Here is a 247,006-nt window from a genome sequence, read left to right on the forward strand (position 1 = left end):
TCGTTAGTCGACTCGGACGTCTATTCAAAGTGAATATTGTACATCGTTACATTATCATACAACTGTCATAAAGCTTCAGTGACTGGTTTATTGATTTACTCGCGGTTAAGATGTCTCGTAAAGTGCATTTGAACGCGAGGTCATTTATCGTCTTTAGTGTGCACTGTGCATAACCATTAAGTGCGGGGTACTTTACAGTGGCGCTACTTCACCGTGATTTGTGAATCGCTTGTCGGCGCCGGCGTCGCGTCGCGCTCTATCGCTGCCTTACATTGTGCCACTCTGTAATTACAATATTCACTAAATAAAATCTCTCATTGTACGTCACCAGATAAAATACAGATTCAAGTGAAACGAATAACGTTTATCCTTACAAATGGGAGGTTTTCTCGTCTAACGAGAGACGGTCGGTAAATGAAGACCCGTGACAGTAAACAACTTTACGTAAATTTGTTGAATGAGAAAGAAATTCGCACAAATAAAATTATGAGACATCTAATTTTATTCGTGAAACGTCCGAATAAAATTTCGCGTACAAATAGAATGAAGTCGATTTAACAAATCTTTACATTGGCCAGTATAAATACGAAATACAAAATGGTGTGTCGCCGGAATGTTTTCGAATCTCTACTGTAAATACTGTCCCCCATAATTATTATTTGAACGTACAATTAACATTGGAGCCCGTCAGTCCGTTCGTAGTGATAATTCGATTTGCGAGCGCGTCAGGGGCGGTAAACACGCGGCCGCTTACATACGCCTCTAGTCGTGCCTACCTCTCATTAGCCCTATAGAAATGGGGGAATCGATACAAAAATGTTTTACGTAAGCGTATTGGATTGACGAATTGGGTTAAAAGAAAGTCAGGAGATTGAATTAAAATGTGCTACCCTGCCACCTGGGGCGGTGGGCTCTGTGATCCCATTGCAGAATGGAATTTACGGGGACAATTGTATTTATGGTTTAATTAAGATCAGAGGGTTTGTTTGTATGAGTGTGCCAGTGATTATTTGCGTCAATGAGAGGATGGTGATACTAATACCGTGTTCATTCGTTGGTCAAGGAAAAAGCAGTTAGTAATAATGTGATATAAGTACTTAAGTAATTTCAACCCTAACATGAACATTTTAAAGTTCTAAATGTTCATTATAAAATGAGTCTTCATATCACTTAAACGTCTTGAGCAGTTTAACGCGCGTTTACGAGCTACTCGCTTCTTATGCTGCGTTTAGATCGGAGGCAGCGAAGCGCGAGTCGCGACTTGCCGTCAAAGCATCCCTTTGTTCCAGCCTCCCTTACGCTCTCGTGCTCACACACTTAATGACTTAATTGCTGCTCGAAATAACGAGTGAAAAATAGCTTCTTTCTTCAAAGCTCATTTAAAATTACAAATTATTTTGATAATACTTGTGTAGACTGTGTGAAAAGGGATTATCCGTGTCATATCTATTTAGTTAATCAGTTATGTTATTTAGAATTAACAATTTAAGTAAAGCGAATTAAAATTTAGTTGGGGAGGCTTTTTTTTTTTTTTTTTTTTTTAGGGTGGAAAATCATCCAATGACTTCTCCCGCCTTGGGCGAGGCGAGAGGGAGTGTCAGACTCTTACTGACTAAAAACCACCCCGTTCCTACTCCTGCCCGTCGAGCCGGAGCCCCGGTAAACCCGCTAGGTTGTCCGCAGCTCCGGATTAGGCATCAGCCCTACTGGGCCCCATCTGTGGTGGTCTGATGGCTCTTTGAGGCGCGCGCAGAACGCGACGCGCCGCACGCACGGGTCTGGTTCTGGTCGGGCGGCGAGCTACCCTTGCTCGTCGTCCGCAGACCCGCACTTACGGTGGCCGGAGATCGTCGCGCGATCCCCGACGCCCGGAGTGTCTCTCGCGACGGCTGGGGCGTGAAGAGGTTCTTTCTCTCACGCGCCCCGCCTCCTCCTTAGCTAGCATGACTGCTTCGCAGAAGGAGGAGACGGCATCCCAGTCCCCCTCGCTCCGCACCATGGCTTGTATCAGTGCCGGACGCGAGAGGGCGCCGTCGCCGACCACATCCCTGAGGATACGGCGGTGCTCAGCCCACGCAGGGCAGACCGCAAGCGTATGTTCCACCGTGTCCTCCGGGCGGTCTTCGCAGTGATGACACCCGGGCGTTTCCTCCCGCCCAATCAGAAACAGGAACCTACCGAAGCTTCCATGTCCGGTAAGCACCTGCGTCAGGCGGTAGGTGAGGACGCCGTGGCGCCTCTCTAGCCACTCCTCAAAGAGGGGACTTACCGCTGCAATGACAGCGAGCCCAGCCCTCGGTTGCGACAGTCGCTGTTGCCATTCCGCCATGAGATCGCGCCGGAGCTCGTCCCGCCACGCACTAATCTGGCGCGGCAGTGGAGTTTCGCCCCGGCGACGCGCGTCGGCGCGCAAACTAAAGACGCGCGCGAGCACCTTCGCCTCCAAATCCCACGGCGGGAGTCCGGCAAGGAGGTTAGCCGCCTCTCCGGAGATCGTGCGATATCCGCGGATCACTCGAATGGCCATGACCCTCTGGGACGTGAGCAGCGCCCGGGCTGGCCGCCGCATCAGGTTCGGCGCCCACACAGGGGCTCCGTAGAGGGCCATGGACCGCACGATCCCCGCGTACAACCTCCGGCAGGAGGCATTTGGCCCCCGAGGTTGGGCAGGAGCCGCTTAAGTGCAGCCGGGGGTCCGTTCCAACTTAGGAGCCAAACGTCGAAAATGCTCCACGAAGTTCCATCGACTGTCGAGGACGAGTCCTAGGTACTTCATCGTCGTCTCGACGCCGATGGTAACCCCTCCTGCCGTTATTTGGGACCCATCCGGAGGTGGCGCGTTCCCGCGGCCATGAAAACACATGGCCTCGGACTTGTGGAGCGCCACCTCGAGTCCCAATTGCCGGATCCTTGCAACAACTGTCGCAACCGCTCTCGCCATTAAATTGGCCGCCGCCTGGTGCGACCTCCCGTGCGCTAGCACCAGCGTGTCGTCGGCGTAACAGACTACGCTGACGCCGTTCGGGAGGTCGGTGCGCAGCACCCAGTCGTAACCAATGTTCCACAGGAGCGGCCCCAAAACCGAACCCTGTGGAACACCGCGCGACATCTCTCGCCGGTTCCACTCACCTTGGTGACCGGGGTAGGTGACAAACCTATCCATCAGGTAGGCCTCGATAACACGACGGAGATAGGTAGGCACCCGGTGGTACCGGAGTGCCTCCAGTATGCAGCTCCAAGGTAGTGAGTTGAAAGCGTTGGCGATGTCCAGAGACACCGCCACAACGACCTTACCCCTGGAAACTGCATTCCCCGTCGTGAGGTCTCTTACGCGCATGATGGCGTCCACCGTGGAGCGCCCTCTACGGAAGCCGAACTGGCCATCCGCGAGGTCCGGCCCAGATCCAGACAGGTGCGCGACGAGGCGGTTCGAAATTATCCTTTCGAAGACTTTTCCCACCTCGTCGAGCAGCACAATGGGCCGGTACGCGGACGGGGAGTCCGCAGGGCGCCCCGGCTTCTTCACGAGGACCAGTTTTCCCGTCTTCCACTGAAGCGGGAACTGGCCCCTCTCCAAGCATGCGCTGTAGAGACCTATTAATCGAGGCCCGAGAGCCTCCGAGGCCAGGACCCACGCCTTGCCATGTAGGCCATCGGGTCCTGGGGCGGTGTTCTTGGCGCCCATCCGGCGCACCGCCGCTCTCAGTTCTGCCTCGGTCACCTCCGGAACGGTGTCGTCGTCATCGTCGCTGTGGCCCGCATTGGGCACCGCAGGGGGCGGAGTCATGAATGGAGGGGTGAAACCCCTCCGAAGTCGGGGGAACAAGGCGCCAATTACCTCCTCCACAACTTCTGGCCGGAGACTCTGAGTCAGCGGGGGAGCCCAGGTGCGGAGCTTATCGCGCACCATCCGGTAGGGGCGCCCCCATGGATCTCTGTTCAGAGTCTCCAGCATCTCTCGGCGGGCTTCCTCCTTAGCCCGCCAAATTTCCGCTTTAAGGGCGGCCTTTGCCGCCTTGTACCCCTCGTACAACTCCGCCTCTCTGACCTCCGCATCTGAAGGACGGATACGGAGCCTGCGGTGCCTGGTGTACCGGCGTCGCGCAGCAACGCAAGCACTGCGCATAGCAGCCAACTCCTGCGACCACCAGTACACCTGGCGCTTGCGCTGACCTGGTCGGACCCGGGGCATCGCCACGTCACATATTCTGGACATGCGTCCTGGAGCCATCTTGCTTCCTCGTCGATGTCGGCAGGCCTGTCCGGTGGTATCACCCAGGCCTGCACGATTGCGGCTTCCAGGAAAAGCTCCCGGTCCAGCTGTCTCAGCGCCCAACGCGGGCCACATGGGGCCTGTCTGACTGGCGGGTCCGCGGACTCGGCGGAGACGTCAAACCGGATGTACCGGTGGTCCGAGAACGTCTCCACCTCCTCCATAACGCGCCAGTCAACGACACGAGGTGACAGAGCGGGGCTGGCGAACGATATGTCCACCACCGATTCGCCCTGCATCCGCACGCACGTGGGGACAGAACCCCGGTTCAGGACGACTAGGCCTATCTCCAGGGCCCAGTCTTCCACCATCCTACCCCGAACGTCAGTGAGCCGGGAACCCCAAGCCAAGTTTTTGGCATTGAAGTCCCCGAGGACAAGTACGGGGAGGGAACGGAACCCGACGACGACGGCGACCAACTCCCTCAGGGAGTTGTGGAACTCGGCGAGAGTTCGGTTCGGAGAGAAATACACGCCCACCACAGCGATCTCTCCGAACCGTGCTGCAACACTACCCTGGCCTCTCCGAGCACTCTCGAGAGTCGGGGTACTGGCGGCGGCTGACGAGATGATGGTCACCGAGCCGTCCAAGTCCGCAACCCAGTGATCCCTGGGCGGGACGAAATACGGCTCGGAGACCACAGCGACATTTATTGACCACTGCGCCATGCTCTGGAGTAGAAGGTCCTGAGCGGCGGCGCAGTGGTTGATATTCGCCTGGAGGAGGCGGAATGGAGTCATTACTGACAATCCATCACAACCTCCTCCCTGGCGGCATTACGGCCGACGGTGGCCGCGGCGGCGGTAGCAGTGGCGACTGCGGCGGCGGCGGTGGCGGAAACGACGGGGGCGGCGGAGGGCCTACCTTTACCCCTGGGTTTGGTAGGGGGGGAGCAGGCCTTGCTCCCGACCCGGTGATTGGCCGGCTTGCCAGCCGCTGCACATGCGTCGCAGTGCAGCGGGGCGGTGCACGTACCGGCCTTGTGACCGGGCTGACCGCAGCGGAAGCAGCGGTCGCTGCGGTCAACCTCCGAGGTGCATTTAACGCTCACGTGGTGGCCCACGTGGCAGCGGTAGCACCTCAGAGGCCGGACCTCGAGCAGCTTGACCTGCGCCGAGACCCACCCCACCAGGAGCCTTCTGCCCTCCTTAATCTTTTTGGCCACTGTCACGGGGCAGCTTACCACCACCGTGCGCAGCCCCGAGTTGTCCGGACGGATGGTGCCTGTTTTGACTTGGTCAACAGGGCACCCTCCCGTCCTGGCGACAGCGGCCACCACTTCATGCTCCGTCACGGAGTCGTCCAGGCCCAATATTCGCAGGTCTAGGCACTTGGTGGGCCTGGACACGCGAGCCTCGTCCACACCGAGACACGCCCTAATCCTTTCGGCTAGAGCGTCAGCGGTTGGACCGCTGGTCGCGCCGGGGACCTCAAGTAGACGGGCTCCTGTTGCCGTCACCTTCATCGCGAACCCGTCAGGGGCCCCGAACTCCGCGGGAGTCACCGCCCCCTTTAATTTGGCGAGGACGACGCCATACGTCACGCCTCTCTGGACCGCATCGGGCTGTAGCGTTATAACTACAGCCGCGGTCTTAGGGGCGAGAAGCAAGGCCGCAGCGCGCTTTTCTCTGCGCTGTTGCTGCCGCCGCTGCCGCTGCTCTTTCTTGCGGCGCTTCCTTGCTTCTTTGGCGACCCTCCTCGCCTCGCCTACTACTTGCCACTCACTACCCCTTGCTGTTGGGGTAGGCACGCCTGTGGCTGGGGCTATCTGCTGAGCCGCTGCGCCCCTTCTCCTTTTTTTGCGTCCCGCTGATGCATCCGTCGTCTGTACAGCTGGGCCCTGCGTCGGAGGGGGCGCTGGGGCCCTCGCTGGAAGAGCCGCTCTTGTTCTAGCCGGCGGTTGAGCGCCGCGGCCAGTCTGCCCTGAAGAGGACGACGGCCTAGCTGCAACCGCCGCGTACGTGCTCGAGGCCGCTAGAGGGGGACGGAGGAGCCTGCTTTCCAGCACGTCATAGCGCTGCTGGAAAGCAGTCATCTCCCTGCGCAACAGCCCGAGCACATCGGGCTCCGCCTGAGGTTGCGCTGGAGGTTGGAGTTGGCTTCTACGGCAAGCGGCAAGCTCAGCCTTGGTGGACCGAAGCTCGGCCTCCAGAGCGGCATTCGAGACCGACAGGCGAGCCAGCTCTCGCCGCATTTCGGCCAACTCCTGATGGACTTTTCCCGCTGAGGGAATTCTGCATACATCGAAGGCCGCCGCCATAATTTCGGCCTCCACCAACTTTAACTGAGCGGCTCTCGCGGACTGGGTTTTCTTCCCCGCTACCAGCCGGAGCCCCTCCCTGACGGCTTGGCGTAGCGTCTCAGAAAGGCGCGCACCTTTTGACCCCTCCACGTCCAAAACCTCCATCACGGAGGAGTCTGACTGAGCTGCACTTTTCAGGGTGCTATCCGCCGCAGCCGGACACTCAGCCGGCTTGGACCGGGCAGTGGCTGCCCGCCTCTTGGCCTTCCCCCTGCCTCCACCCCGCGCAGCCGTAGGGATTTTAGGGGGGGCCGGGGCCTCCAGCGCGTTGGAGGACGAGGACAGACCCAGACCTTCTTCCATCCTGGGACGTTTAAAGGTAGACCTTGTCTGGCGCTTTAAAATCACGCTCACGCCAGACACGGATGAGGAGTCGGACTCCGAGTCCGATCCCTTCCGACTTGGGGCCCGTGTGTGGGACTTGCCGGACGAGTCCAGCGCCTCCCCACGGGCACCAGAGCCACTCGGGCCCTCTGCTAAAACAACTGCAGGCGAGCTAAGCTCGCCTACCTTCTCCTCCTCTGGTGGTATATTGGTTATATTTTTTTCTGTCTGCATATAGTTCCCACGAGTGTGGGGGAAATATTCAGTCCACCCAGGCAGTGCCCCCTGTACCTGGGTAAGTGTATATTTGTAACCCAACTAGAGGGTCCACCGGTCCCCTAGCTGGGGGTGCGCTCGAGACTGACACTACTCCTCAGCCACGCATACCCTCGCCGCGCACCAGAACTTGGTATTGGAGGAATTTTTTATAGAGGTTAACTTCCTCGCGGTCCGGGCGATCAAGCCAAGACCCTCGTCCCGTTCAGAGTCATAAAACATGACTATGACCTCTTCCCGGATTACGATGTCAACGGTTGCAATCGAGGACAACTTGTGCCCCGATGCTGCTCGTTGGCAGGGTGAGTGCACAACGAGCACCGTCCTTGCCTCTCCGCCACGCTCTCTGCTAGGTTCAGAGAGACGTGCGGAGTGACGCCCCTCGGAGGCGCAGGCCATGTGTCAGCACAAAGCCTGCCGCCCCCAGGACACATCTCGGGTTCTTCCGCCTCGTCCAAAAGTTCGCTACAGGCAATAGCCTCTCCAACCCTATCACCCCCGTTAGGGGGACTATTACCTGTACCCAAGGTGCACCACGGGGAGGTCTTCTGGCACCACACCCCTAGTTGGGGAGGCTGGCTATGTCATTTGCGCATTACATTCTTGGATATATCGTACTCTCAAGTGACATCTCTCTAGTCTCTCTAGATATAAAAATCAATTGCTGTTCGTTAGTCTCGCTAAAACTTGAGAACGGCTGAACCAATTTGGTAAATTTTGGCCTTAAATTGTTTGTGGAAGTCCAGGGAAGGTTTAAAAGGTGAGAAAAATATGTTTAAGGCGGTACGAAGTTTGTCTTGTAATATTTTTAATCAGGACTTTGTTGGATTAGGAAACTGGTGAGGATGTAAGTGACGAGTACTAGTTAGATTAAAAGCTTATACGTTTTATTTGTTAAATATTCTCAATATAAATTAATTCCGCACCGCTCGTAATAATATTAATTATATGCAGTACGATATTAAATAGTTTTATTGCTTTGCAAATAATTACATATCGATTCATTAGGGAATTTAATGATAGATCATATCATTCACATTTCATTTTAAATACACAAACGTGTTAATTTATTTCGTTATTTATAAATATTACGCGTTTAAAATGTGTGTATACATATAATGTTTCTCGAAAAACCCAACAACGAATAATATGAATGTAGATAAATATACTTCTGTAAAATAACAGTGAAATTAATATTAATTTAATCAATTCTTGGATATGTTTTGGTTTGTGGACCACAAGTTTACGGTTTCCAAGTATAGAATTTTTTTTTTTAATTAACTTTATTTATTAAACGTTTCATAAGAAAACATTAATAACGTAGTTTGAACTGTTTTTATTTTTGTGTTGAACGATAGTTAGTTTTATTTTAATTTTATGAAATAAGCCGGTAAACGAGCTGATGGATTACCTGATAGTAAACAATCGCCGTTGCCCATGGACATGTCTTTTGGGGATTAGGAATTTAAGGATTGTTGGGGAATCGGGGATTGAAAAGGGGTGTAATTGGGCCTCCGGTAACCTCACTCACACAACGAAACACAACGCAAGCGTTGTTTCACGTCGGTTTTCTGTAAGGCCTTGGTATAACTCCGGTCGAGCCGGCCCAATTATGTCGTAGCATGGCGCTCCCACACTTAAAGGTATAACATGTTCTAAATAAAATCATTACTTTTTGAGATTTTTGATTAGATCGTTTGTCAATATTTTACTTGTCCTATCAGTCATCTAGCTACTGCAATCCTCATGAATCAGCCAAACTCACTCTCTCGTTTTTTATAAATCAGCCATCACATTAATTATAATTTGTTTCGTGGCCTAGTAAATTATTGCTAAAGCCATACGATTTTATTATTTTGCTTTTACTTGACACTTTATTTCTTGACATTAATATAATTTAAACTTTGAGCTGCTTTTTATGTTTTTTAAGAACTAAAACGGTGCGGAATTTATTTCACTTAGGTTTTTGTAATCTAGATTTAAACACGATGGTTTGTGAAGAAAATGTTATATTGTCACACGCGAACAAACAATATAAGAGTATTTAAGCTTTATAATTATATAACTGCTAATTAAGGTGTTTATAATTATTCAGTTAACAGTTCACTTTTGGTATAGGTATAAAACGATTTTAGGGTTAGGATAGTTGTTAAGGTTTCGTCTGTTTATTTTCCCATAAAAGTAGGCTTTGTGCCATATAATTTTCCATTACTAGTTCTTTTATTTATTAAAGCCACACGTATACACATTATACATTTGCTATGACATAGTTGCAGTACAAAATAAAATCAGATATGCGTACCAATGACAGATGTACACAACACTCACTGGATCTGAAATCTCTATTGCAATAATATTAAAATAGACAAAAGAAAATTAATGAAAAATACAAATTCAATCAGTCTAACATAATCTAATTGTTATCATCAATTTTTTTCTTTCATTTAAAGTACGTGTCCACAGGCCCGCATCGTACGCATCACACGTAACGGATTTTAGTTTGTCTTGTGTAGAAACCCATACAACTGCGTCCACTGATCCGCATCGTACGGACCGCATCATCAGCAATGCCTATATGCGATGCGTACTCATGACGTCATATGGAATGCGTACGATGCGGGCCTGTGGACGCTTATCTTTAGAGAGTATTTGTGTATTAATATAAATCATAAAAAAATAATATACAGCGGATTTTAAAACATCCTGATAACCACGTAGACCTCACGTAAACTTTAGATAGATAAAATTTATAGTGACCTAAGATTACGTGTCAATTCTTCTTCCTCTAGCAAAAATGTGTTCCACAAAGTCGCTACCTCAGTACGGCAGACTAAAAAATTGTTATATAAAATGGACACCTTACACAGTATACTTTTATGATATGAATATGACACATAGTCGGCAACATAATAAACTGTTGGAACGTGGTCTGGTTCCCTCGTAACTCCGTAAAAGAATTGGTTGGTCCACAACGACATTTTATATTATTTTCTGAAGAAGAATGGTGAAGCGTCCCCATTGTTTTTGTATCGAAGAAATGAGTGCAGCTCGGTCCAGTTTGTTTGGAAGTTATTGCGAATATTTTACAATGCAACAACGCTTTATTTCTGTTGCGAGACAATACTATGGCTTCTGCTATAAATACAGATAATATAGCGTCACGAATTTTGTCTGCTTGGCACTTTTTTGTTTAACCGATTTCAAAAAAGGAGGTTCTTAGTTTGACCTCTATGTATGAATGTTAGTGCGCGATTATCTCGCGTTTAGCTGAACTGATTTTGATGCAGTTATCAGCATAGTATTTTTCAGAATTAGCAAAAGATTTTTGTGATATTATCTGATTTAAAAAAATTAAGGCGGTAAAGAAAATTGATTTGTTAAAATAAGTTTTATTTATTTTACTTGCTGATACTATAATAAGCCTACTTACGAATGAGTTCTGAATACTTAATATAGGTACAGTACATCTGATTTTATTCTAAACTTCTTTCTTCATGAAACATTTATCGCCTATCATCTTTTTCTATTCTAAGAGCAGACTAAGGCCTATCTGAAAAACTTTAGCTGTTACTACAATGTGTTAATGTGATTGTAATTAAATGTTTAAAAAAATATATTTCTTATTGTTAGTAAACATTGTTTACAGCATTATGTGGGAGTGCAATGAATACTATTTAAATAAAAGATAAACTAACGGTATTATTCTGTCTCCTTGATTGATGTTTACTGAAAAAGTCTTTAGTTCTTCTTCGCATGCATTGTCATTTATACTTAGTTTTTTTCTACAATAGTATAAAGAGTTTTAGTTGTAAGCTGGATTATTGTTAATACTTATGTTTAGATTTATTAAATTTTTTTATTTTACACTTAATATACATTTTACAATGGTGGACTTAGGCATTAATTTTAATGAAAAATAGGTATATATTGTTATTTTTATATTGCAATATTAATGTCACGTTATTATAACGGGTGTCCCAACAAGAACGCAAGATTTAAATTTGGCGGCATTTGAAGTGTCATTGTTTGACATTTGAACAAGTGTTATTGTTTGTTAGTATAAGGTACGAGGTTAGTAAAAATGGAGCGCTACACGATTGAAAATTAGGCAGGTCAAGCGCAAACAGTCAATCATAGTGTTCGGTATCGTAAAATGATAACCAGTTGTTTCGTACCTCGAATTAAAAAAATGGATTTGGAGGGCATGTGGTTTCAACAAGATAGCGCCACATGTCATACAGCCAGAGAAACAATTAAATTGCTGCATCAGTCATGTCCCGGTCGTGTTATTTCACGTTTTGGAGACCAGAATTGGCCGCCTTAATCATGTGATTTATCAACATTAGACTTTTTCTTTGGGGTTTCTTAAAGTCGATGGTTTATGCGAGTAAGCCGACGACGACTCAAGCCTTAGAAGGAAATTGGACGCTGTATTAATGAAATACCGCATCATTTATGCAAAACGATCATTGAAAATTTCATTAAAAGATCACGTATATTTCAGCAAACCAGCGGCAGCCATCTGCCCGATGTATTGTTCCATAGATAACCTCATCCTCTCTACTTTACGATATTATAAAGCTTTCACGATTTTTTTAAAAATATCTGCGTTTTATTTAAAATTTAAATCTTGCGTTCTTTTTATTACTAATGGTAGATAATAAATATTGTATTGTTAGTTTTTGAAAGAACTGTCGTGTTGATCGAGTGGTCCTAAGTGCGGCTGCAGACCAAAGGGCCAGGGAAATAACTTTTGGAATATTTTCTTCGTCTTTAGTTAGTAAGAGTCTGACACTTCCTCTCGCCTTACCCAAGGCGGGAGAAGTCATTGGATGAATTTCCCCCCTCAAAAAAAAGTACATGGTACTTATAACATTACTGGTGAAAGGGTGTTACATTGTAGACATACATTATATGTAAGTACTAGGTACTTGTAATCAGTACACCTTCGGGAATTTAAGTGAGTTCCCACACTTCTGTCTATTCCTTTGGTAATTAAAAAATATAGCAAACATCTTAAGAGAAGGTAAATGATTTCATTCCAGTCTACAATTAAATTAAAAAATAAAACTGAAGTCATATGTCGCACTTATTATTCACTCGCCGGTAACAAGTGATTGCAGTTTTCAACCTTATAAATACAGGCATTAAGTTTATTTATGATTCTTTTTTTCCGTGTATTTTTTAACACTTAATGGCTACAAGTTTTTTTTGCGGTTTTATTTATGTACATTATAATATTATGTAGTTGCTTTCTTTTACAGTTGGTAAAGTGCTACGTGGGTGGTCTAGGGATGGACTGTACCCTTAGTACGAGTTCGCTTTACGTTTAACGTATAATGTATGAAACGTTTTTAAGTTTAAAGTAATCGAAACGAGAACGCGTTTGGCTCTCTGATTGGCCGGCTCGAATAAACCAACCAATCAGAACGCTGAATTGTCGTTTTGATTACTTTAAACGTAAAGAAAAGGCGTACTAAGGGTATTGCAATATAAGGGTAACATATTCTTGAGTATTTATTGATTCTTTCGTGAGGTGTCAAAAGTAATAATAAAAATACAAAATCTAATACAATTCTCATTGTTGCCTTGTATAGTATAAAATGTTAATTGTCTAGCCTTGTTCTCAATAAATACGTACATACAAATGTAAGTAGATTTATGTAGATGTGTTCTTGTAAAGTGATTTGAATATCCAGTTACATCCACTGCATTTACATTAAGTTTCATAAACTTGTTGCTACATCTACAGAACTGGGAGCGTTCTGATCTTGTAGTGAAAATCATTAGCAGATAGTAAGATGTTATGGTCATGAGACTAATAAGAAAAGCCATAAAACCAGTCTACATAGATATGTTGAGGTATAAAGGTATTAAAAGATTTATTACAGCTCTAATATGTAATGAGGATGTAACCGATACCCTAAAACGTATTATTATAAAGAAGCTCCAAGCCCGACAGGTGTTGTGCGAATACTTCCCTATACATCAGCAGCCTATGAATAGATATCATCCCATTTCATCCAGGATTTATTTCCAATAAGCAAAATTCCAACATAATATTCCGCGATTCGAGGATAGAATTTGGGCCAATCGCATAAAGTGATGTCAACTACACGTAATAGCGAAAGTTTGTAGCCATTTTGTTACAAATAATAAATCGGTTATGATGCCGTGGACAAAATATTATTACGTCATAAAATAAAGTGTTACGAGCTCTCACACTTAGCCAGCGCCGACCTTATGAATATTAACGTTTTGTTGTTCAACAGCTTTTGAAAATAACTGACAATTCAGCTGGAGGGAACTCGTATGAACTTGAAAAAAAACCGCATCGTTTTGTTGATGGCGGGTGAAAAAGTGCACATTTTATTTTTTTGCCTAGCTCGAATAGCTGGAGGGCAGGTGGCCTGGCGATATGACCTACATGCGAAGGGCGCAGAACCGCGAAAGTGCTATCTGGGAGAGCTTGTTTTTATTTTGAGTAGATTTAGGCGTGTAAACATACCGGAATGGAGACACAATTTTCCAGAAATGAAACTGGATTTCCATGTTTTGTGTGACTCGTGTTTACATATGTTAGGTATGCAGGTACCAAGCTTTAGCATATGTAATGCGAGTTAGCTTAGTGTGGTAGCATGTGGCTTCATAACTCGGGTCAAATGTAACAACTTAATTAATTATGAAGACGACTCCACAATATGAAATTCTCACTTCACTAACTTAATTTAACTTAGTTCGACTGTGAGTCACACTCGGACATTTTTCCGGCTGCGAAAAGAAAATTAATAGTTTCAGTCGCTAGGCAAAGTATTATGAAGTTAGAGAACTCTATTAAAGATTACACCCAGGTGGAGTTGTGGAAAGAAACCAAGTTGGTTCAAGTTGGCCCGGCTTGCTCCAAGTTGGCCCGGGTCGTCGGTCGAACCAATCAGCTGCCGGTTAAGTTTTACGACATTACGGGAACTGCACAGTTGTATTTATGTTAATTGGTCGACTTGTATTGGGACGCCATCGACAGTTTGTTTTATTGTGTCATCGCGTCGTTTTTTCCCTCGTAAAAGTGAGTAAACTGTCTCAATGGAGTCATTAAACAATGTTAATTAACAGCAGTTGAAGTTTCCACGACTGTGTTTAGGTTTGTAAAGATGGGAACGAAGATCACATGGGAAAATACGGGGCTGCTGAGTGTTATACATATTTACAAAATAAGTTTTAAATAATCAACCTGGTATTTTTTTAAAGCCAGTCTCAGTCAGTCATTAAAATCTCACAAAAGAAAACTTAAAAAATCTCCCGACTCCTATCTTCTTTTACTATTTTCCATTTGTGATTTACTACGTTTCAATTTGACGTAAAACTCCACTATCGCGGTGCCTGAAATTCAGGTTACGTACATTTTACGGGCGCAGTAAACATTCAACCACCGATTCATGGCAATGGTCGCTTCGAACAGCGGAACACCGCCACTAATCTTAGTTTATCACAGACGGTGGCATAATTAGTTCACCTTCAATTTTACTCCCCAATTATTCGGACCTAGGTTATTAATAATAAACACAGTAAAGAGAAAACTGTTCAAAATGTACCTGTAATAAAATAAAGGTTACACAGTCAGGTAATAAAATCCCCCGCGGCTTTTAAATTGAAAATTGGCCTATAACATTCAATCTAATTTAGATGATTTTCTTTCCCGCTTCTTGTTAGTTTAAGTTGCTTGAGAAGACGAAATAATTTTGTGGCTGACATTAATTTTTATAGAAGTAAAGATAATTTGTTATTTTTTATTAAAATTTCGCTATGTAAGCCCAATTTTGGGGGTGTAATTTTTGAGATATTGTTTATAATCCTGATATAGACTGTTAGTTAAAGTTGGGTCATCGTTCCGCTCATATTGAAAAAGTTAAGATAAATAGGTTCCAGAACTGCATAAAAGGATTATCATAAAATGTTGAGACGATTCTATTTTATAAGTTAAGAAAAGTTGGGTTATACATGACTTACATAATTGTAAATTCGAAATTTTGTTTAACACAATGTGACTTATGAATGACAATTGACAACTGTGATAAAAAAATTTTGCCAGTTAAGGTAAATGTCTTGTTTTAGTTTATAGTTCTATAAATAGTTTTACAGAGCTGATTAAATGCATATTTGTTAAAAATATTACGTAGTAAAAGAAGTCACTGTCGCAACATTGTATATTTCTTTTAAAAAGTTGTAACATCTAACTAAATCGTTAAGAATTCAAACAGAGATTTACTGGTCTACTAGCAAAATAAATACGCGTCCTCACATAAAAATATTAGCCAGGTAATACCTTCATTAAAATGTATATCTAGATTTGGCAAACGTAATCCTTCCAAAGAATTTCGGAATTCTGAAGGGATTTATACGGTCGCTTACAATGTAATGAGAGTTTGCGGAAAATCGATCCTTTTTGCCCGACATTTTTCTACCGTGCGATCCTTTTGGTCCATGTGTTAGAACAGGTGATCTGTTTAAGATAAAACTATTCATTATACTGAGCACGAAATACATTTTCTTGGGTAGCTATTAAAGTGATAAAACTCGGTTTAAGGGGGAAGGAGAGTCGGGGTGTGTTTGTATGGAAGATGTTTATGTCTGTCAGTTTGTGTAGTGTAGGGCAATGAGCAGCCGATTTGTGGCTGCAGTAAACTTAACAGCACTCTTACGCTGCCTCCGACTATGAAAAGCCAATCAAACTTTAATGGACCCTCTTTAGCTCGCGGATATATACAAGATGCTCGCATTCCTCTTGGCTCCTGGTCATTTGTTCTTTCGACTATAGTTTACAGTATTTTTAATGTTTGCGGAAGAATAAGACTGTTTTATATATATTTTGTATGTCTGTGTTTGGTGGAAATGGTTATAAAACTTGGTTTAAACATTGGACTTTTATGTTTTTAATTTCTATGTATAGAGCATTGCATTTGCAGTGTAAATATATGTGCTATGTGTACTATATTCCTATAAAAGATGTATTGAATTTGATTCCAATAGTATATTAAGATAAATATAGTTTGATATCTCCTTTTATGTAAGGAAAGGTCAATGTCCAGTGGGATTTTTCTAATGCGGATTTATGTCTATTTTTATAGTTACTAAGACTCTGTATTTGCACCTACGCAGTGCCAGCTGTGTACAATATATCTGTGCACATAGCACATACTCATGGTTTTAATTTACAGTTTCTCCGAAGACTCCTCTCGACCAGTTACGGTAAAAAAACTGTGGTACACATGGTATTTTCCATATATATTTTTTCTTTTGATTTGCTATATCTGTGCTTAAGCAAATGAAATTGATGGTACACCAACCTACTCAAAACAAAAAATATATGTATATTTTATAAAATATTTGACTCTTGATTGATAATGATGACATTTTCATAATTTATTGGTTATTGAAATATGGTGACATTTCCTGTTCTATCAATAGACGAGTCTGCACGAGTCAGTACAGTTGGTTTCTTTTGTGTTTCAGATACGGGAAATGTAGAACATAATGCTTTCCTAATGGCACGAGTAATGAGGTGAGCCTATTGTCATATACTGGACACGATTTCAAATTCTTTATTTTTCTTTATTAATTTAGGGTCTTTTAGTCACACAAAGACCATGTCAGACCACATTTATTTAAATACTAAGGTAATCTTAATTACAAATTTACAATCCGAAACTCCCAATAATACTTTGTCTGACCCAGAAAACAAACCTAATGCCCGAATATTCAAACGCTACTCAATTTTAAGACGCTCTCAAATGTAGTACTGTCACAATCAATTGTTTATAAAATGACAGAGATAGCATGATATTTAAGTACAACCTAAAATTGAGTAGCGTTTGAGTATTTGGGCGTTTGACCATTACTCAGAAGTTGCACTAGGAACCACTCGACCCACTAGCCAATAACTAAAAAATATAATAAAGATTTTTTACCGATAAAAGTTCAAAACAACTAATTGAACCCGAGCTATCGGAATTTAATTTTATAGTGCACTTCGATAGGAGTAATGAAATCTAAGGACACTTATAAAGTGGAGAAGGGCTTGTTCGACGGTCATAAAGTGTCCTGAACTGATTAATTTAACTTTATAGCTCTTTGTGATGAGTTGGACAGCGCAGATGAAGGCGTTTGCAGGTGACAGCCATGTTTGAAGCAGAAAATGTGTAAGTAAAGTGTATATAGTTGTACATTTGCTGCTTGTACGAGTAACTTCGAGTGGATTACTTGTCAGTTATCTGTATGTTTCAAAGTCAAAACATTTATTTTAACTAAACCATAAAGTAGGTACTTATGATGGAGTGCAGCAAAACTTTTTTTTTATTTTCTTAAAGATAACTTGTAACTTTAAATTTGTTACTGGCCTGCATTTATAAGCGTTCTTTTTTCCCAGTTAATTCAATTTGAGAATATAAAGAAGTTTTAACATTGCCTCTACTCTGCATAATGTGGGTCACAAATACACATGATGCGATAAAAACAGTTGATAGCAATTGTTTTCATTGACGAAGCGACAGAGAAAGTGAACGAGATAGCTCTTTCATAACAAACTAAAACGTAGATATTTTTGTATGAAAAAAAATCTCATAATCAATAATTTATATACACTGTTGTAATCTTCAAACACAACACTACCTCCCATTAAAGCCGTGGCAGATACTTTTAGAACACCTTATACATTATTAAGGTACTATAATATGCACAATATGTAAAACGGTTCTCCATCCAATTGCAGCGGTACCCAGCATTGTTCAGCAACAGATACAGCGAGACAGAATTCTCGATGGAAAACATCGGTCGATCTAAATTGTATGCAAATACCCTGAAATATCTGTACCGACCTGTTTCAGGACGGCTGAAGCAATTTCAAATAGGATAATGTGTAATTGTATTTGAAATTAGAGAGTTATTATTGGTTTTGTTTGTTCCAGAAATAGAACCTTGGACTTTACGATTTGTAGTTTGTTGTCACAGAACCATATTTACAAAATTTGTATAAAATGTAGATTTCACTGAACAATGTACAGGTACACCCACTTTTCACCATTTATGTTATAAGTCCCATGTAATAGGGGGTGAGCCTATTGTCATATTGTGCCATACCTTAATGCCTACACCTTCGGGGATAAAAAGGCGTGACGTTAGGTAGATATGTATATGTAACTAGCACACTACAACTTAGTTCTCATTTATTTACACTATTTTGTAGTCGTCTATACCTATTCCATATTTAATCATAATCAGTGCAGTAATTTTGGGGTTACCGTCACAAACAAATACATTTTAGTGCCTATATTAGGTAGAATCGTTTTAGAACTAAAATTCATAAAACTGAGGTTCGAAATAGAATGTTGCAACATTGCGCGGGGGTTGTTCCGGCCAACCGGATACGCTCCATATACCGGTCAGAGAGGCCATTTTGTTTTATTTTTACTAAAATGTGTATAACTGAAATTGAATAGCTAGTACCATTTGAATGTGCCAGTCTAATACTATTAGCTGTGGAGTTAGCTCTATTATATCACTATCTTATAGCTCTTTATACATATATACCTTATATCTAATAGCCCTATTTTATCTATAAGTTCTAAGCTCGAAAGAGGTATGTAAGACTCAATGTAATAAATGTAAGTAGCAATTAACGGTCTATTGTCTCTGCCTACCCCATGGGCGACAGGCGTGAAGTTATGCATGAATGTAAGTTAGCTCTATAATATTATTTGAATATGTAATGTATTTTTCCAATAGCTTATTGTAATTATCTTTAAATGACTTCAAAAGCAAACGCTATACGACTGTAAAGTACAAAAAAAGTAGCCGACGAATTGTTAACCTCCTCCTTTTTTTGAAGTTGGTTAAAAGTAACTCGTAACGCACTTACGGCTACGGCGTAGCAGTGATAATGCTACGATTGCTACGTAGCTGTAGCAGTGCTACAACTCGATATTGCTGTCATTGCAACTGTTTCAACTGTCTGCCGATTCATATACGGTACCGTAATCGTCTTGTTTTGGAATATTTATTACTAAATAAATACCGTACTTGGATAGGTAGAATTAACTAACTCTACATAGTTTGTATGTGGATAATAATTATTTTCATTACATTAATAAAATATTTATATTTTTAAGTATTTTACATTACAAATAACTGAATACTATTAGAGAACATTACTTATATACATGGGCACGTGTGCAAAGTTATCCCACGGCACATAATAGCGGACATTACGCGTGAGATTGTTCATAACCCATAACATAATATTCACTAGGTCGTTTGTGTGATCGCGAAGATGATCGTTCCGAGTCGGCGCGTTCTCACGCCTCGGCTTTTGTCGGCAAATAATTAATAGCTGCACCCATTGTGGGCAGATGAGCACAGCCTCCATTGTCCCGGGATTATGTCAAGAGCGCATTTAAACTTAAAGCAGAACAAACAAACCGGTGCACGGCGAGTTATTGCGACACTTTGGCTTTATTTAGTACCCGTTGCGTCGACGTCACCTAAAATATTTTAAATAGTTCGCACTTTAACACGCTTTTTGCTCGAGTCGTGGAGTCGTGTGACTCTGCACTAATTTGGTTTTGTTTGCAAGAGTTATTGTCCGCTGTTTCTTATGCGGTAATTGGTAACAACTTGCTCGTCCCCCGAGCATTGCCCGACGCGCTTATTTACATTAATTAGGCTATATATTATTTAGCCTTCTATTTACTTACTTGCTATTAATGTTCCATGGTCTCTAATGGCATGTATATTAGCATATTCTATGAATACAAACTTCTAATACATTTCACTCAACGACTACGAAGGCTCTCTCAATTTCCCTGCAGACTAATGAAGAAAAATTTAATTTCGTCGACGTATTTATGTTTGTAGAAGCTCTAGAACTTATTTGCAGTGCACAAAGTAAAAATGAGAAGGATTTTTCAGCCATTTGTTTGAACCGCAAGCATGACACGGTATCATTCCAAGGGCTTTATCTTGCGAAATAAAGCGATTCTGGGTTAAGATTGCAAGGTTTTTTCTTAAAAAATCTCATTTTTTACTATTAATTTATATAATTTACCATGTCTAATTTGATTCACTAAAATTTCGTTTAATATAATGTTATTAATTTTAGAGCGAAAAAGCTTTTATAATAATCTGCGATGAGAGGCGAGGGTATTTCGGGCTCATTATACGCGCTGAACAAGTTTAACGCATGCAATATTCAGGAGAGTAGTGTTGGCAACACTATAGACGGGCGAGGCGGCGCGGCGCGCGGGCGGGAGCGCGGTCAGGTGGATGGAAAGTGTTTCAAAACACATTACATTTTCCAACATGTATTTATTTATTTTCCATTTTCCAGAGAACCTCGTACCTGAGTTTGATTTGTGTATATTTCTCGTTCTATCTCAAATTCCAAAACGACATTTAAAACATCACGTTTTTTATTAAATTTACTTTACGTGATGTTACTAGCTCTTGTTTTTGGCGTAAAAATAATAAAACAATTTATGATACTTGAAGAAAATAGTGGTAATAAAAGAAATATTATTTTGGTGTTAAGAAAAAGCGCTCGCATGTTATAAAGTTATTGCTACGCCGAGATTTTATACGAGTTTCCAACAGTTTATTACTTGCGAGTAACATGAAATAAAGTCGACACGTTGAAACCCGCCACGCAGAGTTTGAATGAGATCAGATGTGTTTGACAAATCATAACAAGCCTGTTACAAACGAGATAAAAGCCGAAGATATCAGTCAGCACAATTTTCTTTCCAATAAGTCCCTTGGAGGTGGTGGGGCGGACTAACGACCTTCGCACTGACACACGCTCACTCGCTGGCTCGAGACTCGAGTGGCGTGTGTAGACGCGGCGCGCGGCGCGGCGCGGGCGCGGCGGGACGCGGCGGGACGCGGCAAATGACGTGGAACTGATGTGAACACCTAACGATTGCTGCGCCCTTTTACCGTGACACCGAAAGGAATTATTTATGCCCCGCTCTGCACTATGCGATGAAATTATTTTCAGCCTGACTTGAGTCGCGGATTAGATGCTGTGGTCGAATGTGTTTACATTTATTTTTATGTGCCACTTCGGTGAATTGGAATGTTGAATAATTTGTTCTGATGCCTCGCTGGCTTCAGATTTTCGTTAAAATTTTTGGTTTATATTTCGTTCTCGTCTCGTTTGTCTAAAAACTTCAAAAGGTACAGGAATATAGATTCTATTTTTCAGAATATACGATGTTTTACGAACTTTTTTGAAATATTGTAGGGTTTATTGATAAAACAAAAGATATTGAACCTAGCGTATACTTGTTGGTTCGTTTATTCTCAGTGAATCCTGTGACTTTTGCGGTTATTACTTTTTGAGTGCAGTTCCTTAATATAGTGTAAATAATTCACACTCCTTGTGACTAAAAATAAGAGAATAACCTTACTTTGCAACCACTAGACCAAAGATAACTAACGCTTAAGCGTTTTATTATTCAAATTGCAACTCATTTCCTATAACACTGTTATCCGACACCATCTTTGCGTCCGATAAGGAGATTATAAAAACGAAGATAATTTCGTTTAAACATGTGTAATTAACCCAGTTCACTTTTATGTGGGTGCGCTGATAAAAATATGAAAGGTAAACTTAATACACTGTGAAAATGCTGAATTAGGTAATAACATGTCGATAAGAAAAAGCGTCGCCGGCATAAATTGGTGCTGAGTCTCCAGTGAGGCGAGAACGCATTAACGGTCCGCCACTGACATATATTAGGAGCGTTTCTTATCCACGAGTGTGAGGCGTCTCGGCTGCGGGGCGGCTGCGGGGCGGGCGCGGCGCGTCGCCGTGCGACCCGCGCAAATGACGCGGAAAAGATGCGGAGAATAACGCCCTCTTGATCGCAGAATAGCACGGCTGTCATATACTGCCACACACATGGACGCGCACAACACTCCACTTTATTGCTTTATTTTTTAAGAAATCCGCACAGTATTTTAATTCCTCGCACTTTTCCAGACGCTGAAGGATTTACGCAAGTGCTTCGACGTGCACTATGCTGCTACTTCCAATAAGCTATGCACATTAGTCTTCTCCAAACGTAGCACTTTTGGTTTGTTTACATTACATATGGTAATAGTAACATTCCAATGCAAATATATGTGAAGCATTAGAGAGGAAAAGATTCTGAAGTCACATTAAACGAGAGCAGTTTATATTGAATCTGTAAACTGGAATCTGGCTTACATTCCAGAATTTCCTCATACTGAATGAGGCTCAATTTATGTAACAAGTAACATTGAATACAATTATCTGAATGGAATGAATACAGCGATTCATTCGGAGCCATATTTTCCCCCTCGCATAAACGATATCGTATTAAATTAATAAGTCGTTGGGCGACCCCGAAAGTAGCGATATCTATGAGGAAACAGACTTCCCCTAGTCTGCAGTCCGCGTAGTTACCGCGGCTCTCCCTCGCCGCCGTTACGCAGCACTAATGTCCTATTATAGCACTCATTGTGTCTTGATGGGGGAAAATATTTAGTGATGTGCGATGCGATAGATCTTGTTTACATTTGTGTAATGCATTATTTATGTTCCAAGTTTTCTTTGGTAACCGTTTATGTTGTTACAGTCCGTTTATGTAAAGTTGTGTGAATTCAACAGTTGTGTTGTAACTTTGTTACCTACATTCGATTTGTACTATAATTAAAATACTGTCTCGTTCTAAAGTCTGTTCTAAAGATTATCATGGTGAGTAATTTCTGTGTAATGTAAAAACTCAACTCCTACCTATTTTTATCGCTACCGTTCAAACGACATACTACAAACAACCGCTCTATAAAACGTATACTACAAAAGACATTTTAATGTAATTGAAAACAGCATCGTCACGTTCATATCGAGACAAAAGAATACAGTAATGAACATAACTACAGTGCAATATTCAGCACATTATAGGACCGCGGCCGAGATGACTAAGCCTTTTCCACTATCATACTCGGGGAGAGATATAAAATTGAATTTCATATTTATTTACCCATTAATAATATCTGATCCCTCGTCCCATTGTCTCGTTGTTCGCTCACACCGTGTTCCGAACACGCTGACGTGTCATTTTTTCTCTCATGTCACGTAAAAGAATAATGAAGCAACTTCAGCAAGCAGTATTTAGAGATAATGTTGATAGGTGACGTCAATGACTCTTCAGCTCGTTTGCTATTGTTTATGTTGCGTATTTCTATGGATTTTGTGAAATAAAGCGTAGACAATTCTACTAGTAGCGGTAAATAGATTTTATTTATCTACGCAAAGCCCAGCGCCTACCTGAATAATGGCGACGCAAAATTCCAGAGCTAAACAGCAGCTCCGTAGTCTTATTATACTTACAGATAATGGCCGTAATGGATTCGTTATCATTTGTTAATCACAACAAAGTTATCGCGTTAAGCTTGTCGTAACGACATCGCCTCCCCGACGCGAACAAATAGCTCTCACGCAAATTGAATACAAGATATAAATCTAGCGTTCTCCTAATAACATGCGGTGGATTTCTCCGCGGGCCGTTTTATTTCAGCCCCACAAAGCCTTCGACCCAGTAAATCCGGCGATATCTCGGGGAATGCGACAGAGTGCCACTGGCGTTCGTTTCGCGGGACGCACTTTAAATTTTCCGACTGCGAAAGTACGGATATCGCAGTGAAATTTAAAAAGCCGACTCCGGGTCCCTGCGGAGACAAAACTGCACGAGCGACTGAGTGGGAACGTGTCCGCGGCCGGGCGTGTCGCGTCGCCCCGCGTCCGCGCCGCGCGCTGTCGCTGCCGCATCGCTGTCGCGTCGCAGTCGCTCTCACGCGTCGCTAGGACACCGCGCAGTTTTGCATAATGTAGCCACTTAACGTATTCTCCTTTCCACTGTGGCAATAAAGCTACACATGTATATGTGGAATTCATTATCAACAGATTCCCTAAATGAAATTGCACAACTTTTTTGTAACCTCGTTTATCTCATGTTCATTTAATATGTTATTACGATTTCTCTTAAAAGTGCTCGTTAAAAGGTTTATTAACTATTAAATCTGGAGGAAATATGCTGAAAGTGTTTAGTTGTCATAGTTGGCCATTTTTACACTTTAATTAAACTTTCTTAGCTTCGGTGTGTTTCTAGGCACTATTATTAATTACATCAGTTCACACCATGGCCCGCATCGCGCCGCTCCTACTACAACTATCAGCGCACACTCCACGACGTGACGTCACGACTCGCACATGTTACGACATGACACTCGTCAGTCATCATTCCTTCACTTTACGATACACACACTCGACTCACATTACGAGGCAGAAACCATCTCATTTCGAATAACGATTTTAATTGGGCTAAAAGCTTTCACATCGAAATAAAGAAAAAACTTCGAAGAAAAAACCATTTTTAGACCAGATAAGAATTTCTAAAAATATGGATATCTCCGTAAGAACTCGAATTCGAATTATTCGATCCGAAACGAATTACTGAATTCTGTAATCGTAATAGATTTTCATTGGACCTTTAAAGGAAAATTGATTTTATTATCTTGTACAGAAAGATAGAAATTGTAGATGTTATTATTATTATTTTGTTGTAGAACTTTAAAAATAGCTTAATGATATTCCGAACGTTCCTTGGCTGACTAGTAATGAAGGTGACCGACGTTGAATACAATTTAAGTCATCACGTAATTGTTGTAATTCAGAATTGAAATATAAGTGTAATTGTGAAGTTGTTTGAGCAGTAATAACTGTAATTAGCTTATCGTCGACATGCAGTGCCTGGCTGTGTATGTATGTTATATATGTATGTATGTAGCTACATAAGTGTAGCGCAGTATATTTGCTGAAGGCCAGTGAGCTCACGAGATGTACCGTGACACATTATTATAGTTCGCCACTCATGTTTCTGTGTCCGCTCGTGTTGTTCCGTTCCAAGGAGTCCGCTTGCTGCCAGACATAGAAATATGTGTTTTGCTTGCACGACGGAGGGCGAGGTGCGGCCAACCAGGGTTGCCGCCGATGAGTTATGAGCGGTCGCTGCACCCACTTGGCACCGCACTCACATCTTGCGACAACCCTACATATCCGAGTTTTTCATGCACATCTGTTTAATTATTCATTCGTTCAAGTTTTATGTTTAAATGTTTGGTGAATCTTCACTTTATTATCTTGTTAAGTATTGACATTTATTTATTGATATCTCGGCTCCCCGTTCCATCAATTTTCGGTCAATAAAGAACGAACAAATCTAGACGTTTGCCGATATATCGTAATGGTAGCAAATAAGATAGTACACGGAGTCCGGTTCTAGTCTCTGTGCTGTATGCGAGGACGCGGAACTAAGCGTTACTTATTGTTCTGTCCGCGCTAAAGGAATTGCGAACGGATGTTCACTTCCATGCTGGATTTAAAGCAGTCACTGACGAATTGCTACATTATCGTTAACAGCGTTCGATTTAATTCCCTTCCGGCAAACTAAGATGCGACGATAAAGAGTGAAAAATACATGTTTCTTTTTAATTGTACGAGTGGAGGCGAGGACGAACAGATTTCTAAAACATTGTGCGAGCGCTGTGGTCGGGAACGCAAACAGCCGAGTGAGACGTACTCTGACCACGAGTATAATTCTTTGTGAGCGTTAATTAACTTTTTATTTTCCCGTTCATCGCTGCGTTATACTGTCCGACACACTGAATACCCACGGCCACGGGGGAAAAAATACAAAACAATTATACCGCAGCAACAATCCTTAACGAGCAGACATTCGAGCAGCGGAATTACAAATGGCGCAAAATTATGAGGAGCTTCAAATAATCATTAAACATAAACGCGTAATGGTTTCCCATTCAAATGATAGCTCGTAGCAGTTAACTGCCTCTGTAATGTCTCAACACAATCTCTTCCACAGAAAATTGTAACGTTTTAGCGGGGTATTAATGAGTTATTGCCTATTAAATATAACAAGAACACATTTCTTTATAGGACGGACGTAAAGTTGAGCGCGGCTCAGCTTCCTCGCGAGTGGCCCGCTGTGTATCGTTGGCTGGAGCGAGCTTTGATTAATTACACTTATCTTAATAGCAAATTGAGTGGCGTTTTTGGTGGCATTACGACCAGGTGGGTGAAGAATAGCTCTGTTATTGTGATTGATTACGTGATGCTGTCTCTAATGATGTCTGCTGTCTGGCCTAGGCCGAGACTCGTAGGTATTACAGATGGACATCGTATTGAAAAACGTTATCGCAAATTACTTAGTCACAAAGCGAATGGACGATTACTAATGGAAATTTTCGAGTAAGGGTTTTGTGAGAGTGATATTGCGATAAAATCGGTGGACACCGATGTGTGGATTATCTTTAGTCTATTGTCATTTTAGGTCTTTGTAACCACTCATTTTATGATTAATTTATTTGTTAATTATACCTACGTTTAAAAATCGCCACAAGAACGTTTTCGCTTTTTTATTGATTGGTTATTATTTTAGATAAGATAATAAGTTTATTAAACTAATATAATAAATGTAAAAGTTAATTTCTTTGATGTTTGCTGTCAATCACGCTGAAACTACTGAAGGGATTTTGATGACATTTGGTATACAGACAGGGTATGAGCTGACACAAAGTATCCTACCGCCCAGGTAGGATACTTTTTACTATTTTATATCGCTATTTTTAAATTTAAAGCATGACCTCCAGTAATTAAATACGCATATAAGGCGCGTGAAGTCATTTCTATTTTTTAAGAAATAAACACTCTTACTCATATCACCATAATAACAAGCGCACCTAACAAATAACTTCTTAACTTCATATTTATATTCATTGTAAAAAGAAAGTCTCGCTGTCATATTAGTAGGAAATGAAGAAAAGTCCATTCAGAGGTTTTCGCTAAGTCGATAGCTGACTGCGAAGAAACGTCGACCATTAGAACACTCCAGTGACACATCTCACAGTTTTTTTTTCGCGAAGAAAGAAGAAAAAGTCTCTCCCTTCGGCAGAAATTGCAGTTTTTGTAAGTAGCGGTGGAGATTACTTATTTAAATCGTAGTGGATATTAGGTACGTTGACCTTTTTACAAATATGCCATATAATATAAATGAATTTTATAATTGAATATTCTGTCAGAGACACCATATTCATAAATCAAAAGTCGGTTTTAAGTTATTAAATAACTTAATATTTTTTTTATGGAACAGTTTTTAGTGTAATGTTTTATATTAATCTATCTTTTAAATTCCAATATTTTAAATAATTGAGACTTTTAGCTTCTCAATAAAAAACTTAAAGCTACATTATATAAAAACATATTTATATAAAAATACGAGTACATAGCAACCAGTTTGCTGCGTGAGTCTGTAATGAAAGAGTTAACGAGTGTTATCTACAGCCTATATCATAAATAGCCATTTGCGAGTAATTGAAAATTCTCGTGACAGTACCAGCTATTGCTTACGGACAAAATCAAATTAGGTTTTTATTGGAATATTGATAATGGCCAATAATAATAGCCGTACTCCGATATTGAATGTACCATGTACATAGTGAAACCATATACTGAAAAATTGGGAACGGAGTTTTATTTACATTATTATGTATATTGTATATTGCATGAATTGGTTAATATATAATCTTTACGGGTTTATTCATAAAAAAGAAGATAAAATACTTAAGTTATAAAACTAAACGAATGAATGAACTAGCTTCTGTCAGTGGCTTCGCCCATTGGTATCAAGAGATGTGTTAACAACGTCTAACTTAGAGTCGATTAATAAATTAAAAAGTAAAAAGCAAACTCTTTGAAAAAAAAATCTAGAGTAGACCTAATCCGGAGCTGCGGTGTACCTAGCGGGTTTCCCGGGGCTCCGGCGAGAACAGCAGGAGTAGGAACGGGGTGGTTTTTAGTCAGTAAGAGTCTGATACTTTCTCTTGCTTTGCCTAAGGCGGGAGTAGCCATTGGATGATTTTCCCTCCTCAAAAAAGGGTAGACTCAAGTCCAGGTCTAAAAAAATATTTTTACAATGTTAGTTATAAATTACAATATAATAAAATTACTAAAGGTAATATAATACATTACAGAAATCAATTCCAATATCCATAAGTGTGTAGTTCGCTTGAACACGCGAACTGTACATTTGCAGTTAGGTACAATGTCTTACAATACGAAATCAGACGACTAACTTTATTATTTACTAATCTGTGTACATAGAAAACTGATTATTATTGCATTAAAAAGTCTGCCTATACTGAATTTTGTGCGAGGTTTGTGTCACAGTTATATTTTATCATGCATTGATTTAGGTAATTTTCTTCTCTTAAATATTTGTAATTATAACTATCCTGAGACTAGTTAATTAAGTACAAAATCACTTTCACTTAAGTATATTAATGAAGAAAAAAGTTCTACTAGTTTCTAGTCACATAGGGACTCTTCACCATGAGCAGCGTACATAGACGCGGCAACGTCGCGTCCATTTAATATGTGCGAGTAAAATATGAAATATCAATTAACTAAGAATTCAAAGTATAGACTTATTTAAATTAATCCTGTATGGCATATTTTTGAATGTTATTTCTTAACTTTGACTTTGATTTTATCAATCAATTTGTACAATAATAATAAAGTCTTAGATGCTTTATCAATCAACTCGTATATCTAGTTCAATCTTTCAAATTGTTGACATTGTAAACCACACAAAAATAAATGAAAAAATAAAAACAAAATCCAACTATCCAAGTAACATTTCGTAGCAATAGAAAAAAGAAGACTATAACTCACTTTTGATACGATATTTTTCTGTTAACGAAGTGAAAGTACGTATTACCGTTACATATGTTAGCACTAAAAATAGAGGGTGGTCGGGAAAATACTTGGACATTTATCACCGGCCCTGGGTAAGCCCTTAGGTTCGGCCGTCCGAATGTAACTACATGAAATAAAATGATACCGCTACCTTCACAGTAGCCACCGATATAAGAAAACTTTTAAATATATTTTTTCATTTTTATATTAAAGGTTTCCACTTTGGAAACATGATTGTGGAAGTTTCTTCGTTTTGTTCGACAGATGGCAGTTATGTTTCGCTAACGACGCTGCCTACTTAGGTGTGGTTTGCTTGCAAGGATTAGTATTTTTTTGCTTTAAGGTAGCAAGTTGTGTTAGTGTAATGTCTGCTATTTACCTAATAGAGTTAATTTTTTATTTATTAAATATTTAGTTTTGGTCTGTTGCTTGTAGCATTAGTGTTTCGCTCAATTTGTTGTCGAAAAATACTTCACTGAAAACTGCATCAGAATCGGTTCAGCCAAACGCGAGATAATCGCACACAAACATTATATATGTAGAGAACTTCGCTTTTTTTGAAGTCGCTTAAAAATTCCTTAAACCAGGCTCACACTATGAACGTGAAATCCTATAAAATAGTAAAAAATAAACAATCAAATGACACCAGAGCCTACATAAAACCCACAATGATATCTTAAACAGCTGTAATTGATATACACAGTTATGGCCGAACGAAGATTTGGCCGTCTGCCATCTTATGAATTGGTAAAACAATTAAAAGTTTCGCGGCGGCTCCCATGGCCAACTTTTAAAGACTTTAAAAACATGATGTGCTTACAATCAACTTTTCCTTTGTGGGTACTAATTAGACCTAGATAATGTTTGTTTAAAGGGTTAAGCTTAAAGTTTTTGGAGCAAACCGTTTATGAAAATATTAATTTTTGGGTTGATGTTTGCGTTGCATGGATTATTTTATTTTATTAAGTTGGTGCTGTGTTTTGTTGATATAGAATAGGCTAGTTTAATACTAGTCAAATTCAATTGTTTTTCGAAACGTCAACAACTATATGTTCTATGAACTTTGTATGAAATACTCTATGACGTCATCAGATTCGATTACATCAAATAGCAGACTTATTTCTAGAAATTTACCTAGAAAAAAAGTTGTTTATCAAATTTATGAATGAGAGTGTGATTATTTTGAATGTTTTATTGTATTGAAAAGTTGTAAAATTTATTTTTGACCAGGATACTACCCAATTCTAAACGATTAAAAAAATTGTTAAGTCACTATCATCGTCATCATCAGCCAGTAGACCACTGTTGAACAAAAGCCTCCCTCTTAGTGCTCCACGTAGACTGACAAACCGCCATTTGCATCCACTGGCTCCTCGCGCCTCTGACCATACCGGCGGTCCACCTAGTGGGAGTTGTATTTTTAAGTAACTCCAGTTATTTATTGCCGTATTCAGAGTCATTAAATGATTACTCAACCCAGTCCTTTACAATTGTTTTCGGAACAAAATCGTTACTAAGGAATAGTTTAAGTAATCATTAAATGTTTCTGAGCACGGCATTAAGCATGTATTCAGGCGAAAATGACTATACCTACTTAGTATTTGTCCAATTCTGCTTAGGACATAAAGGTAGGTTAGTGTGAAACAATTTGTTATGTCAATGACCTCTTGCGTTTCAGATAAAAGGTACCTATTCTATGGAAGATAATTATTAAATTGTTGTGACGTAGATCGCTTCTTCTCGAGGCGATTGCCATGAAACCTGACAAGATTCAATTTACTATTCTTTAAAGTAATAACTTTGAAGAAAACACTCTCTTCTGAACTAAAAATTTCCACAATATTTGTGGAAATTTTCAGTTTTGTTGCGATTTAAGATATTTTATTATTGACTAGCTGTTACTCGCGACTTCGACCGCGACTAGAATAATAACTTCTGACAGAATTTGGGATTTTGATTTATTTCTAAAATAAAAGTAGCCTGGTTTCTTCTTAGTACATTAGTTATAACTATTTCAGAGATTAGCCGGAACAAACAGACAGACACAGAAAAAACCCTTGTTCCTACTCCTGCTTTACGAGTCGGAGCTCCGGTAACCCGCTAGGTAGTCCGCAGTCTGCACAATATAAGAGAACATTTCAAATATGTTCCACAACTATTTATAGATGAAGCAAATCACCTATTTTGTTTAATTATACATTTCTCAGTATTTTTATTCAAATACATCAAGATCTAAATGAATACAGAAGTTAAAACAGTACAATTTAATTAGCAAACAACAAAGGAGTAATTTTGTCAAGTTACTGGTCTCCACAGCTAGACCGCAAAGCATCGAACAACGTCGAGTAGTAGAGCGGTGCCTGTGTCTACTAGTGCCGCGGTTACCATGTGAATTACTTTTGTACAAGACTTTTTAAAATGTATTGTTTTACTCGTCTTTAGATTTTATTTCTTTTAAATTTGTCTACTGTTTTTAAATGAGTGGTTGCAAGTGATCAAATAGGAGGTTTAGTACGATTCGAATATATCGAGAAATTGTTTTTTCTGAGTATAAAATTTTCAATAATAACGTATCGTCTAGGTGTATAAATAAGAGGTCTCAATTACTCATAGTTGCTACATTTTCATAATATACGCTTAGGTGTATAACTTAGCATAACTTAGCCTAACTTTAATGACTTAAAACATAGTCAGTACTTGATTACTTTTACCCTAGGTACTCGTAAAACCCACTGCTTTACTGGCCAAAACGTAAACAAAAGAAGGCGTATTCCAATTTCACGCACACGAAATCGCGCACAAAATAAAGCACCAAATAAAATAGGAGATATATTGAAAAACTTAACTCGAGTACTTTTAATTTAAAAGTTTAACTGAAATGTAATGTAAAGTGGACAAGTTAAATTACTGAGGCATCTTTGTGATGCCGAATAGTTGGGAAGTGGGGAGGGGCCAGCGTTGGGCTTTGTGACTGGAGTGAGCGTTGTCGAGTGTTTTAGCCACACTCCGAGGTGAAGAGCCCTCGCCCTCACGGCCCACAGCGCTCAACGACACTCCACTCCTGTTACTCGATTAACCCAAGTTATTAGTGCTATCAGCTTTTGTTCCAGCGTAAAGATTATCTCGTATCAATTAGTGGGCATTACGTGGGATTATTACGTGCCGAATGGTTTGGGAAACAGTTGTGTGCCGCGATAATTAATTTAATACGAGCGCGGTTACTGCGTGTCGGTTATTAGCTTTAGATTAGCTTGCAGAACGCTATATCGATATTGTTTATGACTCAAATATTATGTCGTTTATGCTCTAAATGTAACGCTTTGATGTGATGAAATTGAGCGCTCACTTTTGACTAGAGTATAATCTGTGATCAGCTTGTTTGTATCGGGGAATTTTACACAAAATGTCGGTGGTTATATCCTGCCATATTTGATGTCGATTGACGCTTAATTGACACGTATAGTCAGGCGATTAATTAGTCCCGACGTAAAATTAAAAAGTGTGATTTAAAATTATATAACATACTTGAGTAAATGAAAAGGTATGTTATTTTGTCTGGTTACTCTAGGTATGAAATGCAGCTCGACTACAAAGAATTGAAGACACGCATTTCTTCGAGCGAGCAGTACAATATCTCCACACAAGTAGACCTCACAATTAATTCTATATTACTGCCACGTTCTTGTACTCTACGAGTGCTATTTAATTTAATTTTAAATCCAGAAGAAATTGCGTCGAACCATCTTTCGTTTGTAGTTTAAAACTAAAAACTTCTGAGTGTTTGAAACATTTTAGTCTAACTAAATCAATTTAAAACGAATGTTTAAGTTTTTAAAAGAAGTAAATGATAAGTCAACCAAAATAATCATGTAAACCAATAAAAACATCAGATTTATAACCTCTAAATAATCATCTAAACAGCTTGTAAGAGTGGCAAGAAAAACGAGCACCGTTTCCTAACCCTTTACCGCTCAACTTGCCCCTTGAAACTCGGCCTTTTGGCAAATTATTCATTCGATGACTTGAGGGGAGTGACCCGTCCTCTCGGATGATTAGTCTAAAACTAATTGATTCCTCCCGCCAGCGTACCGAGGCCTGCTAATACGGAGTAAGTGCTTCTTCATGGCTGGTTCAGCGCGGTTTTGTTCGGTTTAAAGAGGGGCGGTAACACGATTTATGTCTTTTTGATTTTATATTAATCGGTTTGGTTGAGAGGCTCGGTGTTTTATTACTTAACAATACACAGTTTACAGATGACTAGCTTCTACCAGTGGCGCCCACGTTCCGGTGGGATAAAATGGACCTATGCGCTATTTCAGACCATAATCTACCCTTAATCTAAATTTCATCCCGATCCCTTCAGCAGTTTTTGCGTGAAGGAGTAACAAACATACAAACATACAAACTTTCACAATTATAATATCAATCTTATAAAACGTGTACCTACTGCAAAGTGCTCTATTATAATATCTTCAGATATATCTACACTACATTAAAAGAACTAATCGATGTTCATTAATCTATGATGTTTGTGACTAATGATCGTGTAAAAACCGATATTGAATCTTTTTATTGTAATTTGAACATTAAATCTATTAGGATTAATATCTTTTTACATTGATTCAAAGGTCAATATCTCTCCACAATGACCTGAGCAGACACAATAGACAACCTTAAGGTTTCCCATCGAGTCTGTGAACTCTTTGACCCTCTTAATAATTTTCCTTGAAAATAATAATTACCCCTTAGCATAATATTACCCGTAATAATGAGTTTCTCAGTACCAGCACTAGTCCAAGCTTAAACTTTTAATAATTTGTTCATTATTTTCATTTTCTTGGTACAACATCGATAGCTATGCAATTAAAATCTTGTTAATTTTGTCTTCAAGCTGTATAATGCATTATTTTAAATTATATTGGAATATTTTATTAGTGCTCTAATTTATTATTCTTTGGTGAATATTACACAGTGCATTTGTTACTATCCCTGCTCTTCACATAAGTTCCTAAGAGTAGAATGAAGGAGTATATATTTGACAGAGCCCGGACAGCAGTGCTCGTTAGTGGAAAGGTTTATGTCAATATCCCATAGTTTTGCAGAATTGGCATGGACAGAATGACAATAATTATGTCGTAAGTTTAGACATTTCTAGGATATTAAAATGAAATTGATTGATCTCTAACCCTTCTATCAAAAAGGTTCATAGACCATATTTTAAGTCACTTATTCGCTTTTCTTTTCTTATGATGAAGAGTCCTTCTTGTGACTTGAAACTAGTTGACCTTTTTTCCATTAATGTACGTGAGTAAACCGTGATTTTTAGTTAATTTTGTTTGTGAACCTGAACTAACCAGATACGACTTCAGATATTAATGGAAAAAAATTGTTAAGTTTTAGTAGTAGCAAGAAATGTATTATCCGATGCGTGTATCGAACCTTTTATCTCGATCAATACACATTAAGTTTCGATATAACAAGCGAAGATACTGAACAATAGTTTAGTGGGACATTGAAACACTGAACTCCAATATCAGCGTTTGAAATAAGGACGATGTAACGGTGTAACAAATGTCAGTATAGCGTGCCAACGGGCCGATCTATCAGTGCTTATCGGACCTATCAATAATACGGTTTTCTGTAAGGGTTTGTGTAGACGAGGGACTTCTGGATGGTGGGATTAGCTCAAATTCATTACTGGGTACTCTCCGTTTAATCCCTGTGTTATTCAAATACTATGCTAGTTTTTGTAAGTAGGAAAGATTTGAGTGTTTGTTGGTTTAATTAAATATATTCTGAAACTGGACAGTTTTAAAAAGCCTATTTATTCCTTTTAGAGAGTAATATAATATGCTAGTTTTGACAAACACCCGTCCTCCGTCCTTATATTAAATTGTGAAAATAGTCTTTTAAATTCCATACGGGAAAGTGACTATTGATAATCATCTATTTTGACAAAAATGTAAACCATAACGTATTTGACTAAAGTTCCCAGTGACTCTTTTTCACAATCTTGACTTATTTATTGTCATCAAGGCCACAAAAGTTTCCCGTCTGCTCAGGTTTTAAGACGAACTTAACCCGATTATATAGCCCTAATGCCCTGGATACTTACCTCTATTCAATTTGGAACGAAAGAACAAAAGACTATCTCGAGATCAAAATATATTTTGAGTTATATGTGGATAGACTGGACTGTTGGACATGATTAAATTTTTATTGAATTTTAGGTAGAAAAGTAGTATAATATTGATGCTTGCTGCAAAGCATCGCATTCGGCAGAGTATTAAAGAGATGTTTTCTCGGAAATACCCAGTAGTTACCAGTATGTTTGACAATATGCTTCTTATTCTCAATGGAATAAGATACAAGATATTGTGTAATGTGATATAATGATTTCTGGCTAAAACCTTACGCGAAGACAGGACAATCACCAATCAAGCAATGATAACTCATCGGAACCCACGCGCTAATTAGCGGCCGGTCACATTTCATTAGCTGTTACTGAACTTCATTCTGGGACTAAATAAATTATTCGGTCGAGTGGCGTTACATTCGGGTGCCAAGAATTAGCCATTGATTTCCTTAGGAAGTATTAGGCGGGGAGGTCGGTGGTGGGGCACATTTCCCGGTGTGTTCCGTCCCTGCCCGGACGCTCTCAGCGTTTAAAGGTTCCCTAACGAGCGATAAAATTCCCCCGAATTCCTTTTTAACTGCAAGCGAAGTTTACCTGCGGGTGGGTAAATACGAACCCACATTTGGTCGCTGAATTGTGATTCACAATCTGTAAATAACAAGAAGAAAATTCAGTTTATTCAAAGGCTGTTCACTGTTACGTGTAATTGGGGGAGGGTGACACTCTTATTAGAATCAGCTATAATTGAATACACATACAGCGCCACTTTGGAGCGGGATGCTCATTTTTTGCAAGTAAGCGCTTCGCTGCCTTTGTTTGAAGGAGAAATATGAGGAAGCAATTAAGTCTTGTGATTTTACTTGCTCAGGTCTTGTTCTCTAATTATTAGAGCACTTTGTTTGAGGACATCTTTGAGTTTAATAAAGTGAAGTTCCGTTTTGAGTAGTTGCCGATAAAGTGCGATGCGCTAAGCAGAGCATGTGAAAGGGAGTTGTGCGACAAGTGTAGCGTCACGGTTGAACAAATTGATGTTCCTAATGGCAGCCATTACAGACATTGTGTGCGCTCGATCGAACATAAAGGTCGACGAGACTCCCCCCACTCCTCCTCACGGGATCAGCTTCTAAAGAAAAAAGTATGAAAGCCGATATTCATAAATTTGTGAAAAGCTATGCGATTTGAAAAACCCATTTCGCAAACCTCGTGTTGCTTATTTATTCGATTTCTTTTGCTTCGAATTTATAAATAAAACTTTTTTGAACATTTGTAGCTATTTCCTATTGAAGAATAAGATTACCTTTAGTTAAAGTACTCAGTTTCAACGTTCAATTAAGTAAAATTAATTGGCGCTCAACATGTTAATGCTAATCCGACTTTGATGTTACAGATGAGACGAAGGCGAGCGTGGTGTCTACTTACCCAGTACCCGTCACATCGTACGTTACACAGCGCGCCAGGACTGCGGCTGCTGGTGACGGTTGCTGTCGATGATACTTAATACAACTAATTTAAGTTTAGTGAAGTTTTGTGACAACAGTGAACAGTGCGGCGCTCAGTAAAACGAAAGCCTTGTTTAGCTTCGAGCCAGCAGATAAAAGTTATCTTGGAAAGTCGGCAGCCGCAACAAACTTAGTAACTGTCTTCAGGTAGGATAAGGGAAACTCGATTAAGGAAGGAGAAAAAGTAATTCGGCGCCGCAGAAAGAAGAGTTCGTGCAGCACAAGTTAAATTAAGCATCGGCGGCCGAGACGCGGCGGGACAACCGATCCCGACACATATTGACACAACAACTCGAAACATTTTTCTAATTAGAACATCGACCGTATTCTTTGTTCCAATCCAGTCACAGTTCAGAGACACAATTACTTAATGCCCATCTAATCCGAGTTACAGTTAGTAACATTTTCATGCAACACATTCAACAGTTTTAATACAAAAACTTCCACGAACCATCGGCGCGGTCCTCGTCGAAATAGACTGTAATATCGAGCGAAGTTTAACGCGGAACAATCTGCTAGTAAGCTCATAAAAATCATAGCAATCCTTCGAATAAAAGGCCAGTTGCAAACAAAAAGCGAGTGCATCCACGGGATCCTTTTTGTTTCCTACTGTGGTTTGGGAAGTTGGATAAAGTGAATAAGAAACAAGCGATCTTCAGACCTCTGCCGCTCGCAATAGTGGACATCATCGTATTTGCTGGCTTGCTGAGTGCCCTTCTACAATTTTAGATTGTCTGAAGTATGTTCCGAGGTATTTTGGAACAGCTGGTCGTTAGTATTCTGTTCTTTGTATTCAAACTAGTTGGTAGATGGGTACATATTTTTTTATGGCTAGCAAATGCATTGAAGTTTGAGCAAAACTGAGATCATTTGCGGAGGAGACATTAAAGTGTACAAGTGTGTGTGTAAACACAGCTCACTCTCATAGTTAAGACATAAACTAGGCGGTTGAGGAAATATGAAAATGAGTATGCAATAAAATTCAGTTACGAAAAATATTTCCGAGTTTTGCATGCATCGTGATGTGCCACATTCCCTGGTAAACGGTCAGGTATAAAATAGGTTTTAACTCGTTTATTATTCACTTAAACGTAAATAGTCTTATTTCATCTGCATATTATATGGTCGAATATTTGTGGATAAAATGATAAAAATAATAAAATTTAACCACGTGGAATTTCCGCATCAAAAGTACGTGATAAAAACAAATAATAATAAAAACCGTATTACGGGGGTCGTATGTCCCCCATTGTTATTTTGTGACGTCAATGGGAAGGGTTATCAATTCGTTTCTTATGTATTTTTTATGTTTGTATGGTGATATTGCGAGCTGCATATTACTCCGAGCATAATATTTTTAATATATTTTTATGTCATTATAACAACAAAGCGATGTTATGTTATTGTGTCAGTTTCTTTTACAGCTCATCTTTCTTTTTAAAAATATTGTTTGAACAAACATATTTTATGTATGAATATCGCTTTCCTTTGTCCATTGTCGAGGACAGTAGTCAGTGTAGCAATAGTAATATCGTAGGTACCATGTTCACGCCAAGTGGGCAGCTTTAGGTAGTCAGTGGTAGAGTTGGGCCTTATTTGTGAGTTCGGCTGACTTGTCCCAACTTGCGCCATTCGGGACAGGAAGCTTGTTAGCGCGACTTCTGCGGTTTTCGACTAGATAACATTGTGTTAAAGATTTAAACTATGTCCTGGTGCTGCACGAGTCTGCTTTTGTGAACTTTACATAAGTAGCGTTGTTGTCTGTACTTAATGAAACAATATAGTTTGCAGTAAATGTTTCATCAGATTAAGTTACTGTTATTGTAAACAAAACATAGTTCATTTAGAGATAATTAAAATAAACTGATTAATATAGCAGCGCTTTTGAAACATATCAGAGACATTTACATTATATAATTTGTGGAAACACATGCCATACGCTAACACATCATCGGATGACGCCTCACAAAAAATATCAAAAAAATATCAAAAAAAGGGGTGAAGCCTATCAAAAAAAGGGTGAAGCTAGATAGCTTTAGAGATACATATAGATCAATCATTTATTAACAAAAGAAAGAGTAGAGTATAAAATACTTGTGTAATTAAATGTTAACTTTACACATCACTTATTTCTGTCCCCCCTCATCAAGTTAATCTACGCAGTACTCGTATATGGCTGTATCAAAAATCGTTCCGCGACGTCATAAAACAGTAATTGAGATTTGAGTCCACGATTTGACGACACACTCAAACAAAATGGTCGACACAAACAAACATTAATGACAATAAGATGACTGCGTTATATAAACTTTGAGATTTCAACATTTTATTGCTATGTATGTACATTGTACGAGTCTATAATGTATGTAGCGTTGGGATAATTATGAAAGTGACTCGTGTACAGGTTAATTTGTAATTACTTTATATTGGATGAAAATGTAGGCAGGTGTCTCATTGCAAGTAACGAGGTCTCATAAGGTTGAATATCGACTGGCAAATTATTTCGGCTTCGTTGGTTACAACTTGGGTTCTATACTATAAGTCTTGCAGTCCCTTTCTTTCTCCCGTGGTAAGGCGGCTTTATGAGAATTTTCTACTTCGACTATGTAATTAAAATAATATCTAGTAAGAAAACTTACACATATCATGGTGGTGAATTTTCTACGTAACTGCCAAGATCAGTTTGTTAATGGTGTGAGAGAAGTGCGAAATAGTGCGAAGATTTTTCGGTAACTTTTTTGATGATGGGAGAATACCTTCAAAAGACCTTCAAAGCTTTTTGGGGATAAAATATTATGAAGTGTGGGATTTTTACATCACTGAAACCATCCCGGTGACCATGTTCAGCACCTGTAGGGCACCGAGTTCTCTTAGTATACTTTTTAGTAGTCAAAATTTTTTTCGGTACCTAATGAAATATTTAAGACGAATATTGTCAGTACACTGGAAAGATAATATAAGGTAACCTAACCAAATAAGGCCTACCTTATTTTTATTACCGCCTAGCTCGTAGGTTTAAAATGACAATGGGCTGATAATTTCAAAATCTTATATTTATTTATTAAACTTTGTAATAATGGAATCAAAATGGCTTTAGAAACAAAATTTACAATTTTATAAAAACAAATAACTAAAGTGTCACTTTGGCCTTATTGGGAACCCTATGTCTTAATAAGGCCTCAATAAAAACTAGTAAGTATTCAACTTCTTAATTATAACAAAACTTTGTCAATGCTTATAATAAATGTAATGAGATCTTATTAATTAATTTTTTACGTTATACATCAGGCTAAACGAGTTTCTCATCATGTAATACCCAAGTAACATCTTTGAAGTCATCGGCACCCCAGCATCAGTCAAACGAATGAGAATAACTTCTTGTTCTGTAGCCAATTTAGCGACCGACCTAGCTTTCGTGTAGTGGAAACCACTCTTTAGATGATGCGTACTTCTTTGGATGTTATATCTGGCTGCAGCAGCCTACCGGGTAAAACAGGGTGTAGCGTGTCTCCGCCCTTTGTCGCAACGTTTTAAAATTCGAAGGGTGAATAGATACTATGAAGAATTTCCCGATATCCATTCACCCCTTTTCTGTATCTATTCACCCCGTTTACCCCTTTCTACTATTTTCACAGCGTTTTCCATCTCTTGCAAAATCCATTGGCTTTCTTTTTGACAGAAGCTGGTGATCCGTTTTCTTTGAAATTACTGAAAAACAACTATGCCGTAATAAGGCCTACACGTTTTTTTTGTAGGCTTTATTAGGGCATGGCACATAGGTAAACAAAACAACGATTATATGAAATACACCGATATTATAGCTATTTCACTAATGTGAGGAGATGGCTAAATGTATAATTGTCATACAGACAAAACACGGCACGTCGTATACTGATAAATATAAAAATACTAACAGTTTACGCTACTCGAATTTTATAAAAACTAAAGTGCGCTCCACGTCGTGATTGTTTTCGTCTGTAGGTTCCAACATAATCGCGGCACGGGTTGCTTGCTGTGCTCAAATTAGTTAAGTAATGTGCATGCACACTTCTACAAACTTTGGCGACCATTTGACATCGGGAAGAGGGAAATTTTCAAAATAGGCTTTATTGGGGCATAGGCCTTATTTGGTTAGGGTACTATACAATTTGACATATACAATACTCTCTGTTTACTGTACTACGTAGGAATTTGCAAATGGCTGTTTTACGAGTGCAAAACTCGTTCCGAATACGTTTTAGAAGTCAAATAAAAAATGTTGACGAAATAAATTTAGTTATATTGTGTTCGCTTGTTTCATGTTTTTATTATACTTCAGTGTTTTCAGTTCTGTTGGTGTGATTGCTGTCGCTGGGTGCAAGATCTTGAGTTCGAAATCTAGGTGAAATGCTGTTAAATATTTGATGATGTATAACAAAATTAACCACTGGTTAATAAATTTTAACGTAAGTAATTTTTTATAACATATTTACCAAGTTAAGATTAAGTACTTATCTCAAAGTTAATTAGTAATTTTCTGAATAAACATATATATAGATAACAAAAAGCATCTATTTAAAAATAATGTAAAATAACTCTTAAATCTGTAGTTCTCATATAAATTTATATTTTAAACCGTTGGCGAGGTAACAAAAATATGAAGTATTACGAGCTCTAGTAAAATTATTGTTGGTTCATGTTTAAGTTAAGAATTCTCAATTTTTAATATGACTGAGAGTCATTTACGTGGAATTATACAAATTAAAAATAACTAAACCATATACTATACAGATAATGTAAATCGAAACAATAAAATTGATGTTAAGGTGATACACAACCGTATCATGAAAAACTTATTGCTACGCTTTAGAGCTACGGCGTAGCATATTGCTAGAGCTGCGTAGCACATTGCTACGATTGCGTAGCAGTTGTTTGCTACTTGTGCGTATACGATGAACTATCTTTTTCATTTGAGCAAAGTATTATTAAGCTTATTTCGGTTTTTCAAAAATTTTTCAGTAGTAGCACGGAATCTGGAATTGTGCCCATTATGTGTGAATAGGCTCACCCCCTATTACAAGGGTCTTATACGTAAATGGTTAAACGTGGGTGGGTGTACATTGTACAGTGGCATTACGGCGGTATGCACCTCTGCCTGCTCCTTCAGGGATAAATTGCGTGACGTTACTTTTTTACTGTATATTTACTAAAATGTCTACTACTAGATATATTTTATATCAATAATATTTTTACTTTTAATTTTCTTAGTTCTGCATACATTAATGAGAATTGAAAAAAACAACTTAGAAATCTTGGAATGGATAATAAATTGGAAACATGAACATATAAATTCTTGGAATAAAGAGAAACTCATTAAAATTGTCGTTGAATTAAAAATGATATCAAAAGATTATGCTCTACTACGAAATGGTTTATGATGGGGTATGAATACCTAGATTTAGACTAATAAATAAAATTCAATAAACAGACACTCCGTTTGTTAGTAATATTGAAATTACCATTTTTTACTACATGCGCATGAATATACGTACGACACATACATCAAAATAATATATTTTTAAAATTTTTGTATGTCTGATTGTTCCGGCTTAGTTTTGAAAGGGCTGGACCTATTTTGACAAGACTTTGATTGGCAGGTAGCAGATGTACTAAGAAGTAACTAAGGCTACTTTTATTAGTCCCAAAATTTGTAATCCAAAAATGTCCGTAAATGACGCCGCGGGCTCATCAGCTAATTAGAAGTAGATTTAATTCACCTGTTCAGTATTAATGATTTTATATGTATCTACCATGATTGAAGTAAAATGGAAGTGAAATATATTTAATTAAAACAAAAAATCCGATAGTATTATGAATCTAAAACGCAGCACTTGCCAGTAAAAGTAGAACTTTAGTAAAAGTTCAATTTTTAATTGGACGCCGGAGTTCTTTACCTTTATTAATTTGCCGCGCAAACGTCGGCGATCGAAAAAATAGACGATCGAACGTTTTTACTCTTTGGTAATTGCATTTTTGAACATGCAGAACCTATCTAGATTCAATTTAGTTTAGATTTACTTTGTTAAAGTTCTCTCAAACGAAATAATTGTTTGTATTTCGTTTTCCATTTTGAAAAATTGTTGTTTGATGTTTTCATTTTCAATTTGTTTGTTCGTTAGCTTAGTATTGCAGTGTAGTTAGTAATCTGACTTGATTGTATTCTCTTGATGACTTGACTTGATGACTTTATTCTCATAGAATAGAGTATAATGTTCGATTATACATCTTAAAATAATTAAACAGATTAGTTAAAAGTACTGACTCCGTGTGGTAAAAAAAATATAGAAAAGTAGTTATTAGTACTATTTTAAGAACTCAGTAAAACCAAGTATGGCTGTGTGGCTACTGAATTTCACAATTATTTTTTTTAACCCAATATTTTGCCTAACTTAGACCGATACTTGAAAGAAAAAAAGTTATTATGTATGTTCGCCTATTTTAATAGATACTATATTCAAAATACCAGCCATTATACCGAGGAAATAATCAAATCAATGTATGGTACCACTACATAACTATTATTACATGGAAATGATTATTTCAATAATCCAAGGGGAAAAAGGTAAGGTTCACATCAATCCAGTCTTCTGAACATCTGAACCATATGATTTCACTTAAGGACAGGCTTACACTGCCTTTGTGGTCTTTTATTATTTGACATGCGTCGACTTGACATGTCTTATGTCAGTTGACATCAAAGGAGGCTGAATGAAAGACAATGTCTGAAGATACGATGCGCCTCATATGGAATTTAGGGTGAGGCTACAACAGAGTGATGCCACGTCACAGTATTAAAATCTAAAATGGCGCACAACGCGTTGTGAAACTTTTTATGTATGTACTATTATATCCTATCTTAAATCGATTGATCAATCGATCGATTGTTCTTATATAGTTAGCACATTGTCGTATGATACCATAATTATGTGATGAAGTACGACACTTAAAGACCAGCGACGTATTTGTGACACCTTTTTTTATTAGTTGACACGGTGGTTGGATGACCTTCTGCCACGCAATGTCTTTGTGTGGTCCACAAATTGTTGTAGGGTATGTAAAATTTTATGTTTGTAAACGCATCCACGACACAGTTTAGTGTGGGAAAAAAAGGAGAATGGGCATTCTCTCTCCTGGTACTGTATGTGTCCATGGACAGCACAAAATGTTTACCACCAGGCAACTGCTCATTGGTACCATATCCCATAAATGTATCATTTCAGCAGTGTACTACATTGTCACCAGACAGTAGTGAGTTCTCACCCTAACACTACACTACACTACATAAAAATATGTACACACATGTAAATAAAACATGGGATGTGGCTACTCATGCTCCATTCCCCCCTAAATACGTTAGAGGACCGCGAACCGTTCTTAAGGCCTCCCTTATTACTTAAGTAGGCTTATAAATAAAATTAATCCGCTCAATGTGACACCTACATATTTTATGTAAGAGCCTTTTACACGAATACTGTGTAAACGTAATGTATGTCATCGTTCAATATCCAGGGGCCTTAATAATAAATACTTGTACACCCGTCTTGCGGTAGCCGTTTCTTGTGTCGCAGTGGCTCGGAGGTACCTGTTACTCAAACATGAGACAGGATAATGGGGGTTCGAAATCTGAAGACTGTCTTGGGTATTTTTTCGTAAATATAGTAGGTATTTTTTGAAGTCTATTAGGATAGGATTAGGATTTTTGTCATAATTGTCGTGCGACATACTAAATTAACTAAAAAAAAAACGGTTTACTCACGTTTGTAAGCTGTACTAAAGAATAATCTCTCTTGATCATGAGCAGCGTGTGCAGACGCGACGACATCGTGCAGCCCTATGAAGAGTCCCTCTGTGACTCGAGACTAGTAGAGCTTTCCATTTGCTCCATTAATTTACGTGAGTAAACCGTGGTTTTTAGTTAAAATTTATTATTTTTTTAAACTGACATGGTCACTAACATTAGAATTGGAAGTTACAACGGGATATTTACCATGTTTTTCAATTTTAATGATCACCGATAAACTGACGCATGGCGCTTGCAACAGTGCCGAAATATCGGAAACTCATTAAAATTGAAAAATATGGTAAATATCCCGTTTTAAGTACCAATTCTAAATTTATTAATGTTCACTTTTCTTTGAACGTACACAAAACTAACATCACTCTATGAATATAGAAAGAAGGAACAGGACTTCTCTCTTAGTATTACTGTTTACAATTAACATTTCATTTCTATATCAACTAATTAACCCATTCTTTATTCACAGTTTCTAAGCAAGGAGTCACTTCACAACCTCTTCTAATTAAACACTACCGCCTTACGAAATGACGTACCTGAACACGTATCTACCGCGTGAGATGTGTGTTTACGTCTCACAAACGACTGCTAAGCGATGTTTGCCAAAGGGGAGCGCCTAAAGCGACAGAAGATCACCCCTAAATGTTGCAAGGAGCTAATTTGCGACACAGTGTACCTAATTACACATACGAGCCCGCTAAAGTATTTATAATGAAGTTTCAAGTTGATTTCATATTTAATAGGTGCGGATGAACAGATTTTGTGCTATTGTTTGTTAGTACATAGGTGTGTGGGTCTTTGAAGGGTTCTGTAAGGAGAAAGCTCCTTGGGTAATCACACGAATATTATAAATGTTAAAGTTTGTTTAGATGTTTGTCGGTCAATCAAGCTGAAACTCCTAAACGGATTTCAATGAAATTTGGTAAACACATAGGGTATGAGCTTGCTTGGGTGATCGGAAAGGATATATACTTTTTATCCCATGAGAATACGGACGAAGTCGCTAGCAAAATCTAGTTGCAAATAATTGCAAAACAGCTACTTTAGAAATAACTATAAATATCGAAGCCGCTGCCAAAATCCTGAAGTTCACAATGATGATAATCAATATCGCTCTGAAGGCTTAACAAAACATCAGAATATCACGTTCTCCTATATTTTTCTTAGTAAGAAGCGGCACAGGTGTGTAAACCACCCACTGCCCTATTCATCTTGTTACTACACTATACTTCTGTACTATAAGATATAACCTAGAGTTAGATATGTTGAAGTCTAAAGGTCATTCCTCTAGCCACTTAGCTTTTGTTTTATTTTTAACTAGCTTCCGCCCGCGACTCCGTCCGCGTGGATGTCGGTCTTCGCGTGGATGTTTTATTTCTCCATTTTGAGTAACTCTGACATTGACATTTTATAAATAGGTATCTATTGGACCCAAATATGGCGAGGCCCATAATAATTAAGGAGATCCCTCTATTGAGCTACTGCTGTTGAGCTCGCGTTCTGTAGTATAAAACTGAAAAATTAAGATTTTTTTTACTTATTTTTCCAAGATAAAAAGTATCCTATTTTATGCCCAGGATAATAAGGTATAATTATACCAAGTTTATACCAAGCCTGATCATACAGACAGATAAAAAAAAATCACATATTTGCTAACTTTCGCTTAATCCCGAAAATATCGAAAATACCGGATTACTAAAAATACCGGTTTTGCTTAAATGATCCGGTATTGCGACCCCTACATTCAGTATTCACGCACATATTTAATTAGGGATGAATGAGAGTATACGTAAGAGTAGACAAATATAATCAGAAAGCTCCGAACTGCTAAGCTATCGGGAGTTACACGTGTTATTGCGAGTCAACCATAAGAGATAGACTTTTGCTGTCGTGGAATATTTTTTAAACAATTTTAAGGAGAATATTTCCGTGATACATTATTTCTGTGTAGCTTTAACCATTAAGGCTGCACACGCGACGGAAGCTTAAAAAATGGAGTAAGTTCTCCTATTTTCCCAACATTTCCCTCCACTGCTCTGCTCCTATTGATCGTAGCGTGATGAAATGTATACTATAACCTGCCCAGGAGTATGAAGAACAATTGTACCAAGTTTCATTGAAATCTGTCGAGTGGTTTTTATTTCTATAAAGAACATACAGACAGACAGACAGACAGACAGACAGACAGACAGACAGACAGACAGACAGACAGACAGACAGACAGACAGACAGACAGACAGACAGACAGACAGACAGACAGACAGACAGACAGACAAAAAAATTTCTGATTGCATTTTTGGCGTCAGTATCGATCACTAATCACCCGCTGATAGTTATTTTGGAAATATATTTCATGTACAGAATTGACCTCTCTACAGATTTATTATAAGTATAGATAATTTATTTCTTATTTTTATTTTTTGATTTTTGAAATAAAAATATATCTATGTCCTTTCTAAGGTTCTAAACTATATCTGTACCAAATTTCAACCAAATCCGTCAAATAGTTGCGGAGATTAATGGTATAAGCATAGAATGTTCGACGTGATTCTTTAATTTGACATAACTTTTTTATTTATGAACCGATTGACATGAAACAAACACTAAATGTAAATTTAAGCATCCCACAATATATTCGTGAAAACCGCATCCAACTCGGATCAGCCGTTTCTGAGATTAGCGCGCACAGACGAACAGACAAACAGACAAACAGACAAACAGACAAACAGACAAAAAAAAAGTTAATTACATTTTTGGGTTCGACATCGACATAACAATAACCCCTGCTATTTTTTTTATTTTTATTTTCAATGTACAGACAGCACTTTTCTACGATTTTATTATATGTATAGAAGATATAGATTACGGGAAGAACCTTCCAAAGGCGTCCAGCTTTTTGGGGAGAAAGACTAGGGAGTGTGAGATTCTTACATCACTAGAAGCACCCCAGTGGCCACCTTCAGCACCGAAAAGGAGCACCGAGTCCTCTAATTAGACCTACTCCTGCACCCCTATGGTGCAACGTCTATTATGGGATATTCCTAGGGTCTATCCACTTAGCTACTAAAAACACTTCATGAATGTTGTACAGGTTTATGTTGGTATGGAATATGGGCAAAATTGTTTGAAAAGAGTACTAAATACCAAATTAATAATAGAAATTAACTTTGGTAACTAAGTTGTGAAAACTATGAATTTAAAGCAGTAACTGCTGAAAGAAAACTGTTGAAGGCAAATCCTCCGCTAAGCGTTGGTCACCAGTGTCCGACGTGGAGGTTAAAAAATGCACTCGATGCCGGCAGTTGTTCCATTTCATTTAAACAAGCGCTTAGCAACAAGACACAAATATACGCAGCTTCCATAACAACACATCACTCTTAAAACAAATCCACAAAAAGCACAAACTGCTTAAAATTACAGAATAATACCCCCTGAAATAAAAGGTAATTATTTGGGTTCGAATTTATTCCATAGGTAAAGACAGCCAACTACAAGTACCAGTATAAATTGAGCTGTCATTGTTTGTGGTGTTAGTGTAATAGTGGACTTAGTTATAATGGATATGGTATGGTATAATTTGCTATCCGCTGAGCGTAGAGAGAGGAATGTCTGACGGATTATCCGCGGGTACAATAGGCCTTTGTACCATAGTCACCCTTAATTATACTCGAAATTGTTGTCATTATTTCTTAATCCTGTTGAAAACGTCTACAAATTGATAACTCTGTTTGATATCAAAGATTACCTTAAAGAAATGTGTTAATTCTCCTCTCTGTTTCTATCCGACATTTTGTGAATATTCTTGTCTGTGTAATTGGTACTTTTGTTCTTTAAATGTGTTTCGTTTTGTTTGCTGGAGGTTTATTATTTCGTCTTTTTTTAATGTATGAGTTTATTACGTTATAATTTCTTAAAAACAGAATTGTTTAATATGTAAGCTTGGCGCTTTGAAGTCATATGTCTTTACGTCAGCCAAAAGTACGCTAAAAGGTGTCAAAAATGTTTCACATACTATTGTGTGTCTGCACCAAACTAAGGTGGTTTTACCGGGGGTCCGCCAAGTAAGAGTAGAAACAGGGTTTTTAGTCAGTAAGAGTCTGACACTTGCCTCGCCCAAGGCGGGTGAAGTCATTGGATGATATTCCTCCCTATAAAAAAAGGTTGACTGTTAGAGAATGCCACAGACATTTAGTCCACTATTGTATATGTACAAGAACAACGAAATAAATAAAATAAGTCATCCACTGTTGACCATAGTCTATATTTACCACTGGACGACAAACTCAACAACTTTCTAGACAAAACACCAATATTTACAAACAAACACCAATAAATAAGGAAACAAAACAATACATTCCAAATTATTTCCTGATCAGCCATTTTTACTTTGGTACAAGGTCATGGAAGGCATATAAAGGGACATATCATAAACGGAGTGTCCTAAACAAACAGGACACTCGCTTGCGGTGCACCGGTAAACGATTCAAAATGTCCTTTCCGACATTTTGTAGACAATGACAATAATATACTGATAGTATTGTGTTTTGATAGTTTTAAGTACGATTGGGCCGGCTCGACCGGAGTGATACCACGGCTTCAAGAAAAAAGCTTGTTTTGCTTTAGCGTTGTTTGAGTGAGGTTACCGGAGGCCCAATTACCCTCTTCACTCTTCTCAATCCTCCTAATCTCCGATTCCCCAACAACCCTTAAATTCCTAACCCCCAAAAGGCCGGCAATGCACTTGTAAAGCCTCTGGTGTATCGGGTGTCCATGGGCGGCGGCGATTGCTTATCATCAGTTGATCCGTCTGCTTGTTTGCTGGCTTAAAATATAAAATAAGTAATTTTGTTTGGTTATTGATCACCGATGGTTTAAATTTAAAAAAATCTTTGTTCATGTATAATGTTATCTATCTGACCTAAGTCATAACTAATCTTTAGCAGCCTAATCCACCGATACTGATAGAAAGATAAGTTACTGACGTAATAAATTCCCAGCACAAAGTATTAACCGTTATTTTAAAAGTTGGCGTGCAAGTACCAGGGCAATATGAAGTGAAGGAGGTACGAGTAACGCGAGGTGATATTGGTGCTGGAAACTTTCAAGTTTCATCGAACTCGCGTAATATTGTCTCGGCCGGGCGCGATACATTTACCACAGAAATTCCTCTCAGCCTAATAGCCAGCCGGTCTCTTCTATAATACGTAAATAATCGTCAAGAACACTCCATAACTTTGTAATTGCTTTTTACCTCGGTGGGCGCGTGCTTTTAGCCAGATTGCTTATTTTGTTAATGAACTTCGGTGCCCAAAACTTTTTGCTTTCGTTTCTTTAATAGCTTAAAATTATCTCTTAAATATAATAAAATGATTACACAAATCAGCGCACAATGGAAAAGTTTGTTTATTGTTCATGTTTTGATCGCGTTCATTTCCAATTGTAGGGCTTTGTGTTCGGTTTTGTATTTATGTACTTGTGACTACTGCGTACTTCATACACAGCGTCCGGAAACGTAAGTAGAGGTGTTATCGTTAAAAAGTTACCGCGCTTGATATCACTTATACGGAATTGTTCGGCAAAAGTGTGTGTTCCAAAGTTTGATCGAAAAATGTTGTTGCGCTATGATTCAAAGAGTCAGGTAACATTTCGGACATGTAAAGGCGCGGCATACAAAAGAATTTCAATTTGGTACCGTATCGCGCAACCCTTTTCAACTTTACAAAGTAATTTCCTGACGCGAAATTGATTTGTTGGCTTCGTGGTTTTTGTTTGGTGTGGCGACTGCGGTTTAATTAAAATGAAAAAATCTTGCCGTGATGTAATCCACGTTCTAATAGGTGTCCGCAGGTACCACACTCGGCCCCATTATTCCACAAAACGCTCCCTACATTGATTACAATGTTTTACTCTTGCTTTCAATTCTCATTGCGTCCCGATTTACATAAACACCGCTCAAACTCCCAAGTCTGCTGACAAAACGTAGCGAATACAAACATCGATTTGTCAAACAGTATCGATATAAAATGACTTCTTCAAAATGCCGCCGAGGATAATTTAATATATTAACATCTCGACGTCGAAATTCGAGCCAGAGTGACGTTAATATGACAAATAATTTCCTTCAAGCCTACCTCCGGCGTGCCGAGGAAATGCGTTGAATATGGTAATCATTTCCCATGTGCCTTGCTCGTGCAGACTCGCCTACCGCCACTTTAAACTTAGGAATACTTCAGCATTTCAATAACTCGAGTCTTGGAATGTTGTCAGCGTGTCGGTTAGCTAGAGCCGTTGAAACATGTTCGCTGCGTACTACTTGGAAACTTATTTGTATATTTTTTCTTTGCGAAGAGTAGTTTGAAGTGGCTTCCGACGTGATGTGCGTCGGGATAATGTGAGCACGTATTCCAAGTTGTGTTGCCAACTCGATTGAGGTGGCTTGTTAAATATATTAGGTACGCTTGTAAATTAATTGCTTGACACGTTTGAATTGTTGATGAAATTCCTTCCCTTGGATTTCATAATGTTATCATATTTTTGTGAAAATTCTATGAATATGTTACATGTTTCCTGGCTGTTATTTCAACCGTCTCGTTTTTCCTGTTCGCATGAAATGTGTGGAGTTATCTGCGTAACATCAGTGCACGTTTATTGCGTGTTTTCGTCACGCTGTCCCGCGGGAATTTTCGGAACACGTTTTGTCGCGCGTCCGTGCGATACTAGGCGATAACTTGCGCGCTATGATGGATGTTGTTGCAATTCCGTATCGTTATAGTTTAGAAAAGTAAAATACCATGGCGGACATAAATATGTACATAAGCAATGGTTCAGTAGGAAATATGTAAAAATATGAGATATAAGAACTCTTTATACTGAGTGGTACACTATCGCGACATCAAGTCTCAAACAAATCCCAAATACTGTCTACACACTCGTATAAACGCGTATGACGAGCTATGAGCCCCGCACTGCCCGAGTTACTGCCGACATATGCGAGGGATAGCAATCATCATGCCTACTTCGTGTTTTACTAGACAGAACCGTCCCTAACTATGTCCACACAAACACATATCCTTATTTTATTTACCTCTAAAGCGGATTCTTCCAAAACATTTGATTTTCTCTACAAACAATACAAGAAAAAATCATTTTTTACACATGTCGGATTCAAATATGGATAAAAATAGCGAATATCTCTTTAGGCGCGCTTCTGTTTTTGTTTTCCCTCGAGAGGAATTGAAGGCAAACGTGAAACAGACGCATTTTATTGTAGCTGCTTATACAAAGTTAGTATGACAATATATTTGTATCGGTGTGGGACTGCCGTACCCCCTTTATTCTTACGGCCAAGTAAAGTTTACGCTGTCGCGGGTTTCAGTCCGTTGAAAAGCGAATTCCTGTGGGGGGTCATAACTAAAGATTAGACCAATTTCGGGTAATATGGGGTTCGTGTGTGACGCGTTTAAGGGCGGGACGTGGTAAATGGGTTTCAGAACATCGTCCCCGTGTCTCGGGGGCTTACAATGTGTTCCTGGTGAAATGTGCACTTTGACACCTTGTGCCGTGAGAAATTTTATTCTTTATATATTTTTTTTATGTACTTGCTAGCTTTTACGGCTTGCTGATTCTATTATCCTTTTTGTATTAACGAACTACAAAATATTGCATTGATTTTGTTTAATTCTTCCTAACTCTGCAATTTTACTAAATATTTTAAAGCATGAACGTTATGTTTCCACTCTAATATGAAATGTCAGTTCCAGTCAAACCACAATAGCTCATTTAGCAGCTAGAAAATCTCCCGGGAATATTAGTGAACCCACCTCAAAGCCGTGTACCGTGTTGTAGCATTACGTCCCAGATATCTAAGTTGCATGAAAAGAAAATGTGCAGTTTTGAGTTCTGAAACATTTTCCAGCTCAATAATATACTCGTTCGTCGTTGATTGCGTTGGTAGCAGGCGATTTTGGACTCTGATGTTTGAAGCTACGGTTGAAAATGTTTCGAGGTTCGCAGGATATAAGACAAAAGGGTAATGACTGCCGGCAGTGAGACCATCTGTTGGCTTCCATAGACATTAAGGCGCGTTCTTGCGAGGCTCTCAGATCGGCGGGTGGTACACTGGGAAGCCAGAAAAGTACGTCTTTTGAATTTGTTTGATCGTAACACAAGTATTTCACTTTTAATAACTTTCTTTCCGTGTTATTACGTGATATCCGTACGTTTGATGTGTTCCCATGTTCTTTGAGATTAGATTCCTCAAGTTTTATGAAGTTTTTGATCGAATGCGAGTGAGATTCATGTTAAAGAATATATTTCTTACTGTTCAGTTTTTCCAATTATTTGTTGTAAGTACTTACTTGTTGGAAATTTGGGAACTACGCATCCATGTTATTTCCTAATTAAACCACCGACCAACCTTTTTATTGACGTATATACCTACGCACTCAAACCATATCATCAAATTGACTACGATATTTAAAAAGATTCAGTTACTATTGCATACTAGATGTTCTACATAAGGGATGAAAGGGAATTCTCCTAGTGTGCCGGGGCTTTATTGGGCCACAATGTCAGTTATTATATCTGTTATCTCCGCAAGTCCATTACGACGGCGGTCGGCGGCGGCGGCGTCACGGCGCAGCACTGTCCGTACGCAACGAGACACTCCATTGTACAAGACGTTTTAAGCTCTGTCTACTGTTTTTTAATGTTCAAATTGAGGTACAAATCTTTTCTTCTTTGTACCCTTTTTTTCGGACGAAATTTTGAGTGTTTCTTTCTTCAAATTCTGACAGACACCCGTTTTTGTCTTTTAATATTCGTGTTTCGTATTCGAAAATGTGAGAATCAGTTACCATTCCATAAATTCAATAAAATGTAGTTTTTTTTAAATGTTGCCCCACACTACGATTTTCCGGAGCTGCGGACTATCTAGCAGGTTTACCGCGGGGTCCGGTTCGAAAAACAGGACTAATAGGGTGGTTGTAAGAGTCTGACATTCCCCATCGCCTCGTCCATGGCGAGAGAAGACCAGAAACAACAATTTTACGATTGACTTGAGATTTTATGTTCGGCAGTTACATTTGCAATTATTCGATCATTTGGTATACTAACAACAAACTACATCGCATTGATAAAACTTTTACCAATATAAATTGTCGTTCTAATGTAATAAAAAAAGAAAATTAATCTGTAATCACTGCAAAACAAAACTGCAACTTACTACACAGGCAATAAGAATGTAAATCCAAAAACAGTTCCGCGATCACAAGTAATATAGATTAAACTATTCAAGGTTTAGCGATATCTCGATAATTAATCTAAACGAATCGCCAATCGATACCGTGGTACTGTGGGAGCGGTGTTTAATAACAACAGCGAATCGGTCAGTTAAGGCTTGCACAAAACGAGGGACATTTTTGTCTGTACTACAAACTAGTAAGGTAGCTTTTTTTTATAGAGTATAATATGAGCATTCGTGTCACCTTATGGTAAGCAATCGTAGCCGCCCATGGACATTTGAAATACCAGAGGAGTTACAAGTGCGTTGTGATGGTAAGAAAACGCCGACGCCCATAGACACCCGAAACACCAGATGCGTCACAAGTGCGTTGCCGGCCTTTTGGTGGTTAGGAATTTAAGGGTTGTTGGGGAATCAGGAATTGGGAAGATTGGGAAAGGGGTAATTGAGCCTCCGGTAACCTCACTCACACAACGCAAACGTTGTTTCACGTCGGTTTTCGTTGAGGCCATATGGTATCAGTTTGTTTTGACGGTCGAGCTCGGCCCATTCGTGCTGGAAGCATGGCTGTCCCACACTTGTAAATTGAAGATCCGATTCACAAACTGTATCGAAATCACTTGAATAATAATGAGAGTAGAAGAGAGTAAAATAAATATAAATTATAATACTTCAAAAAATAACCTTTATGCAGTTTATCATTTATGGTTGTACAAACTAAACGTGTACACAAAATTTCAGCTCATTCGGTTGAAAATATCTACGAGTAGGTACTTCAAGATTTAGTTGCATAATTCCATTCTGATGGGACTGGATTTCATGCACGGATGGGATTTCGTTTTAATTAATCTAAACGTAAAGTAAACTCCTATAAAGGTACCGATTTAAAAATCAATTTGAAAAAAGATAACGAATAAAGGAAATAACTTAACACCTATGAGATAGTTGATTCAAATTCCGTAGTACTCTTTTACAAACCTAAATAGATTTTGGTCCACAGCAGACAAGTGCCTAGTCTGTCCTAGCCCTAAGTGATCGGTTGTAAGCTACGAAACCGAACGAGTAAAGCCTTCAAATCAAACAAGTGTTGGCTTGGACCGGGCCCTGTTATCTGATTCCCTGAATCTCGCACCGAAGCGGATCCCCTCGCGATGGGATCGTTCTCAATTAGAGATAAGGCCTTGAATATTTGAGCGATCATTGCAGATGACATTCTGTTTATTTATTTGTTTGGTTTTTGTGCAACTGTTTGGATTTGGCTATGAATAAGGTTGTTATATTGTTTGATACTTTAAGTTATAGGATTTTATTTGTATTTTGTCTAATGTCGTGGTGGCTTGCAAATTTTCTGTTGGCCCGGAGGCTTAAGATGCCCGCTTCTCATGCATGAGAGTGCTGGTTCGAAACCTCCCAACTGCAAATGCCAATGTGATAATTATTATAGTTTGTACTGTGTAAGATTATTTAAGCATCACTGACAAACGGTGAAGAAAAACATCGCGACGAAATTTGGCCTGAGGTAGGTTTATAATTTCTAATTATAAGTTTGTCATTATAAACCCACATTCAAGCGTAGATTAATGCTCAAACTTTCTCCATGTGAGAAGAGGCCTTTGGTCCGTAAAGTAAAACAAGAAAAAAAGAAAATAAACCTTACAAAAATAAATGAAATCCCACCCAAAACATAAATGTTGAAATGTGCCAAGTTCGATAATTCTAAAACAAGTGAGATCTAGGTGTAAGTACCAAGTTCCATACACAGACCTCAGTCTAAAAATGATATAACTTGGCAAGTTTTAATAGAAAATTATATACTTGACTCATTGCGTTTAGTAGGTTTATAACATAGTGTGTGATACCTTGCCAACTTGTTATATCATTTTTAACTGAGGTCTGTGTATGGAACTTGGTACTTATTTAGATCTCACTTCTTTTATAGGCTAGCATTCCAATATTATCGAACTTGGCAGCCTTTCATCATTTATGTTTTGGGTGGGATACTCAATTACAAGGACATAGTAAATAACATGATTGGCATTAAAGCAAATACGCACACAACAACTCTATATATTTCTTCCAAGAAAACGATCGAACGATCATATTGTCATTTCTATTGTACAACAGAAATTCTGACTAATCTATCTCTGAGCCAGCCTCTATTTATCCGAATTACATCGGAAAACATCTTTACATATCTCTAGAAATGACTAAAAGTTATCATCGTATTCAAAGCTGACATTATTTCTTCACTAAAGATACAAAATAACATCGAAACGAGGAGATTTCTGCCTAGCAACGTTTTTGTACAGAAATTAGAAGAATTCTAACGTATTTTTATGCTTCGAAAGTATATATTTATTTACCCCAGTTAGCGTGGGTGTCACGATATCATGTTTTTGTCTGGTTTTAGTATTATATTCTATAGTATGGCTTTCACGAGAATATTTAGATATGTTAATACGCTTTCTTATTTAGTTGGTAGGAATGTTGATATTCTCTGTGTGTATGAGAAACGCTACAATAAAAAAAGATAATATTTTTATCCGAGTAACTGCGGAAAAGACGGTTCGCTGAGAAGTCGGATAAGCACGCAAAATAGGGATGATAACGCGGTTAAAAATATTTTATTTACTACTTACTTTTTTTTTGTGAACGGGTTGTGTCAATGTATTTTATTTCATAGTAGCTTCTGCCTTGAATAAATAGGTGATTCCCTTTTTCCCAATTCCGTGAGAATTTAGGGAAATCTTCTCATTCTGGGCTTCTTTAGACACCCTAAGTAACATAGATGTTCAATTTCAGCTTCCTAAGTCCAGTACTTTTGGCTGTGCGTTGTCTGTGAGTCAGTCAGTAACGGCAGAGTTTAACTTAACTTTAATTCTTAACTACTTGGGACTAGTGACATAACTATGGCTTATTACCGTTTATTTTATTTAGGAGAGAACTTATTGTTACCAAAGTTAAATCAAGGCTTTAATGTAGTAAGTAGATATTATTTACAGAGAACTATAAATTAAAAATAATTTATTTTCTTACAAAATCCGTTTCCTAACTTAGTAACGATTTAAATAGTTGTAGACTCCCAACGTTATATTAATCTAACTTTAAAATCTAATTTTGTCAAAACATTACATTTGTCGGCTAATGGAATGACAACATAATTGAATTACCAAGTTAAATCAGAACAGTGTGAACAAATTACAATTATAGCCGCGGAGGTGGGACGCGAAATTGTTTGATAAATGATGACAATAAAACAATTTTAAACAATTTTGCCATAATAACAAGTGTTAACTTTAATTGAATATTAATTGGTGAATACTACATTTGACATACAAACAAACCAGCTGTAAAGATGATGGGTACTGCTTATTATGGACAATTTAATCTGAATCCTATTGTTTGGTGTATAAAGATTAAATACGAGTAAATATTTATATTAATGGAATACTGGGATAATGTATCTTTTGGTTATTGTGATTAAAATGTTTTTATTTTTATAATTTTTAACTCTGTGGGAATAATATAAAGTGTCAATTTTGCGTATCTATTTAAGGTTCATAAAATACTTTGTGTTGTGTAGAAACTATGGCTTTAATATTGTACTACTTTCACTGTCTACCAATTGGAAAGGATTTAAATGAAAGTCAGTTCTAAAAGAAGGATTGTATAAAGACAAATCACAATTTTTCAACAAACATTTTTATGTTAACTTTCTCACCACGTAGAGGACAAAACGCGGACTTCCTTTAAAAGCTATTTAATGGTATGTTGGCGACGAAGGTAGATTAAATGACCCCTGTAATACATCTTGAATATTCACACGGGGGCAGGAAGCAAGGGTCTCATATTAATATGGGTGGCACCTGTGCCGAGTCGCAATGAATGTGGTAACAAATATCATGCATGGAGCCCCCATAATCGTTCCTCTCGATGTAATCGAATCATAATATTGGTTTTCCTAATCTATTCGATGTCAATTCGATTGTTTTCGATGCGATGCGACGCATCGTAATGTTGATCGTGTTTATTGTTTTTTTTTGTTTATTTTCGTTTTTGTGTGGATGGCTAAAAGCGAGGTGGGTTTTTGACTAAGGATTAAGATTAGCGAGATTTTTTAACTCTGATTTTTTCATGAAGGTTTTGTTGTTTCTGTGTTAATAGATTTTTGACTACAATAATCGTCAGATGACTATTTCTAATCTCGATACTAAACTAGATTGAATAGTAAAGCCTCGTCTCCATTAGGAACTTTTGTCGAGCGACATGTGTCCCCGGAGACATCGGGCGATGTCGAGCGACGTCGCACAACATCACTGCGACATTGTTGAAACTGTTTTGACGCACAATCGATGTTAATAATTTTTATTCTTGGTGGATTAAACAATGAAATATTAATATAATAATATATAATCCGTCCACACTCTGTCATTCATATTTAGCGACATTAAGATCAGGAACAGTTTCAACAATGTCGCAGCGATGTCGTCAGACGTCGCCCGACATCGCCCGTTTTCACCGAGACACATGTCGCTCGACAAATGTTGCTAGTTGGAACGAGGCTTAAAAACTACAGGCTATGTTGCTTTCAGTAGTCATGTCATAATAGAATTAATAATATAACTTATGAGGTTATGTTATGACCAGATTAATGCAATTCATTTGCCGTATTTTAATGGTGCAACATTGCAATTGTCTTATGCATTACCAACATATAGCTATTCATCTACCTATTTTACAGAGAAACCCAAACACCCAAAACAATGTCCTGACCACATTTAAAACGATTAACACTGCAAAAAAGGGTTATTCAACTTAAAGGTTTTTTAAACAATTTGTGCTTGTGAGACTGTGAGAGCCACAACGATGCAACTCGCTACTGTTACGTATTAAAGCCGGAATGTTATTGCTGCAAGCGGTTTTAAACGGTAGCTACCGTTATTGCCTCGGAGAACTGCCTTCCTCACATATCTATGTTTTAAAAGCCTACTGTGATGGTAAGCTGGACATGATTATTTTTATTTACAAAGCATATTTTAACGACTGATATTTAAAAAAATCTATTTAGAAATCTATTTGGAACGAGTGCCTAATTTCACTGACGGACAGACTCACAAACTATTATTTATTACTTAATTGTTGACGTTTCAAAAGTACCTAAGTATAAGGTTTAATTGGAATAAATGATTTGACTTTGACTTTGACATATTTATGTTCAAACGACATTTTTTTGTTGTTGATAGCTTTCATAGAGGGCGCTACAGTCATTTTCCGCGTACTCATTGCCAAAATCAGACAAATCTCTATTTTAAAACTTCACTATCAATAGTAACATAGTACAAAAAACCTCAAACAAATCAATTGCAAAACCCTTCACATGAACATTAAACACAAATAGTACAAATACCGTCTACAAAACACGTTAAGCCTAACTACTTGTGTCTACGTCTATAAATAAGTATTAAAATGTCTGTCGTAATGCGGTCGGTGCACCACATAGGTTGGCTTAGCCTCATGCACCGGCGAGTCATAGTTCACCTGCTCTCCGCCTTAAGTGTAGATGGCGCTGTGAGCGTTGGTCCCCTTTGTCTGCGCTCAACTCCGAGCGGTTTACTCAACTTAAGCCCTCAAAGCTTGCCCTCAGAAAACAATCTTGACCTATGACTTCGTTAGTACTTATTGGTTGATTCTTAGTGCTTTTTGCTTGTGTTCAGTGCCATATTGACGTGATGTTAAATTGCCTTGATGAATAGATTTGACGGCACGGTTGGTGCGGTGGCTGGGCTGCAACGTGTAGCGGGTTCGATTCCCGCACGAAGCAACTCTTTGTGTGATCCACAAATTGTTCTTTCGTAAACGCACCCACGACACAGGAGAAAACCCTAGTGTGGGCGTTAAAAAAAATAGTTACCAAATAAATACTACATTTTACACTAACGCACATAATATACTATAAGATATACATGTAAGAAATACATACTACTATAGGTTTACGCTAAGTCCTCGATCCCCGACAGCCGTCGCGAGAGACACTCCGGGCGTCGGGGATCGCGGGACGATCTCCGGCCACCGTAAGTGCGGGTCTGCGGACGGTGAGCAAGGGTAGCTCGCCGCCCGACCAGAACCAGACCCGTGCGTGCGGCGCGTCGCGTTCTGTGCGCGCCTCAAAGAGCCATCAGACCACCACAGATGGGGCCCAGTAGGGCTGGTGCCTAATCCGGAGCTGCGGACTACCTAGCGGGTTTACCGGGGCTCCGGTTCGACGGGCAGGTGTAGGAACGCGGTGGTTTTTAGTCAGTAAGTAAGTCTGAGAGTCTGACACTCCCTCTCGCTTTGCCCAAGGCGGGAGAAGTCATTGGATGATTTTCCACCATCAAAAAAAAAAAAAGTCCTAGGTTAAGTAAATGTAGTTTACGTTGAGTTAGTGATAGCCCTCTTGTATTGTAAGATTTAGAAAGTGTTCATTCATTTTTGATTTAGGTTATTGTGAGATTATCATCGATATTTAACGATAGATTATACTTACTCTACCTATTATATTAAAAAATATATCAGTTTCATCTCTTTAGACCTAAAAACCTTTATTTTTATTCTGGTATTGTCACGTTCCGTTCGTTATATTAAAAAAAAATCATCGGTATTTTAGTTTTTTAAATTGGAACACCATTTTTTTGTTTGTTCATTTGATATTCAGATTATTTTATTTCCCTATTGTTACTATGTAGTCGTTATTATGCAAATGAAATGGAGTTTCGATACAAATTGTTCGACTAAAAACACGTATACTAATATCTACGTGTCGGTATTGTAAAATATCGCGTTTTTTACACTTTGTTTTATTTTTTTGTAAAATATATTTTTTCACGAATTTGGTTTTAGTTCGCGGTACTTTAGGCTTGAAACTTTATATCCATTTATTTGGTGTCCTTTTTTATGACAAATTTCTCTTTTATGAGTTTTACGAATTGATTAACATTTTGTAACATAATATATTATAGATTGGTATTTATTTTCAATTTTAAATTGATTTAATCAGTCATGTCTTTTTTGTATCTTTCTGTCCATCTGTACATTATGTTTTTATATCACCTCTCGTAGCATTAAATGTCGAGTGGATAATATTGTTAGTTGTACAATAGGTGTTCTTTTTAGATAGTATGGTACATCTACAGAAATAAATAAATTGTAACAGTAAGTTAATAGTGTGGTAACAAGTAGAATCATACACATTTTACAGGGGAAAAATCATCCAATGACTTCTCCCTAGGCGAGGCGAGAGGGAGTGTCAGACTCTTACTGACTAAAAAGCACCCTGTTCCTACTCCTGCTTTTCGAGCCAGAGTCCCGGTAAACCCGCTATGGGGCCCAGTAGGGCTGATGCTTGATCCGGAACTGCGGACTACCGCATCAGCCCTACTGGACCGCATCTGTGGTGGTATAATGGATAACGCGACGCGCCGCACACACTAAGGTAACATTTAGATAAATGCTTAATAAAAGCAGCCATTTATTTATTGAACAGTGCAACCAAACAGCTTGGTTCTATATTCGAATGGCATCCGTTACGTATTACCGCCACAGTATGCTAAAACAATGGCTGGTCATGTAACATTAATTAACAAACTCTATACTAATTATTTTGAAACATTATACGCTGATAGAGTATGATTTTACCTGCTTTTATTGTTTTATGTATTAAGAGAAGGGTTTCAATATATGATAGGTTTTTTTTGAGGGGGAAAATCTTCTCCCGTCCTGGGCGAGGCGAGAAGGAATATCAGACTTTTACTGACTAAAAACAGCCCCGTTCCTACTTCACTGCTTTTCGTGCCAGAAACCCGGTAACTCGCTAGGTAGTCCGTAGCTTAGATGTTAGTGATGCTATCTAAAGAGTGTGTACTAAATATCTGATCAATTTGTCATCAAGAAGGGGGGAAATTCCATTGACTAAATTTGACACAAACAAACAAACGGGGCGAAATAAAACTGTTTAATAAAAAACATGTTTTGAGGTAACTTCAGAAATCTATTTTAGAACCTAAATTTGTAAAATTTTCCATTGAAAAAACAGTATAGTTTTTCACTAGAAATACTTTCACCAATACATTAAACTTCAAGGGAATTCATCAACAGGTGAAAACATCTTTTTGAAAACTTTTGATTGGTTCGGTTTTAAGTAAAATTTGTATAGGTAAGTAGAAACTTCAGTGGCGGCTCATTCAGGTGTAAATTGAAGGACAACTTTGAAATTAATTCAGTGCGGAAAAAGTTACAAGCAATCTGGTAGAGGAATGTACTGTTTGTGTTAAAATTATTGTATAGGACTTTCGTTCTAATGCGTTAGTTACATTACGACTGATATTTCTTTGAGATTTAGATTTGGTTAAAGTGCATTCTCCTTTTTTCTTACATTATTTTAAAATAAAATTTTGCATTAGTTAGGTTATGAGTTCAGAGTAATAGAAGGTGAGTGTATTTTCAAATTTCCAATATAATTTTAGACTCCGTGCTGATGGGAAGATTGTTGTAAAACCTATCCAATAATAGATACTTGGCTCGATCTGGTAATCAAACCTACCCTTAGTACGAGTTTGATCTACGTTGAACGAAAACGAAACGAGAGCGCGTTCGGCGCTCTGATTGGCCGGTGCGAATGAACCAACTAATCAGAGCACCGAACGCGCTCTTGTTTCGATTTCTTTAAACGTAAAGCAAACTCGTACTAGTTAAGGGTGCTGAGCCCCAATCATTCGACACTAGCTTATGCGATAACTCGACAATCCATCCAACTATTACCAGATGGGCCCAGTATGGCTGATGCCTGATCCGGATCTGCGGACTACCTAGCGGGTTTACCGGGGCTTCGGCTTGACAGGCAGGAGTAGGAACGGGGTGGTTTTTAGTCAGTAAGAGTCTGAAAATCCCTCTCGCCTCGCCCAGGGCGGGAGAAGTCATTGGACGATTTTCCACCCGCAAAAAACAAAACAACTAATACACGAACACCTTATGTTTAGCACACCCCTCTCAATTTTAATAGAATTAAAAACAAAATCGTAATCTCTTATCAATCTCCCGCTCACGATCCGTACACTCAATTATTTCATTAACTCGTACTTCTGTCGCGGGAATAAGGTCTAAAATCATTAATAATGTTACATTCATAGTCACTTCATTTTAATTCCAGCCCTCGAAGCAGGGAGAGGTGTAATCACGAGGAATAAGCCGTGACAAAAATAATGCTAAGTTGTATTTGACACGTTTTTAGAGAGAGGTGCTTTTGCGTGTAAAGAAGTAGGTTTACATTTTTTTGGAGTTCTTCGTAAATGTTTTTGGTTGTTTTGCAGTTAGGCAGAATTCGTGATTCATTTTTTATAACGTTTAAGGAACGTCTATTAATAATACCCGGGTTAAGGATCTCAATTCTATATGTAAAAGTTTGCAGTTTGTTTGTTTGTTAGTCCTTCACATCAGAACTGCTGAGGATATCGAGATGAAATTTGGAACAGGGGTAGATTATGGTCTGGAATGACACATAGGCTACTGTTTATCTGCTTATTTGTAAAATCACTGACACCACACTTTATACGTATAATAAATATTACATTAAAACAAAAAATCTTATCTTACCTCGTTATCATAGTTCTAATTGATCCATGGTTTTAGTTGCAATTGTACCTAACCTATTGCCATAATCATACTGAACACAATTCCAGTACCCTACCCCTGTTAACTGACTGCCTACACCTTAGGGGAGAAATAGCGTGATGTTGCATTGTACTTAACCTATGAAGTTGTTTATATCCCTAAATCAACATTTTAGAAAAAGTTACTTGATGTGTAAGACAAAGTAAGTTTCTTGTCGCTAAAGTTTAAACAAAAGCAAGCACTAAGTCAATCTAAAAGACTTTACTCCTCCCTCCATTTTTAATCTAGTACCTACTGAAAACCTAACTTTTCCGACTTACCCCCTTCTCGCTAAGAGCCGCCAGTTGGGAGAATAAGCCTATTTCTTACTCTAATTTCATTCAAGGCTCCGACAGTTAACACGTCTGCCGTGAAGCGCTGCTTAACTCTTAGATAAATAAATAAACGAGAGTACCAACATACCGACATTGTTTCCCGTCGTGCTGTTGGTAAGGTATTACTCCATTATGCGTATAATGTATATGTACACAGACACACTATAGACGAGGTATTTTTAACTAACTGATTTGAGTTGACTGCATCAAGGAGGCCCGTCACGGGCTGTTAAGTTGAAGAGTAGCTTCATACTCTTCAACTTAACAGCCCGTGAGGCATAGCCAGAATTTAGAGACTATGTGATCGCCAATGTATAGATACAGTATAGACGAGGTATATTTAACCAACTGATTTGAGTTGTTGAGCGCATCAAGGTTAAGCTACTCTTCAACTTAATAGCCCGTGGCAGGCCATAGCCAGAATTTAGAGACTATGTGATGTCCAGGCTTAGCAAGTGGGTTGGAGATCAGCAGTGCTGTCTACACGCAGTATTGAAGTTTATTATGATACTTTGACGTTAATTCAAGCCAAGTTTTACTAGACTTCATAGCCCTTAGAATTAATAGATATTGACAATATTTCAGCTGGTCCGCGTCGAACAGAATAGAAACGGTCAATAAACCTCAACGTAATCGGTGTACATACATAGAAAAAAAACCGGTCGAATTGTGAACCTCCTTCTTTTTCGGAAGTCCGTAAAAAAGTAGTAGGTATATGATGCGGTTGAGTCAAGTTCTTGGTGTTCTAAAACAAACTCGTACTGGTCTAATGTATGCGCAATGCGAATTTCCTATGAAGTAATTCGTATCATTAGAGTGACATTGTTATACGAGTACTTGTTTCATACGAGTTGGGTTTGAGGTTATTTATTATAGAGCATATTAAGCAGCATTTCCTTATTTAGGCAGTGTGGTGTTATAATTACGTATTTTGGTTATATAATGGGACAGGGAATGTATTTGTTTATTTTTGAGTAAAGTTGATCATAATTCTTCTTTTCTTACTCTAAATAGTTTTATGTACTAGACAATAATATGTTGTTTGATTACGTTGTTTATGTGGCGACACTGACAAGTGACAGTTGACAGATGACAAGAAGTCGCACATAGACTATCGACGAGCAAATCAATAGATGACGTCACAAATATCCTGCATCGCACATATGAAGTTTACATGCGAATTAACACGGATAGAAAATCCCAACGAACAACAGTTGGACAGAAAGCCCGCCAGGCTGATCACCTCGCCTGGTCGGAGGATCCTCCTTTTCTTAGGGAACTTTACTCTCTGTTCCCTAAATTTAAAACAAACGAAAATAAAACGAGAATGCGTTCGGCGTGAACCAACCAATCAGAGCGCCAAACGAGCTCTCATTTCGTAATGTAAACTCATACTAAAGATACAGAACTGCTGAACAGTTACATTGCGATTGACTGGTGATGGTCTGCACGTACATGTGCATACTTTCCTTTTTAGCTTAGTGTCACAAATATATATTTTTCTTTTATAACGTCACGCCTTTAATCCCTGAAGGGGTAGGCAGAGGTGCACATTATGGCACACAATGCCAATGTCCACCCACATTTCAAAATTTATGTTGTAAGTCCCATGTAATAGGTGGTGAGCCTATTGCCATATACCGGGCACATTTCCAGACTACTGAGAAATTTACGAAAAACCGAAAAAAAGTCCAGTAATACTTTGCCCGACTCGGGAATCGAACTCAAGACCCCTTGCCCGACAGTCGCACTTGCAAACACTCGGCCAACGTTGCAGTTTATTCATCTATATCTACAACATACAATAAGCTTAGTGTCACAGATATCGAACAACAGTATTGTTGAAAACATTTCATATTTCTCAGCATTTTGCTTAAACCTCAAGCAACCGCCGCAATTCTTTCGTTATGAACCATAAACAAAATAGAGAGGGGCGAGTTTAGGATAGTTTGCAGCGTGCCTCAGTGGAGCGGGTTGCCAACACAGTCGTATACGACCTCCTTGCTAACATAGTCGGTGCTGGTATCAAAATATTTACTGTCTTAACTGAAAATCTGTTGCTTTAAATATTGATATTGATATTTTTTATTTGTGCTGTTTTATTTAACAATCGTTAAGTAGGTTTAATTTTAGTTTGATATACATACTTTTTTCAGAAGCGGACGAGGTGCACCGGAGCATGCGTGAAATTTTTGTCTTGAGACATACTAAATTAAGTAAAAATCACGGTTCACTTACGTACATTAATCGAAAAAAGCTCGACTAGTTTCGAGTAACAGAGGGACTTTTCGCTCAGCTTACGTAGGCTGCGCGACGTCGCCGCGTTTGCACACGCTGCTCATGATGAAGAAATTTTTATACTTAATATACTGACTAAACTGTATTTGGTTTCTTTTCCTTTTTTTGACTCTTAATCTAAGTTACTTGTCAGAGTAGTCGGCCCAACATGTCTTCTTTTTCCATAAGGCTAATACCCTATCGTCATCATATTACAAATTTTCTCTAACAAGCCTAGGCAGCACAAATGTACAAACCGAAATGATACAATATTTAACAGCATTTTCGTGAATAATTCAGACGTTTATAATTAGTGATTGTTTACAGCAAACATTACTTAGGTCTTGGAAGTCGATTTGTTAGGCTTGTGTCAACATTTTAGAAGCTGCGGGCTTGCTTTTAAGGTGGATGCTTCAAGGCAGTGGGGAATTTAAATTTTCTTACCTTTTTGTAATTTGCGTGGTATCGGAGTGTATAATAATATGGGGTACATTTCACCGGGAAACCACGGTGTCACGACAGGTCAGCGCTACCAACAAAATGAGAGTTACTCACCTGGTGCCCGCGTGGTCGAGCAACCAATCTGGCGGCGCGACCAGCACAGAATGTTACTGATCGGGCATCTACCCTGGTCACGCTAATTATTATAGCACTATATGGTGTGTCACTCACTCAGTCACCAGTCTACTATCTTTTTCCCTTGAACTTTAATTTTAGTAACGCTTTGAGGTTCAGTCTGGTACTTGTCGCAGTGTGGTTTCGCGACTCTGGTGACTGTATGGTGTCTAGTTTGGTAGCTTGGGGACACCATGGTGGCGCGACCAGTTATCATGGTGTATATGTTTTATTATCATACCATCATACCAGCACCAAACCGGGCTGCAAGTTATAAAAAAACCTTATGAAAATTTAAATATTCAAGATTCGCGGGCATTTTGAAACATCCCCTTAAGAGTTCGTAGCGTTTTGAAGCTCGCTTACGTCGCCGCGTTGTTTTTCAACGAGTCGTCGTTGTTATTCTGTTGAATTGAATTCGGTACCGCAATGAGATAAATACTGCGATATAGACTTTACAAACTTCTGCTTGTAATGAAAATTGGATGGAATTTATTGTATTTAAGCTTGGATGTAGGAAACTGTTTGTGAAGCTGTTTTTAAGACGTGGTTTATTTTCTTTTTGTAGATTTGAGAATGAGATGTTTTGGTTGTGGGATTGGATTGGTTTATTGATCGTGTTCATATATTACTGTTTTATTATTCTAGTATTAGCCTGTGTTATGAGATTTGTAGGTACCTACCTACCTGTGCTCTTTAGTGGTCCGATAGTCTGTCTGATAGGTATTTAGATAATATATAAAGTACTATTACTTTCGCATAGGTATACTTTCTTTCTTAAAATTAGACTGTTAGATTTTTTTATGGAACACGAGCAGACGGATCACCTGATAGTAAACAATCGCCGCCGCCCATGGACACCCGAAACACTAGAGGCGTTACAAGTGCGTTGCCTTTTGGGGGTTAGGAATTTAAGTGTCGTTGGGGAATCGGGGATTGGGAAGATTGGAGAAGGGGGTAATTGCAGTTCCGGTACTTTCATCCACATAACGAAACACAGGCGTTTTTTCACGTCGGTTCTCTTTGATGCCGTGACATCACTTCGCTCGAGCTCGAGAGAGAGAATGGCTCTCCCACATTTAAACTTTATATTTTCAAAATAACAATTATTCAATTCTCAACTCTATATTATAGTTAGGACTAAAAACTCAACTTTATCATATTAATATAAACCTCAGAATACCCAAGATATTCAGCGTTCTAAAACATTCCAAAAGCTATAACTACAACCGCGGTATAACCAAAAATTGTATTACCTGTCTTAGTTAGGGTTATTATGTAAGCCTGGTGTCTAGACTTTCAGCGTCTCAGCTTACCGGTGGCGTCGAATAAACAAACTAATCCGATAAACTAACCTCAGTAACTAAACTTAAAAGAGACTCCTATGGAATAAACATTCTTGTTGTAAGGGAATAGGGACTATATTAGGTTTAATTTATTTTTGGTTTCTTGTTAATTCTAGGTTTCATTGTACCAATAATTGTCTGCTAAATATGTAGGGTTGGTTTACATATTTTTATTTAAGTGTTTGTGTTTGAAAATTCTTAATAGTGATAATAAAGTTTGTAATTAATTATTGACTTAGTTTTAATTTATTTAGGTAGCAATATTAGCTATCTTAGAATAAGTAGATTTAGTATTATATTGCAATTTATGCAATTTAGTAAGTAAAGCATTGCGTCGAAGGGTTGGCCTGGTGATCTGTAACACAGGATTTACCTACAGCAAACACCAGCCTCGTTCATTGAATAATTGTTTGCTGCCAATATATATTTACTTATTTATTTATTGGTTCTCTTTTGAACTGCCCAACCTGGCTACCAAGCGTGGAGATTGTGGCTAACCCTCTTATGTCCACTGGTTCCTATTATGACGATATTATTACGTCAGTCAGTTAAAATCAGTCTAGTGTCTTTACAAAGTAAATCACTGTGAGCCTACTCTGAGCCTCTAGCCAAATGCCATTTAGCACTTGTCTACAAATAGAGTAGAAAACTAAATTATATGGGATTGACGTAAATCACCGCCAGTATCATCCCTATACATTGAATTTTCTAGTCTCTCCGTAGACAAGCACTAAAGTGGCATTTGGTTACAGACTGTGTATACAAACTAGAACAAAATGGTTGTAAGAAATAAAACAGAACATTTTATATAAACCATTATTTATTTATTAAATATAAAATTGCCATATCAGATCGTTAGGACCACATAGATGGATGACGTCTACAAACAGTTCGATCATATTTTACAAATGAACCCGCAGTTTCATTGTTAAACTCTATACAATAGAATCAACACAAAATGGAAACATTTACAATTGCTATCGTTATAAAATGGCACTACTGACTTGCTCTACGCATGCGGCATGGGAGAACGATACCCCCTCAACGAATATTGTTATAAAACAAAGACCTTTTTAATAAGTTTCTATATAAAAATATTCCTAAATAATGGTTGGGAACAATTTTTTTGCGGTCGACTTTTAAGTTCAATTTTCAAATTAGTGCTCAAATTAAGTCCTCAAATTACCACGTCTAATAACAAGTACATTCAATCCACTCTACCCACCAATTACTTAAAGCGTTGTAAGAAAATTATTTTATCTAAAAACATTTTACTACCTCAAAACCGCGCCACACGGAAAACCGTCGGAGGTACCGCACCGGAGTGTGACTGTGATTTATTACGCGACCGTTTTGTACATATTTTATTTTACATTTTATGGTGGGATGTCAATGTTGTAAGGAGATACACGAACCTCTCACAACTTATATTCATCTTACATTTCGCCCTCCCTAGGGTCCTCCCATGCCGCATGCCCAGAGCGCCTCATCTATTCATCACGGACTATGCAATATTTACAATTTCACTAAATACCCTCACATAAATAAATTGACAACAAAAGCTCCTTAACCTAAATATAATATTTGTATCTATACATACAAGTCGGGCTTACACAACTATCAGTATTTACACACACAACCGATTTTATTAAATCAAATAGGAGTTTCTATAAGCCTTTATGTCTTATAAATTTATTTTATCGCAATTGGAGCATCAGACGTGTATGAAAAATATAATTAAGTCTTTAGTCTAGTAGCTAGGAGCGAAACAATAAAATGTTTGTTGTACATTCTGCGACTGAAATAAAAGTACGGAACACTAAGTTTCGAGCTGTTCCGCTACTTAATATAATTATGAGGAACCTTGAAATACAATTTAAAACTTCGTGCTTCGCACTCCCCAAGTTTCCGATTTTTGAGCAAATTAGTAACACAAAATGTAGGCCGTAATTTATTGAGAGCGCTGCGTGGCGCAGTTTATTATACAATATAAGAGCAATGTACAAGATATATCGGACATTCCCCCTTGTAGGACACGTTAGCTAAACATATTAAACTATCAGAACTATTTACACGTGAAATATTGTCACGGCGCTTAGCGATATAATCAAATTCAATTAGTGTCTTTGGCAGTGTTACACAAATGTACCAACGTAAAAACATCGATTCAATAATAGTTTAGTTGCCAAAAAGAATAGTTTTGGTCTGCAAACATCGCGAAACTAACGCTTGAATTCAAATCCGTGAAGCACATAGTAGTCATCACTTTACACACAACTTTCTGGTCCGGGAAGATTTTCCGCTAGCACGTGTTCCCTTCTCCGCACGTTCCCCTTCCCTTTGCTTCTATGTAGTGTGGAGGTAGCCAGACTCCCCGAACTTAGGGTTGGTCCACTGAGAGTCTGGCTACCGAACGGAGAACTCAAGTTCCCATTAGGACACACGAAGTTAGGGCTGCCCAACGTAGGGCTGTTTGTGACTACGTAACTAGGCCTAAAGTTACTTCCTAGCGGTTGTAAATTCTGGTTGAGTACGTCTTCTTGTCTACTGGGCACTAGGTCGCTGTTTGGTGTCAGCTGTTGGAGGAAACAGGTAATTAGCTTACTGAAGATCTTGAATGGAACGTGCACAACTCATTCCTACCACATTCATCCCGTTTAACATTTCAAATGTACTTCAAAATGGCATTATAAGCATTATATTATTTATATTAATTATTTCTACCCACCTGTTGTGGTCTCCCAGTAGAGTCGAGTAATGCGAGGTCTTCTGCTGAGAAGACCGCGCCAGCTTTACTCCAATCTCCTAAAATACATTATTTCCAGTCAGGCTTATAATTGGCACCCATATAATTATTTGCTATTGTTATTGTTTTACAACTCACCTCTCACTTCTTTTATACTAGGCCATTCATCTGTTTCATCTAATATAGGAGCTGAAGGTTGATTTTCAGAATCTGTAAGCACACAAAATTGCAAGTCTTCACTGTCATGTTCAAGAGACCAATTACTAATACTTTGATTTTAATGTAACTATTCATTGTCCACTTACTCAGCATATTACCTGGTGCATTCAGTATGTCTGGCTGAGGATCTGGCGTCTTCAGATCTGGTGATGGTTTGATGGTGTATGCCACCACGTATCGCCTTCCACCGTCGCTGAGTTCCAGCATGTCTCCGGGTGGGTGTTTGTGTGGTGGGGCGGCTCGACGGCGCCGAGCACACAGGGCAGCTATGGCTAGACCACCAGCTGCCAATGTTGCTCCCAGTGCAGCCGCCACTGCTACTCCAACACTTACTCCACTCATTGCGCCTTTGCCATCTAGAGAATGATATAGTATTGTTTGACTCGTTGGTGCAGAGAGTGGGAGCATCTTTAGAGTAAATTAGTATAATCCTAGTATGCAACATCAAATGTTTTTAAGACTTTGTCTTTACTAGATCTGTATGATAACTATTCCCTGCCTGCCTCTTAGGAAAATAAAACTATGATTGTGTAATTAGCGATCGTCATAAAATATACTATTAACAAGTAACATTTCAGTTAGCCATTTCAAAGTACGTAAACATAGCGAGTCTTTACAAATTAATGAACAAAGGAAATATTTGATTCTAATTTATTATTCTGTCCTTCGATCTAAAAGAAACATAATAATTCAAAGTATTCGGAAGCAAATAAATTCAACAAATAAAGACCTCAAATCATATTTGTTTAATAATGAGATCAATCAAAACGGAACGTCAATTTGAATGAAAATGGAAAAATTGTTGAGAGCAAAAGTCAATAATCCTGACCTCTGGGAGCCCAATGTAAACGGAAACAGAGTATAAATAGACTCACGACTAAATTCACAGAGTAAAAAGCTTCAATTTCAAATGTTTTTTTAGTTCCGTACCCCGAAAAAGGGCTTATACTAAGAATACCCTTTTATATTCTTAATAGATGATTATTTGAATTGGATGAATGTATAGAGCTTAGCTGGGCAAATTTTATTTTACTTAACTTCGGACATTAATCAAATTGAAACATACGGGTCGGGTTTCTACAAGTTGAAGGATTCTCTTTTATAATAGTATCTAACATTATATAATTAAGCCGTCTTTGGTTTTTTTGATATTTATCTTTTTTTGTATATAAGCTGGTAAACGAGCTGGCGGATCACTTGATGGTAAGCAATCGCCGCCGCCCATTGACACCCGAAACACCAGAGGCGTAACAACTGCGTTGCTGGTCTTTTGGAAGTTAGTAATTTGAGGGTTGTTAGGGAGGTGCGGAAGGGGAATCACAGAAAACCAACGGGAAACAACGCTTGCGTTGTATTTCGTTGTGTGAGTTAGGTTACCGGAGGATCAATTATCCCCCTCCCCAATCTTTCCAAACCTCGATTCCCCAAAACCCCGTAAATTCCTAATTCCCAAAACGCAGCCCATTTGTAAAGCCTCTGGTGTTTCGGGTGTCTGTGTGCGGCAGCGATTGCTTACCATCAGGTGATCCGTCAGCTCGTTTACCGGCTTATACCTACCATAAAAAATGAGATTTCTCATCACAAAATTACGCCCCTACACATTAAGTGAAAAGTAATATTAAAATCAACATGTTAGTTCGAATTATTTCAGTAGTATACATTTATTAACATACAAACACAAAACCATTCCACTCAATTAAAACAATTTATTCACATCCGTATAATACGGCACTACGAAATCTTAATTATACAAAGCGACGTAATAATTATATATCGTTGAAATATTATATACTTCTATCAACAAACCTATATATTCTATATTGATATTGAATTTAATTTAAACGTTAGCTCAACAAAGCCAAAGGTATCGGGGCCTTGAACGATTGTTATTTTAAAGCTATTCCAAATAACAGGTATTATTTGTAACGGTTGTTATAATAAACTTTGTATTAATTATGAACAGCAATTCCAGTTAGTTCTATTTCCAATATCGGCCTGTTGATTTTATGGGATTGTGTTCTCAGGCTCAATGCTTTCGTTTCTGCGTTCACGGTTAGTGCTGTGTATATTTTAGTAAAAGGTCAATTGATATTTACAGCTTGCTTCTTGAAAAGGATCTATTCTTTTCAAGTTGTCTGTCTGTCTATTGTAAGTTCCGATCCCGACCTTAAAAGGAACTTTCAATTATCATTTCACTATAGGAATTATTTATTTCGTAGTAAACTACATATTTTACATTGAAATTAGAACACAGCATACCAACACTAGTCATTCTATCGAAACTAAAAATCGGTATAAAAATCACTAAAATCCACCTTGAAACACAATATAATAATGAACTTTATACTTAAGAGAATAAATATCAATTTCGCTCACCAGTTCTCCGCGCTGCGTCATTGAATGCGATGTTTTCAAGCAAGGTCTTCTCTGACTCTCCTTTGAGGTTCCTCGCGTAGATGAGCAGGTTGAAGGTCGCCCCAGCAGCTTCATTACCTGATGTTAGCTGGGCCAGGTCCAGTTTGAAAACGGCTAAGCCATCTATGTAAGATACGTTAAATTAGTGACAAGTAATTAAGAACCTTTTTAAAAGTTTTCATTAATTATGAAGAGTCCCTCTGTGACTCGAAACTAGTAGAGCTTTTTTCCATTAATATACGTGATTTTACAGTTAATTTAGTATGTATCACGATAGTTACTATAAATTTCCAGTAATTGGAAACAGCTTGCTCACAAGAGGCACACTAGCCTGGTGCGAACACACCATAACAAGACTCTTTTAAAAATAAAAAATTACAAAGGCAATGTTCAATGAATTTAATTCCTGTCTTCCTTTCTATTATACGGTAAAATCAAGTTTAATAAAAGTATTTTATTTCAAGACCTTATAGAGAGAGAGGCACTTTATTCTGGAAAATAGATACTTAAAAACTAACAAAAAAAGTATGACGTATAGACTTTAATTTTATTGTAACTTTCGTAAGACATACTAAATTAATTATTATGTTATCGGCTGACTCACGTAATTGTTTGACGAGGTACTCGACTAGTTTCAAGCCATGCTAGAGGCTCATATTCATGAGCAGCATTCCGCGACACACGACGCGGCGATTGTCGCGCTGTTACTTTAGTAGAGCTACTGTAGTAGAGTTACTGTAGTAGAGCTACTGTAGTAGAGCTACTATAGAATCAGTTACGTGAGTAAGCCGATAACATAATAATTAATTTAGCGTATAGACATTTTAAAATCCAACTGACCAGTCTCATTAACACTGCCATTGAACCTGGTTCGTCCTGTGACAGGGTCCAGGGCTTCCAGCATGAAGTACTGAGGCAGACCTCCATCGTAGCCAGCGACGCAGCGCACACGCAACCACGAACTGCCTTCTACACTGGTGTTGCCAGTTTGCAAGGAGCAGTTTCTTGGCGCTGTTGGACGAGCTAAAAGGAAACAAATGTATTGTAAGTATTGTATGTTGTAAGGATTGTTATTTCGTTTTGAAGTGCATGAAAATAAGATTTGATTGCTGCATGAGTTGTTTTTTATTACCCACATCCCCAAATTCCTAACCTCCAAAAGACCGGCAACGCATTTGTAACGTCTCTGGTGTTTTGCGTGTCCATGGGCGGCGCTGATTGCTTACCATCAGGTAGTCCGTCTACTCGTTTATCCGTCTACTTTTTTATGGAATAGGACCAAAACCGTTACAAGTGCATTGCCGGTCTTTTGGGAGTTAGGAATTTAAGGGTTGTTGGGGAATCGGGGATTTGGAAGGGGGGTAATGGTATCACTCCGGTCGAGCCGGCCCATTCGTGCCGAAGCATGGCTTTCCCACACTTAAAAAACTACTATAACTGTGTCAAAACTTAAATTGAGTAGGTAAGTATATTATGTAAAATTGAACCTTCGATACCGTACCTTGCAACTAAATAAACAAGTTTAAATTAGATCTCTACCCACGCTTTTATGTTTGTAATATCTTTATGCAAACTTAGACTAACTGGCTGCAAATGGCAGTTGAGTTAACAAACTCTAGAAGTGGCTAGTTCAAGCTGTTGCTATCTGACTTCTTGATGAAAAGGCCTTCGCTTGCCCTATCCAGCCTTTGTGTAACACGAACCTCTAAGTTTTAATTCAGTTTCTCTGTTGGCAACAGATAATGATCGCTGTTAATTTTGAATTTTAGAAATCAAGCGGTCACTGCTTAAATATAGCGGTGAAAATCTTAATTAATTCTACAGCGCTTCTCATTTACAAACTGAAATGTTTGTTTAATGAGTTTTCTAGAAATGCTGAAATAATTATGTCTCGCTTGTACAGAGCTGGTTACTAAACAAAGCATTTTATACTCATATATACCAACAAAACTTTTAAAAAGAATGTGGCTGAAAATGCTAGACATGAGTGAAGTTAAACAATTTTCCGAGCCATTTTAACTTTTTCAAGATTATTTTCTTCGAAGCTAAGTTATAATAGAAATCGAAGTTTACTCCCCTTACGCGACATTATTATTGTATGTCAAGCGGGAAAGAGACGCAAGAAATGTTCGTAGTTTGTACAACAGACGCGGTGCGTGCGTGGAAATGAAAATTAAGTGCAGAGGGCGCTAAACTCACTAATTTCGCCTTGACTTATGGCAAGCTGGTGACAATTTAACACGAATATGTTATAACGAAGCTGCGGAGATATTAAACCGTGGTTTTGTGATATTCCCGTTGCACTCCGCAACAGCTAAGTCATATTTCGTGTGGCAGTCGTGCACATCAGTACGATAAGCGCACGTTGCAACCGTTCCTATAAAATAACGAGATTTGAGAATAAAAAGATAATGCTCGGCGTCCGGACTCGGTACGTTCCGAGCAGCTCGCGTACACTTTCATATATTTTAACAAAGTTTCAATTTACTCGTTGGTATTTTTCTTCTCTAATTGAAACGTGCTGTTAGATTAATTTATGTTTCGAATTGTGTAATGTGCTCGGGCGGTTGGAAGTAGTAGTCGGAATCATGTCAGCAAAAATAATACCGTCGGTTCTATGTGTAGTCGGTTCAAAATTCATTAGAATTAATTTCATAAATCGTATTTCTCATTTCTGTGCCAATAGTAGTTGGAGGTAAATTATACGTCAACAGTGAGGAGTTATGAGATTTGGCACGCGGGTATAAAAGGCCGCAAGCCGAAAGCTGGAATTATAAAACGTAGAGCAAGTTCGGCTTCGTTGTTGGTTCAAATTGTGTGCACGCGGTTTTATTAATGCTTTTATTGAAGTGTTCATTTCGGTGCCGACATTTTGGACTTTTGTAAACTCGAGTTATTGCATTGTATTCCCTATGTATTTATAAATACAGGGGAAGATGCATTGCACAGGTTTCAATTGGAGTATATTGGCTCTGATTGCGGGCTTGCTACGTAATCAAGGTTCATTTTGCGGGTAATTTGTTTTTTGCTTTACATATTGTATGACTGTACCTGCGAATATCGATTGGATACGTATCGTTTGCTACTATGAAAAATCGTATTGTGTTTTTTGACAGCATGTATTGGTTACATTTTGCTACGAAGTCCTGAGAACAATTTCATTCACTTTTGTGTACATCTTGATTAGCATATATGATGATAATTTTGTTCAAAGACTTATTAAGGAAATAAGGTCACTCACCAGCTGGAACAATCTGGAAGACGCATGGGTCTAGTTGTCTGCCCACAGTGTTGGTACCACGGCAGCTCAGCGTACCGTAGTCTCGTTCACTCTGCGGCTTATAGCTCAACTCGCTAGTGCTGCCATTCGCTGTACCTGACAGAAGATGGGTTGTTAAATGTATGACCACATTTAAACTAAAATAAGATAGTTATTTGATATTTAAAAACTATCAAAGATTTGTCATTATCATTATCCTATCAACCACCAGACATTAACTACTGGGTACTGGCTGGGTCTCCACTAAAGATTTTCCCCTGTGACTCCTCTGGTGTCCATGAAGCGGCGCTGATCGCTTACCATCGGATGACTGAAAGAGCAGACTCTTTTGCATGTATTCCATAAAACGATAGGCCGTGGTCACTTGCATTCCGTGGCTTCCTGAGATCTTTGTCAACCGTTTCTATTGGATTATGACTTTTTGTAGAACAATAAGAAAATTTAGCCTTTCAAAAGATCTTACTAAAGAGATAATAAAAAATTTACATTAACCTAAAAAGAAAATGAATAATTACCAAATTTCAACGGTGACACGTCAAGACTCTCCCCGCTGTTGTTGAACTGCCAGAAGAAGTTGACGTCTGGCGGGTTGGCAGTCACGGAGCAGCGTACACGCAACGACTCGTCCAGCTGAGCGCCCAGCACTTGTGGTGATGGGTGTGCGCATACTGGAGCATCTAGGAAGAATAAGAGATAAATGATAAATGTTTTTGGCTTATTTTTGTGTTCATAAAATAGAAGGTAGGCCTAAAGTACCCAATATGTAATTACATATTTTTTTTATAAATGGTGGGATTTTAAAGGTAATCATGACTACAAACTGTAGTGTACAATGAAAACGCAAGAAGAATAAATGTAAGTACAAAATAATATAAACATGTTGCTCATTCAAGAGTCACACGTATCCACATAAATAGGTATCTACTAGACCAAATAGTAAATACAATTTATTGAATCGGAAATAGTAAATATTTAACGTACTAATTAATACGTAGCTAGGCAATCAACACTAGCATTGCAAACATTACTCACATGTTCATATCAAACGTTGCAATGCAGTATTTCCGTAAGAATTTTCTCATTAGCAACACAGAAATGTTACACGAGGAAACGGTAGTTGAAATTCTTTTAAATTATATTCAGCACTTAACGAACAAACCGGAGCGTATTATATTCAACAAAGATTTTGTCTCGAAAGCTCTCAAGCAAGAATGCCATAATTAACAAAGAGCTAAAAGAGACCCGAATACAGTTCGTTAAATCATAACAGAAGTTAGACGATATATAAATTTTATCGCCCAACTGTTCCCCTCCGGAGCAGGCGCAGTCAGCGACTGTGATTCATTTAGATATCTACTTGCAAAACTGCGCTCCCGAGCTGCCTTAGATTTTCATTAAACTCTCAAATATTTGCTCGCGTTAAGCAGCCCTACCTCGGTAGGATTACTGTAGCGGGAATATGAAAATATGTATGTGGATTAATGTAACACCGGCGCCAGCGATCGTGTACCGCGTGCGAATAACAACGTACATTTTCTTCGCCTTAGATTTGTGACGGTAAGGATCAATAAAATGGAAACAAACTGTCGGCAGCGAGCGGTGCAAAAGTAAAACAGCGGTGCGGTAACAAATAGCAGGGAGGGTCGGAGCGGTACATTTGTCGCAGATCGGCCGGCCGTGTCGTGCCGCCGCCCGCGGTGACGGAACCCACGTAAATCTTCCCGAGCCAGCTTCCGAGATGATTGATAGTCGCGCGGTGACTCTGACGACTGCCTGTCGAAGTGCTCCCTCACCACTTCACTAATACAACTTGTTTGTTGACGCAATGATCAGAGTGGCAAATTAATCCCTCGGGATAGTAGTTTGCACTCACTTAGCGATCGATATCGTGTTGTTCATTTTGCGGTTAAGGAATTTTTTCATCGGCGTATTGTCGGCAAATGGCTGGAATATTAGCCCCCTGTGTACTAGCATAGTCTGGCCTATTGCCAAAATGTTTTGGTGAAGCAGCTGATTGCACGCTCATTAGCAAGCGTACGAACGATTCTTTCATCCATAAAATGGAGTGTTTCTGGTATTATGTGGGAAACAGACATTCTCGACACGAATGTGTATACGCAGCCGAACAAAAATAGCAGCTCGCTTTAATACGGGTAATTTGGGATCATGTGTATCTCTGAATATGGGTTGTACGGTTTCATAATGTAATTAGTGCCTATTCATGAGAATTACTCAATTTTGTAGAACGTGTTCAAAAACCATATTGTACGTATAAAGGAGAACTCATTATCCTGGCATTATTCCGGGCCGCGAGTACATTACATACATCACACCGGGCAAGAAGACAGATGTAGCGTTCCTAATCTCCTTTATTGTAATTTATTGCTCGTGTTTATCAGTAAATGGAATTATTCTATTTTCAATACATTGTACCGTGGCAGTCCGTTGACTGTAACAAATCTTTGTTAAGATCTTTGTGAGAATGATTGATACAGCAGTCAGCAGACGACGAAAAGCCTCCGGCGAAATGAAACGTAATTTATTAGCACTCTGTTTTATAATAGGAAAACAAAGGACGCGTCGATCCCGGCCGGAAGTTATCTAAGCAACAATTTACTTACTGCCTCTTCTATAGCCGACGTTTTTATTAGTGTAATAGTTTATTCACTTTGTGTTTATTTGAGAATAAATGAAGTTTATGACAACGTAAAAAATGGGGAAGATGTTATAGAAAGACAGTTGTGTGAGAATCTATTTTCAGGGTTTTAGAGCCTCTGTAGTAAGTGACGCGGGCGACATTTTCATTTGAAAAGTAAATATGTCATTAATCGGTTACATTACGATATTTACATAAAATATTTTGACTAGAAAAACGAACCTAGCATAACGCCATCCGGAGTTACGGACAGGAAAAGTAGGAATAAGAACGGGGTAATTTTTAGACAGTAAAAGTCTGGCACTCCCTCTTGTATCGCATCACCGAAGTCATTAGAAAAAACGAAACGCCATCAATAAATGAATGTAAAAACCCAATCTATTGACAATTTCTTCTGTTCAATCTAACTTCAGACCTTTCCAGGTCAACTTTTTACTTTTCTCATTGACTAAGCATGTGAGCACAATAAGTTCTAGTACTTATCAAAGTTAACTTTAACTAGATACGGTGGTGAACCTTACACGAGCTGCTGAAGGCACTAATTGCTACCGTAACATCATGTTCCGAGTTCATACATATTTACAGTACCCGGCGATAAATATTGCACATCGCTCGTTTTTTCGTATTTTGTTTATGACATTTTCAGAAAAACAATATCTCATACGTATTATAAGTATGACAATAGACATAGCAATATGAAGTCAATTGGAGGTTCCCATGGATCAAAATAGAAAAAAGTGACCGTATACCGCTTATGGAGATTTTTCATTCGTTTGAGATAGTGTTTTTCCATTAGCAGATTTTAATTATCTTCCATTTTAGTGAATCAAAATCCCATCTCAATCTCATAAAGTAGGTACCGTTATTAATATTTTTTTAAATCCATTTTACTAATATGTGATGGTTTGTGAGGATATTTGTTGCTTTATGCAAAAATTACTACATAGATTTGCATGAATATTTGTACAGAGAAAGAAAGGTTTCTGGAATAATAGCACATAGGGGTAATTTTATTTTGGGAACGCTTTTTTTTTGAGAGAGAAAAACTTCTTTTGAATTTTACCGCCTTGAGCGAGGTGGGAGGGAGTGTCAAACTCTTACTGACTAAAAACCATCCCGTTCCTACTCCTGCCTTTTGAGCCGGAGCCCCAGTTACCCGCTTGGCAGTCCGCAGCTCTGAGTATCTGGCCGAATAAATATAACGATGTGCAATATTTATCGCCAGGTACTGTATCTGTTGATTGGGTTCTTGTTTCTGTATTTAGAATCGTGAGTATTTATGAGTGATGTCACGTAATCTATTGGTAATAGCCCGTGTGGGCGAGTAGTGGGTGAAATCGCTTGGGTTATTAATGTAAGACTCTGTATTTTGGGGTGGTTTGTAAGTTGGAAGAGGTTCTTTGATCTACAATGGTAAAATTTTGGGCGATCTAGCATGTTGAATTTACGATTTTTTAAGACGTCGCTGGAATTAAAAACCGGTAAGAAAGTAATTTCTCCTTCTATGAGATGAGACTTAAAATTCTGACTGTCGTTAAGCTGATATGTCAAAGTCAAAATCCAACCATTAATTCCAATTAAACCATAAATAAGTCCTAATCATTAATTCCAATTAAACCATAAATAAGTACAGGAGAAAATCCTAGTGTGGGGTAACGTTTTTTCAAAAGAAGAAGTACTATTGAAATGTCAACAAAGATAAAAATCAGGTCCTGTTCCATATCATATATTGATCTACACCCTCTTAGGTTATTCGAGAAAAAAGACGCAATGTCAAGCATCTTAATATCTCTAAAGTAGAAAAAAGATATTGAAAATACCAGGGATCATCAATTTAGCCTTCTATTAAGTAGTGACATAACTTCCAGGAACCTAACTCTGACATTTACCTGCGACCCACGCTTAATTTAAAACTAATTTACTACAATTACCAAGAACTCATGAAACGGTATGAAAGAAAGAATTGAAATTATGAATATTGTACGCTAAGAAATGTTCTTAATTGAATACATAAATTAGTCCTTCCCTTTTATGCTTTTTTTCTTATGGTAATTAGGATTAAGGTTTTGCTATATAAGTATCTTTAGATACGTTATATGAGTAATAACAAATAAGCATTGGTACAATTACAAACAAAATACAATCTTTGGATTTTATTAAAATGTTGTGTGATAGTGTTATTGCAGTGTTATCAACTAAAAATCAAGGTTTACTCACGTATTACTAATCGAGAAAAGCTCTACTAGTTTCGAGTCACAAAGGGACTCTTCATTATGAGCAGCGTGATGTTTGTTCGTTCGCATTTTGATCATGATGACTCGAAACTAGTAGAGCTTTTCTCCATTAATAATACTTGATTTTGATTCTAGCCTAATTAAAATACAAAATAATGAACGTTTTACTTACATTGTATGCTAAGATGCGTGGATTGGCTGGCAGTCTCTCCGAGCGCGTTGGTTGCTCTACAGGAGTAGTCTCCTCCATGGTCTCTTGTCACCTTCTGCAGTACCAGCGACTTGGTGCTCACGATTATACCGGCTACCACGTTGTGCAGTACTGGTTTGTCCTGCACAAATAATTATTTTATCAAGCATTGAGTGTGTGGTTAAAAAAAAATACAGTTGATCCTGATCCCGTAGAAATATCGGGATGAAATGTAGCCTTAATTACTCCCAAGAAAATAAGATAGGCGTTAGGTTTTAGTAACATCACAACGAAGTCTTCATTATATTTTTTTGGGCGCCTTGGGCGAGGCATGAGAGAAAGTCAGACTCTTACTGACTAAAAACCACCCGTTCCTACTTCTGCCCTTCAAGCTGGAGCCCCGGTAAACCCGCTAGGTAGTCCGCAGCTCCAGATCACACAACCAAGTCTTAGGTAATCTAGTAGATTACGGTATCTAAACATAACAAAACAGTGTATATTGACAAAACACGTCTATTCACGACTAAATCCACGATCATAAGCTAGTAAACATTGTATATAATATTCATAGTTTGTGTTCGCCATAAAATAACAAATCAATGGCTGAACGTATTAAAAGTTCGTGAGGGGCTTTCGTTTGATAAAGGTCACGAACGAGTGTTGTGATTACAACCAACTTATTCAAATGTAATTTAGATTATGTTTACGTGGTACACTTTGTTTTAATACATACTTCATCAATGTTCTATGATTAAGTATGCTTTTTGTATTAATAGGTTTGTATTTTGGGAATGAAAAATTGTGTTAGCTGTCTTGGTATAAAATGTCGTGTGTTTTATTGTCTTTTTGTGACTAAACTTAGGTCGCTGATTTAAGACTTGATTTTTGACTGAATTTGTTGTACTCTATAGAGTACAAAAAGTATGAATATTGAGTACAATAACTCAATAGAGTACGGCAACGTAATTTTTCCAAATATGTTATGAGTCATGTGTAAAGGTGAGTCTGATGCCATATCTAGTCTAGACTAATATAAAATTTGAGTGTTTGTGCTATTAAAATAACTGCTTTTTACTAAATGAATATGAATATCCATGAGATATGTTACATACACTGTCTTTTTGTTCTGGCTAAACCCTGAAATGGCTGTACCGATTTAGGCTGGTCTTTTATTGGCAGGTAGCTGATGTAATAAGGAGTAGCTTAGGCTTCTTTTATTAATCACAAAGTCTGTAATTCACGTCCGCCAAGTGAACCTCAGCTAGTATTCATAAATACGAGAACAATGAATTATGTAGGTACTTCAATCAGTCACAACTGAAAAAGTAGTAACTAAGTTTCTATACACACGTATCCTGATAAAGCTTACCTAGTTAGTGGTGGCTACTAAATCATTAAAGTAGCCCTAATCCAAAGACTAAGTTTTTAGATTGGCTTGCGAGTTTGACTACGTTCCTAGCCTCCTAGCATTATAGAGTGAACACACTACTTTTAGGTGCTTGTTAGGAAGTTATTAGAAATTAATCGGTAGCTAGAAATTTTCCAGTAATGGTATTTAGGTTTTCGAGAACAACGGTAGATAATTTGGATTCTGTATACATTGGACGATCCTTCTGGGAATAGAATTTGAGCATCTAACAATATCTAGAATAATGAGATAGCGCTTGAATTAATTGTAAGTGTATAGTTATAATAATATTGTGTAATATTATACACTATGCGTTTTTATATAATTTGTAAATAGCTTCATAATAAAACCTATTGAGATGTTTCAAGAATTTTCGTGTTTAGCCTAGGTTCTACAAAATTCAAATTTAGGGTCTAAAACTGATTCAGAACTACGGACTGCCTAGCGGGTTACCAGAGCTCTAGTTCGACAAGCAAGAGTAGGAACAGGGTGGTTTTTAATTAGTAAGGGTATGATACAAGCCATTGGCTGATTTCGCCCCTTCGAAAAGGGTATAAAACAACAAAACTTGCTCAATATAAATAACTGCTTTGATACTTCTAATAACGTGATCATTGTATGTCGACAATAGGCTCGCACTCGGTTACAAAGAGATTAGTAACACCACTGTGAAAAGTTATTATATCGGAACACACTTTCATACGATCTTGCTAATCTTATTAACTAGCTTCTGCATATATTATTTACGGTTTCACTCGCATTCCCGTAGTAAAATATCTATGAGTTAATCCAGACCAAATAAAACAAACACAAACACACCATCTCACAAACTTTTGAATTTATAATATTAGGAAGATACGTTTTTTTAAGTTTATGTGTTACTCAATTACGTCAAAACAAGAGTCCCGGGTGAATAACATATAGGCTACTTTTTATCCCACAAGAACGCGGGAAAAACTGCAGGTAGAAGCTAGTATTAAACATAATATAATGTACACAAGAATAACAAACGTAATATTACGCACTCAATAATATAACAACATTCGACATAAACCAGATTCATAAGGAACACGCATTTAATATATCATATACCGAATATCCTCATGAATCTTTAATCATAATCAGTGTGGAAGGCTTACGGCTTACATCAATATCAAAGAGTGATGACGTAATCAATAGGGGTCTGATAATGAACAGATCTTCAAGTCAGGCCAGTAATTCATCACCCTTGTCGCCTTCGTCTTGGTAATCTAATTCGTCAGGCCCTACTTTATTGTGTTAACAAGTATCCATACCGTATCAATCAATTGTAAGTTTATTATTAAGTCGAACTGCCGTGATAATATTATACTAATAAATATTCATGATCCTTTAATGAAATACCGATCGCGATGGAACATGGAACGGGCGATGGATTTTAATGAGCCTGCTTAAAAATCTCATGTTTTGTTTGATTCGATATTGAAATTCTTTTTGAGACTGTATGAAAAGCTTCGGAAAATAATTTTCGGAACTAATTAGTGAAAGGACTTAATTTGAAAATGTGACTTAATTTAAAATATGAATTTATAATCGTTACCGTACTTCGAAATGCAATGACGTGGCTTGGGGAGCGTAATAAGGAGACGTGTTTATCTTAGGAATACCTTTAATTGACTCTCCTTACTCTACTTATAGGGGCGAGGTGTCACACACACTACAAATGGTTCAATTAAAAACTCAGATTGCATGATTGCTTTTTTTAAAATAATTTCGTAACGACACACATGAGGTATAGATAAATAAGTAAAAAGCGAAAACATACTCTATTAATAAAGTATTTAAGTCGCAAGTTATTTTTAGATTTAGGCGAGAACAGATAAGTACCACCTGTAGTAATATTATATGTCGTAAAGACGGAGTTTATGTGAAATGGATGGATCGTCCCCTTGGGAGCTATTAGCAACACACCGTGATCATTAATCCATTCGCTAAGTATCATTACTACACCGACTCATTAACAAAAATATCGATTTCTTTAACTAATCAAGTATATTTGTGAACGAAGCCAAAGAAACTTAAGTTTTTCTTCGTGTATTAATTTATTTCTGCAGGAATACCTAGTAATGCAAAAGTTTTAAAAGGAAAGTTATTAAATATTTACTTTTCTATTTATTTGAGTTTGATTTGAATGGAAAAATACAGCTAGTTAGAGTGTTTTACGGTTTTCTTAGAAATTATTACATAGAAACTACGAAAGTAGAAATTATGGAAAATTTCAACATCATCATTAGAAAATAAGAACTACATTATTTACTGGCATGTTTATTCGACTAGTTGTGTGAAAATGATCGAAATAAAGAAAACATGTAAGTATATATTTTGCACCCTAACTCCGAAAATAAAGCTACAAGACTAATTTTAATTTTAATGCCCGTCTTGAAAATTATTTTAAAACGTTAGACACGTATTTTTTATTACTTTACAGAAACAAATACTTTTGAAGATATATCCGGGTAAGGCTTATACTTATTTGTTCCCACTAGTAAACTTTGGTTCGTTTTATCTAAGTACTGTTTATCTAATATGACAAAATAAAAACAAGTGTCATAATATTCGTTCATTTCATTCCTAACTGAAGGACTAAACGTATTTTTTATTTCTATACCAGCTATCATCCCGATTTCAATGTGTCATATTATATTGTTGTACTTACATTATGGTACCACGATATCCTATGTTCTCTAGGGTTGGCGCGCACTGAGCACTCGAAGTAGACATCATCACCTTCCTTGATGTCGTGAGGGTTCAGCGTGCTGCCCAATGATAATGACACTACTGGAGGATCTGCAACAAAAAGGAACTTTATACCATTGCACTTAGGTGTACATTTGCACTGTGTCAGGGTCGTCAGACAGACGTATCTTTATGCCTTTTTTTCTTGAGATAGGTAGACAAAAGGATGCTGAATTATACAATTCTAGTAGCCTACTTCTTTCACTTTATCTAAACTCAAGTAGATCTACCCTGTTCTTCTTAAACAAGATACTGTTCTAGATTTAATGCTATAAAGGTATAGTACAGTTTAGCCTTCACGATTTTGACAATAATGTATAATGCAATCATAGTAAGGATTCTCATGGAAAAACAGAAAGGAAGTAATAATATCAAAACGTAAAGTTGGTCTGTGGAAAGCTTTAAACCCATTGGTTGAAATCATCAGCCCATAAAACGATGACAATGCAGGGTTTCACCCAAAAAGGAAGGAGGAAAATATGCTCCTTATGAATATATCGACCTTTCGAGAGTCAATTTCAGTGATTGTGTTCGCTTTTGAATTTTTTAGTTTTGTATCAAACTAACTATATTTTGTTCACAATAGCTATGCACTAAAATAAAAATTAGGTAAAGTAATGGATATGGGAAAGTTCTTCGGTCTTCTTAAATATCCTCCCAGCTTTAGTGTGTGACTCGCATACTTTTTTTGTGAATCTTCCATCATAGTTTTTCTACACCTTTTCATTTTTAGAGCTAGATCTTTTTCAGAGGCACTCTAAAAAAGGTTTCTAGAGAATATTTATAGCATATTTTTGGGACCTCTATACTAACGAAGGAGCTAAGGACCCAGACCTGAATATATCACTTATTTACCTACTTACTCAGAGTACGTTGCTATGTGCCATACAAATATTGATTTGTTTGAAAGCCAAGGGCACTTACGAAAGTTCAGGTGATTAGCAACTCCTTTCTTCAATAATATATGAGCTGATTGTTCTAGACATTAGTTCTAAATGGATAATAATTTCACCTTTAAATTACAAGCCACTAATCTCATTCCTGTATGTCATGCCACTACACTAATTGGTGGGATTACGCTAAATATAGATGGACATACAAAAGGATTACACGACATGTAAACAGTTAGAAATAATATTCACGGATAGTGGCTAAGTACTAAATCATGTTGTGATTGTTGTCACCGAGTATCTGCGGGTTACTCTGTAATCGCGGCTTAGGTAACGTGCCTAACTGTAGTGTAAACACTCCTTATACAGTACCTACGCAATATCAAGCGACCTATTTACCAACTTAATTCAAAAGTAGAATAATAAAAACGGGAAATGAAACATTTTACCTAAAGTATGAACGATTTATCATATTCAAGCGATAAAGTATTTCTTAGACATCTTTGGAAGTAACTTCTCATCCCAATTAACGGAGTCAAAGATATGACAACAAAAAGGATTTACCTGTTTAGTCAAGTTACTTTAATAACAACAACTTCAAAGGTTTACGTTTGTTTGTTAAATTGTATTGTTTTTCCAACGAAGTAATTTTTATTTTTATATGGTCAGGACAAAGGTTCGCCATTATTGTCGGTCTATTTCCGAGCTGTCTCTTCGGGAAGCGTTTTTACTCCAGGTGAACACTTATCTGAGGCAAGGAGCGGGCGTTGACACTTTATTGGCCATTAAAGACCTATAACGACGTCGCCCCGCGGCCGGAGGAAACGCCCGTTCTCCAAATAAACATTTACGATTCCTCCGTTTAAATTGTTGCCAAAACGATTCACGCCGTGAGCGGCGAATTCTCCCCGCTCTAAATGCGTTACGGTTCGCCGAGCAGAAGTAAATAGAATTTATTTATATTTGGAAATTAATTTCCTCTGTCGTAATAGAGTCAGCACGTTTCCTGGCTTTTCAAGATTTGACCGGCCCGTTGAGGAATTAGTGTCTTAATTGAGTGATCAGATTGTCCGCGGGGCTAACAAAAATGGTACGGCTGCGTGGCCACGCGCTGGCTTCATACGACCCGTTTACGCATAAACGAATTGACAAGTTATGTTCTACTATTAGAATGTAAACGCAGTGGCTACGTTAAGCCGGCTTAATCCCTTAGAGCGTTTTGCGATCCGGATCCTGTGGCGGGGCGGGGTTGGTCGTTCCCACTAGTCCGAATTAGTTTTTGGCGAGTCCTCAGCGGATGTTAAGTGTTGATGTTGTGTGCTCGCCGGCGCTAACAAGGTTTTAATTACGTTTTACTGAGTTTCTCATGTTGGCGCATACAAGCTTTTAATATTGTTAGATAGGTTGTTTGTTCCGAAATGTTGACAGGGCCTGTTACGTGTTAAATGAGTTGACTATATTACGCGCAGGGACCGTTTAAATAGATATATTTCGGGCTGTTACTAATTAGGGTTGTTAATTAAATAACGTTTATGTTTTGAGCGCGAGCTGAGCTTTGAGAATAAGGGCTTTCACAAGCAGATGAAACAGATATACTTAATTATTTAGTGTTGGTATTTCCGACCCTCATCAATTCATAATCCATTACGGGGGAGCGTCTAGTACCTTGTGTAATACCACAAGGACAAGGCTGGCGGTGTTACATCGATGTTGAGGCTAAACACGGCATGTCAACTGTAAGCAGAGCGGCAGACAAAGCCAAATTAATCCTTCAGACAGGAAGGTGTCGCCGTCGAGTCTACGGTGTCGGGTAAGCCATGCGTTTGTGAGTCCGCCTGCCGCAGTCTAAATTAGACGGAATTAGTTCCCAACAAGTTGGAAGCACAGGATAAACTGTCAGTGAGTAAAGTTCCGCCGGGGACGCATCGCATCGCCAAGTCCCCGGGCTGGCCGCGGGCTTTGTAGTGTCACGCCGGCTCACGGTAACCGACGCGTCAGATAACTACCAAGATAAGCACATTACATTAAGGATGTACGTACAAATGTACAAACAAACGTTACACGAACACGATTTAACGTCGTAAGTAACAAATCTGTTCTACTTTACGTACATAAGTAAACTGGGGTAGTTTTTAATGGGCGTCGCGTTTTCCTAAACATTTTCCCGCTGTGTTTCAGTCGAGATTTCTATTCATTGCGTTGGTTTATGGCTCTATTATAAAACTCGAGATTAGGGGCCGACGCGACGCGACGGTTAGATTTAAGAAGATAAAAAATATAAGTCTGATCATTAAATTGTTATTTCTGTAAACGTTGTTAGTACTTAATTACTTTATTTAAACATTACTTAAGGTTCTTGGGGAGAGATTTACGGTAGGTAAAAGATTTAAGCTTTAAGTTAAGGAAAATATGGTTGAAAACTAATTGTCTTTTAGTTTAACTGTTATATTAATGCTATCTATCTATTGATTAAATAAAATAGAGGTTATGCGATTCGATTTTATTTTCAATTCTAAATTACTGAACGTTCTTGTGGTTGATCTACTAAATAATAGCAATGACATCATGGCATGTTAATCTGATTTAGATTTTGACTTTAACTATTATGACCTACCTCACAATAGTACACTTTTGAGTACTAGTCGCAAAATTATTAAGCGTAGGTATAGTTATAGAATCTCCTTTTTTAGGGAGGAAAATCATTCAATGACTTCTCCGCCTTGGGTGAGGCGAGAGGGTTTCAGACTCCTACTGGTTACAAACCACCGTTCCTACTTTTGATTTTTAAGCCATAGAAAGGAATTGTTAAAAGTCTAAATCTACAATTACAACTTACATTCGGTAAACCAAAGAAAGAATAAATTAATCAATACACCATTCAAAAATAACTTAGCTACAACATAACAAAAACTTAAAATTAACAAACCAATTCTAATTAGCAAAATTTATCCTAATTCCAAAGCGTCAAACTTTGCTTGAGGTAAACTTTTCAGAGTGAAACAATGCTTCAATGATTTCACTTTGACGTTTGTCTTCATAACTGTAGGAAAGTAATAAATATTGAGGCTGTTGCTCTATTTCTCAATTTTACTAATTATTTATTAAGTGTCACCAACATAAATACAGTAATATGCAAAATATCTTAGGCTAATCTGTATTTACAATTATGGGCAACCACAGCATGCATATAATTTTAAGTTTACAATAATAATAAAAAGTTTTTTTTTGAAGGGGGAAAATCATCCAATGACTTCTCTTGCCAGAGCGAGGCGAGAGGGAGTGTCAGACTCTTACTGACTAAAAACTACCCCGTTCCTACTCCTGCTTGTCGAGCCGGAGCCCCGGTAAGTCCGCAGCTCCGGATCAGGAATTAGCCCTACTGGGCCCCATCTGAATCCCCATGAGTGGTAGGCGGTTTGAGAATCACAGTTAGGCCATTAAAAATGTTTATAACTCTACTATCTAATTGTTCATAACAAGATTGCTATCTGGTATAAAAGCACATCTAACAAAACTGATCTAAAATGAAGTGCGTTATCAAAATTTACATCCAGCTACAGAGAGTAACAAGAACAATTTGTTCAGATTTGATGGCATACGTATCATTAGGCCAAGCAAATGCTTAAGTAGCAATAATAATTAAACGCAACGACGTTGGATATGTGCAAACTGGTTATACAGAGCTCCTTTATAGCTTATTTTCCAGCCATATTCATTTAGGAAATGAGTTTTAACAAATTAAGGAGTAATGGTAATTGGGAACCGTAAGGAAGTGAACATGCTTCAGTTTAATTGGTGACTTATTAAAAGAATTTAAGGAGCATGGAAGAAGAGCAAGGTATAAAAATGTGACAGAATATACTAATCAAGCGATGGCAAACGAGTTTGGTGGTTTACAAACAAATCATAAAGCAAGTACAATAGATAATATAGAGAGGGGTGTCGTTTGTTGTGTTGCGTGCGTGAAGTGCCACGCATTATGTTAAAGGGAAATTCAGTTATGACATCTTCCCTTTGTATTTGCTTCATGGTTTAGATAAATGACAAAGGCCAGAGAAGTGAGTTGAAAGCTTATGTCAATATCTTATTAATGTTAATTTACGATCATGATTGAGTATATTTTGTCAAACTTATAAAATATTAGCACGAAGAAAGTCCTTAGAAGCTACAGTCCTTCGCTCATCTTTTGCAACAACTAGATCAGCTAGCATACAGTATAAGAATTCTAAACATTTTCTAAGTTATGCACTGTACACATTTTTATCTTTGCAAGGAAAATGTGGATTTATGCAAAGAATTACAACACATTCCATATTTTGAGACTATTTCCTTTGTGTTTAAACATTGCCATTCTTTCATCCCTATAAAGTGGAAACTCACAAAACTGGCGAAGTTTCCCCTCTGTATGTGAACTTCTCAACGTTGAACGTTAAAATAAAAGGAATAAGTATAGAAACAAATAAAAACTTGGCTCGACACTCGCAAATAAACGGATAGCACTATCAGAAACACCAAGTTTTGCTGCAAAAATGTCAAATAAATGACTTTATTTCATAGATTTGGATTTTAGAAAAGTAAGTAGGTACTTAATACTTTCCTGAGTGATAATTGCGTATATCTGTAAGTAATTTGGGCTACTAACCTTAAACTGTTCAACAATTTTTTATGATTTGTAATCCAAGAAAGTATTTTCCTGGTTAAACTAATAAGGACTTGTTTCACAATATCTGGATAGCCGCTATGTATCAGTTAACTTGGAGTTAAGAACGTAATTTTATGCATTATCTATCACATAAGTTTATCAGGTACTTATGTAATGAAGATGGTAAAACAGGCGCTAAATCTATTGTAATAGGCTCAATGCAATAGGTCTGTTTGTGCATTAATAGAGACAGATGTCAAATTAAATACAGTAAAATATAATATTTTTTTTATCAAATCCAACCAACTACAGAACACTATTACACTAGCGACGATAAGAACAAAATCCATTCACACAGATACGAGTGTAAATTAATATAATTGATTTATGAAAATGTCGTACCGTACGTAATATCATATAATGTGTATCATAGAGGCCAGAGCCGGATTAAGGGATTGGTGCGGCAAAACGCGTGGAACGAAAATGGACAGGAAAATGTGTCATTTGCTATGAAATCCCTCCATCAGGCTTGTGTATTAAGGATGCTATATGATGAGACAGTAAAAGAGAATACATTTCTCTCGCGGTCACACGCTTCTATAAGTTTGGATTGTAGCGAAATCACTAGTTTTTTTTTGGTAGATATTTTTGGAGAGTATTTGAAAATACCTACGGATTGTTACATAATTCATTTATAAAATAATACATAATGTTGTATATTATATCTTTTACTGCCTTGGAGAACACAGAAAAGATCGAACACAGAGACTCGTCATGTATTGGTAGATAAGAATAAAACACAAAGATATTGTAACGTATGTAAGTCCAACTTTGGTAATAGAATGAAAACTCTTCGACTTTAAGAATAGGGTTACATTTGCGGTGGCAATAATATAAATCACAGTACTCATATTCGGATGTTAGAAAAAATAAAACGAGTAATCCATAATCCTATGAAAAATATTCAACTAGTACTTACAAACGACATCAAGCTTGAACGAGTCTTCGAGACTCTGTCCAGGCAATGCGTTGTTGTCAGCTTGACACTTGAGCTGCACGCCGTCATCTTCAGGTAGAGGCATGAACTGGACCTGACTGCTCACCCACGTCTCGTTCATGGCTTCTATTATCTACGAACAAAATACAACATAAGTTATAATAATTTTTAGATGGTGATAACATATTTAAAGACCATTTTAATCAAATTCTCATGTTTGTTGTCTCTGAAATTATACCTTTTAATTATTATGTTATCGGCTTACTTACGTACCTGTTTGACGAGGAACTTGACTAGTTTCAAGCCATGCTAGAATAGAAGTTCATAGGTTTGAAATCAGTCGAGTTTCTCGTCAAACAGTTACGTGAGTAAGCCGATAACATAATAATGAATTAGTATGTCTCACGAAAGTTATAATAAAATTATACCTTGTTTCTTTTTAAATTATTACATAACAATACGCTCTATTTGATACGTTTGTTATCCCACAAATTCTAAGAGAGTACTAACTATTTGTGTGAATATTAATTACATTCTAGAGAATTTTGTGACTGAACATCAAACTGTATGAATCGATAGTTCTTAGAACAGTAGCTTCATAGAAATATTGGCTAATATGCCGTGACTCTGCCGTGCCTTGAATGCTCGTAGCATGTTGAGCCATCAGTCTCAGTTGTCACGAACATCTACAAAAGTCGGTACAGGTTGTTGTAAGCCCGTACTTCTGACAACTTGCATAACTTATAGAATAGGTACATTGTCCGGAATTGTTTATGAAAGTGCGCTGTTTAGGTATGATGGAAAAATCGACTGCCTCGTTGGTCCAGTGGTCGCAAGGTCGGACAAAAGTATTACTGGGCTTTTTTCGTACCCTGCCGTAATTTGCAGATACACCTCTACCTACACCTTCGGGGATAAAAGGCGTGAGATTGTTGATGGAAAAATTGGTTGGCATCAGTTCACCTTTGACAAAAGTATACGACAACGCCATTTGAAATAGAAATTGAATTGTCATCGTAATGGCAAATCACATGTTGATCAATGTGCTATGTTAATACTAACTCAAATATTCTGAAGATTATCAAAAACAAAACATGAGTAATTGCTTACTCGATGAACAACATAATCAATTCACTTACAAGAACCACCTCCAAAATATGTGACCCCAATTTTTCTATTACACGTGTAACACACCTAATATCAGTTACCTACGTAGTTACTGGAAAACCTAATTGATTTACGATAGGCAATTAGGTATCATCGGAGTATGCTTAGCAAAATATGAAAATGTATGTCACGTAAACAATATACATACATATCGTCACGCCTTTAATCCCCGAAGGGGTAGGCAGAGGTGCACATTATGGCACGTAATGCCACTGTGTACACCCACCCACTCTTCACAAGTTATGTTGTAAGTTCCATGTAATAGGTGGTGAGCTTATTGCCATATACCGGGCACATTTCCAGACTCCGTGCTACTACTGAGAAATTTTCGAAAAACCGAAAAAAACCCAGCAATACTTCACCTTAACCGGCAGTCGCACTTGCAACCACTCGGCCAACGAGGCAGTAAACAATATAGCTTTTACAAAAATTTGTGCTTACCTTTCCCCTTTTAAATTTTCTGTTATCCTTGTACCAGGTGAGTTGCGCCGGCGGCCGGCTGCCCTCCGACACGCACGTCAGGGTGACGTACCGTTCCGACGATAACGTTACCGGTTTACTTAATATCTCCACCAACGTCGGCCGCACTGCGAAAATTATTCACAGTTACAAATAAAAATATAAAATGTACGACGAGGTCGACTTTTTTACTCAGAGATACTATGTTAGGGACGTTTTCGGTTGAAATTTTGTGAATTTAGTATTTTAGTTGAACTCGGTTCACGGATAAAAGTTGTTGGAGATTTGTTGTTACTATATTTATTTTGATGTGTTGGAAGCTTTGTTTTGGAGATTACAACGTACCAGTTACGTGTGTTCCATATTTTCTAGTGCGTAGTTTGTATAAAATAGAGTATATATATTTGATGGGTCGATGTTTGGCCACCATCTCGCCTGGTGGTAAGTGATGATGCGGCCTACGATGGAGCACGTCTGCCCATAAGCAACCTATTCACTCGGGGCTTGAAGACACCCAAGTTATACGTATCAGGAAACACAGACTTCGATAAAGAATTCCACTCCTAAAGATTAAAAGGGAACCCAAGTTTATGGTAAATCACCTTATTTCTGTGTCAATGGAAATATGATATTTCATCGTTTTCTAATGCCTACGGAGTTCCTTTGAAATTCGTGTTGAAATAATAAATAGAAAATGTTGAAATCGTACGGTAATTTGTGTTCACGGAAGTGTTATTTGAACTCTCAATTCGAATCGAGTATAATTACTACTTGCCGGTCGCCGATTTCCAGTGAACTGTTGTAAAATTAAGTTAATTTCAGGTTGTTGTTTGGTAACAATATTAAATGGACTTTACATATAAAGTACGTAATCTCATTCATTTAATACTTATGAATCACTTTTACTATGAATACAACACGTGCGCGACAATATGGGACCCAAGCGAAGACATCACAGTAGAATAATTACGAAATAAATAGTAACAATTGTCGATATGTATGAAATATATTTAATTGCCATTTTATACTTATTGACGACATTATTAGTATTATACATTAATAATGTATAACAATTGTTTTGTTTTGTTATACATTCCACGTTTCTCTCTTATCGCGTAAGGGTACTTATTATCCAGACACAAATATTACAAACGACTATTTACGAACTTTTTGCATGAAACATGTATCAAAATCAGGCCCAGACAATTAAAAACAAACCAGTCTAGTCCTTCCATTTTATAACGACACAAAAAGCCTCTATGATAAGTTTGTACGATACCTAATGACGGCGGCCACACGCACGGCTAAACAAAGTAAGCATTTTCGTAATAAAATGTTGAACTTTTTCGTCTCTTGCTCCATAAAGCGGAGGCATGTAAAATTTTAATGGTCTGTGGTCGATGTGTTGACCACAGTACGTCATAACTTTATAAATTGTGGTCTCTGTTGATAGTGAGTCCAAGTAGATATATCCATTGTGTGCGGTTGGAACATTTCATATTTCCATGCAACTTTGTGGTGAGCACCTTCTAATATTAACTAAGCTTGACAACGTCAACGTTTGTCCAGCATGTTATTCATTCATATTGGTTACAATATTCTTGATTAAGTAATTATATTTCTGTTATTTTGTTTCTGTCTTTAATTTTCTAAAGTGACTCGTGTTTTATTATTCATTACAAGTCTTGTTAATGGTTTGATATGTATCAAAATATTTAGTTTTCTGTTTGTGAGAACCTGGTTCTCACAAACAGAAAACAATTGGTGTTTAGTTATAAATGACTTGTATACGTATAGTACAACAGTAACAAAGCTTTTTCTTATGATTTAGTTTAAAACTTTTACTCTTGTTGCCTATATAATGCTAGTGTGTACTAGTAGTAAGTAAGTATCTAAACATTTTTTCTTATCCGGTAATTCACTTTTTAACACATTTTCACAGGCTATATCATTAAGACAATGCAATTTGGACTATAAAAAGAGTGACATAAGTTAGATATTCAATTAATACTCACAGTTCATCTCTAATCTAACAGTCTTCTCCTGCGGGCTGACGAGGTTGGTGTTGGAGGCGCGACACCTGAAGGTCGTGTTCAGGTGGGTCCGCCTCACATGGGGCAGTTCTAACCGGTTCACCACCACGTGAGTGTCAGTCTTCTCACCAATGTATTGAGGTGCCGGAGTACCGTCTATCAGCCACATCACTGTGGGTGCTGGACGACCTGGTGGAAAAAGGTAGTTATTAAGTAAATGGAATATGACATAAATATGAATTAAGAGAAAAAATCCTGTTTTTTTTTGAGGGGGAAAATCATCCAATGTCTTCTCCCGTCTTGGGCGAGGCGAGAAGGAGTGTCAGACTCTTACTGACTAAAACCACCCCGTTCCTACTTCTGTTTTTCGAGCCGGAGCACCGGTTACCCGCTAGACAGTCCGCAACTAAGGATAAATCATTACGTACGTTGTTTTTTCTCGAATAGAAGGTTTTCCTTCTATTAACACTTTAGTGTTACATGATTTATTTACTTCTTCACACACGAGTTTCATGATGCTCCAATAATCAAAAACCAAAGTCAACCATGTAACTGCATATAACGTAAATGAATTTACTGGTTTTAAACCTCTGACTCGGTCTCTACTGATTAAGTCTCAATATAAGGTAAGAGACAGAGAGACGTAGATAGATATTTAATTTGTGAGGAATATGTAACTGATTCAATAAAATAAATTTCACAAAGTAAATAAAAAACTTCATACGCAGACCAAAATGCAGCTTGCACGGTTTATATGTGAAGTTGCATACGTACAGCGCAAAGGCAAGTTGTGTCGCAAACTTTGGAGTTCTGCCAGTGCGCCTCGGAGAATGGCTTGAGGACATATTTCTTGATCGTCCTATTACTTTTCATGACCAGTTATTAATAACTGGAGCACGCTTCACAACTTCACTGCGACTCAGTTTGTGTTTGTTTAAAAACGACTTTCGTATAAGCCGAGATTTAAGAAACAAAAATACGAGAAACATTTCTCGAGACAACCAGTTTTCTTTTCATATCATGAACTCGTAGTACCTACTATTAGGTACACCTTTTTTCAACAGCAGCTATTTACCTTTATGGCAATAATATTCATGAGGCTTTGAACCGAGGTAGCACTATTCAAAACTTCAGAATTACAGAATTTAATAGTAATATATTCAAACAAAGGCAAATCTAAAAGGTACTACATTTGTTACGATTCCAACGTGAACTTTGATATTATGAGAGCCTTAGATACCAATATAACATTCAAAGTATAGATATTTATGCTTCAGTGCGTCACTCGACGATGACTTTGTAATTGTTTCGTCAGAATCTTTAGTTGTACGAAGGCAGAATGTACGCCATTCAGGTCAATACTCCTGTAGGTCACTCAAGGTATTCGCAGCACGTGAGAACTAACTTAGCAAGTTTAACGAGACCTAGGTTCCACATCCCTAACTCTAGAAAGTTCTACTCGTAAATATGTGTTATGTGACAGCGTGCAGCGTAGCTACAAAGGTTAAAAATGCATCATAATGCGCCATGAAATACAAGTCGTGGAACTGTTGAGAGCTATCTCTTGGAATAGGAGTATTTTCTTTATGAGCGCAGTAACAATGCGCTTTTGACTACGATTGGAGAATATTTTACGGAAATCTTTTATGGATATAAAGAAGAATTGTACGTAAAGTATTCGGTGAAATGTTTCTCTCTTTTGAAATATGAAGTAACATTTTTTTTGTTTTTGCTAACATTTCTATGAAGATTAAATAGAGTTTTTATCTATTTGACTTGTGAAAGACAATGCAGAAGTAAGAACAAGTCCGTGCTATGAACAACTCTATTGCTCTCCCTTCTTAGTTCACCCAACAAAAGAAAAATAACCCATAAAAAGGCCAATAGATTATGGCCAGAAACAATGTAAAGGCGTCTGTCGTGGGGCGAGGCTTTGGCAGTAATTACGTTATCGTGGCGGCCGACCCCCGCCCTATTGATCATTCCACGTCACTTATTTCCAAAGTTACTTGTTCCTGAACTTCTTGGCCAGACCCTTCGGTAGCGGCACATTGAGATGTACTGACGGTAGAACCAAGGTATTGTGGTAATAAGGGTACGTAAACAAAAGAGCACAATGAGATTCCGAGGCTTTATTACTGTGTAGCTAAATTAAACGGTGAAACTTATATTGATTTTTTTGGGATGGAGCTTCGGCCCTGACTTTGTCTTCGGTTTAGTTGATTAGATGTCCATAAGACAGAATGGAATCTAGTTTTCTCAATGACATTTTTTTATCAACGAATGAAATAAATCTCCTGACGATTGTTTGGATATAAAGCTTTAGATAGTGACAACTTTAAACATTTTGTACTTGTTTTGGAAATTTGAATTTTTGCGAGTTAATAGAAAATATCTAAATAATACATTTCGTCACGCCTTTTTTCACCAAAGGGGAAGGCAGAGCCACGGTTGCTTATCGAGCTAAATTTTAGACTTCGTGTTATAACTGAAATATTTTGAAAAACCCAGATACACTTTGTCTGGCGCGGGAAACGAAACCGAGACCCATGCCTGGCAGTCGTACTAGCGAGCACTCGGCCAGAGTGAAGAGAGGCAGAGGCAGACAAAGAGTTAAGAGATAAGTAAATAAATATACGTAATACTAGTACATGTGTTGGTACTCTAAAATCTCTGGCATTACAGTCAGCCAATCGAAATTAGACCTTCTGACTTTAGTATCTCCTTTGATTTATGACCTTCTTTCTTTTCTCAGCGCCGTAAATGTTATGATAAAACTTTTTACTCGACCGATAAAAACGACTGCTCTTGTTTCCGCAAGGTGGGCATTTTATTTTAATTCCGCATATCCTTCCACAGACATCAATTGAAGGAGGATTCTACCGTACTCAGAGTCATTGAATGGTTACTTAACTCAGTCATTAGTAATTGTTTTCGGAACACAATCGTTACTAAGGAATAGTTTAAGTAATCCTTAAATGTCTCTGAGTACGACAGTTACTCAATAATAAAATGAATACTCATACTTTTAATATTAACGTAAGTTCAATTTCTCAGAAACGAAATATTGGCTATATTATTCAAAGATCTCAATTCTCAGAAAGACGCTTTCTAGTTTAACCAACCATAAACATGCAATTCTTTTCTTCTACTGAAGATTCTTCACTCATGTTGATACTAGCTACTTGCGCGCGATTTCACCCGCTGCGCAGCGTGTTTTATAGTCTATAACCTTCCTCGATAAATGGACTATCCGACAAAAAGTATAATTCAATTCGGACTAGTAGTTCCGTATATTAGCGCGTTCAAACAAACTAACTCTTCAGCTCTATATGTATATATATAAGATTACTCTTATATTACAAACGATGTACACAGCATATCTTGTGCCAATATAATATGATAAAAAATATAAAGAGTATGTTCGTAGTAGGAAAGATATGTAATACCGTTGTATGTACAATATATGTCTATTTATCTTACAAAGAAATATATATTCAGGCATTACATACTCGTAATAAAAGGCAAAGTAATAACAAAACTCCATTAGGGCAGCCATTTTGTGTGCTTATCTATTTGTTCGCACATTCGACCATGAAAATGATCTAGCAGAGTCGTTTTGGGCCGACACGGGATGACAACCCGCTAATCCCAAGGGCTATGCATAATTCCGTCTCGAAACATTAGGCGCTTCACAGGATTAACTGCGATTTATGTAAGATCATTTTCAACTCCGGATTGTATTTTGATAACATGTTGATATAAGTTATTCAAAAGCTACTTTCTTTAGTTATAGTTTGTACTTGAAACTTTCCTAATCAAAATGCCTAAGTTTTATCCCTTATAACATAAAGTATATTATACCTAAGATAAATCGAACGTAAACATCAATATAAGATTTATTATTTTCTTATATTATATATTTTTCTTATATCTCAATATTGTTTTTGTTTAAACGTTAAAATGATTATGATTGAACATCTCCTAATATTTTAGTAACAAAGTAATAAATTCTAAATATCAGAAAGCCATCAATCAATCAATTTACTTAATATACTTAGATTTATTGAAGCTAAGAATAACCTTTAAATGTAATTAGGGTTTTTAGGTTATTATAACTGATACAATATTAAAAACACAGTCTAAGATTGAATATACTATTTGACCTTAATTTAGATGAGACATGATAGGTGACTATGTTTTTAAAATATGCCTCAGATCTAGGCTTGTGTATTCTACGTTCGTCGGTAGTCAAGAAGTCTAATTTGTTAGATACCTTATTCTTTTATGATATAAGTGAGTAAACAAGCAAACGGATCACCTGATGGTAAGCAATTACCGCCGCCCATGGACACCCGAAACACCAGAGGCGTTACAAGTGCATTGCCGACCTTTTTGGGCTTAGGAATTTAAGGGTTGTTGAGGAATCGGGGATTGGGAAGATTGGGGAGGGAGTAGGTAATTGGGCCTCCATTATTCACACAACGCAAACGTAGTTTCATGTCAGTTTTCTGTGCGGACGTGGTATCACTCCGGTTGAGCCAGCCCATTCGTGCCGAAACATGGCTCTCCTACACTTAGAATTTGCCCAAACTGGAGATTTTAGGCTTTCCCATGTGTAATATCGACATTAATCTAATCTAACTAAGACTCAGTACAGTTTAACCTAGTTCAGAAAACGCCAGAACACCAAACAACGGGTTATAATGTTGTATAGATTTTAAAATCTATTGATCGACGATAAAACAATTAAATTCATAGCAAACAAAACAACAAAGAGTTTGTCTGTGGGATCAACCAAGGATTTAAGTTGGTAAGTAAATATTTATAGTTTAATAGTTAGGTACACTTCTGAAATTTAATTTTATTATACTAATAGTAAGGTGGTCTGTTATCGTTGGAAAACTAAACGTACTTTTACTCGATGTAATTCGGTAACATAATTTATTTTAGAAAAACACGTAGATATATTTTTTTAATTATTAAACGTATCATCTGTTTCTACCTATGTGGACAAATACACATGATTTGATAATTTGTTTTCTAAAAATAAATATTTTACATATTCCGAATATAGAGATACATAAAAGTGCTACCTTTTCATGATTAACGTATGACTGAGGAGATTAGGAAAAAACGTAAACTTTATGATTTTATTTTTAATCCACGCATATTTTTTACTTGTTCAGATGCATTGAGTAGTTCAAACGAAACGGTCAGATATTGTTGAACATAAGGCCAGTTGAGATGTCAAGCGAATTTCATCCATACCTACATACACACAAATGACATTACTCCGTAATCAATCAAATGAATAAGTCAGTATCGACATGTTTCTCTTTGGTGCCGTACAAGTAAAGGCTACTTTCAATTTGTTTAGTTCCTTTTGTTTGTTTTATATACTTATTTATCTAAGTACTGTCTCGTCCTTTCTCTTTTTATACGAATAATAAAATGAAGCTAAGTGTAAGGTAGCGTCAGCCAACAAAGGAATGTTTCTTTATGTGGCTGATTTTTGTTCTTTATGATTTCATTTAGAAGAAAAATACTGTTTCATTATTTAAATTTAATATAACATAAAATAACAAATATAGTAATATATTTCTTAATCTTACTTTTCATAGGATTATTATATTTGTCGTGAAATTTTGCTCGAAAAGGTAGTAAAAGATACATAGAGACAATCATATAATTTTTAAAGAAGCATCCTTATGTATCTGGTTATGTGTTTCTGTTTTATATAATAACATCAAATGATGTATTAAACATAACAATGCCTTGTTTTTTCTGTATAGCTAAGAGTTTTACCTACTTTAATATAACTTTCAACGGCAACCTTCAAGAAGAAAATCCCATTCACAAAAACATTATAATTACAATAAGATGAAATCAACGCTAATTAATCCATTACAATAGGCTCAATATAATAAGGGTTCGTTCGTAGATTGCTACAAAGATAATTGATATAAAGTTTGCAAAATGTTTTGGCGCCATTTCGTGCCCGATCTCCCCCTGCCCCCAGCGTATCTTGAGGCGATGGATAACTTTACACCGAGTGCCATTTGGAGCCGATCTCTCCGAGAGTGACTTATCGGTAAGTTTAAGAGCGATATATCAAAGTAATCGCTTTAATTTCTCATCTACCACTTGGGGTAGAACTTATGCTTATTCCTTGACTGATACTGCTGTGATTTGTGAACATGTACTTACTTTGATAGTTTTATGTTTGTGATAGTACAGTGGTGTGGTTTACATCATGTTTAACACATATTTATGGGGGATGTTTACTTGTGTTGTTTTAGATTCCCTCTTGTACGAGTTCGAGGATCATTACGTAACTTAGTTTGAACATTACATGGGCTATCGTTTGTTTTCCCCAAAGTTCATAAAGGTAGTAAATCTACATTTCACCACTTGGGAAGTTAATATTTTCTGTGATATAAATAATTTTCTTAACAACCCTTACCAATTTAACCAGGCAGGCATATCACGTGTACATTACAATAACACGTAACATCCACAATTGTAACAGTAACATAAGTTACGTACAAAATAATACAATGAATAGGAGACACATACATCGAGAACTTTTATACTTTTTGCGTGACACACGCTTTCAGACAAAATTTCAAGTCAAGGTCTGGGTGTACGAGATAGTTTTTAATGCTGAAAGCAATGTAAGGGCCGGGGAAAACGGACCATACAGAGAGGACATAAAGGTTAGACGACTTGTATACTAAGTGTAGTGATACGGTAAGGCCCAGCTTACGTAAGGTCAACTAAAGGACGACAGATAAAATGATAATGCAAAATGGACGCACAGATTTGTATAAATTTAGCTTTTGTCCATTGATGTGTGTTTTTTGGATTATCTATTTTTATACGTATGATTTGTTATACTGCCTCGTTGGTCCAGTGGTCGCAAGAGCAACTGCTGAACCAAGGGTCTCGGGTTCGATTCCCGGGTTGGATAAAGTTTTACTGGGCTATTTTGGATATTTCAAAAATTTCTCAGTAGTATCACGGAGTCTGGAATTATGCCCGGTATATGGCAATAGGCTCACCCCCTATTACATGGGAGTTATAACACAAATGATGAAACGTGGGTGTACATTGTATAGCGGCATTACGTGCCGTAATGTGCACCTCTGCTTACCCCTTCGGGTATAAAAAGCGTGACATTGCTGACTTGTTATACTTTTTTGGGCTTTGATATCAGTTGCTCAGCGATTATAGACATCGCTTTTAATCCTCCAAAAGATTAGGAAAAATAACCGAATCGAAAAAGACTTGCTTGCTTGGAAATCGCGCTTGCTACCACAAAACTAATAAGGCAGTTCAATGATGATAACATAATGAAAGAAAATATCTAATTGCCTCGTAATTAAAAGTAACGTCCCGTACTACAAGCAAAGAGTATCCATACAAGAAAATAATGTTTGCACCATAATAAATTAGAAGAACATTAACGATGAAGCGACTAGTGACCTATTTCCTCGTTACCCTATTAAAAAAACGGACAATTTATTTTCATTTGTATAATTATGCCGCCATTTCATTCTGTTGTACTTTAACATTTTTTTAGTTCACGATTTCCCTATAACGTGATCCATTACGATTTGTAAATAATTGAAATTAGAAAGTCGATACTTTCAGGACTCCCAAGAGGAATATCAATAACAGATTAATGTTTAATTTGAATATTTTATTTGGTTAGGATTCAAGGATTTTTAAAATTTTGATTTTTGAAATGTGTCTTTCTATTGATTATTTTGTGGTAGGTGTTATGTAAGAACTATGTAAGGATAAGGGTGGTTTTCCACCGGAGATATGCTACGAAGATGTAATAGCTGTAGTTAACTATGTGACTGTTTCCACCCATACTAAGTGTATGTAAGATGTGCAATGAAGATGCGAAGTAGCGATGCACAGCTCGAGTATGCCATCCATAGCACGCATCTTTCCATTTAAAAACATAGTTTAACAGAGTCCGTTTCCGTAAAATGATGTACACAGTTATAGGTAATACTTATGTTCAATAACCATTTGTAACAAATAAGTTATTTAGGTATGCATAAAGTAATATACTATTATTGCCGTACAATATTCGCAAAGGAAATAAAATAGGTTATGTATTAGAAAATGGTGAAATAGTTCAATAATCTTACCTCCTCTGACCTCACAGACGAGGACGAGTTCGTTGCCCTCTTCCAGAGGTCCCACGACTCCGGACACGTCCCTCCCGGACTTATCGTATAGTATTAGCTGATGTGGCGGTACTGCAACAAACGATAATATTCATATTTTACATATCTATGTACAATAGAGTGAGTGGAGAATTTAATCCAGCATCTTACAAAAAGGCAAATAAATATTAATTTTAACTTTCGTATTTTTAATCATAATTTGACAGTTATGGCAACGTGTTCCCGCTAAATGTTGTTTTTTTTAATGTTTCTAATACAATGCAACGGAAACTACCTACACAGCCAATGAACATAAAATAAACATGTACTTTTTTTAAAACCTTTTTGGAAACCAAATTAATATTTTTGTGTAACATTTCAAAAATAGAATACCATTCTTATTTGTTTATTTTTACTTGCGAACTCATTCAACGAGGTTTACATTTAATATTTGAATGATTATAATTGTAATGATTTATTTTTCATCGTATATTTTTAGAATTACAATGAAACCTTATACTGTCTGTGGAGCATTATTAAAATTAATGATCTAATTTATTATTAATGAATCCCTAGAAACACGTGCGAATATTTTCCTTTAACCTTCAATTATACATACTTCTTTAAAAATCAATGAGGAGTGTGGAAGCACCGGGAAAATTGGACGGAGTTTTGTTTAAAAATTTATAAAACCCATTAATATTAGGAGGAAGTACGAGCATACTCGAATTAATTTTTGATAATGAACTTTGTAGCCAGTGTCTTACTTCGCATCGTACTTTATATTATGGGAAGACTTGTTGGTAAGTAAACGCGAAGTTTCGTTGGGAATTTGAACACTTGACGTGTTCTCAAAACTATGTTTGTTTGAGCCTTGAGTTTTGAATTGTAAACAGACGAAACAAAGCGAAATTAAAAACAAAAGTTTGAAACATGATAGATTATGTAATGTCTGTGTTTTGATTTTAAATAAAAAAAAAACAACATTTTATTCGTAATCGGAATATTATTCGCTTTATTTGAACGAAGCATTTCAATTTTAGAAATACACCGCACATTAAATTACAAATTTTGAATAAAGAACTTAGAAGTCGAAAATAAAATAAATGCTGCATTGGCGTTTTGCATTGCAAGGCGTTTAAAAATATTAATTTTACCTAATTAACACCATTTTTAAAAACAAAATATGACATGTTATCTCAAAGTTCACATACTAAAGATCGTACATCACCTTTTATAAAAATGTTAATAATACATTCACATTCGATACAAAGACCACAATATATGGAATGGTAATAAAATCGAATGCAAACGTAAAACAAACGACACAAATATGAGCCATAGACAATATATGAAGGAAGAATACTCATTACGTGGATATGCAAATAGAATACCGTGGGTACAAAGAAAAGAAAATGGACTGCCGAGATTGTTATTAGTATTTTCTAAAGCTAATTGATGAGGTAACAGTATTCATTACTGTTATTAGAAAGAACTTAGTTTTCTATACTTTTATGAGTTTTATGTCTAAATATTGAAAACACTACGTTTTTCGATAGATTGTATTTTTAAAATTAAACCAGCGACCCGCCCCAGCTTCGTATGGGCGCAATGGTGATATATTATGAATGTATTATACATATAAACCTTTCTCTTAAATCACATTATCTATTAAAAAAAACCGCATGAAAATCCGTTGAGTGGTTTAAAGATTTAAGCATACAAAGGGAAATAGGGATAGTGATATTTAAAAATGTATAATCACGTCTTAGAAATAAATAAAAAATAATGATAGTCACATCTGTATTTATATAAAACTCTTTTAACTCAGGCTTGGCTGACCCAAAAAATGGAAGACAGAGAGTATTAACATAACACAACATATACATGAGAGAAACAATCTCAGTAGCCACATCTCCTATAATAAGATTGTGGAGAAGCGCGCCCCCACTTAGCGATACAGGGACTAAGAGTCCCCTATCACTTGTAAACGCTTTGTATTACATACCAACCTCGTCTAATATATGCTATCAGGCAATTGAATAATGCAACCGTGTCAACAATAGGAGTCGCCCTAACGTCGGCACTTTGAGCCGGGTCCACGAAGCTACAAAAACATGGGACCAAGAATTTTGGGATATGCCCCATTGATAAGCGTAGTCCGCTAAATGGATGTTAGGGGTGGTGAAATTTAACGTTAATCTAAACTACTAATTACTTTGATGCTTTTGTAATTTGTGTATTGGTATATTGGAGATTAGGTTGCTTGCTATTGATATTATTAAAACAGAAAAGATTGATAGCCAATGAAATCAATACCGATTCTGAAATGAAGAATGGTTTTTTTTATAGCGGTCAATGTCTTTGATGACTTAAGCTTATAAAGATCGGTTGTCGCAATGACTAGGCAACTGACTGCCACGCAACGTGTACCGTAGCGGGCTCGATTCCCGCATGCAGCAATTCTTTGTTTAATCCACAAAGTTTTGTTTCGAGTCTGGGTGTCATGTGCACGTGAAATTGTATGTTTGTAAACGCACCCACGATACAGGAAAAAAACATAGTGTTGGACAACGTTAGCAAAATAATAATAAATTAAAAGTTACCTAAGCAGATACTTTATAACCACCTGTCCTAGTAACTCAGTACACAGTTAATACAAAACAATGAACAATTTAAAACTAACTTGTATATCACTAGTAACGTTTATTCTTATCGTGACCACTGGTTTTAATGTAAAATATGGCACCCAGCTATTCCAAAGGAATATGACCGCAATATTATGTAAAACGTAAGCGGTGTAAAATACAGAAGATCACTATGTAAATGGAGGAAACCCGAGTCTTCCCTCGAGCAAAGATCGTGCCCGTAAATCGTAACACAAGTCTTGTTCAGACTTGGACATAAAAGTTTGTAAAAATGTTTCTTAGAATGTACAAGTGTGGGAGAATCATGCTTCGGCACGAATGGGCTGGCTGTGAGGCCGTGGTATCATTCCGGCCGCGGGGTGATACCACGGCCTCGGCCGGAGGCCATTTTACCCCCTTCCCAATCTCCGATTCCCCAACAATCCTTAAATTCCTAACGCCCAAAAGGCCGGCAAAGCACTTGTAACGTCTCTGGTGTTTTGGATGTCCATTGGCGGCAACGATTGCTTACAGGTCAGGTGTATCAGGTGATCCGTCTGCTCGTTTACCGGCTTATACCATAAAAAACAACGCACCCCTCGTAATCGCATGTAAAGCTATTATTATTATATTCTCCACGTGTTAACATTTTGCTAAACAAAATTAATGGTCAGTAGTGCGTCTAAATAAACACTTCAAAAACCGCTAACGTAACATGACAAACATCACTAATTACGGTCGTATAAACAAAACAATAGTTCTAGAGCACGTACTAAGAGGGACCACCGCAAAACCGAATTACGGCCCTTTCCACTATTGGCAACGAAAGTGTCCCCCGCGCCCCGGCCGGCCGGAATTCGGCCAGCTGCCCGTCCTGGCTAGTTAGTAGTCACTATAGAGGCAACCATTCGGCAAGTTGGTCCTCGATAGCGGAATCGTTGGCCGACAGAACAACATCCAATTTAAACGGAATTTCATAGGCGACGGCGTCAATTAAACACGACTGTTGGCGTCGATATGACGTTTGTTTTGCAGACTATTGCCAGCCAATTTGCTTTTGAATCATTGCCCTAATTAATTGCTGCGATGTTTTCTTTGTAACATTCTTTGCTTGTAAAAGATAGTATCAGATTGTTAACAGTTAAATAATTGTTGTTTGCAGTTACGAACAAACACCGTTTGATAAGTATAACAAGTGCTCAAGACGATAAATAAAGTCTAACTATGATTACAAGCAATAAATAATGTTTTACAATCGGCTCGTTCTCCTGTCCACTTCGACTCATATATCATAAAGGAACATTGGATACGATCAATTCGCGTGGTCTCCGTTGTGCGATAACGCGTTTGATGCGACGATAAATCGCATAGCTGAGACTACAGCTGAAATTATAGCTGTTGAATTATGCATTAGCCACAACACGCTAGCGGTTGTAAAAGTGCCTGTCGATGGGTCGAGCCGTCGGCCGGCAGAACACTATTTGTACACAAATAGTTCTCGTTTATAGTAGGGTTACCAGCTGTACCATATACTGCCGCCTGTCCCGTAAATCATGTTTAGTCTATATTCGAATATAAGAGTAGTGTTCGGGGTAAAAGTATCTAGGATTTTCTTTTTTCCCTCATGTCGTGTCTGGGGCTAATTTCCACGTACACTGTATTGTACATGGTTTAGGTATCGTTACGCTGAGAGGTTCTCTAGATATGATGTAGATAGTATACTTACATACATTTATACTGTGTTCTTACGTATATTTTATGATAAATAAAATATATTTGGCCGTTTTATGGGACTGGGTATTTGTAAGTTTAGTATTTGATCACTAAGTTTTAGGCAGTCCCTATGACTTCCTAAGGCATGGATTGTGTGATTATACTAATCATAACAGTTCAACTCTGCATAAACTTACTTACTATCTCGAAAAAAAACTTCTGTCATTTGTCAGTTTGAAAATCCATGGCGAGTTTACGGTCCTATCCCTGTTTTATGGAGGCTATATTAAACGACTCGTAGGTGTACCTGCTATAAAATAGCCGTATGGTGTACCCTTAGGTGTACCTCAAAGCAGGCGTAGGAACGGGGTGGTTTTTAGTCCGTTAGAATCTGACACTCTCTCTTTCGCCTCATCCAAGGCGGGAGAAGCCCGTCGTGACTCAACGTTCGGGTTGTGTGAGTGAGGTTACCCTATTTCACCCAATCTCCGAATCCCCAACAACCCTTAAATTTCTAACCCCCAAAATGCCAGCAACGCACTTGTAACGCCCCTCGTAGTGCGAGTGTCAATGGGCGGCCCTGATTGCTTAACATCAGGTGATCCGTCTGCTCGTATACCGGTTTATACCATAAAAAAAGAACAAGACTTTTCTTGTTCTTGTATGATGGAAGTGTATGTATGATAAATGGATGTGTAAGTATGATATCATGGAAGTGTATGTAAGATAAAATAATTTTTCGAGTTTCAGCACTACCTAAAATAAGCCGAGAATCTATCCATTTACTACAGTGCTATAAATAAAACCAACACTACCTCTCAGACTTAATATGTTGATATTATTTCATACATTACTTTGATTCTATTTTCTTTCTTGGTAATGTTTCGCAATAAGTGACTTAGTAAGTGGTACTGAGATTATGACAGAAGAATTGATTTAAGAATACAATGTTAAGAATTTTTTGTATATTATTATGGGTCGACGTTTGGCCACTATCTCGCCTGGTGGTAAGCGATGATGTAGCCTACGATGGAGCACGTCTATCTACAACCAACCAAATTTGAAGACACTCAAGTTTTATTCTTCAGGAAACATAGACTCTGGTAAAGAATTCCACTGCTTAGCAGTTCGCACACCCAAGACGGGAGAAGTCATTGGATGATTTTCCCCCCCGTAAAAAAAAGCAGTTCGCACAAGGTAGTTTAAAGCGAAGCGCTTCGTGCGAGTGGGTGGGATATCTGCTATGAAGCGGTTCGCCAATTGTCTTGTGGTACAGTGATGGAAAGGACTGGGGGGAATCACGTTGTGCAATTCTACGGCACACTCATTGAAATGTATCTTTCTGGTAGAAAACCGAAAGGCTTGCCATTTGCAGATATGATATTATTACAGAGATTGACATCATGAGGCAGATTGTCTTATAATTAAAATTGTATACAGGGTTAACTGTATTTCAATACTTGCTCCATTTGGGAATCGAACTTAATACATTGTCGTTGAGTTCAATAATAGTCAAGTTGTAATAATAACATGTTAACATATTATAATAAGTTATTTCGGAACTGTAAGAACTATTTATATTAATTTGATACAGCAAAATTCTATTTATTTCACAAATGTAAAAATAAACCTGAGCTTTTTACGGACTGAAGTATTTCATGTAAGCTGACTACTTATTTATATTACTGCTGAAAATATTTGAACTTTACCATTTGCTTGTAACGGCTAGTTTCATTAAATACGTCACTAGGACTGACGTTACTTAGTAACATTACTTGTACTATTTATATTTTACTCGACTACTACTCTTGTCGTCAAGCCCAGAATGGAGTATTGTCAGATAGGCATATGTACCGATACTTCACATTTGATTTTAGAGTAAAGAAAACCACGCAATTTTGTTTATGGATCTGCTGTTATGTCTCTGCATTGTTCTCACATATATGTACAATTATTGATTTAAAAAATGTATCAGAGAAATTGTAAACATATACACTTTTTAAAAGAGTTGCAAATGGAGTTCCTTGCTCGTTCTTCTCTATTCGAAGCCATAGTTTGGAACTAACACCTAGCTTAATTGACGGAGAGTCACTCGTTGACATTTCATATGGTTTAACTGGAATACATGATTTGACTTTGACTTTACTGATCCATTGGATCAGTTGGAACAGTTGTGAAATAATAACAGTAATGTTAGGTTAATGGATGTAACCTTTACGTTAATTTAATTTACTCAAGAAAGCACTAATTAGGAAGAGTAGTACGCTGACATTTATTAGGTACTAAGAGAAGTGCTGTCGCAAGTATATTGATATGTATGACATAAACGTAGGTATGTTTGATTGATGGCCGAGCCACAATTTATGGCCGATCGGAGCGTGTCGGGTATACGGCTCAAATTATATGGCAACCAGTAAAAAGGGAAACAGTTTTAAAACCCCGCTACCTACTTTCGCATTAGCATAAATATGAACGACACCTCGGTACGCCGTGTAACGCCGCGAATTATTCGTCGGTACATTTCTTGTAAGATCGATATACGCTCAGCTGCTTGCTTCTAACTTGTTTCATTAAATTCAAATTTCGTGTTGTACTTATTAATTCAGGCGGGCGTTTTCTCCGCACGTCGGGCCGCGACTAGGCGGCTGCTTTTTATATTCTTGTCGTCTCCACATCGGCTCGAGGAAGTTTTCCAGAAATTCGAAGGCTCTCCAAAAGGGTTTCGCTATATCGTATCGCAATAATTGCCAAGTTATATTCAGTTTCGCTTTTGCTAATCCCAAGTTTTCTGCAATACGGCTTTAATTGTATTACATTAGTTAACATTCATTGTTAACGAAATTAAGGGTTTTTAGGACAGCCCTTGTTTATACACTTTCTACTTTTGTTTAAAATGAAAAATGGGGTAAGTTGTCTCGAAGTATCACCGTCAGATTGTACAAAAGCAAAGTTACCAGCTAAGCCGTTTATATTAGAACAATTAAGTTTCACAAGTTCATGTAAAGCAATTCACTTAAAGTTCGCTACATAATCACATTTCTCAAAGTTGAAACTTGGGCGTGTTTCTGTGGGAGTGCTCAGCTACTCTCACGAAATATGACGGATCCAGATACTCGAGTCGCAAACAAATTTTTGGAAGATTCCTTTTAAGTGGATGCTCATTAGCGTTGTCGTAATAACACCAAAGGAACAATAAACCGTCTCACGCACTCGTAATGAGTACCAACGGCTCTATTTACATGGTAAATAGCAAGTAACAAAATGTATTATATTAAAACAGGAGTAAACAATGCACACAAGTATTCTGAACTCTAAGGAATGTCTCCTCTGCCTGCTACCTTTTTATATAACCTTCAAAAGCTCTTTGTCCGGAACTTTGATCTAGAAGCCGAAACTTCGGAACAATATTAGGCACATTTCTACTTCCATTAGGCCGTGTTCTGTGAACGAATTTATTTTCAGTTCTCGTAAGAATGTAAGTAACTTTTCTGTCCCCATTCTCCCGCAGCTATTATGAGTATCTGGTTCTAACTTTGTTAATCTGAATATTATTTAGGCGGAGGTCTGTGGAATGAAACAGGATATTGCTCTCTTAATTATGATTGTCAATCATGAGCCGAGTCCTCGGAACGTCGTGCTTCTGGTAGACCGCAACAGAGAACAGTCCGGAGATTAGTGTTCGTGGCAAGACAATCATCATTACCGACCTAACATTCTAGTCAGCTCAGCAGACATTTTGCTCGTGTAATCACCGTACTCGCACATGCATGTGTTCAAGTAGTTATCTGAAGTCGTAAAGAGCCTTTGTTTAAACAGTGTGAAATATCGGTTTGCTGTGCAATACCGTGGCGTGGCACAGCGGTCGTTGAGGCGATGACTTACGATTACAGCACCGCTGCAACCCCCACTTAACTGTTACATATTGCTTCACTTAACTCAAAACCCGGCCGAGGAAAGAATTACGTACGGAAGTGGATCGCGGCCCGCGTACTACACAGACACAAACACATTACACCGCCGACCTTATAAATTGCACCGCTCGCTAAACGTTAACTAATGAACCAGAGGTACACATACTGACCAATTGCTCTACTGACCACTTTACTACCTGCAATGATTTTTGAATGAGCTCCAAACGAACGCTGGGATTTCATAAACTTGATTGACCAACATTCAAAACGTTGATAAGTGTCATAATTTGTGGTTTGCACGCACTTGATATTTTAATCGCATAATCGAATGAATCGTGGTCATTATAATTTGATGCAAAATATACGTTGCGCCAAACAAAATGTAGCGTAAATTCATGCGGAAACTGAACTGGTATTTTCAAGTGGAGCTCGTTTACAATTTAAAATTCCACGATAAACATATGTAGATAAGGGAGGTATAATAAATTCTCGGGTCGGGCAACGCCGGCCGCCGTACTAGGGCAGTGGAGTTAATAAAATCACTTTGTTAGTCAATTCCGCGTTTTGCCCGCCTATAGGCTGATACACACGTAGGCAGGCACACACATAGCTCGGTTAATCACTTTACTTTTTGCACGGATTTACCAATATACAAAATAAACGAGAATATCAAATAAAAACTTGCGCAAAAATGAATAACACGATTAATTGGCTAAAACAAAAATCTCTTTTGAAAAGTAATGAAGATAGCACATCATTAATCAAATCAGTGAGATGTGAAAGTATTGAATTGCTTTGAATAGGTCTTTTGATTAGGGGTTTACATTTCTATTGGAGTGATGAACAAAGAATAAAGTTGAGAATAGGGTGACTAAGCCTGCACTATTGTGGCTAGGCCAGTGATTCAGAGGGCTCGGGGAGCAGCGAGATAGCGCGGGCGTCGGCCCCGCGTCAGCTGAGCGCGCGCCGCGCCTCCGCCGCCACTCCAAACGTGATATCGCAGTACATTATTGTAATAACACCACTCCGAGCTTCTTTGACGGGGTAGAGGTCGTGTGTAACCTCTCATTTTCCTTACCGAAATTCAAAGGAGCTCTAACAAAGCTTTGTTTTGCATCGCTCGCTTGGCGAAAGCCGCTGAAAGGCTGGCTTTTTAGATAAGGTTCTCTTATAAATTTTCAGCATAGAGCAGACATTTTGCGCTAAAGTTTTTCAGTGTGGGAATGCGAACATCTGCTGCGATTCCCATTCTAGTTTCGAGGGTCGACGTTTTGCGGCAGAGTTATTTGTGAAACCGTTTCACTCGTTAGGGGGCAATTATATTCAGACGGTAATTGAAAATGTTAGTTATACTGGCTTAAGTAGTTTTTAACACGAGGAATAATTGTTTTTGTGCGCGAACCGTGAACACGTTTCTGATACATTTTCTTGATGTCAACATTTCCAATTTAGATTTGTTTTATGTATTTTGCATTCGGAGTTTTGATGCAGTTACTTGAGAGACGTCTGTTGCGAAGAACTTTATTTATATTCCAAAGTGGCTCATTTATTTTTCGCCAGTACCAAGTAGCTGTGAAAGACTTTAATTTTAAGAACGAGTTCTTTTGAAATGGGTTTGAATTTTAATCATACTGTACAAATGTGATGCATTCATTTCTGTAATTTAATAGAGTAATTCTTTAATGAAAGTTTTGTTTTGGCGATCAAATAGGAAGGCATTTATATCATTATTATTATTTGTAACTATATAGGACTATCATTGAACGAAAATTCATCACACTTGAATCAGCGATTCACCCTAAAAAACGTAACACACAAACCAAAAATTCTAAACACATACAATATTGAAATCACTCACCTATAACAGAGAGTCGTATTTGGAAGTTTCGTGTCGGTGAGTTCTTGAAGTCGACACGACATCGGTAGATGCCTTCGTCATCCAGTTGGACGGTGTCGAGTGTGAGCGCGGCTGGGCGGGCCACTGTTGCGAAGTAGGCTCGCGGCCCGAAGGCCAGCGGGTCCGACCATTGCAGTGCTTTGTTGAACGAACGGCCCCGCACGTCGAAACTGGAAGAGATATTTTTATATTAGTCATAGAAAACCTAAGCTTAAGTCTAAGACGGCAGAATAGAATACATGTGAGCACTCCTACTCTTTACAAGGGTGTAGTAAGAGCCGATTAAGTATCTAGATTAAGTAGTGGTGTCTGATAAACCTGATTCGTTTATACTGTTATACCGACGAACGAACTGTTAACCCGAATGCAAAGCGTGGAAATCATGGCAAACTCGTCTTTTGTAGAAGAGGCCACGACTGTGGCCTGTTCATAATGATGAAACAATGACTAATGTTATTTTTTTTTTAAAATACGTTGTCGCATATTAGGATTCTCTCCTGCGTCGTAAGTGCATTTACAAACATACAAGTTCATATACATATTGCACCCAGACCCGAATTACTCAAAAAGTTGCTCTGTGCGGGACTCGAACTCGCTACACGTTGCCCAGCTACTACACCAGCTGTGTAGTCTAATGTCGGGAAGTAACACCCGGACGAAGCTAGAACAGGTCGCTAGTATTTTATAAACAGTAGATTAATTCTCCAAATCCTTCAAGTTACTTTAGGTATTAATTAGCTAAGATTGTGATATCAAATCTGTATTTTCAAGGTGAAGTACCAACTTAAAGATCTAAATAAACATTCTAGGTAATAATAAAATCGTTGAGGAAAACAGTTGTGGCATCGGCACGTGTATTCAAGTACTACGAAGAATTCTGAATATTTACAAAAGTCAAGGGATGTTTTCCTTCCATATTCTTCTGTCAATCTGAAGTATTTATCCTTATAGGTCAACTGTTGTAGTTTCCTTAAGTAGAAATCTTAATAGGTTTGATATTTCTATTATATTATTGGAATGTTTTACATAAAATCATGTCATAATATTTGCTGAAACAATAAAGGATACATTGGGGCAATTGTCCTGCGACACATGTCGTCAGCGAGGTTGGGTGAAGTAGCGCGACGTTGCCAGACTTTGGTCGACATGTCTGGCAACATCGCGCGTCTCGTGTTGCCACCGACGTTTGGTGAGGTAGTACGACGTTGCTGGACTTCACTCAACATCTTTAGCAATTTTGACTGCACGGTTGGCGTAGTGACAGTGGCAACCAGCTACCACGCAATGTGCATCGGATTCGATTCCCGCACGGAACCACTTTTTGTGTGATCCACAAATTGTGGTTTCGGGTCTAGGTATCATGTGTATGTGAACTTGTATGTTTGTAAATGTACCCATGATACTGGAGAAAATCAACGTTAAAAAAAACTAAATTGACAACGGACATGAGTCGCGTGTTGTCGCTATATGTGTCAGGCGACAACAGCTGACATCGCTTGACATGTCACCGATACATTTCGTGGGACATTTGTTCCTTGGCGATCCTTAGCCTAAGACTTGCACCTACTTCACCGTCCTAGCAGACCAAGCAAAGTTGTAAATGTACCAACCACTTATTATTATAAGTTACAAGACTATTTTATATCGCATAAAAGATGAAATTGCACGCCATACGGTACTTCTTGAAACGACTTCACTAATTGTTATTTTATAGTTTCTCATTACAAAACGGAAGATGGAGTAATGAAATATGATTTGATATTTGCTGTGAAAACAGCGTTTATTCCCATGTTTTTATGGTCCATTTTACAACTGACCCCAATGATAATTTGATTTGTTTCAACATAAAGAAACATAAAATTCTTATTTGCTTGACTTGGCAGGAAATGAAAATCGGTAAAAGCGAGTTTGTTATGTAGGTATGCAATGTTTTATACCAGTAAGTATCTACTAAGAAATTACGTTTTGCGCTGATTTTTTCTTAATAATTATGTACATGTTCAATAATAAAACGATTCCTTTCAGGACTTGCGAATTCCATGATAATTTTTATTTTTGTTTAGTCCCGATTTACCTATTAGAATTAGATTAGAATATTGATAAAAATTATTTGGTTTGTTTCACGTGCGTATGGCGGCTCAAAGAGCCATCAGACCACCACCAGTAGGTATGGTGCCTGATTCGGAGCTACGGACTTCCTAATGGGTGTACCGGGGCTCTGGAACGGGGTGGTTTTTAGTTAGTTAGGATCTGACAATCTGACACTCCTCCCGTGTCACCTAAGGCGGGAGAAGCCATTGCATGATTTTCCTTTCAAAAAAAAGTAACTTAAATTATTGGTCTCGTACCGTTAAACACTGATTCGGGAATCTAACTTGAAACATGTAACTGTAAAAAGTGTAGCTTCGAATGAAGAAGAACGAGAAAGAAACTCCATTCGTTACTCTTTTAAAAAATACATACATATGTTTATATCCAAGTTTCATTCAGTCATAACGCACACGTCACATTTCACCAAGGATGCTCTTCTATACCGGGTTTCATAAAGCAATATAAAGGTCGCGTGTACACGAACAAGTATATAAATAGAATTTATTAATGCCACTCATTCCCGCGAGTGCTCTGTTTGGTAATTTAATCACATCAAATCAAAACATAGTGGAGTTTCCAAGTCTGGTAAAAGAACTTCTAGACAGGTACTTGGTCTTAAGGTATCAGTGAATTATTAAGAAAAAAACGTGCTATTGATTTTGATAGTTGATAGGTACTGTTATGAAGGAAGGTAGAGTTTGTTATCGTGAAAATATTTATTACACACTCATACACAAAAATCGGTTTGTATAAATGATACAAACCACATTATCAGTATCAATTTTGCTGATGCCTGATCCGGAGCTGCGGACTACCTAGCGGGTTTAGCGGGGTTCTGGCTCGAAAAGCAGTAGTAGAAACGGGTAGTCTTTAGCCAGTAAGAGTCAGACACTCGTCATCGCCCAAGGCGGGAGAAGTGAATGATTTTCCCCCTTCAAAAAAAGCAGTCAATTTAAAATATTGTTTTCACATCGGTAACAAAACTAAATAATAAATCCCAATTCCCTAATCCGGTATTATTACGGCTAAAATGTCTGCAAACACTGCAGTACCACTCGACTTGTCACAGGACTAACTTTGAAAAGTCAAGCTAAGGAAATGCATAATTAAACATTTATAAGTCCAAGTAATGAATAATTAAAACTTATTACTTAGCTCCTTAATATACTCGTACTTTCCTTGTTGAAACTGATGTTTCTAGGCACTGTATGTAAGTTTTATTAACATGTAATTGATAGGACAAGGACGGGTAATGAATTGTCGATTAGATCAATGATTCTGATTATGAAAAACAATATACAATTTTTATGTTTCAATGGGTTTATGGTCATCAAGATTAATTAATTTCAGTTATCAGATATCAGATAATTCAAATATCAGATCGATTAGACGTCAAGAAGGGGTTAAAATCCATTTATTAAACTAAGTAATAAAAAACGTCCGCATCTCCATTTTAAATCAAGTCATATACCTGAACCCTTCTCCTAAGTCTGAAAAATACTATGCTGTAAACTTCATCAAACTCAGTTTAGCCAAACGCGAGATAATGACTCACAAACATTCATATACCTAAATAAATACACACAGAACCTCTTTTTTTCAAACCGGTTAAAAAAAGCAAATTAACCCTACTAATTTTGAAGCCACAAGGTAAATCGACGCAGTGATTATGCCAATCACCCCGCCGTTATACAGATAACTACAGACCTTTCAAACAGCTACAGGATGTTACTTAGCTTGCTCAATACTTACAATTTATCCACTTACCACCATCGTTAAGTTAAAAGGTTAGGCTCGGCGTTAGCTTCGGCTAGACACTGGTTTTGTGTTTTTCACCGATTATCCTTGAGTACTTGTTAACGAAGTTTCCTTACTTGTTTGGGCTATTATCTAAATGTATATAAATATTAAGATTCTCTTTATAAGTAAAGATTTTAAGTGTAATGTTGTTGTTAAGAGACAATTGTAATTGTCGGATAATGGAAATTATGAACAAAATCTTTAACTTAGATACAGAGATATATTTGGGTTCAAAATATTTTTGTAACAATATTTTGCTGAAAACAACATCAAAATCGTTTTAGCCAAACGTGAGATAATCGCGCACAAACATTCATACATACATACAGGTGAAATTAAGCCCCTTATTTTTGAAGTCGGTTAAAAAATCAAGTTTGTGTTTAATGAATAATTATTATGTATGTACGTGTTTACTACAAAAATATTCATTCGAAATTCTTTTGCAGCTCAGTAAAAGTTCACCCATTTTATTTAACGCTATCTCTAGACTAAGCTTACAGCATGCTCATTCCCTTTACGACGTGTAGTTAACGTTACTTGTAAGAACTTGTTAACCTTAACCAGCTAGTAAATACCAGATGCAAATAAACTGTGGGTTGCACGCTAACTTATCAGTTAACGGCCAACTAACTTGATGCGGTAACTGTTTGTTGAAAATGTTACGTTGAAGAATGAACCGTGTTTGTTGTGTGTATGGGTGGAACGTGGATTTCTTTTGAGATTTTTCTTTTATATTTTTGTTTTTAAGTGCAACTGTTGCTGCTCTTAAGTTCCTTTGGTCTTTTTTATTTGGGTTTTGATTACGATATTATCAGTTGGTAGTTTAAAAGTTCAAAGTCAACGTAAGCATATCTCGGTCATAATTTTTTATAAGACGTTTTTTTTAAACTTTTATATACACTAGGATTTTCTCCTGAACAACAATTTGTTGATTACACTAAGAGTTGCTATGTGCGGGAATCGAACGTGCTACACGTGGCACGGCAGACAGTTGCACAGTTACCGCACCAACTGTGCAGCCGTTTCTTATTTATTTTATGTGTACGTTACTGATAAATTAGTTTTTTCTTACGGTACAACAAACGTGACAGACCAAGATTTCCTGGATCTATCAAGTATTTGACCCTTACCTCTTTGAATTAAATAATATTTTTTTTTATATTAGAACACCTATCGGAGTGTATAAAAACACGACTACCCACCTCTTCATCGATCACGTGCCTCAGTTACGATTATAAATTCTGTTTGTACAGTCATCGTTTAATCATATCAGTTTGCATTTATGCATGATCACAACCTATTTATCGGACTTATTTATTCGATCGCTGTGTACTTGCGAAAGGCGATAATAAATTAAAGCTGGATAAAGGAGTCTGTTCAATGGTTTAACTTGTATAGGGATCCTTGACCTGGAGCTTCCAAGGCTAACGGTGAAGGGCTGAAAGAAGGCCTAATATTTACATATAGTGATGAATGGGAGGCATTAATCGATACAGCCTTTTTAAGCCCCTACAATGCTGAATAACTGCTGTCTTGGTTCTTGTGTATGAAAATATATTTTGAATTTGCATGAATTTGTGTCCAATTCAAAGCAAAGAATAATAATTAAAACCGTTTTTTATTAATGGACGCGCAGAAAGAATGAAAATGAAGATTCATACATAGACAATATTATATTCTAGCAATAAAGGGCAATCATAGACTATAATAAAATTAAACAATCAACAGCAGTTATATTCTCTTTGACCAACGGGTTAGTTCCTATTGTTGCTGACTGGTGGCAGTAGTATCTATGCGTTAGTACAATTAAATTACTATTTCGATATCTATGTACTACTGTACAGTGTTTTTAACTGTGGTGACACATGACAAGTAACAGATGACAGAAGTCGCACATAGACGATCGACAAACAAATCAATGGATGACGTCATAAATCCTACATCGCACATGTGAAGTTTACATGCGAATAAACATGGATAGAAAATCCCAACGAACAGCAGTTGGGCAGAATGCCCGCCAGAGACGATCACCTTGCCTGGTCTTAGGATGCTCTTTTTCTTAGGGAACTTTACTCTTTTTTCTTTTTTCCCTAAATAACAATAAAATTCTTACGGTACGGTAAGAATCTCGTACAAAGTAAGTTTAAAATTTGCACTTGAGAATATGAGGCTTGAACGTTAGCTTTACTACACAAACGCATTCCTAAAGAGTCGATTCGATCTTTGATTCATCTTAACTAACTACATAGATACTAAACACATAACTAGCAAACAAATAATATTTACAAAGACCCATTTCTAAAAATAGTAAACAATCTGAAGGAAAAAATAGAACACACCACATACCAACCCTATATATAGAGAAAGTTATTTTCATCCCTGCCCGACATAGTTACACCAGTTATAACATACACATATAAGTACCAGATATCGTAGAGGAACAATATTGTTCCTTCCCTCACTGGCCGGCCTCTTCAGGAGGATTAAAATCATCGCCCATCACTGACCTCTTTGATGTGCCACTTCTAGACAACTGGAGCGCGGGAAGTAATTCTCTAGAGGGTACGATGGAGCTGTGTCAATGTGCACAGCCTTAAAAGTATTTGTAACGAGAACAGGTATTTTTATACTCTGTGATTTTTTTGTTTTGTAACGTAGAAAATATTATATTAAGTTATCTGGACTGCCTTGTTGGTCGCAAGTGCAACTACTGGACAAGGGGGGTCGGGCAAAGTATTACTTGGCTTTTTTCGGTTTTCCGACCATTTCTCAGTAATAGCAAATTGTGGGTGGATGATATAGTTATTATGATAGACCCAAAAAAAAAGAGTAACGAGAGTGAGTAATGGAGAATACAGAATGCAATTACATTCACCACTTAAAAATAATTAAAAGGAGTATTTCAAAGAAAATTGACGACAGAGTCCTCAATAAATAAACGACTTAGCCTAATATTGTACGTATTTTGATTTCTATGACATCACCGAATGATGTAACTACTATAAAATCCCTAACTAAAATTGATAATTTATGTAAGCGACGTATAATACGAAAGTTTAATTATTTACGCACTTTAATTATCGTTATCGGTAATTATATCTTCAGGGCTATTTAAGGTTAAAATAAAAGGGTCAGAAACCGCGCCTACTTTTTCGCTTACCGATTCAATGAGCGGCAATGTTTGGGGCGGTCTATTTTTCGGATAAAGAATCGGTATTGCGATTCGACGTGGCAATGTAACGAGGAATACGGACTGCTTTTCCTCTGTCAGCAACCCAGGTGTAATTTTTGGTGTTGTAACAGATGTTCTTACTTTTTAATGGTTTAAGCCGGTAAACGAGCAGACGGATCACCTGATGGTAAACAATCGCTGCCGCCCATGGACACCCGAAACACCAGAGGCGTTACAAGTGCGTTGCCGGCCTTTTAGGGGTTAAAATTTAAGGGTTGTTGGAGAATCGAGGATTGGGTTAGATAGGTAAAGGAAGAGTTTTATATATACAGAAATTATACGTTTTAAATGCGTTGCAGGTTATGTCAGTGTTATTATCCACATGGTTCTTTCATACAACAAGTAAAAGTTGTTATAAGTACGTTTCTACTTCAACTTCTATTAAGGAAAACCCCGTGATTGCCAAGGTCACCTCACCTTGAGTGTTCGAATCCTTGAAATAAAATAAAATAAGCCACAACAAAAGAAATCGAACCCTCGAAAAAAATCAAGGTCACACGATTGAAAACGTCTGAACAAATTAACAAGATATAGAAGCGTTTGTTCACTTCATTCGGAAGGGTATTTGTTCACGAAAACGGTTCAATTCTGCCAGTTATCGCCCTGACATGGATGGTTTATAGTATCGCAAGGTGGATATTTAAAAGCCGTCGGCAGTTACCCTAATAATAGAGCTAAACGACGCGAGTGATTAATGACGAGCCAGCGAGGTACGGTCGGGTGTGTAGCCTAGTTTGATGTGTGTAGTCTCTGTCCTGAAACTACTCTGTGGTAATTGCTTGTCTTGGACGGTTGTGTCATGAGACAGGGTTGCGTTGAAAAGCAATTATCTTAAGTGTTTTGAGGATGTGATTTTTTTGAAGTGTTATTAATTTGATATGGATCAACTGTAGCAAAAAAATGTAAGCCGGCATTGCGCGATGATGTTAATACACTTCTATGACTGCAATGGATTTTGTATTCAAGAAAAATCGTAATGTAGTTAGAAACAAATTATATAGGTTTTGCACAAAATAGTAGTCTAAGCTTTATGTGATAATTTTACAGATAATAACATAATTTTCCAAAAACATAGGTAATAACAAAACTAGATTTAGTTGTAGTAAACAGTATGAAATTAAATCGAAAACGTAGCTAAGACTACAGGGAGAGTGTTTGCAGAACGAGGTCACTGAATGACCTAGAAAAATTGAGGAAAGCCTAGGTGTCGGAGCCAAACGGTCAAACGCTCGATGCGATATTTTCAAAGAGCCCAGTTTGTAGAACTAAGTATGCACTCAGCAATTGGAAAATAAAAATGTATGGCAAATAATAATTCGAGAAAGTACTTTTTAAAATGTTTTGTAGATGTGGATATATATATTTTTTTATGGTAGATGCATTATCTGACGGTAAGCAATTAGCGCCGCCTAAGGACACCCGAAATACCAGAGGTATTACAAGTGCGATGTAAGCCTTTTGGGGGTTAGGTTTGTTAAGTTTTCCAGATTTAAAACTCTTGTGGTAATTAGATGACTGCCGTACTCAGAGACATTCAATGATTACTTATAATATTCCTTAGTAACAATTTTGTTTCAAAACAACTGCTAAGGACTGGGTTAAGTAACCATTAAATGACTCTGATTGTGGCGGTAAAACAATCAGAAATAACTGCCCTATCAATAGTACGTGACCGCCTACTGCTGGATTAAAGACCTTGACATAAAATTGTTTAGCAGGAGATGCAGTTAAAAAAGTTCAATGGGCTTACTCTTGAATCCAACTCCGATTGATCAACATTAATATTGGGAAATTTCATACTCTTGAGTTGCAACAATCTAGCGCCCATTGCATCCGTATTGCTTGGATTTTGAATGTACTCAATAGTATTGAGTGTGGCTTTATAAACCGTACTCTGAATGCTATTTTAACAGCTATGATTCGGATGTATAGTTTTGCTATTGAATAATTTTATTGTTAAGATTTTATTTGATTGACATTGTTAAATTGCATTGACGTTGAGATTGGTTTCAAGAGTAAGGTCATGATTAATGTATTCTCTGTTACCGTAGTCATAAGGCATATATTACATTGTTCTGTCATTGTAATCAAAAACCAGAACTGACTTATTAATGAGTAACAATGCGGATATCTTTGTATGACAAACGTACAACTTCATTAAATATGAATACTACCTGGTCCGTTTCTAACGTGATCTCGATCGGATATTTCAATCCACTTCAACTGTGTTCGTTCGATAATGAACTCAAGTCCAACTAAAATATGGACGGAATTGGATTGATTCAAATTCCAATCGTATCAGTCGGTCACTCGTGTAAGTTGTAGGGATGTCTGTTTGGAGTTTTGGCTGATATTTATTTTATTGTAATGGTATGGCTCAGATTCCCAAGAGTGCAAAGATTTCTTATGAATATTCTAGTTATTTGATCTTTACAATACAGTCTAATTGATTGAACCATCTTGCAATATACTTTTTTATGGAATAAGCCAGTAAAACCAGGAAACAAGTCACCTGATGGTAAGCAATCGCCTTTATTATTATTATTAACTTGTTTAAGATCAAAATGTGTAAATTAAATTCACATAAGCTCTTAAAATTGCTCATTTCGCATTTAGAGTAAAAAATATACAACAAGTTTGGTGCAACAAACTCATTAAAATCGTAAAACGATATCCAATTAATTTTATTGAATATCGTTAACATCCATTATTAAAAGCAACACAATTATAAAGTACCTTTCAATAAAACCTCGAAAAAATATATCAACGTTGTACACATTTTTCGTCACGACACAGCCCTGGCTTTGTAACGTATATCTGTGGCACGGAAGTCCCTATCTCCCACAGATCCGGCTACCGACGGCTACAGTAAATCAATCCACAATTTTTGTCTTCCCACTCATATTTCATATTTACCTCAACATTAGTGAAAATGTGTATTTGCTTCAGAAACCTGTAACACAATCTTGGAAACCACCCTTTTGTTTTCCGCACAAGATTTTTCTTTTTTCCTTTATTTATTCATGATCCAATTGTTTCTGACGGGTTGCTTTCTTTTTTTCAATCGATCCTTTTTTGCATTAATTCGTTTCGGGTTGTAATTGTATTTTTGTGGATGTGAAGTATTACGAGGGCTGTGCGTACGACGTATGTATGTATTGTTTGATAAGAGCTCGAACGTGAAAAATATTATACATGAAATGTTTATTTTATTATTTAGAAAATAATGACTAATAATAACTGTTACAAGGAAAAAAAGAAAACCTAATGCATGAAGGCGAAGCTTCGAAACCTACCAACAGCAAGTACCAATGAAACTATTTCCGAGTTAAACGTAATTTTTATGATTATTTAGACACCACTGACAAACAGTGAATGAAAACATTGTGAGGAAACCTGGCGTTATAATTTGTAATTGATTTTGCATTATGCGTCACCGTCGGCGCAAAAGATAGTACATTTTCCAAAGTCAAACGCCCGACGGGTTAATGTTCAAACCTTGTCCGTGTGAGAAGAGACCTTTGGTCAGCAGTGGTCGCTTATGGTCTGTCCATGTGAATATATCAGCCACAAGACGACCAGTGCTGGACATAAATGATGTATTCACACACTTAATTCATCTTATTATTTTTTGTATTCACTAGACTTAGACTTTATGTACATTATACAAAGGTGAACTTAATGCCAATTTGGCATTCTCTACCAGTCAACCTTGGGGTCATGCAGAGAGACAACAGTAGGTGTAACAACAAGCTTGTGTTGAAATATTATAACATAAATCAATTTATAATTATATCGATACTTAACATGTTATACATACAATAAATATTACAATATATACTTATATGAACAGTAGCCAGATAAATATTTTAATGTAAAGAAAAAAATATGCTTTAACGCTAACTCATGTGAAAATAGTGCAAAGTATTAAGATGGCGGAATCTTTTACGTGTGGATACTAAAATGAGATCGCGAGCTATCTCATAACGGAAATGTGAACATGATTCTGTTGAGCATCAGATTAAGTATATACTTAGGCAAAGTAACGTGTTGCCTATGTACCTATATTATACTTAGGTAACGCAACTTGGTGCCTATGTTATACACTACAGCTTTTCTTATTCCAGGAGATTTTATTAAGAGGAGGTTCTGTGCTAAATATGTTAATGTAAGAGGAGTGAATACATATTAAATAAACTCAGTATGCAAGATTTTGTATCTTTGACTATGACTGTCGAGAACGAGGCTTTGATTTCAGTTACCAGTTGGGTGAACTTTTCAATAATAATGTGTACTTATTTAGAATGGTTTCCGACTTTTTGTAATTACACGTATACACTGTATAAATACATCCAAAACGTCACGCCTGTCTCTCATGGTGGTACACAGAGACAAAGGAACGCCAATAGCTACAAATCTTACATACCTCTGTCATTTCATCAAAACTATATAAACACTCTTGTAACAAATAAGATATTACAACAAAAATAGATTGTTCTATAAATGTACTTTAGTATACTCCTGCAGCATAAAAAGTCCAATATTATCATTTCTCTAAAGTTTTCTCACTTTTTTAAAATAAAATATTCTGGTCGCGCTCTTCGCTGAAATATAATATATTTTATATATAGCGATACGTGCAATCTATGTAGTGAGTGCTGTCAATGTTCAAGATCTGGCGTGGAATCACATAAATTTGTCAAAGGATGATTGATGTCTTGGATTGACAGGCTTATCTCACGTCGCAGGCGTTGTGCCACTACCACTGTTCTGTAGGCAATTAATTTATGCTAGGCTAGAGATATAAAAATAGTGTGGTAGTAAGAACTAGATTTAATAATGATAAAAAAATCTCCTCTGTTTTTGAAATGGGTTAAAAATTGGTGAGAAAGGTAGATGATTATGTACACGTCTTTTACCTCTTAAGAGTAATATGCGAGACTTTATTCATATATGAAAGTATTTTTTTTCGCTTGTTAGCCATATTATAATAGTAAACTTAGGATTCATTGCTTATTTTTTTATTCCACGACGGTGGCAAGAAAGTACACGGCTCACCTGATGGTAAGTAGTAACTGTGCCTATAAATGCTTATTTCTAATCACAGAACATACTCATAAACATCTAAATACCAATCCTGGCAGACTCCTTTCGTTTATTTCCCATTCATCAATCTCTTCATTCATGTTCGCCAGTTGCGAGTACTTTTAATTTGTCCTTTTTCAATACGTCGCCAATTTGGCTGACGTATGTCCGCTCGGGAGCCTTCTATCGATGTCTCCGTTCATTCTCGTTTCGAACACCTCTTTTGTAATTCAACTTCAACGATTCAAAAGAGCAATATTTTAAAGGGTCCACTTTTGTTCGATGTTGAAAAAAACTTAACATGGATGAAAATAAGAACTATTGTTTATAACTAAATCAAACTCTTGTAATAACATCAATATAACAAAATAAATCCTAATAGAAATTGAGGACATAACAGGAAATTGCTTTGTAACTTAAATTGTAATATTCTGATGATGACACTAAAATACCCAATGCTAACACAGCGTTGTAATTGCTAATATAATCACAATAACAATAATTATTATTTGCATACTATGATTAGTTCAACAATAATAATTAATCAACATCAAATTAATACGGATAACACGTAGCAATGAAGCTACGAACTACGTAGCACTTCGTAGCGATGCTCGTAGCCGCGTAGCGCTACGAGCGAAATGAGTAATCGTTTGAGTTAAACGGTAACGTGTGTTTGTATTTTAGTTAGTATTACAAACTTTATGTTTTAATAATTATAGAGTGACATAATAGTACATATGTGTTTGTATTTATATACGAGGATAGTTCATTCGCAGATTTTTTAGGCATTGCTTTACATTGAACGAAAACAAAACGAGGCGCGTTTGACGCTTTGATTGGCCGGTGCGAATGAACCAACCAATCAGATCGCCGAACGCGCTCTCGTTTCGATGTCGCTAAACGTAAAACTAACTTATACTAAGCTCTTCGATCATATTATTATTATAATTGCTTTATTTAATACCTGTATATAGGTTTTCCGCCGGTGGCCTTTCCAGCTCGGAACCACAGCACCATATAGACCCTGTCTTCATTAGTGTCGGGTGTGACGTCACAGGGGAGAGACGCCGTGCGACCCAGCACCGCGTCCACATCCACCGTCGACACTGTAACAATGAACACAGAATATAGTATTAATAGTTAATCGTGAATAATGGCCATGTATATTTAGATTTTAGGTATCAAACATAAAGTTCATTTTTGAATAATAAAGATAACAGTTAATTATACAAAACAGATTTCCCGACTATAAATATCTAGATCTTAATAATCAATATAAAAAAAATAAATGATTTCTACAATTTCACTACAACACACAAAGACAAATTTTGCGTCATTTTACTCTAAACTGTACTCATAGCTATACATGTTTACCTTTGCAGACAGGTACAAATAACCCATTGTGAACGTACCAATTTATTAAATGACTGTCACAATGAACTAACTTCAAATAAATTAACTGAACATTGTGAACTTCACGAAAATAGGGGAAAAATCTCTAATTTTCTGTTCGTCCGAATAAAAAATGGATTGGCAAAAAGAACTACGGGCTCGGGCAACGAGAATTCCCGAAATAAAAATGCTGGATGAGCCATGCAGACATACGAGTGACTGACGAAAAGTTTTTAATCCATCCATTTAGCAAATGTCTATGTTGTTTGTCAGGTTTATATGATTTAGTGAATAAACTGCGATTTCAAAGTATGACAGTTTACGAATGTATATCATTTTTCTACTCAATTGCTTCATTTTTCTATGATTGTGTGTTAAACTGTAGTTTACTTCCTTAATGAGTTTCAATCAGAGTTGGTATTCAAAGATCATAATGTGAATTGATTTTTTTATGGTATAAGCCGGTAAATGAGCAGGCGGATCACCTGATGGTAAGCAATCGCCGCCGCCCATGGACACCCAAAACACCAGAGGCGTTACAAGTGCGTTGCCAGTTAGGAATTTAAGGGTTGTTGGGGAATCTTCAGATTGGAAATGGGGTAATTAGGAATCCGATAACCTCACTCACACAATGCAAGCGTTGTTTCACGTCAGTTTTCTGTGAGGCCGTGGTATCACTCCGGTCGAGCCGGCCGATTCCACACTTAATTGGCACGCAGTTGCCAAATATATCTTTACTAAGTATTTAATTAGAAGACCATAGCTATCGCTCCAAGGACGGTATGATGGTACCAATCAATTAATCAAACGCAATGGCTCCTTACCTACCCTAGACATCTTAGTTAAAATTTAATTAATTTTAAATCTAGCTGTTATAGAGGGTCGCATATTACTCCTTTTAGCTTCTGATCCTCATTATTTCTTTCATTATCCCTGCACCCTTCGTACCCTGAATAGTGGTGCCAACATGTTCATAGTGAACACGTTATTACATGTTATAGTAGTCTTAAGCCTCTCTGTACCCCTCAATAGTCGGCCCTCCTGTGCCATAATTATGCTATAAGCGCCGTAAATTGCACCAAGAATTTTCTCATACATACAACCTCTTCCGTTTTGTTAATTTAATACAAGTTACGAGCCGTGAACGAAGTGAACTTATCACGAAAATCCTTTTTCGTGAAAACCATAATTTTATTCACATTTTTGTTTTGTTCAATGGCTTTACTGAGTGAAAATACTCATCGTCTGTTAGACAATATCAACGAGATTGTGTTTGTACTCGTACAAGCTTGCTTCAACCAGTCAAGATACTCGTTAGATTAAAATGCATGCATACCTCCAAACAGCGCAGTAGACGAAAGCTAATTCCAGCACCCCAAATCGTCGACACAAAACATTCATGGCCCGCGCTCCCGACTCGGGTAACAAGCCCCGCCTCCGTATAACTCCAAGAAAAAGAATGCTTAAGTGAATATCACTGTTATTCTGTACTTACATCGTTACGATTCCTGGCTTCCCTTTCTCGAGGCGATAAAGAGCCCATGAATATAAATAGACGCAATATTAAAACGCTCCGTTTCCACACCGCATGAAATAATCTTCTTTTCTTTGAGGAAAAACTGTCAACGTGTTGGGGCCAAGTAATGTACACCATCAGTCATACTTAGAAGGAATTTTCAATTTACTCAGTGCGAAGACTACCCTAATAAAGACGGATTACTTGGTCTCGCGGTGCCAGTTGGGTATCAATTTGCTTGAAGACCCAAGAGGTATTGTGCCCCCGATATGTATGTTGCGTAACTTTTTTATGCCCTAGACAAATTATGTAGAATAGCCCTTACCAAGGGAACTAACCTTGAGCTTTGTCGCTATTTATAATACAATTGTGCCAAAACCGTAATATGTTTTTTATCAAACAATCTTTACTACGTACCGGCTCTATTTTAGTTGATCGTTACCTAAGTGAATTTCGTGGTAAAGTGGACTATAAAACGTGAGAAAGAGTTTCAGTAGTTTCCTATTAAGTTTACTGACCCCTTAATACGTTGTAAGTGAGAAGTTACGTGGCCAAGTGTTTTTACAAAAATGTTAATTTCATTAAGTCAAGTCGATGTGACGTAAGAGAAAAATTATAGATGCAAAAGAACATAAGAATACAAATACTTTTTTATTGATAGTGATAAAATATTTTTATCTCGAAGGGAATGTGTTGAAGAAATGTTGAAAAAGTTTTGATGTAAATAAAGCGAAAGAAAAAGAGCAATCCCAGCTAGTCAAGACGAGACGCGACGCCTCCGCGCATTAAGATAAGAGCAGAGAAATGAAATTCCAAATCGGTCCCGCCCCTTTATTTCGATGTCACCGCCGCGTTTGAGTTGGAATAATTCCACAATAAAGCTGTTCTGACAAAGCCTCAAGTCTCAACGTAGAATGTCACGCATAATGTATCGGAAATATAAATTATATTATATTAGTGGTTCGGTGGTATAATGGCGGGCTATAACGGTGGCATAGATTGTGTCGTGTTGGACGGCACTAAAGAATTGCGGCACTCATTACTGCGGTGCCGAATGTGGCCAGATGAGGGGTGGCGGCATGTCACGACACGCCACGTATGGCCCTCGCCAATCTGAGCACGTTTAATGTACGACGCGATCTGAATATTTTACTTCACTGTCTAATGCGTTTTGAACTGTGAATGATATAAAACTAAAGATAAGTTTACAGATTATATTACTAACTATTATTTAAGAAGTGTTTTTGTCACTGAAATTGTTCGATGGTTTTATTTTTCTAAAAGTAATAAAATATCACTTATCAACTAATGCAACGATATTAATTTCATTTTACATATTTTTTATATGTGTAGTTATAACTAAAACTCTAGTCTAAGGTGAATGGGTACAAAATACTTCTACAAATAACGTGCTATAAATACAGACGGATATTAATTATTGCCAAACCACAGCTTGTAAAATTATTATTGCTGCAGAACGAGAAATGTAGTGATTAAAGTTGTTCATATCAGTAAGAGCAAGCTAAAATGTGTTCTAAATCTATTCCCCTTCGGTTTCAATTCCCATACAGGTATATTTCACGTGCAGCGAAATTAGGCCTTTGATCAATTCTTGTCGTGCCGGTATACATAAAGCAAAAACAGACGATGGAAATATTCAAGATTTTCTTGACGAGTTCTTAGCATTTCTTAGTAATGTACCTGAATGCTTCCTTTCGTATTCAATTTACAAATTCATTTTGCCGAGAACTTGTAAAATTATATATAAGAAGCTACTAATGTTATTTCGAGTTACTAACTCATATTTCGAGGTGTAGTAAAACCCTACATCGTACTCAAATACACTAAAAAGACGCTAAACTCCGCGAAGGGATGCTAAGAAAAGCTCTTACGTCTCTCGTTCTCTCAATATATCATATTTTTTCGCAGACTCCGAAGATATACGAGCGGTTGTTTCGCGCGTGACAGGCTTCCGGGGGTAATATTAATAAAATTATTGTGGAGACACGTCGCGAGCCTCGGGCCTGACCTACTCGACTCACGCGCCAACTACTGCGCTGTTGTCGACTTCACCACACATGTGCACGTTATACGTATACCTCCACAGAACATGTTTATTGCGACAACTTGAACTCTAGCATTCACAGTTAGTAAAAAAATTGCCTTCCTAGAATACTAACGTAATACATCTGGATTTTTCGAACCTTTGCTTTACAATTTAATTTCAAATTACTCCATTTAAGCGCGATATGATTTTCGTCGTCATTTCCGAGTACACTGCTTTCTACGAAAATCAAGCTTGCTTCATATTTAGCTGTGGGCTAAATAAAAGTCAACACGGACATTATGGGTTCTACGAATTACTCGTTAGTAAGTTTACAGTGGCACAGCCATGTACAGTTACGAACACAAGCGCATTGAGTATCGGGTTGACAGCAGCAGTGTGCGCGAGTGTACCGCAGCCTGAACTCGCGAGCATGACGCTAACAAATAATTTGCACTTTCATTAACGAGCATGTGCTGTGTTTTCTTACTTCAACTCACTGTAGTAATGATTTATTACGTAATAAGGTTTTGTGCTCATACAAATTACCCTAGTTGTACAAGTAATTCGTTGTAGTTCTGTAATAGCAATTAACTAGCAATGAATATTATTATTCGCGTTTGTAGTCAGAGCATACGCTTCATTAGACCTAAATAAAACGAGCAAGAAAAAATGTAATAAAGCGCGGCTGACGAGCCAATATATCTAGTGGCAGATATTTATTATTGTCGTACATAGCGGCATCAGACGCGCTCGATCATCGCCGATATCCAATTACATTAAAATTTCAATTCATTCATCACGGTAACAATGAGGGTGCGAGCACTTTTTTCAGCAATGTGCCCTTTGATTAGATTCGGTACTGAACAAACCCATCCATTCCGCGGCCACAAAAAGGTCGCTGAGGCCACCTCAGCCGACTCTCGTTTCATTCGTTCCGCTGTCCAGAAATTTTCGCAATAAAATTAATCGTTCCAATAAAATTGGAGTCGAATAGAGCCACCCATGCATGAACACTTTTTAATTGGGTCGCTCTTGTTGCTTCTTTCGCAGGCATCCAAACGAGAAATCGAACTTGAGCAAGTCTCTCGTTTACATTTAGGCATATCTCGTCGCCGCCGAGGTATGTACGAGTATTGTTGCCAACAAATAGGGTCCCCACTTGAGAGCTCCGGGTCTTGTCTAGAGGCCTCGAAGGACTAGTGAAATCAAAGTTCCCAGTGTCCCAGAACTATTATACTTTGTGTTTGTAAGCTTCATCTTTGCGATTCATTCGTTTAAAAGTTTCCTTTGTAGCCATTATGTACGCTCGGACCAACACGCTACGTTCAGCGCTCTCAATCAAATATCAAAGTGAGCAATTTGTTGCGTGTAAACGCAGCTCCCGACGGATTGCATAAAAATCAGACAAAAAACACGGCACAACGATCCGTCGAACAAACGAAAATATATTTCCCCATTTTCATTTTCGACAAGCAATCGCGTTTAATGGGTTGAGCGCGATTCCCACTTGAGTTTGTTCGATTTTGTTTCATTTGATCGCTTCAGCGATTCGCTGTGAGGTGCGCCATGGAAAGCGATAAAATACTCATTTCAATAATCGTTAATTTATAAAAAAATTAAATATATAACGGAAATGATCTCCAGAATTTTATATTCGATATTTTTTCCATATTTAATATTATATTTCTAATTTTATTCTAATCAGAGTTTTTATTGTAGATGTGTAGATAAAACTTAACCTAACTTAGTGACGATATTTGTTTTATTAGTTCTGCAGTTTTTAATTTACCAATTTTTCCCTTTTAGCCCTCGATTCTGTTATAACAAGATGGCGTTTGTTTTTGTTCTTTAGCCAGGATTGTTTGATGTTTGATAGCCAACGACTGCACAATCCACTAGAGAGTTACAACATTGTTGATGGAATCCGTTGACTAGAATTAGACTTTTGACGTTTCGGCTTTTGACTATACTGCTTTGAGTCGGGAAACAATAATGTTGAAGCGATAAAATTGTGTGTTGGTGATATATTCTAACTTACTACCGTACTCAATCATTTAATGGTTACTTCACTCTCCTTAGCAATTGTATTCAGAACAAAATTATTACTAAGGAATAGTTTAAGTAATCATGAAATGTCTCTTAGTGCGATAGTGAGAGTCATTTAATGATAACTTAACTCAGTCTTTAGCAATTGTTTTCGGAACAAAATCATAAAAAAATTGTTTAAGTAATCATCTCAGTACGGCAGCTAGACATTTAAAAGGTTATCTAAGACAGTTTTTCTAAGAAAGATTCTGAATCATATTTTTTTTATTAAAGATTGATTGACTGAGTGATTAGAAGCAGTTTCGATTCTGAGGTTATTTCGGCTCAGTTATTGAATTGAATTTATTGAAGAGTCTGGAAAAATGTCTAGCTAAAAGGTTTCAGTACTAATCATTAGTCTTTACGAAAATGAAATATGTATGATACTCATCATCATCATCATCAGCCGTGAGACGTCCACTGCTGAACAAAGCTCTCAAAATATGCAGGCTGAAGTGGCAACGAGCAGGCCACGTCGTTAGGAGGACTGATGTATTCTTTTTTATGAAACACCGGTAAACGAGCAGATGTATCACCTGATGGTAAGCAATCGCCGCCGCCCATGGACACTTGAAACAACAGAGGCGTTACAAGTGCGTTGCCGGCTTTTTGGGGGTTAGAAATTTAAGGGTTGTTAGGGGATTGGGGATTGGAAAGAGGGGTAATTGGGCCTCCGGTAACCTCACTCACACAACGAAACAAAACGCAAGCGTTGTTTCACGTCGGTTTTCTGTGAGGCCGTAGTATCACTCCGGTCGAGCCGGCCCATTCGTGCTGAAGCATGGCTCTCCCACACTTAAATATATAAATGATAAATGATAAATGATGATAAATGATAAATGATAAATGATATTTATTTCTGTAAATAGGTCATAAAATAACACTTAAATACATATTGAGGTTGAAGTGGCAATGGGCAGGCAACGTCCATCAGAGAACTGATGTATGATAGTAAATAATGATAAATAGTCTTACCCAGGTCTTCAGCATCCTCGCTCCACTCGCCCTCCTGCGCCCAGCATGCAGCCAGCATCACCAGCAGCCGCAACCACATCACAGAACACATCGCTACCAAACTCCTTTACATGGCACAGACAACGAACACGACCATAGACACCACACACAGACACATTACTCTATAAATTACACTTTATTGACACTGTCCCTGGCATTGTGCCAGTGTTTTATTATTTTTAATAATGTCACTTTTATTGACTCCACCATTTTCGTTTTTAATTAGCTGCAGTTGTCAGGAATCGTCAGTTTGTTTTTATTGGCCTGTTAAAAAAACACAGTAAAAGTTAGTCTTGCAGATAGATAAAAATTTATGTAAGCATTCAACCGAATTTTTAAGTTTGCAGAAATAAAATTGGAGTGTTTTAAAGGTGAAAATAAAGTTAATGCAAGGAAAATTTACATGTAATATCAATATAGCTTTCTATCAATCGCATTGGATTTTTTTTCCTTGCGTATAAACCTTCTCCTAATAATAACAAACTCATAAAAAAGCATTAGTGAAATCGGTTCAGCTGTTCTCAAGATTTGCGCTTAGCAACACATTCAACGATTAAGTTTTACATTACAGATTTACTAAGTACTAAGTATGACAATGTATTTACATGGCAATTAAAAGAAAATTACTTATTACGTGTAGGCGCAGTTATAAAATTAAATGTCCTATTTATAAAATAAACATACGAGTTAAATATTAATGACGTCAATTTAAGGTACTACGTGACGCAAAACTTCCACCTAATAATACTGTTTTGTATTTATAGCGTCATAGTAATGCTTTAAACGTTATTGATACTAAATATAATTATTGTTATCGGCTTACACACGTAACTGTTTGACGAAGAACTCGACAAGTTTCAAGCCATGTTAGAGGTTCATATTCATGAGCTTTATAAATTGATTTAGTATGTCTCACGAAAGTAATAATAAAATTATTGATATTAATATATTTTACTTGATATTTGTCATTTTTAACATTGAAAGCAAAAGCAAGGCAAAAAGTCTAATGACGATTTTAAAAATTACTGTGTCTGCCGTTTATATGGGCCATATTTTCAAATAGGCGTACCCTAAGGTACGTGTCGTAAAGTAATCCTGTACCAGCCTTTAAATGTGTGAATACGGCTTTAACGATCCTTGTCTAGACTAAAATTACGACTAAATCTATTATGGTCTTCTCGTAAGGTTGACAAATGAGTTTCAGATTAAAAATAACATTGACACCTAACTTCAATTAGAAACAGTTACTTCCACGTATAGTAATTAATAGTAAGTTAAATCCAGCCTATTTCCAGCAAACATTTTCGTTTCAAAAATCAAAGGTTGAAAGTTTCGTGGAAAAAGTTCAAAGCGTCGATTAGAACCCGGACTCTAAATATAAACCGCTTACTGTGTTCGAATCTACGAACTATTTCGGGAAGCAGATCTTTGCCAAAACCACCGCGCAGCCTTTGCACGTTCGCTCCGAATCGGAACGAGCATTCGGCCGCCTGTCTCAAACCAATTCAGCTGTCATTCGTTCCTAATAAGGCCCGGAACAAAACGTCGGACATCATTTCCAACGGGAAATTGACTTTCATTCGATTTTTGGTTGTTCTAAAAACGTTGCAAACCAATATTGTAATCTTTTGTTTTGACGCGTCGAAAGGTTTTTATCGAATGAGAAATAACTGAAATGTAACCATTTCTTTTTTTGTGATTGAGTTCTATTCTTTTTCATGTTACTTTTGTAAAAGGTTGAACGTTAAATGGCTTTTCTGTGCAACTGTTGACAATGTTGTGGCTTGTTATTTCTGGACCTGCTTTTAGAACTTGTCAGTAGTCCACACAGTTCACAATCATGAAGGCTTGATGCACAATGCCTATTTTAGTAGATCAGGCATCCGTATCAGACACCGATTGTCTAGTCTTTAGACAATAGAGAGACCATACAATGCATTATATTTACCTATAGGATGGTTTATGTAATCTAATAGTCGTAATTAGTCCAAAACCATTTGATTGCAATGTCACAATGTCGCATCTTTTGAAACTGACGCTAAAAGCTATAAACCCTTTTCCGAATTTCTATACAAATTACAAATACAAATACCATGCCATTACAGGCTTTGTAAACTCGGTTTTTACGTCAACCTTTCTTACTTCCGAAAACTTAAAGAAATTAGTCAAAGGACAAATTCTTAGGAATCCGTCAATTCAGTTCAATGTACGGAAAACTGGTTCTTGGCTCTTATCAATAAGGAAAATTAACCGAGTCTTTACGTTGATAAAGGACTGATAGGTTGATAGATGGAGTAAAATGTTTCGAATAGAAAAAATCGAGCTCAATACTTTGAGTAACCCAAGAATGTAAGAACCCCTGTCGACGACTCATGGTATGACGAATACATGCAAACTACAAATGACAAATGCTTGCATCTTTCTTAGAAAGAAGCAATGAAAACTGTCCACGAATACAAATGGAAATTCCAATATGTTATTTTTGTCAGTGTAGGTATGTCACAATAGATGGTAAATATTATCATGGTAGTTCGCCACATGCATTGAATCTGTACGGAAATATATAAAAAAATGTATATTGTTCTTAATATATTTATTTAATCATAGACATAGCTCATAAGCTAATACGTTACTAGCACTAATACGTTATTCTCCATTCGAAGCTACACTTTGGAACGAGTACCTATCTTCACTGATAGACAAACTGACGGGCAATTCTATTTGATGATTCAAAAGTGCCTGATTTAGAAATTTATTGAACTAAATGCTTTGATTTTGACCTTGAAACAGCAAATGTAGGCCGCCTATCATCAAAGTTGCCCCTACCCTCTCGCCTTGTGTCAGACTCTTACTGACTAAAAACCACCCCGTTCCTTCTCCTGCTTTTCGAGCCGGAGCCCCGGTAAACCCGCTAGGTAGTCCGCAGCTCCGGATCAGGCATCAGCCCTATTGGGCCCCATCTGTGGTGGTCTGATGGCTCTTTGAGGCGCGCGCGGAACGCGACGCGCCGCACGCACGGGTCTGGTTCTGTTCGGGCGGTGAGCTACCCTTGCTCGCCGTCACTTACGGTGGCCGGAGATCGTCTCGGGATCCCCTACGCCCGGAGTGTCTTTCGCGACGGCTGGGGCGTGAGGAGGTTTGTTCTCTCACGCGCCCCGCCTCCTCCTTAGCTAGCATGACTGCTTCGCAGAAGGAGGAGACGGCATCCCAGTCCCTCTCGCTCCGCACCATGGCCTGAACCAGTGCCGGGCGCGAGAGGTCGCCGTCGCCGACCACATCCCTGAGGACTTGGCGGTGCTCAGCCCACGCAGGGCACACCGCCACCGTATGTTCTACCGTGTCCTCCGGGCGGTCCTCACAGTGATGACACCCGGGCGTTTCCTCCCGCCCAATAAGGAACAGGAACCTACCGAAACTCCCATGTCCGGTAAGCACCTGCGTTAGGCGGTAGGTGAGGACGCCGTGGCGCCTCTCTAGCCACTCCTCAAAGAGGGGACTTACCGCTGCGATGACAGCGAGCCCATTCCACTAAACATTTCACCCACAACATATAAACGTCGAAGTATATTCAAGAAAGTGCGTGTCTCTAATTAATTAAAGTATATTGCCGGTCCTCAAAGGAAATCGGTTCGGTCATAACCATTCAAATGACTACTAGAACCACAGCGTCCATGTTCCCGGGCCCTTGTCACAAATATAAAACTTTTGAGGCTTAGTTACGTATATATACGGGTAAATAATGTCTTTTAATCTCTTCTGGAGGTCCTAACCCTTGTCCAGGGGAATAAAAACATTTTCGGGAACGTTAGAACAGTGACGTCACGTTTATTTTTCGATTATGTTTTGTGGTGGACGGCTGAATGTTTAGTAGAGGCTACTTTTGTTCTGTCATGTTATAAACGTTTACTGAATGGGTGCGATTCAGTTTTCACAAGTCTTGTTATAAGTTCACAAGTAACAACAACGCCTTCCTCTCTTCTAATTTACTATTTGCTGTGCCCATCAGGGTCCACGATTGCTACCATGTTATTTATATTACCATCTTATCTTTAAATTGTGGATTTGCAATAAAGAATTATGAATTATGAATTAACCAGTGCTAACCAACAGCCTCTTCCCACCCGAAGAAGGTATGAGCATTAATCACCGCGCTTGCTCAATGCAGGTTGACGAATTCAGACTTTATAAGTTAATTATTTAGAAATTATAATCCCAGGTTTCCTCACGATATTTTCTTTACCCGTTTGTGAGTGTGTCTAGTCATAAAAATCATAGAAAGTACATATAAGTCAAAAAAGTCGTATTGGTACTTGCCGTTGGTAGGTTTCTAACCCACAATCCCATGCATTAGAAGTGGACTCCTAAGCCTCGAGGCCACCACGACATACACTGCATAGATACTTCCTATTTTTTCTAGCAAATATTTTCATAGTCACGTTATTTTACACATTTTACGATAACAATGATAGTGAGTAATAGGGTCTGCTACAGGAGTCATCTTGAACTTGTTGGAGGGACTTGAGGAGAGGTCCCTAACTCTTTGGTCCTTCGAACACCATTTTACCTCACTTTTGGTGAAATAATAGGGTGTAGAGGCGTATATATGTTGTGTATGTAGATATGATAATATGGATATCGTTCAAGGCCAGAAGAAAAAAAGCTCCAAGAAGACAAGTAATTAAATCGGCAAGCAATTAAATCATAAAATTGGTCAAAGTTAACTGATATTGTTGTTTGTACATTGTATTATTATAAGTAAGCTTTAACCACATCTTTGAGAAGAACAAAATATTACGTATGTATTAACGGTTTAATTAATAAGTAATTGTGAATATAATATTCCCAATATTTCAACCGCTTACCTGAAATCTGCTTTGTACTTTGTTTCCTTTGTAAAACATTAAATTTTATTTATCGAAGTGCTTCGAGCAAAAATATTTATTTACACGAGTACTTTCTTATTCCCTTCCCAAGGCTCGTGAAAGCATTATTTCCTATTTAAGTACTGAAACATCTTGTACAAAGCCTCTTTGCTCTTTCAAGCCACCTTCATTTTCCATCTATTTTTAATATTCAATTACCTCCCTTCTATAAATTAGCTATTGTAATTTCGTATTACATTTATTCTGTGCAATATTTCTCTATATACACGCGTGTATTCCACAAGTGTCTGACCCCATACTCAGGACCATACTCTGATAACTTTTTAATAAACATGAATATTGTTCTGTCCCCATAAATCCTGTAACCGACTGTATCGCAAGACAATTTAGTTTATCTCATTTTTTATTGAATATAAAATGGCTGAGTGCGTACCTTCTCTTATCCGATCTGGTTATTTATGGCAGAAGTTTGTTTTTGACCGCCTCACGTACTTTATAGGGCGAACCTTTCTATCCCGAATTGCCAATTGCTATTTGATATATACTTTATGTTGTAACTTTCCGATCTCATATTTCTTGCCATTTTTTTTCGACGTTTTACATGATTGCATTTTGTTTTACAATGGTTTCGGGGAATTGTTCCGGCAAGATGGATTTGGGTCACTGTTTATAGAGTGCTTTTATTTTATAACAATAATAACACCGCAGTTATGATGATAATTCCAGCGAAAACGATTAACATCAGCTTACACGCCGTACACAATTTCTAAAACCCGTAAAGTGAATAGGATTCCAGGTTACATCATTACAAAGGCAAAAACATATTCAATGCGCTGCAAACGGCTTCGGATCCTATTTGCACGATGTAGACACACGGCAATATACATGGCCATTCTCATTCCCGCCCAATATGACAAAAACCGCCAATACAAAAGGGCCGCTCTAAAAAAAAGAATAACGCGCGAGATTACAGTCCTGTTCATTCTAAACCATATCCAGCGATAATGACGGCCTAAGGTCCGGTACGAGCCGTACACACCGCGTGGAATGGGCGCCAATGCTTTGGAAGAACCCTCTTTCGGCCAAACGACAATGCTGAATCTTTTATTAGTTTCGTGAATGGACGGCCAGTTGACATAACCGTCGTCGACATCTGTTGTGATATTACGCCATCTTTTCCAGGGCGTAGTTCCATCGATCCCGGTCGGGAGCCGAATCGACTATTTTTGTGCACGTGGAATATCTGAGAGGCCAGAATTGAATTCGGCTGAATACGTGTAGGCGCCGTATAGGACAGAAAATTGCTGGAATCGGCAGAATACTCGTTCGTACCTACACTGCGTCATCAGTTTATTTGTAATAGATGGCTTGTTGGGACTAGTTTTTATGCGGTCGTTTTTTATTGTTGCATGTGACATGGATGATGTTTTATTAGTTCTGCCGCATTTATTTGTTGGGGTGGATAACTTTGAATATTTTTCGCAATGAAAACTTTCTGCATTCTTTGTCGAGGTAGCATTTTTCTCCTTTTTCTTTGAAGTAGTTCTTCCTTTACAAAAATAACTATAAGGATTTTAAAAGTTGTGTCTCTAAATATCACTTTATATTAAGTTAAGGTGAAATTGAATGCACCTCAACAACCACAATAAGCAAACATTTAACTAGGATCACAGCTAACTCCCTTAGAGTGGTTTCATAATCTGCTTTGGCTAAAAGGATATTCTAGGTATCATAACTCTGTGAATTAAACAAATGTCTCTGGGGAGCGGAGAGCCAACGTTTCCTATCCTCTGGCTCGAGTGGACCCTCTGAGTTGGTCCCCAAAGGACTAATTAGAATAAAAGAGTGTTAAACTTGCTCTAACTGATGGCCGCTTTTGGGCACTGGTTTAGCTACTCCCAGCTCTCTAGGGATAGTCTGAACTTGTCAGGACATGAATATATTATTATTTATACACGAAGCAAGATTTATTGCATGTGTATGTTTCGTTCGTATTTTCTTTAAGTCTTTGACTGCCAATAGAAAACTGTTGAAGGCAAATCCTCCGCTAACGTCGGTCACCGGTGACCACCACGGCGTTCAATGTGTTAATGGGTAGAAATTGCGTTCATTGAGTTAATATTGTTTTTAATTCATGAACTTCTTGGTATTTCGAAACTCTGTTCTGAGAAAAGCACTTAAATCATTTTCTTCTCGAATTTATTTACCAACATAATGATGTAAATACATATTTTTATTACACAATATAATGTAATTAATTGAAGTAAAACATTCAATATTTTTGTATTAAATTACATAGAATAATAAATAAATTACAGATACTTAAAATGAAATGGAAAATATTATTACAAGTTCAAAGAAAGCAAATTGAATTTCGTCTATAGGTAAGTATGCTTCACAGAGATGTGTAATGAGTCGTTTGACTTTAATTCAAAAGTTTTTGCAACTCCCCTTTATCCGACCTTTTCGCGGTAGATTGGCAGAGGTCTGTTTTATTTAAAAGCGTTGGTCATTTATTCAATGTTAAAACACGGAGCGAGGTTACGCGTAATGACTGCCGTCTGGCTTGAGGAAAACCTGGTCTCGAGTGAGTAAACGGTTTTTGGTACAAGATTACGTTAGAAGTCTCTTTTTCGAAAGTGATTTTGTATGGTTGTGAGTTAATATTCTTAAAACCAGCTCAAACATATGTTCAAATCAATGCAAAGCAAAACAAACCTTATCTCAAACGGAAAGCATTATAAGAGTTTCCGGCTTCCAATAAAATATTTAACATCAGACAACCGTTCGACGCCATATCACCGAGTGGAACATTTTATTTTCTGCTCAGGGGAAATTCGACAGCCGTAAAATAAGCCGCTAAGCAAATCTGTCATGACGTCATTAAACGGCTGGCCACCAGGATTATTTTTATTTCTTGCCCAAGATTTATTTTCCTTAGATTAGCATTCCTCTTATTTATGCTAATGTAATTTTAATGGCGCCGCCTTTTTCGGCTAATTTCATTTCACGAAAAACTCCCTGGATTTGTTTTAAACCTTGGCTTATTAAGATGGTTCTGGTGACGATTCTACTTTAATAAAATTTGAATTATCGGTTTAATTAAGCTTGAGACAACTAAATTTCCTTATCTTTCCATATTATTTCGTTTGGGGTGAACGGGTCATTAAGTCCAGAAATCCTTTATTGTAATGGCCTCGTATAATTATGTGGCTATCTTTTAATTGAATTTGGATTTTCGTTGTAGGTAAAGCGAAGAATGGAGAAGTAGGAGGTCGTAATAAGTGAGCGCTGCAGTGTGGTGAGTCACGAACGTTTGTATCGGGAAATTCGGATTGAAAGAAATTCTGTGTAGTCGTGTGGCGGGCTGACACGAACAAACAGTGGCGTGCGGAGCGGGCCCGGGGTAATTGTCTTCATCTTCTACCACGAGCATTTGTTTACAACTCGAAACGTTAAGTGACGAACCCAAACGACAGGGACGCACGACACGTCACTCACCACGAACCGCTCCAACGGTTTATACTTGGAAATAAAATACCACATTTGACTGCCAGACGTACTTTTTGAGACTTAAGTCAACCCTATCAAAAGTTTAGACAAACAAGTCTCAAACGTGACTCTAAAACCCTTTTAGACTTAAATTAAAATTCTTGATCTTAGGCTTAGTTTCATTTGAATATTAATTACTGCTTAAACAATACTGTCACGTAGATTTTTGAGTATCTTACATATTTGTTAACTACTGAAGTTTTTAGATTAAAACTTTTCTTATGGATTGTTTTATTATTATTTACGTTTATTCTGCGAATGGGTAAATAGATTTGTATGAATAAAATACTTACAAATATTATCCAATTATGTTTTAAGCTTAATAATAATGGGTATGAATTTATCGAGAATAATTATAAATTAGAATCCGTATTACCAATGAGAACTCCATCTCTCAATACCATTTATTTAGCATAACAAAATACCAAGTTATTCTCAGAAACGGTAGGTATTCTGTTCATTTATGGGTAGATAAGTTATTATGTACTTAGTGCAGTAAGTTTAGCGAAATAGAACCTTGTGTAATAATCGTTATGTCAGTTTTTCCCAAAGTAGTAGGCAGAGTGTGCATACTATGTAGCTGTCACTTTTACCTATAGTAGGTAAATACCCGTGTAATATACACAAACTTATTGCCATAGGCCATGCATTGGACACAATACTAGAATTTGTTCTGTTCTAATAGAATGTTATTTTCAGAAATCGAAAATCTCATAAAGGTCTGCAACGTATCTGTGACTCCTATGGTGTTGCGGGTAAACCTCGGTGGAACTGAATGCTTACCATTAGATGACGAGGTTGCTCGTTTCCATAAAAAAAAATACTTGACAAACGAAACATTGATCACAAAAAAACAATGACTTCAGGATTATGGAAGGAAATCAGTCAAAGATTTTTCGAATTCCTTTCATATTATTTCAAAGTCATGCATTCGTTGTGGTAACCACGGCACGCTTTGCATGATAGGTATCATTCTTTACCTTACTTCCGCGGTCATAAAACTATAATATACAGGATGGGTTATAAATATATGAAATAATATTAGGTATTGTGCTATTGAAGTATATCTTAGTTAAAAGTTTTTAGAATACTATGATATGAAATAAAATCATTTATATAAATACTAGCAATCCACCCCAGCTTCGTATGGGTGCAATGATGCATGTATTATACATAAGAACCATTATCTTGAAACACTCTATCCATTAATAAAACACATCAAAATCCTTTGCTTAGTTTTAAAGATGTATATAAAGGAACACAGGGACAGAGAAATACTTTGTTTTATACTACATATGTAGTGATTTTAACGACAACCCTATCCTATATATACAGCTATACTAACAGATGTAGCTAAAAGGCCTCGCCCCTTTAAAGCCATATCGTGGGAACAATGTCATCAGCGGAAAATTACTCGTATCAGTATAAATATTTAATGCAAAATAATTATAAAACCGTTACACATATTGAACTCATTACCGGTGCAATAGATTTGCAACATCAATGCTATTGCATATTGAATTTATAATTTCGTATTAGTTTTTGCCAGTGGCTTTGCCCGCGTGCCTATGAGATTAAAAGTATCCTATTACCTAAGTCGGCTCATACCTTGTCTGTATACTAAATTTCATCAAAATCCGTTCAATAGTTTTAGCCTGATTGACGGACAAACATCCAAACAAACAAACTTTCACATTTATACTATAATAGTGTGATTTCTGACACAAGCTGTATATGTATATCGATTACTTGCGAAACTTTTACCGAGTAGATTTATGTAAGGAAGTTATTCAGCAACACGTGATGTACCTCACGGTCGATGTGTTTCATGGCTGAATGTTTGAGCTATTTATGGAATTGTGATTAGTGTTTTGTAATAGGTATGGTGTTATATGTTTGGGCACTATTTTTGGGCTTTGAATTATTAGAAGGGATCCAAGTGTACATTGAGCACTGTTGCAATTCAATTAATAAAGATTTTTTTTAAAGGGGGTTAAATGTCCAATGTTTCGCCAATGGTTCTCCCGCCTTGAGCGAGACGAGAAAAGTGTAAGACTCTTACTGACTAAAAACCACCCCGTTCCTACAGCTGTATTGAGTCTAGTAATGTAATTTGGAGCTGAGCTATAGGATTTTTCTTCAACGTAAGGAAATTAGACTTTGTTTTTTTCTTTAGTCTTAACTTCCCTATCATTATTATCATCAGCTAGAAGACGTCCACTGTTGAACAAAGGCCTTCCTCTTTGTCCTTCACGTAGAACGACAAGCCACCACCTGTATCCACTAGCTCTCCGCGACTCTGCCTTCTCAATAGCATGACAATTTTCTTGCGCTTACCTCGAATTTTGTACTACTAATATCCTCGATTAGTTGTTTATTTATACCTGGCTCCTGTGTTTATCAACAACAAACAGCTCTTCGTCATTCCTTAAACTTTACAACGAAATGGAATAGGCAATAAAACTTGTTTTAATTTTATTGATTTCCAAAGCCTTTTCATTTCCATACATTGTATTGTATTGGAGGGCTCGTAAACAAAATGCCGTTAAAATGCAAACCAAATTGTCATGGATCGTTTCTACGGGCGACACCTTGATTGCAAGCTACAACCCCCTTGTTACCCCCTCCCCTCTCTATAAATTTCCCTGACGGGTGCTTAGTGTTTTATTCCAATCAAAATGATTATAGGCGATTTGGTGCGATGGGTTTTTATTATTCAGATTTTTTTGAACCGTTTTTTTTTCGTATATCGCTGTTGCTTTTGTGTTGATTTTTTAGAAGTGACAGTTTTTTTAAGTAGAGTAGTTTTAAGGTTATGGTATAAATTAACGAGACGATAAGTCTTGACAATTATTATCAGAGTGATTATAATTCAGAAGTAAGTATATCAATTATGGAAAAGTAATGTCTATACTGAATAATATGATATTTTTATAGACTTTTAAACTATTCAGGCTTTTCTCCATTAATGATACATGATTAACTGATTTTTAGTTAATTTAGGAATGATTTGATTGTAATTTAGTTTTTAAGGAATATGTTGTGAAACTTATGAGATAGTTTACTGATCAAAATATAAATTATGCTACTTTTTATCTCTATATTATTATACCAATAAGATACCAACAAGAGAGAATAATTTCAAATTTCACGCTTGCAAAATGCAGAAACCTATTATAGTTGTTAATAAATTATTAGTTATAGTTTGATAATTTTGTTAATAACGTTTGCATTGCAATGTATTTTCATTGGAAAACTAGGAACTATTACCTCAAATAGAATAATGTTATTAAATATCTACATACCTACATATGTTTGATCTAATTCTATCTATCCATTAGTGCGAACTATGCGCTAATGCACTGTGTACAAATGCCTTTATATTAATATGAGAATTGGCTGTTGTTTCAATATTAGTAACTATATTATAGTAACATGTTAGTATAATAATTGTTAAATGGATTTTCATTTACTGTTGTTTAGTTAAAAGCTTTAACTAGAAATAGGAAATTATTACGTAATCCGCGTAGGTACAGAAACTAATTTGTTTACATTATGACTCTTCATCTCAAAATCACACACATACAACGTTTACAAAAATATTTCATTTTGACGTGAAACATAGACAAGCTCATAAATAGAATTCGCATTTTTAATATTACTATTAAGATCTTTTTTGTAATAAGTCCATTCATTGTTACAAGGTTCTAATAGTGTAACGGTAAATAAAGAAAGAAGTTCTTTGTGTCCAATCACTGTCACTGTCAAATATTGAACGTCCAATGGTGGGACACTAGCTAATTTCCTATTGGACGAAAAATGAGACGTTTATACCAGCGCCACCTGGTGAGCAAACATATAGTAGCCTAAAATTAAAAAAAAGCTATAATACATGTTATATAATCTGTGAAAATCTTTAGCCCTCTTAGCAACAAACAAAAAAAGAATTGTAGAATGAATGTGAATAATTAAATTTTCTTTCCAATTCAGAAACAGAGTTAAGAGTTCAAAAACATTTTTGAATTTCTGAAACACATTAAATATTTAATGCTACCTTGCGTTTTCATCCGATTCAATTGTTCTGAAGTTTAAATAAATACGAACTTTGTTGTACACAGAGTAACAAAATTCCAAGATGGCGCATGTGAGTGGCGGGAAAAGACGTTAATTTAAAATTGAACGCGGATTGGAACTTTTGATTTTTATTTTAAATGAAGAAGTTTGGGCTAGGAAGTATGGATTCTAAGAAAGAATACGTATAAAGTAAATGAAAAATATGTTTGAAAATAGTTGAAAGTTTAGTTCAAGTATATTTCTTTACGCAACTTCTTTTTCTTTGAAACGGCCAGCGTTGGAAGTGTTTTTTCTTTTTTTTCTATGTTTTTTATTAGAAATTATAGCTAAACAAGATCCGTAAGTAAATTCTATTACCATCTTCTTAACCTAAAGAAAAAAAAAATGATTAGGATAAAAGCACCATTACCGAGAAATTACTTTTTCTTTCATACGTAATCCTTTTTTTCGGAAGCAACATAAAAAATAAGGATTGATATCTCCCTACTTACCTGATGATAACAAAGTGATGAATAAACCTACAAATGCAATGTAATATCTTTTGGCAGATAAGCTTGCCGTATTACCTATAGGGAAAACCGAGGTAGGCAGAATGATTAAGCCAATAATAAGTAAATCTCGTATATCGGCGGGTAAAATAGGATGAATCGGCTTTCAGGCTCAAGGAAGTGTCGATTTTAGGAAAATATATTTCAAACGAAATAGGGTAGAACAAGAGGGAATTCTGTTCTAATAATAATATATTAATATTATAAACTAGCTTTCCGCCCGCGACTCCGTCCGCGCGGATGTCGGTATTTGCGTGGAAGTTTTATTTCTCCATTTTGTGAGGTTTGTGTCAGAAAAAGTAACATTCTGTGCTATTTATTCTTTTAATATTTTCAATGTACAGAATTGACACTTCTACAGATTTGTTATAATATGATGAATGAATGATGAATGAATGAATGCACTAATGAATGAATGTATGTATGAGAGTGTTATAAACGTAAGAGTAGACAAATATAATCAGAAAGCTCCAAACTGCTAAGCTATCGGGAGTTATACGTGTTATGTGAGTCAACCATAAGAGATAGACATTTGCTGTCGTGGAATATTTTTTAAACAATTTTAAAGAGAACATTTCCGTCATACATGATTTCAGTGTAGCTTTAACCATTAAAGCTGCACACGCGACGGAAGCTTAAAAATGGAGTAAGTTCTCCTGTTTTCCCAACATTTCCCTTCACTGCTCTGCTCCTATTAATCGTAGCGTGATGAAAAGTATACTATAACCTGCCCAGGATAATAAGGTATAATTGTACCAAGTTTCATCGAAATCTGTCGAGTGGTTTTTGTTTCTATAAAGAACATACAGACAGACAGACAGACAGACAGACAGACAGACAGACAGACAGACAGACAGACAGACAGACAGACAGACAGACAGACAGACAGACAGACAGACAAAATTTTTTCTGATTGCATTTTTGGCGTCAGTATCGATCACTAATCACCCGCTGATAGTTATTTTGGAAATATATTTCATGTACAGAATTGACCTCTCTACAGATTTATTATAAGTATAGATAAATATTTGCTTTACGGAGGTTGTGTCAGAAAAAGTAAATTGATGATATTAAATTGATTGAGAAATATTTTTAGATTTCTATTTTGATGTTGGTATCATTGAACATTAACTACTTTTTGAATGAAATCTTACAAATAGTTAATTTGTATATTTTTTTATGGGATTAGCTGATAAACGGATTGCCTGATGATAAGCAATTGCTGCCGCGTATGAAACTTCATTCGCACAACGAAACGCAACGCCGTGGTATCACTCTGGTCGAAGCGGCCCATTCGTGCCGAAGCATGGCTCTCCCACGCTTAAAATTGTGCAGTTTTATCAAGTGATTTTTGTCAAGTCTATATTTCTATTGTTCCTTTAAATATTGGTCTAAAAGTCAAAGGCAAAGGATTTATTTTAACTAAACCATTGTAGCTTCCTTTGAAACGTCAACAAATAAATAGTCTGTTAGTTTGTCCGTCAGTGAAACTACATAGATGCTCGTTCCAAAGGTGTAGCTTCGAATGGAGAAGAATAAAAACTCCATTCGTTACCCTTTTAAAAATATATAAATTTGTTTTATAATCATTTGATTTGTTCAATCCAAGATTGTAGATCGACTTACTACACCCGCGTGAAGAGTAGAGATTGTGTCAAATATTTTCTACTCCGCCGTCATTGTCACCATTACAATTTCCATAGCTTCATGTTCCAGGTACATAATTGCTTTGAAATGGACGTATAAATAACTATCATAGCTTGTACATTAAGTAATTTTACTTGTTACTTTGATTGGACATCGATAATGACGAATTTTGTCTAACAATGGATAGTTGATCCTTATATTATATGTATGTATAAGCTATATAGAATAGCTCGTCGTGTTGTTGGACTGTACTCTAAATTGTTGTTTCGGGTCTGGGTATCAAAACAGGAAAAATCCTATTATGAGGAAACTTTAACAAAAAACGAAAAAGAAATGGGTAGATGCTGCCCTGCTTACCCGTTTAGGGCACCTAATCCTTCCTACTTAACCTAGCATCTATGTTAAATGATTTTAGTTCGTATTGTTATAACTTTGAATCATATTCTTGCTACAGCATACCATAGTGTTACTATAAAGTTCAAATTGGTCATACCATCATCGACAGCCTATAAGTGCCCACTTCTAAGCAAAGGCCTCTTCTTACACCACCCTTGCTTATACCGATTTGGCAGTTATTACTGAATATACCTAATCATGGTAAAGTGTTCATACTTATTTTAATGAGCTTTAATCTATACTAACGTGCGTTTTATATAAAGGCTGAATTTTAATAACCAAGAGGCACACGCGTCGACAAATATCAACTTTATCATTTGCCAATAAAATCGAAATTTCATTAAAAAAAGAATTCGATCAAAATGAGTAACTTAATACGCAAGTTATATCAACCTAGTTACCGGTGTTGGCAAATTTAAACTTTACTTTCATTAAAGTAAAGACCAAAATCGATTAAAGATATTCTACAAAAAGGGGTAGGTTGGTATAGTGATACGGTGTGACCACAATTCGTCAGTGTTACAATAAATAATGACGATGTATTTCCATTATCTATATTGTGTTGTAATGGAAGCCGGTATCAGTTACTATTATTGTGGCCAGTCAATGAAAGATTGGCTTTACAAATATAAAAGTAGTTTCTGGGTCATTGTTCATGATATTTCTGTAATTTACTTTAAGACCCACGTGAAGCATTGCTTGCGTTGTTTTGTTGTGTGAGTGAGGTTACCAGAGGCCCAATTTCCTACCTTCCCAATCCTCCCAATCCTCGATTCCCCAACAACCCTTAAATTCCTAACCCCCAAAAGGCTGTGCAATGCACTTGTAGAGGCTTTTGGTCAGCAGTGGCCACTTATATGATGTTGATGTGATGATGTGTAAAGAATATTAATTTTTGCATTTTGAATTTATAATATTACTCGGATAGTATAACAGATAGGCTATGATATGGCTAGGCTAGAAAAAAACCTATGAATGGCCCAACACCGCATATATATTTGGACACAGAGTTTCTAAAATTAGGATTTAATCAATTAGTGTACCTAATCCTAATCCTAGGTTGAATCCTCGGAGTATTGAATTTGAAAACTCTTGCTCAGAAATTGCGTTTTAACCAATATGCAGTTATCAACGCATTTACATCGATTTCAGTTACGCGTACCTTTATTTTTATAGTAAACCAATTTTTCTGTTTAGAGTCATTCTAGGAAATCCTTCTAAAAAGTATTTGTTGAAAAAAAATACTGCTAAAATCCGTTTGATATTTGGTAACTGTAAAACTATTAATTGAAAAGCGATTCCTGTAATTTTTTGTAGAATCAAATCAGCCAGTAATATTACATTGTTGACATATTATACTATATGCATATATTTTTTTCATATACATAATTATATTGTAGGTTTATTGATTTTTTTTTCTTTTGTAGTGAGTACATAACAGAAATACCTAATATAGTATAAGTTAACAGTATTAAATTTTCGCAAATAAAACTAATGAGAATTAAATCTAAAACAATGCATAAAAATTAACGTATATTATATACAATATACATTAATCCCAGTTTATATAAATCCCAATCCCCGATTCCCCAACAACCCTTAAATTCCTAACCCCCAAAAGGTTGTAACGCCTCTGGTGTTTCAAGTGTCCATGGGCGGCGGTGATTGCTTACCATCAGGTGATCCGTCTACTCGTTTACCGGCTTTTTCCATAAAGTAAAATAATACATAAAGCAAAGTAGCATTCATATTTGTACAATATAAAGTTCCATTTATAAAAAAAAAATCTGTTCAAAATTTGAAATAAATAAAATCAACCTAACAAAATTCCGTTACAACATCTTATAAAAAACTATGCAAATATCGTCATTTAAGAAGCTACCAGTCTACCACCATATTGAATATGCTTCGCGATAGCTTGGAGATAAGCCTTGCTCTTGATACAATAAATAATAAGTTTTCTTTTAGTGAGAATAACTTGAAACAATATTGAATGTACCATACCATATTACTTCTTATATTTTCAGAAAGAAATTCTATTTGAGGTAATCTCCGAAACTGTTTAGCCGGCTGAGTGGGCAAGACACCTATTATACCTAAAGCTGCTTTGTAAACACCTACCCTTATCTATGTATATAGAAAACAAAAAGAGAATAGTTTTACGTTTTTCCACGAATCAATCCTTATTGATTTCGACTTTGGATGATTCTTTTTTTCATAAATCGTTTCGATGAGATTCTTTGTTTATTTTATACTAGCGACCCGCCCCAGCTTCGCATTGGTGCAATGGTAATATATTACGCATGTATTATACATATAAACCTTCCTCCTGATCTATCTATTAAAACAAACCACTTCAAAATCTGTTTCGTAGTTTTAAAGATTAAAGTATATATACAAAAGGACATAGGTATAGGAAAGCGACTTTGTTTCATACTATGTAGTGATGTGGTGACAAATAAAAGAACATATTTGTTTCTTGCCGTGGGTGTCACAAGACCCTTCTAAGGGACTACGTATCCATACATGAAAGAGATCAAACAGCACAACAACGTGCCTGCCAAGCGTGAAGTTTGTTTTCTTAATTACTGTTCAATATCTTCGTAATAAACCACGTGTAAGTTTAAGTATAGCAAGTATAAATTGTAAGGGAGGTTAGCCAAAGTAAAGTATATAGGTACCTATGTAAAATGTAGGCATTTTAAATTATGTTGTTAGAAATACATACTGTATGATATTACAACAATTTTATTTCATTCTGCCAGCGACTTCAACCGCGTTTCCATAGGCTATAAAGTATATCCTATCACTCAACTCAGCTCATATCTTGTCTGTATACCAAATTTCATCAACATCCGATCAGTAGTTCAAGCGTGATATACGGACAAACATCCAAACATTCAAACAAGCAAACATTCACATTTATAATATTAGTGTGATTTAGTTAATTTAAAATATTTTTAGATAGATAAGTTTAGGGCACGATGGGGCTTGCGTAGCCTACTAGTTAAAAGCTTCTAAAATAAAATAGATATAAAAAAAGAAATACATACTAGATTTAAAAAATCGTAGAAGATTTCATCTAAAATCATCGAACCATAAGAGTATTATTTTTTACACAGAGCTTTAATCGGTAAAAGCGTAACTTTATTGAAATAAAACATTAAAAATAAAATATAGTATGTAGTACTCATGTGTAAAATTAAACTGACACTGAACAACCAGGTTGATGACACCTGATATCAATTAAAAATTTAAAACGTATCAATTAGTTACGAGAATTCCTCTTTACTGCTATTTATTTATAACAATATAATATTTTTTATCAATAAATAACAATGAACAGGTATTTATTTTCCAAATAAACAGAATTAGCATTCGAAATATAAGATATTTGATAATTAAATTTATTAAAGAATATGTTTACATGCTATTCATGTGAATTATGTTATATTTAAACAATTTATTTAATTCAGAACGCTTGAATTTTAAATCCTAGGCGATTAACAAATAAATATTGTTACATTTTAAATGTAATTGTTTCTGAATGATTTTTGTATTAAAAATATGTTTATAAATTAAAATAAGTTGAAATAAATCACTCTTTCAAAATTAATATTAATTACGTACCTATAACTGTAAACGTTGCACTCCAAATACAATACAAACGACAATCAATTTTAAAATACAAACAAAAATATGATACAAATTTTCTTTAAGCTTTCGATTTAAAAATAAAACAAAAATAAGGAAGTATATTCAATTTTCTTTCCCCATTTTATAAACTTGAGAATCACACTGTTAATTAAAAAAACTAATTAAAAAGAAAATGGTAGACTTGGTTCAACAGGTGAAGAATATTTACGTCACAGCACAGATTAAAATAGTCGGTTATATTATTGAGTGTCAAACGCGCGCGCCTCGCCGGCTCGGGGTAACACGGCCATTCGCGAGTAGCTGCGAACGAGCACTGATTCGACATTGGACGATGTTTTCCAAAGGTGAGGATATCGCGCACCCTCGGCCACTTTCGGCAGCCTTCGGGTAACTCATCTCGATTCGATTGTTGAAAGTAACATTTTTCGAATTTAAATTGTTTACAAAAAAGAACATTTTAAATTAAATTCCTTTTCCAAAATTCGAATGTGTAATTTTTGTGCCTTTTTTTTCTTTTAGGTGAAATGTGCAACGAAACTTTTTGCCATCCTACATTTACAAAAATGCTTTCACTATGATGAATTGTGTTAATTTAAAAGTAACGATACATTTTCTGTAAATAGTAAGTTTTTCTATTTTGCATGCAATCGTCGTATTTACAGATAAAAAATGCGAAAACATTTCTGTTTTTAATCTTTTCTAGTAATGCAATCTTTTTAGCAACTCACAGGTATTTGTAAAATAGAATATTCTACATGTCGGATAATTCCGACAACATAATCTTTCATGTAGATCAATATTTATATGTAAGAACATAGCTATTTGTGGATATAATGTAGAGATGAATGTATGGATCACGTAGTAAATTCATGTGGGTGCTTAATGAGATTATGGAAGCAGTGCATGGGCGTGATGGGAGTTGGGGTGTAGGCATATAGCATATCTATTGTTTAGCCATAAATGTAGTAAGTAAAGTTGTGAATAGTGGAACAGAATTACTATGGATTTTGTATCCAATGTATTGAAGAATTTTACGTAAAACCATTGATCAGTGGAACATAGTAAATGCACGACGTTTTCGAAAACCAAAAATGGTCCTATAACACTGCCTGGCCGAAGAATAGAACCTGAAACCTCTTAATGGGTAGTCCACATTTTTTTTAATATTGTTTTTTTAGTACGTCGTGTGACGTAGGTACGTTTACAAACGAGTTCACATACACATGGCACACAGACCCGAAACAACAATTCGTGGATCACACAAAGAGTTGTTCCAATTAATACTTTGCCAACTCCAAGAATCGAACGGGATCATTTACTCAGTACTCACACTTGCGACCACTAATTTGTCAATGAGTGAGTAAAAAGTGTTTGTAAGCTTCATTCAGTAATTTAATGGTATATCATACTATTGTTTTCACTGCTTACTTAGCGATTATTGTGTAATCTCCACAGAATAGATAAAAGATAATTTCTTATGATTAAATTAATAAACTTATCTTATTAAATTAGAAATATGTTGAATAATAATTACATATTAGCTCATAATTATATTTGAAAAAGCTATAATTATGTGTGTTGAAAACTTATTATGAAAATTGTTTTCAAAGTTAGGTATGTGTTAGAGTTTATTTAAGAATTGGTTTTAAACTAACATCTCAGTAGTTAAACACGATAAATTTAATTGAAAACAAATAATTTTCACTTACATATTCACATATCAAAACGTTTTCAACTAATAAAATGCGACATTACATTATACACGTCTTCGAAATTATACATGGAGACGATTCAAATAATTCGAGAGAGTTATTAGATCGCGTCGTCTTCGGAAAGTGCGCGTAACTTCAGCCATTTGTAATCGCGTCATGACAATTCAGGAAGTACGCTAATATTTCAAGCTACCTTCTAATGTTACACCGCCCTCTAGGTGTCACAGCTCATTTCATATTCTATCAGACCTCCGATTTGTCCTACAACCCGTTTGAAATAAGACAGCCACGATAAATAATTAAATCGCCAATTTGTCACGGACGGATTATAATACTTTTATCAAAAATTCCCTTTAGGATTAACGTTCTATTTCTATCGTCCCCCTCTCCGATCGTTACGTTTAATATATGGGCATGTAATTCGAAATTGAAATGTTCAGTTATTACTGTGATGCGGGTCACAATATTGTTTGATACGAATTTCAATACCGGCGGATACCTCGGCGTGTAATTAAATTTGTTTGTTTGCGCGTACGCGCCGCTGCGGCCGGCTTACAGCGGGTTTGTGATTTTTACACACACACTGTATACAGAAAATATATACAGGATGAAGTTTGATGAAATTTTAATCAAAATGTGCTCGGCAACATCGAAAAAAACCTTTTTGACTTATGTATATTTTGAGATTGCTTGATTAATTTCGTGTGTGCCCGTTCGTTAGACGAAATACGGCTAACTAAATTAAACAGTATTATTTTGTGTTAGGATTTTTTTAAATATTTTTTGGCGTTCTGTTTAGATATCGTAAATTGTTTTAGCAACACATTGACGGAGACCTATTGATAAAAGGGTAAGTAAATATCCAATTACTGTATTTAATCTAGTTAAACGTGTTTAATCCTTCCCTTTTTATGTGTAGTGTGCGTGGGAGACTGGTACTCCCGTACGCATCTCAAAAATGTATGTTGACGTGTCTTGTCCATGGAGCAAATAAAAATAGAATATATCATATTGTGAGAAACTCATTTGACGTAAAGCGTGGCACTTTACATACATTACAAACCACGCCTTTCTCTATTTTTCAACATGCAATATAAATCTATTCATAACTAAAACACCTTATCACGTAAATTAATAGAAAATATTACTAGTTTCGAGTTAAAGGTTGAGTTTTTGGGTGTCACAGTGCACAATCATTATTATGGCATCTCCTCTTTGCACTTGCTTCATGATCTTGGTTTATATAAATCTAGTCAGTTGTTTTAACTCGTCTCTCCTTTCTATTGATAATGATAAGAATCAGGACAACTTCAAAACAACAAAAAATAAACAAAAGGTACCTTTAAAAAAAGTAAAACTCTCAAAGTCACATGAAACTTGAAACTGGTAACCCACTTTCTTTCCCAATTTATACAAAATTAACTAACAAAGTAACGAACAAACGAACAACTTTAACAATTACATTAATTACAAGAACAATCCAACAAAAATACAATACACACGACAATCGAACACAACCCTCGATCAACGAAATACAGTAATACGTTAATTCACCTCTATTGCCAGAAATAGATGAACCAAATTATACTTAATAGATATAATGAACATCGACTATGTTAAGTTACCAGCAGGTCAAGTCACACCCATACATATATGAGCCATCTTCAATCAAATTTCAACTGAACTACTTTAGGAATAAAGTCGAGAATCACTTGTTGAGTTTCTTAGAAAGGGTAGCTAGATCTGCTGTCAGTACATATGTGTGGTGGCTGAGACGTCGCGATGGTCGAGTAGTGAGAAATGGTCTCCCCGCGCCGTTCTGACAAGACCCTCGATTTTTCTCGTGGTCGCGTATATCTTAGTGGGGAGATAACGTCGGAATGCTGAGACAGCTGTTTGCCACAGATAACAGTATGCGCGTAATTACTTTGTTTAGAAGGTATTTGTGACTTGGTCAAATGGCTGAGAAAAGTTCTGAACGATTTATTTTATATTTATAATCAACTAGCTATTCCCTTGTGGATTCACCTGCAGCTCGGTTCCTATTGGATAACGTGATGTTTTATAGCTTTTTTGGAATGGGTGGAATCCAACACTAAAAGTTTTATTTAATACGAACTGTATTATAATACAGTTTAAACGACTATATACTAGCTGATCTTGCGTGGATTAAGTTATTCTTTAATATATCAGCTACCTGCCAATAAAAGTCCCGTCGAAATCGGTCCAGCCATTTCAGAGATTAGCCAAAACAAAAAGACAGACAGAGTAAAATTGTAAAACATATAATTTTGGTGGCATAACTGCAAAATACACTCAGTTAAATTGAAGACACTTCATAACAATAAAAACCTACAAAATAAAACTTTGTCTTCTTCTGTCTTCTCTTCGACCTAAGAATCAAACCTGAGACTACAGAACCAAGGTCATCTATACACTTATCTAAAAATGTCAAAGTTCAAGAAACTGACATTGACGGAATGCAGATGCTACGATACGAGTAGGATTGGAAGGCAAGATGGTTGATTGTTACAATTTGTCTTGTCAACAGTAAGTCACCTTACAACCTACAATCCTGACCTACGGTAACATTGGTAATGGATATACAATCTTGCCAATTACTTAAGTGGGGGAGAGCCATGCTTCGGCACGACTGGGCCGGCTCAACCGGAGTGATGCCACGGCCTGAAACCGACGTGAAACAACGCTTGTGTTTCGTTGTGTGAGTGAGGTTACTGGAGGCCCAATTCCCACCTTCCCAATCCCCGATTCTCCAACAACCTTTAAATTCCTAACCTCCAAAAGGCCGGTAACGCATTTGTAACGCCTTTGGTGTTTCGGGTGTCCAGGGGCGGCGGTGATTGCTTACCATCAGGTAATGCGTCTGCTCGATTATCGGCGTGTTTCATAAAAAATAATAATAAAGGAAATAAAATTGCCTAAATTACTCCTTAGTACATCAGCTACCTGCCAATAAAAGTCCTGTCAAAATCAATCGAGCCATTTCAGAGATTAGCAGGAACAAACAGACAGACAGACAGACGAAAATTGTACAAAAATATTATTTTGGTGTATGTATTGTACGTATATTCATATTATGCATATTGTAGTAGAAAGTGGTTAATAGGTACTTATATGAATATTACAAACAGATACTCCAATTTTATTTGTTAGTCTAGATAAAATTGTATTTTTGTTTTATATTCAAACCTACAGATTGCTCAATAAACATAAAAAAATAAGACCCTACTATATCAAACCCTTTATTCTTTACATCGTTTTAAAAATAACAGCAATAAAAAAATAATTCAATTCTACAAGCAATCTTCTTGTCAATGTGCATTTTAGTAAACCATAAATATATTTGAATTTGGAATCCAACACAAATGCCATGTTGATACCACTTGACAGTCGGGACGTTAAGCAATAATCTATTTAAGTTTATATATCTCTGTGAATAATAAAAATACTTCATCTTATTCAATTGTAGGAGTGACATTTTTTTCTTTTATCTGTTGACTGATGCACACTTTATTGGCTCCGACGATAGAATTATGAAAATAAAAATAGAAAGAAAATCCCACTTGAAAAACAAAATAGTTTTTCGTAGTAAACTGTTTTCAATTCGAATCTCCTTTTTTATTTTTTGAGCTGTAGATACGATATTTGCATTGAACTATGAAACTTCGTAAATCTTTTGTATTGTGAATACAAAGAGAAATAAGATATCACTATACAGAATTCCAATTATAATTTTTCAATCATAAACAATTTGTGAAAGACTTAAAACTTGTCAGTTATTTTTTAACTACACTAGGATTCTCTCCTATATCGTGGGTGCGTTTTCAAACATATAATTTTACGTACACATGACACCTAGACCGATATCATCACAAAGAGTTGAGTTGTTCCGTGCGGGAATGGAACCCGCGACACGTTGTACGGCAGCCAGTTGCCGAGCCACCGCGCCAACTGTGCAGTCTGTTATTGAGATTTTATCGTGACATTAAAGATTATATTCTTATTAGATCATACCTAGATCTAAATTAAAAATCACGAACATGATAATTAAATTCTTCATCTAGTTCATTAAACTGATAATTACTAGGAGTTCTCGCATTGGTCATTTCATGCGACGCCGGCGACGCGGCGACAGAAAGAGATTCAATGCATTTTGCTGTTTTTGCACGTCTGGACATTGAATGAATTTTAAATGTAACTGCGGTCTAAAAGGAGCGTTCGTTTGAATTAATTGCCGAACCAATTATCTTACGGATAGAGTGTTAGATTAACTTTTTTAACACGTGACAGCTTGCTATCGGTATTTTTCGGACGGATCCGAGTTTGTAAACTTGGCGCTTATCAAGTAATGAACATCTATAAGTTAATTATCTCTGGTCGAAACTTGCTAATTCGAAAACGCATTAAGGCGTAATTTTCGCTGTATTACTTGAATTGTTCTGAGTAAAATCACGAAAAAGTTCATTTTCGTGCGAAAGTTGGTAAGACATCAATTTACTAAGTTGTACGTGAAGAGCCGTCTTTATCTTATCGTATTAAGTCTAGATCTAAGAATCGGGTAATTGAACGGCTACCTCATTAATAATAGCTTACGATCTAGGCTTTTTTGTCATTCAATATTGAAGTCGTTTTTATAAGTACGTACATATGTAGGTATATGTTAAAGAAACATTTAAATTAGTTTTTTAACATTTTATACTAGCTCCTGTCAGCGGCCTCGCCCACATTCCCATGGAATAAAAAGTCAGCATGGCATAAAGAGTCAAGTCACCTCATACCCTGTCTGTATACAAAATTTCATTAAAATCTGTTCAGTAGTTTCAACATGATTGACGGACAAAAGTCCAAATATACAAATTCAAGTCAATTACATTAATTGTAATAGTAATATGTAAAAAGGTAAAACAAATGTACTTATTTTTTAGTAAACCAAATATCATCATCATCATCAACCTGTATAATTATAAACATAAAAATTTGGCTCTACTTTAAAGAATTAATTATACATTTATTATAACCTGTGTTTTGTTAAGCACAACGTACAAAAAACTTACTTAATCATACCTCTCTTTAACTAAAATATACTCGTACCTCTTTTCAAATATTCATTTTGCTATATTTAGATTGAAAAACCAACGTGAAAGCAATAAATCTCTCAATCAACAACAAACATCTTTGAATTTTAATTGGTTACCAGGCCGAGCCACTCAACCTCATTTTTCACATCTAAACGATTCATTAGGCGATTTAATTCTATCAAGCAACTTCACTATTTTGCCGAGGAAAAGTAAACCCATTTCTATCCAAACCAGTTACCATCATAATTGTTTTGTACCAATTATAAATTCAAAGTTACAAGATTGAATTAATAAATAAATAATACCATTCGCAATGTATATTTTGACAAGTAACAAATACGTTTAAATTATTTAAGGTATTCTGCCGACGCTGATTGCAATCTCAAATATTATGAAATAGAATTTAAAACGATTATGTAATTCTACCTTACGATTCTGGAAGGCATTTGCGAAATCTTGTCATAAAATGTATAATTTGTTAACAGATTTCGGGCCAACGGATTCGACCCTTAATCGTGCCTTTGTCGTTACAAGTTTGAAAGTCAAAGTCAAATATTTGGAAAAACATAATTGAGTACGATAAATAATCATCGAATGCCGTGTCAAGAGAACTTAGCCGAAATGCAGAGCAATGTTTAAGTTACGCTACCAATTTGTTATGTAGCCAATTAACGAAAGTTTCTCAAGTGTAGCTTGAAAACAGACTAAATTTATTTACAGTACAGGAAATGGGAGGGCCTCCTCGTTCTGAATTTTTAATACGGTCCCCTGTATAATTAAAGAACACGGCAGGTATAGATGAGAAGAACAAAATTGCTAAGGAGCAACTCGACCCTCAGTTGCGAAGGTAATTTGATCAGGGTCTAAGATATTTACGTAAAATGAGTTGTGTTTTGCGTTCAATGTTTCCACCGGCAACTAATCAACGAGGTTGTTCCGCAAATTAGATTTTGTGTGCATTTATATTGGAGCAGAGTTTTTATATTTTTTCAAGTTGCTGTATTTATTCTAATTATGCTAGAGTCCCACAAAATTATTCTAAGTGCAGTAATATTCGTCAGAAACATCCATCTTCCTTAACGGAGTGTCATAGTGCAGGCGCGGCCGGAGTCGTGCCGTATCGCTCGCTCATCTGACCCGGTTCGAGTGCCTACCACATCCAGACTGGACGAGTGACTAAGGGCCCGCCACGATTGTGCGGAATCAACCACAATGGGGCGTGTTAACGATTGTTGTGATGTGCCAATATATGCTGGCGACCGGCAAATGTCTGTAAGGAATTTGTATTGGCTGCAGTTATTGCTAGGGTTAAGTGCGCAGTGGGAGGATCATACGAGCTTCCTCCTCGATAAATATTTATACTCTCCGTGTAGGATTCATTCAATGCTCGGTATGTAAATTACGAATTGCCACGCGAACCGTCGTCGTGGGTTTAAACCAAAATATGTACATTGTAATCCTATAAATTCAGCGCATGTCCCGGCATTAATACAATTCGGTTGACTTTCCAACAAATACTTCAGATTTGTCGAAATAACTCTGCAAGTTTAGATAAAGGGAGGTTGTAGTTGGCTGTATCAGCCTGTGAGCTCGTAATTTAATTAGAATTTCTGAAATGGAATCTCATGAATGACTTTTGTTTCTGATGTATTTACTCGTTATGTAAAGCAAGCAACAAAATGTTTGAATTCGGTTGCTTTGTGGGAAGTTTGCTGGAACAATTTATTGGACGGATCGTTCCCTTTGGTCTACATATGCGCTGACCCCGCACTTTATTATTTGTTCGACTATTGAGGAGAATTAAATAAACGTCAGCGGTATCCTTCAACTTTTAATTACTTTTCCATCTATGTCTGGTTCGCCTTGCTGGGGCTTTATTTTAAAATGTTTGATTAAATTACTTACTTACTACCTATACGTTTTTAATTTGGAGTTTATTTATATCACTTTGTACCGGACGACTTTAGACGTGAATGTCGCATCGCATCAGCTTCAAACTTGTCTTGAATTTTGTGTTCAAATTATTATTAATATTGTGTTGCGCGGTGTTTTATGAATCTTCCTGTTTTTGTATATTAAATATAGTTATATACATACATATATGCATAAGTATTTATGTACGTATTACGACTGCTTCATTAGTCGAGTAGTTGCCAGCGACTACCAATGAACTCTGAGTTACATTCCTGGATTAGATAGACTTTTAGAAAAATATAAAGCGTAGAAAAGTAATTACATACAGTATCATTACATAATTTATAATCTACGCGCTTGTATAAACGAGATACATAAATGTTAAGGTAGCTAAACAAGTATGTAAGGATCGTACTAGATGGCGCTCTGTAGGTTTTTCTGTTCTTATTAACTAGAATACGGGTATCATCATCGTCGTCATCATAAGTGGAGTTTCTCATAATCTGGAAACTCAAGTCAAGTAAAAAGCATTTATTGCACCTAAACCATTATCAGATACATTTGAAACGAAACTTCCTCTTTTTTAGTTAATGATTATAGTTTGAATGGAGTTTATCACGAATGGGCCAGCTCGACCGGAGTGATACCACGACCTCACAGAAAACCGGCGTGAAACAACGCTTGCGTTGTTTTTGTAACGCACTTGTAACGCCTCTAGTGTTTCGGGTGTCCAGGGGTGACAGTGAGCGCTTACCATTAGGTGATCAGTCTGCTCGTTTATACCGTTAAAAAAAACAACTCTGCTATTACCACGTAGCAACAAACTTAGTACTTATTAAAAATATATAACTCCCAATAATGACGATAGTATTTCGCAGCGACAAAACGAATAACTTGCAGCAGACGAACACGTAAAGCGAAGTCGTAAAAATAGTGAAATAGTCCAGGAGTCTGCGCGTGCTTCAGTGAATTCATACTTTACGTGATTCTGAGCTAAGAGCTCGGTGCTGAAGAAAAATTACTGGTTGTGGCCTGTACACACTGGCGGGCATTTGTCGGGGAGTTATGTGTTACAGCTTGTTATGCAACCTCACTTGTAACATGCAGTGCTGGTATTTTGGTTTTGTTGACGTATTTTTAGAAAGGTTAGTCCGTATCGTTATTGCTGTCCACTTGTCCACACCCAGACCTCTTGATTTAAGGTTCTATTATCGAGCCGGGACAATTTTTGGTTTGATAATAGGCCGCTGTGTTAGCTGTCATGATACGTTGTTCCGCGAAATGTAAAGTAGTATTCAGTGGCCCCGTCACTGTACCAATCGTGTAAATAAAAATTGCAAGAGTAAACACCTAATTGAATTTTATAATAACTATCGTTAGACCAACTAAACTAATAATCTGGTTTACACGCGTACATTAATGGAGAAAAGCTCAGTAGATTGCGCGACATCGCACGCTGCTCATGATGAAGAGTCCCTCTGTGACTCGAAACTAGTAGAGCTTTTCTCAATTAATGTACACGAGTAAACCTAATCAATTCTTCCATACCACTGTTCATTGAATGCACAACACAAATACAAAGAGCTTTACAATACCAAACAATTGAACACATTTCCTTGAAGTGACCGCAATCACTGTAAAGTGAGGCCATTCATCACGCATTTGAACCTTACTTGTGAAATCCTATGCTCATGTGCACGCCATATTAGTTCAGCGTTGACTGATATACATAGTATTTGTGTGTTTTGTTTGTAATTTCATTCATAGGATGGTTAAAAGACATTATAAAACACCCACATTTCACCATTTGTGTTATAAGTCCCATGTAATAGGGGGTGAGCCTATTATCATATACTGGACACAGTTTCAGACTGTGTACTTCTACCGAGAAATGTTTAAAAAACCGAAAAAAGCCTAGTCATACCTTGCGTGACCCGGGAATCGAACCCAGTCGCACTTGCGACCACTCGACTAACGAGGCTTTACTAAGAAATTTTCAATATATCAAACACATTTCAATAACTCTTTACCTAAACTGAGAATCGAACCTCGGTAGACACACTTTTTACCATTTGATTAACTAAGTAACCAACGCAAGATTAAATTAAACTAAACAAACAATCCTTGTCCACATAAAAAGTCCACCCAACTACAATCCTCGGCCAGTACACAAATGCGAAACAAGGAAACAAAAGCTAAGGCCGTTAAATCGGTATATTTATTGTGTTAACTCCAGTGTGTATAAGCCCCTATCTCGTCCCAAGACAATGCACAATTACTTTGTCACGAGTTAGCTAAATTAAAAAAGTAAAGTCTCACTACAAGTAGTACAACTATAATTCCTGTCGTGTTGTTGCACTTTTCAAGTATATGGTGTCACATCAAGCTATGTAACCAGTATAAGCTGGCCTTTGAACTCGCAAAAAGATTATACAAAGTGAGATCAAAATAAACTGGTTTTTTATAACTTGATGTGAACTATACAAGTCAACGTTGTATTCTGAATTACTTTTTTATCATCAAGTTTGTGAACAATAAGTTCGTTTTTACATAGTTGCATTTTGTTCCAAGTGAAAATGTTGGAATGAAATCGATCATGAGCGAATGCTTGTCTAGGGACAAAGCATTCAGCTTTTCTGTTAATTAAATTTCAAGAGTTTTGAAAAGGTTTTGTTCAATAAATAAATGAAATGGCATTGCACCTTCTATTTACATGATAGAAGAAATATTTAGTTTGAAAACTTTAACATTAGTTTGGTAATTATGAAAATGATGATAATACCATCAAAATAATAAACTACAAATATCAAAATCTTAAATACTCTGCTATCTTAAACACCTGCAATACACTCGGAAAGTTTCGTAATGAAACAGATAATGTTTAGTCCAAAAATTACATTTAAAAGGGGAAAAACGTGGAGTTTAACTCACCCCTCTCTTATACTCATTGAAAAAAAATATATACGAATGCAATCAATGCCGGGAAAAAGGTTACAAAACATTGTATAATACCTACGTTTAATTGACATTACGTGCCATTTAAACCTAACATTCGTAAAACTGCAAAGCAAACTACGCTTTACTATAAAATAAATACGATTGAAATCTCACAAGCATGATTACACAAAATAACACTAATCTAAGCCAAAGCGAGCCAGTAAAAAGGTTCTTGTCATAACACACCTACAAACGGCAGAAACTGAATAAAGCCAACCGCTTCGTTGCCACTTCCACCATAAGAAATCCAATTTAACTTTGTCGCCGAACAAAATGTTCCAATAGAAATAATTTCGTCAAGGATTTTCAACATCTGTACAATTCAATCAGGGTGGAGTCTTCAGTGTTTTTTTATCTTTCAAGTATTTTTCTTTCAGTGCTTAAGTTGGTTAGTGTTTGAGCATTCTTCACACTCGACGGTATTGGCAAGGTCGTGCGAGACAGTGATGTGAATTACTTAGTACATTTAAATATACTTTATATTGTCGTAAGTTTTTTTGCTTATTATAATTATGCTAAAACCCATTTTTTTACTTGCGCCTTTTTCACCACTTATTATATAAACTTACGTGACAGATAGTGCCTACAAATTACCTTCTTAATTCAAAGTTATCTGAAACATCTCTATGTATCTAATAAATAAAATCTAAGGACTTCTTTCACAATGTCTGGATACCAGAGGGTATCCTAAGTCAATACTTAGTATTCCTATTTGGTCTATATCTGTAAAAAATATCTATTAATTTTAATATGGTCAACTATGATTAAAATTTCAGATTACAAACTATCACAGAAAATTGTGATCTACAAAAAACTAACTCTAAACAATTTCAACTCGATCTAACTTTATTGTCCCATTCTCATGGAAGTAAAACTCTACAGTTCCTAGGAAATTTCTCAATGATTCAACAAAAAATCCCATCCTCATGGAACTAAAACTCCAGAGTTCCTAGAAAAATTCTGAATCATTCAACAAAAAAAGACACACACACATAACGTCACGCCTTCTTATCCCCGAAGGGGTAGGTAGAGGTGCACATTACGGCACGTAATGTCTCATGTAATAGGGGTGAGCCTATTGCCATATACAGGACACAATTCCAGACTCCGTGCTACTACTGAGAATTTTCTCGAATAATCGAAAAAAGCCCAACAATACTTTGCCCGACCCGGGAATTGAACCCGAGACCCCTTGTCAGTCGCACTTGCAACCACTCGACCAACGAGGCAGTCAAAAAAAGACAATAACTATAATTTCTCCAATACAAGATACCAAATAAAGTGACTGGCTACATTTTTCCCCCACAATCGTTATCGCGGTGGGGGGTTGTGACGTGATCCGAAAACGCATTTCACTTGCAGGTGTAGCTTCACCTACCGGTGTACCGCGCACCGCTACACTGTGGAGCGCGCATCGTACCGGGCCACGTTCGACAAAATCATATTTTACGTGATTCCATTTTACTGTAACGAAAGACTGTAACTTTTATCTCTAAGTTGAGACTTTTTGTAATGGACGAGTGTACTGATGCATTCAATTCTGTTGTGCAGTTTAACTTAAGGTTTTGAGTGAATTTTGTACATGTGGAAGCGATTTTGTCTTTTTTTGTAGGTGTCACGACTAAACTGATTTGATAAACGAATTTAGTAGTATGTTCTTTATAAGAATATTTGATACTTAATATATAAAGCTAAAGAGTTTGTTTGTTCGTTTATTTGAACGTGCTAATCTCCAACACCATTGCTCCTGTGCGTTTATTGAGGAAGGTTATACCTGCACGCTACAACCAACAGGAGCCAAGCAGAGCGGGTAAAACCGCGCGGAAGAAGCTAGTATATAGTAATAATGATTATGAATCAAGTTTTATCCAATCTGCCAAGCATGAACACCCTCTTACTTAAAGAATGGTTCTTACTCCAGTGAAGGACTGTTACGGATTGTCACTGATGATGCTGATGATAATGCGGTTCAATACTCCTCACAGCTCTTGAAAGGTGCCAGCCTTAAAACAATATGGTATAAGTTAAAGCTAAGCGTATTACTAATAAAAAACAAAACCCGAGCTAACTATTGCCGTACCGTACCGTAATCTTGATTCTATGTAAAATCATTTTCATAAACCATTTCTAGATTCGATCATCTAGTTTATGAGCACTTCTCACATTATTGGAATTCTATGTAATCAGGGGTCAGCTTATACTGGGCACATCATAGTCTAAGACGCTTACATAAGATTAATAATTTCTCATTCAAAGTACTTACACCTACCTTCGTAGCTTTGCAATATCAAATAAGATTTTCTGTCAGCTAAGATACCTCCTCAAAAAGCATACGAGATATTCAGTTTCGTGAAGATATCACAGTTTCTTAGCGAAATTAATGCAAAATACATTGAGAGATTAATATGAAATAGGTACTGTGATTACTATTTAATACTTGTGCTTAGGTACTTACTAGTACATATTAGTATGTTGTAGTATACAGCAACTTTGGTGTGTTATTCATGTTTAAATAGATTAATGACAATCATAAGTTGTTTAAAACTTTATATAATAACTAAACCAACTAAAAAGCTAAGCTAAAAATAATCAAACATCCGAATGAAGTACCTCCTCCTTTTATTGAAGTCGGTAAAAATAACTTATTTTACTATCCGAAATACCACCCAAAGATATTTTGGAATAATTTAATTAAACTATAAATAAACTATCGTAAGCACCTAAGTACATCACAAGACGAAGTTAGCTTGACTAATTCTATCAAAACTGTCTTAGCTATTCAGTAGTTACAAAGGAGTAGACAGACAAACAACTTACGGATCCATAACAAAATTAGTGTGGAATTTCACTAATATCAAATTCAAACAGATGAGAGAAATGGAAGGACTAGTAGCTTTAACTCACAGTCGACGCCAGGTAAGCAACTTTGCAATATTAGAAGTTCCCAATAGTTATACATTTACAGTTTAAATTACAGCAAAATTTGATTTATTCAAATTAAGCTCATGGTTCGTCGACGGCAAATGTTATCAAAGCGCCTTTGACTAGGTCAACCGCTTGGCTCCGCCCGAGATTTGATGAGAACTTCCTAAACTGTTCCGCTCCGTTGACTTTTAAGTGACCTTGCTATTTCTATGACCCTTACTACGAGTTACACTATCATCGGATGGTTCTGCGCAAGTGATATTTTGTCGTTTAAGTAAAAAACTTAGTACTTAACTTAGTATTTCTTGTCGTAGATAGAAGATATAAAGTGACGGGTGATTAAAATGTTTAATATCAAAATTGAATAGAATAAAATCTCAGTAAAATCTAAATTATTTCGACTTTTAAATACAATACAATATTTAAAAATAATCACACTTTCATTTATAGATTTGATGGTCTACTTAGTTTTCATCATTTTTTCTAGTATATAACAAGTCGCCTATTTGACGTAAAAATCTGATGACGTCATAACGCATTATTTCATACAAAATTCATAGAAAATATCCTAAGTATTGAAACTAACCTCTTATTAGTTACGGGTCGTACACATGTAGTCGTAATATTACCAGATGAAAAGTAGAACAAAATAATAATATTGTAATTTACCATTTCGATATATAGATTCACCACTGCTAGAGCTAGTCTATTTCACTATAACTTTCGTGAGACATACTAACTTAATTATTACGTTATCGGCTTACTCACGTAACTGTTTGACGAGGAACTCGACTAGTTTCAAGCCATGCTAGAGGCTGATATTCATGAACAGGTCGTATCCAACCGGCCTATCTGGAAGTCCTATTGGGGGAGGCCTATGTTCAGCAATGGACTTCTTATATCTGTGGCTCTAGTGAAAAGGGATGTAAGTCTAAAAATGCAACTTTACAGGAGACGCAAAAAACGCTCCGCGCGATGTTTCAAAATTTGTAGCGGTCAAACTGCTGCCGAATTAAATACATGTGATGTGTTTTATAGGTAAACTTTTTATGCTCTTTGCTATTATGGAGTTATTTTTTATGTAAACTTAATAGTTTCCGAAATAGTGACTTATACCAACCACAAAATGAAAGCCTTAAGGGTATAAAATAAGTTATACCCCTTTACATTTAAATCAAAAGTTTATTTACACAAGTGAAAAAGGATACGCATTTGGAATATTTTTTTATGATAACTAGATAATTCAATGGAATAATAAGTGATTACCTATCAGAAACACATGTATTTGTTATAAACTTACCATCATAATGATTAAAATTTAAAAAATATGAAAAATTGTTACTTATTCCCTTTTTCACATTGATTATAGACAAGTTAAGGGGGACATAAAGACTTATATGAATCATTTTGTGTAACTTATATCTAATTTTGAACACAAGTAAAACTAAAAAAATACTTTATAGTGTTTTTTTAACACAAGTAAAACTAATAAATTACTTTATAGCGACCAGCCATTCAAAAAGTAAATATTATTTACTTTAAAAACGGGAAACCTGGGAAACGCTGCAAAAACCTTTGGCGTATAAAGTGGATCGGAAAATTGGTCTACTTATACAACTAATACTGAGTCATTCCCGCTCGTCCACACCCTGTCACCAAAAAGTACATACCTACTAATTCTAAAGTATTTTTTGCGTATTTTATACTAAATGTATAGCATAAAATGTTTCACATTTTAATTTTACACACTGAGTATTGTATCAATATGAATTTAAATACAATTAATATGTAAAAAGTTTTAAAAGATACAATCTCCTGGATATACTATTATATTATTTACTAGCTACTTCCGCGCGGTTTCACCCGCTCTGCTCGGCTCCTATTGGTCATAGCGTGATGTTTTATAGCCTATAGCCTTCCTCGATAAATGCACTATCCAACACAAAAATAATTATTCAATTCGTACCAGTAGTTCCGGAGATTAGCGCGTTCAAATAAACAAACAATCAAACAAAATCTTCAGCTTAATAATATTAGTATATTAGTATAGATAATAAAAAATGTTAAATTAAAATGTGTCATATTTTTAACCCCCGACGCAAAAAGAGGGGTGTTATAAGTTTGACGTGTCTGTCTGTCTGTCTGTCTGTCTGTCTGTCTGTGGCATCGTAACTCCCGAACGGATGCAGTGATTTCAATTTAGTTTTTTTCGTATTAAAGGGGACTTATGTGCGAGTGTTCTTAGACATGTTTGATGAAAATCGGTTGAGCCGTTTTAAAGTTATGGGCGGTGAAAGTAACGTAAGCGGGAGATTAACCGAAGGTCTGCAAATATACTGGGATGGGGTCTCAAATGAAACCGCACTGATAGAAAATATTGAAAGATATCATTTTCTCGTATTAACAAAAATAAAAAAAAAAAAAATATAAAAAATTGAATAAAAAAAATTAATAAAATTAATTTTTTTATAAAATATAAAACCTGCACCAATGTAATCTTTAGCCTACTTATAGAAACAAAAACTAGTAATTAATAAGTAAAAAAAAATCAAAGCGAACGAGCTTGACCTTGAATGTAATCTTTACCTTAACAAGAATTGAAATTATAGTAAGTATATGTAATATACTAAGCCTAACTTAACCTAACCTACCTATAAAAAGTATGAAATAAAAAATTAAATTAAAAATTTAAAAAACCCCCGACACAAAAACTTAATTTCCCTTTAAAAAGTAAAAAATAATAAAAGAAACTTAATCTTAAAGTACCTAAGAATGTACTAATAATTCTAAAAAAATACGTCGCGTTGGGGGACCGCATGAATACGGACTGCATACCGCCGCCCGCGCCGCTATATTTCTATTTTCTGCGTTATAGTTAAGTACTTAAACATCAATTTACTTTAATGTTAACACCAAGCATGTGATACTTATGAACAAATCGTAGAGAAGTAAGAAATAATTAGGAGCGGTCCCCCAACGCGACGTATCGCGTCGCGTACTTTTTAAAGGGAAATTCAGTTTTTGTGTCGGGGGTTTTTTAAATTTTTAATTTATTATGTTATACATTTAGTAGGTATAAAATAGGTGTACTATGTAGTGATGATTATAACTTTCTACGTAAAAAAATCTTTAGATTTATTAGATGAATGTATATTTAAACTAATTTTCATATTTTCTTGATTAACTCTTAGACTACACGTGAGATGACGGGGTGCGGACGACTAGGAACAATGCGTTCTATACGTCCACAGAGTAGATGAACAGAACGCTACATTCCCAGTCGTCCGCAGTGCGGACGAGCGGGAAAGACGCCTAATACTTAGTGATAACAATAATAACATAAAATAGGTCCGCAAGGCAGCTTGTGGCGAGCTGTTGGGCAGTGGCGACCCCACGGACCTGACTCCCGGGATAGGCCCTATTTTTCGACTCCGGTTAGTACCTGCGACTAACCGGAGAGGCCTCTCCTACCTCATTCTTGCCTTAACCGGCTGGTTTGAGTGGAGATTCGCAAGAGTGGAGTTGCCTTCAACTCCAATTCAGGGGAAGGATGTATCCCAGTAAGATGCTGGTAGGGGTCTTGACCGTACTTCCGGGATTGCTCTAATAGCCGTGGGATGCCTCTCCTTCCTCAAGCAGCTCAACGTATGTTGCCCCCTTGTCGCTACATGCTAGCGGCCGTTTTCGGGGGCCCAGTAATTGAGTTTGAGAGTCACCCCCTGCCTGTTTATCCGTATGTATCAATATTGGTCAGGGGCAGGGGCCATAGTACCCCATAGTTAACCGGTTAACTATTCCACAGCCACCCACACCCATATCCCTATCATTTCTTTTTACCATATCTCACAATAGTCCTGCATCAACCGGGGATTGTCCTTTGGTGTATTTCCATAGTGCATACAGGGATAATCGCCGGTTGATGTCCCATTACATTTAGATTAAAATTTTTCAACGGGCCTCCGCGAGTTGGCTTCGGCTCCTCGTATGCCTTCTAAAGGTCCGGGACCCTGTGGTCCCGAAATAGGAAAGGAACAAACATAAAATAGTAACTATTAATAATCGGAAAAACAAAAAAAAGCACCGAGTAATAAGTAAAATAACCTATGTCAACAAGTTACGACTCTTTACAGGAATAAACACTTATCATTCGTATTTAATTTTATTATTGTAGGAAATATTATTAGAACAGAGACTAGAAACTCAGTGTAAAAGGGTACATGTTGACTAAAATCCATACAATTTTATGATAACATTGAAATAATCGACTAAAATAAGTGGAAAAGGATACAACTCACTCGCGTAATTATCGATTTTCAAAAATAATAATCAATAAACGGAAATACAATAACAGCTTTGGTTTAGCAAAAAATGCATCGAGTAAATCGAGTTGTAGCGCGCTCCCCACCCACCCGCACTGTACCCCGAGTCGTACATTCGTAACTTTTTTCACGTAAAATGAAACATACTCGTAGGATATAAATACAGTTAAATCGATTTAAATTGATTAATTTCAATATTAAAAACGTGAAAACAGATGTCAACAGACTTGTTTATGATTTTTCTGTTTTATGTAGGTGAAAAGAGATTTATGTCTAGTAAAACCATTATTCACTAAACATTTTTTAAAGAACAAGTACACTTAAGCCGTTTTACGCCAAATAAAACGAAACGCTGGAAATCTATAATTAGTTAAATTCCTACTCACAAAGTAAAGATGTCATAGTTCTGTATAAAGAAATTTGAATATACTTATACCCGAACTTTCCTTGTTTTTTTTGTTTGAATTAAACCCTTTTGCACACAGTAACTTCTTTATTTTTAGAGATAGGTTAGATCCGTTTTCACCAATCGATAGAGCATTTTTTTCTGAACACTTTGGTGTACTTAACTCATTTTCGGCAAAATCGGACTTATACCCCTTTTCACTAGGGCCACAGATATGATGATGATACCAGGACACACGACGAGGCGACAGCAGCAGCAGGTAGTACCTCGTCAAACTGTTACGTGAGTAAGCCAATAACATAATAATTAAGTCTATTTCACATCAAATTTTACCATACTTTTTATGAAAAATTACGTAATTTTTTATTAAAATTCAGACTCTACGAGTAGGCTAGACTGGGTCCCTAGTAATAATAATCCAATGAATATTCTCCCTAATGAGGTCATTAGGTATATGAACTCTATTGTCAATAATTGAACTGAACTTCGTAATGACGTCACCGTTCGATTTCACAAACGATTTGTTCAATTTACAATATTCCCTTTGATTTTGATAGACGTTAAAATGTAAAAGACTGTAGAAAGTAATTTTGAAATATTATTTTAGAATTTTAGTGCTTCGTATTATTTTATGAGAACTGAATAGACTTTTTTAATAGTAAGTATAAACTGGTAAACAAGCAGACGATTCTTGGACAACCAAAACACCTGAGGCGTCACAAGTGCACCGCCTACCCTGGAGGGGTTAGGAATTTGAGGGTTGTTGGGGAATTATAAAGGGCGATTTAGGCCACCGATAACCTCGTTCCCACAACGCAAGCGTTGTTTCACGTCGATTTTCTCTGAGGCCGTGGTATCACTCCGGTTGATCCAGCCCATTCGTGTCAAAGCATGGCTTTCCCACGTTTTTAACTTTGTGACATTTTTGCTTAAGATAATTTTACTAAGAGAATCGAATCAAACCGGCCCGCAGATACTCGAACTACAAGGCAATTACGATTACTCACACAACATTTTAAAGTACACATTACTCACTCATATACTTAGACACGCACACAAACTTATTACTATTTTACTAAGCAATAAAATTAAACTTAGATTAATTAGAGAAAGATAGTAAAACATGAATCAACATAAAATAACTTTACATTGCCATCTCTCATAATTCTAAGTTATATATTAAAATTACTTTAAGTCCAGAGTAATTTCATAAATGAGTATGCGAAAATTTAGTGAGTACATTATAAATGAATTAATGAGTTTATTTTAGACGTATTTGAGTATTAATTAGTTTAATGTGGCTGACTGTATTTGTATTTTTTAAATGTTTTGTGTAAAGGTTAGGTTGTTTAATTGTGTTAAGTTTTTATAATCATTTTAAATGTTTTAAAGTTTTTGAAAGTATTACTGTTTTTTTTTTCGGTTGTTCGAAAAATTTTCTCAGTAGTAGCACGGCGTCTGGAAATGTGTACAGTATGTGGTAATAGGCCCTCCCCTATTACACGGGACAAATATAATACAGTGGATGCAGGTGGCGGCTTGTCGTTCCACGTGGAGGACTAAGGGGGATGCCTTTGTTCAGCAGTGGACGTCTCTCGGCTGATGATGATGATGATGAGACGAAGAAGGGCATTTAACTATCATCTACCTTATTATACAATGTGATAGGGTTCGGACTTCTAACCCGTTAAGGCTGAATACTACATCTAATTTTATGGACAAAAGTCGGGGGTCGAATGGGTCGAAAGTTTTTCCTACTTTATGTGATATCAAAGGCTCTATGCATCGTAGAAACAAAAAAAAACGACAAACGGTAGCTTGGCTAACTAATTCATAACTTTTTTCATATGTTTGATAATGTTTTGGTGGGAAAAAAATCATTTGTGAATTATTTTTACCGAAAAAATCACTATTTTCAATATTTTCAATTAGGGGTTCAACCCCCCGTATTATTTTTTTTGTCGATAAAATTAGATGTAGTACTCAGCCTTAACGGGTTAGAAGTCCCACCCCTATCACATTGTATACTAGTGTATTTCTATAAATTGTTTCTCTTCAATATTTAACTGAAACTTACACGTAAATTTCCTAATACATGAAACCACAATATGATTAAGTAGTACAATGTTTACAGCTTAGTGGTTTACTGTAAGTAAAGAAGCCAAATGTTGTACAATAATTACACTTGACACAATCGTTACTTCAATTATGTAATGTAATTATTTATAATTACCTCTCCCTTTAATATATTCGCTTGGGTTAAGTTTTGAGTTCAATAATTATTTATTACAATAATATGTTTAATGTTACTATTGGTTTAAGTTGAATTGTAAGTTATAAGAATTGTTATTTTACCTTTAGTGGTAATGTTTTCGATTTTTGATTTCAGTGTATTGTTGTAGTATGTTTTCTTTTTTATTGGATGTTATTTTTAAATTAATTAAAACATAAACTGTCGAAAGACAACTGTTGAAATAAATCTTCCTCTAAGCGTCGGTCGCCAGTGTCCGAAGTGACGGTTAAAGTGTAATCCATTCAATCCATTCTAGTTTTTAAACAAGAGTTTTATAGGCAAACAAAACTCTAATCATCATTAGTAATGACTGATTTGTATAATGGTTTTCTCATTTTACCTACTATCTTATAAACCTATTATTTATGTTATCATTTAGTTTTACTAGTTATTGCCATTGAAAAACACATTATAAACCTTTGATATATTTCGAGATATCTACATAGTAACACGACACCTGGTCCTTCCAACTATTACTACCTAACGAGTACAATTTTGACCAAAGTCGTAATTATGGTTTGTTGGTCTCAAAATTAATTAAGCATTTTGGCTAGCCAGGCAGATAGTTAATTAGAAATGGATGGATTACAAAGCGCCTTTGATATAGTTGAGGTCAGGGATGGCATACCGATGGGACAGGCCAAGGTATTGTGGTGGTTATATTAATTGGGCTGCCATATTGTTGGGAGTTTAAAATTCTATTGTTATTTACTCTTGTGTACGTAGCATATCATCTGATCCGGAGCTGCGGACTACTTAGCGGGTTTGCCGGGGCTCCGGCTCAAAAAGCAGGAGTAGGAATAGGGTGGTTTTTAGTCAGTAAGAGTCTGACACTCCCTCTCGCCTCGACAAGGCGGGAGAAGTCATTGGATGATTTTGTATCCTTAAAACAGGTAATATATCATAAAGGTAAAGCCACACCACCTATGTTTGAAGGGGAACTAAAATACATGTGTATATCACTAACTTTTTAACTGTTACATAGTGCGAATTCCATAAAACTTAAACGCAACAGCTTAGTTAAGTCCCTACTATCGATACTTTGCATATTCGAGCTGCACATTTTCCCCGCACAATAACTTTGCGGCGGCGCATCTTCGTAGCATAGCTACATAGCTACATCTCTGGTAAAAAAACACCCTAAGAGTTGTGACACGTTTCGATACGACAATAATTAAGAAAAAGTATACCTACGTTTTTAGAATCGTAACTATGTTAATTTGAAACACGCTTTTATGTTTTATAATTATTTTTCTTTTATCTTTGTCACCGAGACGCCATGGCCGAGATGTTTAGGGAGGTAATTAAATAAATTAAACAAAAATGACTTGAGTTTTTTTATATCTTTTTGTGTTTTCTCATTTATGAAGTGGTCCGAGGTCAAGTAGAAAATAAAGTTACTTTTTACTTGGAAATTGAAATGCTAATACAATTTGAAATACGTAATTGAATTGTTCGTGAAATATTTGGTCTGTTGAAATCAAAAGTGGTCTTTTGAATGTAATGTGGTAGGTAGCCTTAAATACAAAAACGCAGGTATTTATTTTTAAAAAGCCCGCATCGCACCTATAACTCCTCTGTTGTTCGGAGTGTTGCAGTTCACTTCCAACCGGCCTGTCTGGAAGTCATTAGAGGAGGCCTGTGTTCAGCAGTGGACGTGTTATGGCTGATATGATGATGATGATACACGGACTTATTAAAGCAGTCAGGATCGAATGCTTCAAGCTGCGACTGTATAACGAATTAAAGGTTTTACGTACATACATCTGTCAATGGCAACTTCAAACTGCTTCTAACTCCAAGAGCGGTCCATGTGTCACTGGGTAACTGCTCGAGCAGTCCGTGTATGGCAACTCTAAGTAATAAGGTTTTACTATTCTAAAGACTTTAAATCGAGATGAGATCGAGTGTAATTAGTAGCTCATAAAATTGTGTTATCAAATCAAGTCAGCGAACTCGTTAAATTAAATTATAAAGGTTTTTGGTGTTTACGATGTCAAACGGGTTTGGTACCTGGTAAAGAATGGGGTATCCCTGCCCTGTGTAAGTTTTACTAATCGGGAATGGGGTCAGGCAAACTGTGCCAAATAAATGTCTGTTTAAAATGTTATAGGTAGCTGAAAATAGCTTCCACGTTGTAATTATTTGTATTCATGTTTTGTATAAATGGAAATAGTAAATCAAATACAAACTTATCAATGAGATGCAATCTCAATTTTGATAAACAACAAAGCATGTATTTGGTATGCTTTTCTAAAAATCGATGCTACGTAAGTATTTAATTTCATATGTACAACATGTATGTACACAATGTCATTACATAATTTAAGTTTTAATTCTAACAATTCAATAAATTATCTAAAAAAATGGACATACATCATTATAATTCGTTCATTACCGACCGCCGCGTGTCGGGCTTAGATATACAAAAAGGTTATATTTAATACAATTTTATACATTCAAAATAAATATACTAACAGATTAGTATCAAATACTATAACAAGATTACATAAAAATTACAAGTAAATACATACTTATACATACATATACACCGCACACTAATAACATACATTCAATAATGATTATCTTTCTATATTTTGCTCGAAATAAACATGGAAACTATACACGGAGAAGGTTTGAATGGAATGAGGGCCAATTCAATCTAATGCGGGTATGATGGGTGGGCAGATAGGCCCGGAAAAATACAGAATTAATAGCAAGAAACGAGATCTGAATGTTTGTAGGAAAGTACAGTCAGCTGGTTAAGATCATTGTTTGGTTATTATTTTTATGTTTAGGTTAGTTTTCGGGGAGCGAATGGTGTTGTGTCATGTCTTGTGATAGTTCAGAGTTTCTGCCAGAACATAATAATATACTGCTAAGAAACTTCAAGATTTTTTAGGAACAAGCCGGTACACTAGCATATGGATCACCTGCTCAAGCAATCGCCGTTGCTCATGGACACCCGAAACACCATAGTCATTGAAAGTGCGTTGCCAGTCTTTTAGGGGCAGAATCGAGGAGTCCCACTCCTCAGATTAAGAAGAGGGGTAATAATTGGTCTTCCAATAACCACATTTACACAACGAAACACAACGCAACCGTAGTTTCGCGTTGGTTTTCTATGAAGCCGTGATATCACTCTGTTCGAGCCGGCCCATTCGTGCTGAAGCATGACTCTCCAACACTCATACAATAAATAAATTACATTACATACAGTTATTGTGCATTTTTTTCAGGAAGGAAAACCCGACTTATTATATTATGTAAACTAAAATCTAGAAAACATAATGATTTATTTGTTTTTCAAAGTCAATTTAACTTTTGTTAATAAAATATCATATTCCGTTGGAATAGTATCCACACGTTTTAACTCCGACTGTACTATTATAAATAGATATTGGTTTGGACTCAATATAAAGTAAACAGTTACAATTTGACCTTTACTTTTACTTAAGATAACGAGATGTAACAAATATTAGATATGTTATTAAAGACAAAGTCGATATAGTGTTTTGTACGTTACTAAGTACATAGAGGAGACTGGGGTAAGTTGTCTCAAGGGTTAGATGTTTTTCCGGAGCTGCGTACAATGTAACAGGTTACCGGGGCTCCGGTTCGAAAAGTAGAAGTAGGAACGGGGTGGTGTTTAGTCAGTAAGAGCCAGACACTCCCTCTCGTCTCATCCAAGGCGGGAGAAGTCATTGGATTATTTTCCCCCTCAAAAAAGGGTAACATGTTTTTCCATTTTGACACATAGGCTACTGTTTATCCCACGAGAACGCGGGCGAAGCATGGAGCAACTCTTCGTGGGATCCACAAATTTTTGTTTCGGGTCTAGTTGTCATATGCATGTGAAATTGTATATTTGTAAACGTACCCACGACCTAGGATAAAATCCTAGAGTGGGGCAACGGTTTTAAAAAACAATCTATTTAAACCGTAGATAGACTTACCGACCAAGACTCCAGAGCATTTTTCATAATATTATCAACCTATAATACAACTAACCCCGGTCTCCCCTTCTCTATACAAATAATATTTGCTATTTATAGCCTAAAGAGCCCTAGTATCCGTAATCTTTTGATTTCTATTCCAATTATAATTGCTTTTCTGTTATTCTGAGGTTGTACCTTTTTTGGTTGCTATCGGGAAAAGACACTTCTATTTGTATTCAGGAAAGTTTATTATGGACCAAATATTTTTATATAATACAAGGTGTTCTAAAATTATCTGCCACGGCTTTAATGGGAGGTAGCGTTGTGTTGGAAGATTACAATAGTGAAGAAATTTTGCCCGCCGGATTAATTAAATTTGAGAACATAAAGACGTTAAATAAACATGACTCTACTCTGCATAAAGTGGTTCACAAATACGCACTATGCGTCGCTTGGTCAATGAGAACAATTGATAGCTTAAAGTTAATCAAGTGAAACAGATAGCTCTTTGACAACAAACTTTTACGTACTAGTAGATTTTTTTGTATGAACGGAAAATTCTCAAAATCAATAATTAGTACAATCTTCAAACACGTAACTTTTAAAGCTCCTAATATTATATTACTTCATGATACAATATTTACTATGTATTTTACAAAAAACGTGAAGTTACTATATTTTACATAATTTATCGTAATTATTTAATTACACCATTGCTTACAACACAAACAAAATGTTCTATTACACCTACATATATAAATCTTCAAATACATATATCACACACCAAAATAACTCACACCAAACCCTCTCTAAAATTAATTAAAGACAAAATAAACACAATTAATTACCAAGCTCTAATAAAACATTCATGCTTAATGCACGTAAGTTGAATTTCAGCCTTTTACAGTTCGCCGAGCACAATATAGAGATGCCTCATAGTATCAAATTAGCGAGGTCTTGCAGCAATAATTAAACGCTTCCATCCAAAGTGAGGAAACTGCGTTTGACTAGTTCAAATTAAACTAAGTTATAGAGAACAAATTAACTTGTACCAACTATCTGCTGTACCTTTGACAAGAATTATATTCGTCTTTATACGGTGTAGTTGATCTTGTTTGAGTTTGTTTTTAATATCTTTTGGAAATTACTGACAATATTATGTCTTGTGAATGATATATAACCTTTTTCCATTAATTATAATGTGTGTTATAATAAGAAAGTAAAGTAGTGGAATGTAAAAAAAACTACAACAATAATATTGTTTAAGTAACGTAGCGAGTGCTACGACATTCGTAGCTGCTACGCCGTAGCACAAATTCCGCAGTTTCTTATATCAGAACTGAACTATCACTTTTAATCACTCACGTATCTCTTAAATTGTTCATATTTCAATACTTAGTATAATAATATAATAAAGCGTTAATGAAGAATAATTTTGATATTAAATAATATCTTGAAATTGGGACAAAATACTCTTTGCTCTTGACAGTCTTTAAGGGTCAAATTAAATAATGAAATGACTTTTTAACTACAGCAGATGTGCTTAAGATGGTTAATTGGCGCTGGTTGGATAATTACGTTCAGATAGATTGGCTTAACTTAAACGGGTAGGGACAAAACTGAAACAGATGCTTCAAGTTTTCAGTAAAAATATCAGTTTGTATTTTAATTAGTTATTATATTCAGGTTGAATTAAGACGATTTTCGTCAAAACTGTGTCAAAATTTTGGAGTATTTTATTTTAATTGCGTAATTGTTAATTACGTGATTCCTTGCTATGGATCTTTCAGAATCGATTGATTAAAATGTCAAAAAAGTTACTAAAAAGCCGTTTCAGTTTTAAAATCCTTTATACCAAATCTTAATTTATCATAATAAAAACACAAGTAACATCAAAAATGTCAAAAGGGTAATATTTCTGGCTTTACTTTTCCCTCATAGAAAAAGAAAATCTGAATAAATTTATATCATTCAAAATTACCGTCAACACATTACATAAAGACGAAGTTTCGAGAATAATAACTCTATGCAAGTAACATAAAAGACATAACAGAATAAACAATAATAAATAACACATATTATATCACAAAGACACTGACTAGAGTGAGCGGGGCGGGGCCATGAAGTAAGCAATAATAATACCTCTTTCATTCGTATACATACCTTTCTATAATAATTTTTCAAAACATTTTTAATGATAGAATATGCAGAGTTGCACATAACTATAATAATATATAATACCGACTTTTCACCTTTTGAAAAATCTTAAAATTATACAAGGTGATAAAATAACTATGGAGTTCTCAACAATTTGTTCGTGTCGGATTTCGAAATCTAGACTTCTATTTAGCTGTTGCACTAGTAGGCTCTTGACTAATAAAGCAGTCACTATATGTATGAAAATAGAATATATTTTGTTTTGGTAAAAGAAAAAATCTTAATATTATGTCATGTTTACTGTTACAAATGAAACGAGATTGGTTTGCAAAAAAAAAACCAATTCAATTTTGCATTTCAACTGGTATTTTATGCAATAGAGCCTTTTATTGTTTACTATAATAAAACATTTTTACAGATCTTTTTAAATAAAAATATTCTATGTTCTTTTTCATACGTCGTAAAAACATACGTCACAGAATTAAATATTTTCTTTTACGATATTAGTCTTAGAGAATTATATAGATAACGTTATTTCATGTACCTAATTGAAGCTTATGACGTAATAAAGAGAACTCCTACATGTTTAATTTAAAAACTAATTTGGATTAATAAGAACATAGAAATAAAATTACAGAACTACATTTTCACAAGCTGAAATCGACCTTGAAGAAAAAATTTTAGGTTTAGTTTTCAATAAAGACTATTACTGTTTTATAAAATATCCCACGGCCTTTCTTGGTTAATTATTTCAGAATCGAATTTTAGTTTTAGTTCAATCAAAAGGCAATAAAGTTGGTAGTATATTGAGAATATCAGCGTTCTTTATTGTTAGTCAAGAAATACCTACGAAAACCGCCTTTAATTTTCTTTACCACCTCCGTTTTTTTAAATCAGTATCCTTAGTATGAGTTTAAAGTTTTCTGATCGATTGGCTGGCTCGAATAAACCAAGCCGAACGCGCTCTGATTTCGATTACTTTAAACGTAAAGCAAACTCGTACTAAGGGTACAGGTAATATACCCAAAACTTTGAAAAATACCATGCTAAAAACCGCATCAAAATCGGTTCAAGTAAACGCGAGATAATCGCGCACAAACATAACATACATATATCCAGGCCATACTGAAGTTCCTTATTTTAAGTCTCAATTCTAGAATAAGCTCGAATATATCTTAACATAGCTCATACGTATTCGCGTATTTTCTGGCCAAACGTTACGACGATGTTTGGATGACATTACCTCACGACAGGCTCGCTGATAGCAGGCCGGCACTCTCATCATTTCCTTCGGGCCATATTCATTCGATCGAACAGGCGACAGCGGGCGTGAGGGCGGCGGGAGGGGCGGCAATAACCTCTGAGTGCGTGCTTGCTTGAGAGGTATTGCATTTGTTGCTCTCAATACAAACATTATACGATGGTATCTGTTTCGCATAAATAAGATTAAACTACTATTAGTTGTTTCTGTTGTTATAGGCTGGAATTTGAAATAATCTTGTTTTTGTAATTGAACAATATGTGATTTTACAACAGTGTTTGAAGAAAACTGTCACATTACTGGCAATTAACAGTTAAAATATATCTGCTTACCTTCATAAAATATAAAAGATGTCAGGTCAATTTATAATCCTAAATCTCTTAAATTAACAACACAAACAATCTTAGCACTTTGACTGTACGGTTGGTGCCGTGGCTGAGTAACTGGCTACCGTGTAGCGGGTCCGATTCCCACACAGAGCAACTCTTTGTGTGATCCACAAACTGTTGTTTCGGGTCTGGGTGTCATGTACATGTAAAATTGTACACACACAATACAGGAAGAAATCAAAATGTGGGGCAACGTTTAAAAAATACAAATTAAACTACAGTACAAAGATAAATCAGTGGAAAATGACAAGAAAATTATGTCAGCGAGTTCACATATTACGCTGTAATTAAATGGGAGTTAATAATTTCAATGTCACTACTCCCGTAGCGGATAAAATGAGCCATACGGCGGAATAAATCAAACGCGCCTGTTGGGACGAGAAGAAAAAAAATATATAAAAAAATGGCCGCCAACCGACTACCGACGTGTCGAAAATATTAACTTGAACATTTGAATTCTTTATGATCAGTAAAAAGAAAGATTTGAATCGCAAATGTGTTCGCATTTTAATCAAACAAGCAGTGAAATGGCAGGATTTTAGCCTTATTATCTATACATATAATAAAATCGTAGAAAAGTGCTGTCTGTACATTGAAAATAAAAATAAAAAAAAAGCAGGGGTTATTGTTATGTCGATGTCGAACCCAAAAATGTAATTAACTTTTTTTTGTCTGTTTGTCTGTTTGTCTGTTTGTCTGTTTGTCTGTTTGTCTGTTTGTCTGTTTGTCTGTTTGTCTGTTCGTCTGTGCGCGCTAATCTCAGAAACGGCTGATCCGAGTTGGATGCGGTTTTCACGAATATATTGTGTGATGCTTAAATTTACATTTAGTGTTTGTTTCATGTCAATCGGTTCATAAATAAAAAAGTTATGTCAAATTAAAGAATCACGTCGAACATTCTATGCTTATACCATTAATCTCCGCAACTATTTGACGGATTTGGTTGAAATTTGGTACAGATATAGTTTAGAACCTTAGAAAGGACATAGATATATTTTTATTTCAAAAATCAAAAAATAAAATAAAAATAAAATAAAAATAAAATAAAAATAAAATAAAATAAAATAAAATAAAATAAAATAAAATAAAATAAAATAAAATAAAATAAAATAAAATAAAATAAAATAAAATAAAATAAAATAAAATAAAATAAAATAAAATAAAATTAAATAAAATAAAATAAAATAAAATAAAATAAAATAAAATAAAATAAAATTAAATAAAATTAAATAAAATAAAATAAAATAAAATAAAATAAAATAAAATAAAATAAAATAAAATAAAATAAAATAAAATAAAATAAAATAAAATAAAATAAAATAAAATAAAATAAAATAAAATAAAATAAAATAAAATAAAATAAAATAAAATAAAATAAAATAAAATAAAATAAAATAAAATAAAATAAAATAAAATAAAATAAAATAAAATAAAATAAAATAAAATAAAATAAAATAAAATAAAATAAAATAAAATAAAATAAAATAAAATAAAATAAAATAAAATAAAATAAAATAAAATAAAATAAAATAAAATAAAATAAAATAAAATAAAATAAAATAAAATAAAATAAAATAAAATAAAATAAAATAAAATAAAATAAAATAAAATAAAATAAAATAAAATAAAATAAAATAAAATAAAATAAAATAAAATAAAATAAAATAAAATAAAATAAAATAAAATAAAATAAAATAAAATAAAATAAAATAAAATAAAATAAAATAAAATAAAATAAAATAAAATAAAATAAAATAAAATAAAATAAAATAAAATAAAATAAAATAAAATAAAATAAAATACATACGTAAAATACATAAAATACATACATACATAAAATACATACTTACGTCACAAACATTCCAGAAACCGATCAACTACAGCCATCCCAAACACAGACACTACACACCACTCAATCAACCATCACACAAAACTCACAATCCACAACTGGCATTCAATCTACATCCACACAAAATTCAGAACAACACACAACAAACAGTATTTATATTCAAGAAGTCAGCAGAAGCGGAGGAGAGCTATAAATTAATAATTAGTAGGGGGCAATGAGCACCGTTTTTCCTGCGGGTCGCGGGACGCGATGCTCATTTTCACCGGGTCAAACCCGAGAAGGAGAGACCTCCCCAAAATAAAATAAAATAAAATAAAATAAAATAAAATAAAATAAAATAAAATAAAATAAAATAAAATAAAATAAAATAAAATAAAATAAAATAAAATAAAATAAAATAAAATAAAATAAAATAAAATAAAATAAAATAAAATAAAATAAAATAAAATAAAATAAAATAAAATAAAATAAAATAAAATAAAATAAAATAAAATAAAATAAAATAAAATAAAATAAAATAAAATAAAATAAAATAAAATAAAATAAAATAAAATAAAATAAAATAAAATAAAATAAAATAAAATAAAATAAAATAAAATAAAATAAAATAAAATAAAATAAAATAAAATAAAATAAAATAAAATAAAATAAAATAAAATAAAATAAAATAAAATAAAATAAAATAAAATAAAATAAAATAAAATAAAATAAAATAAAATAAAATAAAATAAAATAAAATAAAATAAAATAAAATAAAATAAAATAAAATAAAATAAAATAAAATAAAATAAAATAAAATAAAATAAAATAAAATAAAATAAAATAAAATAAAATAAAATAAAATAAAATAAAATAAAATAAAATAAAATAAAATAAAATAAAATAAAATAAAATAAAATAAAATAAAATAAAATAAAATAAAATAAAATAAAATAAAATAAAATAAAATAAAATAAAATAAAATAAAATAAAATAAAATAAAATAAAATAAAATAAAATAAAATAAAATAAAATAAAATAAAATAAAATAAAATAAAATAAAATAAAATAAAATAAAATAAAATAAAATAAAATAAAATAAAATAAAATAAAATAAAATAAAATAAAATAAAATAAAATAAAATAAAATAAAATAAAATAAAAATAAAAATAAAAATAAAAATAAAAATAAAAATAAAAATAAAAATAAAAATAAAATAAAAATAAAATAAAAATAAAAATAAAATATAAATAAAAATAAAAATAAAAATAAAATAAAAATAAAATAAAAATAAAATAAAAATAAAAATAAAAATAAAAATAAAATAAAAATAAAATAAAAATAAAATAAAATAAAATAAAATAAAATAAAATAAAATAAAATAAAATAAAATAAAATAAAAATAAAAATAAAATAAAAATAAAATAAAATAAAAAATAAATTTATTCCGGACATACAGCGCCATCTATTGTTCAATTTCGTACTTATAGTACGGAATTGAACAATGTCGGGCTGTTCCTATACTCCGTAGATAGATGGCGTTGATCGCGCAATGGTGTAATTACAATTGTTCAGTTCATGTTATTGTTTTAATTCATTGGAAATTTGTTTTTACAAAATAGTAAAAAGCAATGAAAAATATAACATAATACAACTTTTAGTACAAAGAAAACGCTCTAACGGAGTATAGATAATTCTATGTCGATCGTTACACGACTTCGGTTCATGTTATTGTTTTAATTCATCGAAAAAAGTTAACAAATAGTAAAAAGGTATGAAAAAAATTATATCAATATAATTAAACTTTTAGTACAAAGAAAATGCCCGAACGGAGTATAAATAAATAATCCAAGTTGTCTTTATCCTCGATAGATGGCGTTGGGATCGAAATAGATTGCGCTATGGTTTTGTTACAATTATTTGGTTGGGTATCGGCCGAGCGCTTCGGTACTATTGTAGAAAATGTGTATTATCAGTCGTATGATTATTTGTCTGTAGTGGTCCTGCTGTTTCGTATATTCTAAATTGGTTTCGTTGTATTTGTCAATTAATAAGTTTATTTGTTGGGTTTTCCTGGTTTTCTGGTTAAACTTTTTAACGTAGGTTTAGTTTGATATCGATTATTAGTAGTTACTGTAGTTAGTTTTTTTAATAAAATTGTAAGTCTAATTTATAAATTAATTAGATTAGATTTAAGTCGTTTCTTTTAAATTATTTAGTTTAAGCTTGGTTATTATAGCATAAAGGATAGGTTCTAATATAATTTCTTTTTTAATTGTTATAAATTCGTAATTCGTAGCTTTCTTTAGTTTTAAGTTAGTTTTCATCTTAAGTTCGGAAAGATTATAATATTTCTTTAGTTAAAGTCCGTTTTTAAACTATTTTTTCAATGCCCTAAGTGAGTATACATCTATTAAAATCAAACGCAGAGCTGATTATGTTGACTTTTGAAGAGTTCCCTGGAATATCTTCCACATCTCATTTTTGAAAAGATCCCGCGAGATCGGGAACTCATCATCATCATCATCATCATCAGCCTATAGCTATGGGAACTATGTGGTTAAAACCAAAAATTTGCCGGAAGTCACTATTCCACGCGAACGAAGTCGCGGGCAAAAGCTAGTATTTAAATATTTTACAATATTTCACGCTTCGGGTTTTTAGGGCTGAAGTAAGGGATGGTGATTGAATAATTATTATTTGTTGATAGGTAATGGCTGCCCATGTTAGTCAGCAAACAAAGAGGTCCAACAACGATCCATCCTTACGAACTAAAATAGTTGATAGTTAAAGTTGCACAATAAACTAATTGGTCTTTCTTGTCCCTTCTCCCGCAGGCTACGTGGTTAAGATTTACGTCATTAGTATAAGCTTTGTTATAAAATTTTCACTTAGATTAGGCTCTTTAGAAAAAATATATACTATGTACATCATCTTCAACGTCACACCTTTTATCCCTGAAGGGGCAGGCAGAGGCACATAATGCCGATACCTATACAATGTACACCCACATTTTACTGTTTGCTATTTACGTCCCATGTAATGGAGTGGGAGTGAACCTATTGCCATATACTGGGCACAATTTCACTGAGAAAAGCCACTACTGAGAAGTTTACGAAAAACCGAAAAAAGCCCAGCAATACTTTGCCCGACCCGGGAATCGAACCCGAGAGCCCTTGTCCACCAGTCGTACTTGCGACAACTCAACTGACGAGTATACTACAAAGCCTATAAAACTGTGCTACAGATCATATTTACGTATTTTCTAAATAAAAACATAACATATTATTACACAGTGTGTTTATTTAGTATTAAAAGGGCTTACGTTGAGTCTCACCGATACAAAACGAGCCCGACCGTCGAGGTTCTTGTAAGAAATACAATTTAACTTCCTCGTGAACACAAAATGTTTCATTTGAAAGCGTTTCCTGAAGGATTGTAACAAATTGAATCTCACGCCGGCTCAATCCTTTATTTCATCGCCTCCCTTTAATGCGAAGAAAAGATTATTAATCGAAAATTTTCCATCTTACTAGAAGTGTTTAGAGCCATCTGTTTGGATTTGTCAAAGGCGAGGCTTTTCTGTTTCTTAATCGTTTTGTTTTGTTTGTGAGTGACGCACGGTGACTTAAGGGGCTTACGTAGACGAGCTACGTTTAGTATTAGTTAGAAGCAACTTATTTGTCTCTTGTGGAATTATTTATTGCAGTGATGGGCAAACTCTGACTCGTGATAGGATTTTATTTGACTTACCAATGAGCTATTGAAATAGACCACCAATAAGTTAATTCATAATTTTCGGATCACAAACTATGAGTTATTTTTCAGACTTAAACACTGATTTTGTTCTGAAATCCTTTAACTTCTCATTAAAATCTAAATAGACTGCACGGTTTGTGCGGTCGCTGGGCAACCGGCTGCCGCGCAACGTGTCATGGGTTTGATTCCCACACGGAACAACTCTTTGTATGATCCACAAATTGTTGTTTCGGTTCCAAGTGTCGTGTGTATGTGAACTTGTATGTTTGTAAACGCACCCACGACACAGGACAAAAACCTAATGGAGAGGAACGCTAAAAAAACAAAAGAAAATTCAATTTGACCATATGCTGTCGCAATATCAATACAAGTAACAAGAAGCAACATAAATAAGTAATTTTGCAACAGCAACAAATAGTTGCCTGGTTGCGACATAATCGCCCGATGCCAACAGTAATCTCGCTCGTCTATACCGACTAAGGTTAAGAAGGCTACGAATTAGGGATATCTTAGCCGATCACCCGATGTTACTGAACGATTTTACGGTGTCTTTGCGGCTTGTAATGGTTTAGCCAAGGTTTTAATCCAATGTAAGCCAAATAAAACTGACTGAGTGGACACGGTTCAGGAACATTATAGTCAAGTAAAAAGTTCTGGATATGATTTTAGGGCTGGTGAAAATGTGAATGACTGAGTAGAATGGGGGTTATCACTCTATTGAGTTGTTGTAATTATGATGCAACGTCACGCCTTTTCCGAGTAACCCCGAAGGCGTAGGCAGAGGAACACATTACAGTATGTAATGCCGCTACACAATGTAAACTCACTTTTCACTATTTGTGTTATAAGTAACATATAATAGAGGGTGAGCCTATTGTCATGTACTGGACTCCGTGTGACTACTGAGAAATTTTCGAAAATCCGAGAAAGTCCAGTAATACTTTGTTGCTGCAATTAATGTCAAATAATTTAACAGCACACTTTACATTTGTCCAGGATATGTTTAACAATATAAAATAAAATATTCAATTGGCAGAAACGTTCTACTGAAAGTCTATTAATATTATATTTACCAGACAAAACGTATCAATTTATTAAACAAACAAACGTATCAATTACGCATAGTAATATTTTATAATTAACTCAATTTTATTTGTGTAATGAAATCATTCATTGGTTCAATGTCATACCTCAATGGTAAATAATATTTTATTGTATAAAATATTTAATAATACATTTTACTAGATGTAAATATTGGACTTATGTTTGACAATTTAATATAGTATCTACATTTCGCCAATGCTTATCGCTTAAAGGATTTCTTCCAAGAAGGACTTACTACTATTTTTAAAGAATACTTACTCTTTACCATTGATATACGTATTTTTTGTGGATCAGACAAAGAGTTGCTACGTTCGGGAATCGACCTCGGTACTCGCAGAACGGCAGCTAGTTGCCCAGCCTCCACGTCAATCGTGCACTCAAAGATATAACTAGAACCTTTAAGAAAACCCAAACCGTCCATAATTTCATGAACGAAATAACGAAAATGTGATAGCTAAGCTGTGAAACTATGTGACCGTTTCCATTGATACTAAGTTATGTAGCTGTGCGAGGAAGATGCGCAGCTCGAGTATGCGAAGCCAGTATGCGAAGCTAGGAAGCCATCCATAGCACACACCTTTCTTTATAAAAAACATACCTTAGCTGATGCTGTTTCCACCAGTGCTTAGCTATGTGTACCAATGAATATGATTGGTGGAAGCCAAACGCATCCACAGCAACATAGTATATCACATCTCTTGGAAAAGCACCCTAAAGCAGTAAATTGATCGTAATTATTTCAATTTAACTGGTAACATTCTAAATAACCTAAAATGTGCTGCTAAATAGTCATAGCATTCAGTGAATTCAGATTACTCAGTACAAATATGGACATTACAGCTAATACAAATGGGCAAACAAAACGGACTGCCCAAGGGCCCTATCCAGTTGCAAACACATAAAATCAAACACGATAATTTAGATGAACGAGTTATTTTGACAGCGGTACTATTTTGTAAAGAGTTATGATGCCAGAACTCTGCCTACGCCCCATTTCGGGGATTACTCCAGGGAACTGCCGTGAAGATTGTCAGTATTCCTCATTTTCCAAGTTTGTTGTTGGCTAGAGTTTCTAATTGAGGTTCCTTAGAAGTCTAGTTTACTAAGTTTTTGTTAAGTTAGTGGTGGAGTTTTGGAGTGTGAGTGAATTAAACGATGTTACGGAATTTTCAACAATTTATCAATTATAAGTCATAACGAATACGATATAATATTTTATAAGGAATGAAGTAGCCTGAAATAGAATAAAAATCGAATGAACAATGTTTCTTTTTTGTGTACGGTCACAATGAAACCATTTACTAAATTACGAAAATATAGATCCATGATACATTTTTTACTCAATTTATTGAGCTAGGACTAGATGGACCATTACTAGAATTGTGAAAACTAAACAAAAATATATATATTTCCAGGTAAACATCGCAACACTCGCTCCGCGTGATACGTAAGAGGAATTCTTCAGCTCAAATAACTGAATACCGGGAGCATGTTATATTTCGCAATTCCCCACAACGGCCAAACTACGTAATAATATTGTGCTCGGGCCGCATTCGGGTAGAATCATCGATAGTCATTATCGGAAAAGCGGGTTTAAGAGCCGTCCCAGCCCCAGCGGGACCTTTACGGAGGTCTCATCCCGGCGCGTTCGATAACTATGCTAATGTTATTTGCGCCAGTGGGTTTGAAAACGACGGCATCCACTAACTTGGCATTCCCAAGAACACAGGGCTCCCTAAAGGTAAGGTTTCAGAATGAAACATCTTACTTTACGAGCCGTAATACCATATTGTGAAAAGATTTGCTATTTACCCGACGTACCGGGCGCCTTGCGGCCATATTAGCGATAGTTACCGATCGGTACGACTAATCCACGGACGTAAGTTCCGATAGCATCGCTTAGTGTCCCAAGGCGAGTAACATAATGGCTCATTTACATTATACGTTGTCCCGCATGTGTTAGATTTCGTTAACGACTTTCATGAATGTGGGAATCGCCTGCAATATTCAGAGGAGAGCGGCAGCATTTTAATTTTGAATATATCAGCGCTAGTATTGGCGAACTATGAGTCGGTATTTGGGTGTCTCTGGGGAGTAAACAGGGTAAGATGGAGGTGTCTGTGTCAGCTGTATGAAGTCGATATTGGGGACGAGCGAGTGCAGAAATCTGTTTGGTATTGGTTAAACGAGCGCTCGTTTACATGAGTCATTTGTACGTATTGGGAGGTGTAATCGCAGTGGGCGTTTAAGCGCATAATGTAAATGAGCCATTACATCGGCGAGCGCATGCAATTGAAGGCATCGGCACAAATGAAGCACGCTTAATGACATGCACGTGTCGGCGACACCTGACGCTGCGGACGACAACATCGCTTACGTAACACATTACACACTACATGCCAATGTCCTCAAGTTATTCCAACCTATATATTATTTATGATACTCATACATGAGTGGTTGTATAGACGAGTCTATAAAATGTTTTAATTTCTTTCATATTTTGTAGTAACACCGAGATTTTTTAATAAATATCTGAGTGAATAAAACCAGTTATGGCATTTATTTAATATATTTCAAAGTACTTTGAGTGAGAACTTTTATTTATTTTTTACAGTTCCACAGTCAAAGTCTGACCATAGTTTTTAGACGAAACAATAGCGAAAATGGAAATTCAAAGAAATCCACTAACTATTAAACTTCCAAATATCCACTTTCCCAACGAAGTAAATCCTAGATAGCAATAAAACACGAACATTAACCGTATCAGGAACAATAGTAATCAATTTAAATGTATCAAAGCGAAACAATAAAACAGTTCAGCTTGCCTAAGCATTGTGTGTGGAATAATAAAAGAGAGCCCATCTGTACCGTTTATGTCCCACGTACGAAGCACTATTCAGTAGATCGAAAAAGTTTTCCAATAGCTAGCTCTGATGATAGAAAATAGTTGGCTACGGCAACCTGCGATGTTAGTTTTATTGTGGTCACCACTTCTGTGCTATTGAGTGCGCCGGACTCATATTGCAGTAATTATTTTATCTCCCTGCTACTTGTTGAAACTTCTGCTGTCTTGGTAGATATTTGATCGCAGTTATAAGTTCTCTGTGTTGTTATGGGACAGGCGCACTATATGTACATTTATCATGGAAGATACTGCGATACTAAGAATAAACCAGTCTGGCTGGCTTATAGAACTGGGTTGAAGGAGATGGAATGATTTAATCCTTTTTAAAATTTCTTTTTAGGTATTTTTAAGTTGTAAATATAATTTATGATTGTTATTATTTATATTATCCTTTATTAAATTTATTTACCGTACAAATAAGCAAAATCATGAAACAAGGAGTAATTATAATGTTACCTACACAAGGAAATTAGTTTCAAAGACTACTTGATGAAGCTATCAAACTGTTATATAATGTAATACGTTATAACGTTCATATTAACAAGTATTATGCTGTGCCAAAGATGTTCAATATAGTGCTATTATATAGTAGTGCAATATGGTACATATTACATAGTATTACGTATAGTTTGTGCCTGTATGTTACCATCGAACGGTTGGTTAAATGTTACATGATATTAACGTAATGTTACGTTATGACTTGCAATCGATATAACAGTAAGCTGAGATGTACAAAGATATACAATATAACATGCACTTTTCACCTGTTACTTCCCAAATTATAATAATTGGTAAGTTATTTGCTATACACAAGACACAGTTCCAGACTCTTTGTTACTAGTGTCTATTATTTGTTAATATTATCTGGACTTTAAAAGAGACAATGTCCTCTGAGTTTGTTTCGGCATTTCTTCTCAGAGTAGTGCGTTAGGAAATGCTGCCCTTATCTAGATTTTTTTTTTATAATTTTGACGAGTTACAGTGCCATTTTGTAGCCTATTTACAAAAATAACTTATTGTTTCATTGTTTACTAAAAAGTTCGTGAAAAAATAAAAAGATTAAATAGTATTTTGGGTGATCTGGGTGTCAAACCCGAAACTCCTTGCTCAGCTGTCGCATTTGAGAGTACTCAACCAACCAGGTAGTAAGCTTAATGACGTCATTGTACACAAATAACTTGCCAGGTATCTATTACTCGTTAACCGTACTTTAGACACCTTTGAAGAGCAACCGCGGTGACAACCCTATTGGATTACATTTCAAACTTAGAAGAATTAAGTGTGGGCGTTTTAAAATTAACACACAAAATAGGGTTGCCCTTTTGTCTATAATAAAGTCAAATAATTTATTCGTAAAATGTAAAGCAGAGGTGTATGTAAAAGTACACCCACTAAAGATTAGTGGGTTTAATGTTCTATGATATAAACCTTGAACCCTTTAAACGGCTATCTCCAACCCGCCTGCTAAGCTTAGAGATGGCAAACTTCCTTATGTAGAGAATGGTTCTATTAAAAAAAGAAGTTGCCCCACACTAGTATTTGCTCCTGGGTCGTGAGCGCGGAATCGAACCCGCTTCACGTTACAGTCAGTTATAGTTTTGCGATAGACTGCGATGATTAGTGATAAGTTTCAGTCGTAAAGTGTTCTTTATTTCACAAAATCGTTTCATATAGGTGCTACTATGTAAAATAATGCTACTATGTATAATATTAATTTATTTTAGCACCTGTTCTATTCTATTTATATAAATAGCTTTGAAACTTGTCTAAAATAGTTTAATACTTATTTATATCACACCTGTTAGTCCTCTCTAAGTAAAACCAACTTAATTCTGCAGTTGAAATCCATCACTAGATTTATTTTGAACCTTATGTACTATAGCTTATGTACCAGATTTCAATAGCTTTAACTTTTTCATACGAATTTGTAAGTTGGTAACACTATAGCTTAGTATTTTTAGACGTCAGACATAAGCATCATACCCACCATTCTCAAGATACCTATTTGATGTAAGTAGGCGCACGTGAACAGATTTTAAGATAAATTCTGCGAAAATAACTACGTATTTTTTTTATATTTTACGTAGTTCAGTTCAAAATATCGAAATAACAGTGATTAAATAAAATTAGTAATTGAGCCTTAAAATATATTAATTCATAATGTCTTTACAAATGTCAGTATATAATTTATACGTCTCTTCCTATATGTATTACCTTAATTGTTTTCTCTAAAATGATTTGATTTGTCTGGACTTTAAAAGAAACTATTATGACCTCTGAGTTTGTTTCGACATTTTTTCTCAGAGAAGTTCAATAGGAAATGCCGGCTTCATATAGTTATTTTATTTTTGAGATTGAAGTGTTATCTTATAAACTACTCGCAAAAATAAATATCATTTATCATTTAATAAACCGACATAAAAAAGGAGGATCTCAGTTTTTCAAAATTCTTATCACCATCCTACAATAATGCCCATAAAATAATCCGTAACACTAAGAACCCACTTCATTTATTCCACCCACAACCACAACATTAAAAACCTCATTACAATCAGACAATTGGGTGATAAAAACTCTTCAATCCATTTCCTTATCTCGATGAATAGACAAAAAACAAACAGGCTTTGGTTGATTAGCAAAAATAACTACATTCGGATACATTAGCAGTGTGAACCACGCTACCATTTAGATAGGCTTACCCGAATCGGGCTTGTTCGGCAGCCTATGCTATGAATACAAAGAAGTCAGTACCGTACACATGCCAACCCTCCCTGGACCCTACGATTCCGTATTGAACCATTTACCTTAACGCGCAGACCTCTTTGAACGAAACTTGCGGACTACAGACCTGTCATAAAAATATAAGGCGTCCGAAATATGATATATTTAATTTGTATTGGGTGGGTTGTGGTGAGCGAAGCGGTATCGTATTCGCTTCGACAGCCTTAGCGCCTGTTTCACCACCTTCATATAAGTGTCTGATAAACTTATGTGACAGATAGTGCATACAAATTACATTCTTAATTCAAAGTTATCTGATACATAGCAGTTATCCAGTGTTATCTACCAACCAGAGTCAATTACGTACTGGTAGATTTGTCAAATGTATAGAACTTAATAAAATACAAGTGTCTGTTTGTAATATTGATATAATCCCCTTTTACTAGATGCTTATGATACATATACACCAAAATAATATTTTTACAATTTTAGTCTGTTTGTCTACCTCCTTTTTTTGTTTCAGTTAACCTATGAAACAAGTGGACCGGTTTTGACTGGACTTTTATTAGCAGGTAGCTGATTTACAAAGTTCATAGTCAGCGCGAGTGAACTTGCAGGCATCAGCTAGTTTTAAAATAAATTGTAACTAAATCATTAGTAACTTTATACAGATAGGTTATTAGGACTAGTCTAGGTTTACTATTGATATTTAAGACCTTGTGCCAATGACGTACATGAAATAGTGAATTAATGGAACAGGCGATATCATTTATTATGGTCTTAAAATTTGAATAAAATCGGTTCAATTGTAAGCAAACAATTCTACATTTTTAATGAGTTCGTTCGTTTAGTATTTCTAAGTAATAATGGTACTGAGAATTGAAATTTTCGGAATTTGGATTTAGGTCTAAGTATTTGTATTATGTAAGATTTCCAGTTACACTGTATTAATAATTAAGTAGATGTAAATGGTTTGTCGATATTTACTTCTGGGAATCTGTTCAAGGATAACTGATTTAAAATTGTTTAATTTAATAAAAAAAAATGCACGATTATTAGAGTTGCTTTTCAAACGACAAAAAGATATTTTGTTTAAATAGAAGTCGAATTCATTTAGTGTCTACCACTATTAGGTATTAATAAAAACAACAACAACACAGTTATCATCTGAATATCACTAAGAATACTCTATTTATTTTCAGATGATTTACGCCCCTTTCATGCACGAGGATAGGGATTTAAAAGCTACTAACCACAAGTATGTTGTGATTTTTTCCAAATTATATGTAGATACTTTTCAAGATTATTTAGGCACCACAAACGGTAAAGGAAAACATTGTAAGGAAACCCTGGACTCCTAAGTTTTAATTATAAGCTTGAAATCGCCAACCCGCATTGTGCAAGCGTGGTGATGAATGCTTAAATCTTCTCTAAGTAAGAAGAGTTCTTTCTCAGCAGTGGTCACTACAGGCTGTTAATGTATGTGTTGTTTATGTGCTTATAAAAAGTGATATTTCTGTAGTCAAATTTAAATTTTCGATCTGCCTTTATATTTAGAAGCTGTTGTCAGCAACTGTACCTGTCAACAAAGCCTCATACGGTCGACTGGATTTAGATATTCTATATTACGGAAAACGGATTACCACCGTTCCGTCTGGAACCGACGCCATACCTCCACAGGTATTCAGGATTATAGCTCAAACTAACAAATGTATGTATGTTTGTGTAACTCTATCGTATTGATATTGTGCTACAATAACAAAGTGTATTTCTAAAATAACTTTTATTATTTTTTGAAATTAACTAGAGTTGTGATTCGCCACAAATGGGCCAGCTGTTGCAGGAGTGAGGTTATCGAACGCTCAATCCCTCCCCAATCTTCCTAATCCCCAAATCGCACGGCAACGCACTTGTAACGCCTCTGGTGTTTCGGGTGTAACCTAGTCCTTAGGAATAGTTTTTGATACAAAATCGTTACTAAGGAAAAGTTTAAGTAATCATTAAATGTCTTTAAGTACATTAATTCTGACTTTTAGTTATTACCTTAAGTATTTGTTATTTACTTTAAGCTGAAATAACTCCAACAATACTTCGGTTCTTGCACCGACGAAGAGCTCTGCCTACTCAACAAGGTAAAATAGACGTTATGTTTGTATGTAAACCTCTACCAGTACGTCTCATATTCCTGTAATTATGCATATAATGTCTAATTGCCAAGCCATTGGCAATAATGATGCCGTTAACAATTACTGTTTCATATATTTTAATTAATGTCTCAGAAATACGACTATAATTATACGTCGAATCGTAAACTATGGTTGTTTAGTAACTGGAATAGTAACTATGATAAGTTAGTTGGTAATTGTATAATTACTGTGTTTAGGCGTCTTCTCATATAGAGAAGAAATGAGAAGTGATAGTCATCGCAGACCATCGGACAAGTAAACTTAGTTTTTTTTTGTGTTGGTTTCAAGATATTATGCCCAGTGACAATCAGTCTCAATTACATGACATATTAGTTGATAGATTTGGTTAACAGAGAGTTTTGACACTAAACCTAGTTATTTCTAGTTGCCGAAACTATTTTAATTCTATTCCTATTAAAAAAGACACGTTGCTCTATACTAGGATATTCTCCTGTGTTGTGGGTTCGTTTACAAACATACAAGTTTACATTATACACATCACACTCAGACTCAAAACATCATTTGTGGATCACACAAATTGTTCTGTGCGGGAATCGCATCCGCGACTCAGCGCGGCAACTAGTTGTACAGATATTCCAACAACCGTACAGTGAAGGTCTACAACTACCGACTGTTGGTCAATGAGGCAAACTGTAAATGAACATAAAAAAGTAATTATGCTTACGATCAAACTTAGTACACCATATCAACATCATATCCAGATTCCGAAAAACTATTCATAGAGTGCACAAATCTACACAAGCAATAGTTTCGCGTAGACATCGATTTGGTCTCAATTCGATTTTCATAACAACCTGTAACAACCCAGTCAGGCAGGGCGTCCTAAAACAGTTTAAACCACAGCGCTGGCTGCCATTTCTCGGATCTCATCATAAGCATACTGAATCCCTTTTCTGAGCGCTCGTGACCCCTAAGGCCAGTTCGCCTTGAATAAAGTAGAACAGGTTTCCACGAGTTAGCTGACGTACATATGTAGGCGTGTGTTATACATAATATGTTTATGTTATGTATTTGAACCATTGCCTGTAACTTCAGGTACGTTTTATTCCTAGAAATTTCTTATAAGACAAAAAATACAGGCCCAACATTTTTGCATTACCAATTTTTTTGAGGTAGGAAATAACCACCCCATTCCTACTCCTGCTTTTCGAGCCGGAGCCCCGGTAAACCCGCTAGGTAGTCCGCAACTCCGGATCAGGCATCAGCCCTACTGGGCCCTATCTGTGGTGGGTGATGGACTAAATAGATTTTTAATTTGTATAACTTATCATTGTTCCTTTCACATCTATTACTAAACATCAGCTCATATACAGCACTGCAATACGATAGAGGTAGAGATATGCCGTGACGTACCAAGATTACCTCAACTTTTCACTACCTCAGTATATTTGCTCGTATTTTCTCTTGTAATTCTCAAGCTGGACCCTTCTCATACGCATTACATTGGTAACCGTAATAAGTTTGTTGTTCTCATAAGGAAAAAACAGAGAAGTTACATCGAACGGACCTCATCAGGCAGCTACCTGTATAACACTATTCACAATCTGCAGGTACAAAACGCACGAGTACGTAAACCTTTCACGGCTCGTACATTACTAGGTAAGGGCGGATTTATATTGCTAGTGTTTTCTTTTTTTGTGATTTTCCTTCTATAGGAGTTTACCGTGTGTTGAAGGTGGTAGGGTGGAATATATTGATTGATGGGGCTCAGTAGGGCTATTGCCTAATCCGGAGTTGCGGACCACCTAGCTGGTTTAACGGGGCTAAGGTTTGAAAGGCAGGAGTAGGAACGGGGTGGTTTTTAGTTACTAGAGTCTGACACTCCTCTTGCCTAACCTAAAGCAGGAGAAGTCATTGGATGATTTTCTCCCTCAAACAAAAGCGTAGAATATATTTGTGACCACAATTCACCTTTCTGACTGTGAACTGACGGTATAGTAGTCGATTTATTTTGTAACTATCCTTACTCTTCTTGGAGGTATCTTAAGAACCGAATAAATGACAAAATATTTGAAAGAGATTAAACGGCAGTGCCTTCTGATAGAGCCTGAACCATTTTATATTGCTTTTTAACTCCTATCCATGCAACAGGAGTCAGGTACACTATTAAAATATATGTACTCTATTTGAATATAATCATTATTATCCCAATTTTTAACAGAACTTGATTTTTTTATTCTCAATAGCATAATACAAGCACAACATCCAAACCTTTCACAGATTCAATAAATACATTTAGACTCACATCAAGCCAATCTGAACAACCCTTTACGTATGTTCGTCCCACGTGGGGCCGCGATAAACGACCTCCTTTCTTGCACTTTCCAAACATTCAGCCGTAAAACCGAAAAAAAAAACAAAATCGTTACCTTTTCAAGACGTTTCGTCCTTATCCTGTTGCGATTAGGTCGAGTTTCGTTTGAGTGGTAGCGAACCAGTTCTAATTTATATCGTGTCATGGCGGATAGGTGATTATAGGAAAAACATTTGTAATTGTTATTTAGTAGAAGTTAATGTGTATTGAAGATAATTTATATATGTAGGTACGTTATAATGAGCTACTGGCTGCCTAGCAGGTTACCGGGGTTCCGGTTCGAGAAGCAGGAGTAGGAACGGGGTGGTTTTTAGTCAATAACAGTTGACAGTCTACCTCAGGCATTTAATGATTTTCCCTCTTCAAAAAAAAGATACTTCATAATGGAAGTGGCGTTGGGTTTTACATACATTGTATGTCAAACAGTCATACAAAAATAAATTAGTATATTTATTTGTTTTTTTTTTCTTACTCTGAAATTTAGAACAGGGGTAGATTATGGTTTAAAAATGCACATAGGCCACTTTTTAATGTAGGGGAAAGTCATTTAATGCTTTCACCCGCCTTGGGCGAGGTGAGAGGGAGTGTCAGACTCTTACTGACTAAAAACTACCCCGTTTCCACTCCTGCTTTTCGAGCCGGAGCCCCGGTAAACTCGCTAGGTAGTAGTCAAGACAGTCTAGTCTAGATAGATGTTGTGTTAAGTTTCTATTATAATAACTGACGTTATTGTTAATTGAACATTTATATTCAGTTGTTTATAGAGAATCTATATTCACTTTACGGTTAAAGATTAATCTCTTTGTTCAACTTTGGAGTACATTATTTGAACATTAATTGTTTTAAAGTTTACTGTTATTATAAATAATACATATAATAAAATCGTAGAAAAGTGCTGTCTGTACATTGAAAATAAAAATAAAAAAAATAGCAGGGGTTATTGTTATGTCGATGTCGAACCCAAAAATGTAATTAACTTTTTTTTTGTCTGTTTGTCTGTTTGTCTGTTTGTCTGTTTGTCTGTTCGTCTGTGTGCGCTAATCTCAGAAACGGCTGATCCGAGTTGGATGCGGTTTTCACGAATATATTGTGGGATGCTTAAATTTACATTTAGTGTTTGTTTCATGTCAATCGGTTCATAAATAAAAAAGTTATGTCAAATTAAAGAATCACGTCGAACATTCTATGCTTATACCATTAATCTCCGCAACTATTTGACGGATTTGGTTGAAATTTGGTACAGATATAGTTTAGAACCTTAGAAAGGACATAGTATAGTTTTTATTTCAAAAATCAAAAACGTCGGCCCATTCAATATAAAAAAAAAAAAAAAAAAAACTACTACTTATAATAAATCTGTAGAGAGGTCAATTCAAGAATTAAGTGTGGGAGAGCCATGCTTCGGCACGAATGGGTCGGCTCGACCGGAGTGATACCACGGCCTCACAGAAAACCGACGTGAAACAACGATTGAAACAAAAATTTTTACTTCAAAAATCAAAAAATAAAAATAAGAAATAAATTATTTATAAATAATTCTATGTCGATCGTTACACGACTTCGGTTCATGTTATTGTTTTAATTTATCGAAAAAAGTAAATAAATAGTAAAAAGGTATGAAAAAAATAATATCAATATAATAAAACATTTAGTACAAAGAAAATGCTCTAACGGAGTATAGATAATTCTATGTCGATCGTTACACGACTTCGGTTCATGTTATTGTTTTAATTCATCGAAAAAAAGTAAATAAATAGTAAAAAGGTATGAAAAAAATTATATCAATATAATTAAACTTTTAGTACAAAGAAAATGCCCGAACGGAGTATAAATAAATAATCCAAGTTGTCTTTATCCTCGATAGATGGCGTTGGGATCGAAATAGATCGCGCTATGGTTTCGTTACATTCATTTGGTTGGGTATCGGCCGAGCGCTTCGGTACTATCGTAGAAAAAGTGTATTATCAGTCGTATGATTATTTGTCTGTAGTGGTCCTGCTGTTTCGTATATTCTAAATTGGTTTCGTTGTATTTGTCAATTAATAAGTTTATTTGTTGGGTTTTCCTGGTTTTTTGGTTAAACTATTTAACGTAGGTTTAGTTTGATATCGATTATTAGTAGTTACTGTAGTTAGTTTTTTTAATAAAATTGTAAGTCTAATTTTTTTTTAATTAGATTAGATTTAAGTCGTTTCTTTTAAATTATTTAGTTTAAGCTTGGTTATTATAGCATAGAGGATAGGTTGTAATATAGTTTCTTTTTTAATTGTTATAAATTCGTAATTCGTAGCTTTCTTTAGTTTTAAGTTAGTTTAAGTCCGTTTTTAAACTATTTTTTCAATGCCCTAAGTGAGTATACATCTATTAAATTCAAACGCAGAGCTCATTATGTTGATTTTTGAAGAGTTCTCTGGAATATCTTCCACATCTCATTTTTGAAGAGATCCCGCGAGATCGGGAACTATGTGGTTAAAATTTGCCGGAAGTCACTATTCCACGCGAACGAAGTCGCGGGCAAAAGCTAGTTATAAACAATATTCTATCTCCGATATCTGAGGTAGATATACAGACGCATCTATGCTGACTGATTGCCTTATTTTTGTATTAACTATCATGAGACATTATAAATTAACTAAAAATCACGGTTGGCTCACGGAAATAAATGGATAAAAGCTCTACTGGTTTCGAATCACAGAGCAAGCAAGCAAAACCGTGATTTTTGTTAATTTAGTTGACTGACTACCTTGTTGGTCAATTGGTTGCAAGTATGACTTTCGGGCAAGCGGTGCCCGACCCAGGATTCGAACTTGGCTTCTATTTCCGGGTCGGGCAAGGTATTACTGGACTCTTAACTAACTCTTACGATACCCACGAAAATAGTAGGGCTGATGACAAATATAATCTATTCTGCTGTCACCTAGAATGCAAGCCAGTTATAATAATCGTTGAACTAAATTCCTATGTGGGAATGAAAATGTTATTAAAGTGTATTGTATAAAGTGTATATACTTCTCATTCGCAAATTACTCGAGCAGAATTTGCTGGAGAACTAAGCTATTTTTGTAACGAAATACATATAGATGAAGTATACTTTTTAAAAATAAATCAAATTATGTTTTCATTGAAAAACTAGTAACAGAAATAAAAAGCCACGAGGATTGGACGGGTCCTAGATTAATAATAATAAAAGATGTTAAACGCATTACTAATAAAGATGATATAAAAGTGATACTCAATGATTTCCATCTTTTGCCCAGTAGTGGGCATGCGGGAATTAGAAGAATGATAAATAATATTCGTCAATACTATTTCTGGCCTGGTCTTGAACTAGATGTAAAAACGTATGTAAAGAAATGTCCCGATTGCCAGAAACAAAAATTTACAGTACAAATAAAAGAACCAATGGTTATCACCTCTACCGCGCATACAGCATTAGAGAAAATATTTTTAGATTTGGTAGGGCCACTAGATAAAGATGATAACAATTATTCATACGTTCTAACATTACAGTGCGAATTGTCAAAGTATGTATGTGCATATCCACTAGTTTCAAAATCATCAGCAGAAGTAGCACGTGCATTGGTCAACAACTTTATACTCCAACACGGTGTCCCGAGAGAAATAGCCACAGATAGAGGAACAGAGTTCATGGCTGACACCATGAAAGAGGTATGTACCTTGCTTAAAATTAAAAAGATAAACTCTACAGCTTACCATCACCAAAGCATAGGAGCACTGGAAAATTCACACAAAAGCCTATCGGCGTTTTTGCGAATTCAGTGTGAACAAAGACCTGAAACATGGAGTACGTGGCTTCCCTTTTGGTGTTTTGCTTACAACACCTCAGTAAATTCATCAACAAAATTTACCCCCTTTGAATTGGTATATGGCAAGAAATGCCATTTGCCTAGTAACCTGTCTAGTACCGTAGAGCCGTTATACAATCATGATAGTTACCCTCTTGAATTGAAATACAGGTTACAAGCATCACAAAGTGAAGCCCGTAACAATTTAATTAATAGCAAATTACTTCGAAAATGTTATTACGATACTTATGTTAATTCAACAACTTATAAGCCTAATGACCAATTGTTACTAAAGAACGAAACAGGCAATAAACTAACAAGTTTGTACTCAGGACCCTATAGGGTAATAAGAGACATATCGCCAAATGTTGAAATCGAAATCAATGGAAAATCTGATACAGTACATAAAAACAGAACAAAACCTTATTATGTATAATGATAGTAAGGATACTTACACAACTTTGTCAATTGTAATACTTAGGCACGTATTAATCAGATAACTGATACTTTATTCTCTGTCGAAAGTTATATGACATAAATTTTACGGTAGGTACTTCAATTTATATTGTATGTGTAACTGTATTATTCAAAGAACATACACGAATTAGAAATATATTATTTTAATGTGTAAACAATATTATAATCATCATATTTTAACCTTCTATTTTAAGTTTTTTATATTAATTCAACACAATGTAAAAGTGTTTAAAATCATTAATCATTTACTATTCATTACCTATATTATTGTTATTAATCTTTTTAATGTATCTTTTAAATGTAAAACAAAAAAAAAAACACATATTGTACTTTTTATTTTCTTTTTCTTTTCCACGGGGGAGGTGTGGTGGATATATTGTACACCTAGGTATGACTGTACAACCATATATAAATGTGTACTCTAATTATAATAAATCAGTATTTACTCAACAGACGTGTCGTTATCATTTTCAACGCCATCCTCACAGTATGATTAGGTTCGTTAAAACTGAACTGGATTTCAGATATAAATGAAACGTGTTTCCAACTCGATTATAACTTTCATATTTAGTTGCAAAATCAATATATGAAATTGAATTCAATGAGATTGGGCCATTGGTTTCGTTGGCAATGGTATTTCTGGTTTTGGTACTTTTAATTTCAAAATAATGTATAGGTACTGTAGTTTTGAATTTGAAATTCTTTCAAATGTGACTTCAAGAGCGCGGGTTTGAAACTTATCAACGGCAAGTATCAATGTGACTTTTTCCGAGTGGTATGTACTTTCTAAGTCACCAGTGACAAACAATGAAGGAAATCGTGATCATCGTAAGGAAACCTGGGCTTATAATCTCTGATTATAAGTTTTAAACGCCAACCTGCATTGAGCAAGCGTGGTGAGTAATGCTCTAAGTTTCTCCGTGTGAGCAGCAGAAATTTAATTTTTAATATTACTATCCTGTGTTAATATCAGTATACTTTTCTTCTTACAAAGTATAGAATCTATTATGAGTTGTTTTTCAAAGACTTTGAACTTTGAATTAACAATAGATAGAGTTGAAAATATGGAAAAAAAAAACATCATTTAGTATCCAATGGCGTGTTAAATTCAAAGGTCGTACTTTGATTCATTCTCTTTGGTTTCACTTGGTAAGTACCTACGCGGGTAAATAACATCAAAAGATATTTTAAAATCAAAAACATTCTTTTAACTATTTTCTAGATTTTCTGTTTATGACTGACAAAGTAGCTAGGAATACCTAGAAGTATTAAAAATCATCTTTAAATTTCAAGTTAAGTTATTTTCATAACTATTCAATTTTCACTGAATCTGTTTTTACGATTGAAAGCACAAAACATAATTTTCCTTATTGAAGTGAAAAGCATGATTATTATTATTTTTTTAAGTATTTTTACAACTATTTTCCCCTTCAGGACATTGCTACGTTATGAATTCTTAGAAAGTTTGACGGCACGGCTAGTACGGTGGCTGGGCATCCGGCTGCCACGCAACGTATCGCGAGTTCGATTCCTGAACAACACTTTGTGTTATCCATAAATTGTTGCTCCGGCTCTGGCTGTGTAAACTTGTATGTTTGTAAACGCACTCACAACACAGTATAAAATCCTAGTATGGAGCAACGTTTAAAAAAAATCTATAAAAGCCACAGTCAAATATATTTCCCGTAATAAAACCTTTACCAACTTTCAACATTGTTTAGACGAAAATATCCTTTAGAACAACATTACTTCTATCATAATTACACGAGTTTTCATTAAAGCCATTTATATATATAAAATTCTTCCGTTACTGAGTGACTGACTGAAAGACAACTCACAGCCAAAACTACTGGTCGTAGACAGCTGAAATTTGGAATGTAGGTTCCTTGGGATATGTAGGGGAGCACTAAGAAAGGATTTTTGGAAATTCAACCCCAAGGGGGGAAAAGGGGTAAAAACGTTTCTATGAAAAATCTTATTCCTTGGGTTTATAAACTTGAAACTTGGCATGAACACGTACATAGGCAAGTAAATATGTTTGACATTATAAGTTTTTTCAAACTACCCTCCAATCGTGATTTAGGGGTGCGATTGGGTGACTGATTTATTAACGCACAGCCGAAACCGCTCGGTATAGGAGTCTGAGATTTTGAACAGAGGTTCCTTTAGTAACATAAGTGAGCACTAAGAAGGGATTTTTGAAATGTCAACCCCAAGGGGGGAAACGGGATAAACTGAGCCGGGGCTGCGGGAAAGTTCTAATGAGATACCGTGGCCCCGGAACGCAAAGGGCAACTGAAGGAACGAGGTGGGTTTTAGTCAGTAAAAGTCTGACACTCCCTTCCGTTCCACCCAGAGCGGGAGAGGTCATTTGATGATTTCCCATCCTTAAAAAAAAAAGACTTTGTATGACAACTTTCAGTCGTCTCTTTAACATACATAATAACATACATAATTATGTACATACATGCATAACATTAATAACATCACGCCTTTAAATCCCTATTTTGTGTTAACACTACCCATACAAACAGCTAAAAGGAAACAAGTGAAGAGACGAAATTTGTCCGCATCCATTTTCACCTAAATTCTTAACGTTAATGAGATTTACTTTTTATTATCAGGTCAACCTAATAGCCTCACATGTACGTATAACTTCGTAAGAATTTTCTTTCAACTCCTAATCGTTGAGGAGTTGTACCTTCCATCATCAGCTCATTCACATGGGATGATGACTATCAGACGCAAATACTTAAACAGATCTATGAAATTGTCAAAAACGTAATTGCCTGTAAATTTGAGGTTTGCCCTTGATTTCCCTGGAATACCATCATCAGATCCTGACTAGGTAACAACGGGACCAACTTGAAAGTATACTCTACCGAAGCTAAAAGCTACATCATCCCTGAGTAACACAGGCTATATTTAATTCCAGTTGTAACAAGATTTCAGCCTGTGGAAGAAAAAGCCCTGTCGAGATCATTAAAAAACGCTATACAACGTGTAACAAAATACCCATATACATCAAGAAGCGCTGATGAATACAGGTTGCATAGAGTCTCTACACGAAGTTTCAGCTGAAAATACGAATAAAAAAAATTTTGTACCAAATACTTGGTATCGCATGTTTCTTCATTTTAAATCATACAACCATGTCACAACACTACAGGGATCACTCGCGAGTATTACGAAACATTTCTTCTGTCAATCTGATCGCCTAGTACCTGTCTACCTAATTTTGGATCACGCGGCAGCGCGATTTGAAAAATTCATAACTTGGTACCATGAAAACATGAGTTTAAAAAACCCTTCCCGTATCGTTTGTTATGTTATCTAGAAGCCGTGCAATTGATATGTATACCCCCTTTTTGTTACACGTTGTATATAACCGAATTACACGTGGGCGAAGCCGCGGGCGGAAAGCTAGTTTATCTATATAAGGCTATTAATAAATTTTCTATAATAAACGGCGTATTTCGGAGCAAACTGTCAGCTAAAGCGACATGTTTGCTCGGATAAGGATGAATTTGGTTAATAAAAAGTAAACAAAATGGTGGCAGTGTTTAGTATCTGTTTGCTGATGCCCTCCTCTTTGCTAACAATTAGCTCTTTTGTGTACTTGCTCACACTTGCCACTCTTGGCCAACAACGAGGGTATTGCACGGATGTATTTGTTCTAGATGTGGTACTGCAGTATACATTATGGAATAGGCGAACGACTGCCGGATCACCTGATGATAAGCAAAACAAATAGGTTGACAAATAAGCAGACGGATCACCTCATGGTAAGTAATCACTTACATTACTTAGGAGCTACAAGTGCGTGGTTTAGATCAAGGATAGGGAAAAAGAATTGGGACTCAAGTAAATTCACTCATACGGCGAAACACGATGTTGGCGTTCCGTGCTATACTCTCCTCATGAGGAACAGTCCTTCTGTGACTCGAAACTAGAAGAGCTTTTCTCAGTATACGAGTATTTACGTGAGTAAACCATAATTTTTAGTTAAAAGCGTTGTTTCACGTCGGTTTTCTGTGAGGCCGTGCTATCCTTCCAATAGAGCTAACCCATTTCTACCTAAGCATGAGTTTAATTCATGGAAAACTGCCTTCAATAAAATTGGAGAGAAGGGTTTCAATCCCTGATAGAAAACTACCATAAAAAAGATTGGTCTTTAATTTGAGTCTTTTTAGTAAAGTCTGTTTATCATTTTATCAACTCAAAATCAATTCAAATCGTCCCCTAACCCGGTGACATAGTGACAGTAACAGTTTATATCAATAGTTATCGTTGTGAGCGGAGATAGGTGTGTATCTATATGTCAATCTTGACGATCACTTAACACTCAATGGAGGCACATTACGTGTGTAATGAACGGACAATGGTATAGGCTGTATCTGGCTTCAGGCAGAGCAATATATACGTAGTGTTAATTAGATATGTGTTTGTGTCTGTGTTTGGTTTTGACTGCCCTTTGTATGTATACTTAGACACAATAATGTATAGATTTTTCTTTTTATTGCAGTTTTTTTTTCGTGGCAATGGAAGTTTATTCATCAATAGTTTTATTGTAAAACTTACTATTTAATGCCACATAATTGTGCAGATGTTTTCGAATATACCCCGTACTCTGTAAGTATAATACAGAATTTTCCGTACATAGTATTAAGTTGTATTAAATAAAAAAGTATGTTAGTTAATTTGAAGTCTAAAAACTTAAGAAGTAAAGAAATATGACCCGTCTAACACAACAAATAAAAACATAATACATTTTTGCATCACATTTTAACAACAACAAAGTAATGAAAACGCACATTTTATCCGTGTGCTTTATACGCGTATTCAAGTTTGTTCAAATATACAACGTTTGAGGCTGAAGTAATCTCGACTTTAATATACCCAATAAACAAAGGTTTATTATGAAAGTTGAAAGAAGTTCAATATCAGTGCGAAGTTCGCGGATTTACGAAGCACTTCCAGTGTTGATGGTAAATCTTTGATACAAGATAACACATTGTATAATTCGTAATTAATATTTTTGTTTATTTAGGTCACCATAATTTAAGCTACGCAACTCTGAAAGGACGCGGTTTGTAATTGGTAGTTTAAATTGCAATTATGTTAATTATATCAAACTAACGTGGGTAATGGGTGTGATGTTTTGACTCTTAATGAGATGGATATGTATTTAGTATTTATAATTGGGTGTTATGTTACTTGTATGGTTGTATTTGTATATGCGACTGCCAAGTTAAAGGTCTCGGGTCGGCGCGTAGCGTTCCGCGCTCAGAGAGTCATCAGATCACCACAGATCGAGCCCAGTAGGACTGATGCTCGATCCAGAGCTACGAAGCAGGAACGAGGTTGTTTTGAGCCTGAGTCTGACACTGCCTCTTGCCTCACACTAGGTGGAAGAAGTCATTAGATAATTTTACACAGTTTAAAAAAATCTTAGGTCAAATAAAAGTCTTTTATTATACGGAGTCTAAGATTGTGCTCGTTATATGGCAATAGGTTTTTGTATCCCTATTAAATGGTGAATAGTATGTGTTACATTGTCTTTGTATGCCCTGCCTCCTCCTTCTCATCAAGCTTCTAAGCAGTCACACGTTCGTCCAGTTAACTTTAACTGAAATTAACCAACAAATAGTCATATCAAATAGCACTAATTGTAAAACTAAATTAACTTTAGTTTATTGTTAAAACCATAAGTCAAAGGATGAGAAAATTAATTCTGTTTACCATTTTCTTTGTCTGGTCCCTGACATTATCCAGAATAGAGATGAGCCGTGATTTTATTTTTAAAATAATTTCAGATGGTAATTAAAATTAATTTAATATAATTGAGACCTTAAATTAATTTTAATTTAGTTTTAAAGTGGCTTGTTGGTACAAAGGTTTGTTCGTCTGACGTTAAACGAGCGTCTCCTATTTAAACAATTGGCTTAATTACTTGGGTAAATTAAATTATTAACATATTTTATTTTTCTCAATTTTAATCATTATGTTTGCTATTTTAGTGTAGAGTCAATATCAAGTGTGGTTGTCAACTAATTATTATTATCAGTGCGGAGTTTGTTTATTTTATAAAAATATTTGGTTGGCGTAAAAAATAGTTTTTTTTCCATAAAAACTAACGTTTTTAGCAAACAGGAAGAGAGCCCAATTACCTCCCTGGGAAGGGAGGTCATCCTGATCTCCGATTCCCCAACCATTCTTAAATTCCAAACACACTAAAATTTCGGCAACACACATGTAACGCCTCTGGTGTTTCGGGTGTCCATGGGCAGCGGCGATTACTTATCATCCGTTTTTTTTATGGAACACGGCCGGTAAACGAGCATACATATCACCTGATGGTAGGCATATCGCAGTGTGGTGTGGCGACTCTGGTGTTCGTATAGTGTCTAGTTTGGTAGTACACCACCACGACACACACACGACACCACGATGGCACGACTGGTTGCACCGCCATAGTGTCCCGGTAAAATATAGACCTAAAACTAGACTATTAATTAGCCAGACCATTCTAAGCCATTAAATGCAAATTTAATAACAGAAGCAAGTGGAACAAAGTGACTACAAACTATACGTTGAGTTTCATCAGTCAAACGTGACTTTATGTGCTCATAGCATAGCAGAATTAATTAAATTTATGTGTACACTAAAGATTACATGGCCAGCCCATGTTTGTGTTGAGGTTAATCTATTATTAAAATGCAGCTGCATCCGCGATCGTATTACCCTCCATTGTTAAGTTAAAATGTTTCGATATTTATTTGTTTGGCGGCCATTTTTATTTGCTATTGTTTTATGTATTGTATTGGTTGTAAGTTGTGTTTTTTTTGGGGAAATATTTTTTTGCGTGTCTTTTGTTTTATAGGTTTTTGAATGGTATTAATGTGTTAATGAGAATTTGGGTCAGACCTATTTTTTTAGGTGTAGCGGTACATACTGGCAGGCTAGGTTTTATTATACATAGTGGTAGGTAGCGATATTAGACATTACACATGTGACGATTAGCTGTCAGAAGAGAAAATTTTGGCCTTCTGTAAAAAAGCACATGTTAAATTGGCGCCCAACGTGGGCCAACCGCAGCCTGTCAGTATATGTAATGAAACCTAGCCTGCCAGTATGTATAATAAAATCTCAACCGCTACATAAGTAATTTCTACTTTAAGCTCAGTATATAGCTCATGTGCAGCCACTAAGGGGTTTTCATGTGTTTCAAGGTGTTTCAATGCAATGTTTTCTATCGCATTTTACAAACAAATCAGACGCATTCCAAGCAAACCCAACCATATTTAAATTGCTTCACACACCGATAAAATCGAAAAACTCCTCCAACAGAGTTAACCGATTACTTCAATAAAGAAGCTCACAATTCACTCAATCTATTTAGTTATTCGAGAACCGAGGACGAAGAGTAGGCGATTAAACCACTCGAGATCGCTAACGAAACAAAATACAAAGGAGTTTTACATACATTTTTGAGTACTGAAATACTTGGGGCTCTTTGATACAGACTCGAGTGTTCTACGGATCCACTAGGCAGGCATCGAACACCACTTCACAATATTTAGCCTTTAAACAGGTAAAACGCCTATGTTGCACGAATATTTCCCTTTTGTTATTTGAATAGGCTTTTAGTACTTTTTACTGTAATAAGATAGTGATAGTGGATGGGAATATTAATCTATTTTTATTTAAAAATATTATTGTTATTATGTCACCAGTGGTAGGCGCTCACGTCTATCTTTGTAATTTTTGCTTTGGAAAATTCTCATTGTAATCTTTGTTTGCGCTCGACAATACAGAGCTTTTTCTGATTGTCCATTTTGAAGTTCTTACAAGTGATGAAGTTAGGATTTATTACTGGAATACTAGTCAAATTTAATAATCACTATGATCAAATCACAAAGTAACTATGATCTAGCATAGGTCAGACTTAGAAGATTATGAAACTAAAAGTATTTTAAACGCGGGAGAGTCACGCTTCAGCGCGAATAGGGCGACTTGACCGGAGTTATAGGTTTTACAGAAAATCGACGTGAAACAACGATTATGTTGTTTTTCTTGTGAATAAGGTTACTGAAGGCCAATTACTACCCACCCCTAATTTTTCCAATCCCTGATTCCCCAACAACCCTTAAATTCCTAATCACCAAAAGCAACCGTAACACTTCGAGTGTCCATGAGCGGTGGCGATTGTTTACCATCAGGTGATCCATCAGCTCATTTACCGGCTTATACCATAAAAAACGATGTTAAAGCATAAGTCACTGCCAGATTTTAGAACACTATACTCATACATACGCACATAAATAAACTTCAATAATAAAACGGTATTTTAGAAAACAGAACTGCAATGCGAAGCTGCACAAATTCGTGAGTTGCTAAGCTCATAAAGCTGCAAATCCATAATGTAGTTACGAGTTATTTGTGTACACATGACTGCATGTCAAGCTATACAAAACCAGTATAAACCTGACCCTAGAATGTAAGGAGAGATCATACAAAGCGAGACTAGGATAAACTGGTTTTGTACAGCTGTGTACAATATTGCTCCCATCAGAGCTATTCGTAGAACTAACTGATCGTGTGTAGTAGGGGCATCGTCGAGAGTACTAACGACCGCTTCGAACTTCTAAGTTTTAATAGCATGCCTACTTTTAGGCTTTGGTTAAAGAATGAGGTCGGATACTGAAAGGAAGAAGTTATAAACTAATAAATATGAGAAATAATCGATCCCATTTTAATGGAATTTAAATCTAAATCAAACGAGTCAAGAAAGGTGGTTAAAAGCGTGGGTGTTTTTTGTACAGTGGCATTATGTGCCGTAATATGCACGTATGTTTACCCCTTCGGGGATAAAAGGCGTGACAATGTATGCGTGTGTCTTTTGATAAGTCTTTAATGGAGGATTCAGATGATTGTTAATTTTTTACATAATGTTACTTAAACTGAATGTTAATGAAGGCTCGGTAATCAATCAAATCCATTTATGAGCCACAAATAAGTTAGCTCAGTAAAAAATAAAATAAACGAACATTAATCACTTACAAAAATGCTACAAAAATCTGTGAATAAATGGGTGAACTGGATATTGAATAAAATATTCACATAAAATATACCTTTCTACACTACACTTCTAAATATTTATTTTATGAAATAGTTCAAACACCAATATGTTGTACATTTATTGGATTCTGTGACTACCAATGTTATTTGAAAAACATCTACAATTTTATTGTGAAATATTGACCCGTGTTACGAAAAATGTTTAATGTATATTTGTTCTGAGTATTTTATGTAAACATTCTTTTAAATATGAAACACAATTTGTAATGTAAATGTCGACCGACTTGAATTCAAAAACAACGCAACGTCGGAGCTTGACGTATCAATTAAAAATGCAATTCCATCCGACAGAAGTGGCCAAGAAACAAAAAAATCTGCAAAAGTTGAAAAGAGTTAAACTCCTTAATTAGCAGTGGGAGCCGAATAAAAGCATAAAACTTAACAAGCGAATCATTTAAACAAGAAGATTGTTGGCTTGAAACCAAAAACGTGGCGGCATCTAGTGGGCCCATGGAACCGCTACATCTGATCCCGGTTTAATTAGAGACATCGCCTCGTGACTTGTGCCAAATTCACGAAACACGTTGTGTTTGTAAGTGGCGTGCGAGTACGCTATCTGCTACTGGTGGCCAATTGTTAGCCCACGGTTATGTGAAAGCAAAACGTTAAACGATGCTTTTTTTAGAGAGACAATCATCTTCAATGTTTTCCCGATTTCTCCCGCCTTGTGTGAAGTGAGAGGGAGTGTTAGACTCTTAGTGACTAGAAACCAGCCCGTTCCTATTGTTGCTTTAAACCGGAGCCCTGGTAAACCCGCTAGATAGTCCACAGCGATTTTATTATCTTCTGATGGCGCTTAGTGATTCGATTCACTGTCGAGGGTCACAGCTATTCATATAAAAAGATGGTTTTGTAACAAAATTATTCACCATTCATTGCGAGAAGAAGTAAAAGTTATCTGTAAATGAAAACCAGTAAACAACCAAAGTACCCAGTTCATTCACTGCCCTGTAAACAGAAAAAACTTACAGTTCCTATTATTTTCTTTGAAATTAAATGAAATTGTCACTGCAGCAGTCTAAGACCGCATAATTGAAGGCTTATAAAAGAGAACGCGATACTTTTGTTCTCCATTACTTTCGTGCCCCCAAGTAACGGCACGAGTTTGTAAACAAATCTATTCGTCAACTTGTTTACACTTCTTCCACGCTAGTTCTACATAAATTCTTCTCGATCTATATGCTGTTTGTTTACAATACGAAAACTTTAATGCAAGTCGTTCATACGTGTAGTCGCATTGAGATTGCATTCTGTATGTTTATGCCAAGTTCTCCGCTAGTAAATATAGAGAATGTCTGTGGAATACTTGCTTTTATTTACGAGTGAGTTCGTCGATCATTCTGGGGTAAGCTCCAGACTATCCTTGTAGAATGTAGTTTGAATGTATGGTTCTCGTCTACATATGAGCGGTTTACTTTAAAATCTTCAGGCGTGGGTGGCTGGTTGGAGAACGCAGTTTAAAGGTTTGAAGTACATGAGAGATCGCTGTTCCCTGGTTTCCGATGAATCTAGTCTATTAGCCAGAGTTGTGGACGATCTTTCGGGTTACTAGGACTCGTGCTCAAAGCAGGAGCTGGAAAAGAGTTTAGTCAGGAACAGCCTGACACTTCCTCTCGCTTCATTCAATGTAGAAGAAGACATTCGATGATTTTCTCCATATAAAAAAAAAGTTAGCTTTAACAGCACTCCTGGTATGAGTAGGGGTGGTGGATAGATAGAAAGTTTTTCAAATTACTTAGAGTATTTACTACATCACTATCTGCTTCGATGTGAAAACACCAGTACAAACATTCAAAATGTCGCCCACCTATCATTTTTACAACATAGGTACCTAATTCCAGTGACAAAACAAGTTGTCCAACAGCACAGAAGTAAAGCACCCTTGATTAATCCCCAACTTAAACACGAGAGTCAACCTCCCACTCGGGCCGGTCAAACTTACTCCTAACTTAAAGTTAATGACTAAATATTGATGTGTGCTACTGACGTATCCTTACTAAGTGACCCCTTTGAACCGTTCGAGGGTCTGACTTCTGCAGTTGCCTTTTACTTGCTAACTTAGCAACAAAGGTACGGAGATACAGGTTGACTGGATGGTGTAAGGTGAAATTATTGGTAGGAGTGTCCGTAGGTACTTGCCTTAAGCGTTGGCGTAGTAATACAATAAATACAAGAGAAGATTTGTTTTTGCACGATTGGCGCGGTGGCAGAGCACCGGCTGCCGCGCAGCGTGTAGCGGGTTCGATTTCTGTATGGAGTAATTCTTTGTGTGATCCACAAATTGTGGTTTCAGGTCTGGGTGTCATGTGTATGTGAACTTGTATGTTTGTAAACACAACCACGATACAGCAGAAAGTCCTAGTATGGCACAAGGTTTATGTCACACATTACATAAGTTAGGCTTATTCGAAGACGTTTGACGGCTCAAAAAGTTAAAGTCAAAGTCAAAATTATTTATTTCAAATAAACTGAGAATGCACTTTAGAACGTCAAAGCAAATATTATAATATTAAAAAAATGTCCAAGTTTAGTTCTAATTTGTCTATCGATCAGCTCACAAGTAAAGTTATTTACTCAAAAACATACCCACGATGCGATATCCAGCTATTTTGTATCCATGTCCATCTAACTTCTCCTACCTACCTACCTACATATACGACCTGACACGTGTCATTAATTATTACATTAATTCCTTGCGCTGTTATTGATAAGTTTTTGGCCAGTCACGAAACTAAACTGGACCCAAGGGTTTTGTTCCTTCGATTTCTCTTCTGTTTGGGTACGTGTCTTTTTGACCGTGCGCTGTTATGTTGGTTCGTTTCCGCGAAAACTTTTTTGATGGGTTGAAGAAATAATATTTTTATTGTTTGCTATCAGTTATTATAATGTCTATTTTGTTTTCAAAGTTATTTAAATAGGGATGTTGACGGGGTATGAAAATTAAAAATCTATTTAGTCCGTCAGGTAAGGTAATGAAAAAATATTAGGCACGTATTTTTTTTTTTATTTTGTCATCTAAGACACGTACTTAGATAAAACTAATCAAAGTTTAGCAGTGGGAGTAAATACGTCATTTCTACGTATAAATGTACTTAGAAGTGACGTCACGCGATATGTCAAATGTCCATAAGAAAATAAAAATACATAAGTATGTAATGTTTTAAAATAATCTACAAGACATATTGTGTCATTAGTCATATTGTGGTCTTGGAATTCTCCACAAAACATTAGTAAAAAAGTGATATAGGTAGTTACATAAGTTTTACTAAATGTAAGTTTAAGTTTACTGTGTACGTGTATTGTTCTGGTGTTTAGAGGTATTAATTTCTTGACCATTTGAAATTTCAATTTTAAAGCTAACTGATACAGTGCATTTTATGTCGGTCATCGATAAAACATTATCAAACATGGCGTCGCGAGAGCTGTCAAATGTTATGATATTTTTATTGCCAGCGTATAAAACGGAGTCAAAATAACTTGGTGCCTAGCTTATGGAGATGTCAACATGAAGTCATCACAACTATTTATAGGTCACAGAATTTGCCTAGATGTGCTAATTTTACTAGAGACAACTACAACTCGATTTCTACCTTTCCATTAAAAAAATATTTTCACTGCACGATTGGCGCGGTGGCTAGGCAACCGTCTGCTGCGTAACGTGTAGCGGGTTCGATTCCCGCATGGAGTAACTGTTTGTATGATCAACAAATTGTTGTTTCGGGTCTAGGTGTCTTTCTCATCTGTTCAAAAAACCACAATCTTTGTATCAACTTCTAACAAACAAACTATAACTATATTCAATTAAGTTGCACACAGAATGCAACACAACAAATAACACAAGTTATATCGAGGCACGTAACACACAGCCGTCTAAAGTTACACCTACATGGATTTAAATTTATGTCTCCGGAAACTCGATATTCCCGATTGAGGTAATTGAAAGCTTAAAGGAATTTATTTCCAATTTCCCATACTATGAGGTTTTTCCATCTATGAAATACAATGTTGGTTCGTATTACATTTATGATGCGTCTGGTTTATACTTAATTGGTGTATTGTTAAGCTGATTGTGGAGATTGGAAGGTTTTGTGATAATGTACTTTTTGTCCTTTAGTTATGGTTTAGATTTGACTTTTTTATTAGTAGAAATTACTTTCTTTAGTTAAAAAGGGGTGAGTTAGTAGTTATGAATACACGAGATTTTAAAGGTTCACCAATTTTGTAGAAATACATTTTCATAAAGAGATGGTTTTCTAAGATTAATGTATGATTAGTTAAATATGGTTACACAAACATATGGACCAGAAAAATCTATAAAAATCGTTTCTTATATTATGAATACTTGTTTATAAAGAAACGTTGCCCAACTTTTGGATTTTTACTGTCGTAGTTGCATTTAGTCGCTTCCCATCAGGAGAGATAGTGGTCAAGCGTGAACCTATAGATAATAATAAAAAAAAATTACAAACATTCTACATGACACTCAAATCTGGAATGACAATTTATAGCACACACAAAGAGCTCCGTGCGGGAAATAAACCCGCTTCCCGTTTCACGGTAGCCGGCTGCCCAGCCACCGCACCAACCGCGATGTCGAAGTCAAAACTTAAAAGAAAAAGATAATAAACATACATCACTACTTAACACACTAAAAAAATAACACCATCTTTAACAATAATAATTAAAACAGCAAATTTTAATTAAGCCTGCTAACGTTAGGGCCCAAGTTCGCACAAAACGAAAATTAGGTGTGAAGTAATAATATGATTCGGTTCAAAATGTACTGAACTAAATAGCTTTTATTATGTCTAGACTTTTAGTCTATTTAATTAAGCAAAGACCTCGGAATTTAATAAGCAGAATGCAGGATTCAAGCTACACTCATTATTAAGAAAAGCCCTTTCGTAGCCTTTTTATTTTGCTTATTTTGGTCTGAAATTGCATCTTCTTAGGACATTCTAAATCCTTAGTTGTACCAACAAATATACTTTTTATTCATTGTACAAATAATCTAGGTACATTTTAGTGAATAGTAGACTATGTTAATAAATATATTTTTATAACGACTATCGTGAGACATACTAAATTAAGTAAAAAACACGGTTTACTTCACGTACATTTATGGAGAAAAACTCTACTAGTTTCGAGTCATAGAGCCCAATAATAGGCCGAAGAGTTCCTCTGTGACTCGAAACATCAATTTATATGAGTAAACTGTAATTTTTAGTTAACTTATGTCAATAAAATATTGCCATTATAGTTGCCAAATCAGTAAAGACGCCTTATTAATGAAACCTGATAAGCATTAGATTCTAATGCTTATTATTGTAATAGAGGATGACCTATTACCAAATCAAACCAACGTCAGAAACGAATCTAGGTTTTTAGTTTTCTACTACAACTTGGCTAGACTAGAACTAGTTTGCCTCAAAGAGCCATCAGATCACCACAGATGGGACCCAACGAGGCTGATACCTTATCCGGTGCTGCGGACTACATAGTGGGTTTACCAAGGTTCCGGCTCAAAACGCTGGAGTAGAAACAGGGTGGTTTTAAGAGTCTGACACTCCCTCTCGCCTCGCCTAAGACGGGAGAAGTCATTGGATGATTTTCTCCCTTCAAAAAAAAAGGAGTGGACTAGTTTAATTTTATTTATTAAGTTTACACAAATAAACAGAGTAATTTGTCAAACACTATAAAGCAGTCTCTATTTCTAAGCCTCAAATACAAAGTATTTTTTTTCTTTCATCCCGTCTCGAAGGTACTTCAGACAGCTATAGACGCTGAGTCATGACAAAATCGCTTATGTGCTGAGAAAGAAACTGGCTTCACTTCGATCACAGTGACTTGCCCTAATGAGTTCGCTCATCTTTCCAAGACAATAGGCTTGGGACTTATTGTTTGGTTTTAGATTAGGTACTATCTTATGTATACTGCATGGGTAATGGGTTTAAATAAGTTAATGAAGAAGTATAAGTTTGAATAAGTAATTATATAGTATAACTTAATAATATCTGCTAGTATAAGTTTGAATAAGTGCTAGAGGCTTTGCTATATTTACAGACAACAAAAAATAATTCTAGACATGTTGTTACCCTATCTCTCCAAATTATTGTGTGAAAGCACACACGATGTCCGACATCTCTACGCATGTTCGGATAGAATATCTTTTACTACAATTCTTAGCGGCAGATGAAATAGTAGATGATGGTAATGATTTATGTGAAAAAATAAGAAGAAACAATTGGTACTACAATAAAATACTATTCTTATGAATATAGCACCTAATTGAGAGTAGAAGAGCTCTGCTTTAGTACAAATGGGTCGACCGGAGTGATACTACGGCCTCACAGAAAACCGACGTGAAATAACGCTGGCGTTGTTTCGATGTGTGAGCGAGGTTACCGGAGGCCTTATTACCCCCCTTCCCAATTCCCGATTCCCCAACAATCGTTAAATTCCTAACCCTCAAAAGGCCAGCAAAGCAATTGTAATGCCCCTGGTGTTTGCTTACCATCAAGTGATCTGTCTATGCCTTTACCGGCTAATACCATAAAAAAATATAATATATTCTCATGAACTAATTAATCAGTAAAAGAAAAAACAGCCGGGCATATCACTTACACGTTGAAGTAATCATATCATCAGTAGTAAGCAGTCGGAAATCCGACTAGAGATCGTTGGCTAGCCGTCAAATAATATTACTGTTTAGCCAGATAGCCTGAACATCTGATAATAAAATTGTTTCTGATACTACGCTATTTGAAATGTTAGAAGATTATTAAGAGAATATTGTTTTAGTTAATTATTAAAACACTAATGTTTTCTGTTGTATCTGAATTTATAGTATTAAACATTGATTTGAATTAATTTAAGTTATACACCAAATAAACGTAACGCCTTTTAATCCACGAACGGATAAACAGAGGTGCCCAAACAACAAATTTTTGTTTACTACGGCGTACCGTAGTAAACAAAAATGTGTTGTTTGTGTGTGAGTTAGTGCTTACACTATGAATAATTGGGAGTGAGTCTATCTCCATATATGGGGTACAACACCAGATTGCTTGCTATGTATTAGACACTTCTTATGGCTCCTGCCAGCGGCTGCGCCTGCGTCCTCGTAGAACAAAACTTATTCCAAACCATGATTTACTCCTGTTCCAAATTTTATCCTGTTCCTTTCATACACGTTAACGTAATTGAGTACAAAATATTCACACATACTGATAAACATTCGCATTTATATTATTAGTAAGAAGTACATATAGTAAGAAATTATTAAAAAAAACTCCAGAGTAATTTTTCTTGACCCAGAAAATAGCGCTTATGACCCTAATATTTGGTCTTTTAACAATTCATAACGAAAACAACCCTTTTGTTGCAAATGGGCAATTTTCTCCGAACACCATCATTTTTGCTGCACCCTTTGAATGAAGATCGTTGCTATGAGCATATACTCGTGTAGTATATATTTATCTCATGCCATGTATCCGTGAGGCAGGAAATAAATTGCTATGGCGGCCGTAAACAACGGATACATGGGAACAATTTCCTTAGCAGACATTTACAAGTTTTGAGAATTGAGACAAAACATTTCGTTTACGATGTTTTATTCTCTTTTGTGTGTTGTAAATATTATATCTGTTGTAAACATTTTTTCAATGAAATATGCGAATAACCGATAAAAATGGACATACGTAGGAACTATAAAAAGTTAATTAGGCTATTCATTCATTTGGTTACTTTTAGATTTTCCTTCGTATCGTGGGTACGTTTACAAATATGCACATTCCGATCAGAAACAACAATTTGTGGATCACATAAAGAGTTGCTCGATACGCACCAACCGTACAAGTGAATAGTAATAGTCAGTCAATATCGAATAGTGTAAATAGCAAAATTGCATTAAATTTATACATAATAGGTGCAAAATAATACACTAAGTACTTCGAAAACAAACATCACCAAAACCTAAAGTAAAAATATTAATCAAAGTCATTAGCAAAGAAGTCGGGGAGTAGAATACAAAGTATCATCCATTTTAGGTAACGTAACAGACAAAACAAAATAAAGGTAACAAGTTCGAATCCGAGGTGGGGTAATGTTAGTACCGGTAACTCGGAAAAGTTTCGTGGGAGCGGAAACGAGTCAACTTGGTACGTTATTGTTGAACCTAAAGTAGGTATGTTTACTGGCTTTACCGCAACCACTCGGCAGTAGGACGATAGAAGGTTCATATCTAGGAATGTAAAGTGTTTCATTGTAAGTGAGGCTGAATAGTGAGATTCTTATACAATATACCGAGACTATGAAGAATCCCAAGATCTATTCGATCATGAGGTGTCGGTTTAATGTATTAAGTTATTAATTTACTGATAACTTATAAAAATCTTTAGCTGAGAATATTCAAACATAACAACTTACAGAAATTCATCCGAAACAAAAATTTTACTACTTAAGAACCTTGCTATAGGAAGCACTTTAAGATTCGACAAATACGATTCAACAATTATAATTAATCAAAAATACTCCTCTATTTTCAAGTACAAAACCAAATGAACCTTCTCCGTTCTACCTTCCATACGGCCCAAAGTCGTCACCGAGTACATTGACCTACTACTTTTCTGGTTAGACGTATCCATCTCCCTTTTACGCGGTTTCGTCCTTTCTTTTAGAGCATTCAGCCAAAGATAAATGCCAAAGCCATAGAATCAGCTGACGGCGTACATTTTGTAAAGGGACACACATATTCAAAGAACAAAAGGTGTTCTAGTCAAAGCTTTCGATGCTAAAATTCCAGTTTTTTTTTTCATACGTTTGACATAAAAATGTTTTGAGGCCGCTTCTAGTATTTTTGTTTTGTTGAAAATCAACAATGGGGAGAGTTTTGTGAGAATAGGCATTTAGGTAATGAATTCCAAATATGTCCTGTCATGCAACTCATTTGCTGTTGTGGGTGTATATGGGTGATATTAATCACTTAGTAACAGATGATCACTCTCTAACTCATAAAAATACCGTAACGTCTTATTTATTTATATAGGATCTCCAACAAAACAAGACATGAGTACAGTGAATTAAGAGTAAAGAATGGAATTTCTTGGTCGTACTTCTCCATGCGAAACTACCTTTTGGAACCAGCAGCTAGTCTCACTGACGGACAGACTGACATACAATTATGTATTTCTTTATTTGTTAAAATTTCAAAAGTAACTATATGTGGTTTAACTGAAATAAATGAGACTTTGACTTTAAATTAATTAAATCAAGATAGATGTTTAAAACTTAACTAATGCACCTAATAATTACTTCTTTTGACACAAGAAGCAAATCCAACCCCCATATCTTAACAGTCACATATCTAACCACTCGATCCGCATGGGTTCCAATATAATGTAACCCAAGGAAATACATGTACGGAACACATATTGGCTGGGGAAACCGAAATCCCAGTATTATGGACTAATAAGGTTGCTTATATTTCTTCAAGAACGTGCGAACTCCACACAGCTGGCAACAGTAGCAACAGTAACCTTCCACTCTTAACTATTGCATTGTTAAACAAGTTACTATGGAAATTTTTGAATAAGAATTTTGAAAAACAGGTTTATTAGTTTCTGCTTGATAGTGTTTTTTAGAATACGTACGACTTATTATTAAACACGGCAATATTTTATTATTCATTTATTTTCAGCCATTGATTTTCGTGGAGCTTTCTGTTGTCAATCCTTTTCATAGGCATTGAGTTCATCTCGCCATCAATATTTAGCTTTTTTTATTCTTAACAATCATTTTATTTTAGTACATAAGGTGGACATTAGTGCCATATGACATTGTCTTCAAGTCAACCTTAGAGTTTAATTTAAAATTATGCCTATCAGTGGCGAATATTTTTAAACGCCGTTCCGATAAGTTAAATACATTACTTATAGTTAAACAATATGACTTCTTGAGATATTGAACTCAAAAGTCATACTTACATGACATTTATAGTATTTTAAAAATTAAAATCTTGTTAAAAGTTGATTGATAACTTTTTCAGAAATAATCTAATTCAAGATAAAGCATGATACACACTTTTTAAAAGACAAACCGGGTATCACTTACAAAAGTTGCCATTTTAATAAAAAACTCTTTAGAAAATTCAGAGGTCAACTCGTCCATTGAATTAAAAGAAAAGTTAAAACTACACTTAAATGGATTTGTTATCATAAAATATGCTCAGAATGGATTGAAAACTTTATAAATGAAAAATTTATTCTTAAAGTAATGTCTAGATTTTGACAGAGAGATCCATTATCGGTTGATTGGACTTCATAAGAATTTTTATCTGTTACCAACGTTATAAACGTAGTCTGGCCGCTAAGATAATATGAAATTGGAACACCGGGCGGGTTCTTATTTTAAAATATAGATAAAAAAGTATTGATGGTTGAAAACCTTTTTGTTAAATGTAGATGTGAATATTAAATACAAATTAATTAACCAAATGAACGAAATAATAAGCCTGGCCTCTTAAAGTTTACATTTTCCTTTACTTTTAAATATTATTTAATTCATGTATTATGTAGCAAACCTTATTGTAATGGGTAGTTAATTGGTAGCTGCATATTACACTGTGTATTTTTATATTTAGCCTGTGTATTTTATTTCTGTTATTGCAACCATGATCGATTCGTATAATCATACAATTTATTATTATGTTATCGGTTTACTCACTTAATAGCAGCGCGACAATCGCCGCATCGTATGTCGCGGAATGTTGCTCATGAATATAAGCCTCTAGCATGGCTTGAAACAAGTCGAGTTCCTTGTCAAACAGTTGCATGAGTGAGAGAGAGAGCTTATAATATAATTGATTAACAGTTTCAATAGAGAGTTACAAGTATTCTAAGGAACTACACATTACCAACACAGATGTCACCACATGCACCCACAAAAGATCCACGCATCGTGTGTAAACAGTCGCATTCCAACTTCAAACCGCATAATAGCCGGCAACAGTGAGGTTGCGACACAAAGTAACTGCTCACAGCGTTACGTTTCGCGGTTGGCACTCTTACAAAGAACCAGGTATAATTTTTGTACGTCAATTGCAGAAGTCAGGTCGACAACTAGCTCGTAAATGGTATAGTGACGGGAAACTGTAACTGCTACCAAGTTTATTAGTGTTAATAAATGCACCAGTTATTTACTTAGGAATTTATTGCCGTGCCACACCTGCGACGTACGTATACTTTGTTGTTGGGACTTATTGAGCTCGGTTTTGGAAGTGATTTCGTTGTGATTGGGTGTTACTAGAACAGCTATAACTACATGTGAATACTATACAACTCGAAATATATCTATGAGTATGAGTTTTTAACTGCTATTCATTAAACATTTAACACGGGAAATGGGGCATTCAAAAGTTAGATCGGCCTAACGTTTTAGACAAACCTAGGTCCTTCCATAGAACTTGTCCGATACGGTCGAAATCAGGTTTACGTGTGGACTTATTCCGAAGCAATTAAAACTTTTACCTCGGCTTAGGTTGTAAGCGAATTTTGGACCTTTTTGTATTGTTCAACTCACAATTGTAAAGTAAACAAAGAGTGGCGAGACAAAGAAACTTTACTTGAAAACAGTATTTAGTACAGATTTTCAGTGGACTCTCGTTTCTTTAGAGCTGCAAAATACATCCGTTGCGCTAAATAAAAACTAACTTTTAGTCGAAATAGTTTTATTTTGTTCGGTTCATAGTTGTTTCTGGATTGTTTGACTCCACTGTCTTTGTTCAGGAACATTGTAAACAAATTCATTTATACATTTCGGCTTCGTTCTTATTAACTTGCTCTCGTACTTCGTGAGGAGACACTGACATTTAAATAAATGTAAAGCGAAACTTTAGTTGATGTCGCTGCATATTATTTATGATGCGTTTATTATAATAGTTTCTGCATAAGCGTTGTTCATGTTTCATGAATGGATTGTTATAGAAAACAAGACTAATGGCACATCAATGATTTAGCCATTTACAGCGGGTTTAAATAGATATCTAAATATTGGTACCGCGATCCGTCCAATTAGGCGACCGACTGGCGCGTCCACACGTTGGTAATTAGAACAATGATTGTATGTGCGGTCGCCGCATTACATTAGGCTTCTGCTCGTTCAATATTCACTAACCGACGTGAGATGAACTCTCGCTCGAGAGTTTATCATCGCCCTGTCACTCCACAGTTATTTATGGACCAGTAAACTTGGAAATATATTTTCCTCGGCGGCGGGCTCGCGTCCATTTCAGGTTAAGCCCCTTGGGCCAGGACACTAGACAAGTCGAGTGTCATAAATTTGAAAACTGTTTCGTAAAAACGAAAAAATGAAACAAATATTTGACGTTCACTCCGGACCGATCTTCGATATGGCGCGCGTATAGCCGCCATGAATTTACGACTATTTACTCGAATATCGATTTAAACGAGAACATAAACTCGACGAAATTGGCTATGAATATGTACATACGCCGGCTCAGATAGTAAGATAGGTAGCCCACTATGAATACATGAAGAGACAATTGAATTTAAGCACTTCAAATTAGCATAGCATCATGCTTCCTATTCCCAAAAGCGGCCTAGTACGACATGATAAACATCATTTACAAAACATTGCAATATGGGCAGAGTAAAACACATATTGTCACCATCCCTACACCATCCCGCAGGTATTAGACGGCACCGTTTTTTTTATAAGAATCCGAAATTTTGAGTAACTTCCTTGTAGGCTAGAGTGTGCACTGTTAGTATAACTCTGCCTATCCCTTTGGGATCAAATGCGTGCATATACATAACATTATGTCTATCATTAAACTCTCAGTTGCTAATTAGCACGATGTCAGCAATTACTCGTAGTACATAACAGTGTATTCGTCTCTATTACAACCAACTTGTACAACAACTAGTGACAAATTGATACAAGTACTGCCTCTATTTCAGTACAAATACTAGGCGTAAACCTAAAATAATTTGATGTTATTATAACAGAACTAATTTGCGAACTATTGAACGTTGCTCACTAAATATAGTTTATCTTGTAGTCATCAGCTGAATGAGTATAGGAATTGTCCCAAATGAAGGCATACTAAAATAATTTTAACGACACTTTGATTACTTTTATCGCAGCTTTTCGCTTGAGTTGTCACGTTTTCAAACCATTAGTTTTATGCGAATTATTGTTAAGGAATTGTTTATTTATTATCGATGGTGCAAAGTGGGGATCGACCTACTTTGAGTAACGGCGGGGAAAATTAGGGTTTATCACCTTTGGACATCTTCGGTCAGCGGTATTTGTGTTTTGGTTGCGGATTAATCGATGGATTAGTTGGGAGATTTTAAAAGCGATAATATTTAACTAAGAAATTGTTATTTGGTAGAAAAGTTCGCTTCCAATTTATGAATGACTTATAATTAGTATCAAGTGTTAACAATATTACGTAAACTACAATAAATAACCACTAAACTAAAACTCGACCAAAAAGAAGTGACGATTCAATAAAAGAAAAAGTGCCACATACATTAAAATAACATATCCAAAAAAGAAACATATAAAACCTCACACGAAAATAGATTTAACAAGGCAACATTTCTATAATAATAGTATAGCATGTGTCAGAAACATTTCTCGAGAAACCGAGTTCACCGTAAACCTAAGAAAGAACCTTTCAAGAGGACTAACTAGGTATGATGTACAGAAAATACAAAACATGAACGTGATCGGCCTTTCTACGGTCGTCCGACACAGAGTAGTCTGTAAGGCAGAGGTATAACCGTATAATCCACCCATGTATAATATTTGTATTATAAAACTATTGATTGTTAGTCTCACTAAAAACGGAGAAACGGAGAATAATAATTGATGACATTTTTTTATATTAATGTAAGTCTTGTAGTAGTAGATTGTTTAGTAGTATGTGGATTGTTTTAAAATATTAGACACGTATTTTTTATTTTCTTAAGGAAACAAAACTTTCGAAGATATGTTGAATTGATATATCCCATCGTGTCTGTATTTTTTCAATACCTAACAACAGATTGAATAGTTTTTTAATGTTCATACCGCGTCATCATCCTTATTACTGGACCTATTAAAAAAGAAAACTAAACTAGGTGAATCAAAATCATCAGTGAAATGGTGCGTTCACACCTGGTTCACACCTCAAATTCACTGTTTTCGTGAACCGCGAGCATGTCAAGTCAAGTCACATAATCAAATTAAATGTTGTAAATTTTATGTTACTAAAATTTGCTTTAAAACCAACGTTGATAATATAATAAACTATTAAAATACCTAATCAACCACATATCATGTCATCATTTTTCCAAGAATCTTATCCATGGATGTACTGAATACATTTACACTGTGTCCGTAGTTACCAACTCGAAACATGTCCGAAAGGAAATGTCCTCTTTCTTACCGTTTATTAGTTTTTGTCGGGAAATAAACTCATTGTCATTGGACGGACGGCAAATGAGGTTTTTCCTTTTAATCTAGTTTTTGGGAAGCTTTTAGGAAATGATTAGTTTGAAGCTCACAGAGGTATGGGATTGGGGTGTTATGGACATTTTCTGCGACATCACCTTTTATTACACCCACGTCTTTCATATCTTTTTTACTTTAGGATTTTCTCCTGTGTCGTGGGTGCGTTTACAAACACACAATTTTACATACACATGACACGTAGACCCGAAACAATAATTTGTGAATCACACAAAGAGTTGGTCCGTGCGGGAATCGAACCCGTTACACGTTGTGCAGTAGATGGTTGCCCAGCCACCGCACCAACTGTGCAGTTATTTTACTGCATGAAGTTATAATGTAAACTTCGAAATCCTCAATATTGTGTACATTTTATGTATATTTATGTATAAGACTTTAACTATGTTCTTCTTTTACTTCTTCTATAATGCATGTTTTTGGTATAGAAAAAACAATTCATGTGTATTGAAATTACTAGGTGTTATTATTTTGTTCGCTTTGTGCGAGCCTATTGCTAATAATCATTTAATAGAAAATATCGTTACTAAAATAATCAGTGTACATACATAAAAAAGAAAACATACCGACAGAATTGAGAACCTCCTCCTTTTTGGAAAGTCGGTTAAAAAACAAAGCGTTTCTTTCCCTCTACAAAATATATCAATGTGATCAATAACACTATTATAAACTCGACTCAAAGTTTGGTTTCATCTGACACATTACCTTTCAACGAAACGAGGAAGTATCTCAAAACAAAATTTCCCGAAAGTTTTCACATCAAATAGTTGAATGTACAAAATTTTAACAACGTTAGGTCCAGTGCACCGGCAACCAATGCGGGTGGTTGAGTGAGATAACTATGATAAATGACTGTTTTGACGCACCCTGCCCTGTCTATACTAGATCGATTGTTTTCGATAAAAATCCACACTTCATAAATCACATACTAGCTTAACCTCCTTCTAGATATGTTGGATTGATTAATATTCAACTGATAGAGTCAAAAGATTTGGTTCTTGTATTGACTTCTTGGTTTAGCAATGGTAATGACGCCATGCCTTTGCCATAATATTAAGTAAATAGATATGTAAATGTTTCTATAATATATATGTAAATGTTTCTATAATATATGTAAAGTTACCTAAAAAAAGAGGATCCTCTGACCAGACGAGGTGTTTGTGTCTGGCGGGGTTTTTGATGGTTGGAATTTACTATGCTTGTTTTGTCGCATGTGAATTATTATATATGCTATTAGGATTTTATGACGATCGATAATCTATGTGCGACTACTGTCATCTATAACTTGTCATGTTATGTCGAAACATACTTTAGACTCTTCCGATGGTGTGGAGAGTAGAGGGAGATCCGCGGGAGGCGATGCTGATTGCTTTACATCAGGTGATCTGTCTGCTCGTTAGCTCACCTAACTCATTTTAAAATAGCATAACTGAAATAGTATAGTTTGATACGCAGCCCTATGTACCTTTAAAAGTAATAAGTTAGCATGCGACTCGCGACGACTCTTTTACGATTTGATGTCAACATCAATTTTAGAAAATGTATTTCAAGATATGGAAAGTTTAGAAATGAAATATTTTATGCATATTCCGTCAATATTACTTTTAGTGGTGAAAATTTAATATGTATATGGTCATAATATGAGGCAAATAACGCGAGCATTGCACATAGAAGTTAATAAAATGTAATAATATTTCAGAGCATAAAAAAAATATTTTAATTTTAACATTTAAAGTTGCTATGTGATATAAATACGTATAACTTTCATTCCCAATAATAAATGTGTAAATTCGAAAATAAAATTATTTATAAGATTATTTAAATTTCATAGATTTTATTGCAAATAAATTAAACATTTAAGTATCTACATCTATGAAATATAATGCAATTTTTACATTTAAACATTTGTATGAAAATTTTATAGAATATTTCTCTATATCGTTTTACACTGTTTGTTTACTAAGTTCAATCCTATCAATGACCATAATTATACTGGGCACAATTCCAGACTCCGTGCTACTACTGAGAAATTTTCAAGCCGTAGCACTTAAATCAATAAATATTATAACAAAATAATCCGAGAAACCGAATATATGATTACATATTCAAACTTCTAATACATTAGACGTCTCCAAAGTATACAGGGTGATCACATAGGTGCTCTCAAATCAACAAAAGCAGTTAGGCACTGCAGGTTGGCTATAAATGTCGAATCAGTGTGATATAAGACCGACAAACGACGGCAGCACTCGATTTACTAAGAACAAAGAAACGGTTTTCGCCTACTTTTCTTTTGTGGCAGCGACGACAGTTCTCAGTCTATTACCGAGCCATTCATTCGCTCAAATGAGCCGCTTAATTTATCGCTCCTTTATTACAAATAATCTGTTTTAAAGTTACAAAGACTGAGGATGCAGCCCTGATTTATTTGTAGGTTAGGATATTTTTGAGGTTATGTTTGGTAGGTATTGATTTGTAGTGATTTCGCGTTATTAAATAATTTATGTCGGTGTATGATTTAACCTTTTGTATGCATGTATAAGAGACACAATAAAAAAAATATTGTGCCTTGCGTCTATCTGCTCTCTCTCGGCCAACTATGGGTTGCGATACTGTTTAATTTCTTATCAATTTAAAAATTGACAAATTATGTTTTTTTTTCTTTATAACTCGCTTAATCATAACGTTTAACTGTCTAATCAGTTATGATTTTAGTGTATCCTTGTATGTTGTATTGCAAATTCAAAACCCCTGTCGCTACAACAAAGTCACCAACCTTAAAATTTAACAAAAAAATCCATTTAGTTCTTAAATACCATACGAAAACTGAATTAAAATAATCCCCTTTCGTGTCGTCTGAAGGAAATTTTAATATACGGCACCCTTTCCATATAAATTTGTGAAGCTGCTTACACTCAAACGTTCGGATTAAAATGAATCGTACAGACATAAGTTGTTAAGCAGATAATTACGAATATTCGAGACGTTTCCACGAATACATACATTACTATATTTATATACTATATGTATATTTTACATGTACTGCCTGTACTGGGTATTTAGCACAGTTCACGTATCTCATGTAATCAGATTTGCAGTATTTAATGTTACTAAGGGCGCTTCGAAATGTAACAAGAAAGTTGTCTTCAAATGAAGTCTTTTGGGTCTGTGAGTTGAACAAACGTGTATAACATGTACTGAATATGTTTGCAAATTTTATGTATTTTTGTAAGGAATTAATGTTGTTATTATGTAATTGTATTTTATACCATTTTTTAAAGGATACCACACTAAGATATTCTCTCGATGCATACTCGATCTGTGTATCTTCTTCGCACAGCTACTTAACTTAATAGCAATAGAAACGATTACATAGTTTCACAGCTTAGCCATTACATCTGCGTAGCATAGCTACGTAACACATCTCTGGTGGAAAAACGCACTTATAGTCAAATGTGTTAAAAAGAAATGAGGTTTAATCGATATACTAACACAGAGAACTAACATGTATTCACCACTTCGGTTTAAAAGGCGTGACGTTTCTTTATGTTTTCATTACAGTATTCATAAGTAAGCCACTCATATTTCCCTAAAACATCTCATCATAGATTTACCTTATAAACATAATATACTGCCAAGACCTGAGTTAAAAAAATATGCAAAGATTATTAATAATTTATTAGCTTCCAGCTACTTTATTGAGAGTCAACTGTCGGAAGATTCACCGTTTATCATTTCATCGAAAATTATGTAAACTGAACGACATCAAAGATGTATCCAAATTATTTTGATCGTTTCATCGTTTGCTGAAGGGAAACTTTGATCTTGTAGCGGCTTTATTTATGATATTTTTTTCTATTTCTGTTATAAAAAATGTATGCTTCGACTAGTCTTACGATGATTCCAGTTGTGTTAAAATATAAGAATATTAGTGTCGCACATTGACGAGCAAGTCAACGGATGACGTCATAAATCCATCACGTGAATTTTACATGCGAATAATGTACTGCCTTATAAGCCTCACAAATGAGTAGCCTGACTGGACACTATTCACTTTGAAGCACTAATCAAAAATACTAAAAGAAATCGAGCCTGTATACCTGTGAAACAATAACAAAGAATTTATAAAAAATACACAGCTTTATTAGCAATGAATACCGTATTTTAATATTTACAAAGCGCTGAAGTTATAAAGGCGTGTCGTGTTCAATTGCTTTTTTTTTGAATGAGTGGAAGTTTGGACTATTATGTATATTTAAAAACAATATCTTTTTATATTTACTTTAACTTCCATGTGTGTAACCAGTCCTTGAGTAAGTAAGTACGACTAGATGCTTACAAAAGTGTGGAGACAGCTAAAGAAGTGTTAAAACATCGCAACAGATGACGCTAGTGTGTAATTTTAAGCTTATAAATAAAAATAATGCTTATTACATAGATAGATAAATACAGTAAGATAACCTAGATTCACTGACAGACAGACTGACGGACAAAGCAATTTGAAGTTTCAAAAGTGTTTAATTTAGGATTATTAATTCGGTACGTAATAATATGTAAAATTTATTATCCATTATTGGATTCAACAAGACATTCTTACTACAACAATTCAATACAACGCTTTGCATCCTAAAATACCATGTGAAATGCCCGAAATACTTGCCACAAATGAACAAAGCCTTGCAGTACAGTACTCAATGCATACTTCCCATACAAGCATGTGTTCCCACAGTACCTAAGTATTTACTTGAGTAACTTGGCCAATAAATAATATTAGTTGAATGTGTCCATTTCAATGGTACTGTCGAAACATTTAGTTTAGTGTTGCAAGTCGATAAATCATTATAAAGTTTCCTTTTGTCTTCAATTCCGAAGTGTAGTTACGAATTTCGGGAGAAGAGTTCGGTTTTAACTTTGTGCTGTATTGAATTTTGGTTTTTAGTTTTATATGTTAGTTATTATTTTGTTGATTTTAGTGTATAGTATGTAGTTGATAATTTCCCAATTTTTTGTTTTTGAAACTTTTGCGGCACAGGGGAGATTATTTTCTGGATCGCATACAACACATAAACATTATACTCACACGCGAAATAATATTTTTTGGATCACTCAGAGAAAAAGGGTGCTTTTCCACCAGAGTTGTGCTAGTTGCGCTATGCTACGTTGTTATGGATGCTCTTGGCTTCAACCAGTCATATTCATCGGTACACATAGCTTAGGACTGGTGGAAAGGGACGCAGCTAAGCTATGTTTTTTTTTATATTATGGGAAGATGCGTTACAATGGACGGGTCTCCTACTATTGATACATCGCTTACTCGAACTGTGCATTTTCCTCGCATAGCTACTTTACGGCAGCGCATCTTCATAGTACATCTTACTCGCATTGCTACATAGCATAGTATCAGTGAAAACGGTCACATGTATACTCGTAGTTTCATAGCTTAGTTATTACACCGGCGTAGCATAGCTACATAGCACATCTCTATAGAAAAACACCCTAATTCTGCGAGACAATCAAACCCGTGACACATTATGCATAATGTGTCATGTTTGAGTTTGATATTGTCATGTGCCAATCGTTGTTGCGGCAATCAGTGGACACTGGACCAATCAACCAGTGGCTCAGACACCGCACCAGCTGCACTATAAAATCTAATTGAAAACTGCAATTTAATTCGATAAGTATTATACTAATTTCTCCCTCTTCCTGACTTCAATGTAACAAACCAGTGACTAATTAAATTAACTTGTATTTCATTAATTGTAACATTGTAATAAGTGTAACAAAACAGAAAATGAACTGCCACGACTCGAGTAACGAGGGAACTAGGTATCGGTAAGGTTCTTGAACTTCAACTTCTCATTTAGGCTAGAAAATTAGGGCTTTCTGGTCTACTCACAATATTTTTGGTAAATTGCCTATCGTAAACTATAATATCAGTTTTTCTTAGTCTACATAGATGCCACTAAAATAACTTCACCGTTTACATAAGACTCCTTTAACATAAGTTATCCAAAATCGTTGTTGCATTTTGAATCTAGATTTTTTATGTAGGTATTTTTATATTTGATTGATGTATTTGTGCCATTACTTTTTATATTCAACGATATTCTTATAGACCCATTATTTCAATGCTTCAAAGAAGATAAAGAAAACTAGACTAAATATCGAATGTCAATAAAAATAAACAAACAAACGAGTCAGAGGGTCTCGTTAGTGTAGTCTGTGTCAATTTTCGGGTTGCTAGTATATAATTGGGATTTTCACTGTAACCAATTTAGTGTTACTAATAGACGTAGCGCTGATCAGCTACGAGGCTACGCTTTTCGTAGCGCTGTCGTAGCAAGCGTAGTCGATGGCTACGACAACTTTGCGAAGTGATGACACAATATGACAAATTATATTGTAGGTAAGGTACAGTACTTCTTTTATTCTACCTTTTTAGACATTCGTTTTATTATAATTTGTGTGACACTATTTAATTAAGACTGTCGTATACCTATGTATTACTTTAGATAGGTCTGTTGTACATGTTTGAAATCGTGTTGTAAGTTTCACTCATTTATTAGCCAAATATTTAATATATTGTCACAAATTCGAGTTTCATAACCTAAATACAATAGCTACTATACAATGATCATTTAATCAAACAAAGGATCTTATGCTACACTACTACAACTAAAGTTACAACTACACACAACATAAAAATAAAAGTTAAATATAATTTCATTTCAATACACAAACAGAAAAAAGAAACATCAGTCTCAGTGGAATATTCTAGAAAATATTGTAATTACATTCTGTAATTAAACACAGATCGACTTGTCTACGTGTAAGCTAACATTGCCAAACGATAATTATGTTTTTAAAAGTTCAATGCGCGAACCGCTGCAACTGCAAGCTCGGTGCTGAATTCAAAAACGAAAAAGTTTTCGAAACTACCAACTTTGATGATCAGGATTCTGTTAATTACTTCATTGCAAATAAAATTATTTTGCAGACTAACCAAACAGGATAATTCTATATTTAATTATGTGTTTGTTTTGATGTTTTTCAGATTGTGTTTAATCATTATTTTATAACCACTTTTAGCTAGGGTTCCCTCTATCTGGCAGAATTTTAATGCTCCGAAATTTGTTTGGCATAACACACGTGGCAGAATCTTCTTTAAACGAATATACATATGGCATAAAAATCATTTAATATAATTATTGTTTTGCCGAATGTTTATATGTCCGAATTTACAAAGGCATACTTTTAAGATGGTAGAATTTTATTTGGCATAATTACGTTTGGCAAAGCTTAATTTTGCATAATTTCGTTTCACATAATGTTTATATAGAGCGACGATTGTTTGGCATAATTTCACTTGGCATACTAAGAAGATGGTAGAATAAAAGTTAGTGAAGTGACAGAAACGAATCGCTGCAAAACCGACTGCACGTAGTCTTGTTTGTCCTACCCCTAGAGTGCAATTTAAAATCGCGTAGGCGCGGAGGGGCGAGGCGGCCCGCGGGCTGAGGAGCAGGCGGCTATGAGCGAACCGCCGCTGCTGAGGCTGGCCGGCGAAGCCGGCCAACAAGCCGAAGCTGCGGTGAGCGAAAGCCGTCTGCGACGATTAGCGCGCGTGGGACCGCCGGAGCCCCGCAGCGCCGGAGCCGTGACAGAAACCATGCTTGCTTGCATGCTGTTTGCTTGCTGCATGCTTGCTTGAATGCTGTTTGCTTGCTTGCATACTGCATGCTTGCTTGCACGCTGCATGCTTGTTTGCTTGCATGCTGCATGCTTGCTTGCACGCTGCATGCTTGTTTGCTTGCATGCTGCATGCTTGCTTGCACGCTGCATTGCTGCATGCTTGCTTGCATGCTGCATGCTTGCTTGCATGCTGCATGCTTGCCTGATGAGTCTTTCAATTATTATGGATATGAAAAGTATGCCAAAAGACGATTCTAACTGTGAACATTCTGAGATATGATGGTTCTACTTTTTAATTATTATGGTTATGAAATTTATACCAAAAGACGATTCTGAAAGTGAACTTTCTGCAATATGATGGTTCTACCTTTCAATTGTTATGCGTATCAATTTATGCCTAAAGATGATTCGGACTTACAAAATTATGCGTTTTTAATGTATTACAAATGATGGTATACCAAATGATTTTCTGCGAAATAAAGATTCTGCCATGCGTTGTTATGCAAAATAAAATTATGACCAAAAAATTCTACTAATAAAGGTAGACCCCTTTTATCTACGTGTATTCTATGTTCTTTTTTATGATTCTACTTTAACAATAAGGGAGTATTCATTACAAGATGTCAACTGTTAAACTTATAGAAAAACGACGTGGAACAACGCTTCCGTTATGTTTCGTTGTGTGAAAAACAACGCAATCGTGTTCCCAATCTCCCGATTCCCCAACAACCCATAAATTCCTAACCCCCAAAAGTTCGGTAACGCACTTGTAACGCCGGTGGTGTTTCCCTTGTCCATGGGCGGCGGCGAATGCTTACCATCAGGTGATCCGTCTGCTCGTTTACAGGCTCATACAGTTAAAACGAAACATAGACTTCCTGCTCAATATTTTTTTGTATTAATTCCACTATACAATTGAAACACTCGTAAATCATACTACGTCCAAACCTTAGGTTTAGCAACTGACACTCGAGATCACCTATAAAAAAAAAAATCTACGTGAAATAATAACAAAATAAAACCACATAATATACTGCACACAAACTAACCAACACACGTCAACCCCTATTTAATAATAGAAAACGCAAAAATCATGCTAGCTACGACTTCTCACTCGGATTTGTCTCTCACTTTACAAGATTACCTAAAACGACAGTGACGGATTGACTCCACATCGCCTTTCATCTCCTTCTAACACGTTGGAAACTAGATCTCTATCCTTTTCTCTCACGTTGGTAATTAGGCGGCACCTGCATTTGTTCAGGTCACTGGGGATAGTGCTGGCGAGACCATCTAGATACCTTGCTTCCATGCTAATGCTGCAAGATTGATGAAATCAGGTCCGAAAGATTACCTTTATTAATCGGCGGAGTGTTGATGGATTTTACATTAAATCGCTTGTCGGGGTACTACGTTAATTGTCACGTGTACTTTTTTGTTCAGCGTTTGTAGAGTTTTCTTTTTCTGGGATTTTTCTCGTTTATGTTTTATAGGGTTTTGATACAGAGTGTTTCAAATTTGACGATTCTCTATTTTGATTGATTTTTGTGTTTTTTTTTTATTACTACGACATTAACGCTATAGTCGACTGTATTTTAGTTATTTAAAGTGTTATCATATGTCCGTTAAAACATCTTTAAGCTTTATCACACGTTTTAAAATGAAATGTAAAAGTATTTCGCGTCCCGTATCAGACATAATATTATTTATGAAAGTAGTAGTAGTAAAAAACATTACCTTCTTGGTGACTACTTGCTTACAAAATTTTAAGTTATTCTCATTTTTCACTTCAAACTTGTCTATATTGAATTTTACAGTCTATGATCACCAAATACTGTTGCGTTGTGACAGACTGTGACAATATAAGGGCTGGTACATTGTTTGCCTCCAGTCTCTTCCAATTGACCGTCTCACAATAATTTGATTACATCCACAGTCTGCAAGGCTTAGTTTGTCTTGCTTTGTTAATTTAATTTCATTCGGCTATTGTTTTAAGAGTTTGTTCATCCAATCGATCTGTTATAGAATTAACTGAGTTCATTCAGGGTCATTTGGGGACAAGTTTTTATTGAAAATAATCTTAAAAGACTTGGTAAACAATGATGCGTAAAATATAATACTAAAATTAACATTTGCTATGCCTCAAAGCTTCCTTGGTCTATAATATTCTTAATACCGGTAAACTATGGCAACTTTACCGGGCCCTTGGCAACTTTACCATACTATAGGTATTCGGTATAAACTCATTTATCTAAAAATCTACCCACTTGAATTCTGTTTTGTAATAGAAGTATTTTTAGACATTAAAAGGAAATATTTACTATATTTTGCGTAGACGTAAGACTGCTATTATGCCAGTAATGGCCGTCACAATGTATGCGTGAAAATGAGCTAAAAGTTAGTTGTTCCTAAATTGTGCTTACAGAGCCTTAACTAATTGTCACAGGTGAGTGAAATTTTGATCTTGTATGTATATTATAGTTGGGATTACTGTTGTAATGTCAGCAATTGCTTTTTCTTTAATTTATTGATAAATAATCGCTTCGGTAATGTTGACACAGGTTAGGTAAAGTTGCCACGGCCTGCTTTGTGGCAACTTTACCTACAGTTAGGGTTGGCAATAAATGTTTTTTTCTTGTTTGTGTGTATGTAACCATTTTCGAATACCTAAATTTCACAGCATAATAGTGAATATCCTGGATGATAAGATATAATGTATTTAATAATACCTTTTGTTTTACAGCCAAAATGGCTCCCATGAAACAAAATCGCCGAAACTCGGAGCTAGACACTATAAAAATTATACGGAAGTGATGTTATAATTAGCTATGGAGTTAGTAAAGTCATAAAATTAAAAAGTCAAGGATTAAACATTATTTTGTAGCCTTTTTTACAATTTTAAACATAAATACTTAAAAATTTAGAACTTAATTTAGTTTAAAAGGGAATAATATTTATGTTAGAAATTTGTGCGTTTTTTTACTTTAGGTTTAAGGTTTATTAATTTTTTTTTTAAATATACATGTCATAAAAAAGTTCCTCCTTTTTTGACAACCCCGAGCGTAACAAATTATTTGTATGTAAATTACGATGAAACCCGTGGCAACTTTCCCTAATGTCTGTGTAGCCGTTATCTTTATAGATTTCCTCATACTGTTTGCATTTTAATACGAAGTAGTCCTAGATGAAGCCCTCTGTACCTCAACAACTCTTCAATATGCAATACACGATGAATACGGCGCGTAGGTAAAGTTGCCAAAAATTTGGTATCTTTACCCATGTTGTTTTTTCTTTACTACGGCTAAAATAAGTGTTTGTATTTAATGACGATTACGGTAAAGTGAGCCAGATAGACTACAATTCTAAATATATAGTTTTGGTTTCTATGCGTTTTATGGTTAAAAATATATTTCGTGTTTTGTTCTAAAATATGGTAAAGTTGCCATGTTTTACGGTACTTATAGATATAAAAGACAGAATAAAGAATTCACATTTAAAGCTATAGTTGATCTGAAAACAAAGACATATATCGTCATAAAATAAAACAAACTAGTCAATATCATACTATTTCATAAAACGATTCGGTAACATTAAGTGTGGTTCGACACGGGGAAGCTGGTTTCCGTAATAGTATTTTATCGTACGCTGCAAGAATCCCCAATGAGCAAGTATTGACTTTTTGAACCCAGAATTATGAAGAGCTCGCGGCCTTCTGTTAATCTTATTTAAGATCATATTTACGAGACTCAGGGCAACTTTGCACCATATTGTGGCAATAATAAGATTCATTTTATCCGAAAAAATAACATAACACTAGTCTTATTTCCAATTTATTATACCAATTGTTATAGTCACAACATTTTATGGAAAGAACATTGAAAACGTTATCGCTAAATGGCCGAACGGTTCCCAAAAAATATTGAACGACAGCGCCGTTTAGGTCCGCGGACAATGGCGATAATTGTCCGCATTATAACAGTCCTACCGAGCTTTGCCGACAAATTATTTTCAATACCGCCATACATCAAGGGACAACAGCCGGAAAAAACGGGAACAGAGGAAAATCTAAAAAAGGCAATCAATGGAAAAAGTAAGTGTCCGAGATAACGGGCGTTGAGAATTGAAGTCACGTTCCCGTTGCGTCCCCGCTGCGTCCACGGCACGACATACACATAAATAACCCTAATGATATCCGATTGCGTTCGGTTTGCGATGCGACAAAAAAATCGCAGAAAAATACGTGGACGTTATTGCTAAATATAATGTTCTTGTTAATAAAATAACATTATGGTATACGCGCATTTGTGCGCTATCCGGATTCGTAAGCGTCGATGTTTTCTCGTTAATATTTATAACTGGATACGATCGCAGATTGAATAAATATTGTATTTTATGTCTGACACATTCTTAATCACAAGTGGAAACATTTTGAATCCTTGGCGTGTGTTTGATATTGTTTTCAGTAGAATTAATATACTGTGTGATTAGTTTTACTGGAATCCACGTTGCAATTTAACTGTTATTTCCAAATTATCGAAATTAATTACATTTCTACGGTACAATACATCCTTCCTTGAATCAATATGAGTAAACATTAATGTTGAGGTAAATATGTAGGAACAAATCAATGAATATAATAAATAATGTTTTATTATGATCTGCCATGCTTTTCGAGTCGTCGCAATTGCGAATGCCAGGCAAGGGGTCTCGGGTTCAATTCTCATGTTGGGCAAAGTGCTGGACTAATGTTATGAAATTAGTTTCTAGTTTCATTTTTAGACCGGGAACAGATCAAACACAGGTTTTAAAAGTTTTTATACAGTTTATTTGTTAGTAAAATCTAATAATCTGATAAAATATTCTTATTCTATAGCTAAATACAGTTCAAGATAAAAAAGTAGTCAATACCATTACAGTTGTTTGATCTACAGTTCTGTGATCACAAAGATACTGGCTGAATCGACTATTTTCGCACTCGTCCACAAAATGGCGGAATAAATTAGAGTGACGTGACCGTGGTGACGTCACTATTCCAGCCACGTAGCTTGTTGCTTTACCCGATCAACATAAAGTACTCTAATGTCATCTCAGTTTAATAGGTATTTCGTTTTAATACACTATTCGAGTGACGGGCTTTGATGGTTTATTGAAATTTGAATTCTGTTTGATATAGTTTAAGTTTCATTTTCAAAGGGACAGGCAGAGATGTACAATGTACACCTACTATTCACCATTTGTGTTATAAGTCCCATGTAATAGGGGGTGAGCCTATTACCATAATTATACTAGGCGTAATTCCGAAAAAAGCCCAATAATACTTTGCCCGACCCGGGAATCGAACCCGAGACCCCTTCGCAGTTGCACTTGCGACCACTCGACCAACTAAGCAGTCTCAATTTAGTTTTTTGATAATTTCTTTAAAAGTATGTGATGCTTTATGATGTTAAAACGTGGGCGAAGTCACTGGCAGAAGCTAGTTCACAATACGAATTTTAAGTACAAAGCCGCAACAAAGACTTTCTGTATTTTATTGTCACAATGTATTTTCCCGTTTTATAATGACGTTATTTACAAGCCAAGTACACTTTAATTTTGTGAAAATATTATATCTCACAAAAGCACAATGAAAATAAAATACCTGCAGTATAAAAACTTATCTGCTGACATCCAGTTCTACTAATAATGTGAATGAAGAAGTCAGTTCGTTCGTTCGTTTGTTAATTTGTTTGATACAATGTGATGGTTCGACTTCTGTTATCGATTTTGTTTAATTTTGATACAAAGTTCATTGGGACTGTGAAGAAACTAAAGATTGCTCAGTAAAGGACTTTAGCTGACTATCTACTTCACAAAGTTTCAATTCCTGCACATAACATTTTTTCGTATTACAATGATATGCTTGTGATTTGTACATTTATTCAAACACGTGACACAAAAAATGCTCTTGGGTGGCTACGTAATTTTTATTTAACAAAAGTAAGACATCACAAAATTACTTAAAACAGATTAAAGAATAGTTGATGTTTTGGTGTTTAAAATGTAAATGACGAGGGCAAACCCCGAGGTAAGCACTAGATTTATAGTGTTCACGTTTATTTTTTATTTGTTTCTTTTTTAACTCTAAGAATCCGTGGCTGTGTTCCTTCCTGAACTTCCTAGTGCCACTATAAATTCATGGAGGTTCCTAGTATTCAGTGGGAGGGTCGGTGGCTAGGATTTTTGCTTATAACCGTGGCCTCTTCATACCAGGAGACGAGATTCGTAATAAAGTTTTTCTTCACTTAATTTTATTGCTTGGCTCGGTTACTTCTTTGTAAATTTCAGCCCTGAAACGAGTGCTCTGAAAGTAGGTCTTAGTTTGTAAAAAAATGCCAATTATATTATTCAAACGAAATATTCGTTTTTACGCTTTCGTTAACATTTTAATAGTTGAATTTAAATTTAAATGGTCGGGCTTGTTTGTGTAGTGGGGATGCTAAAGCCTCCTTCTTCCAAGAGGATGGGCAGACTAGTTGTACCCTCACTCTATCCAATAATTTTATGTGCATTAAAAGAACTGTTATATCAATATTGTCACAGTCGCTTTGTAATGGAATCGGAATCAATATATAACTTTTTTGACGGGCGAAAATCATCTAATGACTTCTTCCACCTCGTGTGGTTTGAAAGGGAGAGTCACACTCTTACTGACAAAAACCGTACCATTCCTACTTAAGCTTTTCGACCCGATGCCCCGGTAAACCTAGATTTCTATAGACCGACATATTTACAAACAATATTTTCTTCCAATAAAGTTTTCGACGAAACGGGCTTTCTAAGAATTTTTATTACCCATGCTTTCTTTATCTAGTTGTGTTGTCCTATCGTATTTCTACATTACGTTCCACACACAAATTAAAACAAAACGAAAATTTGCTGACATTGAGTCTATTGGCAAAATTATATTTCAGTAATAAGCAAAAACTAAAATTTACATAAAATATACAAAAACATAAATCGAATATTTTCTTAAATTTCCAAAAAATCAGTAGCTCCCCCGAATAGCAGTGTACAATCGATCGAGTAAGCGACGCACGTCTGCCGTACAATTACGTCCGGCACATGTATAATTTGTATTCGAAACCTGTTATCACGGCCATCATTACTGAACAAAATTCATCCGTTTCATGAGTTTCAAATAAATAGACGCCTGTGTATTACTGTAATAGCAAGTTTGGGTATTTCTGACTGGCTCGTTTGCCGTGTGCTTGGCGAACAAGGGTTTTCTGATTCATTAGAAAAAACTATTAAGTTATTATAGCCTATCTACTAAGATCTACTTGTTTTTTTTTTAATGAAATTGAGATCTAGTATTGTTATAGCATTGGCATCTTACCTTAACCTTCTAGTACCGACGTCCAATTTCAGTTACATAAGTACCGACGTGAGGTCTGCCAGACCCCAGACTTTTATTATGGAAATCTTTGATCTTTATTAATATATCATACAAATACATTTGTTTATGTGTTGTATATGTATTTAGCTATTATATCAATTAAACAAAAAAGTAAAGTATAACATTCATTAATAATATTTAAAAAAAATATTGCAGGCGCACATTTTTTGAACGAAAAAATTTACTTTTATCTTGTTGACTACTATGATTCAACAAACAATATATATTTTCTGAAAGTCTTTTTTTCTTAAAGATCAATAATCATATAAATAAAAAAACATTATAATTTATACATAATCAACAAATATCGTGGAAATCGCAAGGCACCAAATTGGAGGTAACCAGCTACCTTCACAAATACGCTTTGCAGACAGGTTTGCTGCACTATAGGCATACATTATATGCTTCTTACAAGTGTCAAATTTGTACGCAGTCTTGCCCTTCAGTTTTGATGGACAAATGCCATTCTTGTAAAAAAAAATCATAGTTTTTATTTTGGAGGGTAATTTTATAAATTGTCTATTTGAGTGAAACACTTTTACTTGCCCTGATACTTGCCCGTATCAAGTTCGAAGTATTTAACTTGACTTATAAATATATTTGTATAGGTCATATTTGTACCTGACTGGAATTAAAAGAAAAAAACTTTAAAATTGGGTAAAAGTCCTATTCAAAAAAAGTTACATAAGTACAGACGAGTGGTCTGTCAGACCACTCGAAATTTTCAGTAAGGCATAACTCACCGAAATGACGAACGCTGATGCAGCTATTTTCCATGAACGCTCCTGGGCGACTAACTAAGGGGTAGACAGACTCACAGGGTGATAAGTCCACTCTAACATATGTACCTAGATTTTCGTAAGCATCAAGGTGTCTGTCAGACCACGCGTCGGTACTTAAAGGTTAAGGTAGCAAGCCTACTTGATTGATTGCTACGCCGTAGCAGCCGTAGCAAGTCTACGGCGTAGTCTTTTTGACTATTAGATAAATCTCTTCTTCTTTTTCGTATAAATGTAAAAGCAATAAACGTAAAGTATGATGTCTTAAATAATCGTATCATCAGGCTGGTACTACGGTGCATCAGAAACTACAAAATTCAGACTTAATCATGTATCTTTACGACCAACACAACACCAAAGTATAAGAATTAACTTCACAAAGCTAACCCATTACTTGTAACAAAGCTCAATCTAAAAACAGACCACGACAAGAATCGATCTACTTCAACCCGGTGCCGGTGGAAGTACATCAAATAATTCAAAAGAAAAATTCAGATTAAAAATCGCCAAGGGAGAGTGCTTGAATTTATTTTTCACACGGCGAAATTGCCGGCGGTCGCTCTTCCTTCCTTCTGGAGATATAAATAGCGTGAAAGTCGGCGAACCACCTCGATTTCATGAATTTTTGTGGCTTCATATTTTGTGACAAATAGTTAGCGGGCTGCGGCGGGCGGAGGGTTAAAATTGCCTCCATATAAAGCACGCACGATGCCTCACTATATCAAATTTGTCCGTGTATGCATTTTTAAATGAAATATTGATGCGAGCTTTGGAGGACGTAAATTAAAACGAGATGTTTCGTGGTATCTTTTCACAATTGCTGTATGAAGCATTGCTGAATGAGGGATGACTGTATGATATTGGTATTAAGCTCAAAGATCATATAATCAGACGAGGTGAGCAGACGGATCACCTAATGGTAAGCAATCGCTGCCGTCCATGAATACCCAAAACACCAGAATTTAAGGATTGTTGGAAAATTGGGGATTGGGATGATTAGGAGGGGGGGGATTGGGCCTCCGGTAACCTCACTAAAACAACGAAACATAACGCAAGCGTCAGTTTTCTGTGAGACCGTGGTATCACTCCGATCGAGCGCGCCAATTCGTGCCGAAACATGGCTCTCCCACACTTATAATTCATAAAACTTTTAATCTAATTTCAAAATCAATAAAAAACCACTTTAACATCAACATAAAACCGAACCAAATAAACTCAAAAACAAATCATAAAATTCATTTCTCAACACAAACAAAAGACGCAACAAACATTCACTCAAGCAGAATGAACTATAAACAAAGCGTTCTTTACAAAATGCTACATTCGTTCACCGGCTCATTACTAGGGTGTGACGTCATGGCATTTTTTCAACACTTATAAGCATTTATCATGCTTTATCTCTGGGGAGCATGTTCACAAACATCCTGTAGCAGATTACCGGCTCGGATAAGAATGATTATGTCTGGGTAATGAGATGTGACGATAGAAATGCTTAAGGCTTCGTATACACGAGGCAGTAACTAACGTATGTGTCGTCAACTTGTCGCGCAACATGATGTTTACCTTGTAATGAATATGAGCCTCTAGCATGGCTTGAAACTAGTCAAGTTCCTCGTCAAACAGTTACGTGATTAAGCCGACAACATAATAATTAATATATTATGTCTCACGAAAGTTAAAGAAATAAAATTATGACACTTAGCGTATATTCTGTCTCGATGCAATACTATAATATTGACCATCAAATGTTGTCGTTGTATTAACAGGACGCCGAAAAATACCTTAATTGATTGTGTGGTTAGCGCAGCAGCTGTGCAACTAACTGCAGCGCAACGCATCGCAGAATCGATTCCCACATGGAACAACTCTTTGTGTTGTTTCTCTACATATGACACAATCAACAATTGTTTTTCCGGATCTGGGTAAATTTGTATGTTTGTAAACGCGTCCACGATACAAAAAATCATGATCTCCATGACAGACAATATTGCTAAACAAAAGCTGATACGCTAAATCTTACTTTCATCAAATCGAACTACATTTTGTGTAATAGGTCGCGCGTCTAATGTTACCCAGTGTGATCGAGGCTTTAGCTGTCACCAAGTACCTTAATTAACAGCGTGTGACTTTTTTCTATGAAAAATGTTTTGTTTTGTTTTTGCTTTCGTTTGTGTAAAGCGTGAGTGTTGAGTAAGAGGCTGTGAGTTCAACTTTTAAAATGTGTGTGCTTAAGTAATATCTATTTATCACTTATATACTTATGCTATTTATTTTCAGAATAATGTCAAAAATTCGTTTTTTGTCACATAGAATCTAGAGATAAGACAAAAATATATATTGACTATGCCTTTTTGAAATAGATAAACTGTTTTATCTTGCCTAAAAAGCCTGAAAACAATTCACACAACAAGTGACCTTGAGATCTACTACATAGGTCGTAAAATCGACAAGCAAAGTTAAAAAAGTACCATTTTTCACTTTTATCTCCAGCTTATTCTTCTTGTCCTATAAACTGGATCGCAATATCTTACCGATCGTTGTATTTACTAAATAAACATCAGTATTACGTCACACTGGGGACATTTTGTTACAATAATGATACAAGAAATTGTGTATTACAATAAAATGATGTTCGTAATGTTATGTCATAGAAATAGCTGTGAAGGATGTATGAATTTTTGGTAAATTATTATTAGGTAGAGATACACCTCAACAAGACTCTCTCCTGTCTCCTCCGAGTTTTGGGACAACTTGTATAATTATACAGGGTGTCACACTTAACTGTAGTTAAACAGGGTGTCCCAAAAGTCAGTGGAGAGAGGAGTCTTCTTATAGAGGTGTACGATATAATACATGATATAATTTGACCCTGTCATAGATTTTCTATGTCGGCTCTGGAAAACACAAGGAAAAATACACTGTATGTGTGGGACTGGACGCACATTCCATCAATTATGGTACCAGACCTATATTACTGGAAGTAAAAAATCCCCAACATAAAAAAAATAATTGCATAATGATAATTTCAATACCAGTGGAACCATGATACCCAATTTGGAAAAATTGGAAATTGTAATCAATATTATAGAACTAGAGATTTAGCAATCGTTATTTTTATATCAACGATCCACGATATGTAAAATATATTATTTCATCAACATATCATTTTTCAACAAAAAAAAAACGTATATTTAGTCTAATATAAACAAAAACCTGAATCTAGTTTAGACTGATAAATAAAATGAGAGTATCTGTTTGTAATACAGTATTGAAATAACCGCTTTTTACTACATGCATAATATAAATATACATACATAATATCATACATACACCAAGACAACATATTATATATTGTTTGTCTGTCTGTCTGTTTGTTGTGGTTAATTTTTGAAATGGCTAAGGCCATTTTGCCAGGACTTTTATTGGCAGGTAGCAAATC

The 247,006-nt window shown here is 36.1% G+C and overlaps 2 protein-coding genes across 6 annotated transcripts; both read right to left on the reverse strand.

Moving 5' to 3' along the window:
- Positions 1-203: 203 nt before the first annotated feature.
- LOC118263104 (transcriptional regulatory protein AlgP-like) lies at positions 204-7,133 on the reverse strand. Its single transcript, XM_050695655.1, has 2 exons — positions 5,896-7,133; positions 204-282 (listed from the first exon to the last, which is right to left on the reverse strand). Exons 1-2 carry the CDS (start codon positions 7,131-7,133, stop codon positions 204-206), a joined length of 1,317 nt encoding a protein of 438 aa, XP_050551612.1.
- Positions 7,134-68,785: 61,652 nt separating this feature from the next.
- Positions 68,786-153,749, reverse strand: LOC118275465 (hemicentin-1). Of its 5 annotated transcripts, none has more exons than XM_035593442.2 (18): positions 153,669-153,749; positions 134,655-134,957; positions 127,604-127,745; positions 114,390-114,598; positions 104,263-104,373; positions 96,077-96,283; positions 94,044-94,189; positions 92,418-92,568; positions 85,827-85,957; positions 81,706-81,865; positions 77,159-77,320; positions 76,605-76,739; positions 74,204-74,386; positions 73,325-73,486; positions 71,035-71,304; positions 70,868-70,939; positions 70,712-70,788; positions 68,786-70,559 (listed from the first exon to the last, which is right to left on the reverse strand). In XM_035593442.2, exons 2-18 carry the CDS (start codon positions 134,743-134,745, stop codon positions 70,251-70,253), a joined length of 2,718 nt encoding a protein of 905 aa, XP_035449335.2. In that variant the 5' UTR covers positions 134,746-134,957; positions 153,669-153,749; the 3' UTR covers positions 68,786-70,250. The 5 variants fall into 5 exon arrangements, with proteins under 5 accessions (XP_035449335.2, XP_035449333.2, XP_035449332.2 ...); XM_035593440.2 differs by having other exon boundaries at positions 153,659-153,749; XM_035593439.2 differs by having other exon boundaries at positions 153,632-153,749.
- Positions 153,750-247,006: the final 93,257 nt, after the last annotated feature.

The sequence above is a fragment of the Spodoptera frugiperda genome, chromosome 8, assembly GCF_023101765.2.
Source record: "Spodoptera frugiperda isolate SF20-4 chromosome 8, AGI-APGP_CSIRO_Sfru_2.0, whole genome shotgun sequence".
NCBI lineage: Eukaryota > Metazoa > Arthropoda > Insecta > Lepidoptera > Noctuidae > Spodoptera > Spodoptera frugiperda.

Bases quoted from the DNA above. Each gene is read 5' to 3' on its own strand.
- LOC118263104 (XM_050695655.1), bottom strand. From the start codon at position 7,133: ATGCAGACAGAAAAAAATATAACCAATATACCACCAGAGGAGGAGAAG. The intron at 283-5,895 runs GCGCGCTGCGGC...TTGTAATTACAG, and splicing joins CAGCAACAGCGCAGAGAAAA to AGTGGCACAATGTAAGGCAG.
- LOC118275465 (XM_035593442.2), bottom strand. From the start codon at position 134,745: ATGTGTTCTGTGATGTGGTTGCGGCTGCTGGTGATGCTGGCTGCATGC. The intron at 96,284-104,262 runs GTAAGATTATTG...TTTTTCCACCAG, and splicing joins CGTCTGTGAGGTCAGAGGAG to GTCGTCCAGCACCCACAGTG. The intron at 76,740-77,158 runs GTAATTATTCAT...ATCTTCTGTCAG, and splicing joins CGTGTCACCGTTGAAATTTG to GTACAGCGAATGGCAGCACT.